The sequence below is a fragment of the Sinohyriopsis cumingii genome, chromosome 17, assembly GCF_028554795.1.
Source record: "Sinohyriopsis cumingii isolate HCF-2022 chromosome 17, ASM2855479v2, whole genome shotgun sequence".
Lineage (NCBI taxonomy): Eukaryota > Metazoa > Mollusca > Bivalvia > Unionida > Unionidae > Sinohyriopsis > Sinohyriopsis cumingii.
In genome coordinates this window covers 29294905-29583262 of record NC_142977.1, presented here as the reverse complement: position 1 = coordinate 29583262, position 288358 = coordinate 29294905, and the positions used below count along the sequence as shown (strand labels likewise).

Below are 288358 nucleotides of genomic sequence, written 5' to 3'. Positions count from 1 at the left end.
GCACACTTTATATTCGTGAGTTTCTTTTTGTTTTCACTTTCCAAGAAAATGACGAACGTTTTTTACAGGCTGGTTGTCTAACACCATGGACAATATTTCACATCCTAATTATTTCAGAAATTGTCGATACTTCTATTTTGGCATCTGCGCTAATTGCCACTATAGTGCGCATGTGCATGTGCATGCATTGCGTGATTCTGCGGTATCTCACCTATGAACATGGGGAAGGGACCGGTAGCCAAGTGGTATAACCTATATGCCCTCACAGATATATATTTTTCATCACTTGAAGTCACATTCACATACTGTAACAACATAGCTTAAACGATTAACATTGATGGGTGCGTTGCTTGTAATAAAGCTTTCATTTGTATTCCCAAAGGTCTCCATCATTTTATGTATAAATAGTGTGTGCGTATTTATTTGCATTGCATAATAAAATGAACACGTTCAATTACGATATGCAATTCGAAACTTAATATTTCAGTTCTTTGTACCATACGTTTACATTATTAAAATATAAATGTACGATGGAAACGTTTTGTTGATTTTATAGTAACACTAGTCCCATCTCCTCATATCTCTCTCTATCTCTTTCACACACACATACATGAAAGTACATCGCCAAGCTCCGTAGTTGAAAATAATAAGGACTAAGAGAATTCCTACCATTTATCTCGTGAAGGGCGGGATGGTTTTAGGGTACTATGCTAAGTTTTATAAGTAAACCCTTATGATGTTCATGAGCAAATCTTTCGTTGTTCATGCTGAGTTGGAAATATTTTCCTATCATCAATATCTATTCTGATTTATACGGTAAAGTAAATCAAAATGTTAAAGTAAATATGGTAAAAAACGAGTGCTTGATTGGAAAATTAAAACAGGCAAAATAAAGGATGATATTTTAAAGAGTGCAGAATTGCCCCTCACATGCATACATACATACATATGTACGCACGCACGCACACACACACATTCATACATACATGCATGCATACACAAATACATGCATACATACATACATACATACATACATACATACATACATACATACAAACATACATACATACATGCATGCATGCATGCATGCATGCATACATACATACATACATACATACATACATACATACATACATACATACATACATACATACATACATACATATAAATTTGTTGTCGTATCTCGGAAAAAACACCCCAACAAGAAAGAGAAAAACAAAACAACATCAACCAAGCAAAACATATCAGACGAAATAAAACAAAGAAAATGCAAATTTACTGACTGACGTCCAGATGAATTGACATTAGCGGCATGTTGGAGAAATCAGCTTTGGATCCTTGCTACAGGTCTGGTTTGCTTAAGTTCGAGGGAATCTGAGTAAGTATCCGCATGAGTTTTCATTGAACGTATGGTGTATTTTATTGTTTGGCTGAATAGGACTCTTACAGTACCAAATCCTTTAAAAAGTGAAACTTTACTTCCAGCCATTCCTTCACATTATATTTACCCATCTAGACGCCTGTGTTGGAACCGTTTATCTCCTTTCTGGTGATGCCGCCATCTTCCAGTGCCATGTGGACACACTCTAAAGTGTACCGCTGCTGGAGGTCAATTCTCTCCGATTCGGCGTCACTTATGCCGAACAATCTGTTATCCCATTCGTCATGTCTTGCATTGAAACAAAAATAAAAAATGAAATAAAATAAATAAATATATATGCTGATATTTTGGATCAGTAAAAACTGTTACTCGTAATGTAACTTTGCCAATGAAACAATCAGACAGAAATTCCAAAACACTTTTAGGACACAAATTTCAGTACGTCAATTCTTTAAATTTAAAGATTTCTAAATTTTTAATACAAGTAAGAATGTAAAGAGACTCCATATTTTATATTATCCATGTGCTTAGTGGCATTTAGCTTCGACTATAGTTAATGTTCTACGTTCGTAATTTGTTGTCCACCTACATCTAAAGAGCTGAAGTCTCTATCAAGAATGTAGGTGAAGTCTCATTAGCATGTTCACATCTGCTAGTTTAAGTACTGAGTGATACATGGTCTTTGAAGACAAAAAATCACGGAAAATGCACAAGACTTTAATGCCTGAACTATTGGAACTGAACATATTTATCGTTGTAAACATTCAGGAATAGAACATATTCATCGTTGGACACGACATTCCAATATGGAGCATTTCATTTGAAATAGCACAACGGATACAATATACGTTTTAAAGGTATTGTAATGGATTTCGTTGCAACAAGGACTTTTATCTGACTCAAGCGATAAGACTGAAAATCGTTTTTATTTAAGGAAAAGTCCACGTAATAAAGATAAAAGATAAAGCTATTACTTATTCAAACGATTAAACTTAAATACATTAATTTGTTAAACTAAATATAAATAATAATAATAATAAGATTCCGCAGGAGGAAACATTGCAAAGATCATCTGCTAAGATACAGGTATCTGTTATGACATCAAGTCACGTTCGTCGGAATTTACTCATTGATTGCTACATGCAGCCTTTTTTCCAGATATAACGTCAAAAAAGAATATAGTTTTACCTGTCCATCAGTCCGGCTCTGGTAATGTACAATTTACCACTGGCGTTAGGATCTGGGTCATAATACGCATCGTTGTCCCATCTATGTTTCGGAATTTCTTTGACGTAATTTTCCCCATTCTTTAGCAGACTCCAAAACTCGTCGACATCTTTAGCACCGGGAAACATGCCACCAATGCCGACGACGACAATTGCATCTTCGGTGTCCATCTGTTGATACAAAAATATTTATGGGGGGATTATTTATATTTGTAAGCTTATGACATGTCTTGTGGGATGCGGATTATATGGGTATGAGAGACATTTATGTAGGAAAGAAAATGTTCAGAAACTGTCTTAACAGGATAAGAGAGTCACGAATTACGTTTTATCAACTCAGCGATATTTTGGTCTTCTACCGCAACTTCCGATAAAGTCTAATGTTCCATTTTTAAATCGTATGTGCTAAGAAAAGGAAACATGTTGTAACTTTCACATGTTATCACTATCATAGTATGATTAAAAATTGTATCAATCGCAGTGGCATCGATAGTTCTTAATTTTTGTTCCAATTATTTCCTCTATACTCACGTTCATTCCTCTGTATTAATTTTCATTTCTTTACGGTTCGTTAGTTTCTTTTTCATTTCCCATTTGTGTTTAAAAGATCCCATTTTGTTTATATGTGTCATATGGGGATAGAAAATTGTTCGCGTCAAAACATGTCGAGCTCAACTTAGAATGTTTTATTCAGCTTATGTTCTCATGATCAAAGGTACAAAAAGGGATGAATTATGCAGTCAGAAAATACAAAAGCTAGATGAACCGCCTCTTATAAATACCACGCAAGAGAATCAGACTTTATATTGGGGTTATTAATGCCTAGACTCTCACAGCTAGAAAAAAGGCAAACTAAAAGCCATATTTATCCAATTGGTTCGGTCTAGTTTATCATGTGAGCAATAGTTCAGTTTAGAAGATATTCCAATTTTTTTTGTGAATTGTTTTTTTTTTTTTTTTCCTATAACCTCTATTGAAATTCTTATTTTGGGTTTGTGTGTTTTATCATTGCATATTCTTGATATATCACGATGATATCATACCTAAATGGTCGATAATTGATATCATACCTTAATTGGTCGATAATTGCTCGTTAATTAGATACCAGTAACTATATTCTTAATTAAAAGTAACATTCCTTCAAGCAATAAAACTATAATAGTCATTGTCAGCAGAATGCATGCAGGAATTACCTCACTTATTCCTATAAAAATGCACTCTCTCCTGTTAACTTGTTCTCGTTGTTCTCTAACTAAACACAAGTTGTTTTGCAAACGAACACTATACATTGTGTAAAGAAACACTAGTGATTTTTTATACAAACATTTTTGGCCCTGTTTAAAAAAACTAGCGTTCATGTTAAGAAACATTGTTAGTTCTTTGAAAAGCAGTTGTAATTATATGAAAAGTAAAGGCGGTTATAAACTCTTTTTGTTCATGGATGATAGTTGTATTTGAAATATTCAGGCCATCAAATAGATAATCTGACAAAAGTATACTATGCATTTAAAATTAATAATAATAGGTGAGTATGAGAATGAAAACGATACAAAGAATAAATAGTTTTTGCCATTATGACAATGGTCCTTGTACTTTCCTATACATTTTAAAAATATGAAAAGGAAATTATCAGAGAGAGAGAGAGAGAGAGAAAGAGGGTGGGTGGGAGAGAGAATGCTGAGAAAAAACAATCTTATTTATTTGCGATTGCACGCACATTATCATTTGCGTTAACGTGAACACTAAGGTTTTATAAAGGCTCCAACCTTAACGTTATTCATAATTATGAATATCCAATGGACTTTAACATATCATTGATACATACAAACTCAGAGAAGAGTGGAAAGTACACTGCCGTCACTAACACCTTGTCCGATTTGGATGCGTTCAGAAATAGTGCAATCTTTTTCAACAATGCTGTATATTTTTCAGTATGGTTCCTCCAGTTTAGTAAGGTGTTTTCTAGTAATTCTCAGCAAGGAAGGCTTTATGAAAGGTCTTCAGTGCTGTTACGGTGTGAAACACTTATGCAAAATTCTGTAGCCGCACATTCTGATTGTAATTCCAGATTAGTGAAAATAAATTAACGTGGGTTAAAATATACCGTCATCCCGTTCAATTATTGCTGATTATTAATGTATGTGTAGAGTAGGAAACTGTAGAAATCGTTGGGCACAATATTCAGCAAGAATACATTTTTGTTGACATTTTGTTTCATTTGCAAGAATTCAAAAGAGACTAAACAAAAAGATTTAAAAATGAGAAATGATTTTCGACATTTCCAAAATATCGTGACCATGTGTTGGAACTGATACATTTAATACATTAATTTATTTTTAAAATTGGATTTGGCATTCTGGAGCAGATGTTACACATTCTGATACAAAGGGTTATTCCTAACATGAATGTATGTTTAAACCAACTACTAATGTAAAATGAAGTCGATAAACAAATGCGATGGACCCATAAGTAGTTGAGAATAATCGAATGTATTACCTCAGTTCAGAAGCTGGCATCCGTCTGTCAGTTGCATATCAGTATTGTCGTGGATTTAAATTCATTTCTTTTTCAAAATGGTTTACTTCGGTATCTGATGCTGATGAATGAATTCAGATGAGAAGTCCAGAGGTCTGGCTGGGCTTACCTGTATAAAATAAAGTACTCTTAGACACTAGGGCGCCCAATACAATATGTTCTTGGTTGACTCTCTCGGGTCGTTATATATCGCTTTCAACAATCTCGTCCCCATTCACCACCATTCCAAATGCCAGAGCCGCTGTGATTGATGTGACAATTACGGGCGACCAATATATTATGATCCTGGTTAACTCTCTCCGGTTCTTATTTATCACTTACAACGATTTCGTTCCTATTAAATGACCATTCTTAATGACAATCACGCGTACAAAAATGTTAATAATGTCAAACCGAAAACAGTTTTGTGCAAGCATGTTGAAACCATGTCACATACAAAGCTAAGTAGATGACATGCTCAATATCTTTAAACATAAGCTGTCAGCCAAAAGAGGTTTCTTAGACGGTAAATTTCTTTTGACAAGGACCTTTTTTGTCTACTGTTACTGCTGAAGAGAAAATAGTTCAGTTATAAACACAATCAGAAGAATTTGTTTCATCTACCGTTTCATCAGTTATTGTTTTTTGCGGGGGTCTCATGCACTGTTTTTTAGAGACGAGGAATTTATACACATCTTGATATAAATATTTGTGATCACAAAACCTGGTACGGCAAAACAGGCAGTATCGAAGCACACGCTAAGCCCTTGGATGAAATATTGTAGCTGAAAACTCGATGTACCTTTATTCTGCATTCAATCCCCTTTTCTTTTATTTTTTTTTTGGTTTACGATTGTACGAAATAATTGACAAAAAATATATTGTTATTATTATTATTATCATTATTATTATTATTATCATTAGGACTATTACATGTTCTATTGTTATTATTAACAAGAATAGCAGTATTAGCATTAGTAGTATTAGATTTAAAAAAACAAATAATCGTCAAGTTTTCTTTCCCGACTGATTGAAAACTGGACAAACAGTAACCACTTGGAAAGTAATTGGGACTCTCAGACTAGATGTTTGTCCTACTTTTATTATTCTGTTTGCAAATTGTCGCATCTTTGCTACAAAACAAAATGTCATTTTGAAGGAGAATCATTACGTTATGCTATTGGGAGATATGTACATATTTTTGCACATTTCTGATAGTTATGAAATACTTTCTGTATCATTAACACACACACACACAGATATATATATATATATATATATATATATATATATATATATATATATATATATATATATATATATATATATATATATATATATATATATATATATCCAGCAAATGTAACACTCGTATTAGTAAAATAATAAATAAATAAATTAATGAAACTGAAATAAATAAAATTTATGTATCCATTGAAAAATGCATAAGACTACAATCGAGGTTACACTTGTCGAATATCAAAATAAGTTTCAGCTAATAAAAGACTGACCTAGAACATTCATTTTCCCTCCGACCCGGTTATGACCAGAGGAAATTGTGTTCAATTTAATCATCCTCCACTGCTGATATCTACATTTTTTACAAAATGTTTGAACAGATTCTTTATTTTGTTTTTCTTGCAGTCGTTCAAAAAGTGTCTCTACATCCTTTTTCTACAATTTTACCGCATACAACATTTTGTACGTATGGCATTTTTTGCGTATCGCATCAAATATATTATCAAATTGAAAAATGTCTACCTCTTCTCAAGATATTTACTTGTTCGAACTAATTAGAACAACAAACAGCTTACAACCATTAAATTCATAACAGCTATGTTAAAATCAGTAGTTTTGATCAAACTAAAATATCCCATATGTTGTTATTTCATTCCTAACCGTAACCAAAGTTAATGTTCCAAACGCTTGAAACTGTCTTTTTGCAGATAACAAAATTTTCTCTAGCATACCTTGATGAAAGACTGAATCATATATACACGTAAAACGAACTGAATGCAGTTATTTCTTGTGACGTGATACGAATACATATTTCTTTTAATGCCACGTATTTTCCAAAAGTTGTAACCTCATTTTTAAGGCCCGAGGAAAGTAACGAACACACGTCACAAAGGTCCTACTTTTTATTGCAAATCCGTTAGAACCGTATTATTTTAGATTACTCATCAACGTATAATGTGAATGAAAAGCATTGTTATGTAGCAACTGTTGAGTGTCAGTCTGCTTGAACGATACGTTTGTATCCGGATTGGATATTTATATTTATATTACTACATTTAAGTAGTCTACTCTTTCTGTAATAATTTTATTTTTAGATTAAATTGACGCAAGGTGATAATTTGTTCAGTTAAGAAAGTTCTTTAGTACCTCTTCTAAACCAGCCTGAATTACGAAAACGTTTCCAAAACTGTTTCAATACATGACATGTCGCAAAAACGATGGATTTTTATGTATCATTAACACACATGTAGATAACTAAATATATAGACAGTAGTAAAATGCTTAATTATTAATAGCCTAATTTCTAACTTGCTGCAAAACCGAACAATGGGAATTTCAACAGAAGAAGGACCATGAGAAATAATTACTTAGGAAATGAGTAACAATCACATTTGCAACCTATTGGCAAGAACAAAATATGAGCAAATATAATGAAAGATTAAGCAATGAAGATCATTAGTTTAAAATTGATCAATAATAGTTCCGCTTCAATCTATTAACCCGTCGAATAAATGAGATGTTTTATAGCTTCAGCACAGACATGAAGACCAAGAAAATGGAACATCATGACACAAAGTACATGCACCGTAGGATACCCATGACATCGTATCATATAGCTGCAATCATTGGCAATTGTACAACACTGATACAAACATGAAATATATTGAAATGTATAAATAATTTAACCACATTTAAAAAAAAATCACACAAAAGGTATATGGAAGAAAATCCATGCTATACAGAAAAGTATTTGAGTATTTCAAGAATAAATATGTTCGAACAGAGAAATTAGGAAGCTAAAGATGAACCTCACAATAAATTAAAAATGCAAACAAGACAGAGGACAAAAAGGAAGAGATAAAATATGTTATATCTTATGATTTATTGAAGCTTAAACATTTGTTAGTGTACTTATAAGACCAGGCATTATTGTATATTCGTAGTATATAATCCACCGTTAAAAATAATATTAATTACTTTGAATAAAATTTATTTATCATTTGAGAAACATCGAACACACATAAATTACATGTCTGTCATAAAACTGGATGTATCATGTGCGTTATTACACACATTGTTACTCTTTATATTATTATGTAATGAATCTACATCGGTTCTTAACAAAAGCATGTTGTTACCATAACGAGCTTTAGCATTGTTTAATTCATATTTTCAACGACTTGGACAAACTATAGAATTTCTCAGCCTCCATAAGTGAGTTTGGGTAAATGAATGTTCCTGCTTTGCGAATTGAATAACGCATAATCTTTGTCAATGTCTTTTATCCATGTAATTGATAACTCATTTTTTATCTGTGAAATTTATTTTAAACAACTGTCATTTTAATTGTCATACTTTTCCTACATTTCCAGCAGTTTACCAAAAGCAATATAAACTTGTATACAAATAAATTGCCATTCAGCATCACAGGTTGATTATGTCTCATTCAAGTCTATACAAGATTTAAACCACTTTGTTTCTTGATCGAATAACACAAAATCGCGTCTGCTTTAAGATGCGGAAGGTCTTGGGTTCGATCCCCGGTCGAGTCATACCAAAGACTTGCAAATATGGTACTAACAGTTGCCTCGCTTAGCGCTCAGCATTAATCTGTCTATTATGACTCTGATTTTTCGTGTAGCTACGCATCTAAAGCTTTGGTATGGACCAGTCATGCAGATTGTTAGCACCTATGTACATATCGAATGGAATTGACCCGTGATATTCTTCAGCATCTTTCATTTTACCCCAATAAACATAACACTCATGATTTTCCTTTGGATATGCATGTGGTATACATAAACGTGATCTTCTAATTCCTGACTATATCATCATAAACAACATACTCTGTAAGTAATTATAAATCTCTTTAACGTCTTGATATCTAGATGATAATTATAGAGACATATTATGGATAAATAATAGTAAGATAACATTGTTTTGAAGCTTGGATGGGTTTTTCTTCCTCTTAAAAATATGAGATATATTTTAGATACCTAGGAGTGAAATATACAAAATCATAATTGAAATAATTTTATAAATATGTATTCCTGTATTATCACATCTTATATATTTAGGTGTATGATTATCCTTATATTTATGTGAACATAACTATTTCCCATGGGCCATGCATAGCTTGACTGTGTATGCGTCCCTGACTAAGTTATTCTTGCAGCATGAATACGAGCGTTTCGCGAGTTTCAGCAAATCTTCGTTGCCTTTCAGTCATGGAGATATTTACTCGCCACTGTACGCTGCCTTACCAATACAGGTCTAATTAGCAACCATGACAACATTCTAAACAATCCTATATGCCGAATCACCACTCAGGTTGACCTAGTGGTTAGAGCGTCTGCGTCGGATGCGGGAGGTCGTGGGTTCGATCCCCGACCGAGTTATACCAAACACTTACAAAATGGTACTAACAGCTCCCTCGCTTGGCGCTCAGCATTAAGAGGTTAGTGTTAGGACTGGTCGGCCTGGTGTTAGAATAATGTGACAGGGTGGGTCATCATGCTACATGTCTGTGGCATGATACCCCAGTGCTACACATCACTATAAACTGCCACATTGCAGATATCGTATCGATATTACTGAACAATTGTTAAAGCTGCGTTAAAAAATCCAAATCACATCACAACACCTATATGCCGAATCAAAAAACTAGAGATGATTATACCGTCAGATAGGGCACAATAGTTTACAAAATATCACAAACGTAATCTACTATAAAACTTCTGTTCCCATAGATAACCTATATATGTTATTCACCGCAAAAAATGAAATTGAAATCAACGTGATTTATGAGAAGGGGTTCAAATATGTGCTTACAAGTGGTACTTAGAGAAGATTCAGTGGAAACGGTTGGATCCACCCTACTGTTTTATATAAATGGCTGCAAAACTGTTCATGTTGTCAAAGTGTGCATTTCATGAAAGAATGAGTGCGCAGAGACACACATACAATCATGGCTTAAGAAAATGTCATTTTGCAATCACCTTGACTTAGGACCCTGCTTGAATCAAGGCCAATGCATGACTAGGACCTTACTAGAGTCAATGATTCTTCACAATGCCCTTGACTTCGGACACTGCTGAAGCCAAGTTTGTGCCGTTAAGATAAAATACTAAGATAAAAAAGCGTATATCAAGTTGAAAATTTATATAAGCTTTCAACATCTATTTTTAGATATATGGATCTTAATTTCAAACATGTGCTTGCTAAAACACAATTATTAATTGACCTTTAAAGGTAACCCAGCAGGTAACCTGCCACATTAATACATTATATTCAGACGAGCAAAGTATCCTACACCTGAGAAAACGCGACATTTATTAATCGTGTCATATTTCATTGAAAGTATGAAAAAACGACACTTAGACAAATGTTGACTCTGAGTGTTTTACTTATTAATTCACGTGATCTGTATTGAATGTTTCCTTTACCTTTTATATAAACATTCGCTTTACCTTATTCTGAGATTTATTTTTGATGGTTTATGTGGCGAGACCTAATATGTAAGTTAGAATGACGTTATTAGATCTAGCTAAAAAGACGAGTAATCCTTCCCTGTTTTCAATAGTAATAACAAGAGTCCAGTTGTAGAGACAATGTTGTCAGTAAGCAGTATACAACTGTTATTTACTACTTTTAATACTTTTAACTGAAACTGTTGATAGTTATCAAAACATAGTGACTTAAAATATTCATCCAATTGAAAGAACCGTGGTTATATATAATAGGATGCTCACCGGTCCCTTTGCATAATCGTATATAAAAAACAATATCGCTCACATTTATTTGAATGGACATATCCCATATATCAAGTCAGAACAGATTATATATGTGAAACTTATATCGAGCGATTCAATTGGGTTGCAAATTTGAATGTTCCTTTGTGATTCTGTAGCTTTCATTTGCAAAGATAGCCGAACTAGCCTTAAGCAAAATGGACATTTTCACCCATTATAAGCACAGTACTTATCCTATATAACCAGTGTTGCTCTTCGTGGATATATCATAGGAATTTTATTACATGGTAATATCATTTGCAAATGGACGGCTTCATGTTGAAGCAATAGCTATTTGACACAATATAGCGCATGTCGTACACATCACATAGTTGATTTTCTAAGCTCATGACGGACTGCTTTACCTATCAAGAACAAAGAAAACAAAAAGGGCCCTGAAAATGTTACTTTGGATGATATAATGTATTCTGTTATGTATCAAAAATCTTTATTTTGAGGATGCATATACTGTATATTGTCTACGCGTTCTGAAAAACGTCTGGTTCACAATTGTATTAACTATATAATCTTGAGATAGTTTCAGTTAAATATTAATGGCATTTTCAAGTTCGTACTGAAGACCGAGTTGTTTGTATAGGCATGTAAATGTGTTATCTTAGGACTTAATCTGAAGAATATATGGAGTAAAATGTTCAACCGATTCCTTGATTATTTCCAATGTTCGATAATAAATCACTTAGTCTTCCTTTTCAATATATGCATACTACTACTATTACAAATACTACTAATTTATTAACATGATTATTCGCTATTTCATTGAACGATTGGAATCGAAACGTAAAACCGATCCTACCACTGGCAACTTCCATTTTCTACGGACGTAGAAGAAACGGAAAGGTACAATATGTTGCTTTCATCATAGCCATTTTCGCAATAACACCTAATCATATTAAACAACAAAACCCTATTATGTAATATATGCTGAATTGTTATACCTTTCAATACATACATATTCGTTTATTTGTTTGCATCGGAAATTCAGTACCAGATAATAATGTAAACTATTTACAGGAAATACTGCAATGGGGTAATTTATACAACTGAGTGATTGATGCTACCGCCTACTGCTCGCACATAGATTATAAAGCCAAATCTTGGTAAAAACATTCAGCTATGATTATTGCTGCGAAGAAATATGCTCCAATATCTTGGACTGAAGTGTGCCAGAATATTTTGAGCTTATAGTTTATGCTTTCATCTAAATAACAAAGCGAAAATAATAAAGCACAGTTGTGTTAAAGTTTTCAACATTATATGTTAAAGAATAAAATGTAGCAATCTAAGACGAGAAGTAGCTAGAACAGGAGATTCTTTCTGTTGCCTTTCTGTTTTGGTATCCATTCCAATAACCATTCATACACAAAGGAATGAGTCCATTTTGGTTATATTAAAATCATCTTTACGTTGACATAAATTTAGAATAGGATTATGTGTAAATATTTTAAGAGCGATACCCGGTTGCAATCAAGTTGTCTTACAATCGAGTTCCAGTACTTTGCTAAACGTAAGGACATCAACTTAATGGCTAAATACAATATATTCCTACAGGAAACTAAACAAACCCTAAATATCTGGCTAGATGGAATACAATGTAGTTCCGTGTAGGAGACGTGTGCCGCTTCAAAATAAGTGTTTATGGAAGCATAAATTAATAACAAAGCAAAAACGTAGTTGATCATAAGCGGGCATTCTGATCAACGAATCTGAATTATTTCAAATCAACGAGTCCCATCAACTCATCAACGGTCACTAGAAATGAATAAAACAACTCGGAAATGAGGGTTCGGTTACACTAGAATATAATGTCCCACCCAAGCAAGAAAAGGAAACAAAAATATGTAAATAAATACATAATGAACTCAAGTACGACCTAACAGGATAATTATTATGTTCAGATTTTGATATGTGATATTTCACTCCGACATTGCTTTACATCTTTTATTATTGTTGCTTTGGAACTGCTAGCAGCATATCTTCATTTATTTGCATCTCTATGTACAAGTTAACACATCAATCAATCTTTATTTTATCAACTTATTGATAGGATCATGCTTTCCCTACGTTTGATATTTAATTGCTGGCATCGCATGGGTGTGATAAGTGAATTACGGGCAGCAACTCTGTAAATCTGTCAAAATCGTGCTTTATCTAACAATTTATCCAAGTAATAATTCACACTACATTAAGTTGGAGTTATTGAAAAAGCCTTTTCCTTTAATATCCACGATTCATTGATTTATTTCAGCACTTGATCAAATTGTTGATTTTACGCACTTATTGTGCGTCTTATAAACTAATTCTCATATTAACGTTTATAATTATAGCACAAAACGCCGCCAGCCTAGTATGTTATCAGTAAAATTCTGACATTTTACTGGCAACCTCATTGGATCGGTTTACACCATATTGCCGATGTAAACCAATCCAACATGTAGCATTGTTAATGTTCTGGTGTTGTTGTGATTATACATGTTTTTGGTACGTCTGATTGTGGCCCAAGGTTTGGGACTTCTAATAAAGGTTGCATAGCACTATACCAATCACCTCTTTCCATTAGGTTATTTTTTAATCCTAAAAACTAGGATAAACTAATAAATTAGTTTAATAAGTAATTAAATCATTCGTGGTAAAATGTATTACACCAGTGGTTCCTAATATATTTAATATTCTCAATACAATTGCAGAAATTACATTTGATATTAGTTTGATTTATTTTTGTAGAATAGGAAGCTTCTATGAGACCCACTGTTGGAGCTAGGTCTTGTAAATTACGTATATAGGTAAATCGTGCATCAATTCCATTTCTTGTGTTAAACATGCCAATCGTATACCTATCACCACTTTTCCCAAAATCATCTGTAAAAGTAAACAATGCATTGTGTTGAATCCATTAATACAGTCGATTTATATAATCCATAGCAGCATATTGTCGTTGTTATAAATTACTTAACTCTGGATTAATGACCTTTGACCATTCCTTCCCATGAGCTGGGTTAGGTTGACATTGCTTTACCATTTACAATTTGGTAGGTACATTTTGCTAGGAGGCATTATTAACATCCTACTATTTGGAGCCGTCAATAATAGTCATTTGTTTGGCACAACAATGATGGTCTGGATCTAATAAATATTCTATTTTAGCGTAGGGGCTAAATTATTATTAATATGTGTAGTATTAATTGTATTAACCTCTCTTTGAATAACTGTCGTGTTATGAATGCTAACCCCATGACTTAATATAGAACAATCCCTAGCATTTACAACCAACTGACCTTACGCGAGACGATTGATCTCTGCACCTACCAAACCACGTGACATGTCGATATGTTAACCTCCTACCAACATGTAGGATTTCGTAAATAATGTTTCATTTCAAGTGATATGTTTATTTAAAATAAAACGGTTGCATAAAGTATGCTGCTGGGCAACAATATTTGTATTTGTAGTTCAAATTTGTATTGTAAAACCTTATGTTTTATTTCAGTAAATAATACCAAACAAATAGAAGTTGTATGAAAACTTATTCACGTAAAAAGAAATTGGCTCCAAAAGATGCAGATGTATTTAGTATGTAATCTTATCCGTGTTCACATTTATTTGATGCATTGGAAATAAATCAATTAAACATGAACAATAAAATCGTAAATAATTGCTAATTACACGTATACAGTTGTATACAATAACGTTATAGTTCTACTATGTTCCTCATATGTGATCTTGATTAATGATGTATGTTGATGTAAACGTGTAAATGCATGCTTAATGTATGGTAAGATAATTATTTGAAAGCATTGTTTTTTTATTTCTTTATTATTAATTATATAATTGCATCCTCACCCTTCCTTCAACGCTGAAAACGTCACACGAGCGTCTGAAAGATGGAGACAATACATCATTATGTATTGACATTTATGTGTAAAGTTTCAAACTTTAAAATTATGCAGTTTGGGTATCAGTGTTTTCTATACAATAGACAAAATTGTATACATCAAAACCGGAAGATTAAGGATGACAAGTATTAGAATTACAATGCTCACATGGACCGAGTTTTACCCTTATCGATCGAGAAATAAAAAAATAATTGCAATGCTTGTAAATACTTATCATAATCAATTCATTATTGCCAGAAACAGCTTGTCGGAGGAAAACGGCGGACGTAAGAAGTGCCTTGAGGTTTAATTTACGCTCGCAGATTGGTTGATCAACGTGAATGACAAGTGGTAATAGGTCAATTATGCAAAGTTCACCTGTAACATGGAAGAATATATTGTACGATCATGGCACCAGCGAACATGTTTATTTCCAAATTTCGTTTGAAGGTGTTAGTGTGGAAGTCCAGCCAATTTTGTGGCGTGTAGGTAGTATTCAAGTGTTCTTCTTGCAAATATTTTTGCACACGCGCTTTTAATCCGTTTTTGTGCATTAACTCCGCTGATGGATATGTTCTCAATCCCTGTGACTGCACTACCAGATCTGAGTTTACTGTCGGCATATTTCCCAGTTAAGAGATAGGCCATGATAATCAAGTCGGCAATAGTGCCTTCAGAGTATAAATTTTCTGTATAACAATCACGGTATAATGTATATAATGGTTCAACTTTCTTATTTACATAATTTCGTTCTATATTATATTCTTCGTCAGTTGGTTTTGGGTAAGGTTTTTGTTAAGCCCTGACATTACAAAATTAAAAGCCAACGAAACTACTTATCTAATGCTTCTTTGATTTACTCATCAACACTATGCCACGAGCCGGCAATTATACTGAAGGTGGATATTCACGCCGATAACTATCTCTGGGCATCACATTGGCTGTTAAGTTCCTCCCAATAAATAATGGCAATATGAAACTTGATCGAATATCTGGCTGAACTAATAATACAAGAGTGCCTCGTCATGCGTACTGTTAGACAACCAGGTCCATAACTCGCACAACATACTAAATACGAATTGATTATCGAATTCAGTTAAATCTAATGTTTGCTAAGGCTTTATTATCGATTTGGATGCAATTGAACAAGACGAAAATACAATGAATGTTAAAGTATGCATGAGGCGTTTGGCTGTCAGTTTGACGCTGATAAAGTGCCTTAGTTTTAAGAAAGGAACTGCTGCTGCTGTTGGCATCTCCTGACAAAGGAGAGTGGGTGTAATAACATAAGGTTTGGAAATCTGGTCACGGGAAGTTCTCTTTTTCTAGAATTTTTAAAACATTATATATTTGTTGCAGATAATCTGATTTCGCAAAAATATATTATCGCACACACTGCGTATAAGTTTCATTGATTCCTTCTATCATTCCCAATTTCCTATTTTGCTGTTCCTTTTGAATAATCACTTCAGCTCCTTTCTTAAGCTGCAAAAGGTCTTCTTTTCGTCCTTCTTTCCCTTCTTTCTCATCCGCCAATGATAATGATATAGAAGGAGATGAAACTAGTACTAATTTCTCAGGCAAACTTACTTGTGTAGACGATAGCAGACCTGCCAAAGCTAAACTGAAGCTTGAATCTTCTGGAAGAAGAACACTTTTTAGAGATACAGTTGAAGTCGTATTCACAGTACTATATCTCCGATTATACGAGGCATCATCAGCAAGCGCACCACAATACACTCTCTTCATGTTATTAGCCATACGTATGGTAATTGAACTGTACCATAATAATAAACCACAGGAATACTGTTCGCCCATGACATAACGCATCCACTTTCTCCCGATCTGAAGAGAGACCCATCTCTCTGGTTAATTCTGTAATGCGCATTTTGACTGTTTGAATATTTTAATTGCTTTTAAATTTGCCCTACTCTATACATCACTTGCTCTCATGACAACTCGTGCACGATAATGGTAAAGCTAGAGACACGTAATGTTAAATATGCTTTTCCTAAAGAAATCCAATGTGTACCTGGAATTTTTTGCCATCCAAACTGTGTTTGTATCATTTCAAACATCCTATAAATTACCATTTGCATTTCGGTTTTGGTGTTTTGTAAGATTACTCTCCCGAAATGTTTAACGTCGTATGCATTCATTACGGGCGTAGTAGGTTTCCAAAAGATTTAATTTGCCTACTTATGATATTATATTTGCCCATAAAAGTGAAGACAAATTCTGTTTGTTATCCTCATCAATATGTACTCTTTCAAAATGTCAATTAAAGGAGTCATATATCCTCCTGCAGATAGTTTTATTTTAATTTTGGCCATTAATTCTTCACATCTTTATTCTACACTGAAGTAAAATTAAAGGAGACTGTCATTTTTAATATGGGGTTTTGTCTATTACAGTCAAGATTTAAAGCAAGGTATTATGATACATTTTATTCAACACAAAATTAGAATGAAGTTGCTTTTCTTGTGAATGTACTTTAGTTCTCTTATTACAGTGTTTGAACAATCCAAATAAATTCATTCTGCTGTCTTGTTCACCTTTTATATTGCTCTGTTATGATATTGGTTTCATTGTATGAAATTAAAGGTTTGATTTTAGTACATTCAATCGTATTGTGAATCTCTTATATTTGGCCTGCTGAACAATCGTCTGTGCATTCGCAGTATCCCATAGGTTTCTGGTTATCCCTGTCAATGTTTATATTAGATTATGTGCTTCAGTGGCAGCACACAGCGAGATCGATTGAGTAGTTGGAAATGATCGGAGATATGATCCTAAAACACAAAGCGACACACCTACACACATTATTTTGCACACTACAAACACGTGCAAAAGTTTTAAAAATATTTTATGCATTCCCCTGTCATAATTTACATTCCGCTGGAAAGTAATGCTTGGCATATACGCGACTACATGATTTACACAAATGGGGCGGCACACAACTGCTGCTATTGTACGCTGTAATGAATATTAGTCGCTGACCGTCCTGGGTGAACGCGTTTTTGAAGCCGGAATATTGTTCTTTATGTTACCTTAAGCACATTCGTTATTTTCACTGATAAGAAAACAGAATAGTTGTTCATATTTAAAAGATAACGAATTTTCCTCAACCTTTGTGAAAACCTGATTGTTTAAAGCAGGGTAGCCCAGTCTGAGAAAGAATCCAAGACAAATCAGATTTTGATTTGGACCTAAACATTATGTTGACTGAACGCTAATGACTTCATGGGTTTTATTGTTCTCGACTCATAAATTAGTTTAATTGGTAGTAATCTGATGTTAAAAATATTTTTTTCTGTATTGATTTCTCTTAATAATCATTCACACGCCTAGATGTAAATTCACTTTGTTCACCTTATAAGCTCTTGGACTATAAGATATTTAGAATATGAGTTTGCATAAGTTTCATCTGCGATACTCCGAATAACTATTGCGAGTTCAATGAACTCATAAATGATTAAATTATAGAACCAATTCAGATGGTAAATCAGCGTTAGATTTCACTACAATACAATGTAATAGCGAAACAAAATAAGCGAACACAAATATGTAAATAAATATATCATACACTCGAACTACAAACTACAAGGATATGTTGAAAGTTTGATATTTGACATTTCATTCACATATTGCTTGACATTTTACCATCAATGATATGAAATTGAAAGTAGCATATATTTGTTTGTGTCTCTATCTATTAGTTAACAAAACAATCAATCATTATTTTAACAATTTATTTATATGGTCCTGATCTGCCAAAGTTTAACATACCAGCTGCTTGCATCTCGTGGGTGTGCTAAGTGATTCAAAGGCAGTAACTCTGTAAATGTATCATTTTATCAATGTGTACAAGCTCTTTTAAAGATGCAAAGTACATTTGGTTGGAATTATTAAAGTGCGATTACTTCATTATCCACAATTCATTGATTTTGTTCAGTACATGAAGGGTACGCAATGATCAAATCGGTGGTAAATCTCACTGATCAGAGGTCTTATAAACTAATTCCATAATAAAATGTATTATTATAGTAAAAAATGACGCTACCCAAATATTTTATCAGTGACATGCTGTCAATTTAATGGTAACCGCATTGAATTGGTTTAGACCACAGTGTCGATGTAAACCAATCCAATACTTGGCGTTGTTAACGTTCTTGTTTTGTTGTGATTATACATATGTCTCGTATGTTTTACTCTGGCCCATGGTTTGGGTCTTCTTACAGATGCTCCCATAGTAGTATATCAATCACCTCTTTCAATCAACATATTTCTAGTTTAAAATCAGGATAAACTTGAATAAAATATTTTCCTACCTAATTAAAAATTTAGCTGTAATATGTTTTATATTACTTCTTCCAATATATGTCTTTTCTCATTAAAACAGCAACAGCTTCTTTTAAAATTAGTTTATTTAATTATGCAGAATGCGAAACTGATACAGGACTCATTTTAGGGACCGGATCTTGTAAATTTAATATATCGGCTAATCGAGCATCAATTATTTTCTATTGTTAAACATGCCAATCGGTAAATTATGATCACGTGTGCCAAAATCACGTGTAAAAGAAAAGGATTCATTTTGTTCGTTATGAATCCATTTAAACATTCCATTCATATAATCCATTGAACATATTGTTTGTGTTGTAAATTGCTTAACTCTGGATTATTGACCATTGACCATTCATCCCCAATATCAAGGTGAATCCCATGTAACATTGTGACTTTCTGATTGGAAGGTACACTTTGCCGGAGGACATTGTTAGCATCCCGCAAACTGAAGCCATCAATAGTAGTTCATTGTTCGGCAAAATAATGATGGTCTTGATCTAATAAATATTCTATTTTAGCGGGGTGGGGGTGGATGACTTATCAGTAATACGAGCAGTATTAATTCGATTAATTTCATCTTGAGTAACTGTCGCGCTATGAATTGTAAATTCATGACTTAATATAGAGAAAGCCCTAGCATTTACACCCATTTATTCCCAGCACATTGACAACATGGAAGAATATCTTGTATGATAAAGTAAAATACAAAACCAAGGATCATAAAATCAGAGGGTATGCTGAATGTCATCTGACGTTTTAAGGTGTTCCGTTGTAACTCCAGTCCAATCTTCTGGCTTGCAACGTAGTTGTTCATGTATTCTTTCATTGTTTTTATGTATGCACTTTTTGTTCCGTTTCTGCAAAACAGGAAACTTTGGCGCATTAACTCGGCTGCTGGATATATTCTCAACCCCTGTGAATATAATAACCTTATAGAGTTTTCTTTCGGCGTAATATCTGATTATATCTGATTGAACACCATAATCGGGTCGGCATTAGTGATTTCAGGGTATAATTCTGCTGCATACCAAATCATGGTCGAATGTATTTGCTAGTTTTACTTTATTAACTAAATCTTGTTTTGGTATATGATATTCTTCGTTTGTTGCTTTTGAATATTGCTTTTCATTAGGCCCTAATAATCGAAACATTTAAACTCCAGCAAAAGTACTTTTATAATACTTGTTTGGTTTTTTCACCAACAGCTTGCCACGTGCCAACACTTATATAAACTGAAGGTCGAGATTCACGTCTATAACTCTCTTTTGGCCTCCAAGTGTCTATATGTTTCAAGATTCTAAATATGCCAGACATACTGACAAACGGATTGCTAGTTCACCGTTTATATACTTCACCTTTGATTGCTGGACAGTGAGATATAGGGTCAGAAAGTCAGTCATTGTGAGACAAATTGGATGGCGAGGATGGTACAAGATGGCGGGACATACCATCTATGACTTGACATTAAGTAAATGTAATCATACACTGGAAAAAATGAATCAAATCTACACCCCCGGCCAATTTTTAAATTAAGTAGTTATTGGGAGAGGTTCAGGTCATTTGTCACACTGATATTGTCTCTCAAGCTCCACCAATAAAAACTGTGAAGATGAAACTTGAACGCATATCTGGTTCAAAGCATATGACAATGACTCGTTGTTAACATGCCGTTTGAATACTTATTGGTAAACAAAAAAGCCATACTTTGGAAAGCGAACTTGATATTTATTCATTATCCAATTCGGCTATATCCAATATTGCTTAAAGTTTTATATCGATATGGGTGCAACTGAATAAGACGAACACACGGTTAATGTTCAAGAAATTAAAAGGTGTTAGGAGCATATTTTGACGTTGCTGAAGTGCCATAAGTTTAATAAATACAACTTTAGTGTGCTCTTGATTACGTTCCATGGAGTGAAGAAATACACTGTGTTAAATAAATAAAAAACAATAGGACGCTGGAGCGGTTTCATATTAGTTCATGACGAATTGATACCCATATATGTATCAAGATCAGAAATAATTATACTAACAAACGACATGTATATTTTGTAATGGTTGAAGCTGATTGCACTTTATTCTAATAATGGTGTCTCCAGCCTCAATTTTATTGATTGATCACTCTCATTAATAGCATGTGTACTGTCTGCACGCTTAAGGTTATAATACTTGTGTGACCAAGGACATGGCTGCTTTTAAACCGTTACAACTTCCTTTTCTTGCGAAGTGTATGGTTGAATTTATATCTGACTTTTGAGCTAGTTTGTCCTGATAGCGGATATAACAAGATACTTCGATAATAAATAGGACATTTAATGTATTATTATTGTGACGAAAACTATCTTCGTATTAGATCTGGCTGTACCATTATCTTGCAAACGTTTGTCTTGAGAACAAACAATATCATAGGATAATTTGCTTGTATATATAGTAAATGACAAAACTGACAACAATTACAATATTCAATCAATAAAGAATTAACTCTAGGGATATGTCATTTTTTCCGATCAGACGGGAGCGGATGCGTGATGTCTCTTTCAATGTACAGATACAATAGTAAGCCTAGATTTACCATTTTGGTACAGTTCAAAGACCATAACTATGGCTACGAACATGAAGAGAATTATTAGGGTCCACTGCCTGAGGATGACTCGTATAATCGGAGATAGAGTAACGTGAATAAGACTTTTATTACAGTCTTGTCTGACACGATATACTACCTTTATATCATTCCCTATCGTTATCATTGGAGGATGATTTCAGAAAGAAATTGAAATATATAACAGATGCTGTTAGCTAAATCAAAGATAAATATATCTTCTCATTCACGATTTCTTAACGTTCCATGATTACACATACGATGATTGGTCATTACTTCTGCCACTATCAAAGCAGAAACTGCTACTACCGAAGACGTAGGACATGGTTATGGAAAGGGAATGATATTAAGTCCATAAGTTTTTCATGATTAAAACGAAACTCAACGTTTCGTTCTTCTGCAATCTATATCCATATAAGATATACTACTCAGTGATTGCTAAATAATGTAACACTAAAATACCTTCCACCATGATTCAGTGATGTGCTTGTGTGAGTGTGATGACGTATACCATCCATACAAAAAAATCATGATGAAGAGACACTTTCATGCTATGTTTAAAAAAAAACGTATCACACTTTCCTTGGGCATAAAACTCTTACTCTAAAAGTAACAGAGAATTCAGAAAAAGCTTGTCACCACGAAGTTTAATTTGACAATACTAACACTAACTTAAATTAGTTGATGAGGAGCGATTCTGTGTACCGTGTCAATGAAATAACATTCAAAAATCCTTTCAAAATACGGAGAGACAATTGTTTCCTGTCATAAGCAGAATAGATTGTACCAGGACGATTATTACTAACTTCAAGTTTGTATCTGATGGCAGTTGTAATGAGACCGTGAAAAACAATGACACTACCAATAACGGACATACAAAGGGTTTATAAACCAACATCACAGGAGATGCTTTTATCTGTAATATATGATTCTGGAGAAACGAAGATTAGTGAGAATGCAATTGTATTACAGTGGGGAAAACAGAAGTGAGAAAGAATCCACCAAAGGATTGAATTTTAATATGGAGACAATCCTGAAACGCTCTTACAATAGTATTGAAAGAACTGTTGACGATAGTGTAAACGTAAGCAAAATATTATACAATATTTGATATGCATCTTAGGTACACAATATGGAATCAAAACACTTGTTACACAGTATATTCCCTTGACAAGAAAAGAACAAAATATATATTACAGATTATATTTCTATTGTGCATGATACAGCTAAAACGTTATTGGCCGTATTAATTTGGGTGATGTAAACAATCATGTATGCGTTAGGAACATTTTTCTAAAACTCACATTAAACGTGAAAATGTTAGAATGTGAAAGTATCCTCTTGTTACCTTATTGACCTAGTTATGAAAATGGGTTATGTCGCTGGTTGCAAAACTAATAAAGGAATTCAATTAATTGTTTAATCTCTACCACGATCAGCAACAAACATTGTGATAAGCATTATTCAATGTTTTATTGAGCATCTATGGCAATACTGTGTATATCTGTCATGAATATATTTTTCATGGTAAGTTAATATGATTTTTACAAGTGTTTCAGTATTTTTAACGATATTACAATCAGTTTGTCTTTTACCCATTGTGGAAACATCTATGTAGTATCTCTCTGTTGAACGTGTCTATATGTATATGCGATGTTAAATATGCTATCCTACCGAAACACCAATGTGCATCTTGACTTATTTAATAACCACACTGTGTGTGTACCGTTTCAAACATCCAATAAATTACCATTTGCATGTCAGTTTGGAATTTTGTGGGATTATTCCCCCAATAAGATGTATGTCCCGTGATTTCATTACGAGTGTAATTGATTTTCAGAAGTATTATGCTTTCTACTTATTATCTTATTTTGGTATAGTCTGACATCATATAAAGTAAATACCAATCCCATTTTTCCCTAATCAATATATACCTTTTCAAATGTCCATTAAAAGATTCCTAAGTCCAACTGCATAACTGATTTTAAGTCTGCCTGCTATTTCTTTTAATCTCCATTATAGATTGAAGTGGAATTAAATATTTTTTATTATGGGGTTTTCGTCTAGTACAATGAATATTTGAAGCCATGTATAATGATATAATTTATTCATTACAAAATTAAGATGCAATTTACTTTTATGTTGTGGTTGTACTGCAATCGTCTTATCTCAACCTTTTATCGCTATCAAATAATTTCATTCTGCTTTCATGTTCACCTTTAGTTTTTCTCCGTCATGATGTCGTTTTAACTGTATAAAATTGAAGGTGTGATTTTATCCAATTAACACACTCTTTGCGTTCTTCGCATTGTGTATCTTTTATACCAATGTCCACTGAATAGTCTTCTTTTTATTTTGTAAGAACTTATAGTATTCATTTGTTTACTACATTTGCATTTTCAGCATATTTATTTGATGTTGGTTATGCTTCTAAAATCATTGTAATGTTTAAAAACATCATGTGTTTTTCGTGGTTACGTATGAGCAGACACATCAATCTTCAAATTCCTTATGATGATGGAAATTATATTATCATCAGTCTGATTAAAATCAGATCTCCGCTATCATACTTGAAGATCTGACGACGACCGCTTAAGGGTCATGTTCTGGTTACCATTGAATTAGTCAACGGAAAAGCAACTTTCAAACATCTGAAAGTGAATAAATTCGTTTTGTACAAGTTTATGCTCTTCATTCACTCTGCTCTGTCTCCAAACGCGAAGATGTGATACTTCATCTTATCAGCTGATAAAATTAGCGATTATGGTAATAGCATAGGTTACCTGAACATGACCCTTTAGCGGCTGCTATCAAATCATGCATAACAGTAGGAGCTCTGTTTTTAATTTTGATGAATCCTTGTGAATTCACTCAAATATATGACCTAACTATTATTCGATAAAATTGTAACTGAGCAGTTATCTAATGTCTGTTTGACTTTGTTAATGAATCTGGAATAATTGATTTTGAACATATAAAGTCTTGTTGTAGAGTGCTTATGAAATAACATTCTGTATTCTTCTCTTAATTATTCGTTATTGGTTAAAGATATTTCTAACGGGAGGGATTTAAAGTTTCTTTATGAATAGTTACGAAGAAGTCAAGTCAATAGAGATGAGATATACAAAATGTAGTGCAAGGAGTGTTGGATACGACTCGTTGATCAAACACATCTGGTCGTAAACTAAGACGAACATAGTTACATTTAAGGACAATACACTTATGATCATGCTAAAACCAATGTTTATTTTTCCACTGTTCCACATTTCCTTTGACACAGGACCGTGTTGGAGCTATTGTTTTACGTACTAATGCCATTGTAAGCAACAATCAGCAACAATGTGAGCTCAAATGAACTGAATGTTTCAATCCGTATTTACGACATCTAAACCTAAAATTATATAAATACATATCGGATGCTTTACATTCATTTTTCTTCTTCACTCTCAGTTTGAAATGAAGCAAATTTTTATTTGACAAATTTCATTTAGTATTCACTTTCTTACGGTTGTAGTTGATTGTCGAGTTATAAACTACGGAAAACATTTCAAATACATACACATTTTCCAGCAAAGCTAATGAATACCTGAACCTGGTTATACAAGTCGACTGTTCAGAAAGTCAGTGTTGTTAGCTAATACGAATTCTACATTTGCACTTTCTGTCTATTTGTCTGAGTGATTTATGGTGTATATCCAGTATTCTATCTGTCTCTCCATTTATCTTGTCTATGTGTTGACATTCTTTTGCCGCTTTGAATTATTTTGCCGGTATTTTGTATGGTGTTAATGCTCTCCATACTTAGTTTTATAACCAAGTTGGTTTAGGTACAGCGAGAAGAATGGGTGCCTTGTATAACTTCGTTCTTCATGTACTTGATGATATGTAGGTTTACAACTGAAGATAGTATCATCCTGACAATCGCAATCGGAAGCAGGACTTCTCATTTTATCCCGAAACTGGTATTCCACAGTGCGGCACCTATTATTGCTAGAAGCAGACGACAACTCTGATAAGGTAAAGTAGCTCTTGGTATCTTAGATTTAGCCTCACAAATGTCCTCTACATGAGTGTACTTAACTAAGGGGTTTCGATTACTTAGCAGAGTGATCTCGATATTAATTTGGCATCAGGTACAAAATTCATATAAACTTTCCAAAGATGCAGACGGTATATAACTATGTGTCTGCGCAATGAGGTCCTTTTAGAAGGAATGCTCGTATGCATAATTGTTTTAAAACGTAAGTAGATAATCTTCAACATAAAAATGTTTTCCTTAAGCATCGTCCTTTTCTAAGAATAAAATAAATAATAAACCTGATTATAAAACACCAATCAACGCGCAATGAAATATTCCCTGCAACGGTGTTGGGTGGAACCTGCCGTATCTAAATGTACGTTCAGGATTGTTTTCTAATTAGTATATATTTATTGGATACATTCTCTTCAATGTTTGATCTCAAAACCTTTACTTCTTTAGTAGCTATGTATGTTTAATCTATTTGATATCCGTATCTGTGATACAAACTATAAAACGAGAAATTAATGTTTATGTGAGGACAGGGAGTCTTTAATAGTGCTTTCAAATTTAAAAAATTTAGTAGAGAATTGAAATTTGAAAGAAGACGAAATAAAAAACACAACACATACGACATAAATTTGTATTACTAATTTTGCAAATAATGTAAGCCTTTTGAAGTACAAAATAAAAAGGGATGAGGTCCACGTATTTATAAATCAATGAAGTCGTTGCTATGACGCTTACATGAGATGCATTATCATAAGAATCTAAGGAAGAGGTCTCTAATAAATATTGCATAAGTAAAATCATAATGAAGAGACAAATAATGATCCATATGCTTAGATATTTACAATATATTGCATGTTACATTTACTACCAGTTATCAAATAAATTATATCAGTTGATATGCAGTCAATCTTATAACGTAAAGAAAACTACTCTTTAGTATTGTAAATATTAAAATATGATCTTTATATTATGCCTGGGTCTTTAATAAGCATGAATCGGCCTGTTTTTTTATAGAATTTTTAGGCTGCCTCTATTTAAGAAGTTGAGATGAATCCAATATTAATTAAGAGAAATCCCTATGTTTTCAAAGTTCAACTCTGCTTATAAGAAAAACCTTTGTGCACTGATTGAGTGTGCAAACGTTTGTGAAATAATGTAAATTCTACATAACATTCAAGGAGCAAAAGAAAAGATCAAATAAACAAATATTGTAAATAACCAATCATATTTTTAATTAACATTTACTAAATGAAAGCTTAGGCAAAACCCAGTTGCATGGGGTAACATCAAGATATGTGTATATAACATCATACTCATCTTTATAATGCTAGATTGTCATCTTACACAAGCCATGACAATAATGGACCTGGGAATAAGAATATACGTCTAGTGAAAATGCCCACACCTATCACAATATTGGTTATATATCGCCCCCAAATATGGATAATATTCTCTTTATGCATTTGATAACTTAATATCTATGTCATACACCAAGTTGTTCATTATCTGTTGAAAATGACTTCTATAGAGTGCCTTTGTCACGGTCTTTTGCTGTTGAACAGATAAAATACAACAGTGGATGAAGTCTGCACTGTCATTGTAGGGTTCATTATAAAAGAGTACCAATAAAGGGTTAAAATAACAATTATCAAAATTAAAATAGTGTGTTTCTATTAATCAGTGTGTTTACATCATGTAATCAATACAAATCAAATTCTAATGATAGTATGATTCCCAAGAGAGTAAAAAAATTAAAATGATTCCCCTCATTGTATTCAAGTATTTTATTAAATGTGGATAAAATATGACATCACAAAATATAATATGCCAAGCATATGTAATTTTTTGTAGAACAGCCATTGTATTATTTATTGTAGGTAATATGTTATTTTAAAATGCGCATAAAAGTGGTTATTCTGATCATGGAGTCTTCATAAAGCTATATTAAATGCGAGCAGGTATTTCTATATAGGTTTCAAATGCAAATCAGCAAAATGAATCATAGATAGTGCTAAGGAAACTAAAATGGTCTTGTTATGTGCTTAACACAATCTTAAGCACGTGATATGTTATACATGGAGGAGTGAGAAGACAGAAAAGATTCACCGACGTAAGGGAAGCTACACGCAAGCTTTCTTACAAAGAAACATAGGCCGAGCATAAGACTAGAACCCACGGAAAAAGTGGTAAGGTGGCAGTGATCGGTAAAGGTGAGTGCATTTGACTAATCGGCCCCGACCCTCCAAATAAATTGTAACAATAAAACAAACTAAAAATTGCCATAACAAATTCAAGAAGAAAAATCATTCAAAGTTCAGGTAACATGTTCTCAGAAGATACAATTTCAATGTGAGGAACTATCAGAAATCATAAATTATAGTATTCTTGAAAATTGATAAAAAAATTTGCCGTATAATATACATTGTTTTAGCAAGTTCAAGATCTTTTCTGGCTTTACGTAATCAAAAAGGTAGTTTATCGAGTTCACATAATGAATAAAATGCGATAGTCTTCAAATGTGTTACCTGGTCACATTACATTCCGCTAACTCACAAACTAAAGCAGACGTTCTTTACTTGTGTTGTCAGCACCGTTTTGAATCAACCTAGTTTCATTTCGAAACTGGATCGTGCCGAGCCATATCTAGACCACTACCTATTCTTGAAAGGGCCCTGGGATTCTTTTGCGACTTTACGTGGTCCTGAAAGGTACGAGCCATTTGGTAACAAGGAAGTTTTCCCATTCAACCTGATCCAGAAAGATACTGCACCGTTATGAGACCATACTCGTTCTGAAACAGTTCCTGGCCTTTTACGGACAGTTAGTTACATATATAGGCTTTTGCCAATTATTAATTATTTGTTAATTGATATAACATCTTTCCATTTTGACACAATGAAGAAGTGGTATTAAATCAAAAAGCGTTCCTTGTGGTCACCATTTAAATATACAAAAATGAATAAACGTAGGAATGTTTCTGTGCTTGTTTATAACTGAACTGGTTTTGAACCATGAGGCAACAATAAAAACTATTTCGTTTGCTAACCACACTTGTGAACCAGAGAAAACAAAGAAACAATACTCTTTTACCTAACGGACCGGTGTCACAACTGGACCAGATATCATTGCAAAATTGCCTGTGTGTCTTATCGGGACCATTTATACAGCTCGGTTGCAACAAGCTCTGCAGTAGTTTTGGGGGTAACCGGCCACTCGAAGTAAAATTAGAAACAATGTGTAAATGTAGATTTGCATAGAACCCTATATAAGATAAACCCTTTCTAACATGAAGTACACAACTATAGAACATTAAGGATAAACTGGATAAAACATGCAAGGTGCATATAATAATATTAAAAATATACAGGTGACTCATGCAAAATCCTTAAAATTTATGATATGCCAGAGTGATTACATTAAAAAAGAAAGATGTTCGCTAGTTCATCATCATACAACATTTGTATAGAGTACGCATCCAAATATTTCATGTGACAACTCTGAAGTCAACACACTAGAGACGGATGTGTTCCTCGGTCACTGGATACTGGTAGTATATGCAAACTTGTCGAGGTGCATACTTTATGTGTCAAATCAGTGCCGTCGTTTTCTGACCTTATCTAGTACTGAAACGGTGTTTGGTCGTGAAACACTGTGTTAGAGATACACTCAAAAAGAATGTGTTCCACTGTAAGTAGACACTGACATGGTGTGCAGTCTGGTCGAGCTTCTACCTTTGAAACTGGTCGAGCTTCTACCTTTGAAACGTAAGTTACCAGTCAAATGGTAATCACCGTTCACTCGGACATGTTCGACGGACGATACTCTTCAAAGATATGATTATATCCAGACGCTTATTCATTTAATTTAATTTCATCCACAGTTGATGAGAACATACAATTTGAAAATTAGCCTTCCAAGTTTAGAAATATTAAAGTGTTTACGCTATTATTAAACAAATTTTGCGTTTGCTTTTTTGGAAATGTTTAGAAATTATTTCTTTCAGCCTCCGTATGAAACAACGTGATGTCAGTTTCGAGCTTCGGCTTCATAGAAACCACGATTTATTTGACGTCTCCATATCATGCTAAAACTAAGGGGAACAGACCAATTTTCGCGCTGTTGAGTATATTTAACACATCGAACGATTTGGTGTGTACAGAAATCAGGAAGAGCGGAAAATGTTTCAATCGCCCAGACATTTCTTTAAGAAAACACTAAATTAGAGTTCATTAATCGGCTTAAAAATATTCGAGACGTAAATAAATTGAGTCTCTCCAATAAATGTCATTGCCATATAAAGATGATATGTATCTCACGTTTGTTAAAGTTTCGTCCTTTCACTATGTTCGGCTTTAAGTAAATTGTTCTTTGTATTATTATGGTGTATGGGAATGTGGTCATATTATCATCTGATAATCTTCATTATTCAGTATGATCGCATCACTCTGTTGCGAATTACATACGTACTTTTGTAATATGCTGTCGTTAATTATTTTAAAACGTATTTCCTATTGCTTTGAGTAATATAATCAGATTGTACCATTCAATGGAGAGCACATACTTACACAGAAGAGAACGACAGACATGTAGAAAAAGCTAAAATTTTTATTGAACACATTGATTATGCAGCATGAGACTTAGATATATACATAATATTATATTGGAATAATTGATAGCTTACATTAATTATGCCAATCATAATCATTGTCATCAATCTTAGAAATCATAAAAGTCTTTGCAATGGACTCATTTAATGAAACAACAGCAAATATATTTTGGACTCTTACTACATCCTGCGCACTCAAACGGGCATAAAATGTAAAATGTCAAACTGTGCATCACAATATAAGAGCAAAACATTCTTCTGCTGTCAAGGAAGAGAAATACAAGTACACATGCGATGATGAAGTCACTTTTGCATCATCGGAAGCAGCAGTATAGAATAGCAATGCTGTCGATTACCCCGAATTTAGGAAGGATGCTAACATAACAACGGGGAATATATAAATACGTGTGAATAATACTCTCCAAGTGAAGAAGTTATGTTGTAAAAAGCTGTCGAACGTTTTTCCTACAACTTTGTATAAGCGTTTTTCGATTACAATTAACAGAGATATATTCTCACAGATAAAGGACACAATCACGATTTTCATTCTTTTCAAATGAAACCTTCTTTATATATGTTCATTACCATCGATATTTTCAAGCTGTGTTCAATATCACTCGGGTTGAAAATGTTCTGTTCACTTCTCCACACCAACCGAGTCGATCGCACAATATAAATATTTGTTCTAGAAATATCGCGAATTATCTGTCGGCAAACATCGCATTTACAGTTTGGGGACATATTCATATCTCTTTTTATCTAGAACTTCAAATAGTATACACAGTGCACTTTGTGAAAACGTTTGAGGAGAACTAGAATGGCTTTGAAGATTTAACGCAAGTCTCGAGTGTTCTGGCAGAGGCTGGCTCAGAGAACAGTCTACGGTCATTTTACTTACACGATCAGGAAGTTACATGATTAATTTGTAACAACTACTAATAAAATCACTGTCCATAACACGTTTACAGACACTGTTGAGGTAAGTAGTATATCACTAACGTCTCTGAATAAGCTAATACACGTGATCTTATTTTGTGATACGGCAGTAAACATCCAAAGGAGAATTTGGATTTTCAAATGATATTCATGTTTGTTTACTTAAGAAATACTAACATTTCTCTGAGCACAAAATAACAATTTCGCAATATTCAAGTCAAAACGTGCTATCATGCCAAATAGTAAATTGCAACCCTATTGTCCTAGAGTCGGCATATATCAAATAGAAACCGTACCCATGCAGGACTAATGACGAAAATTGCTTTAGTGACTATAGCCGTTCTGAGTATACCTCACTTGACCTTAAACGTACTCATCAAACCAATTTTCTTTTATGCAAAACTGTTGCATTTATTTTATATTTTAAATTATTGTGCTTACTTTCAGGATGAGCAAGAAAACAAGAGTTAAACAGCTTTTGGAATCCTTCTACACTGTCTATGGAAAGAAAGTGGCAGCCCATCCCTGGAGATTCATACTGTTCTCCATATTAATAAATGGAGTGCTAGGCCTTGGCCTTTACTTTCGATTAAATTTGAATAATGACGTCCAGTATTTATATATACCAGAAAACACCAAGTCCCTCATCGACAGGGCCCGGATCGACTCAATATTTAAAGACGAATCTGGAAATAACTTTTTGCCTCACACAATGTCCCATCCACTTCGATACGGTGAAGTCATTTTATTCCCTAAGCACGGTCATAATATATTTGAAGATGGAGTCTTCGACAATATTTCAAATGTAGTAGATACAATTCTTAACATCAGCCTATCCGGTGATAGACTGTCATACAGTGATGTGTGCGCGATTCGAAATGAAAAATGTGTGATAGAAGGAATAGAACTGACGAACTCACCATACCAGGAAAGTGTTCAAAGCGGATCCGTCAGGTACACTTCCTGCAATACCCCTACATGCTCCAACCACAATATAACTTTTCTGGGTGATGTTAATGTGGAAAACGGAACCCTTCTTTCGGCTAGATACATCAAGTTAAGATTCAATCTCAGACAGAATTCTTCCTATGAGCTGAAAAGGGCTAGAAGATGGCAACATGCGTTCGTGAAAACATTAAAAAAATTGAAGTCAGATATTCTTGGTACTGCATTTTCATCAGCCGATTCCACTGACGAAGAGATAAGCAACGAGGCCATCATTGATATTCCTTTCTTTGGTCTTTGTTTCACCGTCCTTATCACCTACAGCAACTTCATCACAGGATCTGGAGACTGTGTTTCCAAAAGGGTCCATTTGAGCCGTGCTGGGTTCCTAGTGGTGCCTTTGAGTGTTCTCGGGTCTTGGGGCCTTTTGAGCTGGTGTGGGGTGCTATTTACAAATATCATCGGTTGCACGCCATACATTCTTTTGGGTAGGTTTATTTATGTATTCCTTAAGATCATTCTTGATATATTCACGTAATCTTCTTAGTTAAAATAGCGGAAATCACACAGTTTCTCTACTATTGAAAGAAAACGTAACCTACTTGGACAAAACTCTAACAACGGCAAGTTGGTATACAAACAATAATCTACAAAGGCGCCCGAGCAAAATTGCACTAAAAATATTTTTGTTGACTGTTTGATTGATATGAAGATAAAGAGGAAATCGTTTAAATAATAAATAAGAAAACATCATTGAATGTCATTTATTGCTAAAATATCTTAACCACCTGTGGTAGTGATTTATACTTTGCATTTCACGATATGTATTTACTCATAACATATTTTATATGCTATTAAACTTACTGAGGTCTGCAAAAGTGATTCTAGAGTCACGACTTAATTAACTGTGCTTAAACATCCACTGCTAAATATTTCCCAGACTCAGGTTTATTATATTATGGAAATCATATAAATGATGTAGCTCATACATACATACATACATACATACATACATACATACATACATACATATATATATATATATATATATATATATATATATATATATATATATATATATATATATATATATATATATATATATATATATATATATATATATATATATATATATATATATATATATATATATATATATATTACGTCGTTTGCAGGTCTAGAGATTGACTACATTTTGATTATACTGTCCCACTCGGTGAACTATGAAACAATATCAGATTATGAGGACCGTTTCTTGGCTACCTTTGCCCCATCCAGCACGGGTATCACTATGGCACTCTTTACCCACATCATGACCTACGGTGTAGGAATCTGGTCTAATATACCCGTAATGCGCCACTTCTGTTTGTATCTAGGTATGTAGTTTCTATTTATTTTTTAACTGTGTCTAAACGTTTCAAACAACAGTGAGTATATATTTCTGAATTGATATAAATAATTCGTTTATAGCATGTGGATGAAATAAACAAAAAATATTTGTAAGGCTGTCATCAACCCACACTGGTCAGATCTATACAATGGGATAAAACATCTGTTATACATACTCACAATAGCCTTGTTCTATATGTATTTAACAAATCATAGCCGGCTGTGAGAGTGAAGTTAAAAATAAAACTATCTGTTTCGTGTTATTATCTCTGAGAACTTTGTCCATTAAAGTAAACACTATAATTTGTTCTGTTTACGTCAATATTGCTAAGAGTTAAATAAACTTAAACACAATGCTCTTCACTTTATAATATATTCTAAGTATTTACAAATATGCCGAAACATTTTTGGTCAATGTTTGTTCTTCATTCTTTGTAGTGTGCTGTGCCAAAACAGTCTCACTGTCCCAAATCTGTTTTCCGCATAAGAAGTATAACTTTTGAATTTACAAGCTCGAATAATTGCTCAATTTTGTTAATTATCTAATTTCAGCATTAACGTTGGGATTTGTCTTCATTAACCATATGACCTTCTTTGCTGCTTGTCTTGCCTTGCACGAAAAACGCGTGTCTCTGAAGAGGCACTGCTGTATATGTATACCAGTAGAGTCGCCTGATATACTAAAAGAGAAAGGGAGGTCTCGTTGTTTCATTTGCTGCTGTAGCGGGAAGGAGCCATCTTCTAGCGAGGAATTGGACGGAAACTGTCAAACTGTGCCGAGGGCGTTCATGTCACGATTTGCTCTCTACTTGCCTCTCAAGACTGTATCAGTTTTACTTTATTTAGGTTATTTGGCAGTTTCTATATGGGGAGCTACTAATTTGAAGTATGATATGCTAGATAGCAAAATGATCTCCCCTCAATCTTATTCATATCTATACAATAAGATAACTCTCGAGCATTTTGATAAAAAGGAATTTGTAATGTTCTTTATTGATGGTTATGTTAACCATTCTGACATAAACACTCAACAGAAAGTTTCAGATATTATTAGTACCATGAAGAACAGCAAAGCCATCGATGACAGCTTTACTATAAACTGGTTCTCTGCATACGAAATGTACACCAATTCAAGTGAGAAACACAATTTGACGACATTGAACCATTTTATCCAACAGCATCAAAAGTATAAAAACGATGTGTATTATTCAAATTATGGAAACGACAACATAATGGCTTCCCGCGTCTACGTAAGAACGGTGAACTTGAAAACATCTGAGCAAGCAATAGACCTTTACAAGCATCTGAAACAGTTTAAAAAGATGGACATTTTGCCAGGTTTTGCGTACAGCTCATTCTCAAATCGGATTGAATCTGCAACAGAACTTCAGTCAAATATGCTAAGGCCACTGATAACAGCTATTATTGCACTTGCACTGATGTCGTTTGCTTTAATTCCTCAGCCAATAATTTGTCTTCTTGTCATATGGACAGCCTTCTCCATTATGTTAGGTACATTCGGATTCCTTTGCTTCTGGGGTGTTTCCTTGACCACCATATCCATTCTCTACATTATACTTACAACCGCATACGCTGTTGAGGTGGCAGTGCACTGCTGTTTTGCCTTTTACTATGTCGAGGCCATCGATAATCAGTCTCGAGTGTATTCATCTCTCACAAGGGCCAACTCCCCAATTTGTATTATGATCTTTGGGTCCATACTTGGGCTTCCAGTTCTTCTTGCTGTTAGATCCTACGTTTTCAGTACTTTTTTCAAAGTCGCTTTACTCACTCTCTTTTTTAGCGCGGCTCACGCAATGTTCTTCCTGCCGATGATCATAAGTATATTTGGACTGATTATGAAGGCACCCAACTTACCAAAAATTATCGAGAGTTTCACAGTGTCCACGAACAGCACTTTTAATGATACTAAACATCCGATAATTCCAAATTTGATTCATAGCAGAAATGTCGACAACAAATTTGGAATAGTTAATTCTGCCTTTCAAGAAATAACTATACTTTGAACGCCAATATAAATAAGAGTATCCTGCAATTATATCGGTTTGTGTGCGCATCAATAAATGCTTTTTGACAGCATATCTATACCAGTAACTACGTCTGTGAGTCTAATTTGTGGCATTATATGAATGCCGGAAAATTGGTGCTCTGCATATTTGTTTCGTATTTTGCAAAGATTTAACTTTTTAAAGGAAACCGTTTTCCCAGGATTTCTTCACTGGTTATATCGGATATTTTATTTCGACCTTGTATATGTTAGGTATTGCTAAAGAACTTTAATTACCTTTAGCTTGGTGATTTATTGATGTGTGTATTTTGGGTTGTTTGGTATACGGCTTGGCGATGCTAAACACGTGCACCAATCAAACAACTGCTAGTTGCACATGATCATTTTCATTTCCTTTACTTCAATGTAAATTGTAAAAAAGATCCCATATATTCTTTACTTTTTATATCATTGTTAATTCGTTCATTGCATTTTCAGAAACTGATACAGCCTAGCGCGGCAAAATATTTTTCCCTATTTGTAATAACTGCTAAAGATACTGTATTGTAGATTAATCCATGCATATTTTTTGATTATAGTACATACGTGTTGATTAGGTGTGTGCTTAGATCCAGTATTATTTCCTAAAGTGGAATATCCAATTAAATTTCATCCTCAGTAAATGACAGTAACACAGAAGTATGAAAACATTATCTCTATTGTGCATGTTGCAAATGCAAACAACTTCACCTTACACCTGTCACTATCTCTGAAGTTCATAATATATGTAGACCGTCCCTTAACGACGTCTATAAGATTGCTTTGTGACAGTATATCAAAGCGAGTAACAATGCATTAAGATTGCTTTGTGACAGTATATCAAAGCGAGTAACAATGCATTACCATTGCTTTGTGACAGTATATCAAAGCGTGTAACAATCCATTAAGATTGCTTTGTGACAGTATATTCATGCAACTTTAATATTACTTTGTAACATTTTATTCATGGGAGTAACAACGTCTTTAAGACAAGACTGGGGGCTCGGAGTGTCCGAGTGGTCTAAAGCGCTCACCGTTCCGGATCACTGCCATCTCACCTCTGTCTGCGTGGGTTCGAGTCCAAGGCTCGGCTAGCGTGGGTACGCGGGCAAGCCTGCCAGTATCTTCTCGTGTGTCGGTGGTTCTTCCCTGGGTTTTCCAGGGTTCTTCATCCGCCAGTTATACTGGCCGCCATGTATAGCCTATCTTGTGCTGAAAATGGTGTTAAACCCTAGAACACCACCACCAACAACAACAACAAGACAAGACTGCTTCTTTAAAGCATTGTTGTTAAAATATACTCATGAATTTAAATGGCTAAATGTTCATACTTGTTGATTAATATGAGGAAAGCCAATTGCCTTATCTTTAAAAGATCAGGTTAACTTACTGAAGGTAACTCATAATTAAGCCATCGTGCTTCATGGTTACAAACATTTCCATATGTATAGATAATGCTAGCTACGATAGGCGCATTTTCAGTTGTGCTAATTATTGTAATCGGAGATCCTAGAAGAATGAGAAAATGTTTATATTTGTGATTTGTGCTCCCATTGACAATTTCGTCCGGGAACGTTTACATATAATTGAATGTAAATGCAATTGTATGTGTTTTGATATATATTAAATAATACAGCTTGCTGAAGATTGGGATAAGTGATAAGTATAATGTTTTTCAATAAAACATCCATAAACTACACATGACATATGTTATTTCATTTGTTTAAATTTGTTTTAATTTTATTGAAAGACGACCATATTGCATGCAGGTCTCAAAGTGCATGTGATTTTCCATCTTATGACTCGATGGTCCAAATGTCATGATCAGTGTTTAGGGTTTCTCTATTGAAAGAGCCGAAACGTCGTGAGTGAATAGACTACAATAGAAAACAATGAACATAGTTTCTTTTACAAAGCACAGCAAAGCCAAAAGTCAGGTACACTTTGTGAGAGTATGTTCTTCTTGCCCATAATCGAGAAGTATTTGCTTTCTTCAATTTAAGCATCTCCATTCATGATATATAAGTGATAAACTGTTGCTAATTATGTAAATTTATTTTGCATATATACGCTGTTGTTCTTTATTTGAATTCATAATAAGCAAATAAAGATATTTTTAAAATCACTTTTTAAAAAAAAATAGACAGTAAACGTACCAAAGAGATTTAACTAATTTTGGAGAACTTGTGAATGTAAAGTATATAAACTAAATTCATTCTGTTAAAGATCATGCCAACCTGTGTTTTGTATCTTTTATATAACCATTATTGTTAACTTTAATGTGCAGCAATACAAACTCTTTACGTAATTCTATATGGAAAAAAAATACGTTTTAGTTTGGTAAATCTTTATTTAGCTAAACATTTGTTAAAATAAATTAACCATGCAACTTGAGTGACATGAATATGGTAAGATTTTTAATTTATTATTATTATTTAAAAGTTTAAATCAGAGTAATTTTAAAAAATAGTGAAAATTGTTTCGTGTAAATACTCTGAATCTGAAAATACTGTTTTTCCGCATGTACATGCAGTTGTTGCTAATTTGCAATCTGTTCCGTTCCTCAAATGTAGTATCAATTTAATTTCATTAACTTTCAAAATTGTTTACAACTCTTGTAGTTTATTTTCCATGATATTTTTCACACTCTGTCACCTTTTCTCTGCGTCCATTGTAACATTTTGCAACTAGTTAGACATCTCATATAAATATCTAATGACATACATTACGTACCTTAACAATAAATAAAGTTGAATTATCATTTATCTGTATTCTTAACGTTCAGTTACTAGAACATATCACATTTAGGTTAAAAATAAAACAGATAAAAAGAAAATACCGCTTTGTTGATTATAGCTGTTCAGACTGCATACATATTTAGCTTTTGTCTTAGACGTAATTCGAATCAACTTCATATTTTTGAATTTTATATATTTATTATTCTTCTAGAATATCTTCTTGTAGCTGCATGATCACAAGTTTTCATTTGTAATATTTCTCAATTTATCTGAGAAGTCTTGGAATATACTTTCATATTTCCCTTGGTGCATTGATCAATGAAAACTATCATGCTGTGAGTGCTTAAACCTATTGATGATCTAAGTATTTTTGCCCCACAATTGTAAAAGCTAGTTATGTTGTGTCAGATTGTTGTTTTCGCACTCTTATTGGATGACCTTTTAAATGTCACATTGTATTCAGATCATTCCCAAATGTCAGACGAAATCCTTTCCATTTCAAAAGTACATACGTTTCAACCTTCATCCTCTTGATACATATTCAAGATAGTTTTCAACTTAATATATTTTATCGTGTCTGTCGATGAAAGATAACAATGGCTCGTAGAATGTGCACTGCATGCCCTCTCTCTTTAATGTTTCAGCCTTTAGCATATGGATTAACTTAAATTACTTGCTTGATTTTAAATATGTCCTGCCTAAAGCTAGGAATGTAGAATGTTTAAGATATTGTTTTGTATTTGAAAGTTACTTCTTATTCTGCTTCATTGGTTTTAGTTAATACTTCAACATTACATTATAACATTACATTGCATACACATTTCTTGTCTGAGTAAGTTGAAACATATTTAACAATTTAACTTTTCCAGGAAAGTCTCAACATGTATGATGTCGTTTCCTTAGAAATGCGATATCTTCATCCTTTCTATCTTTGACAATTGCTCTCAAGGCACTTTCTAAATCATTTATTTCAGTCACGTTTTCAGCCCAAGAGTATTTTGAGAAGCTTTCTGTCATTGGCAATGCACATTGACAGTGTCTGCCTTTAACACGCCATCCACGAGACTGATGTGTTGGAGATAGCTTTCTCGCTTTCATGAGTAAGATGTAGACAGATAGTATCCCACGGCCAATTTCAGTATTGATAAGTGCAGAAATCATCACTACAAACACAACTTCTGGAATATTTAGCGTTCTGCCAGTTCAAATCCCAGTATAATATAGCATACATATATGCTGAAGCAGAACTACTTCAGTGTTGATTGTCAGAATTAGAAAAGAGTTTAATATTCGTTTTCTAAATATTAGCTGGTTGGTGTGTACCTCCTCTCAGTGCAAAAGATGTAATTATTGTCATGTTTACACGTTCGTTTGCTAACATGGAAGTAATTTCCTTTTACAGCCAGTAAGTATGATCAGACCTATAGCGATTTGCTAAGTATATGAACAGTATATGGTTCGATTATTTGTGGGGTGAAACTCTTTTCATTGATTCGTTTCTCAAGTTTAACAGTAAGTTAAATTTCTTGGCCTAATGTCAAATGGATATGAAACTGTATTGATGTTAAGGGCATGAAACGCTTCGCTACACCCTGGATGAGTTAAGGCAAACGAGCCATCTAGATTCATCTTAGCAATTGTGGTTAATTATGTACCTTTCGCGTGTCAGATGTATCCGGAACTCAAGAGATGTCGGCATCCAGTCACATATAGAGCAGAAAGAGAGATTTATGATGAAGATCAATTATTAACTACCAAAATACATATATAACAGTTAAATATATATTTAATATTTTTTCTTCGTAATATTAAAGACTTCGATAGTTGATGCGCGAATGGGTAGAAAAAAACAGTGGTTGAACATTATATAACTTTATCTGATGTGCAAGACAAACGCAGTATAGATCATCTGCACAAATTTAGACATAACTTGATTGCCTCATTGGGTACTATAACAACATTCTATACACTCAGAACACTGAAAGAACCTAATTATTTAAACTGTAAAATGTAACAGGAACAACTTATTGCGAAAAAAGATTGTTAAAGCGAGAACGGCGCTGAAAAGGACCTACAGCAAAAACTTTTATCCAAACCTTTTGACTCCTATGGGCAACCTCATGTAGCATATAAAACAAAGTAATTTGAAAGGCACGTAAATGAGTATCCTTATTTTTTTCAAACACTTCGCATCAAAACTCAGCGTCTTTATTCTATTTAGCTATTATATTTCAATGTTTTTTTTTAAAAAAATCTATTTTGAATGTACTTTTAATATTTTACCAAATGTCGATATACTCTATGTTGGCAAACTATGATGGCTACCATGTCTATAGCTCTGATTGACAGCAGGATGAAAATTCCTTACTCTTTCTAACGGCATATTTCAATTGCTTAGGCCAAATGATGGTTGCTTTATTATCATCCGAGATCTGACTGAATCATTTATAATTACATGAGAAAGGGACGTTTTTTTTTTAAAAGATATCAAAAATACACCTCATTTTTAAATGCAATTTCACCTTGAGTAATATCAACTAAAACTTTCGCCATCTAATGCCATGTTTCCGTGTCTCAAGACCAAACAAATTTATTTATTCATGCTTGAGCACCAAAATGACAAGAGGATAAATGTATATAAATGAAATAGTAAAGAATGTCCCTAAACAATATTCGAGCTGTAATCCTTTCATATCAACATTCAAACATTCAAATATTAAGATTCATTATCCTGAGGAAGGATGCAAACTAAGTTCCAGTCGAGTCCACTAAAACAAAGATTTCATCGATAAATGAAACATTCTCTCTCTCGCGAGCTCAAAAAATTAAGTCTCATTGAATTGTAAAACTTTGTTACATCAACAAAAGTATATCTTTTATAATACTGGGATCAGAACTGACAGAGCTCCAAATATTATGGTAAGTGTTTTTTCATGCCTTTAGTTATAGAGATTTCCAGAAACGCATTATTCGGATAAACAGATCTGTGAAGTTGGAATAATTACAATGTTATACCAACATTCTTACACCTGGATGAGTGTGTTTGTTTAAACGAAATAAAATGAAAACATAATCAACTTGCTTGAATTATCTTGTTCTTTTTGGATTGGTGTACTGGGCTGTATGTTTGTTCCTTTGTTCTTCTCTTTGTATGTGCCTGTATGTATCCTGCATATACTTGTCTCTGATGGAGAGGTTCTAAAGGTGTTAGCGTATCATCTGTACGGTTGTAAGGCTGATCTGAAGGAACTAATTGGTCGCAAGCCAGTAGCTCATTCCACTAAAATTTGCAGTGAATCGTTAGCAATCTAATGAGTTTTGACAATCTTTTGTAGTCTTATTAGTCTTCATGATCGCTACATATGTAGGATAACGTACTGTTTACTGGGTGTTACTGTGGCATCGGTATGGCGGTAGGGCCGGAAGCCTGGCCTTGTTTTAAGTTGATGACATTATCTGACTGTAATAATTGGTATTAAATCAGCCTTTCATGACACTATTTGTGTGACTTTTCAACTCTAAAGCCTATGTTGAAGAAATGAAAGTCCTCTTCGAAAACATATGTGAATGACCATATATTGATTACCCACGGTAGTAAAGAACGAGCTAATCTTTTAATGGTCGCTCATGCATATGTAGCCTGCTGTGTAACATACTTATCAGGCATATTGTGTTTTACCCATTGATTGTAATCTTATCAACCTTTTTCCAATTTATTGTCCATTGACGAGGCTTTGTTAACAAATGTCATCTACGTTTCGAACGTTATGCGGTTTTAAGGAAGATGTCCATTTGAAAAGAACACAGGTTAATCTCCTCTAAATAAATGTAACCGAAAGAAAACTAATATACCTGCTTTGCCAGGTTCAAACTGAGATTTCTAACATCTAAGTAATTCGTACACTACAAATGCATAGCAAAAGTTTCCTGAAAAAATAATGGTTACACCTAAATTGATTTTCCCCCTTTTCCTCTGATTTACAGTATAAATAATATTCCTCGATATTGCCGCAAAGAAAAAAGGTTGCTCCGTGCAGATAACCCGTTAAGTTGGATTACAAATATTCAGCCATACACCTATGCATCCTGGAATAGCAAGAGTTACGACAGGTTGATAAATGAGTTTTTGCACGGTTGCATCATGGTAAATTCGTTCCACATTTGTCAATATCACTGTCATTGACACAAATATGCGAGGCCGACGTTATCTCTACCATCTCTTCTATACCAAAGGTTAAACGGTTTAAACTGCTCACACTGTTATATAGGTATATGATTAATCTATACAGTAGTATAATTGATAATGGTCAGGAATGCAAAACTTCGTGGACTAACATTACTACTTATATGCTTATCTCGTTTTCATAAACACAAATAATGAGGGGTACCTTTTGATATTCTGCTTTGTACATATGTTCGTAAAATATCCGATAAAATACATTTATATTCCTGTTTATGTATTATGAGTTTGTAACAGATTTATAAACTGAACGTTATGTCATTGCTTTTTTCGTATTTGTAACATTCTTTAACCTTTTATGAATCTGATAAAGGAACAGAGAATGATATATTGTAAACACATTATGGCAGCGCATGTTCTAAAGGATGCTTTTACTTCAATAGTGTGGCAGTCATTGCATTTTTCCATATTCCACTGCATGTCGTTATGAAATAACCTCATAATCAATTTTACTGAATATTTTCAAACAGTACGACCCTGGTTCTAGCATAATTTGTACATGTAAGGAAGAAGTGGAAAGCAGATATAGACAAAACAAAAGAAGACTATAAATTGAAATTTAACAATAGATTGCGAAATAATAAATAATTTATATTACTTCTTGAACAACACAGTTTGCAATAGAAAAGGAAAACTTCTCCATACCACAATACCGTTTTTGGTTTTTCAAATTGTTAGGGAGTTTAATAGGAAAAATTAAAGACCATAATAAAATCAGTAAAACAAGAAGAGAATCTGAATAACTGCAAAAAATATTATTTCCCTTAATATAGAGTAGGCCTCAAGAGTTGATTTGGTTCACTACCCTTTGCCCTTTCCATGAACATTATTATGAAAACAATCTTCCATATAAACATAACTTACATCATTGTGATCGTATTTTGTGTTGTAAGGGCCAAAGTGTCCGAATTCAATACATGAACGCTGTATATCCTCAACAAAGTCTCTTGGAGTTGGGAGCCATGATTTTTTGCCTTCTAAAGTGAGGACCGACAGATCAGAATGTAAAACAATCATTCAAGCCAAAGACGGCATTTGTGACATCTGTATATTTTAATGCCTCCAGCGTCGTCTGCTCAAAGAGATTATGGGCGATAAAGTTTGCGAGAGTGTAGTATGAATTAATAGAAAAACCGCCATCTGATTTTTGATCACTCGGATACATTCTGATACTGGATCATTTATGCTAATATTATAAATACGCTCTACACTACGACCGTTGAAAAATATGGTAGTTTTTTAGGTATAATTTTTTTTATGGGCAGTGTGGTCGACTATCACTATTCGGGCGTCTTTTGTTTGATAGTTGCTAGACTTGTACAGAACCTGGTGATCATTTTTCTTTGACTTCCTTTTCTCTAGCCCTTTCGGCCCATTTGTGTAGTCACTCTGTGCGTATTTATGTCAATCCATTACTACGCGTTCATCAAATGTTCTGTGACTAAGATAGTTCTCATCGGTTGAAGACCATCAATATTACGTTCAGTTCACATAACAAGCGCGTAAACACTGGCCTTCACAGGATGTACTTATTCGTAATATGGCCTGTCCATACGTGTTACCACATTGCTGAGCCAGACTCCATCGTGTATTAAGGCCATACGAATTGCTCATACGTCAATCTGATTGACGTATTCAGCGACGTCAGAGACTCCTCTGGATATATCTGCGATAGTTTTGAAGTTAAGGACGATTGAATTGTGAACGTTTGTTAGATCATCGAGTTTTGTGTCAACTTCAGAGAGCTTTACATCGACCACAATTGGACTTCTAAAGAAATCAACGGTGATTTTATCAAGTCATTAAAACGGCAGCGACGACACGCAAACGCCCTCACATACACATCATTTTCAGCTCACAACGTGGCTAATTTATTATCAAGTGTGGTGTCATTGTTTTCCACGTATTTCATCGTTGCAGCGTTAGACATTGGTTCACTCAGAAGAACAGTTTTATTTCCGTTAATGTGGAGTTCATCGGTAATTGTAGCACCGGTTTTAGCAACATGTTTATTGATCTTTGCGACTGATATGTTTGAGTCTCAGATTCTTCCTCCATCTATATGTTATCGTCAGTCGCAACTAAAACTCGCCTGATAATATCAAACAACTTAATACTGCTCGTCCTTAACGTTCCATATTGATCTTGAAAAACAACATCATCTTTGTCAACCCGGAGAGATTGATGAGATCAGGAGTCTCATCTTTAATTGCATACGCTGATAAATAAATATCACTGGGGCCATCTTTAGCCTTCCTTACACTTCCAGCAAAACGTTATATTCCGTAAATATCTGCCATTTTGTAATATCGGGTTGTTGTCAGGTACATCAAGTGCTTCTGGACCTTATATATGTGGATATTTCAATGTCTGTGTTGGAAATATTGAATACCGAATCGGATGAGCAAATTGATCTGTATATTTCAAAATACCTATTGTATGCTCCAATGCATGTGAATCAAAATAGGCAACAATAAGTGGAGCAATAAAATAAACAACCTCGTGAAAACGTGGAACAGGACTTCCATGGAGATTAATGATATCAGTTTCAAAGCGGTTTGGTTGTTCTTGTAACTAATCACTCATAAAAACTCCCTTATAGTTTTTTTATGTTCAATCGCCGATCAGCATCAAATAACTCAAATTAGACATGGACATTACTCAGATTTCTTTCATTAGGTCATTTAATTTTGCCCCTTTGCTTTTTTCAATGACCTGCCAGGCGGGTGTTCCAAAGACATATATCGCTGATTTTTCTTCAACAATTGGAGCTGCAGCGAAAATTGGTACAGCTGCAAGAAGATAAAATATACCGCCAGTTTTTATTCATCGTCTAACGCGCTCCCAGAGAAAGATAAAATCTTACTCAACTCTTTGATTTCTTTGCGTCATTACGCGTTTAATCTGACCTTCAGTCAGCGCCTGGGACCATCAAGACCGTGGATTTCAGTAATATTCTTGTTCCACAATATTTTTTGATGCTGAATGTATCTTTTTAATCCGACCAGGTATCAGGATAACACTGACTTTTTGATATGACATTTTGTACAATAGCATGACCACCAACACCTTGCAGATACATCGTTGTGTATGATAATACTACAGCGCGTGCTCTACAAGCACCATGCGGAACTGGTGGTAGTGCTACACGAGCTCAAAATGTATAAAAATGGCTGATTGTATGAATGAATCAAAGTGTTCCAGAGAGAAATAATTGATCTGATATTAAACTGTATAATCTTGCTGAGGTATCTGCATATCAGAAGCAACTTTTTGATCAAGCACCATAAATGTCATCCAACAATGACTAGCGCGTGCAACGTGATTGTTCTAAAATTTCAGTAATACTTCTTCGTATGTCTCTTGATGTCCGCCTATTCTCAGAGAAACGTGACCATCCCCGAACGTGACAAACACCAGAGGGTTTCGCGCTTATGAATATACACAGCCGTTATCAAATTAATATGAGTGTATGTCGTAGTGATTAAACTCCTAGATTTAATATTATATGCAATGTGAATAACCAAGCAACGTCACCTTGAATGCTGTCTGTGATCATCGATATCATCATGACATTATTTATTTGCCACCGCTATCCATGAAAGAGGACTGCCGCTGTTCTTGAGCGATGGCGTTATGTTGGCATCCACAACAGGAGTTTTGTCAGCTTCACTTTACCATCATCATCCCCATTTCGGAGTCAGATTGCATCGTTGTCGGTGGCTTTTCAAACAAGTATAACTATGTGTTTAGCACGAAAACGAACATTTCTAATATTGATATGTGATAGTGGAATTAAACATGAAAAGTGTTCATCATCGTTTAACATTGATCGACGTGCTTCGAATCTCTAGTTGAAATGTTCATTTGTCGATGCGACTTCAGTTTCAGCGGCATTTACGGCAATGTTACAGTTCTCGGGTAATCGGTGATATCTTTGTGAACACCGTTGATGGACCAGTGGACCGTGAATAATCATCGGGGTATATTGCCAGACCCAGTATCGTCGAGGCAACGTCAACACTTTCGAATCATTGTTCTTTCCATCAATCATATACGTGGCACTGTTAAATTGATCCAAAACACAATTTGTTAACAAAACCAGCTCGATCTCCAACTACATTTGCTCTATTATCTGCTTTCAGAAACTGACATTCGATCTCAATGAATGCATCAGCGGGCAAGAAATATTTGCATATATCGTAAACATGTAGCTCGATTTGTCAATGTGTACCAGGTGCATGCTCATCAAAAGACTAATACTGATAATCGCGAACACATTCGTCTTTTAGGACTGCCCAGTCCATGTCAAATGCGGAACCCGGTGTACGCTTGAACATTTTATTATATTTGCTATAATCTAAAAAGACGTCGAGCTAGACAACTTCGTACTATCAGACTTTTGGCCACATTCTTTATCTCTCGACAACTTGTTGTTTTGCCAATGACGGTACCCCAGCAAATTCTTTTAGAAGTTCCTTTCCAGCTTGATTTATTATTTTACCGACCCTTGAGGACACCACATTGATGTTGGCTGTTCTACTGGCGTTGGAAGGTTTGCATTGTGTAGTTTTTATCGTATTAATCGTGCGAGTCTGATTCCGATCACTGATAATTCCTTACTACCAACATCACCAACGGCGCCAATAGCTTTGTAAAGAACAACGTCAATAGTTTTCATTACTAATAGTTTTAAAATCGGGATTGCTTTGGTGCTAATATTCTGAATAGAAATTCCAGCTCCATATATATCTGTATATACTGGTAATCATGAATTTGTCACCCTGACCATTTCAGGTCCAAGATTGTGCATGATTATGTTATTTTATTATCACCGATCTAATTCTATCGTCGTTAGTCGCTGTAGTGATGATCATTAATATCATTGATAAGTGCCTGATAAACATGTATGTCCATGACGCCAGTTTTAAATATAAGCTGATAAATAGTAGTTTCTTCAGTGATAATGTCAAGAGAATTGTAGCCGTATCGTCTTCCACCATTCAGAGTTTATATTCCCTAAACGTCAACGAAAATGGTTACATCACATTTTTGTTTCTTAAGACCACCTTCTGTAAATTCTTATTGTGCCTCCAAACGCTTTTGAAGTAGCTGTTTAACTGATTGGCTGGAGGGGAGATATTTCTATATTGTCTTTCATCGATGTTGATTTAGTTTAACTATACGAGGTTCCGTAGACAGAACATGGTCGCTCACTATTATTATCAAAACAACGATTTAATTACACATCACCTGTCCTCACATCCATGTTAATTAAATTATTCTATTAAACACCAAGCTACTCCCGAAGGCAATCCTTACAAAGCCACTTTCCTCATGGTGCCGTCGCGTTTTGAATACAATATATGATTATTGTTCAAGATCTCGATTTTAGAAACGGACACTTAAAAACGCTACAAAATAGTCATTTCAGCTCTCCATACTGCTGTTCAAGTCCAGAATGATGGAATGTTAAGAATAAATTTCAGGCCCAATAATGTACTCGTCCGGGGAAGAGTCCAGATTTTACCAGGTTGCACCGTCCAGATCTCCTTTGAATAATTTACAATAGTTTCAAAATATTAATATAGTCCAAGGAGCACTTTATATTTCCAATGAATAATTCAAACAAATGTCATTCCACTTAAATACTATCTGACATACATGTGAAGACCTGACGTTACAAGAAGAACACAATAAATAAGAATATGAAAACTGACTTGACCCGATACTTATGTACAGGCGAAAAAGCTAAAACAGGTATGATCACTACTACAACGTGAAAAACTTTCCTTATCCATCATCATAAATAGACAAACTCACATGATTAATACCATACAATGGGAATTAACGTAAGTCTTGTACGATACCACGTTCCGACTGTCCAATGGAAAGAAAGCCCGAAACTTGTAAAATTAGTTGCTACAAATCTTTATTACAAGTATCTATTAAAACGTATGTCAACATATATTTATATATCATACACATATTTACGTTCTCGACTTCTTACAATAGACCATATGGATGTACACCGAAAACAAATTTGAGACTACCTCTACAATTAACAATTATAAACAAAAGATTTAAAACATCTGATAAAAGTATGTGCCAGGAGTTCCAAACTTATAGACATTCTTAAAAAAAATAACTATCACATATACGGTCAACTTTGCCAGTATTTTTGTTATCTTTATTGCCTGTAGAAAAATGAAACGAGGTCCAAATAATCCTTGCTTCACGCGTATTTACTAACCTAGATACGTAGACATACCTGTATACATTTTATGATGTTTGTTGATTTCTTGTGAGTTTTGCTTAGACATGAAAGTGATATAGCATGTATTGATATCGTATGCAAGAATCATTAATCTCCATCCAAACGTATTATGTGGATTTTATATCCACAATTATTTTGAGATATTTTAGTAGATTACGAGTATCCATCTGTCACTAGATTCCTTGCAACTTAATTTCCATCTAGATCAAGTGATGGAAATTTCTCATAATTGACCGGATGCAGCAGGAGCATGTGTATATGATAATGATAAAGCAGCTGATAGTTGAGTGACATAAATTTCAGAACATTTCTAAGAATAGTTATACACTTTTAGGGAAGACAATTATCCCTACAGAATACCAAAGTATAGATGCTCCGGTTCATACAAATAACAGCAGCACATGGAAAGCGAGGATAATGTCTAAATCTTTGAGATTAAATTTTAAAACTTTAAACAATAGGGTAAAATTTTAATTTATAAAGCACAAGACATGTTGGACTTCGTATCAGAAATAAAACTTGTTTTCATGATTTTAAAGAAAGAAACACAAATTTTCATTTTTGAATTAGCGTCGATCAGCGTGCTAACGATTTCATGTGTTATACCGGTATGTATAATAAGGGCTGTTGGATATAGTATTTTGGGGACTTCTACATGTGTTATCATTCCTTGGCATTTTAATGAACTTCCAACATTATTAGGATTTGTTGTTAACTCGTTAATGGAGTAATTAATCAATAGCAGACTTTTAAAACACTCAACTGACTCTTTCTATATCTTCCTATAGATTTCCACGTTTGCAATGCATATACTGTGTCGTTCGTTGTTGTGTTATTTGTTCTTTGCTTGGTGGGTGTTTTGTTGTCCATGTCTTATATTTTATTTATTGTTGCTATTTTTTTCTCCAAAAGAATCTTGTTTATGTCTCTGATATCACTGTTGTGTTTCTCATTTAATGGGATTTTTTATATTCTTTTGTAATGGTTGATTTCATTGTCGTTATTTCTGTGCTTAATCTGTCATTTATACGGATCAACTTGCTATCGCCATACTTTACTATAACATCATATATTTTAAAACTCTGCTATTGATCAACTTCTCCACGAACTCTTTTGCAATAAATCCTAATAATGTTGGAATCGCATTAAAATGCGAATAAATTCTCACATAAGTAGAAGTCCCTTACAGACGTTATCCAGTTGCCCTATGGATATATAACACATGAAACTGTTACCATGCTGGAGGTGGCAAAGTCAAAATTGATACTTTCTATTTTCTGTCTTTTAAAATCATAGAAACAGTGTTTTATTTCTGATAAAAAGTTCGACATGTCTTGTGTCTCATCAATTGAATTTTACCATATATGGATGAAAATTAAAAACTTAATCTCAAAGATTTAGACATTAATCTCGTTTGCCATGTGCTTCTTTTATTTGTCTGACCCGGTAGATCAGTTAAAATACTTTATTTATATCCAAAATGCATAATGTCGTGAAGGCGACACAATTTCATAATGGCAAATTTGAATGTTCATCAACTTTGAAGAATACTATCTGGTTTGTTTTCCAGAAAGACTTAATTTCATGACAAGCGATTACCGCTAAAAAGTGAGTTGTCATAGCGATGATGATATACAAATACATAAATGATGAAATCAACCAGTGCACAATTATTTATTGAACATTATTCCATATTCTGCTTACCTTGACATTCCACTGTCTTCTCTATTTTCTGATTTATATTTTCCGATACGTTATGATTGTTCCTTGTACATGAAATATTAAGGTAGTTTTCAAATAATTTTCATCGGTCTTTCTTTGTATGCCGCGTTAGCAAAATTTGAAGTCTCGTATTGTACTTGGTACTTTTTCATCAAATATCCTAGTTATTTTTCCGAAAGACGTTGATCCATTTATCCATACAATGAAAGTCTATTTTTGTTGCCTTTTTAGATATACTCCCCAACCATAATACAGATCAGATATGAGTAGATGAAAGAACAAATTGGTTTAATGGTTTGATCGAAGTCAGTTGCGTCATTATACAAAATTAACTTGGATATATTTTACTGAGAGTCTGACTATAAGGTATGTGTGAAATTTGTATACAAATATGCAAGACACATGTGTGATGATGGTGGAGATGATGGGTGCATCAAACCAATATCCAGATTCGTTAGTTGTCTCATAAAAAACAGTGGTAGAAACTATTTTTAAACTAGTTTAGTGAAAAAGGGAAGGATTAAATACACACATATACAAATGTATCTAATTTTACCATTACTAATAAATTTCAGAATACATGGATAACGTTTGCATATTAGAAGCTGTACAAAGCCCATCTGCTGAGTCCATATAAAGTACAGCACAACGTAAATACATCCAGCATCATACGATTACAGAGAAATAGCAAAACTAGATACAATTGTCATTCATATCCACATCACTAAGGTAACAGAAAGATAACATCACCAACAAAAGCATATCTTAATTTTACTTTTGAATCTGATACGTATTATTGAAAAGTATTAGAAACACATACATCATTGTTGTGATCACCTTCGCCAATATTAATGGGCTCACTGATCTTCTAGCATTATCTGGAAAAGCAGAATTAGACCGTGCAACGGGCTCCTTGTTTCCATCTTGGGCTTTGAATCAGACTGTTTAACAGATGCTTTGTATCCATCTTGTGTACCTAAGGTGCAGATTACATATTGTATGGTACTTAGGTTAATCTTACACTACCTTCATCGTTTTATTTATTACTATTTCAACACTCTTTGGCTCTAGTTACTGTTTCTCCATATTAAGATGTAATGCCGTCTTGATTATATTTTGTAGTATGATATCTTTCCACACCTGAATTCACTTTCGTTCTCACTAATCTTCATTTTTCCACTTCCACTATGAAAAAGTATGATTGATATCATTGCATGTGCATGTTGACTTGCACTCGATTGTATGTCCGCTCTTGTGGCACTTTTTTGCTCTCTAGATCAAATTAAATTTTTCTGCTTGTCGAGGTTTTTGTGCTCTGTAAGCTAAAAGTGTGAAGCTATTCTGATACGTGTTCTGCATTCTATATCACTCAACTGATTTCAGTTATTTCCGTATTGGTATTCTTTTTTTGTACAAGCCAATTTTATGAATGTTTTAGCATTAATGCTTTATGCCGGAAAAGGGCATAGTTGACTGAGTTAGTGCGCAAAGCTCTGCTATATCTTCTCAGAGTGTAATTTTATAAAATTGTAAACGTGCATGTGATAGCATCAACATGCATCTGAGTTTTTCGTTTTAAATTGACCCCATATATATGCATCCACTCTGACATCTAGTTGATGGTCTAATGCTCACGTCGGTTGAGTCGTGACTAGAATGGATGTGGACGGAAGTTAATATCAGTGATCTAATATAAGTGATCACTTTAGACAACCCAGCCTCCAGTGACCCCATTCACAATTTACTGCAGTAAGTAATAAAAAATATTTTAAATGGAAAATCCACTGATTCACAGACGTGCATATAATAAAATTATGTATAATCATCTAAGCTTCATATACATAATGAATAATGTACACAATAAAAAGACAAAATATATATCATACGGATCTATATCTTAAGAACCACGTTTACCTTCAAGATCAAAACATTATATATAGTTTTAATTCAAGCCACTACGTTGTTCCGGATAATGGACGGTAATTAGATTCCCATTTAAAAATTATACTTTACACGGCTAATACAGACGCGCACTTACATAAAAAATCACATAAACCATTATCTTATGGATACTGACTACATAGCCAGCATATTTAGTCAGCAACATTTATGCGATCAGTTTATTTTAGTCTCGCTGGTAGCGAAAATTATTTTTATATAAAACCATTAAGTGACAAATATAAAAGATATCTGAATGATGTATGTATATACTAAACGTTTAGGCGACACATGAACCACTCGACCACAAAGGCGGATTATATGTATGAACGTACATCATTTTATCTTCTGACGACAGTAAATGGGAGTCAGTAAACAAACAAAAGAATATTTTTATGTTTGTCTTTTTTTTTAATTTTAAAACTTTTCGTCTCTTTTCATATAGGTTTCAATATTCTCTACATAATTCGCAGTACAGGCACAATCAAGATCCGTACATGTCCTTACATATTCAAAATAAAAAGATTTCGCCGTAACTTGCTAATTCAGATGCATAGTATGGGAATACATATTGTATCCATCGTTGTATATGGTATATATGTTCGTTTTACTGGTCATTTACATAACTTACGTAAGAAACTTTTGTAGGGCCTTGATTATCACTTGTTCTTGAAATGTGCATGTATACTTTCAATCAACCATTATATTGCTTCAGTGTATTTGTTTCCTTTCTTTTGTCTGCGTTTAAATATCACACAAATTTATAATTGTGTAAGCAACTGGGAGATAGAATGCATATCCTTAAATTTGATTTTATTTGTCACTGGAAACGAAATTGAAACGACCAGAAAACATACTTTATGTCGTTCACATTGTCTGTAAATGTTATATAGAATCCAAGAGAACAGCGGCCCTAAACGTGTCTTTTCTTTTGAGCAATTTGAAACGTTCATGAATCCTTGCAAAAGTGCAAAGGAATTATTTCAGATTTATGTTAAATTTTCCTTATCATATAGTCAATTCTAAAGGGTTTACCTACAATACTTATTCATCGCGTGTTTTAAATTGAACTTAGAGAGATTGAAATAATTTAGAATCCAAATAAAGTGAAACACTAATGAACAACGTACGTTTCTCTTTTGGAATGTATTATTGACAAAAATGATTTGTACAAGTAGTGTATAGCGCAAATCGGACTAAAAATGTTTTTGCCGATAAGTCGATAAATCGCTAATCACTATCTTAATTGAAGCAAATGCTAATCAGATGGTGTGCTTCATTTGCCTCATAGCATATAAACTAAATTTAGCTTACCTGCACTTTCACCTATACACTTTGCACTTCGTAATAAATAAATGCATGTATTTCTTTATAGTGATTGCTAATAGTTTATACTGTCTTTTTTAATTTAGTTTTCCGGTATTCCAGATAATATTCCTTTGCTTTTCGGCGGATTTGCTTGTTTGTTGTGTTTAGATTTGGGGATGTTCGTTTCTTTTTCATGTTATTGCCTCGTGCCTTTATTTGATCTACCAATGTGCGAACTTCACTTACTCAATAGCATATAATTATCTGATAAATGGGCTCATAAACCGAATATTTCGTTTATATTGTCCACATCGATTAAATAAAAGAAACAAACAAGCAATATGAATTTGTATTTTATAGAGAAATCAACTTAGGTGTCCGAGTCCATGCAAAGAAGATTCAGAGGTAACCGCTTCATGACTACATTATAGTAACTCGCACTGTAAGTGGTCATTAGTCTACTGTGATCACTAATGTCCATTATTTCAACGCGTATGAAGACGATTGGAAATAAACGTACACAAGTTTATCATGGCCATAGATTTAGACCATGTGTCGAGAATATTAACAGTAGAATTGTTAAACAATATATAATAATGTTGATTAGGCAACTTTCGACATCATTCATGATTTGGTTTAAAATTTTAATAACTCATATATGAGAATATTTTAACAATACTGACTTGTAGATAAAACGAGAAACCCCTTGCTTAAAACATTCCAAAATTATATAACAGGACTGGTACATGATCCATTTGCTTCACTGAATGGATTATAAAGTTGCTGCAATTGCGATTCAAAGCGTATATCAAGTAAAGCAAACCCAGATTACTTTCAACATAATTTATTTTCCATTTTCTGTTCGCCTTTAATGTGTTGTTTATTAGTATTTGTCTTATGGGATAAATTATTGCCCTTTTGATTTTTGGGATAAATTATTGCCCTTTTGTCTTATGGGATAAATTATTGCCCTTTTGATTTTTGGGATAAATTATTGCCCTTTTGTCTTATGGGATAAATTATTGCCCTTTTGTCTTATGGGATAAATTATTGCCCTTTTGATTTTTGGGATAAATTATTGCCCTTTTGTCTTTAGGGATAAATTATTGCCCTTTTGATTTTTGGGATAAATTATTCCATTTATTGTGCCATTAAGTCTGTTATACCATCTGGATTTATTTTGTGAGCCACGCTTCTAGCTAATTTCCCTGTAAAATGTACCTGTATTTATAGAAACCAGCATTCTGCTAATTCTTTCACGACAATTTCCTCTCCAAGTGCTTGTTTATGATCGCTAATATGGCTTAAGTGTATAAAAAAGAACTATAGGCAGTTCGTCTCTTTAACGAGCACACAAAGCTATTTTCAGTTGAAAGCAGGTTGCAATATTGTGTGTGGTTCCGTTTTCTGGACATTAATCTATCAAGAACACCCATCAATCAAGCGATGTCACAGGCCGCTGCAACATGCGCACTACCACATATGATAAGCATTTGTCCTAAGGCAAAAGCGTGTAGTGTTTGTTCAGAAGTTATATTACTGAGCGAGATGAAATATGGCTGTATTAGTTTGCGTTTGTGGCAGATATGCCTTCTGATTAAAGATGGTGCTAGGGGGTGGGAGTAGTTGAAAGGAAGATGGAGAGGATGCGTTTCACGTCGGAGAAAGTGAGACTTACTGATGGCATGTATCTATTTGTTCACTATATATCTGACATGACATAGCTATATTGTAAAGCTCATAGGTCCAAATATAGTATGGAAATCCCGTTTCTGCAACGTGACTAAAGATTTGGCAATGCTGATACGGAAGTGTGTGTAAGTTTGTGAAATGACCATGTAATAGTGGTTGGTAATGCATGGGTCAGTAAAGATATTAATTATAAACATTATGCAAAACAGGTGCTGATAGGTAACCTTGCATGCTATCGGATCCGACATTAAACAGGGTAGCTTTAATCAAGTACACACTCAGACTAAAATGATTGAAACAGCATATTTGTCGACTGAGACTAATTTATAAGGAAACAGAAAATATAAATTAGCTACAATCTATCAGTAAAAATGATATGCTAGATATACTTTGTAGTTTATGTGGGAATTTATATCATTTTCTGAAAATAAGAATATTAGTCATCATTGAAGATACAAACAAATTAATTACATTGTTGTTAATATAATTTAAATCTATACACTGTATCATTTACGAGTCATCTTGTGGTCAGACCTAATGAATAGTAATGAAAAGCAGGGAATGCGATGAGACATACAGACTTGATCAATAGTACTGACATGCAGAGAACGTGATGAGACATAATGAAATAATAGTCATAAGTTTATGACAAAGCGTTTCCATTCGCAACCTCTGGAAATAGACGAATCGTTTGTATACTTTAATTATTATTATTATTATTATTATTATTATTATTATTATTATTATTATTATGTTTAATGTTGGTTGTTTTTTTATTTGAAAATAAATTTGCAACGCAACAAGAAGCGACTGAAGTGTATAAAGAAGTGAAGAGACACATGAATATACCTTTTTACAATACCTAAGATGTCTCTTAAAGAGCAAAACATCTAAGTTGTATTATCTCATTTGTCTGGTTATTTCAAGTTTTAGCTTGAGTAAATTAGCTACAGTAAGCTGGTATTAAGGATATTTGTCTCAACACAAGAATGGTGGTGGTTTGATTTTCACTATTGTCCTATCACTTATTTTGTATTTCCATGGTATATACTTTGTTGCCCCTACATCATCTTCAACTTATTACTGTAACATAAAACACCAAAGGCCAAAGAAGAAGAAAACCCGACATTATAATCGCATCGCAACAAGAGCACACGTAGTAGCAGTATCAATAATGGTAGTGATAATAGATGCAGTGGTAATAGAAGCGGCATTGGTATTAATTAAAATAAGGGTCTATAATGTTTAATAGAGTATACAATTAATGTTTGATATTACTGGAGTTACACATATTTTATACATTGTTTTTATTTACCGGCAAAGTTTGAACGAAGAAATGATCAATACATATCTGGAATAAATCATTAATATAAGCACGTGAAAGCTCATAATTACGTTTGTTTGCGTTGGTCTGTAAATTGAAAACTATAGTGTTAGCAATATACTCGAATCGTTGTTTGCAAAGTTTGCTGCCTTGAAAATAATGAAAAGCAAAAAGAAAATTACAAGCATAGATACAATTATTATATTCGAACAACAATGTAGATTGACAGATTTAATCCCAATTAGTATTACATTGACAGTAAAGACCTCATTAACATCAACACATATCTTTTAATAAAGACATGAAATGATCTGGTCTTAAACCAATAAATGCGCTAAGGTTATTTTAGTATAAATGATCCGCTCTTTCTGCTGACTGTGCTATATATATATATATATATATATATATATATATATATATATATATATATATATAAAGAGAGAGAGAGAGAATATGTTTAATATGTACACTGTATCAATGATATACCATGAGATGTATAAATGTTTCATTAAAAGGATAAGAGGCCTGCCCGAGTTTCCTTTTACTGTAAAATTTATACAATGAGTGGTATATCATTGATACAGCGTACATACTATACATGTATTTTGTTAAATCACAGACAAATACACATATTTGCACTTTAAATGGAGTTACGATATACTCCTGGCAACTGTGTATGGTCAGAGTGAATGAATTCCTCACATCCCTGCGAGTGTGTCCGCTACAAAATGTAAATTGATAAGTTTTCTTTTTCAGTTTCTATTTTGTGTTCACCTTTATTAAATCAATATAAGATACACCCATGACTTAAACATGAAATATGGTTGTTTATGAAGAAAGTAGTGCACTGCAAACACTGTTAGCTTCTTATACACTACACCTGTACTATCGTACTGGGGTATGGAATAATCGTGGATAGAAACGAAGTGAAATGACGAACCAACAAGAGGTAATTAAAATATTTTAATATATTGACAGTTCATCTAAGTCATTATTCTGCATTAATTAACATTTCTAAAGACTATAAAATTCTGTCTCTCTGTCTCTCTCTTTCTCTCTCTCTCATCTGGTCGGCTTGAGTAATATTACCATCATTCATAGGTCCAGAGACATCGTCCTATGACGCAAGCGAAAATTGCCAGCTTTCGTATTTAGAACGTTATCATAGGTTTTAGAAACAACAACAGAGGATTAAGACACAATACAGTATGTGCGCCTCGTAACCGACAAATTAAACATGTAGGCCCAGTGTGTGTCGACTGGCGATTGCAACTATGTATCATTGACATTATGAACACTTTAGATAGATCACAAGGAAAGCGTAAACATACCGTTACGACGAACCAGATAATAATAATAATAATAATATGACGACTTTGTATAACGCCTAATCTTTAGCAGCTCTAAGCGATTTACAAAATTAGCCAACACCTATAACATAAAAAAAATATAATGATATGATTACAGAAAACAGATTACTGTAGGTTACGTGGTACAAGTTCAGTTTTTATGTTTTTGTCCAGCGCAATATGTTTTTCTCTCTCACTCCAGATATGTGCTTATGTTGTCATTTATGCATGAGAGGGGAATGGAAAAAAGAACGGATTCCGATGACATTTTGTACTATTTTAATATCATTTAGAAAACAGGGACTATTAATAGTCGTTATTGTTAATTGCATATCTCATTTATGATAAAAGAAGGAAAATAAATTATTCATTGATCTATAGGCATGCGGTTGAAAGAATTTTTATATATTCGTATTATTGCGCCATGGGCGGATCACATTTTGATATACCAATACTATTGGTATATCAATTTGCTTTAAATGCCATGTTATTTTTAATGTATGTGGTATATATATATATATATATATATATATATATATATATATATATATATATATATATATATATATATATATATATATATAGTCAGCATTCAATGTTTGATTTGATTCGTAATAGGAAAAAATTAAATGTAGTTCCTAACCTGCATGAAAATATTCTTTCTCAATGTATCATAATATAATTCTATATTTTCACGCATCCTCATGTTTTCTCCAGAGATGTTTTATGAATGTATGTATGTATGTATGTATGTATGTATGTATGAAAACCGAGTGGGAGATGTCCGAGTCAATGCTCCTATTTTAACTTCGGCAGGGATGACGTCTTTGAAGTTTTATTTCCGAAGTGATGGAGCAAAATATGAAGATATGTATAAATCTGGAAGGATAAATTCACTTCAAAGATGAAGCAGTTTTCTTGAAAACAGGATGAGATCGCATTTCACGTTCTGACTCACTCGGTGATGAACTCTCTAACACCATCTAGGATGACATAACTTTATTTTCAATTTCTTTAGCCCTCATGGTAACTTAGACATGTGTTGCCTTTCTAACAGCCCGGTGGAACTGTGTAGATTAAAGATCACATCTTCGCTACCATGGAGTCATTGCAGCCAGGATGTCAATTGTATCTTCGTTTTGCCTAGTAAGCGCATGTGGAGAGGAATTTGTCAGTACCGTTTGAGTTATGCCATTCTTAACCATTGGTAAATAGATCTATCTCTTCAGCTATTTCAGTGTATTAAAGGGCTTCATATCTTGTTTGTAATATCAGGGTGTATGTACCACACTTGTGTCTGCTGGTGAGGTTGATATATATACTCGTAATACGAACGATCCATTTTCAACCTCCTTAAAATGGACCCAAATACGTATAAAATTTTATTATTTTCACACAATAATAACATGCAGAAAGCAGTTTATACTTAATATTTGTTTTATCACATACGAGTTTAAGTTGAACAAATCTTTTCACAACAATAGACAGAAAAATATTTTGGAGTAGTTTGGGTTCTATGACTTGCTCGATTCCAATAAATGCATAAATGGTTCATTTAGAAAGAAAGGAACTAGTAAAATAAAAAGATTTGACAAAGAACCAGAAAAAATTAAACATAGAGAAAGCAGTCATTGACTTGTTAAATCTCGTAATTCCATCAGCCATAAAGCGAAAAAAATTGTTTCTGTCATCTTTGTTACAGTTTTTATTATTACAACCGCCATATATAGGCACAATATATCACATTAAGGGTGTAAACTTCACCTCGCTATCAACGTTATTGCTGCGATTACTACGGCTACTGCTCATACTGTTACTACGATATTCATCTTCTTCTTCTTCTATTATTATTATTATTATTATTATCATTATTATTATTAGTTAAGTAAAGGTGTAGATGATATGTTTAGATTACTATCCGGCTTGACAGACTCCCAGGTAAAGGAAACCGTAGAAGAAATATAGCAGAATCAATGGGAAAGGGTGGTGTAGCCATCGCTATAACATCCTTAACTAACCTTCCAGTCTTTATAGCTGGAGCCACTTCATCTTTTTGGGAGTAAGACATTTTTATATTTATATATCGTAAGGTTATAGTACAAGAAATAATGTGTACCTACACAACTAATTCAAACTAATTGTTTAACTCATATATTAGGTTTGGTTTTCAGGAAAGAAGCTCTATTGTGGCATGAATTTGTCACAACAAAGACTGCCATAATAATGGCGGCTGATAATAAAGAAACAAGCGAAATGTTTTTCCCCCACATGAATTAGAATAATACTTCTTAATGATAGCATGTGTCCAATCTCCAATGATAATCAGACACACCAAATCGAGTCAGAAATGTAAACATTAAGTAATGTATGGAATGCTGGAATAAATACATCATGCAGATTTTACTCAAAATGGTCATTTTTGTTCACAGGTACTGCTGTGCTGTTTTGTTATCTGAACCAGACGACATTATTTGTTGCATGAGAAACGAGTGGCAGCCAGACGACTCTTCTTCGCATGCACCAAAGTTATATCCAAGTACAAAGCTAAAGAATCTGAAAGGTCCACAGGAACCATTGTATGTTGCACTGGCTACCAACCTAGATCACGCAAGGATGTCGAGAGTTTCTTAGACGAAATTCCCGGCTGGCTCTTACCAAGGATTGTTTTAAAAATTACCGATGAATTTATAATCCTTATTGTATTCGCATTATATTTGGCTGCATCAATATATGTAATCATGATACTAAAACAAGGACTGAAGTTAAAACATTTAGTGTCAGAATCATCATATTATTACAAATTCAAGGATTGGTTGGATAGTCATTTCCAATCTTCAACACCAGTTTCTTTTGTTATATCTAGCACAATTTCATACCTTGATGTAGACAAATAAAATAAAATCCGTTCACTATTATATAATATAAAAAGACATAGAAACTCACATTTCTACATAGATTAATTGGCTGTCAGCATATCAGCGGTCTTCATTTTACGACAACTCATCTGAAGCAAGTTTTGTATCTAATCTGAAAAATCGTTTTTTGAAAAGTCCATTCTTTAATGTGTTCGAAAACGATGTTTCCTCTGACGGTAAAAATATAACAATATCAGACTAGCAATTTTATCTATTTTCTGTTGATCACAAATCCACAATGACTCAAGGAAACGTAATGTTGAGAATGCGTGACTTGCGTCGCAATCACCTCTTTTAGTATTTGCTTGTAAATTTGCTTATATTATTGCATTCACTCGGTTCATGTGAAGCTCAGCTACAAAATTATTACTTTTTCATGACAAAGAAATTTAAATTTGCAAGGTGCCTGGTGCAACAGGATATGACAATAATGGTTTCAAATGTGATTAGATCGCTTCCATGCCTTATAACCTACATCGTCATTCCTCTTCTACCAACAGCGCATTTTAACCAGCTGAAATATTTGTTACCGGTTTTTGGAAAAGGATCCACTTTATTGTAACAGGATTTTTTTTCCCTCTGGAAAGGAACATCGGCAAAAGTAGATCGACTTAAGCAATTGAAAACTTGAAAAGAGAACTAAAGTACAATCACAAGAAATGTAAATTCATCCCAGTTTTGTGTTAAACAAATAGTACCGTGATGCCTGGCTTCACATCTTTATTGTAATAGACCAAAACCCATATTAAAAATGACCATTTCTTTCAATTCCACTTCAATCTAGAATTGAGATATGAAAAACTAACAAACAAAATTAAACTAAAATTATCTGCAGGAGGATCTATGACTCTTTTAATGGATATTTTGAAAGAGTACATTTTGATTTGGAAACAAAAAGCAGAATTTGTATAAACGTTTCTATGATGTCGAACCACACTTAAATATAATATCATAATTTTAGCAAATTAAAGCTGTCGAACGCGACTATTCCCGTCATGAATGCAGGCTACATAAATCTTTTCTGGAGATTAAAAACACAAAACACCAAACTGAAATGAAAAGAGTAGGTTATATGATGTTTGAAATGAAACACACACAATTTGGTAAGTAAATAAGTCCAGATACACATTGGACTTCGGTAGGAATATCACTTTTAACACTACTTGACTCTAGCTTTGCCAGTATCTTGCGTTAGTTGTCATGAGAACAAGTGATATCACAGGAGAATATGTTTTTATTGATATTATAGGAGAGATTTAAAAGCAATTAAAATATTTAAACAATCAAAATGCGCGTTACAGAATTAACCATAGCGAGGGGTCTCTCTTCTGATCGGATTAAATCGGAAGCGTTATGTAATGGGAGAAATAGAATTGCTACCGTTTATTCTTGTGTTTTTATTGATAGTGCAGGAGAGATTTAAAAGCAATTAAAATATTCAAACAATCAAATTACGCGTTACAAAATCAACACGATAAGGGGCTCTACCGATCGGTTGAAATTGGATACGTTATGTCATGGGCGAAACAGTATTCCTACGGCTTATTAATGTGGTACAGTTCAAGTACCATACGTATGGCTAATAACATGAAGAGAGTGTATTGTGGTGCGCTTGCCGATGATACCTCATATAATTGGAGATATAGTACATTGAATACGACTTCTACTGCAGCTGTAACCAGTGTTCTTCTTCAAGAAGATACAAACTTCAATTCAGCTTTGGGAGGTCTCCTGCCGTTTACACAAGAAAGGTTGCCTGAGGTTCCCGTGACCAGATTGCATATCCTTATATAGTTACATCCACTCTCATTTGTCAGAAGATGACAACAGCAGCGGAAGTTCCTTTCTTAAAACTATGGCACTTTATCAGCGTCAAACCGACAGCAAAAAGCTTGGTGAATAATTTAACATTCATTGCATTTTCTTCTTGTTTAATTGCATCAACATCCATAATAAAGCCTTATTCAACCGAATTCGATGATCAATACTTATCGAGTATTTTGTGCGAGTTATGGACCTCGTTGTCTAACAGTATTTCAGCTAGATATGCGTTGAAGTTTCATATTCCCCTTATTTATTTGGAAGAACTTAACAGGCGATAGCAATGTGACAATTTAGTTTAACTCACCCAATAAATACTCAAATTAAATAGGTGAGGACTGAGCCGCATTCGCTTCTGTTGATCATTCGAGCCATTAATCCAGCTTTTGATTGAACTGACTTACTACTGTCACGTCAGTACTGCCGTACGTCCCGCCATCTTTAGCGCTCCTCGCCTTGATTTTGTTTTCTCACCTTAACTATCTGCCTTACTGACCTTATCATTGACTGTCCATCAATCAAAGGTGAAGTATAAAACAAGCAGTTGATGTCATTATGTCTAGTATCTTGACACATGTAAACGATGGAGGCCAAGATAGTTATCGGCATAATTGTCGGCTCTTGGCAAAGTGTTGATGAGTAAATCAAATAAGCATTAGATAAGTGTTTTCGCTGGTTTGTAAAGTTTGTATTGCTATGGCCTAACGAAAACCTAATCCAAAACAAACAGACGAAGAATATAATATAGAAAGACATTACGTAGATAATAAAGTTAAATCATTAGATAAATTAGACCTTGATTGTTGTACAGCAAAATTACACTCTGAAGTCACTATTACCGACTTGATTATGATGACCTATCCCGTAGTTAGAAATGATGCCTACAATAAACGCACATCTGGTAGTGCAGTCACATGGATTGAGAACATATCCAACAGTGGAGTTAATGCGCCAAAGTTTCTTTTCTCTCAGAAACGGATTAAAAGCGCGTATGTTATATGAACACTTGAACACTACCTCACAACCCATGCCAATTGGCTGGATGTCCACAGCAACAAATTAAAACGTTATATGGCAAAAAACAAACTTGCTGGTGCCATGATCGGGGTATTGTATCATACAGTATATTATCCCATGTTACAAATGGACCTATTACCACTTGTCATTCACGCTGATCAATTAAATAATCCTCGAGCGTAAATTAGACACACCTCCAGGCACTGATTAAGTCCGTCGATTTCCTCCGACAAGCTGCTTGTGGCAATAATGAATTAATTATGATAAGTATTTACAAGCATTGCAATAATTTTTTGATTTCTCGATCGATAAGGGTACAAACAAATTGATGAATTATGACACTTGATATTCAGATCGTTTAAATTGAGAAATTAGATTTATTTCATTCCCTAAAAAACAGACGAAACTTGGATAGATAAAGGTTTGTGGTCGTGTATAAGATCATCTGAATATAGATTGTACAATATGTAGAAAAGCATATTCCGTTGATAGCTAGAAGAATAAGTACGAAATACGAATGGAGACCCCCCCCCCCCAAAGCGATCGGGCTTTGATGTAGATTATTGTGTACTGTATAGAAAGCACTGAAACCCAAACTACATAATTTTAAGTTTGCAAATTTACACGTTAATGTCAAATAAATAATTATGTATTGTCTCAATCTTTCAGACACTTGAATCAAGTTTTACTTTTTCACTGGGCTAAAAGAGCGGTGAGGATACAATAATGCAATAGATAATAAACACAAAACCAAGGATTTCAAATAATTATCTTCCCTTAAATTAAGCATGCACTTATACTTATACATCAAGATACATCATTGATTAAAATCCCATCTGAGGAAGATACTAGATTTATAACCTTATTATGTACAACATCATACTTTTAAGCAGTAATTATTTACGACTTTATTGTTATTTTTTAATTCAGTTCCATCCAAATTAGCACACAAATATGTCAGATAATGTGAACATGGAAAAGATTACATGCTAAATACTTATGTACATTTTGGAGCAAATTTTATTTTACATCAATACGTTTTCAAACAGCTTCAATTTGTTTAATAGTATTTACTGAAGCAAAAGACGTAAGGTTTTACAATACAAATTCAAACTACAAATATACATATTGGTGCCCTGCAGCATAATGTCTGCACATTTTTTATTTTACATTTTTAAATCTAATACAAATTACTTTAAATAAACATATCATTTTAATTAAAACATGTTTTACGAAATACTAAATGATGGTCGGAGTTAAAAAAAATATCGTCAGGTCACGTGATTTGGTAGGCTCGTCTAGCGTATGGTCATTTGGTGCTAAATGCTAGGGCTTGTTCTATATTAAGTCATGGGTTTATAGCGCAACAGTTATTCAAAGAGAAGTTAATGCAACTAATACTGCACATATTGATAATAATTTAGTCCCAACGCTAAAATAGAATATTTATTAGATCCAGACCATCATTGTTTTGCCAAACAATGGACTATGGTGGAATGTTAATAATACCCTTTAGCAAAGTGTACCTACCAATTTGTAAATGGCAAAGCTATGTCAACCTAACCCAGCTCATGGGAAGGAATGGTCAAAGGTCATTAATCCAGAGTTAAGTAATTTATAACAACGACAATATGCTGCAATGGATTATATAAATCGACTGTATTAATGGATTCAACACAATGCATTGTTTACTTTTACAGATGATTTTGGGAAAAGTGGTGATAGGTATACGATTGGCATGTTTAACACAAGAAATGGAATTGATGCACGATTTACATATATACGTAATTTACAAGACCTAGCTCCAACAGTGAGTCTTAAAGAAGCTTCCTATTCTACAAAAATAAACCAAACTAATATTAAAAGAAGTTCCGGCAGATGCACTGATAGTATTAAATATTAGGAAGCACTAGTGTAATTCATTTTACCAATAATGTTTTAATTACGTGTGAAACTAATTTCTAAGTTCATCTTAGTTTTAAAATATAAAAAAACATCTTAATGGAAAGAAGTGATTGGTATAGTGCTATGCAACATTTATCAGAAGTCCCAAACCTTGGGCTAGAATCAGACATATCAAATATATGTATAATCACAACAACACCAGAACATGCTACATGATGTTGGATTGGTTTACATCGGCAATATGATGTAAACCGATCCAATGTGTTGCCATTAAAATGTCAGTGTGTTACTGATAACATACTAGGTTAGCGCCCTTTTGTGCTTTAATGATAAACTTTCATATGAGAATTAGTTTATAAGACGTACGATAAGTGCGTAAAATCAACAATTAAAGAAATGACTTTTTCAATAACTCCGACGTAATGTAGTGTGAATTAGGACTTATACAAGATCTTGGATAGATTATTAGATAAGGCAAGATATCGACAACTTTACAAACTTACTGACTTAATTCACTTTTTAGCCACATATAGTGCAAGTAATTAAATATTAAACGTGGAGAGACCACAATCATATCCATAAATTGATGAAATAAAGATTTATTGATATGTTGACTTGTACATAGAAATACAAAAAAGATATCTGCTAGCAATTCCAAATCAATAATAGTAAAAGATGTAAAGCAATGTCGGAGTGAAATGTCAAAAATAACAAAATCTCAATATATCCTGGTAGTTTGTATTCCGAGTTCATGATGTATTTATTTACATATTTATGTTTCCTTATTTTGCTTGGCTGTGACATTATAGTATAGTCTCTTAACCATATGCGAGTTCATGGAACTCGTTGATTTGGAAAAATTCAGATTCATTCATCCGAGTTCCCGTTTATTATTAGATATCTTTTTTGATTTGTTATTGATTGATACTTCCAGAAACACTTATTTTGAAGAGGCACACGTCTCCTATACTGAACTATAGTAGATTGCGTCTAACCAGATAGTAAGGTTTTTGTTTCGTGCCCTGTTTAAGTTTATGTCCTTAAAATTAGTAACGTAATTGAACTCGATTGTAAGACATGATTGCAGCAGGGTATCGCTCATGAAACGTTTACACATAATCTTCTTCCAAATTTATGTCAACGTCAAGATATTGTTAATACGACCGAATTGAGTTTGCCACTTTGTGTATGAATGACTATTAAAAGCGATATCAACATAGAAAAGGAATACCTGGCATTAGACAACTACTAAAAACTATTTAATCTCCTTGTGAGTCACGAAAAATCAAACCCATGAGACTAAGTAGCCCTTAGCTTTGAGTCAACCGAACGTTTGAGTCCATAGCAAAATCTGTTTATCTTTTTGGCACATTCTCAGACTTTCATTTCAAGCTTAACAGATAGTGTTACATATCATAAATAATGCCTTTAACGTATTAATATAGTACCATACGTTTCCACTAAATGTCATTTTACTATTTTTAACATTCTTCATAAATGTAAAAGTTTGCATTTTGCAATTTAGGTAATGACCGTGTCATATTTTTGTAACTGGAGACACCCTGGGATTTGCTTTTTTCTGTGGCCTTATTAGTGACAATAATGAATGGCCTTAATGTAAAATAAACCGAAATATTCCGGAAAGGAAGATGCCCCCGGATATGATCGTCAGTCACTTATTTTCGTTGGAGAATCAAGTTGCAAAATTTGACTACTACACCGTTTGTGAAATTCACTCAGTCGCGAATAAGCCAAATTTTACTTTCTCGCAAAATGTAAAATGAATACGGTTGGATGCATACAAGCCTATTTAAACATTTTTCACGTGTTTTAGTGTGCGACAAAATGTGTGCATGGATGTTATTTAATTTTATTGTGTCATATCTCTGATCGTTTCCAGCATCTCAATGGATTGAGCTGTGTACTACCAATACATTATGTCATCTAATATAAACATTGGTGGTAATAACAAGAAATCTTTGCACAGCTGAAAGGGCGCTGGGAAAAAATTGGGTATACCTTCTATTTGCTGATCCTTGTTTTCCTTTCCAAACGCTCTAGACGATTCATATTATGTTTTTATCTTAATTTATTCTCATTTGATTCAATTTTAGTTATCATTTACATTGTTTTATAACAATACTTACACGACAATGTCTTTCATTTTGCCATAGATTTGTTTCTGAATTCTTCCATTTAAGTATTTGCTTTGGTCTCTTTGATTCCATATCTGTTCCAATATCGCTTCAATTATTTGATTCACTTAGTTCATGTCAAGCACAGCTACACTGTTATCATTTTTCATGACAAAGAACTTTAAACTCGCAAGGTGCCTGGTGCAGCAATATATAGCACTAACTCTGACGGTAGCGATTCCATCGATTATATGCCTTTTAACCTACATCGTCATTCCTCTTCTAACATCGCATTTCCACCAGCCGAAAAGTCTATGAACGGTTTTTGAAAACTCATCCTTCATTATACCAGGATTGTATTCCGTCTTGATAACAATATAAGTGAAAATAGATCGCCTCAAGCAAATGAAACGATGCTACTGGTTGCCCTTTCAGTGAACGCCTGAATACGCTACTCATCACCATTGTTCTGGTAGGAGCACGTTGGTCTGTCCCTATGATAAATATCACGGTTCACGTCTTACACAGTAGGATTAAGTATTAGTAGACGTTATGGAAAATTGTCCAATCTACCACCTGTTAGGTTATGAGGCAGAGAGCTTTTAAACGATACTGTATCGATGTTGTTTGGGCAAGAATATAGCAACAAAATGAACAGTATTGCCAAGAATTGTACTGGACAAGGCTTCCGTTGCCTAACGTTGCAATTACGTAACATTATAATGAGTGGATTTGTTTCTTTCTAAACGGTCAATACATTGCATAACGTTATTTTGTTTTCCTAATTTATTTAATTTCATCGAATTTCAGTTTATTTATTTATATTTCTTCAAGCAATACAATTACGATCAATTCATTATCTTTCATTTTGCTACAAGAATCGTTTCTGAATGTATTTAAATTGGTATTTTAGTTTTCCTATTTCATTCCATATCTGTTGTAAATTCGCTTTTATTATTGCATTCACTCGGTTCAGGTGAAGAACAGCTACGCCATTAGTATTTGTTTTATGAAAAAGATATTTAGATTTCCAAGGTGCAAGTTTCAACAGGAGATGACAATAATGGCATCAAAAGTGATTAAATCACTTCTCGCCTTTTAAAACCTACATTGTCATACCTCTTATGCCACCGCCGCATTTCAATCAGCTGAAATGTATGTTACCAGTTTTTGGGAAAGCATTCGCTTCATTCTACTTCTAGAAAGAAAACATCGTTAAAAGTAGATCGACTAAAGAAATTAAAAACGTGACTTCTGGTTCTCCTATCAGTCCCCTCCAAACACATTTGTCAGCGCCGGCGTGCGGGTAGGAAGAATTTGCTCGGTCCTTATCATGAATATCACGGTTCACGTTTTACGTGGTAGGACTAAATATAGTATTCCAATTTATGGAAAATGGTCAAATCGACCATGTTTTAGGTCCTAAGAGAGATTGCCATTAAAAAGGGTATTGTTTTTGCAATACTATACCAACAAATAAACGGGGTTACGCAAAATTCTACTGGAAAAGGTTTCCCTTGCTTGAAATGGTAGTTGATCTATAGCTACGAAACGTGATACGTTATTTATGCACATCAGTTTTAACTGTTGGGCATTTTGTTTAAATGATGTCTGAAATATAGGTGCGAAGATGCCTAAGGAGTATAGTAACCATGGTGGCAGTGCTCTACTTATTCTTTGATACTGAAGTTCAGACTGAGTGATGCTACAGATGTTTTTGCAGTGTATCCTTCATACGCTCCCCTGATGCCCTTCTGATGGCTGCCTGTCACACATTCAAAATATCACATGGCCGGGTATTATTGTACAAATTGCAAACGTAAACATTTATCAAGAATGTTATAAATAGCAAAATAATATTTCGTGAACATATTAGGAGATCTGTTAAGATTAATGGCATTATTTTGGATAGGTAATGGTTTTCTATGTCATTTACAATCCCAGTCTGAGAACTCCTCTATAAGACTAATCAGAATTGGACTTAGACGTTAGGTTGACTGAACGCTAATGACGTCATGGGTTTTATTTTTCTTGACTTGTAGTTTAAGTGGTAGTAATCTGGTGTTAAAAATTGTTTTTCTGTGTTGTTATGTCTTCTATTAATCATTCATACGCCTAGATGTAAACTCACTTTGTTTTTCTTATAAGCATCTTGACTATAACATATATTTAAAATAGCAGCGTGTAAAAAGTTTGAACAGTGATAGTCTGAATAACAATCGTGAGATCCACAAACTCATAAATGGTTAAAATATAGAAATATTTCAGATGGTACTAGAGTACAGCGTAATAACCAAACAAAAAAGCAAACATAAATATGTAATTAAATATATCAAGTACTCAAACTACAAACTAAAAGGATATGTTGAAACTTTGATATTTCACATTTCATACACATATTGCTTAACATATTTTACCATCATTGATATAAAATTGCAAGCAGTATATCTTTCTGTCTCTATTGACTAGTTAATATAACAATCAAGCGTTATTTCAACAATTTATTTACATGATTATGATATCCCTATGTTCACCATATCAACTGATTGCATCACGTGGGTGTGCTAAGCTATTCAAAGGCAGTAACTCTGTAAATGTTTCAAAATCTAAATTTAACTATCAATTTATACTAGATCGTTTTTAAAATGCCTAGTACATTTGCTTGGAATTATTAAAAATGCAATTACTTCAATATCCACAATTTATTGATTTATTTAATTACAATAAGTGTACGCCATGAATAAATTGGTGGTTAATCGCATTGATCATTTGTCCTATAAATTAATTTCATATCAAAGTTTATCATTATAGTACAAAATTATGCCACCCTAGTATGTTATCAGTAACATGCTGAAAATATAATGGCAACTACACTGAATTGGTTTTGACCACATTGTCGATGTAAACCAGTCCAAATACGTGGCATTGGTACTATTCTGGTGATGTTGTGGTTCTACATATTTCTTGGTGTTTTTTTACTCTGGCCCAAGGATTATATCTTCTCATTGATGTTGTCATTTTAGTATACCAATCACCTCTTTCAATCAACATTTTTGTGGCTTAAAATCTAGGATCAACCTAAATAAGGTATTGTCCTACCTAATTAAAATTTTAGCCGTAATATGTGTTTCACTACTTCTTCCTAATATACGTCTTTTCTCATTAAAACAGCAGCAGTTTCTTAGTGTATTTAATTATGCAGAATGCTATGCTCCTACAGGAGTTATTTTAGGGACCGGATTTTGTAAACTAAATATATCGGCTAATCAAGCATCAATTCTTTTCTAGTGTTAAACATGCCAATCGGATAATTATGATTACGGGTCCCAAACTCACATGTAAAAGTAAAGGATTGACGCATTGACTCCGCTACTGGATATGTTATCAACACCTGTGAATGTAGTGCCCGATTTGAGTTTTCTTTTGGCATCATATCTGATTATATCTGATCGGTCATCATAATCGGGTAGGCAATAGTGCTTTCAGAGTATAATTCTGCTGTATATCAATCACGGTCAAATGCATTTAATATTTTAATTTACTAGCTAAATCTTGTCTTGGTATATAAGATTCTTCATCTTATGCTTTTGGATAAGGCCTTTCGTTAGGCCCAAATAATCAAAAAATTTAAAAGCCATTGCAATTACTTTTGTAATACTTCTTTGGTTTTATCATCAACACCTTGCCACGTGCCAGCACTTATATAAAAGGTTGAGAATCACGTATATTACTCTCTCGTGGCCTCCAAGTGTCTATATGTGTCAAGATTATGGAAATACCAGACATAATGACGAACTGATTGTTCAGCGTTTATTTACTTCACCTTTGATTGCTGGACAGTGAGAGATAGGGTCAGAAAGTCAAGCAATGTTAGACAAATTGGAAAGCGACGAGGGTGAAATATGACGGAGCATACCACCTATGACTTGACATTAAGTAAATATAATCAAACACTGGAAAAAATGACACAAATATATACCCCCAGTCCATTTTTAAATTGAGTAGTTATTGGGGAAGAGGTTCAGGTAACTTGCTACACTGCTATTGCCTCCTACGTTTCACCAATGACAACTGTAAAGATGAAACTTAAAAGCATACCTGGTTGAAAAATGAACGACCATGCATCGTTGTTAACATGCCGTTTGTTAGCAAACTCGACATTTATTCATTATCGATTTCGGCTGTATCTAATACTGCTTAAAGCTTTATATCGACATCGGTGCAACTTAAGAAGACTAACACACAGTGAATGTTCAAGAAATTACTAGGTGTTTGGCTGTCAATTTGACGCTGTTGAAGTGCCACAAGTTTAAGAAATGGAACGTTAGTGTGCTCTTGATCTCATTCCTTGGACTGAAGTAAAACACTCTGCTAAATAAATAGAAAACGATTGGGCGCTGGAGAGGTTTCAGGTTTGTTCATGAAGAATTAATACCGATATATGTTTCAAGATCAGATTTGATTATACTAACAAATGACAGGTCTATTTTGTAACGGATGAAGCTGAGTGCACTTTATTCTGATAATGGTGTCGTCAGCCTCGATCTTATTGACACAGTCTCATAGATTACCCCATTGCATGATGACATAAATATAACTGATATGAAACTAAATACAAAGGTTTTAACATGGGTCACTTAAATGTACAAGGTATAGTGGACAAAATAGAACAGATTAAGTTAATTTTGTCTTCCAAGGAAAATGATATACATGTTTTAGGGCTCACTGAATCTAAATTAGTTGCTAGCTACACTGATAATCCGTGTCACTGCCAAGGCTACAATAAACATTACATGGGAACAGAGAGACAGCAGGGGAGGTCTTATATACATTAGGACAGAAGAAAATGCAGAATGGCGACCTGATTTAGAGTCATATGAAATTGAGAGTATTTGGGTGGAAATTTCACAACAGAATGCAAAATGATTCCTAGTTGATTCCTTTTATAGGCCACCTTCCTCCAAAGCAATTAGGAATGATAACGTTTTGAATAGATGTAAAAAATGTTCATGCACAGGAGAAAGAAACATATATACTCGGCAATGTAAATAAAGACATACTCAGTACTAAAATAATAAGTAACCGGATGGAATTTATTGAATCATTAGGCTTAGTCGAGCTGGTAAATGAGCCCACGAGGGTAACATAAATATCAAGCAATCTTATTGATCACATTTATACCAACCTGCTAGACAATATGGCTTATGTTAATGCACCAAATGTTGGTCTTAGTGACCACTATCCTACGTGTTTCGACAAGAAAGGTTACATGCAAGAGAAATAGGGAAAATACACACAATACTATCACTTACAGATCTTTCCAAAATTGAAGTAAAGAACAATTTCAAAATGACCTGTATAAAGTTCCATTGAATATTATCCAAAGTTTTGATGAAACAGATGAAGCTCTGAGGGTGTCGACAGACTTAGTTATGGATGTAGTCTCTAAGCATGTACCACTGAAAGTACATCGAGTAAAGTATGAAATCCAACCAATTGATAATACTTCTAAAATCCTAGATAATATGAAGACACGAGATCAATCAAAGACTTTGTGAAACCATGCACAATATAAAGTAGGGGGAAATAGCATAAGAATTATAATTAAAAAGACTTAATTTTTTTATCAATCAATGCTTGAAAACAAAACCAGAAACCAAAACTCCATTTGGAACGTCTTCAGTGAACTCATTGGTACTACATATCTAATTGTTCCAGGTGCAGAGAGAACACTGTTTATATAAACCTGTTGTGTTCACTCACTTAAGTATGAAGTCAACCATCCAATTTTGCTTGAATCATGCTGGTAAAGTTTCAGTTTCTTCAAATGTATTTCATGATCCACCATGTCATAAACGTTCCTGAAATCTACAAATACAAATCATATTATTTGATTTTGATAGAGTGCTTGAAGCCATTTATCAGTTAGATCAAGTCAGTTTCACATCAATGCTTCTGCCTAAACCCTGATTGATTAGGTTGTAACAGCAAGTGTTTCGTTAAATACGATATGAACGGGTCATGGACATGTTTTAAATCAGTTTTGACAAGTTTTGGTAATGTTCTAATTGGCTGGCAGTTATCAGCATCATCCGTAGAACCTATGAATAGGCATTACTTTTGCAGTTTTCCGTATATTGGGGATAGATGAGGTTGGAATATTTAAATAGATTTTGAATGTTGTTCTCTCTGCAATAGCAGAGGCAGAAGATTTAATGAGTTGTGGTCCAATCTGATCAAGTCCTGTAGCTTTCTTGGTATCAAATTTACTGAGACAATTTTTAACAAAGTTTTTTTTTATACCTGTGGGGTAGAGAAACACACCTCCTAAAGGATTTTTCAGTTCATTAAAGTTGTTTTTGATTACTGGTTATTTTAACTTAATGGTAAATTTGGTGTAAAACTTATTAAAAACATTTGCAATGTCAGTGTCATCAGTAACTTCGGTGTCATTTAGCAGAAGTGAATGAATTTTGTTTGTCTAATCTTTAGTGTTTTACCCCATAAGGTTCAATTCTAGGTCCATTACTGCTGATATTATTTACTAATGGCCTACCACTTTTTACAAAGGGACTCAATTTCATCTGCAAATCTCTATGCAGATTACGCAGCATTGTCAGATGTCCAAAACACAAAGCACGAACTAAAAATGTCTTTACAGGATGTCCTAAACAAACTGGATAACTGGTGTACATGCAATGACATGGTCGTAAATACTGATAAAAATAAAATATTACTTATCTCAACATGGCAAAAAAGAACAAATTCTGGTAGTGATGAACTATATCTGACAAGGAAGGCTACAAATTTGGAAATAGTTTGTATTGGTAGACTACTTTGTGTTTTGGCAGATAATAATCTCTCATGGACTGAACATATCAAACATGTCAGTAAAAGTTAATTCAACTTTATGGCTTTTCAGTAGCATAATACATTTTCGCCCTGAAAGGTACAGAAAACTATTTTATAACAGTTACATACAACCTTATTTAGACTTCTCTAACACAGTGTGGAGTAATTCAAATGATAACAGTATAACAAAGCTAGCACATATTCAAACAATAGCATTCAGGATAAAATCAATCCAGAAAGAATGCAATGACAAATTAACTAGAAAGTTAAAATTACTGCCTATGATAGACCAAATCCGGTTGAGAAAAGCCAACTTAATGTACATGATATCCTATAATAGTGCTCCTGAATATTTACAATCACTGTACCGGATAATACTCCTCACATGCAATCCATGTCTCCCAAACAGTATAAAATTCCCATACCAAAAAAGGAATTATTCAAAAACTGTTTCCAGTACTCTGGAACTTTGCTCTGGAATACTATTCCAGTTGACATTAGAAATGCCAACTCTGTTTCCTTCTTCCAAACACAATATATACAGTGGGTTCGGAGATAAAGTTAAAATCGATAAATACCAAGGTATGAGCGCCTCAAGAAAGATAAGCTAAAATCATTTCATATATAGGTAGTAGTGATCTAAGCTAATGGCATACAAAAATTCAATGCTGTTAAGGTTGACTTGCTCTTTTTCCAATTTAAGAAATAAATTTATTATTTTTATTTTTTAAAAAAATACAAAATAGTAACAAAAAATCTATGCAATCTTACTTTGGGGTTCAGCGATTGGACCTGACTAGATTGCAGTTATTAAAAAAAATTGGGCCTGTACAAAATTCATGTATCCATTTAAGTCTTGTAAAATAATCGTTTAGTTTAGAATGCGTACTGTCTCTTAATTCATTATTCTTAACATGCTTAAGAGTTTATTTAACTTAAGAACTTTTAAGACTTTTAGCGGGATTGCTTACCAGATGAGGCTTATGCTTAGATTATGTTTTTGCAACCACTGTGAATGAATTTGAAAATTGTAAGCCGTCCAAAAACAGACATGCATACATAAGTAAATGATAAGGACTTTTTGTATTTACAATTGATATTCATTGAGTAGATTGTTTTCATTACATAGTTTCAGTGTGGGTACCTCACTACGCTAAACAAATCTAAGCTGATGATGATACAAGGATGAAATTCGTATGTTAATATTATCTTCATCTGCAATCAGCTATTCCTATTTGATCCCTATGCAGGAGTCTCTGACTGCTAGAAATGCTCCCAAAAAACTTTGAGCTGTCCATCTTAACATAAACTACACTTAAAATCAGTTCTAGTTGCCATGGAACTCTCAGTGCTTATGTCAAAATTAAAACCATATGCAGTTTTGATCCATGTATATTTTACAGTGAAATTTGCTGATCGAAGATGAACAACATTTGAGTAAGTGCATGTACCTATTATATTTAAAACATATTCATTTTCACATTTTAGAAATATTATATTACAAATTGGAATAATTTTTCAGGATTTTCAAGTTCTTATCCTGTATGAGGCTGTACTTGCCTTGGCCAGGATGTACAGACTGGATGTTCTTGTCCTCAACGATGCAGTTGACGTGATGAACAAATACAGATATATTGCCTATAGGCAGTTCATACTACAGCAATATGGAAGGCTCGGGTAAGGACAGAGACATGTAATTCCCTCTTGCTGTTTCTGGCAGATACATGACAAATATCAGGATACACAATACACCAGCTTCATCCCCTCTAGAATTGCATGACTTAAACACTTTCTTGCATGTACGAATGTACTTATAAATGAATACAGTTGACCTCATTCTTTGTTTTCTTGTAACTGCACATAATATTGCATCACGCAATAGTGCTTTCATTCAGATTTATTTTAATACCAGTCTATTTCTGCCTGTAAACAACGTGGACAGGAAGGTCATAAATAATCAATATAAAATGTTTTCAGCTATTGCAGATGAAGCATTATACATTACTTGTAGGACATTATAAGTACAACCTGCATAGCAGACACCTCCATATATCAGATACTGTTTCGTATATTACATAAAACTAAAATCGAGAGATCTTTCTTTTCAACACAACTAGAGTTGATGGTGGTTCTTGAGCCGCCAGGTTTCAACAAATTTTCCTGGGATCATCTTCCTTTAGTTCTCTTCTCCTCCTCATATCCTGTTTGCCCTCAAGTCTACAGATGAGGGTTTTCTGTATAAGCTCCCTGATACGGGAATATGTTTTATTTTCCTTGCAAGGGTTGATGGAACATCTGCCGTGTTTTTGTTTGTTTTAACATCGATGATTCTTGTTTTAAAGAAACTTTTATTTTCTTAGTTTGTGTGACAAACATTCCCATGCTAACCCATATTAACTTTTCACCCAATATTAGAGCCTTATGACCAGTTTCCAAGAAGGAGTTGTTGATGGGGATTTTTTTCTTATTTGTTCTATCTACAAAGTACTATGTGAAACCGAATGCATTTGTTCCCATTCTTTCAGATGGCAACATGATTTCATGAACAGGTATCAGCTAGTAATCATGATGATGACAACAACTTCCCCAAACGTCCTGAGAAAGTTCCATGAGCCCCACATATCCTTAAAACGTGTGTCAGTCCCCTGGGAAAGTGCTATAAATCTTCAAATGGTAAATATATACATTAATTTATTCTTATGTTTAGATGAAAACATTTAAAGCGGTCTATTCATGTATATTGGTGATGTGAAGTAGGACACTACTCCAGATGCTCTAAAAGAATGCCACTGTCATTACTTACAGCAGCTAAAGATGGTATTTGTATCATGGTGACCCCAAATTGATAGATTACAAGACAGCTTGATTTATACCATCAAGCGAAGGCTACAAAGCTACATTGTAATAGTTAAAGTAGTAGGATTGCTCAGTGAAATGTTCCTTGAATATTCCACAATACTCTTACATTTCAAATAAATTACTTTTAATAGACTACATACTTAGACGATATGGTGATGTATGTATGTATATATGTATCTATGTGTGTATATATATATATATATATATATATATATATATATATATATATATATGGATAAAATGAACATAAAAAGAAATCAGAAGATAATAATTATGTACTGCAATTTTGATTTCATACAAAAATATACAGTATCAAACGTTTACATATATCTGTTTCAAATACAAGGACTGAAAACTCACCAAAAATTGATCATAAATGCTAGCAGTCTTGCACGAAAATGAAATCTGGTTCATGATGTCTTGAGACCATTGTAATATGGCGATTTTTTAAAATTTGTTTGACAACCATGAGAAGAAGGTAGACAAAAAAGTTAAACGTGCACGAAGAGCAAGCAATAATAGAGAAAAAAACAGTTTTCCAGTTCCAAACGTTTTATAATAGTAAATAATGAAAACTAAAACGTTTGGTAAAAATCTACACATCATTTAATTCCCAAGAATAAAAAATGAAACTTTAAAATGAACTTATAGTGTTGTTAATTAAATCCCAGCTAAGTTCTATCACCAGTCCGAATAAATAACGTTTAAATTAAATTCCAGTGGTGTCCTAAAACAATTCAAATCTGTTATCGCAGTATTTTGTTTTAAAATTAAATATATCATATGTGCATTCATCATGAGCTAAGTGGATAGATGGGAAGAGGGTGTTAGCATGATTTGCATGTGGAACATAGCTATAAATGGGAAACTACATACAGATCATATGGGGTATGTAGACACAATTTCAAAATATACAATATCTGGTCAACTAAGTATTGAGTGGGGGGAACAGCTGTGATTGTTGAGTTAGCCAGCACAGTATACTGGAACACTTTTGCATAACCAAAACAATGACAGTTCGAATTATGCCTTTTCCATGCATCAGGTGGCACAATTGAAGTACCCCACCCCGCTTCTGAGAACGTGTAGTTAAAGGCATTTTTTTTAAAACTAAGAAAAATATGAAGTGGGAACTCAACCTGCTGGTACATTATAATAATGTCCTTTATCAGCATTGCATTTGTTACATCATTGTTTTCATTAGAATGACAATTGTAAGACAACCCCGCCAAAACAAATCTGCAAGAAATTTGTAATTTTTACCTTCCTGATTAAATAGCAGGTACTGAAGGTGTCTTCTTCTCTCTGTATGTTGGAAAAGCACTTGGCCAGGTGTTTATGGGAAGCATAAAGAGGTACTGGCCATAGGTTCTGTATGAATGGGTTCATCTTTTGCTATATTCTTTGCAATTTCGTAACTAAAAATACGAATTAAATATTCATTTTTATTTTAATTTATGTTTTAGATCTGTTTCTTTGTGTTAAATACTTAGAACTGAAATACTTCATTAGCAAGAATACAAAATAATAGATCTAAAACAAATTCACATCAATAAAACTAACTTGACTGCAGCTCAAAACTTTAACTGATACAATAACAACCTGCCAGCCATAAATTATGGTAGCACTACATCATCCTTTCCTATAATGACTAGAGATCATTTTGTAATTGTAGTAAATACAATGCTTGATAATAAATTTACTAGTAGTTGAAAGACGTACAATAAAATCTTAGCATCCAGCCTATTGTAATCATGAGATCAAAACTGTACAGGATCAGTTCTACATTCAGATACAAAAAACTCTATGAACAGTTCAACATTAAACATGTATTATTTGCTCTACACGTTTACATGATAAGGTTATTAGGCTTTTATGCAAGTATTGTGCTTGTCACATTAACCCAAGATGTGTGTGTGTGTGTGTGTGTGTGTGTGTTTATGTGTGTGAGGGAGAGAGAGGGTATACATATTGATAATGCTTTTATATGTATCTAACTTCCCTAACGGAATTTAAATAAACTGTCTCACGAAGGTAGCCTAATGGACTTATATACAAATGACCATTATGAGCCCGCTGTTATCAACACAAATTCCACCCTAAGATATATAATACACACCATACAATCACCGAGTAAAATATCGATCAGCCGATCACATTTATGTTGGGAATTTTACAACATAATGGAGTCCTTGTGCAAAGATTGTAATAAAAAACAGTATGATTTCAAAGACAGGAACACGATATTGACAATTGACACTTTATACGCAAACATCAGCCTACCAGTCCAACAACAACTTCGCATTTCAGTGTCTGCTGCCAGTCCTAACTCTTATATGAATGCTTTCCATCGAAAAAACAGGTCCCCAAGATGAATCCTTGATAGATCCCGTTCGGTTTCTCTGACGGCTTTTCGACTTTTCTTCTCGGAAAGATGCAAGCGCGGGCGACTTGACTCTGTTGCATGTTGTTGACTCTCTAGTAGGTTCGCCATTTTTGTTTATAGTAGATATTTAAATTAAAAGCAGGTGACTCATAACCCGCCCATTGGACGAAGATGACATGTCCGTTTTTGTGGTCACGTGGGGTTTCCGTAACAGTTCGTGAACTACAAGTTACAATTAAAGCGGGCCCCCACAATTCATTTTCTCTTGTTTATTTATCAATTATCTAATTGAATCTTCACAAACTCGTGGTTTTGTGAATTAATTTAGCTTATAAGTTGACGCGTTTCATTATTTTCGTGATCTTTAGAATTAAAAATTAAAGACACTCTGCAATATTGTGCCTTTAAGTACAATGACTTTATGATTAAAAAGAAACTCAAACGTTTCTTTCCTCGGTGATCTATTTCTATTCGCGAAGATTTGCTACTCAGTGATTGCCGAATCATGTAAAACCAAAATGCCGTCCACCATGGTTCGATGATGTACTTGTGTGAGTGTGATTACGTATACCATCCATACAAAAATTCAAGATAAAGAGTAACTTTCATGCTTTATTTTTTTTTTCTTTGTATAAGAATCACACATTGCTTGGGCATACAACTCTGACGCTAAAAGTAACAGAGAATTCACAAAACCTTGTCACAACGAAGTATAATGCAACAATACTAACCTAAATTAGTTGATGAGTAGCGAGTCTTTGTACCGTTTTAATGAAATAATATTTAGAACCCCTTTCAAATTGTGTAGCTATTCCAACCAAATTTAAGGAGAGACAATTTTTTCCTGTCCTAAGCAGAATCGGTTCACCCCACTGATCATTAATAACTTTAATTTCGTATCTGATAGCAAATGAAATGAGACCGTGAAAAACGATGACACTACCAATATTTAACGTACAATAGGTTTATAAACCAACACCACAGGAGATGATTTCATCTGTAATATATGATTATGGAGAAACGAAGATTATTAATAATGCAATTGTATTACAGTGGGGAAAACAGAAGAAGTGAGAAAGAATCCATCAAGGAATTGAATTTCAATATGGAGACAAGCCTGAAACTCTCTTACAATAGTAGTGAAAGAACAGTTGACGATAGAATAAACTTAGGCAAAACATTATATAATATTTGATCTGCATCATGGGTACACAAAATGGAATCAGAACACTTTTAACACAGTATATTTCTCTGCACAAGACCAGAACAAAATATATGTTACAGATTATATTTCTCTTGTTCATGATACAGCTAAAACCTTAATGGCCCTATTAAATTGTGTGATTAAAACAATCATGTGTGCTTTAAGAACAATTTTCTAAAACACACATCAAACGTTAAAATGGACTATGGTGTTGGGGGGAATGAAATTATAATCTTGTTACGTTATTGACCTAGTAATGAAAATAGGTTGTTTCGATGGTTTCAAAACTGATAAATAAATACAGTGAATCGTTTAATCTATACCACTGTCAGCAGCAAACATTGTGAAAAACATTATTCAATGTATTATTGAACATCTATGACAATATTGTTTATATCTGTCACAAGTATATTTTCATTGTAAGTTAGTATGGTCTTTAAAAATATTTCAATGTATGGAAAGTTATAGTGGAAACAGCTATTTAGTAGTTTATTTGTTATCATATTGCAAGCAGATTGTCTTTGATCTTTTGGAATATCTCTCTCTCTGTTGAACTGAACTATTATGTACATGAAATGTTCAATATGCTATCCTACCGAAACACCAATGTGCATCTTGACTTATTTACTAACCACATTGTGTGTGTACCGTTTCAAACATCCTATTATTTACCCATTGCATTACAGTTTGCTGGGGTCCCCGAGTGGCCGAGTGGTCTAAAGCGCTCTCCGTTACGGATCACTGCCAGCTCACCTCTGTCTGTGTGGGTTCGAGTCTCGGATTAAGTCAATATGGGTATGTGGGAAAGCTTGCCGGTAGCTTCTCGAGGGTCGGTGGTTCTTTCCGGAGTTTCCCCGGGTTATTCCTCCACCATTAATATTGGCCGCCATGTATAGCCTATCGTGTGCTGAAAAATGGCGTTAATCCCTACAACAGCATCAGTTTGGTGTTTTGTGGGATTATGCACAAAATACATTTATGTTACCTGCTTTCATTACGAGTGTAGTTGCTTTTCACAAGCATTTAAGCTTCCTACATATTATCTTATTTATAAGGTGATAACAGAAAGTAAATATCAATCCCATTTTTTCCCTACTCTTTCATATGTTCATTAAAATATTCCTATGTCCAATTTCAGAACACTATGTTTAAATTCTTCCTGTTAGTTCTTTTAATCTCAATTCTAGATTAAACTGGAATGAAATGAGATTTTATTTTATGGTGTTTTGGTCATTTACAATGAAGATTTGAAGCCATGTATCATGGTACCATTTATTCATAACAAAATTAGGATGATTTTTTTTCCTTAAGATTGTACTTCAGTCCTCTTGTCGCAACTTTTTAACGCTATCAAATAATTTCATTCTGCTTTCTTGTTCACCTTTATTTTTTTCTCCGTTATGATATAGTTTTAACGGTATGAATTTAAAGATGTGGCATTATCCAATTCACACACTCTTTGCGCACTTCGCATTGTGTATATCTTTTATCAGGTCAACTGAATAGTATTCAATTTATTTGTAGGATCTGAAAGTTTTCATTTGTTTACCTAATTTGCATTTTCTACAGATTTATTTGATATTCGTATTACTTCTAAAATCATTGTAATGTTTAAAGACATCACGTGTTTTTCTTGGTCACATATAAGCAGACACATCAATGTTCAAATTTCTTGTGACGATGGCAATCATAATATCGTCAATCTGATTAAAATCAGATATCCGCTATCATACGTGAAGATCTGACGATGGCCGTTTAAGACCCATGTTCTGGTGACCACTGAATTAGCCAACGGAAAAGCAGCTTTCAAACATCTGAACGTGAATCAAATCGTTATGTACACGTAAATGTTCTTTATCTCCTCTACGCAGTCTCCAAACGCGAAGATATAAGACTTCATCTGATTGGTTGATACAATTAGCGGTTATGGCAATAACATATGTTACCATAAAATGACAATTTAGCGGCTGCTGTCAAATCTTCATGTCTAGCACTGGAGCTCTAATTTTAGTTTTGATGCATCCTTGTGAATTCGCCCAGTGCATGACCTAACTATTATGCGATGAAATTATACCTGAGCATTTGTGTATAATGTCCGGTTAAATGTGTTAATAAATCTGGAACAATTAGTTTGAACATATAAAGTCTTGTTGTAGAGTGCTCCTGAAATAACATTCTATATTCTTGTCTTCATTTTACGTTATACGTTAATGGTCTTTCTAACTGGAGGACTTCAAAGTTTATTTCTGAATAGTTATGTAGAAGGCAAGTCAATAGAGAAGAGAGGTAAAATATGTAGTACAGGGACTGTTGGATCAGACTCGTTGATCAAAAACATCTGGTCGCAAACTAAGACATAGTTACACTTAAAGACAATCCACGTATGATCATGCTGAAACCACTGTTCCACATTTTCTTTGACACAGGACCGTGCCGGACCTATTTTTTACATGCTATTGATTTAGTACGCAACAATGGGAAGCAAAATATGAGCTCAAATGAACTGAATGTTGCAATGTGTATTTACGATATTAAAACCTCAAATTATATCAATAAATATTGGAGGCCTTTCATTGATTTATTCTGTTCACTCTCATTTTGAAATGAAGCAAATATTTATTAGACAAATTCCCTTTAGTATTCTAATTCTTACGGTTGTAATTAAAACAATTTAAGTTATATATACTACACAAAGCATTGAAAATACATAAACATTTTCCAGCAAAGCTAATGGATACCTGAAGCTTGCGATACAAGTTTTCTTTCTGAATGTCAGTGTCGTTAGCAAATGCAAATTCATTCTACAGTTCCTCTTCTATTTATTTCTGAATGATTTATGGAATGTATTTTACATGTATGCTTTACTTTCGCTAACTCACATATACAGTCGTCTCAAGCTAAATTAGACGTTCTTTACGTGTGTTGGCTTGTTTTGTTACTAAAGAAGTCTTAAAATGTCTTATAAAGATGAAAGTAAGCTCTTCCTAGATGATTTGCAAATGCCAAATCCACTTGTATCGTTTAATCAATTTTGCAAAAGTGTACGAGTTTTCCTGATTTACAATGGTATTTAGATAAAGTATTATCGAAGAATCATAAACTTCTGAAAAGAAAATTGATTTCCTACTTGTTGGTGTCCGTGTCGCTGTCAGCACCGTTTTGAATCAACCTAGTTCAATTTCGAATCTGTATCGTGCCGAGCCATTTCTAGGCCACTATCTATTTTTGAAAAGGCCTGGAGGAAGTGTTCCCATTTAACCTGATTCTGGAAATATACTGCACCGTTGCAAAACCATATCTATTCTGAAAAGATTGCTGGCCTTTTACAGCCAGTCAATTACATGTAAAGGCTTTGCCAATTATTAATTCTTGATGAATTAATATACCTCTTTCCATTTTGATACAGTGAAGTTGATATTCAATCTAACAACGTTCATTGTGGTCATCATATATGTAAAAATTAATATTCGTGGGAACGTTTCTGTACTTGTATAAAACTGTACTGGCTTGAAAACATCAGGCATTATTAAAAACAATTTTGGATCGCAAATCACACTTGGGAACCAGAGAATAAAGAAACAATGCTTTTTTTTACCAAACGGACAGGTGTCACAGCTCGACTAGATATGGTCGCAAAATTCACTTGGTGCCTTTTCGGGACCCATTGTACTGCTTGGATACAAAATGTACCAGTGCCATTTCACAGCAGAAATGGCATGGAGCCTTCTCGGATATGGTAGTGTTTCAAAACAATGTCTTTAGTAGATTTAGTGACACAGTGCCACATCATATGATGACAGCTACAAGTAAAATTAGAAACAATATATAAATGAAGATTTCCATAGAACCCCATATAAGATAAACCTTTGCAAACAAGAAGTACAAACATATAGAATATTAAGAATCATATGCAAGCTGCATACAATAATATCAAAAAGATAAAGATAAGTCTTGCAAAATCCATACAATGTCTGATCGAAATTTGTTATTCAAGCCTCGTTCTTTCAGAAAGAAAGATTTTCGCTAGTTCATTCTCATACAATTTATTTTTCGGTTGCGCATCAACATACTTCCTCTCACAACGCGGAAGTCAACACACTAGAGAAGAATGTGTTCCTCGGTCGCTGGATATTGGCAGGATATGCACACCGGTCGAGGTGAACGCTTTAATGTGTCAAATCAGTGCCTTCGTTTTCTGACATTATGTGATTTTGGTTGCGAACCACTGTGTTAGAGATACACTAAAAACGAATGTGTTCCACTGTAAGTACACACTGACAAGGTATGGAGTCTGGTGGAACTTCTGCCTTCGAAAAGTAAGTTACCAGTCAAATGTGTAACGCGACCGAAATGGTACTTACCGTTCGTTTGGATTTGTTTGACGTACGATACTCTTCAAACATAGGATCATGTCCAGACGCTCATTTATGTAATTTAATTTCATCCACATATTTTGCAAGTTGATGAGAACATACAATTTAAATCTTGCAGTATTTAAATGTTTACGCTATTATTTAGTACAATTTTGTATTTACATTTATCAATATGTTTGGACAAAATATCATTCAGCTTCCGAAAGAAACAATATGATGTCATTTTTGAGCTTCGGCCTCGGCTTCATAGAAACCACCATTAATTTGACGTCACCATATCATGCTTAAACTAAGGGAAACAGACCAGTTTTATCGGTGTTGAGTATATTTAACACATCGAACTAATCTGTGTGTACAGAAATCAGAAAGAGAGAAAAATATTAAATCACCCAAACATTTCTTTAAGTAAACACCTTGTTATGGTAAATTAACCAGCTTTCAAATATACAAGATGTCAGTAGGTTGAGTCTCTCAAATAAATGCAATTACCATAGAAAGATCATTTGTATCTCACGTAGTTAAAGTTTCGTCTTTTCACTATGTTGGGATTTAAGTTACTTGTTCTTTGTATAATTTTTTCTCACCAACCGGCTTGCTCGCTCAGTAGAAATATATGTTCTACGAATATGGCAAATTATGTCAGCAAACACTGCACGTACATTTTGGGGACATATTTATATCTCTTTTTAAATAGGAATTCAAGTAGTATACACAGTGCACTATGTGCAAACGATTACTGGAGAACGACAATGACTTTTAAGATTTCACGCAAGTCTCGAGGGTTCCGGCAGAGGCCGGCTCAGAGAACAGTCTATGGTCAATTTTGTTACACGATCAGGAAGTTACATGATTAATTTGTAACAACTGTTGAGGTAAGTGGCATATCACTAACATCTCTAAACAAGCTAATACACGTGATCTTACATTAAATGAGTAATTGGTAATAACTACGCTAAAACCACATTTCAGAATACGTTTGCCGGCACTGTTGACGTAATTGTTATATTAATGATGTCTCAGAACAAGCTGCTACACGGGACCTTAGTTGTGATACGGCAGTAAACGTCCAAAAGAGAATCTGGATTTTGTACAGATATTCATGTTTCTTCACTTAACAAATACTAACACCTCTCTGAGCAACATACAAGTCAAAACGTTCTATCCTGCCGGACAGAAAATCGCAACCCTATTGTCCTAGAGTCGGCATATATCAAATAGAAACCGTACCCACGCAGGAATAATGACGAAAATTGCTTTACTGACTATAGCCACACTGAGTATAGCTCACATAACCTTAAACGTACACACGATACCAATTTTCTTTTATGCAAAACCGTTGCATTTATTTTATATTTGAAATTACTTTCAGGATCAGCAAGAAAAAAAGAGTTAAACAACTTCAGGAATCTTTCTACACTATATATGGAAAGAAAGTGGCAGCCCATCCATGGAAATTCATAGTGTTCTCGATATTGATAAATGGAGTGCTAGGTCTAGGCCTTTACTTTCGATTAAATTTGAATAATGACGTCCAGTACTTATATATACCAGAAAACACCAAGTCCCTCATCGACAGGGCCCGGATCAACTCAACATTTAGAGACGAATCCGGAAATAACTTTTTGCCTCATACAATGTCCCATCCTCTTCGATACGGTGAAGTCATTTTATTCACTAAGCACGGTCGTAATATATTTGAAGATGGTGTATTCGATAATATTTCAAGTGTAGTAGATACAATTCTTAACATCAGTCTATCCGGTTATAGACTGTCATATAGTGCTGTGAGCACGATTCGAAATGAAAAAGGTGTGATAGAAGGAATCGAACTGATGAACTGACCAGGAAAGTGTTCAAAGCGGGTCCGTCAAGTACACTTCCTACAATATCCCTACATGCTGCAACCACTCTAGGACTTTTCTGGCGCTTTAAATGTAATAACAGGACCATTCGTTCGGCTAGGTACATACAATTAAGATTCAACCTAAGACAGAGTTCTTCGTATGAGCTGCAAAGGGCACAATGATGGCAAGATGCGTTTGTAAAAACACTGAAAAAAAATTGTCAGCTTTTCTTGGTATTTCATTTTCATCAGCCGATTCCACTGACGAAGAGATAAGCAACAAGGCCATTATTCATATTCATTTCTTTGGTCTTTGTTTCACCGTCCTTATCACCTACAGTAACTTCATCACTGGATCTGTTTCCAAGACGGTCTATTTGAGCCGTGCTCGTGCCTTTGAGTGTTCTAGGCTCGTGGGGCCTTTCTAGCTGGTTTCGGGCATTATTTATAAATATCATTGGTATATTAATTCAGGTAGGTTTAGTTATTCATTCCTTAAGATCATTCTTGATATGTTCACATAATCTTCTTATTTAAAATAGCGGTAAGTACATAATTTCTCTACATTTGGAAGAATACGCAACCTACTAGGACAAAACTCTAATAACGGCAAGTTGGTACACATATACTAATCTACAAAGAATCCCCAGCAACACTGCATTTGAAATATCTTTTTTGTTGAATGTTTGATGGATATGAAGATCAAGAGGAAATCATTTAAATTATAAATAAGAAACCATCATTGAATGTTATTCATTTCTAAGTTATTTTAACCACTTGTGGAAGTGATGTGTACCTTGCATTTCACGATATGTATTTTACTCACAACAGATTATATGCGGTTAAACTTATCGAGATCTGCCAAAGCGTTTCTAGAGTCACGCCTTAATTAAATGTGCTAAAAATAGACTGCTAAATAATTTACTTAAATAAATGTGCTAAACATAGACTGCTAAATAATTTCGAGACTCAGATATATTATATTAGATTATAGAAATCTAAGAAATGATGTAGCTCATATATATATATATATATATATATATATATATATATATATATATATATATATATATATATATATATATATATATATATATATATATATATATATAGATAGATAGATAGATAGATAGATAGATAGATAGATAGATAGATAGATAGATGTGTGTGTGTGTATATATAACGTTGGTACTTCGTTTTTAGGTCGTGAGATAAACTACATTTTGATCACACTGGCCCAGTCAGTAAACTATGAGGCAATATCAGATTATGAGGACCGTTTCCTTACTATCTTTGTCCCATCCAGCACGGGTATTACTATGGCAAACTTTACCCACATCATGACCTGAGATGTAGGAATCTGGTCTAATATAATATTAATGCGCCACATCTGTCTGTATTTAGGTAGGTTGTTTCTCTTTTTTTTTAAATGCGTCTAAAGGTATTGAACAACAAGGAGCATATATTTCTGACTTGATATAATTAATTTATTCATAACATGTGACTAGAATAGACAAAAAAGTATTTTTAAGCCTTTCGGCTGTCATCAACCTACATTCGTCAGATCTACACATCTGCTATACATATTCACAGAAGATTTGTTCTATATGTATTTAATAAATTATATCCGGTTGTGAAAGTGAAGTAAAAATTAGAAATTTCTGTTTCGTATTAGTTTTTCTGAGGAGTTGTCCATTACAGTAAACAATATAATTTATTCTGTTTAGGTAAATATTGCTAAGAATGAAAGAAACTTAAACAGAATGGTCTTCACTTTTGAGTATTTACAAATATGCCGAAATACATTTTTGGTTAATGTTTGTTCTTCACGTTTTGTATTTTGCTGTAACAAAACAGTTTGACTGTCCCAAATCTGTGTTCCGTATAAGAAGCATAACTTTGAATCAGTTCTTTACGTTCAATATAAGATAAATTTGATTTCATTAACTTTAGAAATTGTTTACAACTATTATTGTTTATTTTTCATGTTTTGTTTCCCACTTTATCATATTTTGTCTGCGTCTTTTGTAAAATTTTACAACGAATGGGACATCTCATGTAATTACCCACTGGCATGCGTTGCGTTCCTTAACAATAAATAAAGTTCATTTACCATTTAGATGTATTCTTAAAGTTCAATTACTATATAATATAACATTTAAGTTAAAATAAAATAGATAAAAAGAACTTACTGCGTAGATGGCATCCTCTTTGTTGCTTACAGATCTTCAGGCTGCATACATGTTTAACTTATATTTTAGATGTAATTCGAGTCAGAGTCACATTTCTTAATGTTATTTATTATCTTTCTGGAACATTGTTTTGTAGCTGCATGACCCTAAGTTTTCATTTGAACAATATCTCAATTTATCTGAGAAGGGATTGAGTATACTTTCATAGTTCTCTTAGTTTATGAATCAATGAAAACTATCATGTTGTGAGTGCTTAAACCCATTATTGATCTAGTTAACGTTAGAACATATACCAAATTGTAAAATCTATTTTTTTCTTCAGACTGTTATTTTTGCACTCTTATTTAATGCATTTCTAATGACACAATATATTCAAATCATTCCCCAATGTCAATGGAAATTCTTTCTATTTCATAGGTACATGATTTTTAACATTCATCCTTTTGATATTCAAGATATTTTTCAACTTAATATATTTCATCGTGTTTGTTAATTAGAGATAGCAATTTCTCGTAGAATTCGCACTGCAAACACTCTCTCTCTCTTTCTTCAAATGTTTCAGCTTTTAACAACTGGATCAACTTATAAAGTACATTCTTAATTGTAAATATGTCCTGCCTAAAGTGTGGAATGTAGACAGTTTAAGGTATTGTTTTGCATCTCAAAATTACTTCTTATCTTGCTATTATTTTGAGCTAAATACTTCACCATTCGAATCTCTAAAGTTTTGTCAAACTATTTTATAACATATACGCTTCTTGTCTGAACAAGTTGAAACATATTTAACATTACATTTTCCAGTAAATGTCAACGTTTATAATGTTGTGTCCTTAGAAACGCAGTCTTATCATCCTTTCTGCCTTTGACTATTTCTCGAGCGGCTCTTTTTAAATCATCTTCGTTGGTCACGTGTTCAGCCCAAAAGTAGTTTGAGAGGCTTTCTATCATTGGCAATGCACATCAACAATGCCTGTCTCCTGCGTGACATCCACGAAACTGATATGTGAAGAATAGTTTCTCGCTTTCTTGTGTAATATGTAGACAGGTATTATCCCACGGCCAGTTTCACTATTACTAAGGGCAGAAATGTATTCATGCGCGCCTTTTGGAATAGCTAGCGTTCTGCCAGTTCAAATTCCAGCATTATCAAGCATACGTATATATAGAAGCAGATTTAATTGAGTGTTGATTGTCAGAGCTAGAAAGGAGTTTAATATTCATGTTCTAAATATTGGCTATTTGGTGTGCAGCTCATCGCATGACAAAGGATCTAATTATTGTCATGTTTACACGTTTGTTTGCGGCCATAGAGGTAATTTCATATTACAGCCAGTAAGTATGCTCCTTGATAAAGACTTACAGCAACTTCCTGAGTATATGAACGGTATACGGTTCGATTATTCGTGAGGTCAAACTTTTTTCATTGATTTGTTTCTCAAGTTTGACAGTCAGTTGAATTTCTTGGCCTAATGTCAAATGGATATGAAACTTTATTGATGTCAAGGATATTAATCACTTCTGCTGGATGAACCCTCTAGATTAATATAAAAATAGTGGTGATGCCTGTATTTTTCGGCTGTCAGATGTGTACGGAACTCAAGAGATGTTGGCTTTCAGTCACAAATAGAGCAAACAGAGATTTATGATGAACATCAAGGATTAACTACTAGAAACACATAGATAACAGTTAAATATATATTTAATATTTTTTCTTGACAGTATTAAAGACTTCGATACTTAATGCACGAAAGGCTAGGAAAAATAATATCCTTGAACATTACGTGACCTTATTTGATGCGCTGCAGAACCACAGTATACATAATCTGCACAACTTTATACATAACTGGAGTATCTCATTGGTTACTGTAACAACATTCTATGCACTCGGAACACTAAAAGAACCTACTATTTTAATTGTAAATGCAACAGGAATTACGTTGTGAAAGCGAGAATAGTACTGAAAAGTACATACAGCAAACTTTTATTCAAACCTTTTAGTCTCTAATTGGCAGCTGAGTGTGACATAACCAACAATGTACTATCAAAGGTACTTAAATGAGCATCCTTAAAATGTTTCAAACATTATGCATCAAAACTCTGCGTCTTTATTTTATTTATCGACACTATTTTAATAGCTTTTTTAACTATTTTGCATGCGAATTTAAATTTTACCAAATTTGGGTATAATCTATGTTGTCAAACAATGCTGGTAACCATATTTGTAGCTCTGGGTTCACCTGATAGACCGTAGGTACACAATTATTCTCTCTTTCTAACGGTCCATTTCAATGGTTTAAGCCAGGGGTTGGTTGCTTTAAAATCACCCGGGGGATGTGACTGAATCATTTTGGATTACATGAAAAAGGGACTTTCATCAAGATATTTAAAAAATATCAGTTTTCTATGCGACGTCACCTTGTATAATTCCAACTCTAACTTTTGCCATCTAATGCCATTAATCCGTATCTCAAGACCAAACAAATTTATTTAATCATGCTTGAGAATCAAAATGACAAAAGGATGAATGTATATAAATGAAATAGTAAAGAATATTCTTAAAACAATGATCTGATGTAAACCTTTCATAAAACATTTAAGCTGCTAGTCTACACCACGGAGCTTGTTTACTGACACTGTAAAATTAACTTTATGAAAGATATCAACATTCAAACATTCAAATATTAAGATTCATTATCCTGAGAAAGGATGCACAACTTGGTTCCAGTCGAGTCCACTAAAACAAAGAGTTCATCGATAAAAAAAAAATTCTCTCTCTCGTGAGCTCAGAAAATTAAGTCTCATTGAATTGTAAAACTTTGTTACCTCAAAAAAGTATATCCTTTTTAATACTTGGATCGGAACTGGCAGTGCTCCAGATATTACGGTAATTGTTGGGGTTTTTTTTTATTTTAGTTATATAGAGATTTCCAGAAACTTTAAGGCACTATTCGGATAAATATATATTTGTAGTTGAAATTATTAAATTTGTATACCAAAATTCTTACACCTAGAAGAGTGTGTTGGTGTAAAAGAAATAAAATGAAAATAAAATCAACTTTCTTGAATTATCTTGTTCTTTTTGGATTGGTGTGCTGTGCTATGTATTTGTCCCTCTGTTCCTCTCTTTATATGTGCATATGTGTATGCTTGTGTGTAGTCGTCTCTGATGGAGAGGTACTCCAGGTGTTAGTGTAACATGTGTACGGTTGTAAGGTTGACCTGACTGAACGTACTAATAGGTCGCAAACCAGAAGCTAGTTCCACTAACATTTACAGTGAATCTTTAGCAATACAACGAGTTTTGACAAGCCTTTGAAGTCTCATTAGTCTTCATGCTCGATACATACGTAGGATAACGTACTGTTTTGCTGGGTGTTACCGTGGCGTCGGTATGGCGGTAGGGCTGCAAGTTCGGTTTTAAGTTGATGTTCTAAACATTTTCTCACTGTAATAATTGGTCGTAAATCAGCCTTTCATGCCACTATTTGTGTGACTATCCAACTCTGAAGCCATGTTGAAAAAAATCAAAGTCCTCTTTAAAAGGATATGTGAATGACCACATATTGGTTGCCCACGGTAGCAAAGAACGAACGAATCTTTAAAGATCAGTCATGCTTTTTTTCTAGCCGGCTGTGTACCATACTTATGAGGCAGATTGGATTACAAATACAAAATTTCGTGTCCTAACATTACTACTCATATGCTTATCACGTTTACAAAAATATAAATATGAGGGGTATATTTTGATATTAAACTTGATGCATATGTTCATAATATATCTGAATAAAAATATTTATATTCCTGTTTATATATTATGAGTTTGTGACATATTTATAAACTGTATGTCCTGTCATTGTTATTCTCGTATTTGTACCATTTTTAACTTCTTAGTAATCTGATAAAGGAACAAAGAATGATATATTGTAATCACAGTATGACAGAGCATGATCCAAAGGATGCTTTTATTATGTCAACAGTATGCGAGTAATATCATTTTTTCCATCTTCCACTGCATGTCGTTATGAATTAAGCAATTTTCTTGGAGATTTAGAAACAGTTCAATCCTAGTTCTAGCATAAGTTGTGCATGCAAGAAGAAGTGGAAAGCAAATTTGGACAAAGAAAAATAAGGGAATTATTTGAAACTTACTAGAAGATTGCGAAAAAAGAAATAATTTATATTGTTTCTTGAAGAACGCAGTTTGCAAGAGAAACTGGAAAGGTCGACAATACCTTATTTGAGGTACTGCAAAACATATAGTTCCCCTTGATAATGAGTAGGCTAAAACGTTGCTCTTTGTTCTCTAACCCTTCCCCCTTTCCATGAAAACTATTATGAAAACATCCTGCCATATAAACAGAAATTATATCATTGGGATTGTATTTTGTGTTGTAGGGGCCACAGTGTCTGAATTCAACACAGAAGTGCTATATATCCTCAATAAAGTTTCTTGATCTTGGGCTCCATGACTTTATCGGCAAAAGTGAGCACAGACAGATCAGATTGTACAACAATCATTCAGTTCATCGACGGCATTTATGTCGTCTGTATATTTTATTGCCACCAGCGTCATCTGCTCATGAAGAGATTCTGGGCGATAAAGTTTGCCAGACAGTAGCCTTAAATGATCAAAACCACAGTCTGATATTTTATCACTCTGATACAGCCAGACTGTTGCTATATCAGTTACGCTAATATTATAAATAGACTCTACACTATTACCGTTATAAAATCTTGTAGTTTTTGAGGCTTGAATTTTTTCATGCTTTCCGTCCACGCATGGGCATTGTGGTCGACTATCACTATCCGGGCGCCTTTCGTTTGATGGTTGCCGAAATTGTACAAAATTTAGCGATCATTTTTATTTGGCTTCCTTTTGTCTAACACTTTCGGCCCATTAGTGTATTCACTCTGCGCGTAAATTCTGTCAATCCATTACTGCGCGTTCTTGAAATATTCTGTGACTAAGATATCAGCTCGGATCGGTTGAACAGCATCAATATTAAGTACGTTTAACATAAAAACCGCGTAAACACCGGCCGTCACAGTATATGCTTGGTCATATTATGGCCTGTCAATATCTGTTACCACATTGCTGAGCCAGATTCCACCGTGAGTGTTACCGTATGAATTACAACAGTTTTAATCTTTCGGACGTACTCAACGACGTCAGAAATTCCTCTGGATATATCTGCGAAAGTTTCGAAGTTCACGACGATTGAAATTTGAACGTTGGTTAGATCACCGAGTTATTGTGTGATCTTCAGCGAGCTTTACGTCGACGTGCATTGGACTCGCAAGGAATTCAACGGCGATTTTATCAAGTTGCTTAAAACTTCTGCGATGACACGCAAACGCGCTCACATAAACACCATACTCAGCTCACAACGTGGCTAATTTATTATCAAGTGTTTTGTCATTGTCTTCCACGTATTTCTTCGTTGCAGCGTCATCATCAGACGCTGGTTCACTCAGAAGAACAGTTTTATTTCCGTCGTTGTGGAGTTCACCGGTCACTGTAGCACCGGCTTTAGCAACATGTTTATTGACCTTTGCGACTGATATGTTTGAGTCTCTGATTCTTCTTCCATCTGTAAATAGAACGATGTTATCGTCAGTCGCAACCAAACATTGCTTGCATATCAAAATTTATATTCAATAAACGTCAACGAAATCTTTATTGGGACAAAGTTTATCGTGTATCTCCGGCGGATTAATGGTAACATCACCTTTACGTTTCTTAAGACAAGGCCTACCCTGCGAGTGACAAGGCTGATTATGGTTGCTTCTTCGTCCTCCGCCAAATGAAATGCTCTTGGATCTCTATTGTCTGGTGCGCAGCAACCTTCTCCTTTCAAAAACGGGGTTTCATAACTGCACTTTTTGGGTGCCAAATATTTTTTTAAAAAAAATAGGTTTTCAGTAGCCTCTTTGATTTATTTCTCGTTTAATTAAATTTAGCCTAATGTTGTTTACTCTGTATTTGTTTTATTCCATTGTACGTTTGAAACACAAAAAGAAACAAATTGGTTTCCTATAACATCAGCGGTCTCCGGATCTAGCAAAGCATTACAAAATGAATATCCTGTTGTAATAAACGCTGTGGGGCTATCCTGAAGTATTTACGTCCTTTGTTGGTAAATTGGGCATGTGGCTTTTTATAACGTACTGGTGTAACAAGATTCTTTACATCATCTATTTCTGCACAAGATTGGTCGATATCCTCAAATATAGATTGTAATTGTGGTTGAGCGGAAGCCATTTCACGCAGTTCACGCTGAATATTTCTCGATTTATTTTTACTTCTTTCCAGTATTTTTTCATTTGCTTTATCAATTGGTTCCTATGAAGGAAGAAATCCTTTTGTAGCCTCTTTGACTGGCTTGAACAATTCTACCTCACCTTCTGGAAATTCCTTTTCTTCCCTTCTAAAGCTTTTGAATTTACTGTTTGATTACAATGCGGACGGAGGGATATTTCTTAATTGTCTTTCATAGTTGTAGAGCTAGTTGCTCTGTACGAGATTCCATAGACAGAGTACAAGTGCTCACTACTATTATTAAAACATTTATGCACATCACCTGTCAGCACATTCATGATAAGTCAATTATTTTATAACACATACTGCTACTCCCGTGGAGAACCTTTATTAAGGCGTAGTCCTCATGACCCATCGCTGACCAAGGATCTGTGTTTTTAACACAAGATCTCAACATTTTTAAAGGCCTCAGTTTTTAAAATTAACTTCTTAAAACGCCCAAAAAGAGTGAGTTCAGCTCCCAATACGGCTCTTTTTGAAAATCCAAGAGATATACTTTTTAGTAAAAGTCATATCCGCAACAGTTTGCTGCTGTTCTGCTCCACAAAACTTTCCAAGAAGTTCAGGATTGCATTCACCTACAGTAGTTCAATAGATGACTTGCTACCTTGCCATATATATTGAGTGCTCTCAAAACTCAATTATTTCGACTGCGAAAACAAACGTAAAGACCTAATAATGTTTCCTACCTTAAATATTTTCAGCATATTTTTTTAATGTTTTCTAATTTCATGGTGTTTGTTTTTGTAGTCATATCATAATATATGTTATTTTATGTTATAGGTGTTGTCTAATGTTGTAAAGCTCGTAGAGCTTCTAACGATTAGGCGCTATACACAGTCTTCATTATTATTATTATCATTATTATTATTATCATTATTATTATTATTATTATTATTATTATTATTATTAAGCAGAAATACATAGCGACAAAGATACAAGTATAGATAGGTGCATGCATACGTCTATATATTGATACTTATATGCATCCATATAACAGAGTAGCAGAAGAACTTTTTGTACATAAAATACGTAGCTACGCATGTACCTGTATAGAAACGTAATTAAATAAAACATACATGCATGCATACATACATACATACATACATACATACATACATGCATACATACATGACCGCTCCGGTGGCCTAGTGGTTAGAGCGTCCCTCTCTGGAGCGGGGGTCGTGGATTCGATCCCCGGCAGAGTCATATCAAAGAATTACAAAAATGGTACTAACAGCTGCCTCGCTTGGCGCTCAGCATTAAGAGGTTAGTGGTAGGACTGGTCGGCCTGGTGTCAGGATAATGTGACTGGGCGGGACATCATGCTACATGTCTGCGGCATGATGCCCCAGCGCTAGACATCACTATAAACTTCCACATTGCAGACATCGTACCGATATGATTGAAAAATTGTTAAAGCTAAGTTAAAAATCCAAGTCATATCACAACACATACATATATACATACATACATACATACATACATACAATAATCGTTCGTTATTCGTATGGGTTGATGGACGACTGGAAGTTAGATAACCATATGTACACGCGCTGTCAATAATATTAACCGCAATGGTTGTTGTGAAATGTTTGCTCTGATGAGGAGATATGTAAACCACTAGATTAATCTTACAATTCTTACGACTTTATGGTCAGAAAGAAGGAAAACCAATAAGTTTTGTAAAACTCTGCAAACAATTTAATTATTAATTTTATAAAATGAAACTTTAAATGGAACTTACAGCATTATGAAGTGGTTCCAAATTAATCCCGAAAACGTTAAATTAAGGCCCAGCATAATGAAATGTTAAAAATAAATTTCAGACCCCAAAAATGTGCTGGTCTGCGAACAGCCCTGATGTTGCAAGATGGCGTCGTCCAGATCTCCTTTTAATAATTCACAACAGTTCCAAAAAATATAGTCCAAGGTGTACTTTCTATTTCCAATGAAAGATTCAAACAAATGTCTTCCAAATTAAATACTATCTGAATACAGCTTAAAATACGTGTGAAGTCTTCATGTTACAACAAGAACACAAGAAATAAGAAGAAAAAACTGACTGATACATGATACTTATGAACAGGCGAGAAAGCTAAAACACATATGTGATCACTACTATTACGTCACAAACTTTCCTTTTCCAACGTCGTAGAAAAACTCACATGATTTAAACCATTCAATGTGAATTAACGTAAGTCTTGTACGATTCCACCTGATTGAATGTCCAATGGAAAAAAAGCCCATAACTCGTAACTCGACGTTGATGCTTGCAACATGTACATATCATTAATTTTAAAACGATGTTGCTACGGCCAGATCAGTCTGTAAGGCTAATATTTGTTTTCCAAAAATGATTTGTAAAACAATATACGTGATTATGATACAAGCTAAATATCGGTAATTACTAGGAAAGGTTGTATTCTCATCAGTATCTGACAGTTACTCGTGTTTTTAAAAGAAAATATTTTATTCCTTGCTTTTGTAACTAATTTATGGAGAGTGTTTAACGTAAAACTATCATGATATTGAAAGGTGTATCAAATTCTAAGCAGGCATAAATTATCCAAACTATGAACTAAAAACGAGTGCTAAGGATGCAACACATAAGACAGTAATTGCGTTTCAACAAGTAAACATTGTCACAAACTAGAAATTTTGTTTATATAAACAATTTCACAATTAATATATCCCATTCACAAGTCCGAATTTGAACATTCAGGCCTGACCTCAAATATTAATCCACACATCATTCAGCTCATTTCTGCTAATTGCAAAACAACAAATGACCGAGAAGTTACGAATGACTGAACTATTTTAAACTGTATTAGATCGGTCAACTAGAGTCACTCAAAGTTTAGAAAGTAGTTAGTGAGGCACGTCTAAAGTTATCTTCACTATCGTTTATCCTGGATATCTGAAAGTGGTGCACCGAAAGCAAATAATAATATATGCCTTGAAGTAGAAGAAGTAACACAGAAACCATCATAAGTATTTAGCATATGTTAATGTAATATCATTTCTAATAAATGGATTCTCACAATTTAGAACTTGCTTTTTCACTAAAATGGTAGCAGCACAAGGGAAACAACGTGATATTCACTGACTTGAATAGTGTATGGCGCTTATTGGTAAAACAAACAACCACTAATCTTCGCATAGTGCCACTTAACATCTTATTTATTGAAGTTCTGATGAAATCCCTAGTAATTTAATGAGCAATTAAGACTGATGAATTATCAACCAGTCTCTCTTATGTGGCATTATGTAAACGCTATTTCTTGCTTTTATTGCTGACGACAACCACAGACTATTCCATTTAGAGAACAATTAGGTCATTACCTTTATGCTGATACATGCATTTAAAATATGTTGTAATCAGGAATAAATTAAAGGGACTCATATTAAACCAGAGAAACTCAATGGAACTACATATGAAATCCGCAGAGACCAATACAAGTTGTCCAGAATGGAAGGGCAGATAAAGTTGCTTGACAAGTCTCTCTCTCTCTCTCTCTCTCTCTCTCTCTCTCTCTCTCGAATGGACGTTTTTATAAGCAGAACAAACAGAACAGACGCGCAGACTATTTGACAATGTGTCGGACGGAGAGAATGGCAGACAAATATAGATGAATCATATAGACAGATAGATATATAAGCATGAAAAGCCTTGTGTAAAGTTTTATGACGTAGATATAAAACGCATCGACATCAAATAAACCCCAAATTTATTTACATAAATTATGTTACAACCTTTACCTTTAACTTTAATTCACACGTTTATTTCGCATTTGCTCCTTCCTAGTCATTTCTGTATCTGATCTCTATTGTTTCTTCTTCTAAAACCACGTTTCCTACTCCGTTTTTTTTGTTTAATTTTCTCATCATAATCTGCTTAATTTTGTCGTTTGCTGTACATTTTGCTATTCTGGTACTTAACACAACATTTTTCCTCATTACGTTTTCTCAGATTGCATTATGTATTGCAATGGTTTTTGAAATTCACCTCTCTTTCTTTTCTCAAATCAACAGCTTTTATATCTCTATTGCCTTTCTGATGTGGCCCAATGAAAGAGAATATAACGGGCAAAAACAGAACCGCGTGTGCTATTCCGAACGTTATTACAAGCAGCATAATCTTGAAAAATGACATAAATATGTAAGAGGATGTCTTAAGGAGAATGATAATTCCCAATAAAGAAGAAGTAGCACCGTGAAAGATTGGTGCCCCAGATCGTACCAGTGTTATACGAACCCTGTCAGCCCTTGTGTCTCCAGTAGATATCATATATCCATGACAAATATGAGAGGTGAAATCAACAGAAAAGCCTATGCTCATGACAATGTGTACCATGGTTATTGAGCTCAAAGTCAGACCACAATAGTCAAGGAAACCAAAAATCCCGACCATTACCATGGCGACTGTAATTGTAAGAAAAATAAGAAGAACTGGGTGTGGCATGAAGAGAACTGTCACGAAAAACACAGCCGCTACAGCGATTTCCACAGTCTGGATAGTCTGAGGAAGAATCTCAACATATTGTTCGAAGTATATAAATGATGGTGCGAAGGCAAATACTGGAAGAGGTGATAGCGACGCAACGTCACGCATCCTCAACATCAAGTTTCCTTGAGCAATTGTGGATTTTTGATCAACAGAAAATACATAAAATCGCGAGGCAGATATTGTTGTATTTGTATCGTCGAAGGAAACGTCGTTTTCGAACCTTTTGAAAAATGGACTTTTAAAAAAGCGATTTTTCAGGTTGAATACAAAACTTGCTTCAGATGAATTGTCGTAAAATGAAGACCGCTGATACGCTGACAGCCAATTAATCTCTGTTGAATTTTGAATTTCTGTGTCTTTCTTTACATTATCTAACAGTGAACGGATTTTATTTTGATTGTCTACATCAAAGTATGAAATTGTGCTTGATATAACAAAAGAAACTGGTGTTGAAGATTGGAAATGACTATCCGACCAATCCCTGAATCTGTAATAGTATGACGATTCTGACACTAAATGTTTTAACTCCAGTCCTTGTTTTAGTATCGTGATTCCATATATTGATGCAGCCAAATATACTGCGAATAAAATAAGGATTATAATTTTCATCGGTAAGTTTAGAACAATCCTTGGTAAGAGCCAGCCGGGAAGTTTGTCCAAGAAACTCTCGACATCCTTGCGTGATCTAGGTGCGGAGCCAGTGCAACATAAAATGTTTCCCTTGGACCTTTTGGCCTCTTTAGCTTCATCCTTGGACATGACCTTGATGCATGCGAAGAAGTGTCGTCTGGCTGCCACTCGTTTTTCGTGCAAAGTCAAGCAAGCAACAAATAAGGTCGTCTGGTTCAGATAACAAAACATCACAGCAGTACCTGTGAATAAAAATGATCATTTGGTGTCAAATCTGCTTTATTTATTCCATATTTTACTTACTGTTTGCATTCCTGACTCGATTGTGTGTGTCTCATTATCATTGGAGATCGGACACATGCTAGCATTAAGAAGTATTATTATATATTGGTGTGAAGAAAAGAAAGAAAAAACATTTCACTTGTCTCTTTATTAGCAGCCGCCTATATTATGGCATAGTCTTTGTTTGACAAATTCGTATCTAAATAGAGCCAATTTCCTGAAAACAAAAACATAATATATCAGTTAAACTAGATGTTCGAATTATTACTTGTACTATAATCTTACCTGTATAGATACAAAAATTTCTCACTCCTAAAAAGGTTGAAGTGGCTCCAGCTATAAAGGCTAGAAGGTTTGTTAAGGATGTAATAGTGATAGCTACACCACCCTTTCTCATTGTCTCTGCTATCTTTTCCTCTACGGTTTTCTTTCCTTGGGCGTCTGACAAGCCAGATAGTAAGATAAACATGTCGTCTACACCAATCCCTGAATAATAATAATAATAATAATAATAATAATAATAATAATAATGGAATAATATCGTAGTAATAGTAGTATCAGTATCATTATTACTCGCTTCATCAGTGGTAGTGTTAATAAAACTAATAACGTTGATAGTAAGGGGAAGTTTCTACCATTAATATGCTATATTTGAAATATATATGGCGGCTGTAATGGTAAAAACGTTAACACTGATGAAACAAGCAATCACGACGACTAAGAAGAAGGATCAAGCATTAGGAAAATAATGAAATGAGGAAGAGAAAAATAATTAAAAGTTACTGATTGAAATCGAGAAAAGACAAATGCGTGCGTGAGAACTTATTTGTTTTGCTTCTTTTAAAACCACGGAATTACAAAATGTTTGGGTTTTATCACGAAGTATGGATTTTCATTGCTACAAAGCGGAGAGTAAAACTAAATAATCATTTCACCCATGCAAAGAAAAGCACTATGTTTACCTTTTTATACTGCATTAACAGAAATGACCACAAATATTAGTCAAAATTTTGATGCAAATGAAAGCTTTATAAGTATACATGTTTACGCTTGTTGCTGGTCTTAAATCTTTTCGCTGTATTCCACAAGTCAATCACTGCTTTACATCTGTTTGTTTTCTCTTGTTCTTTGTCTATCTCTCGTTTTTCTACTGTTTTCTTGCTTTCTAACATGAACCATTTATACATTTTTTGGAATCAGGCAAGTCATATAACCCAAATTACTCTAATCTATATTTCTTTATATAATTATGAAATGAGTTGCTCAACTTAAATTTGTGTGTAATATAAACAATTATTATAAGCTCATTTGTTTTCTCCGTTAACTATTCATTGTTAGAATCGTTCAGTATTTTACGATACTGAATCGCGCTCAACTTTATATTGCACTCATAAAACTATTTACCCTCGCGTAAGAACATTTATGGGAGGTGTGATTGAGTCTACAAATTCCCGTCAGATTTGTTGTGTAACACATTGTCAATATATTTAAAGTTTTTAATCACGTGTTCTGCCCAGCCAATCGCACCGGCTGCGCGCGGAGAGATTCTCTCTGCAAGGGACTTTGGCGTCAATTGAGCCAATTTTCTTCTGGTGTGCGAACGTGTTTTCTTTTAATGTAGAAAGTGTTCCCCTCCTCCAACCATCATACCTCCCTGTATATAATTGTTGTATGCTATCTTGTTAATGATATGCTTGTTTATTGTTGTGTTTTTTGTTTGTTTGTTCTTTTGTTATGTTTTGTTTTCTCCATTTGTTCGGTTTTTAGGCGGCCGCATCCACAGTAATCTCTTACAAAGTTATATGACTTATACAGTCTCGTTGTTTTATGATGCATCTCGTCTCAGTGTTTCTTTAGTTAGCACCTTTTACTTGATATATTTTGTTCGAACAGTTATATTGCTCTACATACATTATTTAGGTTTAATCTGCTCAGTATATAACAACCATATTTATGGTAGTTGCAGCCTCAAAAAAATTCTGTATTTTATGTCTCATTGCTCACTTTTTATCACGTTTACTCTATAGACTTTTTCCAAATAGTTCCGCTGTAAATACATAGCAAATATTTGGTTCACTAATACCATTTATGTTCAATACAAAGTCAGGAAAGTGGCCAGCATCAAACACAATGTTTGTCTTTGTTCTAATTATGTACCATATAAAGATGCTACTTTCTATTGTAAACAAACAATAGACGCATATGGCTAGCACATTTTGTAAATAAATCACGTACACTCACATAGAATGAGGTTTACGTTTTGGTTGAATAAATTTGTTTCTGAATGAACTAAAGCAGATGTTTCATGGACTGCCACATACCAGCTGCTTTGCTACCTTCCGCGTTAACGTTTTTGACACAAACTGGCTTTTTTAGCTGGTAATAAGAATGGTAAAAATATACGTACAGTTTTAAATCCTGTGTTTTTTTCTTAGTTCTGAAAATCCGAATTACATGAGCCATATCAAGGGTACTCAAGCTTGATTACACATTTCGAAATTGTACTGTATTTCGACTATTTTCCAGATGCAATTATTTCCGTCTTACTGCACTCAAAATGAAATCAACATTAAATTCCATAGCGTCTTTTTTGCTAACTGTAATTGAATAACTTCATATTTTTCCCACATTATGATTTCAAAAATTCAATGAGAGAACAGAAACATACTTGCAGATGTCAGCACGCTTCTTCCCCGCTATTTCCATCCAATGTATTTCATGTAGAATTTGCACGGATGAATCCAGTCCATAATCACAAAATTTCGTGGAATCGATAAACATACCAAAACTTATTTATTCCAGATCAAATGGAAAAGTTGTTGCAACGCACATTTATTCACAATATGAACCTAAATTTTAATTTTAAGTACACCAAAACAGCATTTTCATTCAAACGTTATGTCTAGAGCGAGACTAAATTCAAATTTATCTGGGTGGAGTTATGTACGCATTAATAGTCTTGTTGTTGCGTAATGATGAATATGCGCTTGTGTATTTAGTTTGGAAAACGGCATACATTCAGTTACATTGTTTCTTGTAGAGTATTTTGTTTGTATCATTACGCCTTTGGTAGAATAAGAAAAATGAGCATATACTTAATAGGTAACTGCATTTATATGGGACAATATGAACTCGTTTTATCAGATGGATTATACTGTATTCCCAAGGTCGTGCAGTATTCCATCCAAAAAACTCGTTGACATTTTCCCATACAAATGCAGCACCCTATAAATATTAATTTATCAACTTCTCTCAGGGTCTTATTATTTTGTGAACAAAATTTCAAATGTATTTGGGTCCATTTTACTAATGTCGTAAATTTATCGCTAGTATTTTGAGTACATTTCAATCGCTCCGGCAGACACAAGTGTAAGTATATATACCCTGATATAACAAACAAGATATGAAGCCCTTTAATACACTGAAAATGTTGAGACAGAGAGAGAGATCTACTTACCAATGATTAAGAATGGCATTACTCCAACAATGCTGACAAATTCCACTCCACATGCACTTACTAGGCCAAACGAAGACACAATTGACATACCGGCTGCAATGACTCCTGGGTAGCCAAGATGTGATCTTTGACTTACACAGTCCCACCGGGCCGTTAGAGTGGCAAAACATGCGTAAGTTATCATGAGGGTGAAGGTAATTGCAAACAAAGCTATGTCACCTGAGATGGTGTTGGAGAGTTCATCACCAAGTGAATAAGAATGTGAAAATGCGATCTCAATCTGTTTTGAAGAAAACGACTTCATCTCTAAAGTGAATTTCTCCTTCCAGATTTTATACATCTCTTTATATTTTTTTCCATTACTTCGAAAATAAAACTTCAAAGAGAGCATCCCTGCCGACGTCAAAAATGTACCATTGACTCGGATATCTCCAACTCGGTTTTCATAAAATATCATACCTCCTTTTGGATGATGAAAAACGGGGTATGTCACATTACCGTTGGTAACAGCGATGATGAATTCAGGTGAAAAGAAGAAGTCGCCAGCAACAACACAACCTCTAACATCTCTTGCACAGATGTTACTTAGGCTTATATTTTCACCATCATAGTCAACATTTATTGATACGATATAATCATATAACTGTTTCACCTCTTCTAATATTGTCTTTTCCATCACGTTTCCAGAAGGCGCGCGAACAATTACGTCAGCTTCTAACCCTTCGTCTGCTCGCTGAATGGCAACAAAACTGACACCGCTCACGTCAGGAAAAAGAGTACGGACTTTATTGCTGTCTTGTTTGGCCTGGCTGTTCATTGGTGTATAAACGGTTGCTGTATCGTTTTCAGACGTAAGACGTATCATTCCTATTCCAAGCAGACCATTTATAAGAACGCAGGCAATAATGAATTTCCATGGATGTCTTGCCAAGAAGCAACCATAGCTTGCAAAGGCATTACCGATCTTGGATTCAACACTCAAATAACAGGCAGTACAACTCATTTCGATTCACGTCATTTAATGAGCCCTTAAAAATAAATTTAGAACATATTTCCATATTATTTCAAACCTAACTATATTAATCCACCTTATTCTAAATGGATACGAATTATGAATTCATAATGACGTTACATAAGATTATTGGCTTAGACAAAGACATCAGGTTTCAGAATGATAACGAATGTTATAAATGGGGTAACTGTCATGGTAATCGTCTTCCTTGGAAAACATCAATTTCTAACCTTTGTAGTCACCAATACCTAAGATGGACTCTAATGATTAACCACGAAGCACGATCCCGTAGTATGTATGATATTAATAGTTGAGATGACGATCTGTTATTTCATCTTATTGTTGTCACAAAAAATCATTAATATATTTTCTCTTATATTGACGGAAAATTTGCTAGGCAGTGAAAATCATTCTCTTTTATTCAATAGAAAACAGTATTGACAACTTAAAAGAGAAAAGCAAAGTTTTTGGAGAACAGTCTCTAGATCACTGCATAGTACAAAAATGAAAGGTTTGTCCTCGTTTTTTTATTATTCAAATGCAATCATTTTCAGAAAACGCAACATATGCTTTTGAAGACAGTGATTGACATAGGTAAATTGTTTTTTGCGTCTAATCTTATGATTAATACACTGAATATCAACAAAAGTCTCGAAACATGATAGAAATGTGTATATAAATAAATAGGTATAGCGACACATTGACTAGCAGATACCGGGAAAATGATTTGTTTGATAATGAAACATCCTGAATCACAAAGTAACTCATGTTTAATCACCTAAATAAAATATAAAAAATAATTCAGTTATATTTTTGCAATTTGAAGAATCCCTGCCAAATAATATTTTTAAAAGTGGTAAGCACAGACCGCAAAAAGATATATTATTGCTAATTTGCTTTTAGAAAACGTTCCAGGACTATGAATGTTTGTATACCTAAAAAACTTAATTTAAAATGACCAGGTTTTACCGGATTCAGTGTTGTGTCATTAGTCAAGATACCTTACATCGATTTTCCAGAACGAAACTAAATGAACTTTATTGTCAAGGCATCTTAACGTAATTTGACCACGAACTGCTGTTGTGCGTGTATGATGCAAACCAGTAATCAGCTAGAAAATTAAAATCTCAAATATTTGAGTCCATCTTTCTAAGTACGTTATCCTTATGTATTGCGGAAACACACACACACACACACACACACACACACACACACACATCAGAAAAACAAAGAAAGGAAAAACAAACTTCAGAGCGTAAATCTGGCTTTCACCAATAAAATCTGGTGTTGATTAAGCGTCTTGATGATGCACATCAACAACCACTGAACTGGATACAGACCGCAAATGAAAATTTCTCATACACAGTAGTCCATTTTGCCAGCGCGCTTTATCATATCTATTCCAATTGAGTATACGCTGGTTTCGCTTCCAGTTTCTTAAGGTCGTTATTTGCATATGTAATTTTGTACACGTTTTGGTACATTAACAACTAAATGGTACAGATTTCACTTTCCCAAAAAGTACACTAGATTGGGGATTGAAAAAGTGACCTTACAAAACGCGAGAGCTAAACCAAATAACTAGAGTAGAAGTATATGTAATACGGTAAAAGGGCTTCTGCAATTCTGAATTAAAACGCTTGCTTAGTGCCAGAGAAAACCGCCTAAACTTAAAAAAGTTAAAATGCGAATGGAACCTCGGTCTTAATTGCAATCTGAATATAAGAACTGAAGACCTGGTTAGTTTGTTTACCAAAACTGACTTAGATGTAAACTTGTTGTTTCCTTCTTTTTGTCTTTGTTACAAAAGTACCGAACGTTAATAAAAAAAATGAAAATGATTATGGACATTACGTTCTCGGCTTGGAACTCAAAATAGTTAAATTCACCCACCCTTCCTCCCTATATATATATATATATATATATATATATATATATATATATATATATATATATATATATATATATATATATATATATATATATATATATATATATATATAATACAAATAATACTATCATACAGGTTAGAGAATTTTTAATTTATACTCTACGGAGATTCGAACCCAGGTCCGTGGGTAAACGGCACCCATCGCCTTGCCTGCACACACAAGCCCATGCTCCCTCACGACTAAGCACACATCACCAAAATATGATGTTACTTAATCGGTGTTATATGCACTCGTGTGTAGCAGTAACACACATGACGACCTAGTAATTAATTCTCATGTATCTTCACAGTCATTCCTAATTCCTATGAAAGAGATCAAGGTATACAGAATTAATTATATAATTATAAATATACACCAGACAGAACGGAAAGTGTTAACCCTGAATTATAAAGAAAATGATTGATACTACTAGAGAGAATTAATAATTTAATACAAATACTACTATCATACAGGTAAGAATTTTTTAAATAAAATTTAGTGTTTTTTTTCTTCATTTTTGCTGTGTTTTTACAGGGAAATAAATTAATTGTTACATTTTTCAAAGCGTGTTCTTTTCTTTTGTTACTGTGTATTAGAGTCTAAACACGTTACATAATAAGTGGGGCCTCTTCCTTGCTTTTTTAAATTTTAAATTGTAATTTTCCTAGTTTTTGAAATCTTTTAAAAATCCCAAGTATTATTTTACAATTTTGAAATCTTTAGTGAAATTGGCAAGCTTTTACTATAATATCATCAGTGATTGGAAATTCTGAAAATGGAAGTACAACAAATAAAGTTGAAATTAGAGATAAGACCGGTTCAATTTCAGAAAGAAAAGTTACGTATTGAACGAGAGATGGAAGCAAGACGAATTCAGTTTCAAAAAGAAATGTAAGACGAATGAAGTTGCAAAAAGAGTGTGAGTAGTGAGAAAACCAAATGCAGTTACAGTCTGAGAAAGAGGTGAAAGAAAGGCAGAAAAGACAGAAAGAAAACCAAATGCATTTACAAGCGGAAGAAAGAGAGTAAAAAAGACAAACGCAATTACAAAAGAACAAATGTAAATGCAATCAGATCAGGAAGAAAGAGAAAGAGAGGGAATTGCAAATTCGAATAAATGAAATAGAGCTTTCAAAGGGAAAACCTTCCATACGTTTGATGTAAGAAATATCCAGTTAGTACCTACTTTTCTGGAAGAAGAATTTGACTGATATTTTCTTCGTTTTGAAATAATTGCTGAGAGTGTTAAGTGGCTAAGAGAGAACTGGACTCATTGAAATGTGTACTCACTGGTGAGGCTAGTGATAATACAATTCACTGTCCGTTCAAAAAAGTGATGACTGTGATACGGTTAAAGAATGCATCTTAATGGGCTATGAGTTAGCCCCCGAAGCTTATCCGCAAAAGTTCAGAAACTATAAAAATGAAGCTGGACAAACTCTTATCGAATTTGCTCGAGAAAACGAGCAGTTATGTGATAGAAGGTGCTTAGCCAAAAAAGTTGAACAAGATTATGAAAGTCTCAATCAACTTGTAATACTTGAAGAGTTCAAGAACATTGTCAATAGTGACATTAAGACTTATACTGACGAGCATCACGTAGAAACCTTGGAAGATGCTGCTCGTGCTGCTGCTGAGTATTCTTTAACTCATAAAATTCGTTTTGTAAATAAGACTTCCAGCCAACCGTATTCTGGGTGAAAAGCGTTGCAGCCAAATACAAGCCCTTCTAATCACAAATTGGAACAACGTTTAAAACTCCGGCTTCGGATAAGCTTGACTAAAGATCCTTGTCTCTTCTTACGTGTATCTAATGCAAGAAGAAAGGACCCTTTATTTCGGATTGCTAGAAATTGGAAAATAGGCATCAGAATCAGGACAGACATATTCCAAATGCTCTTTTATAAGTGGTTATGGTTACGGTCATGTATTGGAAGCAATACATTTGTAGGGTCTTATAAAACCCAGTCTCATTTTAATATTGATAATTATGAACCATTCATATCGAAGGGTTCTTTATCACTCCTGAGAGATTCGACCAATCTATCCCTATTAAACTTTTAAGGGACACATGCTCTTCTCAGTGTTTTTTATTGTCAGGTACTTTGCCTTTCTCTGAAAAGTCTTCTTATAATGAGAGTGTTCTTATTCAGAGAGTAGAGTGCGGCTTTGTTAACAGTCCTCTCCATTGTGTAAATTTGTCATCCGTCTTTGTCGGCATAGTGTCTGTTTTACCCGTTGAGGGCGATCACTTATTACTAAGCAAAGACCTAGCTGGAGACAAAGTTGTGGATAATCCACTTGTAAAATGGTAGGAAAACCCAATCAGAAGATACCTAAGGCTCATCCGCAACCTATTCATTTATTTGACGAACCATTAGTAGAATTATAATAGAATGAATTGGTCTCTTACCTAAGACCAAATGAGGTAACTAATACCTGTTGACCAATATGTGTGCGTCAACTTTCCAGAGGCAATTACTTTGTTGAATATTAAATCTAAAACAATAGTAAAAGATTTGATAAAGGTTTTTATTCAGTTTGGTCTTCCCAAATCTGTCCAATCGGGTCAAGGGTCAAATTTTAGGTCTGGAACTTTCCAGCCTATTATGCTTGAATTATTTGGCATTCAGAAATTCAAGTCAAAAGTGAAATTACTCTTTTAAAGAACTGCAATGGATAAAACGTTTGAGTCTGGTTATTGAGTTCTGTCTCTCTTGCTCATTCTTCAAAATTTTCTTCAGTTTAGATATTACGGCCCTTATAAAGTTAAGAAGGAAATGAACTAGTTAAATTATAATATTTGTGCTACTGGGATTTAAAATTATACGAGTACCATTATATTGAGAGCGATAGCTAGGTTAAACATGCATTTTATTTAGTTGTACCTATCCCACTCAGTGAAGATTTAAGTGAAGGAATATCGTCGGATTTTACTGATATTGGAGTGACAACTCTTTAGGATTCAGAAATTATGAAAAATCTAGACCAAAAACTTTCACATTTGCAAGCGCAAGAACGAAATGAACGCAACAGTTATTATTTGAATATAAATACTTATTTCCAGATGTTCCTACAAGAACGAACAAAATGTTTCATGACGCTGAAATTGTAAAATTCCGAACCCGTGAAACAACACCCGTACAGGATGAATGCTCTCAAACAGGAATACTTGAAAAAAGAAATTCAGTATTTGCTGAAGAATGATTTTACATAGCCCAGTAAAAGTGACTGGAGTTCACCATGCATACTTGTTTCAAAACCAGATAAAATTTTCCCCTTATGTGTACTGATTATAAGAAGGTGAATAGTGTGACAAAAACAGATTAAGTTTTATTGCCAAGAATTGAAGACTATATTGATGAGATTTGAAATGCCAGGTATAACACCAAATTTGATCTTCTGAAAGGATTTTGGCAAATTCCACTAACGGAAAGTGCAAAGGAAATTTCCGCATTCGTGACTCCAGATGGGTATATGAATATAAAGTAATGCCGTTTGGAATGAAAGAGTTGCCAAGTACTTTTCAACGTCTCATGAATATGATCGCCTCTGGTCCAAGAAATTGTGATGCTTACATCGATGATATCATCTTCAACAACATCTGGAAAAGATCATTTAGTGACAATTCGGAAATTCTTTGACAGATTCACAGATGCTAGTTTGAAAATAAATATATTCACGAGTGAGTTCTGCCGCGCTTGTGTAACTTCTCTAGCGCATATCGTGTGACATGGACAAGTTAAACCTATAGGTGCTAAGGTCCAGGCTGAATTCTATGTGACTGTATATAAAAAGCAACTGATGCAATATTTGGGTATGGCTGGATACTATCAAAGATTTTGTTAAAAGTTTCTAAAATTGTTGAATCATTGACAAATGTATTGAGTAAGAAAAACAAGTTCCTTTGGACTGAACAATTTCAGGAGGCTTTTGACAAGTTAAAAGCCATACTTAAAATCGCGCCAGTTCTTACAACTCCAAATTTCAGCCAATCATTTAGACAGTCTCTTGATGCAATTGATATTTGGGTTGGAGCACCGTTGATTCAAGAAGACGAAAATAGTATTCATCATCCAGTGTGCTATTTTTCTAAGAAATTAAATAAGCACCAAAAAAATTATTCAACAGTCAAGAAGGAATGTTTAGCTTTGATAATGGCATTACACCATTTTCGAGGCTGCATTAGTTCAACTCCTTCGATTATTGTATTTAGTGACATAACCCCATAACTTTCATCGGCATGATGAAAAATAAAAATCAAAGACTACTAAGGTGAATGTTGTTGTTACAGGAATCTGATATTGACATCTGGCACACCAAACAGAAAGATAATGTAATATCATATGGACTTTCCCGTGTATATAAATGTATTATTTTATGTACACTTTATGTAATGTATGAGTTCATTGTAACCCCATGTATCGTTAATATATGGTAAAAAGAAAGCTTTATCATATAAATCTTTCTCTTTGTTTTAATTGAATTGTTTGTAAGTTTTATTTTTTCCCATTACTTGTCAATGTAATGTAATTTTGTTTACTAGGAATTTGATATTTTCCTGAAAGTTCAGTTTGACCTGACTCGTATCTTGGACGCCTAATAATAGAAACTCTTTTTCTGTTTTTGACCTTGTTCCTGTCATTGATTGAGGGCCAAGTAAATAACTTCTTTTTGTAATTCATTTTTAATGTGTGAATGATAATGGCGAAATCGAGGCTGTATTAGACTACGTGCCATTAGACTTGTAGATACCTTCTAAATCATTCTAGAGTGTGGTCACGTGACCCTCATCCAGGAATTTGTTTTGCGTCTCGAGGTACTGTATAACCTTTGTTTATAGAGATTTTTCTTAGTTTGGGCTTAAAACACTTGATGTCAAGGTGTTCGTATGTTTGTGACCAGTTTGATGTTCATTTTTTTTATTCAAAGCATTTGGATTCTAAAGGATAATTCTTTTTCCTGGAAATATTTGAGTGTTCAAACAGAATTCTTCAACAAAGACATTTATTTGAATTTTATTCGGAAATACAAACACCAGTATATTGTTTGTGCATTTAAAAAGAACTGTAGACACATTTGTACAATAAAGGCTACATTATACATCATCGCCTTCCATTTTTGGATTTTTCATCGGGAGTCGAACTTTAATTCATTAGAGCTTTTCGTTACCAGGACTTCTAAAATTTAATTCATGGATTATTCTTGGGTGATTTTGGATTTGATTCTTAAACCGTAAGTTCTTATTTTTGTTCATTTGTACAGTGTTTTTTTTTCTTTCAAGGAAATAAATCATTTGCCAATTTTGTTCAAAGCAGGTATATTAACTCTTTCTTTAGTTACTGTTTATTAGAGCCTAAATACGTAACATAGGAGTACTCTACACATATTTTATTCTTAACACATACAAATACACATACTTGTATTTCAAACGCTGTTAAGACTGACTGCAAACTGCTGTGTCTTAACGGAACGAACTAGATGAAGGAAACAGCACAATTCTTTCCATTGTGTCCGCTACAAAATATTGTTCTTAATCTTTTGCAAGTAATCACAATCTCCTTTGGAAATGATAGGTTGCCTCTTGCATTTTCTGAACGTATATATTCATTTATATTAATTAAATAAATGTACGACACAGTTTAACTGAAGAAAGTCGAGCACTGCAAATTCAACATAATTAAGTACTTGTTCAGTGAACGCGCAACATATTCAAACGAATGAGAAATATAACCTAAGGGAAATGAGAAACCAGCAAGAATTTGTTCAAACACTTCAATGTTTTACAGTTGCTCTAAGTCACAGTGATTGTATTTACATTAGGACCGAAATAAATAAAAAATCCTTCCTATATTGCTATAATTTCCCTTTCCGTTGGTTAGGTTAACCCTATTGTACGTAGGCTATTCATAGATCCAGAGGGAGTTCGACATTTTATTATACAATTATTTGTTTTTAGACCCTTACTAACAGGTTTTATGAAATAGGTAGAAAGAAATATATCAACATACCTAGCATTACATAGAGTACAGGATGTATCTTCCTCCTACACTAAAATGTAGCTTACAGTCTTGACAGACTAATGCAGCTTTCTATCATTGGTATTGAAAACACTGTATTAAAATCCCATAGAAAGTGTACACCTAACTGTTACGAAAATCTACTTGGTGCAAGTTCAGGTTCACCGACTTTTACGTATTATCCCTTATGCATTTTTATTGAGAGAGAGAGAGAGAGAGAGAGAGAGAGAGAGACGTCATCTCTATTATTTGCCTTGTATCAGATTTACAGACTACAATCTGTACTAAAATAACTACTGAAAACAATAGGAAATAAGAAAAAGTAAATGAGTGATGCTAAAAGTAACAACAAGATGTATAGATAAACCAGAAAGGAAAAAAGCACTTACTTAATTTAGAAAATAATAATAATACTAATAAAATCATGTCCAAGATAATATTTGAAAATGAAAAGGAAATTAAAGATATACTTAATCAAAAAAAGTCCATATCAAGATAGAGTTACAAATTACTTTTACCATTTCTTAACTAGATTTGGGATATTTATAGTGAGATCAATAAAGCAAGAATTAATTATTAAACATACGGCTTCATAACTATAACAAAACCTAATATAAATGCATCTTAACACTGTTCGAAGAACTGGTGACAAATATCGTCATTGAATGAAATTTATAAGACGGCTTCGGTTTGTAAAGAAATGGATTTAAAGATGTTTAGGATTATCCATAATACAAACATGATTTAAGACACCAGGCCACATTTACCCATTATTTTTCCAGTCACAAATCATGTCTTGATTTTCAGAGCCAACCAATAGAAAGCTGACGAAACTTTTTATCGTACTTAAAATGGGATGCCCAATACCGCATTGAGTGGCCTTACATCCATCTCTGGATATTACGTGAGGATGCTTAATAATAGAGAATGATATTATTATACACTAAGAAAGAAAGAATATTTGCATGCAAGTTAGGGACAACATTTGATTTGTTCCTTACGAAGGCTCGAACATAGAACTAATTGCATGACCTTCACTCACCAACCCATATACCCATCCCATAAATAGTTTCCATCCTCATATCTCTCTCTCTCTCTCTCTCTCTCTCTCTCTATATATATATATATATATATATATATATATATATATATATATATATATATATATGCAACGGACTGTTTGCAGAGAGCAGAGAGTGGAACACTTGCGCTTAAATAACCTTAGTGCAATTATTTTTTTAAAATTACAATATATTGTTTATAGTAGCGACACCAGGTCATTTCATGTCTTTAGCTAAGATATGTGTTGGTGTTTATTTGTTTTTTTGTGTCATTGTAATACTAATTTGTGTAAGGTGTCTCAATCTACGATGTTTGTCTAATAGAAGAATTGAACCTATGTTTATATTTTTTTCTTTCCTTTGGTTATTTTCAAGGCAGCAAACATTTCAAACAGCGATTAGAGTATATTACACACAGCATTGTTTTCAGTTTACTTACCTAATAAAAGAAAAGGAACCGTGTAAGAGCGTTAACGTATTTGTATTAACGAGCTATACCAGATTTGTATATTTTATCAATTCTTCCTTCAAAGTGTGTCGGCGAATAAGTCTTCGTAAAACAAAGTTCTCCAGTAACGTCAACCACTTATTGTATACTCTTTTTGACATTATAAATTAATAAGAATGATGTTACTGATATCACTAGTTCTATTATTGCAACTACGTTAGCTCTTGCTGCAATGCGATTACATTGTCGGGCTTTCTTCTTTATTTACTTTTTGTTTGTTTGGTGTTTTACGGCGCAGTAATACGTTGAATATTATACAGGGGCCACAAAGTAAATTTTCTTTCTCAATGATATACCATGGAAACCCCACCACCACCACCACCAGCAAAAGGTGTTGGTGCGATGGGGAAAATCATACTCCCACCCATCTTATGTTGAATCAATTGTCTTAATAGCCAGCTCACTATAGCTCATTCACTCAAGCTGAAACTTGAAATCGCCAGAGAAAGGTGATAATGCAACTTAGCTTTTTTTTCCTTTTTAAGAGACATTTTAGCTAATGTAAAAAGTATATTCATGCATCTTTATAATTCACTCTACACTTCAGTCGTTTCCAGTTGTATTGCAAATTTATTTTCAAATAAAACAACACTTTTATAATATTAATAATAATAATAATAATAAAAGTATACATGACATTCAGCTATTTGCAGAGGTTGAGAATGGAAATGCTTTGTCATAAACTTATCATTATTATTTCATTATGTCTCACTGCGTTTAGTGCATGTCAGTACGATTGATGAAGTCTGCCTGTCTCTTCGCATTCCTACTTGTCAGTACTATTAATCATGTCTGCCTTGATCTACTGCGCGTTGTTAGCAGATTTCACATATTTGCAATTGCAGTCCACAAGATGACTGGTAAATGATATAGAGTATAGATTTAAATTCTATTAACCACGTCTGCGTAATGAAATTAATTGTTTTGTAATTTCAATGATGAATAATATTCTTTTCAGAAAAAAAAAATATATAAATACCCACATAAACTACCAAGTAGGTTATTTTTCCTGATAGATTTTGGCTAAAATATATTTTCTTTTTCATTATAAATACGTCTCAGTCGACCAATATGCAGTTTCAATCATTTTATTCTGATTGTGTACTGGATTAAAGTTACTCTGTGTCATGTCATCATTTATTTTGCTTATAGTCACCCATCCAATCACATGCTAGGTTTATTTTCAGCACCTGTTTTGCATAATTAGTATTATTAGTATCTTTACTGACCCATGCATTAGAATTTCTACTACATGTTCATTTTACAAACTTTCACACACTTCCGTATCAGTATTGCCAAATCTTCAGTTACATCGCACGGAAGAAACGGGATTTCCATGCTATCATTGTAAATGTGTGCTTTACAATGTAACAATGTCATGTCAGATATGTGGTGAAAAAATAGAAAAATGTAATTAGTAAGTCTCGCTTTCTCCGACGTGAAACCCATCCTCTCCACCTTCCATTCATAGCCACTCCCACCCCTCTCACCATCTTTAATCACCAGGCATATGTGCCGGCAACTAATACAGCCATCTTGCATGCCAGAACATTAGAACATTAGAGAGACACTCGTCCTGGAAGTGATTGTTGAATAGATGCAAAAGCAGCTATTGCAATAACCGTACTACCCACTCCTGACTATACGCAATTCCCCAACCCCACACCTCGATAACACGCGTGAGCGTGTAATTCGTTCACACGATAATATTATTCTGAATAGCTGAATGATGAAATATTTTCTACAAGAAGAGCGTATTGAAACCAAGATTAGTTAGAAACTATATATATATATATATATATATATATATATATATATATATATATATATATATATATATATATGCTAACAAAATGTAAAAGAGATAAAGAGAGACAGACAGAAATCAGTTCACAACATCTATTTTATGCCTAATGATTTATCATATAGCATTTACCTGTATGCGAGCTTTCCAACTACAGTATCCGTTTTGTTCTGCCAAATAAATAACTTACTTTATATCAATTTAGTACATGTACAGAAATCGATGTAAGGTCGAGCCCAGTATAACGATGAAATGAGCTTAGCTTTCATCTCGCTCATTAATATAACCTCTGAAAAAACACCCTACGTTGTAGCCTTAGGACAAATGCTTACGAAACATGGTAGTGCGAGTCTTGTAGCCGTTTGTGATATCACTTGATTGACGGATAGTTTTAATAGTTTTGATAGATTAATATCCAGAGAATGGAGCCACACAAAATATTGCAACCTGCTTTCAACTGAGAATGGCTTTGTGTGCTCGCAAAAACGGCCGTCTACTTATAATTCTTTCTTGTAAAAATTTAGCAAATTTAGCGTACTTAAACAAGCACTTGGAGAGGAAATTTTCATGAAAGAATCAGCAGAATGCTGGTTGCTATAAATACAGGTAAATTTCACAGGGAAATTAGCTAGAAGCTTGGTTCACAAAATAAATCTAGATGTTATACATATACAACAGACATAATGGCACAATAAAATGAATAATGTATCCCATAAAAGGGCAATAATTTATCCCATAAAATAAACAAGCAATAATTTATTCCATAAAACAGATATTTAAAAAAATATATAAAGGCGAACAGTGGAGAAAAGGGAAAATAAATCACATTGAAAGTAATCTAGATTTGCTTTACTTGATATACACTGTGAAATGCAATTGCAGCAACTTTATAACCCATTCAATGAAACAAATGGATTATATACCAGTCATTTTATATACTTTTGGTTTGTTTTAAGCAAAGGGTGTTTTGTTTTATTTACAAGTCAATACTTTTTGTGTATTCTCATATATGAGTTCCGAAAATATAAAACCAAATCATGAATGATGTCGTAACTATTCTTAACAACATTATATTTTATTTTTAAAATTCTACTTTTAACATTCGCGACAAGTGGTCTAAATCTATGGTCATGATAAACTTGTATATGTGTTTTCCAAGCGTCTTCAATCTCAATAAAATACTGGACATCAGTAATCCCAGAAGACTGTTGTCTACTGACAGTGCCAGTTACGATAATGTCGTCATGCTGCGGTTACCTTTGAATCTTCTCTGAATGGACTCGGATAGCTAGGTGGATTTCTCTATAAAATATTTACCGATTGATATTGCTTGTTTGCTTCTTTTATTTATTCGCTGTGCATAAAAGAAAGGAATTATTCCGCTTATACTCTCTTTTAACAGATTATTCTATATTAATGAGTAAATGAAGTGCATGCATGGATATGTGAATAAAAGCACGTGGTAATAGCAAGAAAAAGAAATGAAAACCAACAAAATCAAAACAAAAAAAAAATCAAAACAGAAGCAACAAACAAATGAATCAGCAAACAAACGACGGAATTTTATTTGGAAAACTAAATAAAAAAGACAGTATTAACTATCAGCGTGTATTTATTTAAAAGAGAATAGGTAAAATTGCAGGTATGAGGAATTTAGTTTATAATCTACGTGTCAAATGAAGCACAACATCTGTTTAGTATCTGTTTCAGTTAGCAGAATGATTAGGGATTTGGCGACTTACCAGCAAAATCAGTTTTAGTCCGAGCTGCGCTATGCAGTACGCATGCATTTGATTTGTGTCATTACTGCATCCCAAAAGGGAAACGCAATGTGTTCATTATTGTTTCAGTCTACTATCAATTTAAACTTTTTAAATCTAAGTTCAATTTAAACCACGCGATGACTAAGTATAGGAAGTAAATGTTTTAGAATTAACTACATGAAATGGAAAATTTGACATAAATCTGAAATAATTTCTTTATTTATTTGCAAGGATTCAAGAACGTTTCAAATTTCTCAAAGAAAAGGCACGTTTATGACGATCGTTCGTTCGGGTTCTATTTAACATTTAAAGACAATTTCAATGGCATAAAGTACATTCTCTGTTCGTTCTAATTTCGTTTCTAGTGAAAACCAAACCCAGATTTATGGATATGCTTTCTATCTCCCAGTTGATTATACAATTACAAATTTGTGCAATATATATAAACGCGGACAAACATAAAGAAAACAAACTGCACATTTCAAGAACAAGTGGGAATACAAGTCCGTACAATAGATTTTTACGTAAGTTACGTAAATGGCCAGTGATACATCCATATATTCCAAATACAACGATGGATACAAACGAATTTTAACGTATTAAGGATATGTACGAGTTATGTTTGTGTCTGTATAGAGATATTTATAGGGAATAATGAACGGAATATGAAAAGAGACGAAAAATGTAAAAATAAAATAAATGATTAGCATCAAAGATATATTTTGCTTGTTTATTGTCGCCCGTTTACTGTCACCGGAAGGTAAAATGATGTACGTTCATACATATAATCAACCTTTGGGTGACCTGTTGCTGAATGGTTCATGTGTCACCTCAAGGTTTAGTATATATGTATAAATCGCTCAGATATCATTTATATGTGTCACCTAATGGTGTTATATAAAATGAAATTTCGCTACCAACGTGACTGAAAATAGTGATCGCTTAAATGGGGAGGTCTAAATATAGGAGTTCTGAGCTCGACATCAGTAAGGTATTGGTTTATGTGGTCATTTTATGTAAGAAGATTAGTAAGAACAAAAATTGAATTCAGGTGTGGAAAGATTTCATACTACAAAAAATAATCAAGACGAAATTCCATCTTAATATGGAAAAAGTAACTAGAGCCAAAGATTGGTGAAATAGTACTTTTGCTTAAACGTTAATTTGAAAATTAAGACCTCATGCGAAAAAAATGAAATAAATAAGGTCAATAACGCCAAATCAACGCCTCTGACTTTACCGAGAGTTTCTCTCCCAGAGTCTCTCTGCGGGGTCAAGTTTTGTTTGTTACTTTATTTTTGTTGTTAGTGTTTTTTTTTTTTAAAGTAAGCGCGGTTTCGTTTACCCACCGGATGTTTCAGTGAGGTCGCGCCCTCTCTGCTGCTATAATTAGATCATTATTATATAAATAATGGCACCTTGTGCTGAATCTTACACAGCTAGGTTAGGTCGAGAAAGATTAGACGCAATAAAGAAATGTGTTTCCGTCCGTGATTCTGTCCGGCGAAAATTACAAGAATGGCAAGAAGCTCAAGTTGAATGTGCAGAAGGTACAGAAAAGTTATTTAAACCAGTTACAAAAGTTACTGAAAGAGTTGCAGAAGCTACTAAATGCATTCTTACAGCAGTATTACAAACTGCTGAGCAAAGTGAAAAGATAGCAAGAAGAACTAAACAAACAAATGAAATAACTGCTGCTCAGCCTCCTCCTGTAGGTGAAGAAATATTTGAAGTTATTGGTCAAATAAAAAATGATCTTGCACCTAAACCAAACGTAATAAAAGAAAATACTGAACTGATTAAAATTTTTAGAGGTGTTGTTGAAGAACTTGAAAATATTAAAGAGAAAGATTTACCTCGTGTGACATTGGAAGCTAATTTTTAAAAGACTGAATATTTAAAAACCGATCATGATACTACGAGTAATGATAATTTCGTCAGGTGGGTATGTCGCAAATATTATAAAACAAAACAAGCCAGAATAATGATCCAAAATATGAAAGTTTTGTTAGTGAAATATAAAGACTTTATAATGAGGAACTGAAACAATCAAAACCACAACATCCACAGCAAGAGCCTTCATATCAACTTCCTCCACCGCAGCAACAAATAGAAGAACAACAATTTTCTTCACCGCAGCAAAGTCGATGTTGGAACTTGGAAAGTCTATAGAGAGCCACTTAAAAAAGCAAACGTAGAGAGATCGCCTTTAAGACTATTTAAGAAAATAGCGGAAACAACAAGTGAGGAGGAAGGAGACACTGGAAGTGGGTTTTTTTCCACTCGAGGAAGTGGTCTCCTTAATTGTCCTGACAATATTCTTTCTGACATAGATATATTAGAAATTCGGATTGGAGGGAAACGCGCAGGGAATAATTCGCCGGAAATAATTAATGAAATATCTGATATTTGTGGAAGATTATTTACTGGTGGTATTATGGATATCAATATTTATCGTTCTCTCATCGATAAAATTGCTGATGATTATCACAGTGATTAGATAAATAAGTAATAAATAAAATGATTATACATCATGCTCAACATTGACCAATCATGATTAGAGTAGTAAATTCGCGATTACTAACTTACAGAGCGATTTACGGAGATGGACTCGGTGATGTTGTTCAGGGTTTATTTAGAAGGATAGCCCCAAAAGCAATACCGATTGTAAAACAATTTGGGATAAAGGCTATTGAGGCTGTTCATGATAAAGGCATTGGCGCTATTGGTAATCTTGCCGGTAAAGCGTTTTCCACAATCAAAGATACACTAGCACGGTTAATTAGACGAAAACCACAACCAGTAAAATTACCCAGTACTGAAGTTATGCCTGCAAATGTCAGTAAAATAATAAATCAGGATGCAAATGAGAATCTTACAGAATTGGCTGTTAATGAAGTTGTTCATGTAAAGTTAAATAAGACAGTTATGCTGGTAAATACAATTTTTTTTCAGGAAGTGGTCTTCGTGTTAGACGATAACAATTATAATAACATGTTTAAGCGTATATCCGATCCAGCGTTCGATATAGATGCACCAATTCTCAAAGATGAATCCGTACGCAAGTATCAGTTTTCTTTCTTCTTATGATGCACGTTTACCAAATCAGCGTGGTCTAATCGAATTGCAAGTTCAATATACAAGCAGATATCTTTAACCGGCTGAAGCATTTGTTGAAGTAGAAGGTGAAACTATAAAAACAGATGATACTGTATACGATCCTGATTATAGTATCGGTTTTGTCAACAATGGTATTATGACGTTATTTAACAGCGCTACCAATATGATTGACGGAAAACAATTGAAACGATTCAGAAAGACGTTGATGTTGCTACGACGATAATAGGTTTAGCAAGATATACTAATGATTAGACAAGATCAGCCGGTCCGTCATTGAAGTTTGCGAAGGATGATTCTAACGATCCTGATTATAATCAATGTATAATAGAACGACAATGAAACTTGAAGGGTGATCGTAAAAGATTTTCATGCGCGATTCCAATGTCACTGGAATTTGCAGAAATATTAGAAAAGTTTTCTTCGGGGCTAAACATACAGTTGTACTTGTTATAAAAGGTGATGATAATGATGCTATCTGGCGAGATCCAGGCGATGCTGGTAAAGTAATACTGACAAAACTTTCACTGCGGATGCCAGTAATGACTCCATCAATTGCTGAAGAACAAATATTACTTTCTTTTATGGATTCAGGTGGTAAATCATTGTTATCATGGTTGACAACGACCACAGATAGTGTTCAGAGTAATATTGCTGGTTTATTTACATGGCATATAGCATAACAACAGGGTGTTTCTGCACCACGGTATATGTTTTATTACTTTTCAGAATTCTGAGCGATTAAACTCACAGAATCATAGTCATCTGATATTTGACGATCTTCGAGTTAGTGAGGTTTCATGAAAAATAAATGGGCATGAAGAACCAGCTGGATATATATTATTAAATTTTGAAAATAATCATGTAGCACGTGCGTATCATCATTTGATGACATTTATGGGACGTGATCAAAATATAGATACCGGTTTGCAAATATCATAGATAGATTTTATAAATCGGTATCCGATCTATTACTTTTCTTGGGATCATCTTGATTTAAGTAAACAGTCTGTTGCTGATGTCCATTTTCGAGCTCGCGTAAATCCAGGTACTGGGGTTTATACTCAGCGACAAAGCAATGTTACTTGAAGGTGTTGGTGGAAGAATGAAAGTTATTGACGCACCAGTAGAAAACATGTTTTTAAATCACTCATCATATTATCAAAATGTAGTATAGTCACGTTAATGCCACTCTAACTCAATCAAAACTTGCATGCAAATGCGGAACAAAAATATCACTAAAAAAGAATCAGATTTCTGGTGGGGGTCCAAACAAAGTATCATCAACCAAGACTCAACTTAAACAGTTTAATAAGGCTTTAGAATCAACATCCGGAGTTCAACTTCATCTTTTTCCGAGCGCTATCAAAGATATAGTTAAAGTTGGTGAAATATTTCCACTTGTTGCAGATTTACCGGTGTTAATAGCCGCTGAAGCTCCAACTATTGCAAAAACAGCTGCACTTGGTGTTTCAAGCGGTACTACCTGAAAGGTTGGTAGTATGCTTGTTGATAAAATAACAGAAAACGGATATATAAAAAACGGAAGGGGTCTAAGATTACCAAGAACCCCTCATCGGTAAGGAAAAGGTCTGAGACTTCCAGGAACACTTCGCTAATTTTGCCTATGTCAAATTTTGATTCACTCGATGCTGCTAAAATATTAAATAAAAAAATATTTAGATGTGTTTTTATGCGTGACCAATTACCAAAAAAGCCAAACAATTTTGAAACAGACATTATTAATCTCGATAATAGTTCTGTTCCAGGAACTCACTGGGTTGCATACGCAATAGATCAACGTGGAAGTGTTTATTATGATTCGTATGGGTTGGTACCACCAATTGAATTTTTAAAGTATACAAACACAATAAAAAATAGTCCAGTCTGGTATTCAATATTACCAACACAAACAATAACCGATCTGCCAATATAATGTCGTGAATCAATTGCTTTACTCAACATTACCACCTCATAAAGTCGTGCACGATTATACAAGCAACCGAGTCGTTTTAAACAGATCTTAAAGTATAATGGTTGATATTTAAGGAAGATCTTCTCTTAGTGATACCATTAAGGGCAAGAAAAAAAGATGACATTGATTTGTCGAATTACGCAACTAAAGACGAACTTGCCGATATTATGAACCTCTCTGGAAGTGATCGAGATGAGATCGTTATTTTTAAGGATAAATACGGTGTTTTAAAGACAAGCAACATCAAATGGAATAATATAGCTGATAGAGTTCTTGGTGCTACTGCGGATAACATTCCGGTATTTACTAATGACGGTAAAATCAGGCACTCAGGTATATCAATCGCAACTATTAAAAATGAAAATACAAAATGTGTTGCTAGTCGTTTAAAATCAACCGCTGAACTCAGCATGAACGGAAACAAATTAGTTGTTTTAAGAGATCCAACATCTTATGAAGATGCCGGAACAACAAAAAAGAAAATATTTTTACGTTGGTTATAATATAGTAGATACTAAATTATCCACGCGTATGACGTTCACGTAAATATGTTCTTAAATACTCGCAGAAATTTTCAAAAACCTAATAAAATCGCAGATGATTTCTTTGGCACCCCCGTTGACTGCTGGCGCAAACCTCGGCGAGATTAAAACGGCTATATCAGAAATTGAAACGATTAGTAAAAACTAGAAGATGTTTTAAGTGAGATTCCTGATATCGTTTAAAAATTGAACTGATTAAAATTCCCCACTGGCAGATTACCAACATAGTATACACAGTAGCGTCTGACCAAGCAGTATGGTCACCACTCAATGAAACCATTAAACATCGCGCTGAGGTTACTGGTATATACAGGCTTTCAGTACTTGGTGTTGTAACATTTACAATATCTACCACGATTTCACGGCGTTATCCACTAAACTGGATCTCCTGGATTTATGTTAGTAATATTAAATCAAAACGACGAGGTAACATTTATTGTGGGCCCTGAGGAAAAAAAACCTCGGTTTGATTTATTATTGGTGCCTTGAATTAGTAATTAAATTCCCACCTAATTAAAATACAACTAGAATTCAGATCAACGTTCAACGTGATGTTGCAGCGCAACATTAGAGATACAATGAAGCACTTGAATGGCAAACAAAATTACAAAATATTGTTGACGGGTATATAGTAAAAGTAAAGAAATATCGCAGACGTGTAGTTATTGTTTATATAACTGTTTATTCAGCGTCTGCTATTATTGCTGGAACCTGCGTAATGTTATCAACACTAACAATAACATCGCCAGCACTTGTAACAATGTGTGTTTCAGCTGCAGCAATAATAGCCGGTATTCTTAATATCCTTGCAAAACAAATATGTACGTGCACAAATACAAAATTGCATGGTTATATAATAAAATTACACACGTTAATATACTCCAAATTATCCTTGTTATTATCAACAAGACTTAGTGATGGACAAATATCAGATTCTGAGTTCACGGATATGATCAAAATCTACAAGGAAGCAATAACTGTAATTGATTTAGAAAATCAGGATTTAAATAAACATAATGTCAACTCCATTGACATCGTCAGAAGAGCTGCTTCAACAAATCGTAACGAACACAACTCCGTCAAAAACTACAATGATATCAGTGAGCTCAACTAATCCAAAATTTAGTGTTAACTTTCCAACAGCAAATTCAGTGAAGGAAATCGCACTAGCACAATTACGAGTACATTACAGTTGGCCAAATATCAGAAAAATCATTTGGTGGATTACAGGCGAATAATTCGCTTGTATTTGCAAATAAAAATAAAGATGATGAAACACCTGATTGGCAGGTTGTCGCTATTCCTACAATACATATCAAATCGAACAAATCAATGATGCGTTTCAATGCAGAATCAAATCTAGAACTGGAAAAGAATCAAAAATAGCTATAACAGTTGACGAACCAACATTATCACCCGCGATAGAGATAAATTATCCAGATTACGTTGTAGATATTTGTCAGTCATCAATTAGATCTGTTTTAGGTTGACCTGAAATCCCGCCAGAGTTTGAAGGAATACCAGAACGTAAACGAGATGAATTTACAACAAACGAACCAGAATATAAAAATGAGCATCATTGGACTAGTACCCGTTACATCGTTAGTTTCATCAAAGAAATAAATCACAAAAATGATAAATATTATATTAATGAGGATATGATTAGAGTAATAGCTAATCAAATTTAAGGTGAACATCAAACTGTATCCGCAACTCTAGGTCAGTTATTCAAAAAACATATTCAAGAGTATCCTAATGACGAGCTAAAAAAACAAATCATTGAAACAATACAACATTTAAATCAAGTTGTATCAGAACTTTAAATTATAAATCGAGGTACAGTTTTTATGACTATTGAAGGTAGAGCTAGGGTTGACAAAAAATAACTATTTTTAAAACTTGTTTGCTAATCATTATAAATTAGCTGAAAAAGATATATTAAACTTTGTGATACCATAATTTATGACTGACGAACTAAAGAAATCACTCAATGATATGATCAATGAATATTTTCCCCAAATCGTTGAGTTATGGAAACAAATAACCCCACCAGCATCTCTTCTAGGACATAAGAAAAATCCGTACGGTGAAGGTCGTCATATTTCACCAGGAATCGTTAATATAACTTCAGCTATTGCAGTCAATCTTGCATGTGATGTAACTGATGGCAGGTTTCAAACAGATCTTGAAAAATCAAATCAAGCTCATCAAGGATATATTTTATATACATTTACTCCGCAAGTGCTTCCTGGATATTTAATCGTACAAAAACCAATCAATCCTGTTTATCTACGTTATCTTAATAATTTATTATCAAGAATACTTTTCAAACTTACTGACCAATCCGGACACTTAAATGACCTGCGTGGAAACTTTCTTAATATAAACGTATACGTAAGGTCCTAACGATTTTCAACCTCAGATTTATTTTATTCTGATGTCAAAATTATTATTTTTTATATAAAATTGTGGAGGAAAATCTATCAGATTTCGTGATTCTTGAAGGTGAAAACCCCAGCGATTCTCTAACTGATTTATCAATAAATCGATAATTTTTCGACACATTCTTGTAAAGCACTCACCTAAAAATGATGTTTTTCATTTGCTTTTTGTCAGTTTTTCGACTGATTTTCGAGTTAAAAAAAAGAATTTATCGAAAAATGATCAAAACCAAATACAAAATCGCTGGGGTATTCACCCTCAATAATTACGAAATTTGATAGAGTTTCCTTAACAAATATGACTAAAATGGGTAAAAAAACCGATGAATTTTGACTACTTTCCTTAGGAAAAAAAGAAATTCTAACAAAAATCAGTAAAAAATAAAATATATCAGAAAGAAGTAAAAATTTTTATAATAAAAATATTGTCCGTATAATTTTTGATCATGAAGATATTTTTGCAGAGTGATTTACAGTTATTACAATCAAGATGTATATTATATAATGTACCAGCATATGAGAGTTTTCATACACGACAAGGTGGATGTACTTGAAAACGCCATCAGAACAATAATGTCACAGTCTCCAGTCAACACAGAACAATTTATTGTTAATATAGTTATTGATGAATACGGCAACAAAGATTATTTTGTTGACGCAGGAACAATTAGATGAACTGTGGAGAGAATATATTTATATGATCACGTGTGATAGAGATTAGATTCCGAATTATGCAAATTCCTGTATTAAATTTGATCAGCTTTAAAGATATTGTCTAATTTGGAATAAAAATCTAATTTCATTTATTCTGTAAAAAAATACTAAATATATTGCGACAGAAATTTCTTTTTACTGATTCTCGATGAGATTTCAGATAAATCAGTCAGATTCTATAATTTCATTGGGCATATAATATTTAAAAAAATAACCAAAATCAGTCAGATTTTATAATTTGACTGGGTGAAAACCCAATCGATTCTCTGAATGATTTATCGATAAATCGTTAAATTTTCCTTTTATAAGCTCAAGCAACAATCAAAATCAAATATATTTCAGTAAAAAAAGCATTGCTTTGGACTATGTTTCATAACAATTTATTGGTTTATCGATAAATCATTTAGAGAATCGATGGTGTTTTCATCCTTCAAAAATCTGAAATTTCACTGCTTTTTTATACTGACAAATCGACTAAACTCGGTGAAAAAGCAATGAATTTTTACTAACTTTCACTAAAAGCTCGGAAAAGCAGCATAAAAAAATTACAAAATATATTATAGGGGCCCCGAGTGGCCGAGTGGTCTAAAGCGCTCTCCGTTACGGATCACTGCCATCTCACCTCTGTCTGCGTGGGTTCGAGTCTCGGATTCGGCTAATGTGGGTATGTGAGAAAGCCTGCCAGTAGCTTCTCGTGGGTCGGTGATTCTTTCCGGGGTTTTCCCGGGTTCTTCCTCCACCATTAATACTGGCCGCCATGTATAGCCAATCGCGTGCTGAAAAATGGCGTTAAGCCCTACAACAACAACAACAACAACAAAATATATTATAACAGAATATTTTTTTCCTGATTCTCGCTTATCACTCTCACATGTGACGTTACAATCACTTTCATAAGTGACAGCGTTTTAGTTTTCACGATCCGATATAATCTTTTTCAGTTGTCTTACGCGTGTATTGATTGTTGTTTTTGTTTCGTATTCGTTAGATAATATTAATCTAATGTTCTCAATTGCGATCGAAAGAGCGACTAATTTTTCAACTTCTATATCTTTCACTGTTGATAAAGATTGTAACATAATTTGACAAATGGTTTCATTCAATCGATCTTCGGCTGATAGTGTATATCCACCTTCAAATTTACGATTTTGTAGTGATTCAAAATCAGAAATACTTTTCTCTGGATCAAGTTAAATTTTATAACATCTTGTTTTAATTTTTTAATTGCAGAAATAATAGCATTATTATTTTCATTATTATTTTCAAAATTCATTTTATTGTATATATGTTATAAAATATATATTTAAAATAAAATATATTAGGTCATCATTGACCGTTTTTGAGGAAGCATATCTACAGGATTGTATATAGAAGCATATATTTACTGCATTGTATAAGCATATTTACAGCGTATATATACTTAATTCTAAATACGTCTAATAGAGCTTTTAGATATAATAATCTTAATTCTAAGGACGGCACAACATATAATCTTTATTATAATAACGGCACAACATATAATCTTAATTCTAAGGACTGGACAACATATACAGAGCCTTCTCTACGTTCAACATATTTTTGCACCAGCCCCCCCCCCCCATAATCAACCCCAGGATAGTGCAAAAGATCACACACCACGTGGCGGGGAAGGTGTGTTTTTTTCTTTTGAAAATCGAGATTGGGTTTATGGACCCCAATCTTGTATAGAAAAATCGCGACATATCGCAACCGTCGACAGTTGTCAATGAGAGTTCTATGATTTAACAATGAGCTACAGAGATATCTTACAGAGATACGTTTAATAAATTATTATAAAGATTGCTACGTACAGTACTGAGTAAAATTACAGCGTGGATTTATTTTCTATTTTTCAAAACTGTATAAATTAATTGTATATATATTTCTGCCTTGACAAAATCAGGTTTATTTGTCTGTAACAGACCTATTATATTGTACAGTAGCGCATGTTTTTCTGCCTTGATTTCGTTTGTAAGTTAGAATCCATAAATTGCCTTCTACTAATATGAACTATTATACAATTATGTTTCTTCACTGATATAAATTATGGCAAAGATAGTTAATTAAATTAATTACGATTACACGATGAATTACGATCTGCGGAGAAACATATACTACAGAGTTATCTCTCTTCCTTCAGGTCATTGACTTAAAGAAAAGGAGAAGTAGTATATAAAAATTGGGCTATGAGCAGATTTCCATACTTTCCATACTAGCAACCTTTATTTTCGTCTGCAAACCCTTGCACGATGATCTTTTAGTGTCCTACCGGCAACCGGTCATCATAAATCAGTTTGAAATGATAAGTTGACAGTTGTATAATGATTGATAAATTTCTGAATGATGAGAAAAAATTAAATAAATAGTTAGTAATATATAATCAAGATAACAACTTAATTACTCTACCAGAGACATCATAGCTTGACAGTTATCTCTCCCAAAAACAATGGAAAATTATTTTTGTTTATATTTCTTCAAAGAAAACGCTCATTTTTTCTATTGTATTTGCTACAAATTGTACTAATTTTGATTGAGCATCGAAATATTTGGCAGCTGCATACATCGACGGGAATATTATTTCTTCGCCAGTTTCTTGTTTTCTCATATCTTCTAGTGCAACCACAATCAGAATTCTGACTCTGCGTGATAGATCTCAGATTAGATAAATTATTATCGATTTTTATTACCGTTGATATGATAGATCACAAGAACGTCTTCGATCAATCCATTGAAACATGCAAATATGAACCTATGGCAAAGACATATTTTATTTCTCCCGATTCTGAATATGAGATAACCAGGATTAATGACATCACCGAATGGGTTTTTTAGTCGACAGGGCCTTGCTTCGTAATGTTTAATGGTTGGATGCTTTACAAACGTATTTTGCTCCAGATATACAATATTATTTGTTCAATTAATTATTTGTCTAAACCATTACTTTGAAAATCTTGTCAAATAATCTTCTACACTTTTTATAACTTTGTCACTGTCAATATTTTTTATCATAATATCTTTTCAGCTCTCCGTATTTTTTACCACGACATTGCACGCACAGCCGCGTTTCACCTGTAACTCCAACATCGCATTTCAGACACGGTTTTGTTCCTAGACTTACATTACGCACGCTTTGCAAATGATATCCGCAGAATTCGTTTACGCAAGCTTAGTTAAAAGGAGTCGCAGAACCATCTTATGTGTGGTCAACATTCAAAATCAAACGCAATGACAAAGATGTCGTTGCTACGATAGACGACAAACGAGCGAAAACGATCATTAATTATCTCGACAATCGATGAAATGTTTTAGAGTAAAGTTTGTTGTATTAGCAGAAACAGACAATAACACCTGGATTATCCGTGACAAATATGCTCCTGTCCTTCATAATGAAACAATTGCCATACAGAGTAAAAATTCCAAACCAGAAATGTTGACTGGTATTTACAAACCGTATTATGAACGAGCGTATCCTGTAACAGCATTTGTATACGCATTATATCCGATAAATGATAAACCCAGCGTTAATAATTTAAAACCAATGAAATGTTCAAGACTAAATTGCGGGACATTTTACCGTTTCAACTCGTAGAAACGGTCTAAAGGATCTAAAGGATTAAAGACGTAAAATAATAAATGAGTGGGGAGAAATAGTTAAGGATACCGGTGCGTCTGTCAAGATGTCGCTCAGATAGGAAAGAAACTAAAATTTCCAATAACGGTAAAAACGATAACCGGCGAGTTTCTACGAATGAAAGTATAAATCAAAAGGAGCTTCGAATGAAATTATTGATCATAATGCGCATGCGTGGACTAATGCAGTAAAACTGTTTCCACGAAATCGAACTGTTAAATTTTATAATAATGATATATTTGATTTTATCAGCGAAATAAGTAAAAACGATTCTGTATCAGTATGGTTATTTTAATGTTCTGGCGATGGAAACTATGTTTGTACGACCTAATGGCGTTATTTATCGCACATAATCTCTCCACGAAGAAACGAAAAATCTTGCGTTAAAATATATCGATGTAGCTGAACAATTACTTAGCAATTGTTTTACGATTACGCCAGTTGATGCTCGTTTTGCTAGAGAGAAAAATTCATGGAAACCAACTCGGTTTGATTTTCTCAATGATGTAATATCGAGTTGTGTCGAATATGGACACGGTGGATTATGGAATAGTAAATACGATCATTAAGATATTATCTCGGTTGATATAGTTGCATGTTATTCCAGGTTTTCTTGGTATGGGAGAGTGTTCTAAGCATTTTGAGCGATTTGGTAATATCACACACGAAATGACCAGAGTATCGATATATTGACTTGACTGGATTCGCTTGTATCGAGTCATTTAAGTTTGCCAAAGGTCTTCCTCCAATTTGCTATTACTGGTTTGGCAAACATTTTACAGAAAAACATTGGGCACCAAGAGTATTATTACGGTATATGCTCGATGTAAAAATACCGATATTTCTAACAGTAAGTGAAGCAATTATATCATATCGTCCGCAGAAAGAAGTTTGGTTACCACAACAAAAGAAATATTCTGATAATGAAAATCCTGATATAACTGATTTTGAGAATAAAATCGCAAAAGATCTTGGCAGAAAAATAATCGGTAAATATACCCAAGAAGGATCATATGATCATAGACGACATTGTACAAGATTAATTATAGATGATGCTGAACTAGATTTTATTATTGCTGATACAACGAAAAAAATCTACATTTATAAGTCGAAGTAATGCTAACTTATCGGACGGAACTAAATTAGGTACAATTGTGGGTTGTATTGATGGTGAGTCACCGCAGTTTACTCATTTAAGATCTTCAATGCTCGCGTACGTTTCGATAAATCTATTATTACTGATAAATATGGCTTCTATGTTTGCTGTCATAGTCGCTACGGATTCGTTTTATATCAATAAAAAAATTCAGGATTGTTGGCAAAATTGAATATCGACACGTATGCATCATGGGGCGAATGGGGAATAAAACAATAAAATATACTTGATTATTCTGAATCCGCTGATGTTGAAATCAAAGATATTTATTACAAATATAATCAAATATCAAAGTTGTCATCAGCACCGTCAGTGTATAATCCCGTAGCTAGACAATTACCAGTTTATCTTATTGGACCAGGTAGTTGAGGTAAAACAACTCGTGTGATTGAATTATTTCGGAATTTCGATATGATAGTTTTAACCCCCACACACAGACATGCAAGAGAAATGAAAGTTAGACAGATTAAATCAGGCACTTATAACAAATTCTTTCGATGGAAAGGAGATAAATGGACTCCTGATGGAAAGGACGTAAAATACATTCCAAATATTATCGTTTGGGATGAAATATGTACAGTGTCGTTAGAAACGTTAAAAACATTTCTTGATTAGTTATTGAAAACGAATACTGCTGTAATAATGAGCGGCAATCACAGTCGAACGCCACATTTTGTAGGACAGTCTCCACACGAATGGCTGAGGAATTTTGTAGATTATTATGAAGAAATAACTAACGATCATAGAGCGTTTGATTCAGAATTAAAAGAGTTTAAGAAATTAATCAGATTACAATCGAATAAAGATCAGTGTGAAATAATGCGTGAAATAATTTCGGAAACTGCTATTAACAATTTTTAGAATTTATGGAGACCAAATGACTTAATAGTTGCAAGTAGAAAAATAATGATACACTTCAACAACAATTATCTATGCTACATAAAGAAACTTTTCCAAATCTAGCCGTACCATTATATTATCGACCAGCAGATACACGACGGCAGAACATCGACGTTGATATACCAGGATCATCAGAGCAACGAAATCTTGAGTTAAATGATATTGTCTTAGTTCCTGCCAGTGTTCTTGAGAGCGTATTGATCATGGACAAAACTCCGTGGACTCTAGGATACGCAATGACAGTTCATTCATAACAAGGATTAACCATCTCTGATACAATTGTTTGGATCGTCGATAATCGTAACGAATGGTCAAATTTAGTTTATCTCTCAGTGTCTCGAGTCAGAAGAATATCTCAGCTGCGGAGAATGGTCATAGACTTTACAGAAACCACTGGAGACAACAACAAAGTTGTCGTTGGCGATGTTATTAACAATGATATAATAAGAAAAAAATTAGTTATAAACAATGTAAAAAAATGAACGTGACTTTGATCTCGATGCTGAATTTATCATGACGCTGAAACAACAACAACATAAGCATTGTGCGAGCTGTAACGCAGTAATGTTGTGGATCAATATTCTTAATAATCTAAGACAATTTACCTTAGACAGAATTAATAGTAAGTTTGGTCATACACGCGAAAATGTAATACTAGTTTACAAAAGTAAATGCGGTGGTAATTATGTGTTTTCAGGAATTACTTGTAATTTCTCGCGTCCAAATCCACGTTGAGGAGGAGTTGAATCAAATATTTTGATTGCAGGTCTTCCCGTGGATCTTACCATGCTGAATATATTATGTGTCGTTACACTCCAAATAGGATCAGTCACTCCTTTGTACCGCCTTCAAGTTCACCAGGTTCTTATAAATACCTGACAGTATCATTACCTAATACTGGTTGTTTTGAAAAGTCATGTCGTTGTATTGGCATATGTTTTTGTAATCGCATTAATGGGTTTCATAGAAGTTGCACGAATAATTTCATTATTTAATGCAGCTATGACACTTGGTGATCTTGCAACCCATTCACGAGATCACGCATCTTTATAAATTATTTCCTTTGCATATTGATTTCCAAATAACCGCTCATCAAGTGTTCGATTAAATCGTTCAACAATTGCCTGATCACGATGGATTGCGATATATCCTAGTCTGATTTCGACATTATATCTTTTCATCAGAGACGATACTCCACCAAGACAGTCTTTGCCAGGATAAACCTGTAATATTTGTGACCATCGCAAAGGTCCTCGTTGATAAATTCGTTCAAAAGCAGATACAACTTCAGCAGCTGTTTTAGCTGATAGTGGCTCTGCTTCCTTATACCTACTTGCAAAGTCAACGACATTCAACTCGTATTAGCATTTCAATTAACGTATTCCAATTTTAATGGTATCATGCGGTAAAAATAAAATATCAGCCTGATGAACTTCATTGGGAGTGCTGACATCAAAATCTGCATGCTGCATTGTTTTAGGTGGTGGTAGCTAAATTTGCCATATTGCTTGTCGTGCTAACCATTTTTCAGCAGCAGAACTTGTAACATTTGCTGCAGTTTTTTTTTTCTTTAAAAGATAATCTTTAATGGAATTTAATGCATAAATTAATTTCACATCTTCAATATGTCTTTGTTGCTGGTCTTTACTTTTATAATATGAGCGTGACATGCTTTATCAATGATATTTATAGGATACTCTCCATATCTTGGTTAATCTTGTGTATCAAGTCGGATATCAAGTCTGGTACCAGGACCACAATAATTATACCCAGGAAAATGTTTTTCTCCTGGGTTTTTAGCCCATGCAGTTCCTGGAAATGTTGACATTAATGTAGCAATATCACCACCATCCTTATGTTGAATTTTAGAAAAACGAAAAAAGAAATCTGTTACATATTGCAAATTTTCCACCATATGTAATTTTTTCCATTTTTGTGTTGTAACCGTGGCTAAATCAGTGGTTGGAGTATTAACTCTACGACGTAAGCAATATGTATTCATGTATATTTATAATATTTCTGCAACATGGATATCATTGATTTCTTAGCGACAAGAAAAGAAAGAGCCAGTAAAACATATTTCAGCATTACCTAATTCTATCAGAATGATTATAATATGTCCATCAGGATCAGGTAAAACACAAGTGCTGCTTAATCTTATAATGAGATGGTTCAATGGGACAAGGTATAATTCCTAGCTCCGTCAGTTGATGATCAGCGGTGTTACGATGTGCTTTAATTTTTAATGAAAATGCAAAATTGTTAAATGAAGATGTGACCACATTAGTAATTTTATAACTGATATTGATGAAGCACCGTCCATAGATCAATTAGATGGATTTATTAATAATCTCGTGATATACGACGACATAATGCTGGACAAACAAACAAATCCAGCAAGAATATTTTCTCGAGATAGACATAAAAATACTGATGTGATTTATGTTACTCAAGGATATGCATAAATACCTAAAGTGATCAGAGATACTGTAATATTTTAGTTGTTTGTAATGGAGTTGGTACACATACTCTGCGTAATATTCAACAGACTTGGTGTAGGGGGGACATGGACAAGATTAATTTCAAAAACGTCTTTTCAAAAGCACAATCTACTCCACACGGATTTATCACGATAAATGTGCACGATCCTAGAACAAGATATCGTGTAGGACTTGATAAAATATTTGGTTGATTTAATTATAGCAGAGAGGGCGCGACCTCAATGAAACCTCCGGTGGGTACACGAAACCGCGCATACTTTTAAAAAACACTATCGACAAAAACAAACTAACTCCAGAGAGACCCTGGGAGAGAAACTCTCGGTAAAGTTAGAGGCCTTGGTTTGGCGTTATTGATCTTATTTTTTTTTTCTTTTTTTTTTTCGTTTGAGGTCTTAGTTTTCAAAATCACGTTTCAGCAAAAGTTCTATTCGCCCTGTCTGCTAATTATGTAACCTGCACCTTCGATATACAAGATGTATACAAAACATCCTTTAAACAGTCTGATTCAAAGCACAAGATGGAAACAAGGCGCCGTTGCACGGTATAATTCTGCTTTTCCAGATGATGCTAGAAGATCAATGAGCCCATTAATTTTGGAGAGGGTGATTACAACAATGATGTATGTGTTACGAAGAGTTTTAAATAATACATAGCAGATTCAAAAGTGAAATTAGAATATCTTTTTGTGGGTGATGTTATCTTCGTGTTACCTTTATAATGTGGTTATGAGTGACTCTTGAATCTAGTTTTGGCTATCCCTCTGTAATCGTATGTTCCTGTGTGTATTTAAATTGTGCTGTACTTTATACAAGCTCAGATGGACCATGTAAAGGTTCTAAAAAAGGGTTAAAAACTATGCTGAAGCGTATCAATTATGGTGGAAATATATACATTATTTTATATGTGTATTTAGTCTTTCCATTTTTACTAAACTAGTTTCAAAATGGTTTCCACCACCATATTTAATGAGACAATAACGAATCTGGATATTGGTTTGATGCACCCATTATCCCTATCCATCACCACACATGTCTCTTGCATATTTGTATACAAATTTCACATCTACCTTATAGTCAAACTCTCCGTAAAACTATATCCAAGGTGAAAAGTAGGTATATCGCTACACTCTTAGTTTTGAACGTCGGTTTAATTGCTTTTGTGTACAATTCGATATGTTTCAACAAAGAACATGTCATCGTTTAAATTCTTAGATACCATACAGGGTTGTCTCATGAATCAAAAGCTATCGGCAAATCTCAAGGTTTCCATTTTAAGTATCTTCTTGTCAGCGTGCAAGAACCTATCAACCCAAATTAATGTTACATTTTCCGTATGTCTTCCGTGTTATTTATCAATATCATTAAAATCTTCTATTTCGTCACCAAATTAATGTTACATTTTCCGTATGTCTTCCGTGTTATTTATCAATATCATTAAAATCTTCTATTTCGTCACCAATGTAGCACGAATTGTTTGATTGTTTCTCATCGTCTTATGAATACCATATATATTTCATTTTGTTTACCTTAATTCATCGTGCACTATTTTGGCGGTGTTACTTGGGCAGTTGTACAAGTATGCAATTACTATCTTTATAAACGATTAGGCTTTTACATTTATTTATAAATTGGCTTCAGGCACCAAATAAACCTGATCGAATGTGATATAATCCTTGCAATAGAGTCATAGCAAATTCAAATTAAAATTCAGTTATTCTGTCGTGGTTGGTCATGTGGCTGACCATTTCCTCTATTTATCCAAATTGTTCTTTGGTGTTCTTTGATTTTGTTATTGGTGGATTTAAAACTGATTCCAAAGCATGGGAAAACCCAAAGAAAACAGAAAAGACATGTACAGACAACAAGAACAAGAAAAACAAAAACAAAATCACATTTTGTCGTTATATTCTACATTTTTACAAGCTCATTTTTGCTTAATCTTAGTTAACCAAATATGTATACGAAGTTTCCCTGAGCAGCTGGTATGTAGATCATACCAAGCATCCAATTGGTTCCTTCGGTTATGTTCTTTTCTGATTTTGTTATCTGAAATGTAACATAAATATTCAACGATATTATCCATTTCAACTCTGTTCGTTATGCTAATACGTCTTGTTTTTACTAAAATTTTCTGTACTAAACTTTCTCTTCTTCCATGTCGTGTCTATTCCTAAGTCGATCGTTAATTTTTGATGTTTCATGCAGACAATTTTCTAAGCTTTGCAGCGATGACTGTTCTTTAGCAGATTCCATGGCGTTGACTAATTTGTGCAATTTCGATGATTTGTTTTGCTGCTATTTTCAGGACTAAAAAATAAAGCATTTAATATATTAATGAAATTGTTTACATGTTAACCATTATGTCACAACAGTGTATAAAAATATACGCTTTACAACACTGCAAGTCAAAGTCTATTATTGGGTACTTGAACAAATTGATTTTATGTATTCCTCAGGAGTTTAGGAAGATTCGTTGCTTCCTTGTCTCGTTATCCTACATTTAGATATAAGCCATTCCTGCAAAACAGAATTGCGTTTGTAATGTGTGACAAGTTGCATGTTATTGTAACAAATAACTAACAATTTCTATTTCATACCATTTACTACCGCTCCGGTGGCCTAGTGGTTAGAGCGTCCCTCTCTGGATCGGGAGGTCGTGGGTTCGAAAACCAGACCGATTCATACCAAAGACTTTAAAAAATGGTACTAACAGCTGCGTCAATAGGCGCTCAGCATTGAGAGGTTAGTGTTAGGACTGGTCGGCCTGGTGTCAGGATAGTGTGACTAGTTGGGACATCATAATACATGTCTGAGCCATGATGCACCAGTTCTATACATCACTATAAACTGCCAATCTGCAGACATCGTAGTGATATGACTGGAAAATTGTTAAAGCTACGTTAAAAATCCCAATCACACACACACACACACCTTTTACTCATACTCAGTTTTTATTTGGTTACTTCCGTATCAAGTAAGTTTTCATAAGTTCCTAAGATAAAGTATACCATTGGTTCAAAGATGATAACGCACACACATATACATTTCTGTATGTATGTTCCATGCACTAAATGAATTGTATTTCTCTTTCAAATCGGCGATGTTGTGCAAAATGCTAAAAAACTTCATTTTGACTATGCATTATATACTGTTTTGTACTCAACGAAGTGGTGTCCGTGGATGTAGTTAATGATAACAAATGAGGAAAAATAGGTTCAATATATTTTATTCATTGGTTTAACAGAAGGTATTGCAATGTTATGTTAGATTATAAGTATTCATGATATTTGTGTTAGCTGGACAAGTTCAACACAGAACATCTATCACAGTTTATATATTACCTCATTTTAGTAGAAACGCGAATGAGTAGAATGAGTTCAATTGTAATATTTTCAACAAGTGTGATACGTCTAACATCATCTTAATACAGAGTATAACGTCCTTAATATGTGAGATTACCTAATTACATATGGGCGGGATGGATGGGTGGGTGGTGACAGTTTTAGAGACAAACCAAAGCAACAACAATTTATTCGACAAGCAAAATATGTAACAGCTACAAGCCATGAAATCTCCTGATTCAGTCAGAAGATATGTTGCAGATGGTGCAAAAACATAGTATAACAGAGGCTGATATTATAAAGAATACATTTCAAGCAAACTAAAACAAGATCACAAGGTTGGAATTCACAACTTAGTATATGGGATGATAAACAAGTTTAAATATAATAAAACACAAAATAGTTGTGTGTATGTGTCTGTGTGTGTGATTTCTTAACGTAGCTTTAACAATTTTACAATCATATTGCTACAATGTCTGCAGTGTGGCAGTTTATAGTGATGTTTAGCACTGGGGCATCATGTCCCACCAAGTCACGTTATCCTGACCCCAGGCAGCCCTAACACTAACCTTTTAATCATGATCGCCTAGAGAGGCAGCTATTAGTAACATTTTTTAAATTATGTTTATGGAATGACTCGGCCGTGGTCTGAACCTGCGACCTTTCTTTATGTTGGTAAACATTACTCCGTCCCAGCACATAGCTGGTAAAGAGTTTGAAGTGTCAGCCATTTGTGCATTTTCTGAAGGTAATCTTTTATTTGATGTATTCCTTGTCCACCATAAAAGAGTGTATTTGTATATGAATTGAAAAATAATTATACATAGTATGTATTTTTCTTTTTGAAATAAATTTGTCAGGGTTAATCTTTGGTTCGTTTAATCATATTTTGTGAGTTGTCCCTGCATGTTGGTTTCTTAGCTATACTTCCTCCCTACCCGGAAAGTAGGTCAGTTTCTACACTCATGCCAGTACGTTCGACTCACTAAAGCTTGTGAGTATTTTCTTGACCTCGAACCTCCCATGCATACACTTATGATCGTACTTTCTTTTCTCTGGACTCAAGTCCATCGATCATGTTTCTGCTCCCATCCCCTGGTTAGTGTTATATTTCTTTTTGATAAGTGATTTACCAAAGTCTTTTTCTCCTGGTGTGGTGGTAATTGTGCTTGTATGTGTTGGTATTGCACTTTTTCTTTGTAAGGACTGGCACTATCTAGATCATATTTTGAAATTGTTATTATTCATCTAATTTTTTAAAAGTAATATAGGACAGGTATTTAGAGTTATTTTCTAAAAATAATTCGTATTGGGTAAGGATAAAAATTAAAACAAATTAAAAAGTTATTTTGTTTTGAAGGCAATTTTGAAAGTAATTCTATCAATTTGCAAATAATAACTAAATAAGATGTTTAATGCATATATTGATGGATGGCGGTTGCATGTTTGTAGGTAATATTAATAGAAATGTAAAGGATAATATAGTAAGAAAATATAGCAAGAGAATTAAATGTATTATTTATGATTTTCTCTATGGGTCCCAAAGTTCGAATTAGGTTCGTTCGCACTATTCAGAGTAATTGGGTTATCTGGTCATTCAAGCCGACGTGAATGAAAACATTTTAGATATGATAGTAGTTTATATCATATCCGGTCTGACTTCAAAATGTTGATGATGCAGCTTATAATTTTTGGTGGCTTGCTTAAGTAAAGAGAAATCTTCCAGCTTTATGCCATTTACCATCTAGCTGGAGGGTTACTTTCGATGGTCGATATATAGCTAGAGTTTCCAGGCTTTTGTATCGGCTACCTGATCTTCATTATATACCTGTTGTATTTTGCAAATTGGAGGGAATAATGTTGTTGGATATGTGCATCCGGATATGATTGTTCATTTGATTTGTGACCTTGTTTTTCGTTTAAATTGTTTCGGATTCGCTGTGTGTTGGTGGGATGTTACCTCGAAGCAGACCTAGACTTGTCAGTCCTGGACAGTATGGACGTATTGTCTGTCGCATAAATTTCCAGTTATCTCAGGAGTTAGAACATATACCATTTGTCACATTTTGTGTGTTGAGGGGATTCCGCCGTCTCTATCTGGGATCTGACGGCGTCCATTTAAGTAACACGGGAAATCATTTGTTTTTCACCCAAATATTGTCTTCTGTTAGACAAATTTTGAGGTCCTTGAGGAGAGTCCAAATGAAGAAGAAGATTGAATATTGAGTATTTGTGTACGTTTGAAATAAAAGTTTGTTATAGTAATAAGAAAAAGAAAGAAGAAAAAAAGCGAAAAAAATGGCTATTTGTAACATTATTTACAGGTAGGATATGTTAGGCTCCATATGGATAAATTCTTGAGGAGAGACAATACCTTCCACAACATTTCTGCTTTCGAAAAATTAATTCAACATTTATTTTCTTGTTGTTTGTATAATTTGTAGGTATAAAGAAAAAAGGTTCGAAAGATGCAGTTACAAACACGTTGCATGAGGCTTTTTTTAGGACAAACTCTATACGAGAGTTAATATCTCTTCGCACCATGTCTGCTTCTGTTTTGTGCATCATATAAAACAGAATTTCTTGTTTTTTATGTCATTTATTGTGGTATATATATATAGGTATAAATGAAGAGCGTTCTGTTCTGAATAACCAAAGATACATCTACAGGTAAATCGTGTAAGGCTCCCTTAGGATAAACTCGATAAGAGAACGTTAATAGCTTGCACGGTATCTCTGTTTTTTTTTAAATATCACGCGGACGCTCTAACCACTAGGTTGTTGTTTTTGTTGCTGTGGGGTTTAACGCCATTTTTCAGCACACGATAGGCTATACATGGCGGCCAGTATTAATGGTGGAGGAAGAATCCGGGAAAACCCCGGAAAGAACCACCGAACCACGAGAAGCTACGGGCAAGCTTTCTTACATACCCACATTGGCCGAAGTCAAGACTCGAACCCACGCAGACAGAGGTGAGATGGCAGTGATCAGTAACGAAGAGCGCTTTAGACCACTCGGCCACTTGATGCCCCGTAACCACTAAGTAACGGGTGCAGTCAAAAACAAAATAAAAACTCAGGTCTTATATCTTATGGAGTTTCTATTTGCCAGTTTTATGATGAACAGTGTGATACTCTTCATAATCAATTCCTTTATTTTAGACAAAATATTTTCAGTTATGATTTTTGTGAACATATACAGTGATGCTACTATTATATGTCTTAAACTATGTAAGAAAAAGTACGAGAAACCAACAATTCAAGTAAAATTGACCAGGTTTTATTTGTCTTTGTTACAATATGAACATTTATGAGACACTTGAGTTGTGAGCTAAATCCAGAATAATTCTTTGTTACAATATGAACGTTTAAGAGACACTTACAGAGTTGTGAGCTAAATCCAAAATAATCATATATGTCCAATCACAAGTCCAAATATATAACATGTTCCGAAATAATTCCATACTCTTCAATGTCATGATGTAACAGTAGTCTTGAATATAATCCTTAATTTCCATTTTGTATACCTGACAAACTTTTATATTTTCCTTTTGCAAAATATTTCTTTAGTGTCTTCATAAATTAAACATGCTAATTTTACACGATTTTATAAAAACGTTTAAATAGAGGCCTTACCTCTGCAAACTATAGTTTGGTGATCCGTGTGTGCTACCGTAATATGGATGTAATATCCGTAAAGAAAATCAACCACAACATCATCAGGAGAGGAAACCATTAATTTGTATCATCATCACGTCGTGATCTAAATTGTATTTTACTTAAATCTTGATTATCGGATGAATTATTCATAGCGTGATAAATTGTAGACAAATATTAGTTTGCATTTTGTATGTATATCACATACTCAATCCAAGCATGACCTCTGCATTTACTAATAGAATAATCAGTATCTCTTAGTTTGCTGTTGAAAGCGGTAACTTCGTCATTACCCTTGTCGCTTGTAGCTCTCGTTAATATTTATCTTTTCAATACATTGGCATATTCTTGTTGTATTAAAATAGTTATTATCCTCTTTGGTGAGCATAATTTTAGCGGTGTCTTTGGGATAAACTTCACTGTAAACAGTTTCGTTATTTCTTGTAAATGTCACTGAATAGTGTATGCATTCTACTGCAGTGTATACACAGTCTCGATGTTACACGACGAACCGATTTTATTCTTAGTGAATGTGCTATTCTATTTTGTAAGTTCATATTGGTAAAATGACACTTTCAAAATCCCAGTATAGACGATTCGGGGATTAAGCTGATAATGATAGTTTTGAATTTAGCAATAGATGCCTTCTCAGGCGCTATACGTATTTTCTTACCTACTTCGTTGCATACTGTTGTTTTCTTGTACGTTTAAATTGGAAGACAACTAAATTAAGTCTCAAACGTGTGTTAGTTCGCCCTAAATTACAGGAATCATGACAACTGTTGTATGTACAATACTGCTTTTATCTGCATTAGGTACATTAAATATGCACAAATAATTGAAGTTACATCAGTTGATAAATGAAGGTAAGATTTCCACTGGTCAGAACATAATCATGTGATCAGACCTAACTGCATTTATTTCTGTATAAACTGTACGGAGAACTACTTTATACTAACTTCTATAAATAGAGAAACGAGCAAAGTAACTAACGTAAACACTGAACTAGAAGACATACACACTGCATGCCTTTAAAACAAAATAAAAACTATAAGTTTTTTTTTCTTCTTTAGAAAATTGAATTGCTTTCAAAAAATCAAATAAAACATCTTCGCTGTTTTTCTGGATATAAACATTTTTTTCTTTGACTAGATTTGAAAAAATAAGCAGGAAATTTCAAAATATTACAAGAACATTGGAGCTACATCACTTTCACTGAAGCTCTCTACAAATGATTTAAAACTATAGCTAAATGGATATGGGGATTGGGGTATATATGTATTACTCTTTCAATGTCCTGTCCCTTCGTTCTGACAGAACGTGTTCTGTTGTGCCCTAGCTGTTTATATAATATGCCATCAATTTTGCTTTTCAATGTCAAACAAAACAACACATCCTTTGAATATTGAACTTCTACTCAGATCACATGTGCCAGTTTAGATAAAAGATTAATACCAGGCTGTGGAATGTTAAAAACCTTAGATAGCCTCAATTTAAATTATCGAGAGTTGCGATTAAAAAAGTATATCGTTGCTTTTTTTGAGTTTGCTGTAGTATAAACAGTCAGTTGCCGACTCACACAGCTTACAGAATGCCCTTCGGACGTTATTTGATGTGTGATTCAGCAAGTGCCAGTTTATACCAAGATAAATTCAGAAATAGAACAACATTACAATCTTAAATGACTTTCCTTTCTAGTTCTATTCATTCTATCCATTTAACTCGTACTATGAGCCCGCCTAAATTTTGTTTGTGACTATATATATATATATATATATATATATATATATATATATATATATATATATATATATATATATATATATATATATTCCTCTTCAAAGTCAGAAATGGTTATGGTATTATTGGGCAACCAAACCAGCAAAGTTATGTTCAGTGCTCTCTGAGGAGAATATCTTTTGGGTTTATCTTAACGTCTGTAGCATGTAACAATCGTTTGGTGTCTGAACCTTTAAGGTAACAATGGGATTTTTTAAATTAGATTTATTTTGCAGCAACATATATCTGTATTACTCTTTCAATGTCCTTTCCCTTCGTTCTGACAGAACGTGTTCTGTTGTCCCTAGCTGTTTATATAATATGCCATCAATTTTGCTTTTGAATGTAACGTCTAAATCGAGTTCGACGTTTACGGAACAAAATGTTTGAATTTGATAGCTATTCATTTTCTCAAGTATGGTTTGATATCATCAAAACTAATACAAAAGTACAAACCTTTCTGTAATCAAGTTATATTAATTTTGTGTGCACATTATATTTATCACCCTTCTAGCATGTGGGCAAAACATGGGTGATGCTATTATATATGTAACATGTTTCCTCCATTCAAATGCCAAATGTATGTCATCATAATAAAATATTTGTCGCATCTTTCGTTTAGTCCACGTTTTCTTTATTGCAATGATTTCCTGGTGTTTTGTCTAATGGTTTAGTTTACAATACCGGCAAACACCTTACTGTTGTTTAAGCGGAATAATTGCACCAAATAGGCTGTCCTTCGGTATATTTGTCCCATTTTATTCTGCGTTGGTTGTTTTTTAATTTATGGAAAATCAATTTCATATGATCAATTGCTAAGGATGATCATGTAGGATGATGTCGAATCTGGTCCAGAACGCAAACGCGTGACAGATTATAGCATTTAGTTGTGTACTATTCAGTTATAACAATAGTTCAACCAAGATATCTCTCTTGACACGCATTGGGATTACAATAGCAAATATAGTGTTGACGCCGTTTAACAGACCAAGCTGTTTTCGTAAATCAGAAAATGATACATTTTATAGCTTCCAATCAATTAGGCCGTAAAAGCTATATTTCACTATCTGAGTAATTATTCCAAAGGATTCAAAAATAGATATTTAATTCTGTGCATAAACTGAATAAATGGATCTTTAATGCTCAATTACCAATAGGCTGATTATCTAGATCGTTAATTGTCTATTTACATAAAGCTATTTATTTGTTTTTGTAGAACAATGGTAAAACACGCTTGAACTTTGGTGTCTTAATAATTAGATCTTTCAAGCTGTGCTGGAAGTCTTTATCAAATGTTGCAAGACAATTTTACGACATATTATTAGCATCAAATACGACGAGCTTCTGATGCAATGAACTGTTGTTATATACAGCTTTCACTGAATTGATATTGCCAAAAAAAAAAAAAAAATAAAAGAACTTGCCAAGTCCCTCTGCGAGGTGTCGTGTTGACTGTGACCTGAGAATACGTTCGAACTCGATGAACTTCTTTTGTCTAATTTAATGAACTGATGGGCCATTAAGCAATGATCTATACACCCATTACTCTGACGTTACCTAAAATGACCTCCGATGAATGGTACATTCTCAGTTATAATAGAAGGGACGAAACAACCAGACATAATGTTTAATATGTTATGTGACGATTACAAGACGATATCCCACAATTACCTCCTAATGAATGAACATGGATTCCTTGCGTTCCTGAAGTATACATTTTCGTAGTTTTGTACACGCAAACATTTCAGACACATGTTGTTGATATAGAAACTAATATTTAACTATACACTAAGGGAATTAGGCCATAAAATTTTAAAAAGGCTGCAAATCACGTACACACACAAATATATACATGTGTGTGTGTTTGTGCATCACCGGGCCTCCATGCGAGTGTATGTGCTAAGTATTAATGCCTTTATTCACGATCACGCACTATCGAGGGCATACAGGAATTCATCATGATCAGGCAATCGTTGAACGATTTAATCGAACACTTGATGAGCGGTTATTTGGATATCAATATGCAAAGGAAATCAATGATTGCCTGATTACGATGAATTGCAGTATGCCTTCGTTTGATTTCAACGTTGTGTTGTTTCACCAACGATGATACTGCACCAAGAAATTCCTTGCCAGGATCAACCTGTAATAGTGGTAGCCATCGTTAGGGTCCTCGTTGGTAAATTCGTTCAAATTTGGTAAATTTCTGTCAAGCGATTGAAAAGTCATTTTAAAGTATAAATTTGAAAGATCTTCATGGCAGGATGCTTCATGTCAAGTATCATCAAATCAGCATGTGTTGAACAAATCCAACAACCCTTCAGGCCAGGATGCTTTCAGATATGAAAATATTTAGTTCAGCTGGATAGGAGAAATGTATGTGTTTTCTACTTTTAGCAATGGTGGTCATATTAATGGCAGATGTTGTGTTAAATGTACAAAATGTGAGAGATATCCATGCAAGAAAGCTGTCAAATTTTGTTCAGTTCTGTTTGGCATTTTCTGAGTAGAAGCTTAAGTGGCTGATCACACTGGCATCCTTTTGAATTCCTCAACGTCTGGACACACTCAAATTTGGTCAAATTCAGTTAAGAGGTTTTGGCGAACAATTTGTTTAAATGTTTTGGCATCAAACAAATACTCATTTGTTATTGCAGTAGCAACATCAAATAATTGTGGAACATTGATTGAGACTGAATGTTCTTTCTATTTGCTAAGTATTTATATAGAACAATTGGTGCTTCAAAGGTAATCAGTTTTCTTTAAAGTTTCAGCAAAACTGGTACATTTTTCTCCCCAAAAAGGATTAGTCATCATTTGGTCGACTGTAGCCATTCCTGCTCCCACCTTCAGAGTAGTCCAGTAGCAAGACTATTTGAGTGCATCACAGCTTACAGGACTTAGGCCAGATGAGATGTCGGCAAAAGCGGATTTTGATATAGCAAAGCCCTGTTAAGATGGTTTGTCAATACGAATGAAGAATTTGGTTATGTAACAAAAGATAAGATTCCAGTACATGCTATATCCAAGTTGCTACTTCCTTCATGCTGCCTTTCAGTTTCTTTACTCAAAACCCAATATTGTATAAACGAACTTTAACACCCACAATGTTGTCGTTAATAAGATCACCTGATGGTATATTTTCTTTCCAAAAATGAACAAATTTACAATCTGTGACATGGGCAAAGTCCAGTGTGATCCCTGCAACATGTTACTATGACCATCCATTCAAAAGTAGTAAAGACAAGACTTCAAGATGGACATCATTTTGCCATATTATGTATCAAACCGTCACGATTTTTATTCAGAACCTACCAAGACACACAAGAAGTTTTTCATTAAAACTCCATAATGGCTCTCGGAATAGCATATAGCTGTCATTTAGGACCAACTAGACCACAGGATGAATGTGTAAAACAAATATCATGGCTATACTCCAAGTTTATAAACAGATAAACAATGACGCTTTGTTGATCAGTTGATATCAGGATCAGTCTAACACAACAGACTGGCTATCTGATATAGTTTGACTTTTCACTGGTATTCAGCCTAAATTAACAATCGAATATCTTTAGCTGGTGTTTCCTGGTTGGCTAGTCATTGATGTTAGAAACAGAAATGCATGATAAAATGTATTGTTTTACTGAACTTCAACATCGAACACATTCTCTAAACATATCCATACTCAAATAACATATCCATACCCAAATAACATATCCATACCCAAATAACGTGTTAAAATAGGGTGTCCTAAAAACTATCAAGCACTTAGTAAGAAGCACAAGATTGATTTCCTTTAAAGAAACATTTTATTAGTTAGAGATTGCTCATTCGAAAATGTCAAAACATATAAAAATAACAAAAGACATGTCACAATACAGTTATTATACAATTGCAATAAAACAGGTGAGCAGGCATACAAAGTAAAACTTTCAACTGCTGTACATACTGGAATTATGAGTCAATCAGCCATCAAGATGCTACTATATATGTTTGTTTTTAAAGTGGAATTTGTATGAGAATGGTCTCAACCATGATCTGCTGGAACATCTTGTGATGGCAGATCTGGGTCCATGCTGTTCAGTTATGAGCATGTTACATACTAAATATGTCATCTGATGGCTCTTTTTTGAATAATTCTGATAAATTCCCAGAATGTCATGTATTAGAAGCATTCAGCTGGTGAACATGGTCTACTCCTCCTTTCAACTGGTGGTTTTCAATATGTTATGACAAAATATTTACTCCAAAACTGGCATCATTAGAATTCTGTCCAAAGAAAATACCTGACATGTACATCTATTCTTTCACACACATTCCTTCAGATCTAAAAGTAATGACTTTGGAATTCAATCCATTAGTGACACAATATGATTGAAAGAAAATAATATTGGAATTACTGATATCAAAAGGAAGAAATCTGGTACTAAACAATGGGGTATTTTAACCAAGTTCAACCACTTTTGTCAACTACATACTTATACATGTACCTGGTAACAAGTGACAAATGCAATGATTATAGAGACTTTTCAAACCACAACATCTTGCAGAATATCAAAGTACAGTAATGTAATAAACTTATCAAAGAATAAATGGGATACATCTTACATTAGACTTAAAACTGACATAGAACTTGTGTTATCTATTTTGTTATGTATGCACTCAATTTCAATTGTAAAAGCTGTAGAAGACAAATGCATAATAATATGATAGATTCAAACAATGATCAATCACATGACACTTTGTTTTGAAGAGTAGATACAATGCTTATGTTTAATTCCAGTATAATCAACTAAATCAACTGAAAAACAAAAATAAAATGGACGCAAAGTTTTAGTTTTCTTCAAGAGAAAATAACAAATAAAAAATAATTATGAAATTTTAATGGAAATTAAAATAAAAATCAGAAAATATACTGTATCACAGATATATCAATACATAAAAACAAAATGACACAAATTAATAATATACCATGGCTTCCTTTATCAATGCCAACAGGTGTCCTTAAATTATATTAAAAGCAACATATCATAATAAATATATTCTGACATAGTTTCTCACATCCTCTTATGTGACTCAATTTATGACAAGCAACTTTAGATCCTGAACAAATGTTTTATTCTTCTGACCCCAAAAATGAATAACTTTTTTTGTTGAGATCATGTTGATTGGACACAAGATTTAGCACTCTTTTATTGGTGTGTAAATTCACAAGAGGTACTGTAATTGTGACATACAAACTGTGTTATCATAAGCTTGTTCACAAGAAACAGACAAATGACAGACATATTTACTGCATTATGTGATTACCAGTCTTCGTTCACTGGATGAATATGGCAGCAATCTGTATAATCAAAACTGAGGAAATAGCAATAATATATGTGTACACATCCAAGTTTTTCAAAAATGTCTAAGTTATTCTGAATTTACATATTTACTTAAAGCATTTTGAATTTATATGATATATGTATTAATGTTAAACCTACACCACAGCGATTCAGTGGTAATAATGTCTGTCTCACAGTTCAATAGTTATAATGACAATCTGAGAGTGGATCAGTGGTTATCATGTCTGTCTCATAGTTCAATAGTTATAATGACAATCTGAGAGTGGATCAGTGGTTATCATGCCTGTCTCATAGTTCAATGGTTATCATGCCAATCTAAAAGTGGATCAATGATTATCAAGTCAATCTTGGAGTGGATCGGTGGTTAAACTGAACACAAAGTTTAAAAACAAAATACACATAAAAGCAAACCTCAGAAAAGCAAGGTTAAAAAAGCAAGCTCTAAATTAATACACCAATATTCAGTGTAAATGCAAACATTAATAAGACAATTATACAAAGATCACAGACCAAGCAAATGAACATCAACAAAAACCCACAGCTTCCTGAGGAATTTAGTGAAAATTGCTGATAAATACAAAAAGGTAACAACTGAAACAAAACACTATCAATTCTGCATAATAAGCATATATATTTGTTTTTTCATTAGTTCAACTCATATGCATTTATTTTATTTAATATGCATAAATCAGCAATGAAATTCATAGAGGATATAAAAAAATTCAACAGATATAAGGATATATTACAATAGTGAAACAGAAAGTATTATACTGTCACAAGTCATACTGCCAATCTTGCTAATACAAAATATTTCCACTTCACCAGTGAGATATTTCCTTACATATATTCCAAAATATGTAGATTCTTCAAAGTATATTTCGAGACAAAAACCGTTAGATTATGAAGTTTAATTATGTGCATATGTGTATCTCTATTATTACACTGATAGATAGCAGATCTAATCTTATATAATAATTTAGGACTGCAACTTTTTAAATATGTATATCCTACATATATTGCATCCATTGTGGATTGTCAAATTAGTGACCATTTCCATATATAAACAACTTTTATTCTTGTTTGCTCGTTATCTCCATTTATTATATTAATACATCATGAGAAAGTACCTTGTTTCCAGGATCTGTCCCATAACCATATTTCAGGATGTACTGATACAGGTTGTGTTAGACAAAAGAGGAAAGCTGTAGTAATGTATGTGTTTTACTCAAATTAAATTGTACAGTTAGAAAAATGGGAACAGCTTCTTTATTGGTTCCAGAAGCAGACATTGTGTCCAGAATTTAGATTTCTTATTATTAGATCACAAGCATATTGGTTCAAAGAGCCTAGACTGAGACAAACCTTTGGAAACAATATGGTTGTTTAAGGTTTGGAGAGAATGGGGGACTAGTGACTAAATTCTTGAGAGTACAATTGATAGAGCCTATAGAAAACAAATTCCTTTATGTAATTAAACACTTGGGTACAGTAAAGTCCCTTTGAATCAGATAATCACGAGTTCAACACAAGTAGCTTGAAAGCTTTGCTGCTGGGCACAAAGTTTAAGAAATGAGATTTGAATTTCATTAGCATCACTAAATTTGATGTGATGTGATGTGATGTGATGTGATTTTGATTTTTAACGTAGCTTTAACAATTTTTCAGTCATATCGCTACGATGTCTGCAATGTGGCAGTTTATAGTGATGTCTAGCACTGGGGCATCATGCCGCAGACATGTAGCATGATGTCCCACCCAGTCACATTATCCTGACACCAGGCCGACCAGTCCTAACACTAACCTCTTAATGCTGAACGCCAAGCGAGGCAGCTGTTAGTACCATTTTTTAAGTCTCTGGTATGACTCGGCCGGGGATCGAACCCACGACCTCCCACATCCGAGGCGGAAGCTCTAACCACTAGGCCACCGGAGCGGTACTAAATTTGAACATTTCCAGCTATTTTATCATGAGTGCATAAAACTGCAAAAAAATTTTGGTAAAAATATTTATTCTTGGATACTTTTGAGTGAATTTCATAAAAGTCTATTAAAACAACTTTCATGTATTGATTCAGCAAGCACTATTGGGGTTGGATGGAATCATCAAAGACTGGTTGGACTCAACAGTCTCAGAAAATAACATCAATAAACTTTTTAATGATTTCAGAATTTTGCTTATTTACTTTGTTTAATTCTGCATTCAAACATGAATTCTGTGGCATTAGCATGGTTACAGTCTAGTTCAGTAACAAACAATGCACCCAAATTTTGAGTTATTTGTTTTGGTTTGCAAATCAACACTAATTTATCCCCATCATTTTCAAACATGAATTTCAGCCAGGAGGAAGTAAATATTTTTAATTAAACAATATTTTTTATATTATTTAATCCATTGCTTAGTCCTAAAATCTTTAAACATTTGTCATGCAAGTTTAGTCAATAATTTGCATGATTCACATTGTAACTATTTGAAATGTTAATTCTTGAAAACTATTTCTTGCTGTTTTGGAGTTTACCCAGACAAATTTTAATATGGAACCAAAATGCTTATAAAAATGTACCACATTAGCATATCTGAGGCTCTGTTTCTCCATCAGGATTAAGAGAGAGAGGGTTCTGTTTCATTTTGTTTAGTTTTCTGGCACAGCAATACAGGTATGTTATTTAATGCAGAGGAAACTGGAGTAAGGTTCCTTGCCCAAGGACACACAATGGTAGCTGACAAGGCTGATCCAATGGTATGAAATAAACCCATACCCTTTCAGTTGCAAGTCCAGCATGCAAAATATAGAACTACCATGGTTCTGCATCAAAAAGTTTCCATTTACAACATACAAAAAGAATGCACTGACTGAGCCTATTTTACATCCCTTAGTCCTCAGGTGAAGAAGGGGTGGGGAGAAAGAGAGAGAAGAAAAATTAATTATGCTAAAATATGTAAATATAACATATCTAAGACCAGATATATTTTCTGAATGGGAAAAATGGTCCACAGATGATACTGCCCCAGTGTATACACCAATTTTATAGCCATTGGCAACAAAAATATTTGTCAAATTAATACATTTTTATATCTCATCATAAAATATATAATAAATCTTTAAATATATCACTTGAAAATTTACATTAATGTCTGAAACATTATTTGAGAAACTATTCCTTTTAAAATCATATTTTATTTTTGTTTCAAGTATTGCCAAAATGGAAACAAAATTGAAAAGGGGGATAACTACTTTCAGGTCTAAGCATTTACCTAAATTTGAGTTCTGGAATAAATACTGTAACCTGCTATAGCCATTTATAATTAATCAAGTAAAAATAGATGCATTTTTATATCAACAAATTTATGACACTGAACACAAGAGATCACTGGTGAGAACTCTGCTGCATCATTAAACAACACTATTAACGCTGAGGAAGCCTATGTGATGGAAGTCAACCATATTGAGAAATCTTTATGGGGCAACGGTTATAACGTCTGAATGTTGGTGTTTCCTAAAACGGAATGAGGAACCAATGTACATCTGAAGCAGACAGGAGAAAAAGTTGTACCAGTCCATGTACCATATACTGTTGGACTCTGATTACAAAAAAACTTTTGAAAACATGGAGCTTATGTGATTTATAATTCCTATGACACCATCCATTCACTTTAGTATAACCCAAAGATCGAACACATTTGTATAAGGAGTATTCAGTCACCTATAAACTCCAGTATGGTAATTGTGAAAAAGAGTACATTAGGGTAACTGCTAGAAGCCTTGAAACAAGTTAAAGAACAATTATACACCAACAGTGAATCCCTGACAGTTGGCTAACATTGCAATGAACTGAGGCACACTATTTTTTAGGATAAAATCAAAGTACTCAGTAGAGAAAATAGCACCCTAATGAGAAAAATAAAGGAAACTAGTGCAGTCATGGAAGGGACACCACCATCGAACTGTGATTGCAGTTTGGAAACTTCCACCAATGTACAAAAGGATTTTGTGATGTGAACAACATACTTGCAATCAAGTGACTCCAGTCTAGACTTCATGCCTCTGATGAAGACCCTGTGATGAGGTCAAAAGCTAAGGAGTCATGAATTGTTTGCTCCAGAGGGTATCTATTCTTGATATGACTGAAAAATTGTTAAAGCAACAGCAATGTTAAAAATCCAAATCACATACACTCTTTCTTATTTCGTTAAATTTGAGTTACTTCCCTTGACATAAAACTGGACCTATACTTTGTTATTAATTATTGCAGGACAATAAGGTTTGTTACTATTTTCAGCAAAACAAACTATACTTGTAAGACAGAATAGACAATATGCTGTAATCCCCCTAAGCCCAAAACACTGAAATTCAGATTTGTAACAGAAAAAACATTTGATCCATATTTTGTGGCTTCTCAACGATAAATGATTTCTTGTTTTGGCATAGCCAAGTAACATGTTAATTATGAGTCACATCCCATGAAATGTATATATATGTATTAGACATTACTCATCGATCCAACTATTATTATTGCAATTTTTCAGTGACTTCAAACGCTGTAACAGAGCATCTTAACACTCTTGATAATGCCGCTTATGCCACTTTCTTGTCATTCACAAGCAAGACAAATGCTAAATAACTACATGTGTAAAGGTCAAAATGTTTGTCAGTGATAGGTATAAAATATTCATAACAAGGAATGTAGCTTAGGATATTAATCTGACATTTTACATCATTATCTAAATTTTGTTATGTCCCTTAGACTATTCCAGAAGACATTAACTGTTATCTCCATTTGTAACTGCAGTATCTTAAGACAAATTTATACTTTATGTTACAAAAATGAAAAGTACACTATTGTCAAAAACTGTTCCATTAAAGTCTTTCAGACAACTTTTGAAAAACTGATTTATAATAATCATCTTCATTTAGATTGGTAAAAGAAAATACAAATATGCTAGCTGTTCCATTAAAACATACATGGTACCCCAGGGAAGGCAGGTTTTTAAAACTATATGCCAGGGTATTTTGATTTCAAAGTGTTCATATTAAAATGGTAAGAAAATTTTAAATTGCATCTATAGGTGAGTACCGCCCATTTAAAAGTGCCTTCCCTGGCCCTGGTATGTTTTACTGGAACAACCCTTATCCATGTTTCACCATAACTGGACAACAATTGCAAAGATGAGTGACACAGTTATTACATAAATACAAAACTCATTAAAAGATTATAGTTCAAGCCAGACAGAAAAAAGGGCAAGGAATCAACTCTTCATCAGGACTACTGTCATATAACATTTGATGTAAGCAAGACAGACATTGTATGTGTTGTTGTTGATACTAGTAGAACAGATCTTGCTCTTCAATATATCATAAAAAGTGTCAATACACATAACCAAAAAGTTTGAAAATCTCATATATTTCTACACGTTCAAATGACATTTTGATTTACAGCACACATCTTCAAACAATCAAGTCAGCACACATGTAAAATCAATGAATCCCCAAGCTCTGCCAACCATATCTTTTAACCAATGAATATGTTTTCTATCATTCCATGTGGAGTGACTCAAACATTAGCAATGAATCTGCAAAGGTAAAGACTGCAAAGGTAACGACCATTGGTGATTTGTGAATTACACTCTTTCAATGTCCCGATTTTATTCCATAAATAAAACCTACAATTTATATGACTTTTTTAAAGATATAAAAATGAACCAGTTATGTACTGTGTTAACTTGTGAATCATTGCTATTATAAATTCATGTATTTATTTCTACATCTCTTAAACTCAATTTTAAACAAGACAAAAGGGAAAAAAACCAAAACACTCAATTTCAATCAGTAGATTATCCATTAAGAAAACTCTAAACTGCATTTATCCATGACTTCTCCACACGGAATGTGCCTTCCATGGATCCCAAGTATGTTTTACTGGAATAGCCTTAAGTTAAAAGCTTATACATTTTTTAATAAATTTCATTCATCAGCAATTTCATCACAATTATCAAGAAGCAGATTTCATTAATACACATAACAAATGATGTACTGTGAATGCAAATCCAAATGGCAAAGACCTCTTAGAATGTTTGCTTTTTTAACAAACTTTCCCATTAAACCTACTCAAACTACTCCATAAATGTGATTGTTTTATTTTTAATATCTGCGTACTAATATATTATTAAAGATGTAACTGCGATAGTAGATGTCAGGAAGCTGTTAATTTCCTCTCTAAATGGATATCACAGGGCGGGTGTGAGATGCCAGTAGATGTTAGTTACAATCTGCATTTAATGACAGATTCAGTCACATATGAAACTGTAATGACTGAAAATATTTAACATAGAAATGGTAGAGTGTGAAAGCAGATTCTCAATTATGAAATCCTCTATCAAAACTCTTAAAGTCTGCAAAACTGTATGCAAGGAGGTCTACACACGTGTCAATCTATATTTGTTCCATTTCTTTCTTTTCATTTCCTGATGTGTAAGAACAGTAGACATTCACTTTCCCCAGTTCAACATCCATGGTGACAAAGTGTGATTACTCACTTTTTCAAAGACTTCAACAGCACTTGGCCAATAGCTAAACTACATTTTTCCATCATGATGAAACAAGTTTATCAATCTCAAAGTAACATTCAATAAAATATCTGCATCCTTGCTGTCTTAATTTAACTTAGGTGGTAAATCATTCAGTGTCATAGAATGCACAGGTTGCATGAGATTTTAACCCTTTGCAAGTCAATGCATATAGCGAAAGGTTTCAGCTGTTTCAAGTCTAACCTTCTTTTCAATTTGTAGGCTATTTTAACTTCTTGGAACTATCTATTATTCTTCCAATCTATTAAAAGAAATTAAAGCTATAAAAGTTATCAATATACTACTGGAGGCATTTTAAATGGACTGAAAGAATAATAATACACACCGTAATGTTGTGTACATTTAATATGTATTGTATTTTTTTTACAGCTAGGCTATGCGATGATTATGTTTTATCGTGATTTTGGTGCAGGATTTTCTAATCAAGATCTTTCTATTCCTTCTAAGATAATGTACTTTTGACCTCATCCAGGATTTTGTTTTGCGTCTTAGTTTGTCATATAACTGATGTTTTTCTGAAAGTCTGTTACTCAAACTTTAAGATCTAAGAGAATAAATTTGTATTAATGTAGTTCATTTGGGCTGGAATTTATTACTTCAAATTATTCAAGTGATTTTTCTCTGGAAATACAAAAGTCTCTGATAACATTTTTCAAAATAGAGACTTGGGTTTATAGTGAAATACAAAAAAAAGGATATATTCTCAGACTGTATTATTGTGATCCAACAAAAGACTTGGCACATCAGCATTATACAGGTCATCACAGACACATCAACACTTTCAGTGCTGGACTTAATTTGGATTTCTACCACTAAAGTTTAGTCAGAACTTTAAATTATCAGGGCTCATCTGAAATTCTAGAATTATTTTCACATTTCATTTGCAATACCATAAGTTATTTTGTTTCATTTTCACTTTGTATTCTAGGGAAATAAGTTATTTGTTGAATTTTTACAAAGTTTGTTGCTTTTAACTCTTTCCTGTTACTTATTTTAAGAGCATAGACTCACAACAGTAATATACTGTGCACATGCCAATATAGATTACCAAAATGGGCCTTCATGCCATACTATTATTTTTATTTTAGTCAATAATAATTTACGTTATAAACCCGCTTTTGTTTATTTCCTTCTTTTTTCCTTTTGAGTACAGTTATTTCCATTTTGCCTTTGCTGAACTGGTATCCATCCATCCATCCATCCATACATTATCTCATTCTATTTATGAACATAAATGTAACTTTCAGCAATATTTCAATGAATATGCCAAGTATTCCAACTAAAGTTGATTCCCTGTTACCATATTGATGATAGAAAGGAAATCATTAAAATAGATTACTTTATATTTAACATGGTTTCCTAATGCTTTATCATTCAGAAACATAATAAAGGTGCGATATGACTGGTCTCTATCCTTGTAGATATAATTACCATCATTCATGAGTAATTTTCCCCAAAAAATAAAAAGAAACACTTATAGTTATAATATATCTTATGACAAAAGCTCAACAGTCAAAACTTCAAGACCAAACTTTGAACTGGGTCAAAATCTCAAGCAACCTTGCATGTATACCCAATGATTGACATCCTTAAAGTGTGTTAAAATTCAATAGTAGTTATTGCAGCTTATAAACAATGCTTGGCTATGCCTCACTTTGAGATTCACCACTTCCTTTCTATCTGCATTTTAATGGTATAAACATGAATAAAGTGAGCAATTGTTACATTCAAAAATACTGTAAAAAGTCAATACAACCATAAAATGCAGGAAAGAAAAAATATATAGTGGGGAAAAGTTTTATAATAAAACATTAAATAACAAGATATGTATTGAAAAGGAAGAAAGCTGTTATTGTCACAAGTGCTTTTTGTTTAAAGAATCTCCTACAGCTAAAGTGAAATGGAATAAATTATAATAGGAATCATGCATAGTTCTCAAAATATCAAAACATTTGGCAGTTGATGACAGAAAAGTTGGGAGGTCCAATACCAAGCTTGATGGTTTAAAGTCTGTCCAGAGTATTGGTGGCAAATGTTTGAACATAGCAAAACGATGCATGATCGTTACATGATTAATTAGAAAATCAATTATGTACAAATCATTCATGTACCATTTATTCTCCCTTATAAGTCGAGTCAATGTGCAAACAAGAATGACGATCTGCCATAGCATAATGTGCCTGCAGACAAGGGTCAGTGTTGTTTAATCTACTAATTACTCACAGCTAACTGCACATTATGCAACAGCAGATCTGGGTCTATGCAGTTTGCACTTGAACTCAACTTATTAGCATGTATATGGTAAAGGACTTTTACCGCAGCACATGTAATTGAACTGCATGCAACTTTATAGCTGATATCACAAAACTGCATATGTCAATCCACTGAGAACTGGTCGTACATAAATCTGGGTTCTTACATGTGATGTGAATTTAAACATGCCAGCCAGAGAACTATCTTCAGCCCAACATTATAAAATGATGCACAATGTAGGAAACTCTTATTTGACTAGAAGATGCATTGCTTTTTTACAAGCATATACGCATCATTCATTTAGTGAATAAATAAATCAATCAATAAATAAATAATTCTAACATAAATGCATTATCTTGTTTCACTATTGTCATTATACCAGTATGTATAATTGAGAATGAATAGTCTGAACTATACATATTTTTGTCATTGTTAACATGATCATAATTATTTTCAAGTCAATATTTTCCTACATTTAAAATCCATTTTTTCTAAAATTAAAATGTCATCATATTATATTTTAACATATTCCCTGAAAATGACTAATCTCCAGGAATGATGCTGACATTGTAAAGAACAGCATATATATGAAACATGCATGTTTGTTACAAGGAAATTACTGGAATCAGAAGTTGAATATTCTGACATAAATAACAAATTTGCCATTAACACATTTGATATCATTATTTTTTTATATCCAAACCTGAGTATTCAATTGTAATGAATGTCACTGTAAAGAGTTTTCATTATACTATCTCTACTCTCTTAGTAAGTCAAGTCTAACTGCAAACTGCACAAACTCAGATCTGCCATCCAACAACGGGCCAGCAGGTCTGGCTGTTTGTTAGGATCAATCAGTAGAATAGAGACCCTGATTTTCTGGTACCGTATTTCATCCATATATAAGTCGATGCTGAGTATAAGACAAGGCCAGTCAACACCTTGGATTGTCATTTTCACTCTGTTCCACACAGTATCACAAATTTTATCCTATCAGTAACTCAGTAACCTTTCCAGTCAGGATCACTAAATGTAACAAAGAGTACCTAATTTGTTTCAAAGTATTTTAAATGTATTGTGGAATTTTAGCCACATATAATGATGCTGACCTGAAAATTTGGTGAGTTACAGATAGGATAAAACTCACGATGCTGTGTGTAATTTAACTATAATAACTTCTAGTTTCATAAATATTAAAAGTATCACTTTATGCTATTTCAGATTACCAGTAATATGGAAACTGCATCATTAATGCTGAAATGCTTTTTCCAGCTTTTTGGCAAAGAGAGATAAAGAGAGAGGAATGCATTTTTCTTCTTACACCTCATGATCAAAATAAAATATAGTCCGAAATATGAGAGAAAGAGAAATAAAATATAGTCTGATATATGAAAGAGAGAGAGAGAGAGAGAGATCGAAATCGATGGATCAGCTCTTCGCATTTTAGGGCGGTCTTAATTTTAACTTATTGCTCCTGTTTAGCTGAAGCCTTTGTCAAAGTGTGTGATTTAGATTTTTAATGTAGCTTTAACAATTTTCCAGTCATATCACAGTGATGTCTGCAGTGTGGCAGTTTTAAAGTGATGTCTAGCACTGGGGCATCATGCCGTAGCATGAAGTCCTTCCCAGTCACATTATCTTGACACCAGGCCACCCAGTCCTAACACTAACCTCTTAATGCTGAGCGCCTAGCAAACCATTTTTAGAAGTCTTTGGTATGACTCAGCCACGGTTAGAACCCATGACCTCCTGCATCTGGGGCGGATGCTCTAACCACTAGGCTACCATCGATAAGTTCTAATGATATCATTGGATGAGAAATTTACATGAGTAACCACCTGGTATTTCCTTTCATTATATGGTACAGTATTCATAATACCCATGGGTGCCTAATTTCCCTATTGTTAGCAAATTTGCCAAATCTTGACATCAAACAGGTGTTAGTTTGGAATGACTGAATACAGTGGTAGCATACTTAATTAGCATGTAAATACCACTAAAGCCATGGGATTCTTGGATAATGGATAACTAGAAGGAACTGCTTATCAAGTGGTTTTAGTTGATAATGGAATTTGGTATTGCACTTGTACATAATAGCAAGATCAGTTATTAGTTAAGTGAACAATACAGATTTACAATTGTGAAGACATCTCTCTTTCCCCGTCTCTCTATCTGTCAATGTGGCATAATTTTTTTTTTTGATCTTTAGGTGCAAGAAGAAAACTGTGATGGAATCTGTCTTTGTCATGATTATTCATCTTCTATCTTGTCAATTCTAATGCACATACATGTAACCAAATTTAAACAACGTATATTACAAACAATGTACATTACTGGTGCATACTGCTTTAGCGCAATTACATCTGATGTATGTTAATTAATTATTCTGAAGATCATGTAAATGTTTACAATACTCAATGTGGGATCCTATATTTTTCACACACAATCTCTTCCTCAAAATGAAATATTTTTTACACATCATTTTTCATAATTTTGGAGAATTATTTACCATACCAAAAACTACGATAAAGCAATTCGGATGTCATAATCCATATATAAGTCAAATCAGAGTATAACTCAAAGCTAAGATTTTCTGGTCAAAAAGTATTGTCTGATAGGCCGGCAAATACGGTACATTATGAAATGGCAGATGTGAGTTAATGTTGTCGTCAGTTGGACATGACTTGTACACAAGTATATATGGTAGAGTGTATAAACGAAAGTCTAAGGTCAAACATCCTTCATTATACTGCTACTTACAGAGTAAAAAAATGCAAGTCTGGTAATTATCTTGCATATATCTGTGACACAGACTTTTAATTACCTGGCATATATTAAGACACAGTCTGTTAATTTTATAATTTTATAAATTGATTATATATAATCCAGTCTGTTAATTATCCATTATATATCTGTCAGCACCTTGCAGCAGAATTTGTTGACCTGTGAAAGTTACCACATGAAACATTACTTGTTGGTTCCAAAGGATTCTACCTTGCAAAATCAACTTGTACCTTTATCAAAGGCTCAAAAAAACTAACCTTATTACTGGAATGTACTATTTTGTTCTGTACATAAGTCAGAACTTTAAAAAACCCACTTAATAAATACTTTAAATTGTTTTCTTATATATGACTGAGTTTTGTTACTTTCAACAAATAGTTTTGCTTGCTGTCAAATACAAATAATATAAAAAATATTAAACACTGGTACCAGAAACTAAAAATGTTTACAAATGATTTAAATATAGCTGAACAATGGAATACATTGTACACCTAATTATCTTTTTTATTTTAGAGATATATGTATTGTAGAGTTCTTTCATGGTCCCTTCTCAAACTGTACTAGACTCGTGTACTGATTCAGAGAGTATATACCATGGTGAGTCAACTACTGACTCTGTGAGTCATTACCATGGTGAGACAAGTACTGACCCTTTGAGTCAATACCATGGTGAGTCAAGTACTGACCCTGTGAGTCAATACCATGATGAATCAAGTACTGACCCTTTGTGTCAATACCATGGTGAGTCAAGTACTGACCCTGTTACCAGGATGAAGGGCAACATAATCAGCCTAGCAATATGAAAATCTTTTGTGTTCTTACTAAGCACATACTGTGTTATTCTGTTCAGGAATCCACACATGTAATATATATATAATACAAAAATGCCAACCACAACTGATTTGGAAACAAATCAGATTTTAAAAAAACCAACAGGCTTACTTCAAATCTGTATTCAATAATTCACTTTAGCATTAAACTTAAATTATTCAAAGTATCTTTGGGTTAAAACATGCTAGCAGCATTTAATTTTCCCCATCATGTCGTAGACTAGTCCAAAAGAACAGTATTCATCCAATGTTGTTGATCTGAGTATTCTGTTTGGAATTTTTGGAGGACACCATTTTTTCTATCCAGATAAAATCTTCTTTTTGGCTGCTTTTCATTCAACATCATTATCTTTCTTGGGTGAAGAAGGGCATAACCTTACATACTCAAATACATTTGTGATCAAATTGCTTTGAGAGTCTTTGCAAAGAATTTCAATAAGACATTACAAGTCCTTCAGTTGTCTAGTGATACTGGCGTTTAAGCTGCGGTTAAATTACATTAAAAAATTTCTTTCTGGAAAATCAGAATCTGACAGAAGTGATCATAATTGTGTGGTCTTTGACAAAAGAAATCAGAAGGATTGGCACAGCTGTATATATCTCCAAGTATTTACAGCTGTTTGCTCACAGACAAATGTCACTGTTAGTTCCTGTAATTAAATAAATGCACAGTAGCAAAAGGTTATGTTTATCTGATAAATTAATAACACAGTTCATCAGCACTCTGCTTGGGATCATGGGATACCATGCCAGAAACTCTTGCTACATCATGCAAGAGCACCACATAGATGGGACATAACTCTTCACAAAAAAAATTCATGCTGATCTATGAAGTACCATGTATGTCTCCTTCTCCAGGTTCTGCAAACAGTGAGCGGCAATCCAAAATGGTGGCAAGGTCAAGGACAAGTTTGCACAAGGTGGGGTGTTCCAGAATCTCCTCTGTTGGTAGCGGTGGGTGAGACATTGGGTAAAAGCTTGGTCCCTAAGAAATAGTGAAACTTGCATTCAGAATGTACAGTAGTGCCCAATCTGATGTCTGTTCTTTTATTTTGTTTTAATGTAAAGGAAAATGTGAATTACAATGCAAAGCAAAACTGGACCTAACTATAATTTTCTTCATTTATGCTTGATAACATTGTTCTGAATGATATTATTGTTTTGATACATAACTTCATGAGCCGTATACCATTAAAATGACAGAGCAAAACAGATTCTTTAGCTCAGGCAAATACTACCTTTGGTTACATGAATGCACAAAACTGACCTAATCTGAATTCTAATTCAACCCATATCAATGTGATCCCTCACCATTAACAAATGGTTCCATGGAACATAGTGTCTTACCTGGAATGGTGCAATGATGGCTTGGTGTCTTGAGTGAGACATGAAGCCCTAGCCCATTGCAGAACCAAGTTTCGACATTTAGTAATCTTATCTCAAAGTTTCAGCAGAATACAGCAACCGATGAACAAGATAGATTTTCAAAATATTTAATACAGTGCCCTGACATTTTGGATGCTGCCAATGCCACTTGAAAATTAATACCTATATATTGCATCGACAAGAGAAACCGAAAGAGCTCACTATTATTAATATCACAATGTTGTAAACTGAAAATAACTAAACCTTATATAAGTGTATCCTTTCAGTAAAAATTTTCATTTAAGTCGAGCTGTTATTATAACTTCACCAGTTTGTAGTATTTGCCTACCCTCCTTCCCCTTGCAATTTAAAACAAAAAATGCAGTTTAAAAAAAGTACATAAAAGTTATTTATTTAATTAATTTATTATTTCTAATCTGTTGGGAAGGGGTCCCTAACAAAGTCATTGGGTTACATTTTTTAAATTAAAGTGAGAGTTTTTGATGTATTATTTAGCTTCCTGGAAAATTCCATTTTCAATGAAAGGGTGATGTTCTTGTAACTGCACATACAAAGAAAGTAAAAACTCAACTGCACCCCTTTAGTATTTGCAAGTTTAATATTTATAAGAAAAAATATTACCAAGCATTTTAATTATTATTTGTATACAGTAGGTTCCAGAGGATGTAACTCATAAAGTTAAGGAAATCGATGTAATTATTTGGAACTTAATGAAGACAATGAACTACATCTCTAATGTTGCCTGAAAAATATTGACCTGTTCATACAAATATGGATCCTGTGTTACTAAAGAAACTCCCATTTCTTTAAAATGTAAACAACATGACAATGTCTGCGAACCAATGCTGATAATCGTGATAGAAATTATAAATAAATAAATGAAAAGACTATGTTTTGTGCATTTTTTACACCACTCAGGCTATCCATTTTAAAAAGTGGTCAGGGGTACTTTCAAAGAAACTCAATGAATGTCACTGGAAAACGTAAAACATAGAAAATATTAAATTCTTATAAAATATCTGATGCCAAGTTTGAAGACAACAGACAACTATAATAATAACTATTTCAATGAGACACTCACAACTCGAGAGTGGAGAATCAAAACTTTAAAGTTTAGCCAGTTTGTAGTATCTGCATATCTGGTGTAGGCATGTACTACTTTCTCTGGGGCACAGGCCTGATCAGCAATATTTAAAGCCACAAATATGATGTAAATAAGCGGATAAAACCATTCAACTGTGTACTGAGTAGACCCTGAACTACAGCCAAATGTTGCATCCACAACTGTTTGAAATTGTAAGCAGGACAAAAAAAACAGATCTTGACCTGTTCTGTGAAACACAATCTAGGGTCTAAGCAGTTCAGTGTTGTGTGTGTATTATAAAATAATCAATTTAGAAAAATTAAAAAGGTTACCTTGAACCCTCTGTGCAGAATGAGAACAATGTAACAGAAGACAAATCTCAGCATCAGCAACCTCAAGAAGTCATCTCCAATAAACTGCATAAAGGAATGATCTGAAAGACAAAATTAAAATAACAGGCTGTGTCATTGACTGTACATCATGTGAAAATGGAACATGTAACAAAAGAACTTAGGAACAGCACTGTAGCCTTGAAATGTAAGTCCCAAAACTAATACAATAAGGTGCTTAAAAATGACTGACACACCCTGCAAGAAAATTATCTCCAAAGAATTTCATTAAAACAAAAATGTTTCATACAAATAGCAGTAACAAGAACAGTGCACAAAGAACATTATACACCCATTCTGACAAAGTCTGTGAGTGAACTGGGTGGGATAAATTTTAGATGTCAAACGACTGAGTGTGTTGGTGTGAGTGTATTTTCAAGGGGTGACCTCATTTTGCAAGAAGAAATATGGTGAGGATAAACAACTTTTAGCAATTCTTGTAAAACAATCAAATACTGCATAAATTGGATGATATCACTCAACAATGAAATCCTTTTTCAATATATTTAATAAACATGCTGCTATAAAATCTGAAATCATATCCTTTGGCAAATCAACCGTAATCTTTCTCTGAAGACATTTTCATAAAATCTGACCCAAATCTTTATACTAAGACCTGTGAGATCATAACATTGTTAGTTGTAAATTCAACACAATTTTTATCCAAAAATCAGGTCACAATTTCTGAAACTGGTTAACAGAAATTCTGTGCAAGATTAGCCAGAAATATCCCCATCTGGTAGATATTTACCATAAAATGTATGCATCACCCAACAGGATATTCTGTGCAAGTTTAGCCAGTTGTTGTTGTTGTTGCAGGGTTTAATGCCATTTTTCAGCACACAACAGACTATGCATGGCGGCCAGTATTAATGGTGGAGGAAGAACCCAGGAAATCCCCGAAAAGAACCACTGACCCTCGAGAAGCTACTGGCAAGCTTTCTCACATACCCACATTAGCCAAATCCAAGACTTGAACCCACACAGACAGATGTGATATGGCAGTGATCTGTAGTCGAGAGCGATTCAGACCACTAGGCCACTCGGGGCCCAGCAAGTTTAGCCAGAAATATCCCCATTAGGTAGACATTTACCATAAAATGTATGCATCACCCAACAGGATATTCTGTAATATAATGTGCAGGATCCGAGTCAGCTGTAAATGTACTCTGTATTAAAAAAAATAAATTTGTTCCTCAATGATCTTCAGATGACCATGAAGGAATCACAAAATTACAAAAATATGAGCATTTAATCACAGTTTGATCAAGAAATATTGATCAATTCGATCCATGTGCTTTACACTATTTTATTCATATACTAAAGTGGCTGAGATTTATGATTAAATATTTGCAAGTAATTTTAATTTATTTATGCGAAAAGAGAGATTCTTTTTAATAAATAAATTTGAAATATAATAATAAAAAAAAATATTTGCATTTATGTATTTCTGTTCTCTACTGGAAGCCAGAAATGTATCCAAAGGAAGCCAATCAGATAAGTTCTGTGGACATAGTATACTAGCAGCAGAGAGGGTGAACAGACCATAGAATTCCGACAAAACAAATAAAACAAACAAATAAATCATCTCGTAGAAAGGTCCAGATTTTACAAATGAACTTTCCTTGAGATGTTTATTTTTGCAATGACCGATTGTACTAATAAAACCTCAGTTTGAAATAGTAGCTGAAAAAATAAAGTACTCTACGTGTTTATTTATTTCTTGTTTATTTTTTTGACGACCAACGTTGGTAGGTACCCTCTCTGCTGCTCCTCTTCTGCTGATATTAATTAAATTATTATGTTATAATAAAATGATACATCCAGAATCTCATACTGCAAGAACAGCTCGAGAACGATTAGAAGCAATTAAAAAATTTCTTCCTGTCAAAGACTCATTTAGAAAAAATCTACAAGTGCAGCAAGAAGCAAAAGTTGAGTATGAAGAAGACACTAAAAAACTGTTTAAGCCCGTCACTGCAGCTACTGAGAAAGTTGCAACTGTCATCAAAGAAGATCTTCTTCCGGTATCAGAAAAAATAGCAAGAAGAACTAAACAGGCAAAGAAGATTTTACGAGACCTTCCAACTGACATAGCTGCAGCTCAACCTCCACCTGTTGGTGAGGAAATACTTGAAGGTATTGGAGAACTTCGTACTGAAGTCGCCGATGTGAGAAAAAAACTTGCATCTAAATCCAAACCAGCAGGAGAAGACATAGAATTAATTGCAAGATTTAACGAAGGAGTTGTTGAGGAAATTAGAAAAACTGAAAGAGAGAGATTACCTGAGATGATATTAGATAATATATCTAATAAATCTAGTATTTTAAAACCCCGTCATGAAAAAACAAATGATGATAATTTCATTAAATGGATATATCGCGTATATTACAACAAAAAACAAGCTAGAGGTCTAGAATACGAAAGACTTAATGAAGAAGTAAAAAGACTTTATAGAGAGAGATGGGAACAACTAGAACAAGGAGAGTCCTACCAGTATCAGCTTCCTCCACCTCTGCAACAAATAGAACAACAACAATCTTCTTCGCCGCAGCAAAGGTTGAAGTCGGAAATTAAAAGGACTAAAGAGCTAATTAAATTACTCCCCTCGAAGAAAATTTCTTCACCGGTTGTAACATTTACACCGACAGGTTCACCATCTGGATCACCCCCGGCCACCACTGAAGTACTTACTCCGGTAATGCAACCACCAGTATTTAAAACATCTCAAGATGAACCTAAAACAGGACGTGGTTTATGTCCTGATAATATCATCAATGACGTATCACGGTTAGAAGTCCTCATAGGAGGAAAACGAGCTGGAAATAATTCACCAGAAATAACCAATGAAGCAGCTGATATTTGTCGGCGACTATTTCAAGGTGGTATCATGGATATTGACGTTTACCGAGAACTTATTGATGAGCTCGTTGATGACTAGTTGTTAGATAAATGGTAAATAAAGTAAGATGATTGTGCATGATAATCATCGTAAACCCACACAGGTTAGAGCGGTAAACTCACGATTACCAATCTATAGTGTTATTTACGGAAATGGACTTGGTGATGTCATTCGAGGATTATTCACGAGGATAGCTCCAAAAGTAGCACCTGTTGCAAAACAATTATCGATGAAGGCTATTGATATTGTTCGTGATAAAGCTCCTGGTGCAATTGTCAATGTTGCTGGTAAGGCGTTCTCGGCGATCAAAGAAAGACTAGCACGATTATTGCGACGAAAACAACAACCACCGGTGAAACTGGCAAGTACTGAGGTGATGCCTGCAGACGTAAGTAAAATAATAAATCAGGCTGCAAATCAAAAACTAGCGGCGATATCTGAAGAAGCAGAAAAAAATATAACAGCAAATTTAATAGCAGGAAGTGGTCTTCGTCGACAATGATCATCATTTGGAAAAATGGTAACTATAATAAAAATGTTCAGGCACGAATCAGACCCAGCATTTGATATGGAGGCACCTGTCCTTAAGTACGAGTCAGTACGTGATTATCAATTTTATTCCTATGATGCAAGACTACCAAATCAGCGGGGGAGATTCGAATTACAGGTTCATGATACAAGTAGATATTTCTTGCCCGCTGAAGCGTTTATTGAAGTAGAAGGTAGACTTGTAACGAATGTTGTAGCTAATATGCCATATGCTGCTAATTTGCATGTTGGTTTTGTCAACAACGGGATCATGGCATTATTTAGTGGCGCCACATACATGATTGATGGAAAAAATATTGAATCAATTCAGAATGATGTCGACGTTGCTACAACAATAATTGGTCTGGCAAGATATTCTGACGACTTTACAAGATCAGCTGGTCCAACAATGATGTTTGCTAAGGATATTACTAACCACGCTGATCATGTTCAGTATATTAAGTTACGAGCAGATCAAAATACTGCCGATGCACAACCGGTTGATTTTGAACATGAAGACAGACCAGCTGCTGCTTTTGATATTATAAAAAGCGTTAATGTGACTTACAACCTGGGATTTGCAACACGCCGAGCAGCGCTGTCGGGAGATAATAGAAATTTTTCGTGTGCAATTCCATTATCTCACATCTTTGGATTTTGCAGAAATGTTAGAAAGGTCATCTTTGGAGCTAAACACACAATTGTGCTCGTAAGAAAGGGTGATGATAATGATGCAATCTGGCGAGGTGTTGGTGTTGCTGATGGTAAAGTAAATATATCAAAACTTTCATTGTGGATGCCAGTAATGACTCCATCTATTACTGAGGAACAAAAATTACTATCTTTTATGGATCAAGGCGGTAAATCGTTGCTATCATGGTTAACAGTAACCACAGATGCTGCTCAAAGCAATATTAATGGTTTATTTACATGGCATATAGCATCACAACAGGGTGTTTCTGCACCATGACATATTTTTATTGCACTACAAGATAATGCTCGGACGAATAATCAAGAACGTTCACATATGATATTTGACAACCTTGGAGTTAATGAAGTTTCCTTACGGATAAATGGACATCAAGAACCAGCCGAGGATATACAACTAAATTTTGATCAAAATCATGTAGCGCGCGCATATCATCGTTTAATGTCATTCATGGGACGTGATCAAAATATAGATACCGGGTTGCAAATATCACAACTAGATTTTACAGGTCTATATCCGATTTATTATTTTTCACTAGAACATCTTGATTTATCCAAAACAATCTGTTGTTGATATACACTTTCGAGCTCATGTTACTAACCCTCCTCCTGATATACCCGGTCCACCAATTGTTCCCGGCTTCTACAGAGCGATCGCGGTCATACTTAGCGACAAGGCCATGTTACTTGAAGGTGGCAGTGGTCGAATGAGAGTCGTTGATGCACCGGTGGAAAATCTTTAATCGTGTTATTTAGAAAAATATTATTTATATAAAAATGTCGTATGGTCATGTTAATGTTACTCTGACCCCGGGTCAGGTAAAAAAGCTTCAATCAAAAACCGCCAACAAATGCGGAACTAAAATATCACTAAAACGAGATCAGATTAGTGGTGGTCCAAACAAATTATCGTTGACAAATAATCAGATTAAACATTTCAATAAAGCTCTGGAATCAAAAACTGGAGTTCAATTCCATCTCTCCCCGAGCGCCATCAAAGACATGGTTAAAACGGGTGGTATATTCCCATTTCTTGCGGCCATTCCGGCATTACTAGCTGCGGCTGCTCCAGCCGTAGCAAAAGCAGTTGCGTTAGGTGCTGCTGGAGGTGTTGCTGGAGCGGCGGGTAAAAATATTTTCGAAAAAGTTACTGGTGGACGATATAACAAAAAAAAGGGACGCGGTCTAAGATTACCGGGATCTCGTTGGGGGAGAGGCCTAAGGCTTCCAGGGTCATTTCGTTAAACGTTCCAGCATCAAATTTTGATTTACTTGATGCCGCTAAAAAATTAAAAATATCCGCCTTTAGAGGTGTTTTTATGCGAGATCAATTACCGAAACAACCAAACAAACTAGAAACAGGTATTATTAATCTTGACAAACGTTCCGGACCTGGTACTCATTGGGTATCATACGCGGTTGATCCGCGTGGAATTGTTTATTTTGATTCGTACGGGTTAGCTCCACCTGTTGAATTTATCAAGTATGTCGCACCACTTCACGCAACAACTAGAAGTTCCAAAGTTTGGTATTCAATGCTACCCACACAAACAATGACAGATCCGCCAATATGCGGCCGTGAAGTAATTAATGTACTCGATGCTATATCAAAATCATCCAGGCCGCCACATAAAGTCGTGCACGATTATACAAGCAACCGATTTGTTGCGCGTAAGGCGTTTTAAACAACGGATCTTATTATAATGGTTGACATCTACGGAAGATCTTCTACTAGTAAGAAAATAAAATCCGACGTTGATCTGTCAAAGTATGCGACTAAAGATGACCTCGCTGATATTATGAACCTTGCTGGAGTTGACCCAGATGAAGTTGTTATTTTTCAAGATCGATATGGTAAACTAAAAACCAGCAATATCAAATGGAATGATATAGTCCGGCGAGTACTTGGTGCAGTTACGGATAATATTCCCGTGTTTACTGACGGTGGTAGAATCAGAGATTCAAGTATGTCACTTAAAACCATCAGAGATGAAATTGCAAAAAGTGTTGCTAATCGCGTGAGAAACACCGGTGACACAATGACAGGTGAACTTAGCATGAACGGGAACAAAATAGTAGCTGTAACAGCTCCAAAATCTGACAACGACGTCGCAAACAAACTATACGTCGACGACGTGGATGGAAAACTATCCACGCTGCGGGCCGAATATGATGTTCACGTAACCGGTTTTACAAGGCTTCGAAGAAATTTTCAGAAAACCGATGATGCCATAAATAAGTTCTTTGGAACTCCTTCCGTCATTGACATGAAACTCGTTGATATCAAAAGTAACCTAGACACGATCAAACGAACACAACTAGACATCGTAGCGGGAATTCCTGAGATTATCAATAAAACCAATCTGATTAAAATTCCAGCTGAAATAACTCCCGGGCATATCACAAACATCGTATGCACGGTATCATCGGGATTTGCAACATGGTCAAAACAAAATAATACCATCAAATATACCGCAACAAGCACTGGCGTGTACAGGCTGTCTGTGTTTAGTGCTGCAAAATTTGAAATATTTACAACGTTTCCATGGCGTCATTCCACCGACAGGTTTTCCGGGGTTGTATCTGTTGTATTAAATATCGGAGCCGAGGAAATATTTATTCTGGAAGCAGCTGATAAGAAATTAACCGCAACATCCTTCTGGTGGTGTTTGGAATTTGTAGCTGAAACACCTCAATTGGTTACTGCATAAAAATATATATGGACGGTGCACAATACAGATACAATCAAGCACGTGAATGGCAGGCGGCGCTAAAAGATCAAGTTGATCAATATACAGTAAAAGTAAAAAAATATCGACGACGATTGGTTATCGTTGATGTGATTGTTTATTCAGTATCCGCTGTTGTTGCTGGAACCGGTGTAATATTATCAGCGTTGACAACGATGGCACCAGTAGCTGTAACTATCTGTATTTCAGCAGCAACAACTATTGCAGGTGTGCTTGGTATCATCACAAAAAAAATATGTACTTGTACGAACGAAAAATTATCCGATTACAAAATAAAATTACATACAGCGACGGTAACATACTCGAAATTATCCTCGTTGTTATCAGCGAGTCTCAGTGATGGAATTATATCTGATTTCGAATTTTCAATGATGACCAAAATATACGATGAAGGTATTAAAGATACAAGTATCAATAATGACAGAATTACTCCAGCAGATCGTGACCAACACAACCCCGCCAAAGATAACGATGATCTCAGTAAGTTCAATTAATCCTGAATTTAGTGTTAATTTTCCTACTGCAATTCCAGTAAAAGAAATAGCACTAGCACAATTACGAGTATATTACAGCTGGCCAAATATCAGATCAAAATCATTTAATGGTACACCAGCAAATAATTCGCTCGTATCTACTAACAACAACAAACCCGATGGAACACCTGACTGGGTTGTTGTTGGAATACCAACCGGCAGTTATGAGATTAAAGAGATCAGTGAGGAATTTGCGCGTAGAATAAAATCAATAACAGGAAAAGAATCAAAAATATCAATTAATGTTCATGAGCCGACGTTGTCCTCGACGGTTGAAATAAACTCGCCTGATTATGCCGTTGATATTTATAAATCTTCAATCAGATCCGTGTTAGGATGGCCTGAAATTCCCAGGGTGTATGAAGGACCACCAGAACCGAAAAAGTCTGATTATGTCACGGATAGGCAATCATATCATGAAATTAATCCATCATACGGGGAAAAACTACGTATTTTTAAAAATAAATTAATATTTAGCCATTTTGTCTTTCACGACGATATTGAGGTATGGATTTTTCTAAGTCGGGAGGGGGAAACAGGACATGTTTTTGGTCTTCATCGAAATGATATTATTAAATATTTTCAGGAAATCAATCAAGAATGTAAAAAACAACTAGATCAACTGAATCAATATTTTAACGAACATATTTTTGACATATCAGCGTCATCGCGTGAAAAAATTATCACGCGTGTGGAAATATTAAATCAGCTTATATCAGATATGGAATATTTTAATAACCGAATAGTTCAAGCGATGGTTAGTTTAGAATCATTTAAAAAATTTGATGCATATAAATGGTTAGAAAAATAAAAATTAACAGAAGCCGATGTACCAAATTTTAAATTTCCCGGGTATAGTGTAACCGAGTTAAGAAAATCTGTCAATGATGTCATTGATGAGTTTTTTCCTAAAATACTCGATGCGTGGAAAAAACTAGCACCATATCCAACTGTTCTCAGATATGATAATGATCCACATGGCGGCGGAAGACACATATCCCCGGGGATCGTTAATATAACACCGACGGTCGCGGTCAATCTGGTTTGTGACGTAATCGATGGCAGCTATCAAATAGATCTCGGAAGATCAAATCAGGCTCAACAAGGATACATCCTGTACACGTTCACACCACAAGTTCCCCCTGGAAATTTAATCGTGCAAGAACCAACTAATCCTGTGTATTTACGGTGTCACAATAATATGTTAACACGAATCAATTTTAAACTCACAGACCACCTTAATCGCTTGATTGACATACGTGAAGAAGAGCTTGTAATAAATCTGTATGTAAAGTCGTAAAGACTTTTGTCGTAAAGATTTCCGTCGTAAGGATTTCTGTCTAAGGACTTCCGTCGTAAGGATTTCTGTCTAAGGACTTTTGTTGTAGATCTTCAGAATCAAATTCGATCAACTTAAAAAAATATTTTATTATTACTGGCACAAATTTGTGTTTGGTACAAATTAATCGGCCTAGGCAACTAAAAAAGCTGGTCGATGAAAGTAAAATTAAAATTTCTATCACAAAAAAAATAATATTTATTAATTTTCCTGATTTTTACTGAAATTGTACAAATTACTTGATTTTGACTACCAACTACCCCCTCAGAAACATAAAAATGCACGAATTACTTGATTTTGACTATCAACTACCCCCTCAGAAACATAAAAATGCACGAATTACTTGATTTTGACTACCAACTACCCCGTCAGAAATAAGAAATTCTAACCTTGTCAAATTGTTCCTAACAAATTTTATTTATTATAAATTAATTTTATTTATTAATAATATTATTTTTACTGAGATTTTTATTTTTTTTTTTACTAAAATACAACGAAATTGCTCAATTTTCCTGATTTTGACTACCAACTACCCCGTCAGAAATCAAGTAATTCGTGCATTTTTCTTTGATTTTGACTACCAACTACCCCGTCAGAATCAAGTAATTCGTGCATTTTTCTTGATTTTAGTAAAAAAAAAATAAATCCTCAGTAAAAATAATATTATTAATAAATAAAATTTATAATAAATAAAATTTATTAGGAACAATTTGACAAGGTTAGAACTTTCTTGATTTTGACTACCAATACACGTGGTCAGCGTTGACATGGACCCCAGTTACCAAAACTTTCATTTTCATTATCACCAGTAATGAGGTTACTCTGGATCGTTTCACCAGTAACGAAGTTACCTTGGATCGTTTCACCAGTAACGAAGTTACCTTGGATCGTTTCACGATCTAACATAATTTTTCTTAATAGTCTTATGCGAGTACTAATCGTTTTCTTTGCCTCATACTCGTGGGATAATAACGACTTAATTCTTTCTACGGCGGTAGAAAGAGGAACGAACTCCTTCACATGATCATCTTCTACGGTAGCTAGCGACTGAAACATTGCCGATTGAATCCGTTTCATGAGCCTGTATTCAGATGATAGTGTGTGTGTCCCCATGGTTTTACGTTCTTGTAAAATCTCAAAATCAGAAACTATTTTTTCAGGATTAAGTTCATCAGATATATTAATTCCATCTTTTTTCAATTTTTTAATAGCGACAATTACATCATTGATATTTTCATGGTTCATTTTATAATATATGAATCTTTAAAATAAAAAAAAATATCGCTAGAACACCTATCGAGTGTATTAGCGAGTTCGTCGGGATGTTTCAGGGACAGCACAACCAAGAACTCGTAGCTTGCCACCGCAATCTACCAAGTTCATTAGGCAAATATTCCCTCTACGAGAGCCCCTAACCCGCCAAACAACGGTCTAGAGGCCCAAGAGGGAGGACAGCACAGTCCTCATTAAACTCGTAGCTTGCCACCGCAATCTACCAAGTTTAGAGGATATACATATAACATATATACAATGAAATGGTTATATACAATGAATGAAGAGCCCCTATCGAGTGTATTAGCGAGCTCAGATTATGAATGAAACGGCACTAACTAAGGACAGTACAAACATGTACGCTCAGCAAAATCACACCCACAATAATTAATCCAGTGGGTGATACGAAAATATGTATCAACCACAAGTCAATATTGTGGTTGGGAATTTTGCTGAGCGGGGGGTTTTTTGCGGTTCCCCCCACTATTATAAAAATCGCAATTATGCGCACCACCGACAAATTGTCAGCCATGGGGATTCGATCCTGGACCGCGAGCGTCACAGTCCAATACCATACTGATCGAGCTATCAAACATTGTTACGAACATATGTTTCGGAAGTTAATATATAGCTAAGGAACCAATATTTACAGCAAACAGCAGTTTCTGAATAATAACAGTTTCTGTATTTAACAGTTTCTGTATTTGTAGCGGTTTCTGAATAATAACAGTTTCTGAATAATAACAGTTTCTGTATTTATAACAGTTTCTGTATTTATAACAGTTTCTGAATAATAACAGTTTCTGTATTTATAACAGTTTCTGAATAATAACAGTTTCTGTATTTATAACAGTTTCTGAATAATAGTTTCTGTATTTGTAGCGGATTTCCCAAGTAGACTGAGAATCAATAATAATAGTTTCTGTATTTGTAGCGGTTTTCCTAAGTAGACTGAGAATCAATAATAACAGTGGCATTAATGCACCAGTCAAAGAACTTTCCAGAATGTAAGTTCAGTGAACACACAACTGCAGGTCGATTACAATGAGCAACGGTTTCTGTTTCACACACAGCTTCCTACGGATCAATAACATTATCATGTGTTGTATGATGGGGAAATATTTAAAAAACATAAATAATACTTCTACGAGTAATTAGTTACGATGTAATTAGTTACGATGTAATTAGTTAAACTGACTAATTACGATCATAAAAAACCAACCATCTACGAAGAAAACTATATATTACAAAGTAATCTCCCCTCATATAATCAAAAATTCAGTAGTGTATGGAGGACCTACTGTGACATAAATTAAAAAAATAATTCAATGTGGTGATGATAGTTAATAATGTGGTGATGATAGTTAATAATGTGGTGATGATAGTTAATAATGTGGTGATGATAGTTATAGATACTTAAAGATAATTTTCTGTTTATATTTTTTCGATAAAGCTGTTTTATATATATTTTCTGCCACTCTTTGTACTGATTGCGGGTGAATATCAAAATATTTCGCAGCAGAAGATATTGAACGAAACATAATTTCTTTGCCAGTTTCTATGTTTGAGGAAATTACCGCCCTCTTTCCGATTGTCTTACATCTTCCTGTATTTCCACGTGTATTATTCTCGCTGTGAGAGATAGCTTGTAAATTGGATAAATTATTGTTTTGAGTGTCCCCGTCAATATGATCAATAACAAGACCGTCATTGATCACTCCGAAGAAACATTCATACGTAAATCTATGACATAGATAATGTTTCTTTTCCCCCCCGCATGTGAACATTAGATAACCAGCATTAGTAATATAACCAACTTGTTTCTTCAACTTGCAGTGTCTGATGATACCATTAATATTTGATTCATAGTTTGTTATGACAGGATGTGGGACAAATATATTTTGCTCCATTATAATAATATTATATGTTTAAATCATTGTTTGTCTGAAATCTTGATATATAATCCCTCAAGGATTTTATAGCGTTTTCACCGCTATTATTTTTTTTGTCATAATATCTTTTAAGTTCTCTGAACCGTTTTCCGCCGCACTTCCCACATAATTCTGTCTTTCCTCGCACTCCAATACCACACCGTAGACATGGTATTGGTCCTAGACTTCCTCGTCGTATGTTTTGTGAGTGCATCCAACAAAATTCCTTTCTACAGGATTTGTTGCATCGATTTACTGAGCCGATCATCAACCATCTGCATTGGGACATTGTATATATATATATAATTTTCTTTATTTAAATATTTGTTTTAATTATATGAACGAGTTTGAGAGATTATCCCAAACTAGGCCTGTTAAGCATAAATTCAACCTTGACAGATTATCTTCTGACTTGCCAGTGCGAGATCTGGTTGATCCGAAAAATAAAAGTTTGATCTCGAAAATTCACGACGCCAAGAAAGAATTTTACACGGATGGTGCATCTCATACATGGTCAACGTTCAAGATTATACGCAACACTGACTTTGTCACGGACGCTACAATGAATGACAAACGAGCGGCAACTATCATTAACTACATCGCTGAATACGAGGGCAATCAAAAATATTTCTTCAGAGTAAAATTTATTGTATTAACAGAAACAGATAGTTGGATTATCCGTGACAAATATGATCCTGTCCTTGGTAATAATAAAACTATCATATTAAGTAAAAATTCCAGACCTGGTCTATTGACTGGTATTGATAAACCGTATTATGAGCGAGCATATCCTGTAACAGCAGTTATTTATGGAATCTATGAGATAAATAAAAAACCCAACGTTGATAAACTAGCGCCGATGAAATTTTCAAGGTTAAATTGTGTAGCTGAACGAGTAATAGAACACTTTACAAACGCGATGCGTGGAAATGGATTAACCGATTTAAGGCGTGAAAAAATAAACTCGTGGGCTGATTCAGTTAAGGATACCGGTGCTACAATAAAAGATGTTGCTGAGTTAGGAAAAATATTAAAATTTCCAATAACTGTGGCGACAATAACGGGAGAAGTACTGTACCAGTCGAAATATAAATCGAAGGGAGCTCCAATAAATATTATCGATCATAACGCGCACGCATGGACTAACGCAGTAACAATATTTCCACGTGATCGAACTGTTAGATTTTATCACACAGATAATTCTGTGGCAGATAATTCTGGGGCAGATAGTATGTTTGATTTTATCAACGAAATAAGTAAAACCGATCCTGTATCGGTATGGTTATTTAAAAGTAATGAGGAGGGTGAATTTGATCAGTTTGTCAAACCGAACGGTGAAATATATCGCACAGAATCCCTCCATGACGAGATGAAAAATCTTGCGACGTTTTTACAGTGCAAGCACGCGGAAAATACTGACAAATTACTAACTAATTGTTTTACCGTTCCATCTGTTGCGGCTCATTTCGCCAGAGAACGAAATTCATGGAAACCAACACGATTTGATTTACTCGAGGACGTACGCGCAAGTTGCGTCGAATATGGACATGGCGGATTATGGAATACCAAATACAATTACAATGATGTTATTTCGGTTGATATGGTTGCATGTTATCCAGGAAGTTTTCTGGGATACGGAGATTGTTCTACGTACTTTGAAAGATTTGGTCACCCTACAAACGAGATGACGCGAGTGGCAATTAATGGACCATTACCTGATTTTGATCTGACTGGATTCGCCTGTATTGAGTCGTTCGAGTTTAACGAAAATCTTCACAAGATTTGTTATGTTTGGTTTGGCAGACATTTTTGTGAAAAACGTTGGGCACCTATAGTTTTGTTACGATATATGCTAGATTGTATGATACTGACATCGTTGGTGGTCAGTGAGGCAATTATATCATATCATGCACAGACCAAAGTTTGGTTGCCCATGTCAGATTCTGAAGTTATTAGCGAGTTTAAGGATATTTCCGAAGATGATATTCCTAATAAACTCAAAACCGCAAAAGATCTCGGTAGAAAAATTATAGGTAAATTTACTCAAGGTGGTGCATATGATTATAAAAGACATCACGCACGATTAATTTTAGATGATGCCGAGTACGATTTTATAATCGCTGATACAACGGCGAAAAATACATTTGTAAATCGAGAGAGTGTTTATTTATCCGACGGAACAAAATTAGGTACGATCGTTAGTTACATAAATGACGTATCCCCGCAATATACTCATCTAAGATCTTCCATGTTGGCTTATGTTTCTATAAATTTATTATCGATGATTAATAGATTTCCTGAGACCGCAGTCAGAGTCGCAACAGATTCGTTTTATATTTCAAGTAAATATTTAGAACCTGTTATGAAATTTACAAGTAATGATGAACGATGGGGTTCGTGGAGAATAAAAAAGGAACTATTACACAATTATGTAGAATCAGCAGATGTTCCAATGAGAGATTTTTATCGTGAGGGTAATAAAATATCAGAAATGTCGAAGGCACCATCGTTGAGTGATCCAATAACCAGATATAAGACAGTATATCTCAATGGACCTGGTGGATGCGGTAAAACAACTCGAACGATTAATGTTTTTAGAAATTCAGATATAATCGTGCTGACACCCACACATAGACTTGCACGTGAGATGAAACAGCGGCAAGTACAATCGTGCACGTATCATAGTTTCTTCCGGTGGCGCGGAGATACATGGACTCCTGAGCGAATGGGAGAAAAATATATACCTAAAATAATTATTTGGGATGAGATATGCACGGTGTCATTGGATACATTAAAAATGTTTCTTGATTGGTTGTTGACGAAAAATACCGCCATAATAATGTGTGGCGATCATGGTCAACCGCCGCCTTTTGTTGGACCATCTCCACATGATTGGTTAAAAAATTTCGTTGATTATTACGAAGAAATAGATGATGATCATAGAGCTCTTGATGCAAATTTGAAGGAGTTTAAAAAATTAATCAGATTACAATCAAACAAAATTCAGTGTGAAATAATACGTGGAGTGATCTCAGAGACATCAATGAGTGATTTTTTGAACTCATGGAGACCCAACGATTTGATCGTAGCAAGTAGAAAAATAATCAGAGACGCTTTACAACAGCAGTTATTTCAACTACATAAAGAACAATATTCAGAACTACCCGTTCCGTTGTGTTATAGACCATCAGATACACGAAAACAGAATATTAATGTTGATATTCCAGGACCCTTGACAGAGTCAAGGAAACAGAATCTCGTATTAAATGATATTGTCGCCGTTGATATCAGTGTGGTCAAAGATGCATTACGCGCTGACAAATCTCCATGGGTGTTGGGATACGCCATGACAATCCACTCGTCTCAGGGATTAACTATTTCTGATACACGAGTCTGGATTGTAGACGATCGCATCGAGTGGTCAAATTTAGTTTATTTAGCGGTATCGAGGGTCAGAAATATATCTCAATTACGTAGAATTATAATTCCTGAAATCGTTGATAAATTTAACATCATCGATGATGATATAATAAGAAAAAAATTAATCGGATACAAACAATCTGATAAAAAAAATAAACGCGACTTTGATCTTGATGTTGAATTTATTATTAAGTTAAAACAGCAGCAGAACAATCATTGCACCAGTTGTAATTGTATAATGTTATGGCGATATTCGAGTAATGATTCAAGACAATTCACCGTAGATAGAAAAGATAATAGTCGTGGTCATACACGAGAAAATACCATGTTAACCTGTCTTGAGTGTAATCGACGTAGAGGCGCTAGTTAAGTGATCGAAATCACCGGAGTGATCGCGGTGGTAGTTGTGTATCCTCGGGAATTATTTGTAGTTGTTCACGTGTAAATCCACGTTGAGGAGCGGCCGAATCTAATCTGTAGATTGCAGGTCTGGAAACGCCTGCATTTCTTCCAGTGGATCTTGTCACGGTAGATATTTTGTGTGTGGTAACACTCCAAATAGGATCAGTTGCTCTCGCTTTACCACCTTCAAGTTCACCAGGCTCATATAAATATCTGACTGTGACATCACCTAATATTTTTTGTTTTCCAGCATCTTTCCGTTGTGTTGGTATATTTTTTTTTGTGACCGCGCTAATGGGTTTCATGTTGGTTGTTCGTGTAATCTCATTATTTAATGCAGCTATCACGCCTGGTAATCTTGCAACCCATTCGCGAGATCTTTTATCCTGAATAAATTCCCTCGCGTATTGATATCCAAATAACCGTTCAGCAAGTGTTCGATTAAATCGCTCAACAATTGCTTGATCACGATGAATTGCAGTATGACCTCGTCGTATTTTGGTATTATGTTGTTTCATCAACGATGATACTGGACCAAGAAATTCCTTGCCAGGATCAACCTGTAGTAGCTGTGGCCATCGTAGACCACCTCGTGGTCCGAGTCCTCGTTGATAAATTCGTTCAAACGCATCGGCTACTTCAGATGATGTTTTCGCTGATAGCGGCTCTGCTTCTTTATATCTACTTGCAACATCAACTACGGTTAGCGCGTACTTGTACGTTTTTCCACGCACAGTATCATGCGGTAAAAACAGAATATCAGCTTGATGAACTTCATTAGGAACACTGACATCGAAATACGAGTACTGAATTTGTTTAGGACGTGGTAGATAAATTTGCCATATTGCTTGTTTAGATAACCACGTTTTAGCAGTAGAATGTTTAACCGCCGCTGCATCAGCAAGTTTACCAATTGCTGCTTTGCCTCTCCAGTATCCTCTCGGCGAATAATAAATTGATTCCATTATTAATTACCAGCCCCAATCGCTAATTTACCTTTCATCGAGGATCTTACTAACCAATTAGCTAATGATTCTCTAATATTTTTATTTTTTATAGAATTTAATGAATGAATTAATTTTACATCTGCAATATGCCTATCTTGTAGATTTTGACTTTTATAAGCTACATCATGAGCATGACAAGCTCGATCAATAGCATTTATTGGTTCCTCGCCTGGTTTTGGTTGATCTTGATCATCGAGCCTGATATCAAGTCTGGTACCAGGACCGCAATAATTATATCCTGGTAGATGTTTTTCTCCGCTATATTTAGCCCATGGAGCACCTGGAAACTTTGACATCAAATTAGCAATATCACCACCGCGCTTATTAGGTAAAAATGAAAATTTCTTTCTACCGCATATAGAACATTTTCCACCGTATGCTATTTTTTTATTTTTTGTTGTAACCGTGGCTAAATCAGTAGTTGGAGTTTTAACTCTACAGCGTAAACAATATAAATTCATGTTATAATATATATGGATATAATTGATTTCTCAGCAACTCGGCAGCGAGAGCCAGTTAAACACCATCCTGCGCTACCGAACTCCATCAGAATGATTATCATAGGACCATCTGGATCGGGTAAGACGCAATTATTACTTAATCTGATAATGAGATGGTTGAAATGGGATAAGTTGTATTTAGTAGCACCATCCGTTGATGATCAACGATGTTATGATGTACTTAAAGATTTCAATGAAAACGCGCGATTACTGGATGAAGATAATGATGTTATAGAGTTTATAACCGATATAGATGAAGCACCATCCGTAGATTCCATAGACGGATTTATTAATAATTTAGTTGTATACGACGATGTGATGCTAGATAAACAATCAAATCCAGCCAGAATATTTTCCCGAGGGAGACATAAAAATACAGACGTGATCTGTTACTCAACGATATACACAAATACCAAAAGTGATCAGAGACAACTGCAACATTTTAGTTGTGTTTAATGGCGTAGACACACACACGTTGCGAAATATTCATCAAACTTGGTGTGGTGGTGACATGGATATAATTAAATTCAAAAATTTCTTCTCACGAGCGCAAGCTACCCCGCATGGATTTATAACAATAAATTTACATGATCCAAGAACAAGATATCGTGTGGGTATTGATAAAATATTTGGGTAGCAGGGGGAGCAGCAGAGAGGGTACCTACCAACGTTGGTCGTCAAAAAAATAAACAAGAAATAAATAAACACGTAGAGTACTTTATTTTTTCAGCTACTATTTCAAACTGAGGTTTTATTAGTACAATCGGTCATTGCAAAAATAAACATCTCAAGGAAAGTTCATTTGTAAAATCTGGACCTTTCTACGAGATGATTTATTTGTTTGTTTTATTTGTTTTGTCGGAATTCTATGGTCTGTTCACCCTCTCTGCTGCTATACTTAATATATATCTACTTGTGCAAAGATGCAATATGTACATGTAAGTAATTTTTGCAAACTCTTCTTTTTATCAAAATGAGAATTTGTTGAGCTGTCAACTTACTGGAAATAAAATACAAAATTCTTGTGCAGACTTTTAAGGCTAAAGGAGAGGAATGATACTGACTATACTTGGCTAAGTGCAATGAATACACAACTACTGAACACAGTGGAGTAACAATTATATTTTTTGAATCAAACTGAGTATGATTCTAGTCTAACTCATTATTCTAAAAGAGACTTGCCACTTACAAGAAAATGGTCATTTTGTTCTTAGGCTTCAGTTCAATAAATATGTGTATATAAGATGTCCATAAATGTGCAGGTGGTGTGATGTAAAGGAAAGGTAACAATAAGCATACTTCATAACTGGGTAATGGGCTTGAGACTCCAATCAACATTATATTTCTGGTTTAGAAATCAAGAAATCTATATAAATTATACATGTAATATTACAGTAACTATACTATATCAATCTGTCCATAGAGAATGTTGTGAAATCTTGCTTTCTTTCATGTCAACACATCCAGTTTTGCACTTAACTGATTACTATACAACTACCCAAATACACTGTACACATATACAACCACTGCATAATCTGCTAATAACTACAGGGAAACTCCACTAGAATACATTTCCTAATAACACAAATCTGGATATAGCATGATCATGGAATGCCTCCCAAAATTTTACAAACATTTCACCAATCTGCAAAATAAACATGAATCTGAGTTAAATTTGTGGTCAGATACGCTGTTTTCTTTAAGAAAATAATCAAGATTCTGATTTTCTAGGCATTTGTACCATACTAGGCCTGATGTTTAGAACATACCAATACTATATGTATGCATTTGTGCAAATACTCTTTTATGTATTCCAGTAACCTTTAAAACTGTGTCTGTTAAATAAATATCATGTCTCCTAATTCAAAGACACATCACTCAAATGACACCAGCTCTTACCATTTATTGGGAATGCTATTAAAATAATCCAGGATAATTACTGACTCACAGAGGCAATATCTTTTGAATCTGCCTTGACCAGACTGAAAACGGGTGACATTTGATGCTTGTTTTGTCTTAATACTCACACGGTCATGTAATCAGCCAACAATGAGGCAGTCTTCTAGCAGTGTTATACATATTTAATTTCCATTATCAGCTCAAAAATGCAACAGATATTACTTTTAAGTTAAACACATTCCTGATGATCATTTTTTAAAAATGGTTACAACAACTTCCAAAAAATGTAAATTTACCCCCTGCCTAGCTATCAAATTTGGCCTGCAAACAAAGAACAAAGATTGGCTCTTCCGATTCAGATAGTGGGATTTCCCCAGAGAAAACTCTTAAAAAAAATGAAAGACAAGTTTCAACAATGAATGGAAGATTTCATATACTTGGTTGGAAATTGGTGAATCTGATGGCAGATCTTCTGAGTTAGATCTAATTAGTTACCAGTGGACAAAATGAAGGAAAGGATGGATGTGGAGAGATGGTGTACAATTCTACCTCATTACTGCAATCTATAATTTTTATTTTATAGTAGTGGTTTTCATTATTGCTATTCCTGGAGTTATGATTGTTCTAATTCTTATTATTTTCAGAAACATGACAAAAGGAAAGTTTTGCAAATTAAAATTCCATCTTACCCATGAGTTACTCTTATATCTACATAACATACTCTCTGCAAGACAAAAACAATATTTTGCTTAATAAACCTTAATTTAGGTGGTGCTGCTTTGCAAATGTCTTTACCCTCTATCCAAATAAGAAATGAAGGAATTTTTACATTCAATTTTAGCTGTTTTGAATGTAAATAAAAAGTGTTGGATTGATTCCTTTTTTTATATTTTAAATATTATTCTGAGAAAAAACAAAGAGATAGGAATTGGGAGTTATTATCTTATAAATTAAGGTTGATATCATTTAATCAATATATTACTGCATTAATAAATGTCAACATTTTGTCAGAAGTGCAGATTAAAGCATAAAACCCCACAATTTCTACAATGTTCACAACTGCCTCAAATGAACTGAAAAACACATTATATGACATTTGGAATAAATGTGACTTGGATAGTTCCATGGTTTATTTAAATTCAAATACTGAGTAATGACATCAAATCATGCCATGAAATTAAGAATACTATTTAAATTTATGTACTTTTTTATGTTTTCTTAATATTAATTTTTTCATGTATATGATGATAACTCAAGGTTTTGAAAAATTATGTGATGCTACTTGGCAATTACCCTGCTATCAAACATTTCTAGGCAGATCACTGGAAATATCATATCACTGCATCCTACTTATCTTTTATGATATTAACTCCTTAAAAAGCTGATAATTTTTTATCTATTACAGAACCATTAAAAATAAAGCCACTGAGTATTATTCTTTGCATTTGTCTCCAATGCATCTAACATAGAAAATCATTGCACAAGCCTTTGATAAGTAATAGCCAACAGATGTTTGTCCAGTTATGTGGTATATACACACAAACTGAGTGGTGGTTTAACAAAAACTGTAACCCAAATTTATAAATCAATTAATTTAGATACTTATTTAAGTGAAAACGACTGTCCACCAATGCCTGCTAAATCAACTATCATCACCACCACTACCTACTTCATTTTATTTTTTAGTAAAAAATGCAAACAGCTGTTTCAAACCACTCCCATACACACAGAACACTAGTTAATGCAATACTAACACTGACTGGAACAGAACTAGTTAATTGCAGGGATGGAGGGATTTTATATTATATTCAAAAGACAACTCTGCTTTTTCCTCTGCAGTAATGCAAAGTCATAGTCATGAACAAGTTTCAATGAATATTATGTTTATTTTATGTTTTTTTCCTCAACCTCTTAGAGAATAATTCTGCTGTTTTATGGAGATCTGGATTCAGGCAGTTGTACACACTTGCTGAATTCTTCACATTAAGTATGTTACAGTGTCTATTCCCATGACCTACTGTATCAATTTCTGTTAAAATATTTTTCATGCTTAAATAGAAAACTTCTAATGACTGGTTGATGCATTTGAATGCTGGGTCAAAAATCAGATCCTTTGGACCCGTCCAGTAAATATGAATGTTTCAGAAAATATAAGTGTTTCATTCATAAGTCAGTGTGATCAAGAAATTACCTATTTGGAATTTAACGGATCTAACAGAAAAATTATTGAAATTATGCTTTTTAATGCAATTACTATAACTGCTACAGTGAGATTGGTTGGTAAGTACATCTATTCCAACTATTTACAATTTTGTTGCCAATATTCTTATACATTTATGTGCATGTACCCATGAATAGTTCTCTGCCAAATACAAATATTACATATGTAATAACTTTTAAGTACTGCTCATCTAAATATGCATCAAGTTGGTAACTGCATCACTAAAGTGCAAAGGTCCATAGTTTAATGTCCCCCCACCACCACATATGTGCAGCTAATAGGGTACACATGTAATAATTTTCAGTTAACTAACCTGGTTGGATACTGCACAATACAGTATACAGCACAATCACAATTTGTGGATCCAAACCATTGTGTTATAGTGGGGTTTCAATGTATGGATGCAATCTCAATGATGGTATTGACTCAAAGGATAAGTACTTGACTTGCCATGGTATTGACTGGAAGGGTCAGTACGTGACTGGCCATGGTATATTACTCACAGGGTCAGTACTTGACTTGCCACAATATTGACTCAAAGGGTCAGTACTTGTCTCACAATGGTATTGACTCACCATGGTATATACTCTCTGGATCAGTACATGATTCTATTACAGTTTGAGAAGGGACCATGAAAGAACTCTACAGTACATATATCTCTAAAATAAAAAAAATAATTAGGTGTACAATGTATTCCATTGTTCAGATATAGTCAAACCATTTGCAAACATTTTTAGTGTCTGGTACCAGTGTTTAATACTTTTTATATTATTTGTATCCAGGCTCAGCACAAATTGGAGACAGCAGCTAGTCATATACATTATTTAAGAAATGCTATGCAGTTAAGAAGAAGCATAATTATTTGGCGCATTAATTTTATCTTCTTGAAACATCAAATGTTCAAGGTGCATGTGTACATGTGTTTCTAATGGGGGATGATTCATTGCTTCAATAAAAACTAATTTCACTAATGAATAATGCTATTTGGATGTCCTTCCTATTATTTACTTCCCTGAAATATATACCAATTCTAATCATCCTACCCTTCTTTTAGTGTTGCATAAAGGGGCACTAACTCCCAAAGCAGCAAGGGAGTTCATAAAAAAAAATAGCCGAAGAACTATTTACTTCCATCTCTCTCTTTCACTCTCATACCCACACACACACACACACATTATACTTTGTAACTGTTGATAAATATTAGCATTCATGCATATTCTCCACAGAATCTGCAGCAATGAAAATAACTACTAACAGTTCAATAATGAAAATGAATTATGGAATTTTAATGTGAACATTTCTGATATGGAGGTAAAGATACACTACTGCTATTTTTTTCATAATAATTTCAATATCTTTAGCTAATCTAAAAATAGCACACTAACTACAGTACATTACTAAAATAAATCTTTGGTACAAACTAAATAATTTCACCTAGAAAACATTTCCCAATGCTACAAATGAGAACTGATGCTGCCAGATGTAAAAAGCAGTATAATGAAAAAGAAAATATTTGCCATCTCAAAGAAACTTTTAGAATAATACAACTAATATGAAATATTATCAGTTTAAAGTAGCATAATGGAAAGAAAATATGAACATCTTGCACATCTATGTATATGCCGCATTACAAAAACAGTACATGTCACTAGTATATATGAAACTGTTCTATGAAGTAGATGACACATTCTGACAAATATCATGAAAATATGACTTAGGACTGATTTCAGTCAAAAGTGAACCTAGTCCTTTGGTCAAATTTTGTTCAAAGGTCTCTGTGAAGTAGTTCAAATGTTTTGAGGGTTTGTTTTAGGTACAGTGACCATATTTGATACAGGACTGGCCTCTTGAAAGCCCTTTCTGATAGGATGCTTCCTAATAAATTTACTCAAATTTTGTTGAGCAGGTTTGAGAAGCAGATTTAAAGTTCAGTAACAGCAATGATATTGGACGAATCAGCATCCAGTGAACAAACCTGAAAGATCTTAGTGAAATTGGCAGCTTCACTTGAAGGCTCTGATTGTGATATGCTCTCCTTTGTACTACATTGAGAGGCATTTCAAATAAAGAGTGCTTCCTGTAAAGAGGGCATACAGATTTTGAACATTTATTATACCAAAACTCAATTGAAAAGCAGTACACAAAACAATATTAAAGCTGTACAGATGTCACTTTTTGCCGATTATGCAAATACCGCATATAGCCGATTATTAAAATTGCCGATACTGATTATGATATTGATTATTTCATTATTATTTGTTTTAAAACAATGACTGGTTCAGAAACATAAACTTATTAGTGTAATGCATGCAGGTATTTTGCCGTGTGAGTTATAACAAGGTTGTTTATGCAGCAAGTGAATTTGAAGTTCGATAACTAAATAAAAAGAGAACCGGATAAGAAGTACATATTATTTAAACAATGATCACACAAACATAACACTTGAAAAACTTGAAAAATAACACTGATAAAACTTATGGTTTGCCAATTAAGCTAGTCTTTTAACTTACGTTCAATGATGCAGGCTGCCATTACTTGATTTCCATAAATGACTAAAAACTGTTAATAATGATAGCCCAATAATAATTAAAATTAATAATAGGCATGCTTTAAGACAAAAGTCTGACGTCACTGTACGCTGGCTGCAGCTAATACTGAAAGCCTAACTGAGGTAGGTTGTACTTAAGCAACAGTAAAATTTCTCCCTTCTCGCCAAGTAACAATCGACAATGATCTGAAAAAATCTCGCTAGTGCCAATAAACAGATGCTCGCTCAGAACACTTGAAGCTGGTGCAGACAAAAAGCATCTAGCTAATATGGTCAAGTAGGGGAATTGAAACCTGTGAGTGTTCCACCAGCCGTACGTCTTCTTCTCGTGGCAGCAGAGGGCTGGCCAGATACAATTCAAGCATTGCATCAACAGCGTCATCCACGTGGGTTGTTTTGTTGATGGTATGGACAGGTTCATCACAGGCCAGAGAAAACAAATCCCAGACAAGCAACGCTAATGGTCCATGATGTTTGTTTCAGTTTCAGTTTTTCATTTTTGGTCGGGGGTTCCTTCTGCTTGTTAGCAACTACGATGCATTCTGCTCTAAGCCATTCTTTGGATCTGGTCACAAGTAATTCTTCGCTGAATAAGCACTGTTTGAATCGTGGATCCAAGATGGTTGCCAAGACAAGCTTCTTGTTGCTGGCAATGTCAGCAAAGCGTGTGTTCAGTGATGTCAACATATCACGGCGCATTGTCTGAATACCTTGACTCGCTTCATGCTCTCAAGCCAGCAACATCTGGAGCATTTTGAGCATAGGAAGAATGATGGATTCTGATGTTTGGCTATCACTTACTTCCTTGGTAATGTCCGTGAATGGGCCTAACGCGTCCAAAATAGTGTTAATTAAGACCCATTGTTGGGCTGTTAGGCTAGGCAGGTCATAGAGAGTAGCGTAAGCCCCCAAGACTTGTTTTTGTTCACATAACGAAACCAACATATTATATGTAGAATTCCAGTGTCTGGACATCCTGGACAAGTTTCTTATGGGCAACGCCAAATTTTTCCTGCTGCTCTTCAAGCTGCTGTTGTGCCAGGATGGATTGCTTGAACTTGCTGACTATGAATCATGAGATCTCCAAAACATGTTTGACAGCTCATTGTGACAGAATGCCATCAATGACAACGAGCTACAGCATGTGTGCAAAACAGCTGATGCTGTCGATTTCAGCCAGACACATTGCTTTAACCATGTTTGCACCTCTCTCATGCATCAGAACATGGATACGAGTTTTGGGAATGTTGTATTCCTCACATAATTTGTCCAGTTTGCTCACCAAATATTCTCCTGCGTGTGATTTATTGAGAGGCATCGCTGCTAAAATCAACTGTTTCCGCTGAAAGTCTTCCATCAGCCAGTATGCCTAAGACTTAAAAAGGCTATGATGATGGATGGGTCTGACCATGCATCAGAGGTCAAACTAAGGTCAGACTGGGCAGAAACTAAATCACGCACCTTGCTGTGTATCACCTTATGCATGTCAGGTATCAAAGATGTGAAAAAGTACTTCTAACTTGGAATTTTATAGTGCAGTTCTGCCTTGGCCATCAGACATCAAAATCAAATGTCTTCAACAACAGAAAATGTTTGTACATCTACTGCCATGAACTCTGCAATAGCTTTGTGCCAAATAATAGCTCTCAGGTCGTCAACTGCAAATGGCTGCTTCTGGTACAGCATGGCATCAATATCCAGAGTACGAGGAGTTGCTGCAGCAGCTGAGGTTAACTGCACAGCATCCTTTTCTTTTTTTATCTGTTAAAAACAGGCCATACTCATTGATGTGCTTGCAGTGCAAGTGCTGGACAAGATTTTGATCTCATACAGGTTTTAGAATCCTTTCCACCTCTGGAAATGCATGCTTTGCAAAGTGTGCAGTTTGTTTTGGACTCATCGACTGCATTTACTTCGAAGTAATTCCAGACTAAACTTGAATGTTTTGAGTTCGACATTAAGAACAGGCTTGGTAGTATATTTAATAGTGTAAAATCGCTAGTCAATATTAATAATCCAGTTGATTTGTGCTCTTGAAACAATGTTTTAAATCAAGTAAGTTATTACTAAGTTGTCCATGTGGCTGGATGGATGCATGCACCATGCTGCAAGTCATGTGCTGAAGCAGCTCAGCAGCAGGTGTATCCAGGGGTAACGTTACTGGCACTGGCATGCCAATATCAATGCTGCATATTATTTGTATGTCAGCATTCATCTGCTTCAGCGTGCGACCACTATTTACTGATTAGCAGCATTGCAGGACTGGCTAAAGAACAGATTAACTATATTGAGTCATAGTTTCGTAGTAGTTGGAAATTTCACTAGCTATCTAATCTGCCTAGTTATCTGCTAATATGTATGCTGGAAGTTCAACATCCACATGAGGCCTCATTGGCTGGTTGGCTGCTGTGATTAGGATGAGTGCATGAATTTCCAATTATTTCTGCCGATACCGATCATTCTAATAATAAACCCGATTATGAGTATGGCCAATTAATTGGTACAGCTTTAATAATATTAATAATATTAATACTAATAATAACAAATAATAATAACAATGACGTTTTTCGGTTCATGGAATTTGTTAAAAACCCAATTTTAAAAGGTGAACCTATGTACAGAGGTTTACTATACCTACTTCTCACAGTGATCTAAAGCAGGCAAGACACTGAGTGTATACATTAGCTTAAGCTTACCTAGGGACCTGGACCTGACAAATAATTTGCTTGCTTCTGCCATAAACTTGTCCACTTGTCCTTGGCACTTGTCCCATAAGGTGATGGGGATGTCAATGATGTTACATACATAACAAAAGGCCATCAAAGGAGAATGCAGAAACAATGTGAACAGGTTTCCCTTTGTATGCTGGTCTGCAAAGATAATTCAATTGAAATAATAATAATAAAGAGAATTAATCAATACTTGCTATCACTAATCCCAATACTGTTTATTATATCAACTCACCACATACAATCACAGAATATGAACTGAAGCTACTATCACTAATTCCAATACTTTTTATTAAATCAACTCACCACATACAGTCACTGAATATGAACTGAAGCTAGATGTCAATAAGGAACATTGCAAATCAGTGATGTCATTCAGAAATTTTATGATTTATGCATATCAAATTTAACAGCATACTAAATTAACATGGTAGATTAAAGAAAGGGTTCATGGTAAGAATGCAAAATTATAAACAACATCTTGATCACATATTTAGGACATGAATAGCACCTGAAAAAAATTGAAGTTTTAAATTTTGTTCAACCTAGAGCAATTGTATATATGCCCTTACTTCTGCTGCAAAAATACTGTATGGTCTGTGTGCAATAATTTCCCATGTACTCTTTGTATTGGTATGTGATTATAACTAAGAATGTGCCTTTTTTATGATAACATCTAATAACATTTTGTAGAGGTCATTTCATTAAGTAGAACATGGCAAAACTGTAAACTTAGTATTAACTACTGATACAACAGGACTAATATTCAAAACTTTTTCATCTCAGGTTCATACAAACTTGTGCAGAGAAAATGTTTACTCCAGAATTGAAAATAAACTTTACCAGTGTTTCGCTTTACACACATTTGTGCATCAGGGACACATGCTGGTGTTGCCGTACATTTTTTGGACGCAAAGGATTTGCAAAATGCAATCAGGATTTATTTAATATCCAATACTTTGAGGACTGGCATCGAGTATAATTTGAGCATAGGCATAGTCTGGTTCCCTGTTTTGTATGCTCCCTACGTTGCACTCTGCTATATGGAGCATACAAAGCAGAGAACCAGACTAGCATAGGCAATATTATGACAGAGTGGCTTTCTCTAATCTTGCGATTTCCATCGATCTCTGCAAGATGTCCAGATGTTTAACGTCAGTGCTTGTTGCACTAGAAAGTGATCTCCAGATTAAAACGGAGTGCACTAAGAATCATTTGCCATGAATGTGAAAGAAGCAGAGCATATAAGAGTAACTGTGGATCTAACTTGAATGAAAAATGGCGAAAATAATTCCCTTTATTGGAATACGGTACATCCATTGGGATTACCTGTGTGACTTCTGATCGCAAAGACTGCAAAAGACATTCTTTCATGACAGAGTTTAAGAATTTTAAGAAATCTGCCCTTGTTTGCCGCAAGATATCTGCATAACACTTTATCACCCAAGACGTTCTTTCACAACAAAGAAATCAGTAAATGGAGACATATCCATTATTTGGATTACAAAGTCAGGGGGTCATTGCAGATTTTGTTGGTTTTTAACTTTGCTGCAATGAAAGAAATATCTGAGTGTGTGTGGGTGATTTAGATTTTTAACATATCTTTAACAATTTTGCAGTCATATCGCTTAAAGTGATGTCTAGCATTGAGGCATCTTGCTGCAGACATGTAGCATGATGTCCCACCCAGTCGAATTATCCTGACACCAGGCCAGCCAGTCCTAACCTCTTAATGCTGAGGGACTGGCGAGGCAGCTTTTAGTACCATTTTTAGAAGTCTTTGGTATGACTCAGCTGGGGTTTGAACCCACGACCTCCCGCATCTGGGGCAGATGCTCTAACCACTAGACCACCAGAGTGGTTAAATAAAGATCTGAAAGTTCAAGTGTAACTTATTAAAGAGAAAATGAATCATTAGCCTCTATGATTTTTGGATAAATGTGTTTTAGGACGAAGTACAATGAAACCGATGATAGTACACATTTTATGACAGGCAGTAAATTAACTGTCATTTGTTAAAAAGATTTATTTGACTTTCTGTATTGGCTTATATGTAATGTATTGGTTTATAATATTGCTGCAGAAAGATTATAAGGAGACTGTTAAAAGTATGACTTTGAACTATAAGGAAAATGAACTAATAAAATATTCCTTTGAATGGACAATGCATTTGTGTGTTAATTATTTAATCTGGTTTATTTGTATTTTTAGAGAGAAAGAGAGACTATGTTGTGCAAGTTGCAATATCCTATTTCAAGCTGAAAAAGTATGGGTCAGATGAAAATTTGTCAGTACATTTTTGACCCCCACATTTTTTATTTGACTCCCATTTCAGACACCATGTTTTTTTTTAACCCTCAATTTTACACCCTTGGTGGATACACAGCTTTACTAATTAGCTCTTAATTAAGAATATTTAGTACACAGAACAAGCACGCCTTTTGGAAGAATATATGTAAACTGAATTTTTTTTAGGAAATTCTATATATGGTCATAATATCCAAATATGGCAAGGAGTCACCTGGTCAATGTTATGAGCAGCAAATATTACTCCAGACTTAGAAATAATATTTAAAGTTGCCAAATGCAGACTTCTGTCAGAATATTTCCGAGTAAGATTTGGGGAAGAGTAAAGATTTATGACTAGAGAACTAAGTCTCAAAAATGGTAAACAGGAGCACAACTGAATTTGTCAACAAAAGTTACTCGTAATGATTCACTTTAGATATTGTATTAGAAGATCTGTGAAGTTTATTTAACCAATGAAACTGAAAAGACGAACAGTAATCTTTCTTCAAAGGTACACTAATCATCAATAACCAGACACATTGTTTGCTGTGGCAGGTCACCATCAACAGTTTACAATTTGTTGTAGATTTGAATTGGCAGAACATACATGGACTGAGCAGTACATACTTTCCTTGTCAGATTATAGTTGTAATGCCTCTTTGAATTGATTATTATAATGACCATTACTACATGGCTGCTCAAAGGCTGTGATTCCCAATGAGTAAATCTGGGTTTTAGAGGTGGATAAGAACATCTTTAGAAAATGATAAAAAAATATCTGCTTTAAAAATTTTGAAAAAACTGTAATTGAGTTTGTATTAACATATAAAATCTCCACAATGAATTTTTTTAACTAATGCATTCTTGTTTTATAACTTTCTAATTAGTACACTTAAAAGCAATTTGTATGAAAAGAATATACCTTGCATTGTAGCTGGCACTTGCTCTGGTGAGAGTAAACATACTAACGGCTGCCCAAACAGGCTTGGAAAGTGCTATAAAATGCATTAAACAATTCATTATGAAAATATAACTTCTTAACTGAACAAATATTCATAAAGCATGCAAAACATATTTTCTGTGAAATAAATTCTGAGAAGCTGGATATTTTGTTTGTTTTGTTTGTAAACATTTAGCAACAGCAGTCACGACTGATGAAGAATCAGCATTATTTGTGTAGACTGGAAAGGCTATGATGCAATGAAATTTTTTATCAAATAAAGTCAAATTCTGCTTAGTCTGTTTTAATTTGTTCAAATATGTTCCTATGTTTTTTAACTGCTGTCATTATTTCAGAATCATCTGTACAAACTTGAAAGGCATAAATGAAGCAGTGTTCCAATAAAATGTGGCTCAAATTCATCTAACATTTGACTGATATAAAAGAAATGTCAAATATTATATTCTGGGCAAAAAAATGTCATCTATACTGCAACAAGATATGAAGCTCATTTCTTTCTAATTTTCTTCTCTTTATTCTTTATTATTAATGACCATTTCTGAATTGCAAAATTTCTTTCACTAGTGGAGCAAATGTAATTAAAAGTTCAACATTCTCAGTTGAACATACTTAGCTAAGGTCAGATATCCTTTTATCAACATAAGAAACATAAATATAGCCTAATAACTCAATATGATATATAATACATACTCAACTGTGAAAAGCACAGAGCTTAATTGCTGGTTACATTACAGTCTGGCAGATCAAGGTCTACACTTCGCTTATAATTATTTATAATTAAGCAAACCGCCTATATAAAAAAAAATTCTGGCAAAGAGTCAACTCTGATCTGGTAATGCAAATTCAGATTGAGATGTGTACCATTCACACGAGGGTACATGCTAGACAGGTTATATGTACCTGAAATGCTGAGCTATTGTCACTGTCTATTATTAGGAATAGTGGCTTCCTTGTGTATGGATACAAGTCTCCAGGATGTAAACTGAAAAATAAGAAAAAAAAGTAACTAACGTTATTGGCAATGGGTACATCCAAAAGAGCTTTCACAAGCTACAATTTGTTTAATCTTGTTCAGCAGGGCTTTGGAAGTGGATGCTAGGAGAAAGGGACATCAAGGAACAAGAATCCTTTAAGGATGTGGAATGCTGCAACTCCAGCTTGTTCAATATTTCATCAGTATACTAGTGAGTGGCAAATATTGTTCAAATCCAATAATCCCCATTAAAATTACACTGTGGAAAACAAATGAGGGGAGACAATCTGGGGCTGTAACTCTTGTAAACAATAATGTGGAATACTGCATGTTAGAATCATTCAAGGTCTCCTCAGCATAAATGCACACGTTAATTTTGTTCAAATACAACAATTCTTGGTAAAGTACTGCCACAAAGTGCGAAGTCAGAAGACTGAGTAATCTGGGAGCATTAATCCTGTAAATAATATCATGGAAAACTGGAAATTCAATTCCTTCAAGATGTAGTCAATATAAAGACCATACCAAATTTTGTTGAAAACCAACAAGCTGTGATAAAGTTATCTTAACAGAAAGCAAAGTTGGGAAGATAGGTAATCAGAAGGCATAACTCCTGTCAGTATTGTTTGGAAATCAAACTCATTTAATAATGCATCAACATAAAGCCCGACACCAAATTTGTTTGAAATCCAACAAACCTTGGCAACGTTGTGGAAACAAAGTCAAAAGAACAGGCAATATGGGGACACAAATTTTTAAAATGTCAAAGAACGCTGTAGACTGAACTCTTTCTCAAGGATTCATCAATGCTGAGTTACATGCCAAAGATGGCTCAAGTACAACAGTCCTTGTAAACATAAAGCTGCAAGAAAGAATGTCAGTGGGAAAGGCTATCAGTGTGTTAACTTATGTAAATGATGACTGGAAACTGAAATCTTTTGAGGGGTCATAAATATCAAGCTGAATATTAAATTTAGTTACAAATTCACATTAGAGCTATCTTGCACAAACAGGATGGGCAGACAAATGAATGGACAGACATCATTATTACTATTTAGGACTCCATCGACTTTGTTGAGCTTGTAGCTATTAAGTATTCATGGGAAAGTTTTGACAACTTGTACAATAGCATGAATAATACAGGTCATTATGACTTATCTATATAAGTTACATCAGAAATACAATTTTTTAAAACACTTAAGACCCATACTAAACTCTCATGCTGCCTTTCTAAACTGCTGGCACAACTTCCTTTTCAAAAGAATTAAATTTTTTTTTAAATTTATGTTCAGACCACTGAAGAATTGAAGCATCACATATGTAAATGTACTGAAGCAGCCATCACTCACAAGAATTAGAATTTGAGAACTATTCAAAGTAAGAAACGTATTCACTTCATTTGTGGTCAAATCACAAATTAATGTTTTAATTTTAATGATTCTTACAGAATGAAAATGAATTTTTCATTAACACATTAACCCCTAGCAACGACTTCACGGGACAGGAGGTAGTAGCCTACTGCCAAGCTCTGTAGCGTCATGGTCATGCATGATACACTAAAGTGGGTGGTATTATAGAAAGGTAGACAGATGTAGCTCTACAATGATACCAAATAATCTGAACATCTAGTTGCACTACAAAATACAGATAGAAAAACCTCATTTTTTTTACCCGACTTTTTTTTACCCAAAATTTGCCCGTGGTAGGAATCTGATTTTGTGTCCTGATTTTAGACATTTTGGTCTCAGATCTAAGGCAAACCGGTATGAACTGCAAAGAGACAGATGAGCCTTTGCAAAAAGTATGATAAGATGGGCATTTGGAATAAAGAGCGGTCTCCATATAAAAATAATGGCTTCATTTAGCAAAAAAAAGAAGAAGAAAAAAAAGAAAAAAAGGTCCAACTTTTACCCTTCTGCTCATGCGTGAGTCAAATAGCCAACGAAAATTGATGTGTCTAACACCACTAGGCAGTATGTTACTGAGAGATGACCAGGGATTTGGTGTTTTCGAGTCTATTCAGAAATAGCTTTCAAAATATGTTTCCTACTAGATTTTTAGGCAAAAATGACAAAAAGCTCCAGGGGTTAATGTGTTAATGAATTTAAAATCAGAATGAAATTAAAACAAATGAATGGCAATCCTCTCAAAACCTTTTATTTGTTACAGGTTAAATTACTGAAAACTTAGACCTAATCTGGAATAAAACAAATTTGCTCTGAGCCACTTCAAAATGAAAGGCATGAGGATGTCAGGTGGCATTTTAAATATCCCTACCAACCACAACCTTTTTAATATGACTGGTCAAATAATTGTTTTAAAAGACTTATCAAATTTAAACACAACTGCCTTCTGACTCAATATCCCTAACATCTCTCTCTGGTCTAAGTTGTATATTACCAATGTGCTTCTTTCAAGGTTCCTGGTCTTTTGGTTTTATTGGGAGGATCACCATCTCGCCGACTGTTGGTTACAACTCCTCCAAGATCATAGGCAGCTGTAACAGAAAATGAAGAACAAACTTGATGACGATGACATTGATAAGCACATTGCTTGGAATGTTTTCCAATATCAGAGTATAATGTCAATAAATGTAGTGACTCAAAGAATTTTTATTTCTCCTGCAATTACAAAATTAATGGTCAGGTGCAACTAACTGCATGTACAGTTTTTATTTGTTTTCAAATATCCATTAACTATATGCTTCAAACATTATATTTCCAACAGAATATAAAGTCAAGAAACAGAAAATTACAAGCAAATGTTCTTAAAACCATATTGTCAAGCTCTTCTGTTTTGTCCCACCCCATCTATGAAAGGCAAGGTCAAACGTAGGATCAACCATCACCTGAATATCAGAATGTCTTCTCACTGTCAGTTTGGGTTTATATGTTAAAGGGTGTGATTTCAAAATAGTTATATGCTGTAACCCAGTTAGAATATCTTGCTAAAGGGGGTGGATCTAAATAGTTTTATGTTATGACACATTCTGGGTGTACTTGCTAAAGGGTGTGGATCTAAATAGTTTTATGTTATGTCCCTGTTTGGGTGTACTTGCTAAAGGGTGTGGATCTAAACAGTTTCATCCTATGATCCAGTCAGGCTAAAGGGTACAAATCTAGTAGTTTTATGTTAGGGCTCAGCTGCCATACCTGTTTGCCTCAAGGCAGGACCCATGGGTCTAAGTCAAAATCTCACAGAACATGCTTTGATATAGTCACACACAGGCTAACATATTATGAATTATTTCATCTATTAACAGCCTCCAGCTTTCTTGTCCCACCCCATGCGATAGATAAAAATTCTTAAACTGCTGCCTTATCAACAGACCACCCAACAAGACAATCCCAAGATATCCTGTTTGTATCATGGTTTATTTGTTTGTGGAACTGGTCTACATCAGCACAAAAAAATAAATACATTAAAACACACCCAGGGAGTGGGGTGTGGCGGCTGGGGGGCTAAAGCAGTTTGAAATTGTACCACCTTCCCATAGAAGCAATTATCTCCCATTTTACAACCACCCAAGGAAAAGGACACCCTTACAAAGATTTTTTAAAACTGCCTTCAGCCCACAAACCCTCATTATGTTTTAATGGAATAACCCTGAGTACATCAGGCCAAGTTGCATTCATTAACATTATATTGTGCCATACAAGAACATGCTGCAATGAGAAGTTTAGGCCAAATCAAGTGCATTCACATTATAATCTGCAATACAATAATGCACTGCAATGAGTACATGAGACCATGTCAATTGCGTTTCTAGTTTTTCCTATATAAAAATATGTTGTAATGAGTACTAGAAGCCAAATCAAGTGTACTCACATTCATTTTTGCCATAAAAGAAAGTATGACTATGAGTACTTGAGTCAAAGTTGAGTGTATTCACAATACTTTTTGCCATACAAAAACATGCTGCAGTGATAAGTTAAGGCCAAGCCTGCCACTTTAGAATACTTGAGTCCTAAATTTGGTACTCCTGAAATATATTGCTTTTATTGCAAATTCATTGCCATTCTCACCGTCATCTGTATGTTTTGCATTCCCTAGGCATCCATCAGCAGATATATACAATAACATGGCTCCATTTGGAGGCAGTTCCTTGAAGCCAGAAGAAAGGAATGTGTTGAGCTGGCTGTATGTGGGTTTGTACAGGAGGTACTTGTGAGGGTTCTCGCGCTTGTTTGGTTTATCTCCATTCTCCTACAAAAATTACAATACAAAATTATATCAAAGCATTGACAATCCAAATGACTTAGTGGATTCTGACAATATGGTACATTAAACAGGATGAACAAAAATTGTGAGATATTTAAAATCATGTTTCTTTTCATTATGATCATAAGCAAAAATGCAAATAACCCTCAAAATACATGTAATTTGCAACAAATATTTTATGTCTCTTCTCTTCTTCTCTGTATCTTGCCAGCATATTGATTGTGTGTGTGTTAGTGTTTTGGATTTTTAACGTAGCTTCAACAATTTTGCAGTCATATCGCTACAATGTCTGCAGTGTGGCAGATTATAGTGATGTCTAGCACTGGGGCATCATGCCGCAGACATGTAGCATGATGTCCCACCCAGTCAAATTATCCTGATACCAGGCCGACCAGTCCTAACACTAATCTCTTAATGCTGAGCGCCTAGTGAGGCAGCTGTAAGTACCATTTTTAGAAGTCTTTGGCATGACTCGCTTGGGGTATGAACCCACAACATCCTGCATCCGAGGTGGACGCTCTAACCACCAGGCCAATTTAGCAGTCTGCAAGTAAACTGACACTATATAAAATATTTATTATCAAAATATTTAAGCAGCTACCATTTTTTTGGTCATTTTCCACGGAAATGTTCTATTAAGTACCACAAAGCTGTCAAAATATGTCAAGGGATATAAACCACTGAATCTAATCATTTCCTCGTAAAACTGGAATTTGAGTTTTGTCACTTGAACTACAATCTGACTGGACAATTAAAGGCCTAAATACCAACAGAGTTAGGTTTTGAAAAGATACTATAGCCAGAAACACAAACTTTGTTGTAAAGAAGAATGGACACCATACCATATAATTAGATCAATCCAAAAGAAGTAAAACACAATTAAAGCTGTTGGTAGCTTCTTGAAAATGAACATCTGGGGCACATTTATTCCAAGAATTTTAGTCTATTTATAAAGAGGCAACTATGAGAAAAAATTTACAAACTGAAAGTCTTGACCAAAAACCTATTCAAGTCCTAAACAAAGATCATTTTCACTGCCAAAGCTAAGTGTTTTTTAAATGTAATGTCTTGATTATGACTGCATATCAGGTTCTAACAACTGATACAACACAATCAATAGCTCCATTTTTAGCATCATAATGGTCTTTTTCAAGTGGAAGAAATCAGAGAGGGTAGGCCAGTTGCTTGGCTTTCTCATGGCACTTTCAACCTACTTCTTGCTATAATGTGTTGAGAAAATGGTAGCCATGTTTCCCAAGGAGTTTGTTTGGGTATGTATCAAATATGTGACAATTGAAATACAAGTCCAATTCTCTTGAAGACACCAGATAACCTGCAGAAAACCACTGAACTTGAGATTGGTTACTACATATCTTTTTATACTACAAAAGTATCTCACATTGTGTAATACAAAATCTTTGTTCACCTGCAGCTATACTACCTGCTGTTAACTCTGAAAAAATTGTATTCAGGATTTTCGTCATTATGACAATTACTGCTACTAAACTTTAATAAGATTACTAACATAAAAATTTTCTTTATTTAGAAAATCAGCAAAAATGACCACTGCATTTCCCCGTGTGTACTATAGTAGAAAAGTACATTCTGAAACACATTAATTATGAAACTCAAGCTCAAAGTTTAAAGTCCTAAGTTTTACTGTTCTGTATCTTGTTCCTACAGTGAGTTATTATCATGAAACTTTAAGAATTTCTTGTTCATTAATAAGCATGTTCAATTTCAATACTGTAGATGCATCTCTCATGTCACATCTGTCTTGTTGAGACTTTGTTGTGATCATTCAGCAAAAATAGATCTGAGTTTACATGGTATAAACTCACAAATGGAGGCCTCCCTGGTGCAGGAGAAGCATCAAATATTTGATTGGTCAGATCTTCTTGTGGTTCCCTCTCTAGTGTCTGCAGCATTCGAAACATGTCCAGTGTCAACTCGCTGAACTTCACCTACAAATGAAAATATTACAAGATATCACAATTTATTACATCCATGCAACAAAAGTACATGTAAATTTGTGCCTAGGTAAGAAACTGAAGTCGATCATTAAAAAAAGGTTGTAACAACTGAAACACTTGATATTGTTTTTCCTGATACTGGATTCCAAGAAACCATCATGTTTTTCAACATTTACAAATTCTGATGGAAATTATATTTGGGGAGGGAGAGAGAATATAAGTAAATGGTTGTAAATTATCTGCTTTTTCAAGCAGAACTTGGCATTTATTTTTTTATAACATCACTATATTTACACTGGAGAAAGCCCTTATAAAAATGAATGAAAATTACAATGAAAAATAATCAATGCTAATCAGACAAGCTTAAGAAGCTGTTTGCAAAGACCGAAAACTTTTGTCAGACACAGTTAGTTTCATCTGAATTTTACTCAACACTTACATAGTTACAACAAGCATTTTGTATGGCACATTTACTGCTATAATGAAAATCATTGCAAATGTAGACACTGCTCAAGGATGGCTCAGAAGATTTTTACAGCTCTTTCAAGAATATATTCTGAATTTCCTATTATCAATTTTCCATGGTTAAGGGTTAAGAGGCATTGAAAATGTAAAGAGTATCCATTTCTTACATCATTATGTAATGGACAATAAAACAGTAATGTATCACAGTACCAGTGGTGCCACAGTTGGGCTAAGTACTGTGTAGAATATTCTGATTTAAAGTTTGCAATACACTATCAACAAGTCCGAGGCCAGTGTCAAAGATCAGGGCTGTTCCTTTCCATTCCAGCTGAATGACTAGTATGCAGGGATGATTGTTAAGTAAGGCAAGCGAAATAAGGTCCAAGATCTTGAAGGGCTAACAAAAACAGATGAAAAATAAATTGCTGAGACTTAGTTCTGGCATGGCAAGTTACTTTTCTTCAAACACATTCACATGCAAATTTTCATATGTAAATGATACAGTGTCCAAGAAACCAATGTGTATTCAATAGATAGCTGCAAATACACAAGTCATTCATGCATAACATCAGGCCCAAGTTCATGAGGATATAACAAATGATGAGTTGACGTCACTCAAGCAAAACTTTGGTTACAATGACCTACTTTTCCTGAGGCTGTGTTATTCTAAGATGCATCTTCACACCAATCTGCATGTGCAGGTGAAACATATTCCAAGACATTAAAGTCAAAATGTGTGTAAGATTTAGATTTTTAATGTAGCTTCAATTTTTTTATTGTCATATCACTACAATGTCTGCAGTGTGGCAGTTTATAGTGATGTCTATCACTGTGGCATCAAGCTGCAGGCATGTAGCATGATGTCCCACCCAGTCTCATTATCCTGACATCAGGCCAACCAGTCCTAACCCTAACCTCTTAATGCTAAGTGTCAAGCGAGGCAGCTGCTAATACCATTTCTGTAAGTCTTTGGTAAGATTCAAGCAGAGATCAACCCCATGACCTTCCACATCTGAGGCAGACATTCTAACCACTAGGCCACTGGAGTGGTCGGCAAAACAAATGAATAAAGGAATAAATGAATAAACACACAAACACATGAGCAAAAAGTCACATTCCCTACCAATATTTTTAGCAAAATGCCACATCCCCTACCAATATTTTGAGGTGATAATAACCTATGTTTGCAAAAATTTAATGTGGCCCTGTATGGCTGACTGGTCTAAAGTGTTCACCTTAAAATATAACTGACATCTCGTCTCTGTCACGCTTGGCCAATGTGGGCATGTGAGAAGGCTGCCAGTAGCTTACGGTGGGTCAGTGGTTGTTACTATATTTTTCCTAGGTTCCTCCTCAACCAGTTATACTGGCCATCATGTATGACCTATTTTGCACTGGCATTAAAACCTAAACCACAACAAAGATTTAGAAGATGCAAAAACCATATCTGCAGTTAAAAAAAACACCCGTTTATTTGGACAAAACAATCCAATAATAATAATATGGAACAATCAACACTTGTACTTGTGAAGAAGGAATGTGCAGATATAACCAAGAGGTGCTGTCTCTCTTTTATTTATTTCTTGCAGTAATATGCCTATAGTCTATGGTCTATTAAATGTAACATGTAATAGTAATACATTCCAATGGCAATACATAGACAACAAAAATACAACATAATGCAAGATAATGAAATTCATCTGCTCCATTACAGTGGATGATCTCAATGCTTGGTTGTAACAACTGTGGTATAATGATAACAGACAGCTGTAATGGCCAACAATAGTCTAAGACAAATGTAACACTGAACCACAACACCTGATAGCATCTGTAATGAAGATTTTCGGTACTTGATAACAATGAAAACAACTATCCTACAATTACAATTAATTGGGTATACTGTTGCAGAAGTAATATACCCATTGTCAAAATATTAATAGCAGTAGCTTTTGTTTTCAATGTTCTTGTTGGTGATGATTCTAAAATAGGAGTCTGTAGAATTCATTGTAAAAAAGGGAAATAACTCTTACAAAAATCCTAGAAGCAGAGTGGTTCCTTGAAATACTGTTATTGTTGTTGTTGCTATAGGGTTTAATGCCATTTTTCAGCACAAGATAGGCTACACATGGCAGCCAGTATTAATGGTGGAGGAAGAACCCGGGAAAACCCCAGAAAGAACCACTGACCCACGAGAAACTACCGGCAAGCTTTCTCACATATCCACATTGGCCGAGCCCAAGACTTGAACACACGCAGGCAGAAGTGAGATGGCAGTGATCCGTGATGGAGAGCGCTTTAGACCACTCGGCCACTCTGGGCCTCTCCTTGAAATGCACAACTTTGTATGATGATCATAATATTTCCCCAAGTTTCATGGTAGTCCAATGAAATCTGTCACATTGGTAGTACAAGATTCTGTCATAAACTGCATGAAACGAGTCCAAAATGACAAGAATTTGCAGAAACATTAGATCTGAAGATACGTGCAGACTCAATCGATGACCAAAATAATTACCAAGTTTCATGGCAGTCCATTAAAATCTGTAGGACTTGTTATGCTAATGAGATTGTGTGCTGGAAGGAAGGAACAAAGGAAGATGCAAAGCTGCACATAGAATTTAGTAAACGCAGGCACTGTTCCCCTCTAAAGTTCAAAAATGGGAATCCAATCTGAGAAAAAAGAAGCCAATTTTGGTCATAGTTGGGGGTATAAAAGGTAACTAAAAATGAAAGCAGAAAATGAGCAAGTTTTAAAGTATTCCTATTTTGACTGATATTAAATTATGAAATGCAAATTCCATATTCTCTTTCATGTTTAAAAGTTTTGATTTTTATTATCTTTCTACATTTGCAAGTAAAGGACACAAATGGGCTGCATTTCCACCATACAATTACTTGTACATTCATCCTTAAGATCTGAAATAGTACTTAATGCTTGAACTTTGCTGTAAAATAAAAGTGAAATGAAGAATGTATAACACATCTGGCGCAGTGGTGGCTCAGTTGTTAGCATGCCCGACTCAAGACCAAAATGTAAGTGTTCAAATCATACCATCAGACCAGCCTGGGTCAGTTACCATGATGTATCCTTGGACAAAGCACTTTACTCCAACTGCCTTGGTATTAAATACCAGTTGTGTTGCTGTGCCATAAAATACCAAACCAAACCAACTATAAATCGAGAAGGGACTCGTTCTTATTGAAAATGTAACAACGAACTGAGTCAACGTCATCATGCAATGACATTACCATCATTAGTGTCTACTTCTGATCATTCAAATTTATCAACAAAAAAAGGTACAGATTTCAATCTCTTGGCGCATTATGTGATGGTAATATGACAAAATAAGATGTCAATAATGACATGTATGATGGGGAAGAGGGGTGGGAGTTTATGTCTTACTGTAATCAGTGCCTTAAACTCTATCCCAACACTGTATAAAGGAAAACTGGATTTTCACACAAATCTCACATAGTTGGCAGCTCATATTAACACTGTCACACAGCTTAAGAGTCTAACTGCTTTCTTTATATTATAGTTACTTTGATACTTCTATCCTTTTTAAGCGAATCCAGGCAAAATGTAACAGTTGCATTTTTCAAAATATCTTTTCACTGTTTCAGTACTTTGAAGAGTGGTGGTACCTGAAGAATGCAACAGTTGGCTGAACTTGGGTTGCAATTTCCTTAACAATAACAAATGTCTAAATACTTCAGCCTATGTTATTAAATATTTTTTTTTTGGTAAAGAAACTCGACCTTATAGTTCAACCAAATTCAACATTCCTCTGCTACCATAAATCTTTGACCACGTGAAAGGGTAGTCCACAACAGCAACACTGTACAGGAGCTAAGAGTGTTAATTCCACCTATTTGGGAAATAAAATGCACATGCTTCATGAAGTTTTGCATCAAATCCTTATTTCGAGCTAATTTATGCCCCCAGATAATAAACAATTGTTAACGAAATTCTCAATTTTAGTGGAATCTTCACAATCCTAGTTGCAACCAAGTAGATGTTCATGGTTTCTTATATACTGCCACCTCTACGATGCAACTGAGAATCAGTGCATCATAATGGTATGAACATTTATGACATTATACTGTGGATTAAACTGCTACAATTTTCAATTTCCAACACAACAGAAAGGCATGCAACATTAGCAGGTCTTGCAGAATTGGCAATGCCATTAATGAAGTGTGAGTGTTAATATACAATATGAAGGAACCCTATCCAGGGAGAGTTAACTACAGCAAAATTGGGATAAACTCCACCCCTATAGTTAGGGAAGACTGTGACCTTTATCTGATTTCCACTTAACATCTGACATCTACTTTTTAATTGGGCTCTCTGCTTCATCTCTTGATGCAAATCCTGCCCACCTGTTCATGGCAGTTGCCCACGATGATGATTTCTTGAAGAGTAAAAAATACATGTGTTCCCTTTTCTAGTGGTGGGGTGTTCAAAGGTGTAAGACGGTAGGACAGCACAATTGAAGAAGAGTCTACATCTACAACATTAATCAGGTTATCTGCCTGAAAGAAGAAAAAAAAGAAATGTGAACTATTTTGAATAAATATAAAATAAATGCATAGCAGTGTATGCATCTATATACTAAATGTACTCTGACAAAAGTCCAGATAAGTCATATTATGCACAGACAGATATGGGTCTATGCATTTGGTTTGAGGCAATCACTAGAAAATGCAACACAGACCCTGATTTAACTCTGCATTTTTGATGGCGTATCAGGGATTGTATTGTTTGCAGTTGAACTTGACTTATAGGATACAAGTATATACAGTATTATACACTGACAATGACTAAATATGCATCTAAACATTTTAAATGCATTCAGATTATAAAAAATTCTTTCATTTTAAGTGATTCATGTGATGTGGCAAGTCTATTACACTTTCCATAAGCACGAGCCATGTTTTATTATCAATCAATGTAAACTATGTTATCGTAACAAATTCTGATATTCTGTTCATGTACATAACTTAAAAAGTATGAGAACACTTACTCACATTGAGAGATTTATTCAAACTTTCAAACTGTCTTTGTCATTAAGCTGCCAGAAACATTCTAAACAGCATTATTGATATCTTATAATTAAAACTGAATCTCTTATCATAAATACCAAATAAAATTGTGAAAAAAGCTTTTACTTTCAAACCACATAATAAAATACACAATTTATGAATTTCTTATGTACAGCTCTCTCTCTCTCTCTCTCTCTCTCTCTCTCTCTCTCTATATATATATATATATATAACCATTCATAAAGTTCCTCTATTTAATTGATAATTTGCCAGCATGCTCTATACAGAACCTTTTCCAAAGATAAACTCAGAAATAACTTAATCACCAAGATGACAAACACCAACTGTAATGGACCTTGTAAGAAATTTGCATGGCATGATAGGTTTGATAAACTGGAAGGCAAAATAATGCTCTATTTTTGTGTATCAGCTGTTACAAGCATGCATAACTGGCATAATATTAAAAATTATTGCTAAAGCGCTAAAACCATGAAATGACAGCATAAGAGAGTATTTCAACCAGATGTTGTATAATTGTTGCAAGCCTTTTTCAGGCCAGACTCAGCTAAAGAGCACACTAGGATTAGTAATCCCTGTAGGCCAGACTTGGCTAAAGAGCACACTAGGATTAGTAATTCCTGTAGGCCAGACTCAGCTAAAAAGCAGACTAGGATCAGTAATCCCTGTAGGCCAGACTCAGCTAAAGAGCACACTATGATTAGTAATCCCTGTAGGCCAGACTCAGCTAAAGAGAACACTATGATTAGTAATCCCTGTAGGTCAGACTCAGCTAAAGAGCACACTAGGATTAGTAATCCCTGTAGGCCAGACTCAGCTGAAGAGCACACTAGGATTAGTAATCCCTGTAGGCCAGACTCGGCTAAAGAGCACACTAGGATTAGTAATCCCCGTAGGCCAGACTCAGCTAAAGAGCACACTAGGATTAGTAATCCCTGTAGGCCAGACTCGGCTAAAGAGCACACTAGGATTAGTAATCCCTGTAGGCCAGACTCAGCTAAAGAGCACACTAGGATTAGTAATCCCTGTAGGCCAGACTCGGCTAAAGAGCACACTAGGATTAGTAATCCCTGTAGGTTCAAGAACATGACCTAACTTGTAATAGTTGAAAGAACCCAGGTATCAATGACAATTTTCACTTGAGATGACAACAACAAAAATCAAACCAATTCAAATTTTGTTTCTTGGCCAATGAAATTTAAATTATGTAGCCCCACACATTTCCTATTTTTCTCTTTCAAATACATATGCCATGCAAAAAATACACATAAGTGCATACCTGCCAACATTAATACATACTTCTGATCATGATTGTTTATGCTGTCAGAAATGGCTCCATTGACTGACCGGTGTCTGAATGGGTCACTTTAATTGCCATTCAGGTGACATAATTGATGCACTTTATTTCTGCTGCTCTAAAATATTTTATAATAAAATTTAATCATTTCGTCTTCCACAAGTTTTACCCATTATCTTTGCCAATTTCTGATAAGGTCCATTTTCAAGCTCTGTGCCATAAAACACTATTTTAGGTCCTAATTTTATGTTTATCCAAACTAGGGCTGTAGTCTGGCAATGGTTTGGTTTCCAGTGTTTTATAGCACATCAGCACATGACAGTATACTGTGCCCAAGCAAGAAGAGTAAAACGCCTTGCCCTATTACACACCACAGCAGTCAACCCATGCTGACCAAATGGTAGGATCTCAACCTGGACTCTACTGTTTGCATGTCCAATACTCTGATCACTCAGCCACCATGGCCATGTCAATCATTTCTTTAGGTTACTTTTGATGCGCATATCTGACCCGATTAAACCATAATTTTGGATTCATATATACAGGGTTATTAGCATATTTCTTTCAAAACATTTAAGGTTTTTTCAAGGTTTTTCCAGGTTTAAAATCATGTTTTTCAATGGTCTTACATTAATTTTAAAGGATACATCAATGAAACTATGTAAACACAACTTAATACTTACTACTAAGGAACATTTCTTGCAAATGTATTATAAAAAAACAACAACATGAAGTCAATAGTATGATCATTGATATCATTACCATTAATACTAAACATCATACATCTGGGCATTAGAATAATGTAGTCACTGAACAATGTTCATTTTACTGTCTACACTACACTACTTACAAAGTCCAAAATATTTTAGAATGAATTTTTCAGTTCTTGTAGCTTCTCATCAATCTGTTTTTCAAGAGCTCCAAGTTCAGTGATTTTATCCTTAACACTTTTCCTCAAACTATTTGATGTGATGATAAAGGAAATTTTCCTATGAGTCTGCTTTCAATGCATAGTTGTTGTTGTTGTTGTTGTTTAACGCCATTTTTCAGCACACGATAGGCTATACATGGCGGCCAGTATTAACAGTGGAGGAAGAACCTGGGAAATCCCCAGAAAGAACCACCAACCCTCGAGAAGCTACTGGCAAGCTTTCTCACATACCCACATTGGTCGAATCCGAGACTTGAACCCACGCAGACAGAGGTGAGATGGCAGTGATCCGTAACAGAGAGCACTTTAGACCACTCGGCCACTCGGGGCCCCTTCAATGCATAGTCATCAGCAGCAGCTGTCATTGTCTCAATGTCTTTTTCATTACATGCTTTTCTTCTTCACTGACCCCCCATAAAACAAACATAAAGAAAGATATGTTTTATTTATGTTATCACATATAAAAACAGCATATGGATATTTTAAACTATGTCATATTATATTCATATTTCTCTCAGCTTGGCTGTATTCTATATTTTTTGATTTGTCATGTTCATTGCACTTATTTTCTGTCCTATTCCACTCAATCAAAAATAGAACCGGATGATACTAATTTCATAATTAAGACTTTACTCAGTTTCTATTTTAAAATTTTAATCTCTTTGATCACAGATACCTCTTTTGCAAAAACAATTTCATGCTGAAGGCTTTGCATTTTGCCATATTAATTGCAATGGGTGGGTTTTTTTTTTTCAAGCTGCATGTGACTGAAAAGCACTCTCTCCAATTGCATGCAAATCAATATACTTCTGGCATAATTTACATTTTGCAAAGCTCTCATAATCTGAACTTTAGACTTGTCTTTGTCTAGCCACCGAAGTCGGAATCCGCATCCAGACATTTCAAAGTGTACAAATGATTCTAACTTAAACCATGGCTACATCCAGGCTTTGTACAATCGGAAGTTCAAAATGGACGACTGCACAGTGGCCAGATGTGGAAATTTCAGTTCCGGCACAAACTTAGTGAGAAATTGTTTTGTTTTGGTTTTTTTGTTTTTAATTTTCCTTTTCCTTTTTATTTAAATCTGTAAAATGAAAACTATTTATTAATTTCTTTCAGTTTCAAGAAAATTAAGGCTTTTCAAGGTACCCAGACAATATTTTCAAATTTCAAAGTGTTTTCAAGGCCTTGTTGGACAAATTCATTTTTCAAGGATTTTCAAGGTCCGCTAAGGACACTATATTGAATGGTGCAAATGATGAATCTCCAAGCTTTAACTACCTACCTCTAGCTGCCAGTTGCTTGTTTGGCATTCTACAAAGACAGCAGAGTCAACTAAGAGTGAAATGTTGCATAGTAGTATATTAGGCAATAAACTTGATGGGCATTGCTGCCATATGTCTAACTGATGGCAGCAACCAAGCAGCTGTGCCATATATCATGTATCAATCAATGTATCAATTCAACAATAAATAAAAATAGAAAATTGTAAAGGTGTGCTCATATTACAGGGTTCATACAGATCTGGAGAGCTGAAATTAAATGAGTTTTCAATGACCAGTTTCCCGTTTTCAATGACTAGCGATGGCATCAAGGGTTCTGCTTCAGTTACAAATTTAAATACAACAGGTACAAATACAATACAAAAATAAATGTAATATTAAAGGGAAATGACATTTTAAAAGATAGTCATTGTAAACCAGATATTAATCATTGCACTTTAGCTTCTATACTTTCTTCTCCAGATGCACTCTGCTTTCACTTCAGATATGCTGCCAGGATTTTATCTAATGGTGGGGGGGACCCACTTGTTACAAAAATAAGGGGAGAGAAGTACAAAAATGAGAAAGAGGAGGAAATGGCCATAGTTCACTATATACATAACATTCTATAATTCTAAAAATAGCATGTCACAATTTTCTGGACTTTGAGATTTGCAAACATGTCAAAAATATAAGCAACTTTTACAGTGCCCAAAATTAAATAAATGTTTAATTTCCCTACATTTCTTCAAGTGAATTCAGAAAATTGATAAAACATATATCCCCATGTTTTTTCTATCTAGAATAGTTTGGCAGTAAATTGTCCCTAACTATACATTAGAATTCACTTTGCACTGATTTACTCCAAAAAGGAAACAAAATTCAGGTGAATCAAATAATATAAATCCGTGGCACTATTTATTGTTTCAAAAGCACTAATTTTTCTACCTGTAAACTGAATAGTAAATAAACTATCTAGAAAATACTTTAAAACACTCCTCAAGAATAAGGAGGGGTCAATAAGTGTTGTAAGCCCATAGATTGGTGCTAACATCGCCAACTGAATAGTCCAGAAGTTTACACCTCTAACGCTGCTGATCATACCTATTAAAATTACATATCTACTGTTTGAAAAGTTACAAATTTGTTATATGGTATGCCAAGATTGGTAAAAATGTTGACATACATTTCCAGTGTAACATATTTTCGAGCTTTCAAAATGACATTAATTTGGTTCTAATTATATGCATGACCAACTCAATTCAGAGCTCAATTTCAGTCAGCTGCATCAGCTAAAATTCTCACTTTTAAAACTTTTCTAGCTTCAATAATCTGATATAATTCATTCCTTTAAAATAAACTGCAATCAATATTGTCAGCCAGCAGGCCTATCTGCCGAACTGAATCATCTAAGATGAACCATGCTGGGACTGAGCCCTTCTGGATTGTCTAGGTAGGCCTAGCCCATATTTTAAACATGCATGTTCAAACTATGACAAAATGTCTTGTCCAGGACCCAGTGTGACAATTAAACTTATGGAAGTCAAAGAGTGTTAATGACATGATGTCAAAGGGGCGCTATCCATGATATCCAGTTACTTCACATGGATTACAATACTAGTAGAATTGCTAGCATGTGACAGAAAATCAAACAGTAGTTCCAATCATCACAGAACATAAAATAAATAAATGACTCGAAAATAAAATTTTCAATCACTTTTTATTTTTTTAAAGCAAAATCTCTAAAATTCTTGAAACAAGTAGAAGGCAACCAATTTTGAAATGAAAAGTTGACATTGGAGATGGGATGTGCTTTCTGATGGGGACAAAATAGCTGAATATACTCTTCTGGAGAAGAATTATTTAACCAGTATCATAATCTTTTTTATGTGTCAAATTAACATATGTTTAAGATTTTACTGACCAAATAATGTGTCAATGCTCTATGGCATTGCAATGTGTGATGTATGATTCTGTCGATCACAATACTCTGACATTACTATTCATGATGAATGATTCCACTGATGATGTGTCAACACTCTAGGACCTTGTTATGTGTACTGTAGGATTCTACTGAATACATGATGCATCAATATTCTATGAACTGCTACATGAGATTATTATTTTTATGATGTATTTGTAAATAATATTTAAATAGTAGTGACCAACTTCAATAAATGCTTTAATTTCTCCCAGCACTAGGTTCCACTCCATCTGATCCTCAGGTTCATATGTCGAGGTGTAATCATCTATTTGCTTAGCAAGTTCCTGAAATTATACACAAACCATCTTAAGTTCAAAATCTATTAAGATAAAGAAGAAACAGGAACTTCAAATGATACATTATGCCCAGCCAACAAAAGGAAAGTTGTTTTAATGAAATTTTTGCAGTATAATCTTAGTACATGTCAATTTATATACTACTTGTGCTTAGCCTCATACACTTGGTCCTGCATGGTCAGTTTATATATTACTTGTGTTCAGCTTTGTAGTCTTGGTCCAACACTGTCAATTTATATACTACTTTTGCCTAGCCTCATACTCTTGGTCCAACACTGTCAATTTATATACTACTTTTGCCTAGCCTCATACTCTTGGTCCAACACTGTCAATTTATATACTACTTTTGCCTAGCCTCATACTCTTGGTCCAACACTGTCAATTTATATACTACTTTTGCCTAGCCTCATACTCTTGGTCCAACACTGTCAATTTATATACTACTTTTGCCTAGCCTCATACTCTTGGTCCAGCACTGTCAACTGATATACTACTTATGCTTAGCCTAATACACATGGTCAAGCCCTGTCAGGTATATGCTATTTGTGCTTGGCCTAGTACCCTTAACTCTTTACCATCTGCAAGTACTTGCTGCCCTGGCTACTAAGCCTGATAAGCAGCCTGCCTTCTAGCAGCTGTTTGTAGGCTGAACCCCAGAGCATCATAATAGCTGCCTGAGTGAGAGCTTCTTGAGTTATTTACATTCTCTGTATCAATTTTGTCCCATGCAAACTATGTAATTTAATGAAAAATAAAATTTTAAACACTTACCAATGTTTTGTTCCACTCATTTCCACCAACAAGTACATATAATCCACAGGAATCATGGTTTATATTCACATATTTATAATAAAAAATATACCTCAATATATCTGTGTTTATAATGTATATTAGATTACTTTTCTCACCACTACTTTGCACACCAATGTGTCCACTATTTTATTACAGATTTGGTAATTTTTTATGATACTGCCTGAAGCACGTAAAAAGAAATCTATCTCCCTTGCATTTTCTTATAAAATAAATGCTGGCCCTGAAACTGCTGTAAAGTTGTCCACATTTACCGGTCTCACATGTTCCGACCAGATTTGATTGTCTCGCTTTTCAGATAAATCTGAAATGTCAGGTGTCGAAACAGGACTTATACTAATGTCCAATCCTTCATCTTGAATCTGGTTAAAATCAATATCATCACTTTCAAATCCTTCAAAACTTCCATCAGAATCGTCGTCAGAATATATGAATGTTGACATTTTGTTTTACTGTCATCACTGACCTCGTTTTCAATAGAATTTACCGCTTATATGCTGTAAAACTACTAATAAAATACGTTCATCATTTTATGTAAGGACTTTTTTCATTGGCTAAACATTATAAAAGAGAACGGATGTTTGTAATTTCATCCAATACAAAGCTTTAATATGAAACGTGTATATGCGTATCTGGGGTTTCCCAACCCTTGGCCAGAAATGCATGTATGAGCCAGCCGGGACAGAGAGTATTATTAGCAGCTTGTATGCGTCTCTGGGATTACAAGGCTATTTTTACGGTCGCATATATGCGTTAGCAGGAGGTAAAGAGTACTACTTAGGCTTACTATTTTCACAGTGACAAAACAATAGTGAATGCTGGTACTTCTAAGGAGCACATATACACACTATGCTTGACATGTATACAAAGTTAGGCCGAAATACCCTAAATCGTAAGAATTATGCTGCAGAAAGAAACTTTACTGACAGATCGTAAAGCTAAGGTGAACTAAATCTACTAGAATTTATCTTCAAGAAATGACAAAATACTTAACTAAATCGACAAGGCGAGGAACAAAATAATTTCATCTGGTTTCAGGCACTAATAGCCATTGTGGTTTCTGTTGTATGATGCAAAATGCAATGCTAACTTTTTTGAAGTATTGCATTTGTAAAATATTTTAAAAAATTCAGTAATAAAAAACTTTGCAAGTGGTATGTAAATAAAATCCAGTATGTATAGTCTACTCACCCTTACAAGATCTCTAACAAGTTTCATTTTCTTCAGTAACAAACACACTACAATGAACCTTGCGTAATACCTCAGTTTCTTCACCATCAAGTCAGGCCTGGAAGTATAAAGAGCATATAGACTGTGACAAATCTTGTACCTGAAAAGTAAGCAAGTGTTCCACCGAACCAAGTCCCACTTTCATAGAATGTCTCAGCTCTAAACAAAACCTCTATCCAAAATTTTGCATGCTGATTAAAATGTGATAAGATAACTGTGGTAGACTTACTTTTTGAAAAATGGTAGCTATTTGAGGACTTAGCATGCAGTGTTACACCTTGCTGAGCTGTCAAAGGGACATTATATCCACCTCTGTCATCCTATAATGATCATGATACATGTATAGGGATTTAATAAATTTTGAGGGATAATGGCAGTTTAAGGTGTGAAAATGTCTTCCAGCCAGGCTTGCTCAAGACTCAGCATCAAATATTAATAAACTGAACTTAAATTTAACTATCGGATATATTAAACTTTAAAGTGGGGTTAAACTTTTGAGTTGAGTATGTACTTGAGTTGACAGTTCCGTAAAAGCTGCACATGGCCCCACTTAAATAAAAGTCACAAACTCAAATGAGATTTTTGCTCAAAAAGCACCTCAGTTCTAAAATTTACTCAAAATGGCTTTCACAGAAAAGAACAAAATTGAAGTTTCTGGCTCAGATATCTGAGTCTGTTGTCATCCAATCTCACTTTGATTTAAAAATTGTCAACTGTCCCATTTTGTGATTCCTCATCAATGTTTTCTCTCCAAATACTTCCAAAAAAGGACAGTCTCAACAAGGAAATTCTTGAGATTAAAGATGTAAGAATTGATATTGTGATACTGAATGAAAACTGGCAAGATTTAAGGACTGCTGTACTCTGTCAATATAACACATCCAGTTTTGAAAGCAGAAGCAGTAAAAAGTGGAGGGTAGTGCTAATAATGACAATGTAGTGAATATTTGCAATGAAATTACAAGTATTAATTTTATCAAATTCAGTAACACAAATAATTGCAAATTCAGTTTTGTGACATAATATGTGGTCTGCTTTGTGAAATGTCAATAAAGATGAAGAGAGTGAGAGAAAGAATGTACAAAATGACAATTTTATACTAGTACCTGACAACTCTTGCAGTTGCAGATATTGTCATGGAATCTGAGCTATTTTGTACACGTATAGGTCCCACAGTTTTCCCGTTGGCATCTGTCCGCAATACCAGTGTACTTGAAATTGATATGAAATTTACACAATTATGTTCAACAGAACTTGAAACACAAAAGAAGATGGAGGGGGATTCTTAAGTTTGTACTTTCCCACATTTAATTAAAGTTTTCCTTCAAAATGTTGTTTCCATTTACAAATGCTTTTGTCCTGATGCACTATTTTATGCTCGTTTAAACCAAATTTTCTCTGGCAAACTGTCTCCCAAAAATCAAACCTTGCATTGTTTATGTACTGTTTTAAAAGTAGCCATTTGGGAGTTTTCAAAAACGATCATCAAATTATAGTGGTAGAAGCTTTCAATACAATCGTTCTCACTACAAAGTCTAACTTGATTATATTTTTGTCAGCCATATTACTTCCTAGTAATAGAAATACACTGACAATTTAATAAAACAGGATGATTCTTTTTTAACTGCTTCCTTTCTACATGAAAATTTAAAAGTGAAATTTGTGTAAAATGTACACAATTACATTGAATAAAAATGCAAAATATGACCTTATTTCTTGCCAGTTTTCTTTCTCTTTATCCCACACAGACCATTCTCTCATGTACATATAGACCATTTGGAAGATCAAAACTTTTATACGCTAATCCAAATTTTATTTAAAAAAAAACAATATAAACTCAAAACATTTCAAACAGAGATAGCAACATGTGCATTTACAGATCTTTCATGCCATTAAAAAGGCTCAAGTTTTTTCATGAAATGTTATTACAAGGGATAATTTTTAAACCTAATTTAAAAGTCTTTTTTCTTATGTTTCATTCAATAAATTTTCATAGATTCTAAAAGTCTGGTAGAATAAAAGATAAATAAGTTCACAATATCTTCCATTTTGTTTGGTTCAAAGGATTTGAATTTGTAAGAGTAACTAAACTGTTTCATTCACATTTTATCATCTATATTCTCGCAAGTCTTAATTCTGTCAATCTTTGGCTTTCAAAATATAAAAAAAGCTAACAAAACTACATCATCTCTTTTTCTTCCAAAGGTGGATAAGTGGTAGTGATGGTATTGCATGGTAGTAGTACTGAACAGCTCACATGATTTTTCAAAACCCCACGCATCGCGGTGGGAAACTTAATCCCATCAACTTTTACTCCACCTTATCGCTCTGCAGTGAGCAATAAATACCTAAAGGTTATCTATCATTGCACCACAGCAGACATGCTGATGAGAACAGCACCATTAATGATAGATGTCTGAACAGCCAATAAATGAAGACCACCCATGGAAAGACCAAAATGTCAAAAGTGATTTACAACCAGATACCATTTTAAGAATTACTCATCATTATTTCAATCATATATTTAAACAACAAAATAATTTCTAAAGTCTTGTATATTCAGTACATGTATATTTACAAATGGTTGATAGACTTCATTTTCCAAAAAAATTTATGCTTTTACTTTATTCAAAGAAATCTGATCAAATTTAAACTCCAACTTTATGAGAAAAACACCCTGTTGAGTTTTCTTAAAAGGCAAAATATTATCCTACTGTTACAGACGAAAAGAAATCCTCTGAGATATGGACAATTCCAAATTTACATGTACATCCACTTCTGTTTAAAAATAAACCAACGATTTATAATGAAATGTGAACCACATGTTTATTCCTGAATTTATAATGAAATGTGAACCACGTTTATTCCTGAATTTATTATGAAATGTGAACCATGTGCTTATTCCTGAATTTATTATGAAATGTGAACCATGTGTTTATTCTTTACGCAGTAATGGCACCATCATGAAGCTGAATATGCACAACTTTGAACTAGTTCAATTCTGACTGAATGTGTACTGTAAGGGACTGATCTTTTAATGGGCAATAATGATCTTTCCAACCCATTTATTTTTTTCCCTTTCACCACAAGATAAATTTGCTTAAAGAAAAATAAGGAACTGGAATCATTACTTTTTTATATTACAAACTGTTTTGTAAGCATTTAATTTGCCCCCACCCAATAAAATTAAATGACTTCTCCCAAATAAAGATTTGGTTTCAGCAAATGATGAAATTCATCAAGGTACACTGTACGTAGCTAACACCGATAAAATATTGACAAGATTTAGCACCAACAGATGATGTCAATTTCAGACTGGTATAGGTGTGTTTGTCTAGTGCAAAACCATTTTATATTGCACGTTGTACACATAGTCCCATTTATGGTCCCACCAATAGCAACATTAAGTTTAATAAATGTTCATAATGCATTTGAACTAAGCTTACTGTTGAAATTAATGTGGAAAACTGTAAATTCGCCAATGTCCAGAGATTATTATTCCTAATAAATGTAGGGGATTCTGTATGTGTGTATTGTCTCCACATGTATCCTAATATTTGCTTATTTTCATAAGGGGAAAATATAAAAATAATTTTTATTATCATGGAAAAAAATATAAATTATATAAAATGATGTTTCAAAAACCTAAATATATGACTATCTATTTCTTATAATTATTTTGATGCACATATTAAACTACGTAGTTTCTTAATTTTGAGTAGTTGCACATTTGGTTACTGAGAACATGTATTTGTAGTGTTTGGCATGTGTCTGTACTTGGTAAATTGCTTTGCAGCTATAGACTGTGGCCAAGTGGGTAAAGTGTGTGACACACACATCCACACACACTTAAAATTGGAGCCATGAGGCCATGAGTTCGCACCCACTGGCTGGAAAATATCTTGTTTTTTAATGTAATCAGTCAATATTTTATATCTGAATTCTGAAACTTACATATCATGCATCACAGAGTAAAACAGAGTAAACTTAGGTTAACATTAATAAGCATTTCAGAGGTAGTTTTGAAACTCAAAATGGAGAAAAATTCTTCAAAACAAATATGGAATCACTAAAAACTTTATGGCAGAAAGATATTTTTAACTTGGTATAAAAAAGGAGAGTGCAAACTGAAGAAAGCTAAGCAAAAAAATGTATAAGATGTTAAGTGTAACTGATAACAATAACTTGTGCAGTAGTAATTTGGATTCAAATTTTTAGAGAGAGGGGAACTCGAGTAAAAAAAGTGAATGTCTAATTTTTCAGTAGTACAATGTATGCATAGTATGCAATGGGAAAACAAACAGAAACAAGTAAATCATTCATCTGATTCTCAAGTTTACTTGGTAATATTAATCCACAGGAATAAAATTAAATTACAGCATTAACCTTTAACAAATCAGTATATTCTTATCCTGCTTCAAGTGTTACGTATATGTAATTTAATTGCTGTTTTAAATTTTAAAATTTTGTTTTATTCCATTACATGTTATAGTAATGTAATTCTGTTGACTGGAATTTGATATATTCCAGAAATTAGTTAAAGAGAGTGTGTGTGTGATTTGAATTTTTTTACAAAGCTTTAACAATTTTTCAGTCATATCACTATGATGTCTGCAGTGTGGCAGTTTATGTCTAGTACTGGGGCATTATGTCGCAGACATGTAGCATGATGTCCCACTTAGTCATATTATCCTGACACCAGGCCAACCAGTCCTAACAACCTCTTAATGCTGAGTGCCAAGCAAAGCAGCTGTTAGTACCATTTTTATAAGTCTTGGTAGGACTCAGGGATTTATCCCACGACCTTTGCATCTGTGGCGGATGCTCTAACCACTAGGCCATGTGAGCAGTAGAAATTACTTTGACCAGACTGTTTTGTCATCAACACCTAAAAATATAACTTTGTATCTAAAACCTGACCTTGTTTCTGACCTTGACTTGAATCAAGTAAACAACTGTTTTATTTTTGTATTATTCATTCATAATGTGAGATTGAAAAAAGTGAAATCAAGGCTGACAGGGAGTACATGTTTTTAAGCATCTGAAGCTTTGATCTGTTTCTAGAAAGTGATCACGTGACCCTCATATGGTTATCTATTTTTTGCATCTTAGACTGTATAACCTTTTTCAATAGAGAATTTACTCAGTTGGGCATTTTACCTTTATCACTGAAAGGTGTTTTGTTGTCACCAGTTGAATTGAAATTTGTGTTTTTGTTGTGACCGGTTGAGTTGAAATTTTATTTTATGGAATTATTAATTCTTTTTCCTGGAAATACATCAGTGCTTATATATAATTCTTGGACAAACACATTTACTGAAATTTTATTCGGAATTTAAACCACGGAATATTATTCTCTGTGGATCAACAAAGAATTGTTTACACATCAATACAGTCCTACCCACTTATATCGACATCACTTATGTCGACAAGCCGCCTATTTCAACAAAAAACAAAGTCCCAGTCCCTTGGTCTACTATTACTACAAAAATTGTCATGCTTATGTCAATGTCAAGATAAAAAATAAATGTACATGTTGACAGAAGCCCCTGGTCCCAGCTTGAACAAATCCTTTGTTTTCTAATCATTTATGTCGACAAGCTACCAGTTCTGACCCATACTTTGTTTAACTATTAGTTGATCTTGCCGCCAGGCTTTAATTTTCCTCCTAATCATTTATGTCAGCAAGCAGCCAGATCCGACCTGTACTTTATTCAACAATATGTATTTGTCATTAAAATCTTTTACTGCTACATGTATTTGTATTTTGAGAGAATTCATAACTTGTTATCTCTGGGATCTATTTTAAATGTATGACACTTGAGCTGACATTGTTACAATATTATATTGTAAGAATCATTTTCTTTTAATACTTCATTAGCATGTGTCAATGTATACAATATTATGCCTTCATTAATCATATTAGCCGCATGCATATCTCTTATTCGCTTTTATGTACTTTTCACAATGACTTCTGTAACTAAATACATGTACTGTTTATTAATAAACCAAATTATTGACAGGTTTTCATTTCCCTGTGAATACCCCCATCCCTTTGGTAGCTTCAATAAGATGGGAACAGACTGACCAAAATCTAGGACAATTTAAGTACATGTACTTGAAGCATGTAAATAACAACTATGCAACCATGTGCTAATGCCGACAGTGAATACTGCAGTGAATGTTATTCATATCAGGATGTGACAGATGCAATATTTTATTGTGGATTTTATTACATAAAGTTAACCAAAATGTAATTTGTCAATATAAAAGTGTATTTCACACTGGTGTTGTCTTCATGTACTCAAAATTTCCATTGTTTTCTCAAAGTGTAAATGCTACTCACTGACAACAGGTCTCCCCTTACTGATGAATTTAACTTGTATCTAATTTTTCAGACCCCCCCCACTTATCTTGACATCTGCCTATGTCGACAATATTTCCTCGGGCCCAAGGATGTTGACATAAACAGGTAGGACTGTACTACACTGGCTATAGCATACGTCATCACCTTCCATTTTGGATTTTCATCGGGACTCGAACTCAAATTCATTAGAACATTTTATTATTAGGACTTGTATTTTTTAAATCTTGGATTATTCTTGGATTATGTTTGATTTGATTCTTAAAAACCATAAGTTCTTTTTACATTTTTACCTTGTTTTTCTAGGAAAACAAATTATTTGTTAAATTTTACAAAGTTTGTTGTCTTCACTCTTTTCTTGTTACTGTTGATTAAAGCCTAAACATGTAACACAAGTAAGTTTGGAATTTTGCATAATTTTGATACATAGTAGTTCAATATAAAGGGAGCCATAGTTTATGAATAGCAAAAGGTCAAATTGCATATTTTTAAGAAGTTCAGAGCAAGACTAATGTCCATTTCAAACAACTATTTAGTCTGATAAAAGGAATGGAAGCCAATATACAGATACATGCAAATTTTGATTTTAACTGTATTGATTAGTTTTTCTTTTATCTCTAATTTTTCTGTTATGAGAATCAACAATGGAATAGCCTATGGTTATACAATATGATTCATTTATTCCCGAGTACAGTGTTTATTGTCAACATAATGGCAAATAAAAGAAACCTGCAGAAGAGTTGCTGTTGTGCTTTTAGGTTTTAAGTTCGTACATGAAATTAACACTCAAGTGGCAAAGGAAACAAACCTGATGCTGATGGCTTCTGTCGCACAATATTGTTAGCTTGCATATATGAGCAGTGCAAGTGTCAACCTACATGTATCTGGGATACTTTTTGCAACCCACGACACTATTCTGATATTTAACATAAAAAGGAGTTGAAATTAAAATATAAATATAAAATCTTAAAACGATTTTTAAAGCAATAATTTTTGCTCTTGCATGTAGACGCAGCATCAGAAGCTGTCTCAAGTTTCAATTACCACTCTAAAATGCTGTGATGGATGGTAAAAGTTTCAGTTACCACTCTATAATGCTGTGATGGATGGTAGAAGTTTCAATTACCCCTCTATAATGCTGTGATGGATGGTAGAAGTTTCAATTACCCCTCTATAATGCTGTGATGGATGGTAGAAGTTTCATTTACCCCTTTATAATACAGTGATGGATGGTAGAAGAAATACATTTTGATAATGAGAAACTAGAGCAATGGTTAACCATCAGAACTTGTCTGATTTTGCTTCACTTCAGTCACATAAGAACTCGATTTTGATATTAATTCTGTTTGTATTTCTTGCACTGCATTGATCACTGACCTTCATTGTTTATAATAAATATATTACAATAATGCAACAGAAATTAGGACATGAATGTGTCTTTATATTCTGATAACACAGTACTGAAAAATACTACTTAGATTCACTGTGCAAAATAAATGTAGTATTAATACAGTTTGCAAGGCAATGTCATTATGTTATTATCTAAAATGTAAGCAGGCACTATGTATAATTAGAACTAGGAGTGTGTATGTGTGTGTGTGTGTTTTGGACTTTTAATATAGCTTTAATAATTTTCAGTCATATCACTATGATGTCTTCAGTGTGACAGCTTATAGTGATGTCTAGCACTAGGGCATCATGCCGCTGACATGTAGCATGATGTCCCATCCAGTCACATTATCCTGACACTAGGCTGACTAGTTCTAACACTAACCTCTTAATGCAGAGCACCAAGTGAGGCAGCTGTATAACAATTTTTGTAAGTCTTTGGTATGACTCAACTGGGGTTCGCACCCTGGACCTCCCGCATCCGAGGCAGACACTTTAACCACTTAGGACACTGGAGCACATATTAAAGGAGTCAGCAGTTCAGTATGCCTAAGGGGTACCAGTAGATGGTGAGCCTGGGAGACTTAGTTTCTGTTTCAGCTAAATGGCATTATTTCTGTCATTGTGAACTTTGTACACATTTATAAATTTTGGCAACTGATGAAGTGCCGGTTAAAGTGAATTTGACCTATGAGCTTTTGACCCTATGATAGTATCCACAATTTTGGGTTAAGGTACATGGTCCAGGTCTGCAATTTAACACTATAATTGTGTGAAAACATTCTTCGTTGCTCAGTCATAGAAACCGTGGACATTGACCTTTTTGACCCTAACAGTGATAACTGTTTTTCCTTATCCCAAGTGCAAGCCATCCACAAAGCTTGCTCCTGGGTGGTACTGTAAAACTAATATTATTTAACAGAAACCATTTTCTTTCTTTCATTCACAATGACCTTGAACTTTTTGCTCCAAAATTAACATGATTTATTCATTACCCAAAGTGTCAAAATTGCACATTAGATGGGGAGAACTTGCGTGTATGTGTGAATATGAAATGGACAGAGGGATCATGCTGGGACAGATAGATAGCATAACATAACAACCATCTTCTTTGCAACAATTACTGGCTACAAGGGTCTAAGAAGTGAAAGACTTTGCAAAATAATAACTGTAGCAATGCAGACACAAGGAAAGCTACTTACATCACAGAAAAAAATATTAACCAAATTCTCAACAGAGAATTTCAAACTACTTCAGCTTGAATTAAGCAAATTTTATGAAAGCCACTTGAGCAAATTTATCAATTAAGCAAAATCTCCAGGATTTGAAAATTATGTTTGTATGCATTAGTGAATAAGGCACATCAGCACATTAATGGCCATACTGACTAGTTTGAGCTTGAGTTAATGCATGCTTTCGAAAAGTGGGCTCTTTCAAATGTCTGTATAATGATTACACCACCATCCCTATTACCTGACTTGCAAAACGTAAACACAAAATTTCAACAATGACAAACTGATGGTTATATCTGAAAACTGATACCTATGTATCACTATGCTTATGCAAGTGAGAACAAATATATTTCTGACTTAAAGTTAGGTTTAAAAATATCCAAATACAAATTTCTTTTTATCTCAGAATTATGCTTTAATCAAATCTAAATATTATGAAGTTCACGACAATACAGAATTTATATTAACAAAAATATATCTGTTGAATAGCTGTCAGTAAATTTATTTCTAATTTCATTTCCTTCAAAGGTGTGTGTGGTTTGGATTTTTAATGTAGCTTCAACAATTTTTCATTCATATTGCTATGATGTCTGCAGTGGGGCAGTTTATAGTGATGTCTAGCACTGGGGCATCATGCTGCAGACATGTAACATCGTGTCACACCCATCAAGATTATCCAGACACAAGGCCAACCAGTCATAGCACTAGCCTCTTAACTCATTCGGCCCCAGCGGTTTTTGTCGTTTTTGCCGGAAATGTGCGTAGGAAAGACATTTGGGGGGCTATTTCTGAATACCATTTTTTAAAATAAGTCTTTGGTATGACTTGGCCAGGGTTCAAAACCCATGACCTCACACATCCGAGATAAATGCTCTAACCACTTAGGCCACTGGAGCAGTCATTTCATTCAAATATAAAATGTACTACTATAATTGGTGGTTGTGATATGATCACACTGACGGTGGTTGCTAGAATTTCACAGCTTTAAAGTAGTGAAAAATATTAAACAGTAAAGAATAAAGTATCTGATCTTGGTTTAACATAAAGTTTAAAATGCAGATATTCAAGCCCATACATTAAAATGTATTCATCATTTCAGTTCATTTAAGCCAAAAGAAAAAAATATGGTATGTTCAGGTTACTTGACTGACCCAAATGTTTAACCTCTTACCATATTGGGGATTTTTTTATTCAAAAGAAAATATGCAGTCACCGAACCTGTCAATGCCAATGATTTGTACCAAATTAGACCATACCAAAGTAGCAAATGGAATGCTAAGCTTTATCTGCTCATTCACTTGTAAAACAGACATGCAGCAGTGAACAATAAACAATATGGTGCATGGAAAAGCATCCCTGTACCCTACTCACTGTGAAGCTTAATAAATGATGTCGCAGCAATGGTGGCAATTATTTACTATCAGTGAATCATGATTGTACGTTCATTAATATGTTTTAATCAAAACACCCAGTCTTAAGCCTGAACAAAAGACCAGACCTTCTATCCAACTAGTCCTATAGTGAAAGTCATACAGGTCACATACTAGCTTTTAATCAATGTAAAATAATTTTAAATGTTGTTCTAAAATTTAATATTAAAATATAAGCAAAGCTTATTCAATTACGACTGCTCTGCATATTAAATGCCATCAAAAAGCTTATTCAATTATGACTGCTCTGCATATTAAATGCCATCAAAAAGCTTATTCAATTACGACTGCTCTGCATATTAAATGCCATCAAAAAGCTTATTCAATTAAGACTGCTCTGCATATTAAATGCCATCAAAAAGCTTATTCAATTATGACTGCTCTGCATATTAAATGCCATCAAAAAGCTTATTCAATTACAACTGCTCTGCATATTAAATGCCATCAAAAAGCTTATTCAATTATGACTGCTCTGCATATTAAATGCCATCAAAAAAAGCTTCTAGATGAAAATTACTGATCACTACGTACTTCTGAAAAGGTAGCCAGATACTAAGCTTGGTCAAAAAAAAAGAATGTCAGGTCTGTCATAACAAATAACACAGTAGTACATACCAGTCTTCAACATGCGCTGCTTTCATTGTGACATTACAGTGCACAGCATTCAATCCAGTTTATACTGAATCACAGCTTTTAGTTAACCATGTCCAAAAACATCTGCATATTTTAACATTGATTTTGCCATATTTCTCAGGTGTGTATATAATGACCTTCCAAAGGAATTTGGATGTATGAGGATCCAAATAAACTGAATAACTGCCATTTAATTTTATGTGTAATCAAATTCTAACAATGACACGCATTACTAAAATAGTCGGTTCTGAATGCCTACATGACCAGTGTGACGTTTACTATTGATAACAAATGCTTTCTCCATCAAACATGGTTGCCATGTTAACCACAAAATGGATGTATGCATATGGTAAAGGCATTCCAACCAGTTTTGCAATATGCATGGTTTTGTACTAAATATGGATATAATGATAAAATTATGTGTTGCCTACTCCTTCCAGACAAATATAAATGCTATATTGATCGAACCTGGTAGACATGATCACCACAAAATGGAGATATGGATGTGGAAAGGAGATTCAAGTCAGATTTATTTTGTAAGAGTCATTTTATTGTATTTTTGGACTATATGGATATGATTTTGCATAGTGTTATTCTCCTAGATGACAAATGCTATCTTGACAGAACTTAGCAGACCACAATGAACATTCTGATTGCCTATACTTTTTGAACTATTGCATTTTGGTTCATTTTATTTTGGTTCATTTTATTTTGAGAAAAATAATCTTCAAACATGACTATTTTAACTTTAAAAAAGTAGCATATACTCCATCAAGTCCTAATTCATAAATCAACACTGTATGTATTGATTATAACATGCAAAGAAGAGCATACTCTGCCCCCCCCACCCCTTTGGTGGTTCTCTTGTTATTCCATGTCAGACAGTTTTGTTTTTCAATGTTAAATACATACATTGGCACAAATAGCCAGAAAATTAAAACATGAATCAGATCATAGTGTTGTGTGTGAGTTGTAACCATAAACTGCAGAAGTCCAAATCCACTTGAGTCTGTCCATGTGAAAATTGCCTTTTATTTAAAACTTCATGGTTCACTTCTTGAAAATGGACTAAAGAGCATTTCTTTCATCAATAAAACTTGCTGACGAGGGTACATAAATACGTAAAGATGCTTCTTAAGGGGGAATATTTACTTGCAGTGAACCTTAATTATAATACATATACACTATTCATGTATGAAAAAAGAAGTCTAAAAACCTACCATACATTTTGGGCAAAGTAACCTGAATCACACATACTTTTTTGTGGCACATTATGTCACATTTTCCATGTTTGTTGTCCATTTCTTTCAAAGTGGAGTCATTTGTATTCATTCTGCATTTCATTTAATTTCCCTGATAACATTTCCCATTTCAGGGTATGTACAGAACACCTAAAACCATGGGCATGAAAAGATCCACTGTCCAGCATAAGTTACAAAATTTGTTGGTCAAGTAAAATGTTAAGCATCTTGTCCAAAACTTTGTAGAATATCAGTAAAACAAAACCTTTGGGACAATCTTTGGTCAATCTGTGTTAGGATTTTTCCATTATTTTATGATTTCTCCAGTTTTGATCCTGAATGGAAAAATAATAGTCACCTATCCTCCTTGCTGGCCTTGGAGTAGTACGCTCTCATGCGGATAGCTGAGTAGAAGCTGAAAGACTCGTTCAGGTAATTTGTCTCACTTGTTCTAAGACTGAAATGACAGAGTAGATTCATTCATAATACATGTTTGAGAAAATCTGAAATAATGAGCCAACAAGGTTTCTACAGAACAGTAACTCTCACCCCTCTCTACAACATAATTAGAAAAACTTGGGACACAAAAATCTCAAGGGTGATAACAACAATGAGGACACCCAAAATATCCACATCTGGATATTTTCCATTGACAGCAAGAAAGTAATTATCAGATGTCATATTAAGCACAAGATGTGATCATCAATGTAGTCTCTAGTTACGTATTAATGACATATGATCGTTATGACATATTTTTTAACTTTAAGGAACAGTAATGTATTATGTATTTCCCAAGGACAAAGGTATAGATCCATCAAGGTTTACAAGAGTTACTTTGCAGCATATGTTATAAAATGAAAGAATTAAAGTTGCATTAAAGGGAGACAGTTAAGACATGTTCAGCCACATCAAGTTCAACCTTCAGTCACTTGTTTCTTTGTCAAATTTTCATTTTTGTGATTGTGCCGATGTAGTCAAAACGAATCTTGCAAACCTGAATTGCACCAAGGTATTCATATATAAACAGGCTGCTTAATTACAAGATTCCAAGGTCACTATGGGATGTATGGTGAGAAGCAAATGTCAAAAGGAGAGCTGCCATCTCCCACCCACACCTGCAAATGGTAATGCAAATCTAATTAAGTCTAAAAAAAAATATATTTAAAAAGATAAATATTCTTTCATAACTGAATATTAAGGGATAAATCTCTGTACACAACAAAGGGAACCATTGTCAACAGCAATGACACTGACTGACAAGGATCCTAAATACATATATGAACATTTGGATTTACATGTACTCTATTATTGTCACTATGGCAACCAACATGGCTGAATAGCAAACAAGAATCAAATGATTAGATCTCTGTAGTACATGTACTTGAATAAAAGCAGTAATTTTTCCAGCTTAAATAATACATGGCTAGAATTCTGTACCATATGTATCAATATATAATGTACTGCAGCCAAAAACGATGATCAACAAAGACCGAGATCTGTTTTTTCCTGATAAGCCTGCAGATTATGGTCCATCATATGGTTACCTGCACCTTGAAGCTGACGTGCTAATCTGCCAGCAAATTATGTCATGGCAGACTGGGTCAATGCTGTTCATAAGTGGGTATACCTCCTATAATAATATTGTAAAACTAATGTAATATTGTAAAGTATGCAAGTATTTAGTTTAACAGCATGTCAGCACAATCTGGGCTATATATTACCATACAATAACTAGTTAGCAAAACAATGTTCCAGTGCTGAGTACATAGCAAGTAGCAAACTTACTGTTTTATGGTTTGTAACCAATAGTAAAAGCTGGTTTCAAATTTATGCCAACAAGAATTCTAAAAGTGACACTTTTGCCTCTTAGTAAGTTATTCTGTTATTGAATCAAAAAGCAAGCAGCCAAACTCTGCAACCTGCTACTCCATCTTCAGTTCCAACCATGAAAATGGCCAAATCAAGTACCTTGCAAACATAAATTCCTAAAAAGAAAACTGCCAGAACCAAAAGTAAATATCCACTGTAAGACAAAAAGGCAAAAGGCAAAGATGCTGCAAAAGGAACCCAAAAATACATACACAACCTAAATCAAATCACAAAATGGGTAAAGTCATTCAAATACATCATGGTCACATTTCTTTTTTAAGAACCACAATCTTGTTTTAAAAAACCATTACCATATCAACTTGAACATCATCACAGGATGCATCTCTCTGCAAATTGGTATCTTCATAAGTTGCCTCTAACGGCATGCTTGGACATATTCTATAGTTCAATCTCAAAGTCGATGGTGAAGCAATATTGGAAAGATCATGATCCAAAGGGACAATGTAGTAAATGTATAGAATATCTGTTCAGGATACCACTTTATGGTCATGTTACAACTGATGCTGGAATCAAATTGCACATTTAAGTTCTGCACAGGAAGTTTTCAAAAACAAGGACTGTAAGAGGAGTGGAGCTATAGGACAGTAATGTCTTTAGGGACTAGCATATTAAATACAACTTATTGGAAGCAGAATCTATCTGTCAAAGGCTATGAATATAAACTGTTTATGTTGCAGCTGATACCAATCAATATCTTTTGAATCAAATAAACAGCACAAAAATAAACTGCTAAATTATACACTATAAGAACTGGGAAACTCATTCAATGTATACATGTATCTAAACAAAATATTTTACTTTTAGCGAGAAAGCTATAGTATTAATTAATATAAAGTTTAATGCTAAATTCTAACACACCTCATTAATCTAACACAATCTCCCCTGGTAAAGGGTATGCACAGTCAGAAAATCTGACAGATTTTTCTTCAACAATTGGCAAGTTGATTGGGGCCTGGTGCACTGAGATATTCTGATTTTGGGAATTTTATTTGGGCCTAGGCCCATATCAATGTGGGCACTGGGAAACTGATTGGGATCTAAGCCCATATCAACGAGGAAATTGGGAATTTTATTAGGGGATGAGCCCATATCAGTAAGAGAAACATTAATATCCCTTAAAATTAAAATTTTCATGAGTACACAGATTCTACTGGAAATTTTACCTAATCTTTAAATATCGTACATGTACACTGGGATTGGTGGGATAAGGGCCTGCAGTATATTCTCAGTGTCACCACTGCGATGCTGTGACTCCCTTTTAACATTACAGTATATACAGCTTTGCATTTTCTGTTATTTCTCAATACCATTATCAACAGTATGCTACAATGGGCATAACAGTCACGTATTTGAGGATGTACATGATGCAAATCCACCGTAAGGCTCCAGTGATGTGTTGCCGTTAAAACTAAATTGATACAGTAAAACAACAGTATTAACACCCTGAAGCAGTCAAAGTATATACAGGGTATTTACTAACCAATCTAGCTTGTCCAGACATTTTAGTCTAGTCATGTGTGCATCTTCACTACAAATAGAAACTGGATTTGATTTCCAACCGTAACAAGTACTGAATGTTGCTCTAGTAAGACCAAATATTTTCTGAAAGTATTTACACCACAGTACTGGATTAAGCATACAGTTTAGTTTTAGTTTTCAGTAATCAAAAAGGTACAAAAATGGTGATGTTATAAGCACAAGGACATCATCCAACCCAACACATGATGGGCCACACTGCATTTTATATTCTCACCCATGGAGCAGTTTTTAAACTTGGCCTATGTTTTTCACAGCCAGTCTGCACAAGTTATGAAATGGATGGATAAAAACCCATGGCAGGCTGGATTCTGGCCCACATGGGTTGCATGCTGGACAACCCTTATCTATAGTGCCACTGAATGCACTGACATTTTATATATTTCACAAAAGCTTTCTCACATAAGCAAACTGTATGAAAATAATTATGTAGAAATCTGAGAAAAAAAAATCCAAAATGTCATGTTTTGTAGCCCCATAATTATATATGCACTGAGTATATAAATATATCTCTCCCATGGCATGTAATATTTGAAACTGTTCATTCAGGGACAGGGGTATTGTTCAAAGTGCATATTTTCCCTTAAATTTGATCTTTGATGAAGACTTGAGAAATATAAAAAGTATTAGCAAGTTGATGAATATATCCAGCTGGATTTAATGTATGATTTCACATTAAAAAATGTGAGAAATTTAATTTAAATAAGGACACAGTATTTTCAATAATAACAAACAGAGAATGACTTCCAGTGAAGTGGGCTAACTCGTTATAAGCAAGACTGATGCATACAAAAATACATGCCAAAGAGAACATCTGCAGTATGTTACAGTAATCAAAGTGTAACATAATTCAATAAATATTTTATAACTAGAGTGGCAACATCACTAGGCAAGCCCAAGAATGGAATGCCCAAGGAAAAAGACGGGGAGAATGAGGAAGACCTGGTGAAGGTCTGTCAAGGAAGAGATCAAGGATGCCAGAACAATGTTAGTTGACTGAAGAGGACAGCCCAAAAACAGGTTCAAGGCAAGTCATGGAAGCAGAGAAGCAGAAGATTTTAGCAACAATATTGGAATTATGTTTCTTCTGGTATCAATTTTCACCAAATCCAAAGGGATTGTTGAAACCTGAGCCCAAAGGTCAAGTGTTTCAACACTGAAAAGAGATTGGAAAAAAAAAACCAAAAATCAAAACTGTCTGATTCAATTTAAAGTTTCTTTAATGAAGGTGCTAATCTGGTATATTGGTTTTATTTAATCTTCTTCTATGGCAGTATGCATTCCTGATCAGCTGACATAAAATGGATAGGTGAGAAAGTTTGCCAGTAGCTTCTTGTGGGTCGGTGGTTCTTTCCAAGGTTTTCCCAGGTTCTTTCTCCACCATTTACACTGACTGCCCTGTATAGCCTATCCAGTGTTGAGAAATGGCATTAAATCCTACAACAACAAAATGGACAGGCACCCTGCAAGAGACCCAACTTCCAAGATCTATTAAGAAATAACTATTTTAGCAAAGTGTTCAGTATTATATATGCACCAGGCATGTTATTTCTGAGGAATAAACCAAGTACCAAATGTCTGCCAGAGGGCAGCTGGACCATGATTTTATATGTAATATTATAAGTGGAGGGCCTACATAGTGATGGGTCATCTACTGGTAATTTAAAGGCAGAGCCAATTAAATATCCAGGAAATAGAGATACATATATATCTACACATGATGAAAGTTGTTGAATAATTTTGCTGCAGTAAAACAACCACTGACACACTGAAGCAGTCAAAGTATAAACGAGCCTAGTGATCAGTCCAGCTAGTTCAGATTTTTGTCTAGTTTGTGTGCCTGCACAGAAAATACAAACTGGGTTTGATTACCAAAGGTAATAATTATATTTTAAATGTAGCTCAAGCAAGGAAAAGTTTTACATCAAGCACAAAAAGTGTGTGTGTGTGTGTGTGTTATTTGGATTTTTAATGTAGCTTTAACAATTTTTCAGTCATATCGCTATAATGTCTGCAGTTTGACAGTTTATAGTGATCTCTAGCACGGGGACATCACACCGCAGACATGTAGCATGATTTCCCACCAAGTCACATGATCCTAATACCTGACTGGCCAACCAGTTTGATCACTAAACCTCTTAATGCTGAGCACCAAGCAAGGTGGCTGCTAATACCATTTTTTATAAGTCTTTGGTATGACTCGACTGGGGTTCGAACCCACGACCTCCTGTATCCACTGCGCATCCTCTACCCACTTAGGCCACCAAAGTGGTGCATCAAAAGATATGTTTACAACAAACAATTTGTTGCAAACAAGAAAAGCCCATATACAAACTCAAAAATGTGCCTTTTCAGTCATTAGGTAGAAAAATGTTTATAAGGTTGTCTTAAGCATAAGGACATCATCTACAGCAGGGCTGTCCAACTTTTTTCTCACTTGCATGTATTGCATGTTTTTCAAAACTAATCTGCACAAATTATGAAATCTTGGGAAGGCCAGATTCCAGCATGTGGGCCATTTTAGGAACAGTAATCAGTTAAGGACTGAGGGTTTTGTTCAATGTGCATATTTCTCCCTTAAATTTGGTCTTGAATGAAGACGGTTAAAAAATATAAAAAGTACTGGCAAGTTTAAGAAGAAATATATCCAAAAGATTTAATGCATCATTTCACATAAAAATATGATAAATTTAATGATAATAATGGTGCACAAGTTTGATCAATAAGAACAACTAGAGACTGACTTTCGATTAAGCGGGCTAAAACAATTATAAGTGAGATTGATGAGCATAAAAACATGTGCCAAAGACAGTATCTGTTGGATATTTCAGTAGTTGAAGCGTAACATAATTCAATCAAATATTTGATAACTAAAGTAGCAGCATCACTAGGCAACCCCTAGAATGGAATCTCAAAGGAAAAAAAAGCTGGGTAGGCTAATGAAGAGATCAAGTCTACCAGAACAATGTGGCTTGACTGAAGTGGACAGACCAAAATCAGTTTCACTGGCAAGACTTACCAAAGGCCCTTAGGGATTATGTTTCACCAAATCCCTGAGAGGGGTTATACAAACTCAACCCTGAAAAGGCAAGTATATGTTCCAACAATGACAAGGCATTTAAAAAAGAAACTTCAAAACTTTTGGACTCAACTTTGTTTCCTTAACGAAGGTACTAATCTGGTACACTGACTTTACTTACTCTCCTTCTGTGACAGGGTGTAATCCTGATCGTCTGATGTAAAATGGACAAGCATCATGCAAACAACTCAACTTCTAATATTTACTGAGAAATAGATATATAACCACTTAGCAAATTGTTTAGTATGAAATATGTACATCATTTCTAAGAAATAAGCAACTACATGTGCATGTACCAAATGTCGGCCAGAAAGCAGATGGACCCTGGGTGTTTAGGTAATATTATAATGGAAGGGCCACCATGATAATGGGTCACCTGATCTAAGGCAGATCTAAATATTTATTCCAGCTGCTGCTTATATTACATAAGACTCAGAAATGTAAGCCGATTATTCAATTCCAACCACTAAGAGTATTAGCAAAATCCATCATCTACAGTTGTGTTAGACAAAGAAGTCCCCCCGATTGTCAGAATTCTTTGGCAAGAATAAGGATTGTTTTTAACTCGATGCCAATCAAAAAAGGGTTGTGGAAAAAAAATGGTATTGGACTGGTATAAATGTTGCTTTTTACGTTATTAGATCAAGCACAAAAGTTTTGATCACAACAAAATATGTTGTAGTAAGAAAATTGTTTGTAACTCAGAAAAATGCATTTTTTCAGCATTAAATGAAAATTGTTTTTACTATGACCTATTAATGTTTCTCTAGGATTGTGGATTATATATTCTGATAATTATTGATGGTAAACATGTTTATAGTCTTGATTCTAATCTTAGAAACATCTAGAATGGAAAATTCCATTAAGCTGACTGAGTATTTCCCAAAAACGGTAATTGTGGCCTAGGTCAAGTAGAGGGGTATATAATCTTGTTTATTTCAAAAATTACTCATTCTTGCCTTAACATCTGAAGCAGAATCAGTTTTATTATTGTGTTCAGTTTTTAGTTTGGGCAGATTAATTTATTTAAATTATTTACTGGAATTAGAGTGGTCAATAATATTTTCGGACTAGAACATTAATTTGGAGTTATAGTGAATTCAGACAAGGACATTTTGGATTATAGCATTATATTACATCAAAGGACTTAATAAATCATCACAATCCAGGTCACTGGGCAGATTAGCATGTTCAAGACTGCAGGAACATTCAATATTGGAATTTATCTGAATACCAATGAAATTCTGTTGGAACTTGTGATAGAACTTTTAGGACTATTTGGGATTGAATTCACAATACTGTATGTTCCTTTTAAATTTCCACTGTATTCAACATAAATAAATTATTTGCTGAATTTAACGAAACTTGTTGCTTTTTGCTCTTTGCTGTTACTTAAAGACCTTAAGTCATAACAGAAGTAAAGGGTCTGAATGAGATAATGTTTGCATGGTGATCTGGAAAGCTCCGGTGGCCAAGTGGTTAGAGCATCCACCTCGGATACTGGAGGTTGTCAGTTCAAACCCCAGCCAAACCATAACAAAGATTTATAAAAAGAGTACTAGCAGCTGACTCACTTGGCACTCAGCATTAAGAGGTTAGTATAAGGACTGGTCGACTTGGTGTCTGTGACATGATGCCCCAGTGCTAGACATCGCTACAAATTGTCACACTGCAAACATCGTAGCAATATGACTGAAAAATTGTTAAAGCTATGTTAAAAATCCAGAACACACACACATGGTGATCTGGATTCAGTTTTATCATCATTCATCTGCAGCTTGCTTCATGTCATCCATGACTTCATATCAGAATTGCACCTCTCTATGCCATGGATGGAAGCCTCAACTTCAGCTGGGCAGCTACATTGGTATATTTGAGGGAGGTCAGCAGAGAGTTGATGAGACACTGGATATTGATTTATGACACTTGAGAGCAGATGAATATACAGAATTGTGAGAATGGGGCAAAGAAAAGAGCCTAGTGGAACCAAACCAGAGATCAACTGGGCCAGAATGTTTTCCATTTACGGACACAATCTGTTTCCTGTTGACTAAGTAGGACTAGAGCCATAGTAAGGCTATATCATGAATACCAAATACATGCCGGAGACAGTGAAGTAATATATTATAGACTGTTGTGTCAAATGCTGCAGACAAGTCAAGGAGGGTGAGGACTAATCATTCCACTATCCAAAAAAGAGAGAAGGTTATTAACTACTTTCACAAGGGCAGTTTCCCTACTAATGGCAGGGGTGATATGCAGACTGTACATTGCTGAAAGAACTATTTGAATTAAGATGAGAAGTATATGAAATTTCACAGATATAGAAGTATATTCTGATCTACACACCAGTTACAGTGTACAGAAATGTACACTGCATCCAATGACCTCTCTGTTCAAACTTCCAGACCTGTATCCAAATTTCTTCCATGACAAAGAAGAGATCCATTAGAGATAAGCATGACAACCCAATTTCATCTGACTCATTGTCACCAAACAGTTGGGACCCTGAACTGCAACCTTAACAGCATTTGAACCAGTCCTGATGGATTTGGTACATACAACTGTGATGAAGAGTGCCTCAAGTCATTTGAACTCAATCCAATTCCGAAATTACTGCTGCTTTAGTGCTTAGACTCAATACTGCCTTCTCTAACAGATGTTATCGATAATTCTCACCCATCCAGGGAATTCCCATAATTTTCAAAACTGTCATCATTAAGTATCTGTTGAAAACTCTTGAAGAAGCCGATGCTTACATATCTAGTATTTGAAAAGTTACGAATTTGTTACATGGTCAGTTAATTGTCTGAGTTGACATACATTTGCAGTGTAACATATTTTTGAGGCTTCAAAAGGACATCACTAACTATATGTACTACTTCAATCATGTTGGCAATGCATCATCCAGTTCTGAAAACTCAATTTCAGGGAAGGCACATTATAGCAAAATTTCGAACTTTTAACACTTTTCCAGCTCCAATAATCTGATTTACTTTGTAGCTTCAAAATAAATTTATATCATCACTATGATCAGCCAGTATTTGCTGGCCTAAATTGTCATATAAAAATGATCGAATACCATGCAGGGATTCAGCCATTGTGGGTTTACTAGGTAGCCTGCCTTTAAAACATGCATTTGTAAAACTTCTTTCATGCATGGTTCAAACTATAAAAAAATATCTGTCCCGAATCAAATGTGCAAAGTAAACTAAGTGAAATAAAACAGTGTATGTGTTAATGACATCATGTGAAAGGGACATTATGGTGGTGCTCTACAGTTTGGTATTTTGCATAGTGTCCTAATTTTAAAGAGAAAAGAATTTCCCAGGTTTTCCTCACTGGTTATGCTGTCTATTTAAAATATACCTTCTATATTTTAGCCATTGTTAAAAGAACCTTTGCTTCCTTTCATTTGGCATGATGGCTGTAATTTGGGTTACAAAGCATAAAGCTTGACCTTATTTCACATGTACACCTATTTAAACTGCTTGTTCCGCTTGGGCATTTTCACTCTGGATTTTATAGGTAAATTGTAAATAAAAAGCCAGTAACTTTGTTACATTTATATATTTGCTAATTCAGTCACTGGACTTTCAGAAGCTGATATTGTCTAGCCAGGCAAAACAATTTTTCCTATTTTAATAACTGCTAAAGACAGTGTACTTTAGACTAATTCAGGCTGCATTTTCGAGCACATGTGAACAGTCATTTTGGTTAACTATGTGCTTAAATAATTTATAATTTCCTGGAGTACAATATCCAAAGAAATTTCAGTCACAGTATATAAAAGTACATAGAGATATAGAGCCAACATTCACAGTACATTGCAGATATAAACAATTTCACCTTACATCTAACACTATCAGAAGTTCATAACTGTAAAACACCCCCTATACATGATATCCAATAACTTCCTGTGGATTATAATGGTGGAAGTGCTAGCATATGATGAAAAATCAAACGATACTTCCAATCATCACACAATATAAAAAAATGACTCGAAAGAAAAATTCTACCTCGTATTTTATTTTTTATGCAAAATCTCAAACATTCAATGACATTCAGTGACTTAGATGAACCATCAATGAATTTTCAATCCTTTTATTGTGTTCATTCTCAGTGACTTTCACCTAAGCTGCCAACCCTCCAGATTTGTAAATAGTGAAAAGTGGGTCAAAAACTAGTGAAGTCTGAACGCAATTAGTGAAAAATTATAACATGACACTAGTTCCATCCACTCTGATGGTCAGTAATGCATTACAGTAAAACATGTCTTGAGAGACCACTGCTATGAGAGACCACCAGTCTTAAGAGGCCAGGTACTCCATGTACAGATTTAGAGATTATATAGTGTTATAACCTGTTATGAGAGACCACCTGTCATGAGAGACCATTTTGTTTTGGCAGAATGGGTGGTCTTTCAAGTTAGGTTAGACTGTATAAGAAAATCCCCCAAAATAAAGCTAAAACATTATTTACACTGATTACATGTACAAATTTATTTGCAGCCAAATTTATAGATATATACAAACTTCACACTATTTAGTACGATATGATGCTGTGGCAGACTTGAACTTCCACTACAAGGTACATGTATGACAGGTAAATTCTAAGCAACAATACCAGCCCTCGTGCACATTCCCAACTGTAAAATTCAATGGCACACTACTGTGCAAAAAGCATAATGTACATCGATGTTTGATGGCTGAATGCTAAACCAAATTTTGGTGTACTCCAATCTATACTTTACTTTTTGTGGAATACAAATATTTTTACTTGGAGGTGATTTTTTTAAACTGCAGTGTAGCTTAATTATGAAATGGTACTAATCCAGAAGATGAAATGCCAAACAGTGAACAATTAGTAGTGTAGGTGCATGCACGGAAAACTGTGAACTCAAGCAAATTACAATATATGCTAATCTTTCGATATGTAAAAAATTCCAAACTCGAAAAAGCTGTCTTCATGTAGCATTTGTTTTAAAAAAAGTTACAGCTGCTAACGAGTATGTACATGTGCCATTTTAAAAAAATTTGTTATGCCCTGGTTTTCTACAAGTGTATTTGTAAAACTAATTTCTGTTCTAAAAATATATATTATATCCTTTACAATATTTGCTACAGGGCATATGTTAACAATTGAATATACAGTGTGACCCTGCTACAGCATGCTCAATTTTAACACAAATTCAGATATAACACGGCCATGGTGTGGCTCCAGAAATTTCATATACACATATTTTTCTCGTCCATGAAAAAAAAAATGTCATAAAAGTAGAGAAGAAGAAAAAACGTAAAAAGTTTATTATCATTTTGAGTAAGAGATTGCATATGAATAATACAGACAATCATGGCATGGCTCTTGAAATTTTATATGTATTTTCTCATACACGAAAAAGTAGTTTTCTCTTCTTAAAATGTACAACAACAAAAAAATGTGCAAAGTTTATTCTGGGATTGCATAGGGCTAAAATTGCCAATGTTGCAAACGTGGACTTTTTTCCTTATTGGCAACATAATATACCATCTGACAGATTTTTATTGGTGACATTGTTGGATGTTTTCAACTTGCATATATAACCATTGGTTTGGAGTGGAGAAATTCAGAGGCCCAATGAAAGGAAGCTGCAAACCGGATATAAAATGCACTGAAATTTATCTATTGTTAAATAAACAAATTCTTTTGTCCATATTGACAAACCATCTAAACTGTGCATTGTTAATACATAATCAGCTTATCTTGACAAAGATTCTAGCATGAGTACTGTATGATGTGAGATACCCACATCTTTGTTGTTGACATTTCTGGTAACTGAGATCAACTGGACGAGGCATTATCTTGTAATCTATCTTTCGTCAGATTTTCGGCCGCTCACTAGTAATTAATATATTTACATAAACTGACATCTGTATGTGGATGGTTTTTTTTGTTTGTTTTAGGGTTTAATGCCATTTTCCAGCACAAGACAGGCTATACATGGTGGCCAGTATTAATGGTGGAGGAAGAACCTGGGAAAATCCGGAAAGAACCACCAACCAATGAGAAGCTAATTTGGCAAGCTTTCTCACATACTGACAATGTCCACATCTGAGATTTGAACCCACATCGAAAGAGGTGAGATGGCAGTTATCTGTAATGGTGAGCGCTTTAGACCACTCGGGGCCCCCTGTTTGTGGATGGTAAGTAAAATTCCTCTTCTTTTCACTCAGAATTAAATCCTTCAGAACACTCACATTTTCTGTAATAATCCCTGTCATCAAACCAGAACACTGTTGTTCTATCATCACTTTACCCTTTCTTAAATTTCTGATGTACGTGTGGAAGGCAGCATCATGCTGCTACCACAAATGTAAAAAAAAAAGAAAAAAAAAAGAAGTAAAAACAAATATTTAAAAAATAAACCATCTTACTTACTGGCTTATTCAATAGGCAGGAAGGAACAGTAACTAGAATAGACCAAATAACCACCAATTTCTTTTAAACAGTTTGCTGCAATTTCAAAGGAAACAGATTACCTTTGAAGCACTGATTGTTTTGAAAACGTACTAAGCAAATGGGAAAATAATCAGTCTCAATCATGCAATACAATTATCTGATAATAATGATAATAATAATGACCTTATTTAAAGAGGGTAACACAATTAGCTAAAAACTAATCTACCTTGAGGCCCTCATACAAAGGAATTGATTTATTTAAGCTGCATCTCTGAAGCCACTGGATATATTGGGTTTAGAAGAAGGAAATAGAGTGGGCATTTCTAATCTCAACTGGAATACTATTCCAGAGCAGAGTTCCTGAGTATTGGAAACTTTTTTTAAAATAACTCCTTATTTGGTTTGGGAATTTTATACTGTTTGGTAGACATGGATCGCAGGTGGTGAGTATTACCAGGTAGCCTATACTGGAATAGTGATTGTAAATATTCAGGAGCACTATTATGAGATATCCTGTACATTAATTTGGCTTTTCTCAAACAGATTCAGTCTTTAATAGGTAATATTTTTAACCTACCAGCTAAACTTTCCTTGCTTTCTTTCTGGATTGATATTAGCCCAAATGCTCTTTTTTGAAGATGTGCCAGCTTTGCTATGTTTTTATCATTTGAATTACCCCATACTGTACTACAGTAGTCCAAATAGGGTTGTATGTAATTGTTATAAAATAGTTTTCTGTGTCTTTCAGGGAGAAAATGTCTTATCCTACTGAGAAGCCATAAACTTGAATTGACTTTTCTACTGATATGTTCAGTCCATGATAGGTTATTATCTACCAGAACGCCAAGTAGTCTATCATGACAGACCATTTGCAAATTTGTATCCTTCCATGTCAGACATAGTTCATCACTATCAAGATTTGTCCTTCTTTGCCGTGTTGAGATAAGCAATATTTTAGTTTTACCAGTATTTACCACCTTGCCATTATATGTGCACCAGTTTTCCAGTTTATTTAGGGTATTCTGTAAAGAAATTTCGTGTTCATGCTTTGTGTTTTGGATGTCTGACAATGTTGTGTCATCTGCATAGAGATCTGTAGATGATATTGAGTCTCTTAGTAAAAGTGGTAGGTCATTAATAAATAAAATGAATAGTAATGGACCTAGAACTGAGCCTTGTGGTACTCCATATCTAATTGTTTCAGGTTCACACAGAACATTATTGATGTAAACATGTTGTGTTCTCTCACTTAAGTAAAAAGTAAACCATCTAACTGTTCTTTCATCAGACTGGTAGATTTTCAGTTTCTTCAAAAGGATTTCATGATCCACCATGTCAATAGCTTTCCTGAAATCTACAAATACAGTTCCTATTATTCTACCTTGGTCAAGTGCTTGAAGCCATTTATCAGTTAGGGAGATCAAGGCAGTCTCACAGGAATGGTTCTGTCTAAAGCCTGATTGATTAGGGTGTAACAGCAAGTGCTTGGTTAAATATGACATTGATGTTGCTGCCACAATAAGAAATGGGCATTTGTTTGGTTCTCTAAAGCTGTCCTTTAATGGTGACTTCAATAATGCATGCACCCTTCATCAAAGAAAGCTGACTAGTCTTCAATAAAAACAAAGAACTTTTCTTCAAAGGAAGTCAGTATCAAACTTAAATAAAAGTAATGGAATCTGATGCATTTTTGTATTTTCTAATATGACTGGAACACGTTAACTGTGCCATGAAAGTTTCCTTTCCTTTCAACTCAAAATGCATATGAAAATGTGATTTCTAAATGTCAACATGAAGACCCACTCCATGACCTTCTTGAACCGCGGTAACCTAGAAAATCCGATTTACTATGTATCTTTAAGAATCATACAAATAAATACATTATATAAATGATGGAAATGTATACCTTAAACAAAACTGCATTTTAATCGAAGTTTCCATTTTTGCAAGAAGTTGTCCCACACATACAAAATTGTCTGCTATCCAACGTGTCAACATGCTGCTACAATATAAATTCTCAATAAATTCACTGGCGTAGACTGTTTCTAAATTCTTTAGTAATTTTTCCCCATCAACAAGATATTGTAAACACATTACATCTTATTCATTGTTGTTTCTCTTCCACATAATAGATTATTTGCCTTATAAAATCTTGAACTTTACTAACTTTTTTACAAGATCGGTTTTGTTTGCTTAATATATCCTGCCATTTATTTGCATTATTGCGATGCATTTTGTAAAACTAGCTATAAACCTGACCTAATTACTCAACTGAAATGCTGATAGAAACAGTCCTAAGTAATGCATTTCATTTATATTGCCCGATAAATAAATATTACATCTTTTTAACACTGCAGAATAGGCCGACATGTCAGAAAAGCATGGGGGTGGTAATCCCCTGTGTCCAAAATTAATATTATTTTGAACAAAATAGTCTGGTGACAATTGCCTCTTTTCAACTGGTAAACATTGCTGTATTTTATTTTCATCAATTGGTCAAATTCGGTATGTGTTTTGCTTCAATATTGGAGACGGAAACCTTAAGTGCACAGAAATGCCAAAACGCATTGTAAGCATAGGAAAAGCCTTTAACAATGATGGTCAATTTCATTGACAATATCAGAAAATTTGTTACTTGATGTAGCAATCTATGACCTATGATTACACATAATAAGGTATTTGCAACTGAAACTATAACCCAAATCAGATGATATAATGGTACTGAAATCTTTAACACTGAGGTTAGTCAATGTGTAGATAATGTATGGACAGTTGCATGGCTGTACAGAATGCACATGAATATTCGAGTACTTGCCATCACCAAGCTTCCACTAAGGCACATTTAACAACAGCACTGGCACACAATTTAAGAAATAAAGGAAATACAATTCAAGACTGATTTATTTTTTCTGATAATGCCATTCATTGGAGGTGAAGGGGTTTTATTTTAATAAATTAAAAATTCTGTTTATTTCCATGAGAAAAGTTAAACAGCATGCTAATGCATCACATATTATACAATTTGACGACACAAAATCACAAAGTTTCATTAATTTCTGGCAACAGAGTTTATGCATATTCCCCAATCTACTTTTTTTCAGGACATGAGGACTTTTGAAATAATTTTTTTCCAATAATTCAATTTGTGAAGCAATTTTTTATGAGAAGTTATTCTAACATAAATGTTAAGGTATGCAATTATTTTGACATCGTATGAAAAGTACTGTTAACCCTTTACAAAACTACACTTTACCAGTCTTTTTTAAGCAATTAACAGGTTCCTATCATTTACAGTTAGTAGTGGCATTTGAAAGACTAGAATGCCCAAACCAAAATGCATCCTTGCCGAAAGGTTGTGGCAAGCTGGCAATAAGCTAGTTTGATGTTTATAAGCTAACATGGATGCTTGCGCAAGCTTGTAAAAGCAAGTGCAGGCTTAGGCAAGATAGCTGGATATAACCGCAAGCTTGTACAAGCTTTCTTGTTTGCTTCAGAAATTAAAACTAGCTTGCACAAGCTTTCTTGTTTGTTTCATAAAGTAAAACTAGCTTGCGCAAGCTTACTTGTTTTCTTCAGAAAGTAAAACTAGCTTGCGCAAGCTTTCTTGTATGTTTCAGAAAGTAAATTTAAACTAGCTTGCAACAAGTTTCTTCATATATATATATATATATATATATATATATATATATATATATATATATATATCCATTGCTTGTGAAAGTTTGAGACCATGTATGCAAGTAGCAGGCACCATCACTGTCACGCCCTTACGAAAACAAATTCATGACTTGATGAACAATCATGAAGTGTTCATGAAAGTTCCTCAACTAAGTTCATGAACTTCAAGAATTTTGATGAATCATGTACTTGAAGTTCATGAACACACTGATGAATTTTTATGAACTATTATAGTATCTTTGAAGTTCCTGAAATGTCATGAACTAATGGTTCATGAACAATTCAAGTACTTTGATGCAATACCATGGTATTTCTTAAAAAAATGTATATTAAATATCTATATCATTATATTCATAAAATGTTCATGAAAATTTATCATACAAACTTCTCACAATATTTGTGAAATTTAAATAAAGGTGAATTTTTTCTTCTTTTTTTAAAATGATATACTGTATAAATGTTCATACAGATCTTTAATTCAATACTTGTGTACTTAACCTGAGTATTTCTGGATTAATATGGGAAAATATTTTCTGGCCAGCATCAACAAAATGTATTTGCTTTAAAAAGCTTTCAATGACTTTGTCCTAACGTTTTTTTTCTTCTCTCCATTACTGTTATAAACTGCATATTCTATTGACTTAGTCACTGGTTGCCAATTTGCAGTAAAAACCGAAATATATTAACAACGATTATCCTGACTGGATGACTATGAAAAAAGACGCGATATGATTGGTTAATATATGCGCGCGATTTCAACAGTTAAGCTTCCTCAGAAACCAAAGATCATGCAGATGGTTAGGCAAAAACCTCGAACAAAAACCGTGGACTCCATGGAATGGACAGATGAGAATATTTTCGATATCATTTTTTTAAAGTAAGCAGAAGTGCAGAGAAGCGATTTTAAAGAATATGAAGGAAATGATCTGGTGAGAGCAAAATTAGGTGGAAAAGCATACCAAGCCTGGACGACCAAAATTACGGTGAGTATCTTTTTCTTGGTCATTCGTGATTATTTCAGTAGAAGTTATATGGATATTTTTTTGGTTTATATATGTCATCATATTATTTATAACCAAGCTAATGACACGATTTTGTTCAGACCTAATTTAAACTTGCTCATCGAAGTTTTGAAAATCACTAAACATTATCACCCCCACCCCCCAGTTCTCGATACCAGACGTGGTACAATATCAATAGGAGTTGAGATGTTCGAGATCGTTTTCTTTTACATGACATCACTATTTCTATAATCTGATGTAATTTGGTAATTTAAAAAAAAAAAAACTTAAGAAAATAGTTAATGTGTGAAACTGTTCACAATAAAAGTGCAAATAACAACGTGATGAAACCAGAAGCAGCTATACGCAACATGCGGAGTCGGAGTGGATGCATTAGTGACATACTAAGGGCCTATACCACACAAGTCTGGCGTTTTATCAATAAAAAATGGCGAAAATATTTGAAAGCATGAAATAACCGTTATCTGTAATATATACGGTTATTTAGTGTAACGATGTTGTCAAAAAAATTGTCATATTTTACTGAATAAAACATCCGTCTCTTGTGACTATACCTATGGCTAGACAGATTCAATTAATATAAAACAGTGATAAAATTCTGCAATAATATAAATGCTCAGTATTATGTGTAAGGGATTAAATCATTTTTGAGTTGGATCATATTATTCCAGTAAGTAAAGTGGGGTACAATGATAATGTGCTAAAAGCTAAAAAAAATGTTGATCAGAGATTATCTGTAATTAACTAACTTTACCTTTTTTCAGACCAGACAGCAGAAAAGTAAAATTGTTAGAGGATGAAGTTTGTAGGTTAAGGAGGAAAATTTGAAAACTGGAGGATCCAAGATGGAAGAGACATTAAATTGTGACTGCTGCAACAATGTTAAAGATCCAAACAGTAATCGGATGGAACAGCTTAAGTTGCAGAAGGAGACATTCAGTAGTGACAATGGACAGGATTTGATTAAATTATAGACCCTGAACATCTTCACAAAAGAGTTATCAGACAGGTCAGTCTCTGGAATAAGATTGGTCAGGAGAAACCCCAGGTGAAAGACAGCCCCATGATGATGAAATATGCTTCAACAGTTGATGGTAGGCAACTGCCCCAATATCTCTTGAACATTTTTTTTTCATAGAAATATTACAGAACATACAAAAAGTGTTGCTAAGGGTAAAAAAAAAAGAATATCACTTGTCAGTTTAAATTTATCTGAAATCAAATACAGTTTTTAAGATAATATGTTGGATTTTATACTGTATTAACCCCATCCCCCATCTAAGGTTATTGTATGATTCAGGATGAAATAGGTATTTGTGACTTGTCAGGTAATCATATTTTGTTTTATATGCACTGTTCATGAAGTCATGAATCATTGAGAAACTTTGTTCATCATAGTTCATGAATATGTTCATGCACTTGTTCATGAATGATGATGATCCAATTTGTGGACTGTTTTCAGTTCATGCACGTTCTAGAATAATTCATGAACCTTTTGATGAACTTTCATGAATGGTTCTTGAACCAAGTTCATGAACAGTTCATTCATTATTCATGATCATTTCATAGGGGCGTGACACTTGCAGCTAGAGGAACACATAAAGCTTCTGCAGCCTTGGGTAAGCTTGCAGTGAATGAATAAACTTGAACAATGGAATTAAACTTAATGTTTTGGTGGAACAGATTTGCTTTCCACTGCATTGCAACTATAAGATTACATTATTTAATCATTAAATATGCAGATTACTTCATTGGAATGAAGTAAAACTTTGCAATATATTATGATAATGTGGTCCACCAGGAGCAGTTGAGTCAAAAATGCATTTCTGGACAGGGGCCTTCGGACTCCCAGACCCCCCCTTCACATTTTCAGGGGTTTTTTTGGAAGGGGGGAAAACACAATCATGTCTGATTTTTGAAAGCCCAGATGTTTGTAGCAAGAAATCTCTGCAAGCTTGCAACAAGCTAGTAACAAGCTTGCGCAAGCTTGCAACAAGCTAGTAACAAGCTTGCGCAAGCTTGCAACAAGCTAGTAACAAGCTTGCGCAAGCTAGTAACAAGCTTGCGCAAGCTTGTGTATACTTACTGTACTAGGTAAATAAATAACAAGCTTGCGCATGCTTGTGCAAGCTTAAGCTTTCGCAAGCTTGTGCATGCTTATGGCACTTTTGTTAAATAAGCTTGTGCAAGCTTGCTGCAATGTTCCAAATACAAGCTTGCCGCAAGCTTTATAAATAAGCTTGTGGCAAGCTTGCTGCAAGCTTTAAAACAAGCTTGCAATTTAGGTTTGGGTGGTGCCTTCCATTTAAAAGAGTCATCTTAAATATGATGGTGTTTGATATGGCACATTTTCCTATTATACCTCATCTTTATTTAAGTATGTGATGTAAAATTCATCTTAATACAGGTATACATGTCACACATTTACTTGGTAAAACTTTTTGACTGGCATTACTATATGTACTGTAACTGATAAGAATATTTATATAGTTCTGTTGGTGAATCAATTTCAGCCCTTTACCTTGAATTTGTATTACATGAATTAATATAGTAATTAGTTCAGCTTACTTGATTAAGACAGTAAACAGCTTTAAATTATATTTCTTTTCTCACAAAACCTGCCTGAAAGTCAGTGTGTTTATGGATAGATACTACACCATTTTTTCCCCATTTATTGAGATACTACACCATTTTTTCCCATTTATTGAGATACTACACCATTTTTTCCCATTTATTGAGATACTACACCATTTTTTCCCCATTTATTGAGATACTACACCATTTTTTCCCATTTATTGAGATACTACACCATTTTTTCCCCATTTATTGAGATACTATGCCATTTTTTCCCATTTATTGAGATACTACACCATTTTTCCATCATTTTTTCCCCATTTATTGAGATACTACACCATTTTTTCCCATTTATTGAGATACTACACCATTTTTTCCCATTTATTGAGATACTACACCATTTTTTCCCATTTATTGAGATACTACACCATTTTTTCCCCATTTATTGAGATACTATACCATTTTTCCCATTTATTGAGATACTACACCATTTTTTCCATCATTTTTTCCCCATTTATTGAGATACTACACCATTTTTTCCATCATTTTTTCCCCATTTATTGAGATACTATACCATTTTTTCCCATTTATTGAGATACCACACCATTTTTTCCCATTTATTGAGATACTACACCATTTTTTTCCCATTTACGTAGATACTACACCAGATTTGTATTAACATTTATAAAAAATTTACAATGGTAAAATTTTGTAAATAATTTCAAAAATCAATATTTAAAAAAGTACTGACACAGACAGCAATAATGTAGTCTAATTCAGTGCATTAAATTATGCATCCCTGAACCTCACTGCAGTCAGTACTGGAGCAATTTTCTGCCAGACTACTTTTTGTTCCATTCTGACCATCAATTCTGCATAATCACACAAATGACAAGAAGTCAATAATTTTGCTGGCTGCACAACCTCCCTATGTGCACTAAGTAGGCTGGGCATTTAACAACTGCCTGTGGGACTGTTTGTACAAAGTTGGATTTCAAACCATTCCATTCTAAGCAATACCATATTAAACAAACATCATTATTCATTTTCCCACTTTAGTGACCCAAGTGAGGCATTTGCTTCTTTCTTAAACTCCAATTACTCATTAGGTCTGTCAAAATCACATTTACTATTCTAGCATCAGGATTATTTTCTCATCAGTTGCCAAATGTTATCTAAGTGAAATATTTACACACTCAATAACTGGACTATATTTACGTTAAGCCTCAATCCATCCTAACAGAATTGTTTTTCTTAAAACTTGTCTTGTTTCGAACTATTCATTTTACAAATGTTTTTAAAATATCAAACAATGCATTCCTGCAAATTTTCAATATTATAAACTGAATCCCTTGCACAAATAATGAAAGCTGAACAAGAGTACCATTAACAAATACATTATACAACACGTAAAGTCAATGGCAAATCAACAAAAAAATATCCATAAATCCATTACTTACTGATCAATTCAAAACTTTGATACTGTTAAATTCCTAGAAGATCTGAAACAGATTCCATGGAATACAGTCCAAATCTTTGAAGATATTGATGATGTTTTAGATACTTGGACAGATCTGTTCAAAAGTATAGTGAACAAGCATGCCCCTTTAAAAACACACAGGATAAAGAAAGACCACCAGCCAGGCTGGATCTACCCAGAAATTTTAGAAGCAATAAAGTAAAGAGATCAACTAAAATCAGTAGAAAATCAAACTGAATATAGAGTTTGGATGAGTAAAGTTAATAAAATGATACATCAAGCCAAACACTCGCATTATAAAAAAGAGCTGGATGAAAACCAAAGTAATCCCAAAGCTATCTGGAAAAGTGTTTACAGGGTTTGGTGCACGCAAATGTAAGAGTAAAGCTGAAATGTTATCCCTCAGTCATGATGGCATTTATACTGATAATCCAACTGACATCTCTAATATTTTTAACAACTTTTTGGTTCAAATTGCTGAAAAACTTAAAGAACCCAGAACTTCATCTGATCATCTGAAACTCATTTTTGTGCTAAAAAACTACCAAACAATATCAAGTTTCAATTTCCTGAAATGAGTTCAGAATTTGTGTTGAAATATATTTAAAAATGGATGATTGTAAAGCTACAGGACTTGATATGACTGGACCAAGACTACAAAAGGTAGCTGCACCTGCAATTGTAGAGAGTATAGCTTTTATTTACAATGAAAGTATTAGGTCTAATAAATTTCCAAAAACATGGAAAACTACCAAGGTTATAGCATTGCATAAAGCAGGAACAAAAGATGATGTAAATAACTACAGACCCATCTCTATCCTTCCTTGTCTCTCCAAATTACTAGAAAAACATGTACATGATTCTTTTCTCAACTATTTGAATACTTATGATCTTATTCATGATAATCAGTCTGGCTTTTGCCAGAATCACTCCTGTGAAACTGCACTTGTATCTTCGATTGATAAATGTCTGAAAGCATTAGATCAAGGAGAAATGGTAGGCACTATTATGGTTGATTTTCGTAAAGCTTTTGATCTGGTAGACCATGAAATTTTGCTCGAAAAACTAAAAACTATCAATGCAGTGAAAACTCCCTAAACTGGTTTACTTCTTACTTAACCGATAGAGTACAAAAAGTATCTTTAAATGGTCAAGTTTCTGAAAGTAAAAATATTAATTGTGGAGTACCACAAGGCTCTATCCTTGGACCTCTGTTTTTCATTCTATTTATCAATGATTTACCTCTTAAGATTGGAACTTCACTTTCTTCCACTGAACTCTATGTAGATGATACTACACTGTCTGAGACTGATAAAACCAAAATGGTACTTGAAAATAACTTACAAGATGCTCTCAACAGACTTCAAGTGTGGTGCAAAGAAAAAAAGTATGATCATAAATACAGAAAAAATGATAGTCCTACTATTTACAACACAACAAAAACAAGCAAGACTGGATAGCGACAAACTCCAGGTTCTATTTGACAACGTGAGCCTCAATATGACCTCTCAAGATAGAATTCTTGGTGTAATTGTGGATAACAATCTTACTTGGTCTATTCACATTAAACACATTTCAAAAAAGGTTAATTCTTATCTTTGGCTACTGAGGAAAATCAAAACATACACTCCTCTTCAGTATAGGGTCATCTTTTATAAAAGTTAAATTCAGCCATATCTGGACTACTGTAATGTAATTTTGGGTAATACCTCAAAGCAAACCTTTTAGTATCTGGAGCTTTGTAAGGCTGTGATGTAGATGCTTGTGCAGGTAAAAATAAGTCTGTGCATCTATACTATACACAACCTGCAAGATACCAACTACTATATTATATAGTAAAATTAAAAAGGGATATAACTACATTGAAAAATTCTCTGAATCATAAAACTGTAAGTAGTATAAAGACTTTATAGCAACAAACTCCAGGTTCTTTTTGACAATGTGAGCCATAACATGACCTCTCATGATAAAATTCTATGTGTATTCATAGATAACAATCTTACTTGTTCTATTCACATTAAACTCCTTTCAAAAAAGGTTAATTCTTATCTTTGGCTACTGAGGAAAATCAAAACATACATTCCTCTTCAGTATAGGGTCATTTTTTATAAAAAGTTATATTCAGCCATATCTGGACTATTGTGATGTAATCTGGGGTAATAGTCCTCTAATTCAAACATAACACTTTTAAGACTCCAAAAGAGGGCTTGCCATTTACTTCTAGATCATTGTATAGACAATTTTCAGGATGCAATGAATAATATAAAGGTTTTAACAATACATGAAAGAATATTTATTAGAAAGGCCAAATTGACATATAAAGTATCCAAAAAAGACATTCCTGTCTATCTAAGCAATATCTTTCACCAAAAAGATGCTGATGGTACTCCAGATTTAAGGTCAAGAAGAAGTAAAAATTACATTATACCAAGGCCAAAGGAATTGTTTAAAAAAAAGTTTTCAATATACTGGTCCACTGGTATGGAACAACATTCCCAGTGACATAAGGCAGGCTCCTAGCATTTCATCTTTTCATAAGCAATGTCTTAAATGGATGAAATCTTTAGAAAACTGAACAGTACTAGTACAAAAAGTACCGCCTGCTTTTCTGTAATTTTGCATCATTTTCATGGCTGAATTTTTCAATGCAGGAAGATATTTTATGTTTTATATATATTTATGTTTTCATTGATACCTGTGCATGTGTTCCAGGCTTGATACTTTGAATTTTAAAAATACTTAATTAATTAGTGTCAAGCCAGACTCTTCAAATCATGTTGTATATACTGAACATATTGTACATAACAGATAGAAGGCCTCAAGGTAGATTAGTTCTGTAACTAAATGAGTTACTTTCTCTAAATAAAGCCTTTTTTATTATTACTGTTATTATTATTATTATTGTTATTATTATTATCCACTGCAGGTTTAATAATTGTCTACACTGGCACAATTAGGTGGAAGTGTTCTCTTGTATTATATATCAGGAACATTTTAAGCAATGGTGCAAGCCCCAGTAAGGAATGATGTTACACCAAATTGCTTCCTTTTGGTGCTTTCCTTTTATTTGCTTTTTGTGCTTTCTGATATTGTGTGCTATCCTAGATATGCTGATGACTGGATTGCAGAATGGCCATCAGATTTTGAAAGCCAATTATTGAGTACATAGCAGCTGGTGAATCAAAATCTGATTTTAAATTCTGCTGTAGTGTCTACTTGACTAAAGTGGATTCTTCTCAGATGCATTTTTGAAAGAAGGATTATATTTATTACATGGGAATAAATTATCTTTATGGCTGTCAAATTTTGATTTTATTTCACCTAAACTTTTGATATCGTGCTAGCCTGTTTCAAATGTGATGACTCGGGATAATGCGGATATACCTACTATCAAACTTCATATTTACACAAAGATATGATTTGCCATCAAGCTGGCGGGGGGGGGGGGGGGGGGGGGGGTACAGCAGCTAATTAGCCAAACCCAAATTCATTAAATTATCAAGAAACTTTCCTTAAATCACATATAATTTTTTGTATGACTTACATTTCACCTGTAAGTGATCTTTTTATACTTCATTTATAACTGAAAAGTCAACTTTGGATATCAAATCTGAATCATTCCCCTACAATGTACAAAGTGCATGTCAGGTACAAGTGACATACAGTATTTATATGCAGGTAGTAAGTGAATGGTTCACATTTCATTTGTAAATGTACTTTATTTGTACATGAAATAACTTATTTGCATATCAACTACCTAATCTGCATAAAAAAACTAATCCTACACCTACTGCATATGTCCCTTATAGGTGTCAACAGTAAATTACATGTACCTACAAGCAAATCAAAAGCTGTTTTTATTTGAGTCAGCAGAACACTGCTTCTGGCACCAGCTATGTAGAAGCATATCAAATACAATGTCCCCTTGTTATAAAATACCTCATTATACCAACCTTGATATAACAAAAGTATGTAACTAGATCCCATTGTACTTATTTGAATTATATTTTTCTATTATGTCTGTAACCCCTGTATATGATGACCTTGCCTCATTCACTGTATTCATTAATGGCTCTACTAAAACAGTGTTGTAGTAATCACAGAGATAACTATATACTAAGTCAAAAGGCTGAAAATAAGAAATACTATAATGACAGAATTGGGATTTCCCAACACTATATTGACAAAGTCTTCATATTTCATATAAAATTTTGGGCAAGTAGCAGAAAATTTACATTCCCAGTCAAATTCATGATGGATCGTGTGCTTCTGAAATTTAATTTTTTTCAACCCCGAGTAAAATACTTACTAGTAATGGTAGTACAGTTGACCTATTTTTGATGCAACCTCTCCTATCTGCCATCTTTTAAGTCCATATTTTTGGTCCAAAACTTGTCTGTAAAAGAAATTGATACAGCAATCTATAAACAACACTGCCATCATTTAAATCATATTTTTGGTCCAAAACTTGCCTGTAAAAGAAACTGATACAGCAATCAACAAATAAGCTGCAGGGAAACTATCAGACCCAGTACTACCACACTCTGTACTTTTAATTACAATTAAAGGAGACCAGAAACCAATGGAAATATAGAATAATAATAAAAGCACTATAGAAGAAAACCTTATTCTTAAGTATCACCTGCAACTGTAATGCCAATATTTTAATATATATATGCAAAATTTCCGCACCTATTTGGTTACTTTCGGGATGTGACGTCATAGTAGCAACTCCAGCATCCAAAGTGGAAGTTGCCAGAGTAAAAGACAATGCCGTTTTGCATTGCTTACAGGTGTAATAGCACATTAAGAAAAGCCAAAAGATAAAGGCATAAAGAAAGCATGGATACATTATTACAAGCAAGTCGATTTCAAAGCAACAAACATACAGCGCTAAAAGTTGGCGCTGTACCAGATATATCGTTAGATATTTTAAATCCTGGATAAAGTGTTAAACGTGTGAGTTATGAAAATAGGCAGAAGGCCGAGTAAGTGACCACAAAATGCAATAATCAATTCACAGATCTTTTATCTATACCAGCAGAGCTAAAAAAAATCTGATAGCCCGACACCTGGGCCCCTCTGATTTTAGTTTGGTCCCATCCTGTATTCAAAGTGAGGTGCCCATAGGGCTTGTCGAAATAAAAATTGTTTGCCTGAGGAAACTTTGATCATACTGGTGAAATGACTAAATGTATTTTCAAGATGTTGACATACATGCCTTAACACGGCACAATCTAAATCAAATCACCACTGTCCTAGGTGAAATTGAGATCTGATTTTAATCAAATGGAAGCTTTGCTAAAAAAAATTCTAAACCTGTCATGTTTCAGTAATCTTTAAAAAAAAATAATTTAAAATTTAAAAAAAAAAAACTTGCAGTCTATGCCTGTTACATGTAGTATTTATAAATGGTAATCTGTAATGACTGGAACTGATGTAAAACTATCCTTTGGGCAGTTTAAATGGCAGCAATTAAAAGAAAGAGGTCAAAGTTTCACATTAACTCGTTCAACCTCGTCAGACAACAGAAATTGGGGGAAGGAGACTATTGACCCCACCCCCTTGCCCCAATGTGTGTGCGCCCAAGGGTCATGCTATTTCTCCCTGTGATACACCTTATTATTCCCACAGGACAAGCCCCATTTACATATTCTGGTCGGCTCTGGCTAAACTGCAAAATAGCTGAAGTTTTAATTTAAGTACACAAACAATAAAGCCAGTGTGACTAATTAACAGTTAATCCTTATCCTTGCATTTATTTTGTGAAAAGGACTGCCCTTTGGACATAGAAACCATGTTCAAATTGTGTATGTAAGCAACAGCAACTGATTGCCAAATAAACGATGACTATGTTATTGTAATTTACGATGCCTAGGACTTCATTTTAACAGTCCAAATCTGCAGTCACAAGTTACTGTACATGTGGCAACTGTTTTTCCCACGTTTTATGTCCCACCTTATTTCCTTAGGTTTAAGTCTTAATGCATGTAACACAGTTTACTTAAGAAAATATTTATTCTGAATTAGTTCTAGGGGCACATATACTACATGGTATATTTTGTTTTATTCCTTCTTTTAATTTAATCATGGTAATTAAACTTTACATATACGGTAGAGGAATGTTAGGTGATTAACTGGCCGAGTTTCTTTGGTGGAAATGGAGATGCGATTTTGTTTGCGGAGAAAATTTCACAGCGTTCACAGTGCTCTTTCATTAAGCTAATTGGTGAAAATTGTATTCTTTTTAAAAAAATTATATACTATAATACTGTTGTAGTTGTTTAAAAACATCTGAAATTTACGTGAATAATGTTTAGTCTTAACGTTATATTTACTGAAGAAAAAAAAATGTAATGTGATATTAAGCTATGGAAAGCTGTAGAGGCCCTTTTTGGTATAAAATAAAATTAAGAGGCCCCATCAGAACTGAGTTCAGACTGTGTCACCTTAAGCTGTAGCTTGTTTAGCTTATGCCTAAATCCGGCATCGATTTCATCACTACAATATTCACGAGTGATATAATAGAATATGGCATATGCGGATTGCATACGTTATATCTCTTTATGTATGGTCTGGCTTTTTGTTTTTCTTCTGAGAAATGAAAATTGACAGACATAATGTAATAATCAGGACATCTCTGCAAAAAAATGGGGGATTTTACGAGATCGGGAGGTAGATGAGAAAATACCCAAAAAATTGGGAGGTTTTTCTCCTGGCTTGAGAGTTGACAGGTATGACCTGTCCAGGCTTGTGGAATTTCAGTCACGGCTTGAGTATATTTAAGTCACCAGCCTGGGGCATGTGCCTAAAAAAACATTCTTTGAGCACTGACCTAAGTACAGTACATAAACTATTATACCAGACAGCAGATTCAACTTTTGAATGTCCAACCAAATCTGGTCTCCCTCTGTCTGTCTCACTCGCCATGTTTATGTCTGTATTCGAGGACTGGCTAGTATTGCATCATTGGACCATGTAATCTGTTGTCTCATCAAAACTCAGCAATTTACAGAATCATGGTATCTTCCACGCAATATAATCACTACCTGCTTATGATATTTAATTTATAAACATAGTCAAATTCAAATCTGTAGAGAATTACACATGTAAAAGGAGTTTGATTTCTGGTCTCCTTTAAATGCTGCTAAATATTTTTAAAATCAGAAACTGTGGTTGTTAAACGCATGTAATCCAGATAAAGTGTGACCCTGCTATAGCATGCTCCATTATAACACGAATTCGGATATAACATGGTTGTGGTGTGGCTAAAATTTCATATACATGTACTTTTCTCGCACATGAATAAAAAGTTCTTTCTTAAAAGTAAGAAAGAAAACGTTAAAAGTTTATTATCATTTTGGAAGAGAGATCACATATGAATAATACAAGATGATCGTGGCTTGGCTCCTGCAATTTTATATGTATTTTTCTCGTACACGAAAAAGTAGTTTTTTCTTCTCAAAAAGTACGACAAATAAAGTGTCAAATGTTATGTTTCAAGAATTGTTCTAGAATATTAGTTCTTGAACAGTTCATGAACAATCCATGTTAAAATGTTCACAAACTGTTCAAGAACTCCTGTTCTAGAACATTCAGGTTCTAACGTTCTTGAAAATTCGACCATTTAATGTTCAAGAACTGCTCAAGAAATGTTCATATGCATTTATGAATGGTTCATGAAACGTATTCTAGAACAATTCATGGATAATTCAAGAATTGTTCGTGAAATTTTCACTGGGGCATACAGCCTATCAACAGAAACCATGTTATAATGAGATACTTTACTGAGAGGAAATGCCGTCCATTAAAGGAATATAATTCTGAACCATGTGAAAGATTTTTTTCACCTATGACTTCAAACATAACTGATAACATGGATTTTTCTAGAGTGACTTGATGAACTGAGCCAGTATCATTTGGTGGTAGTGTTCATATTATGCTGGTGGTGAGAATACATGTACATGTGTGTATGTGATTTGGATTTTGAACATAGCTTTAACAATTTTTCAGTCATATCTCTACGACGTCTGCAGTGTTGCAGTTTATAGTGATGTCTAGCACAAGGGCATTATGCCATGACCATGCAGCATAACATCCCACCCAGTCACATTATCCTGACAACAGGCTGACCAGCCCAGACAGTCTAACCTCTTAATGCTGAGCACACAGCGAGGCACCTGTTAGTACCACTTTTATGCATCAAACTTTGGCATGACTTGAGGTATGACTTGAACGGGGTTCAAACCCATACCTCCCGCATCCAAGGTGGATGCTCTAACCACTAGGCCAATGAAACAGTCCGTGCACATCTAATTTGAAACTATTTCCACCAGGACATAAAGTCGCTAATTTTGCTTTTTTTTGCATAATTTTGAAAAACATTAAATTGAGGTGAAGTGAAATATTCTAGGAAGCCTCAGTAAAATCAATGGAAAGATAAATGAAACCATTAGTTTATGATTACAGTGTAACGTGATAAAAAGTTAATACTGGGACATTTTCTACATAAAACTAATATTCAACTGCCATTAAAACCAATCTTGAATGTAAACAACAGAAAGCTTCAAAGCTGAGAAGTACAACTGCCTCCATTTAAAAGTGAATTCTGCAATTACACACCAAAATACAGCAGGCATGTTATGTACAAATTTATATTTCCTGCAAACTGAAGCCACATTTTAACACATTCTGTGCATTTACCATTTTTCTAACCAATTTTTTTAAAAAACGCCCCATTAGGCAAAAACTATTTTTAGTGTGAATAACATGTAGTTATTAGTTTATCCATTATCTTTGACTAGACTATGGTGTGAACTCTAGATTATGGACTGAAATGCAGGCACTGACATTTTTAAACTTAAGCTGGATATTACCTGAATGTCTCATATTACAACTATCCATCCACAGCTCACAATGCATCTCTGTATAATGACATTTGCCTGTTTTTCTGGCCAATTGCCCACTTTTCCATGCCAGTATGAAACCCATGTACAGTAACTCAGATGGTAAAGTATTGGACTTGTAATCTAAAGTTCGTGAGTTTGATACCTGTCCAGGCTATCTGTGTATCCTTTGGACAGGTTTTTTGCTCCCCATTTCATTAGCGTCATACATAACAAATAAAGTGACCAAAGTGCCATTAAAATGGAACAACAACCATTATATTGAGCTTTAAGGATATTTTTAATTTTTAGCATTTTCTTTACATACACTACTGTAATTATTAAGTAGCTATCAGCTAGAAATGAGTGTTTGAAAGCTTCATTTATTTTTCACATTACAAACCATATGTACATTTAGGAAGAGCTCACAACATGTGTAATCTTGATCCCAGAACTATTTCCAAGCAATGCAGGAATTTAGAATGGTGTTTACTCATAAACATGTATCATCTAGCCAAGTCTGGGTTCATACAGAATTCTGAATGATAAATTCAAAGACTTTTCCCAAACTTTCAAAGACCACAAACAAAGATTTCAAAGACCTTTTTTCACTAACATTTTGTATACAAGATATGTTATATGAGAAAACAATGAAATGCAAAATACTACAATACCATTTAATGGTAAAATTCAAACCATAATCAATAGAAAGAAACCAGCAAAACTCGACCACATCCGAGACTACATCCAAATATAACAACCGTGGACAATTTTATTTGTGATTATGGAAAGAAATTAAGATGTATGGGTTTACTTCAATTTTCAAAGACTTTTAAAGACCTCAGGGTAATCTGCTCGATTTTTCCAAAACTTTCAAGGTCTTGAAAATGGTTCCTCATTTTTCCTAAACTGTCAAAGACTTTAAAAGACAGTAATAGGACCCTACAAATGTAACATGCTTGTAGTCAACAACATACTGTACATATAGGTTTACAGTCAAGCCTGAAAATTAGGTCACAGTTACCTAGTGTGGTATGACTGATTTAGTCTCTTTGAAGTGCCATGAATTAAATGAAATAAAATCCAAGATAGTGAGCACATAACAGAGATTTTTGGATTCCCCATGCTTCAATGTGGAGTTGGAAAGAGTGAAGATGATAAAGAAAATGAACTTCCACCATCTCTGCATGCAGCCTGATGGAGTTGCATTGCCGCTGCTTCTCTCAGACATCTGCAAAGCATGCTTTCTTGCGAAGTCACATCTGATGACACCAAAGAGTGATGTGATCTCAACTAAATGGGCAAGGTTTATTGTTTATTCCCCTTCAAGCATGTTCTGAAAAGGTTCACAGAGAGAGAGAGAGAGAGAGAGAGGCATAGATTTATCTACATTAATATCTCTTTCAGGAGCAATTTGCTTCTTTTATGATACTGAAAAAATGTGATCATTCACTTAATTATAAACAATAGCTAGTTCTAATGAAGATAATGTACCATATGGTACATAATACTAAATGAAATCTTATACTACCTTATATTAATGACAACACCTTGCAAACTTTATTATTACTACATCTGAGGTAATGAAATCTAATTTTGGTTTTCATCAATACATTTACTATGTTATTGGCATCACCTGTTACACATTGATGTCATAATTTCTGCTGCAGTTTGCATAAGATAATGAAGATATTAAAATGATATTATACTCCCTGCAGCGTAAGGAACAATAAACATCAACCATTCATACCTGACTGAAGAGCAACAAAATTAAAAAAGTCCCAATAGCTACCTCACGCCTGAGTTCTCATTAACATGACTTTTTTTCTGATATCCAATCATGACATTATAAAGAGGTAATTAAAACCTGAGAAAGCACAGTTCTAGTAGTTGCCACACGAACACACAAAAATAAACATTTCTAAAAGCAATGTACTGTTCCAGAAATACAAAAATGATAAAGTTATGTTCATTCTCATCATGAATTACTATATGTTGTGAAGAAAAGAAGCTGCATTCAATGACTTTATATAAGATATCCATGCCCACAAGCGATTTAGGTACTGAACACGTTAGTCTCAGATAAATGTCACAGAGAGAGAGTATTATTCAGATTCATTTTCTTTAATATAACCAGTATTATTCTGCATAAATTATCAACTCAGCTTTACATTTTCAAAATGGCTGCAGAGATTCATCCTACATTCATGCAGATTCACACATACACTTTTTCATGACAGATGCCTATATGCAAAGTAACAACCTACATGGTTCCCATGCATTTTAAAGATAAATTTCCAGGACGAAATAAAAATTTTCAAGGTTCACACATGATCATTGATGAATGGAATCAAAGAACGTTTTGCTGACAAAACATGCATTTTAAAATCAAAACATGCTTCTATTTCAAGACTCTTCCAAAGCATCTAAGTCACAAATCATGATCATGCACTAAACAACATGTATCACATAAACAAGTTGGACTACTATATATTCCTATAAATCAGCATGTAAAGTCATTTAAATTTACAGAATAAAATTTCGAACTTTACTTTGCATTATGTTGGTACGAGGAAACAACATAATATACATAAATAAGTTTCGTTTCCTTTCAAACCGTTAATTCTAAAAAAAATCAGGATTATCAGTTGCAAGCAATATATATATATATATATATATATATATATATATATATATATATAGTAAACATTCCTTATCACACAATGAAAAACAAAATACAAAGTATTAGAATCTTACCTTGGAGAGTAAAATGTTTAAACCCTGATTTATCTGTGCCAATATAAAACCCAAAACAAAGACTATTCAAACAACCTTAATATCCATATGAAGATATGGTCTGGAATCCATCCTTAAAATAACACAAAAGGGCTGAAAGATCTTCAAAATTATATACTACTCTATAAACAAGAATTGAATTTTCTGTGAAATTAACATATGTCTGCTTGTAATGAGACAAACTATTCCCCAAATCTGTACTGATACTCACAAGGGCTAGTACTGTTTCTTAATATACAAGTAACGACAATCTCCCATTTCTCCGAAGAACTATTTAGGATCTGAAACCAATCCTTCTGGCTCCATGTCAAAGTGTGATCGTTTAGAACCAAAATTCAGCTCAGAGATTTGGCATTTTAAACAACAAATTTGACTTATAACGGATGGCAGTCCATTTTCTAAACAGTTTCCTCTGAATATTCCCACCCCATTTTTCACATTTCAACTGGATGTAGGATTAGAGCAATTTTCTACTGAAAAATTGTAATTTGCAGTAGTGGCATATGGTAATCACTAACTAGAGGACCAGTAGCAAACTTAAGTGATGTTACTTTGAGTCATACCCGTAATAAATCTATAGGAAAACAAATTATTTTCTATGAAACAGTAAGTATTGTAATTGTTGCCTTTAATCCACTGACACACTAGATGAAACCTGACATGTTTACACTAGTCACATGACTACACAAGAAGTCCAATAATCACATAATACCAACAAACTCCTTTTTAATGTTGTATAAAAATTCAAATATATTAAATTAAAGTCAGATACCTTTTGTAAAAACCAGTGAGAACATACAATTTTAACATTTGACATCAATGACCAGAAACTTGTCGCTGTCACAGCAATCTGGACAGTCAGATTCATCAAGCAAAGACCACATGTCAACATGGTAGTCACATTATATATATATATATATATATATATATATATATATATAGAATTCAATGTTCTTTCATTTTTGTTATTTATCACAAACAATATAAAACTTTCATCTAATTATTAATTTTTATTCTACAATATTTGATACAGGTTGTTGCTGATATCATCTCATTACTGGACCTTTGATGTCACGAACATGTGGGCTATGAGATTTGTGTACTCATGCGACTAGCATCGCAAATGGCGAATTCCAGGTCAAATTTCTGTTGGTTTCATGTGATCCAAGACATGTTTTCATACCTTCAATATAAGAAAACATACTGATTGTGAGCTTTTTGTGAAATAACCAGTCTACTAGATGACTATAATCCAATGGGCATTAATTTGGATTGACTAAATAAATATGTTTATGGCCAGCACCCAAATGATACATAATGCAACCTCAGAATAAATATTCTGGTCAAAAGTTGATAAATTTAACTCACAATCAGTTCAGTTTTGACTCAGTTACATAATTATTTTTGTCATCAAGTGGTGGCAGAAAATTCCTGGGGTTTTCTAGATTTTCATAAATATTTGCAAAATTCAAGGACTTTTCACAGTTGGAAAAAAAACTGGTCATTTCTCCTGACTTTTTCCCGATTTCCCATTTGTATGGGAACCCTTTAACACATTAACCCCTGGCAAAGAGTTAACGTGGCAGGAGGTAGTAGCCTACTGCCGAGCTCTGTAGCATCAAGGTCATGCAAGATACATTAAAGTGGGTGGTATTATAGAAAGGTAGACAGATGTAGCTCTACAATGATACCAAATAATCTGGGAGTTCTAGCTGCACTACAAAATACAGAGGGAAAAATCTCAATTTTTGGACCCGATTTTTTTCCACCCAAAATTTGCCCCTGGTCGGAATCTGATTTTGTATCCGGGTTTTAGACCTTTTGGTCTCAGATCTAAGGCAGACCAGTATGAACTGCAAACGGACAAATGAACCTGTGCAAAAAGTAGGATAAGATGGGCATTTGAAATAAAGAGTGGTCTTGATAGGAAAATAATTGGTGGAACTCCAACTTTTACCCTTCTGCTGATGCGTGAGCCAAATAGCCAATGAAAAATGATGTTTCTAACACAACTAGGCATTAGGTTAATTGGAAAATCACCCAGAAGTTGATGTCTTAGGATGTATTCAAAAATAGCTTTCAAAATGTGTTTCTAACTCGAATTTCAGGCGAAAACAACAAAAACCTACAGGGGTTAATATGTTAACCTAACATAACGGAAGCCGTCAACACAAATTATTTTCTTGCCCATCGACATTTTAATTTCATATACGAACTCATGACCTAAAAAAACACAACAGCAGCATTTCTCTAGGTTTGTTTTCTTTGCTATTATGTTAACAAATAAGTAATGTACTCGGGGGGAAAAGTGAACAGTATTTGTTTTAGTGAATGAGCCTTTTGTTGACTCATATTGCATGCTTTTCCCTTGCTTGATTCTTGTAAATAAAAATCAGTGATGGAAAGAAGAACTTGTGAACTAATCAGTACAGCTAGAATCAGACACTAGTATTAATCCATTTACTTACTGTCTTCCATTCTTTGTATCAGTCACATCACTTAATAAGTAAAGATTATTTGATAATGAGCAGAGAAAGCTCAAAATATGATTAATTACTTAAAATGGACAATAGTCTTGCTCCGAGCTTATTACCAAGATGCACTTCGACCATTTGTTACTATTAATGATACTTGACCTTTTGTTCCTACAGTGGAACCTGACTTGAAAAACGACACCTTTTGTCAAAACATAATGGTCTCTCATAACAGGTGGTCTCTCAAAACAGGTCATAACACTCTATAATCCAAAAATATGTACATGGAGAACCTAGTACCTCAAATGGTCTCTCATAACAGTGGTCTCTTAAGACAGGTTTGACTGTATTAATGACACTTACAGCAGTTGATCATTCAGTTACTTTCTGCAGAATTACCTTTTATCACAACAAGTTTCTGCCTTTTACAATTCAGCCGTGGAACACATTACATGTTATAAGAGAAATTTCAAGTTACCCATCTATAAAAAAACATCTCAAAACTTACCTGACCAGAATAAAGATATTTCTCCAACATACAGTATTCTAACACCAGTGATCAGATATGCCAAGTTTAGCAAACTCCACTTCAAAACAAATGTACTAATTTAAATGATTTATTCTTCAATCAACTTTCCAACATTATGTACTGAACATGCAGACACATCAAAACAGCTGAACCCCTTTTTATTCAACGCTATAAAAATCTAAGACATGTCCTTTTCACTTTACCATTCTGACTTAGAATTATGACATTATTATCTCACAATTCCACCTACCTTAAATAAATTGATGCACAAACATTTATGACAGTGCAAGCCTTCCTAAAATCATGAGCAATTTTGTAAAATAATAAGATGAATTACACACACACAAATCCAACTTTTTCCTAGTATATGATCTCTGCAATACTTATATGCATTCCAATTAATCATGAATACAGTTTTAAATGGTTATTTCTACTATCTACTTTATACAGCAATGCAAATATTGTTAGAGTGCTGGTCTTGTACACTTTTCAATAAACTTGGAACATTCTCCTGAAGTCCCAGATAATGCAATGTATGACTTACAGTATATGTGAAAACATTTACTTCAAAAAATATTTTTTAAGCAATCATCAGAATTGAAATATTAAAAACCTACCAATTGTAAATATGCAAAAGCACAACTTGATATCTGCAAACAACTGTAAGTGGTAAGAAAAGCAATACTGTATTAGACATGTGACAATGAGGAAAAAGAACAATAAATTGTTCCTCGCAGGTGCAAATCCACAACCTCATGCTCCATAGTCAAATGTGTGTGTTGAAGTCCCACACTTTATCAACTCAACCACAGTAACTGCAATAATTTAGCCACACACTGAAACATGCTAATTAATACTATTCAAAGAAATTTGTCAACAATGTCTCAACAACCAAATGCTCCACCAGCCCCAAATAGGAAACTGTATACTTTAATAACAATGTCAAAATAATTATACGAAACAGATCTATATTTATAACGAGGTTAGTGACATATCATTTCCATAAGATTTTTCTATGATGATAAATAAATTGTTTTTATACTTTTAAAAATTTAGCAAAAATAGGATATATGTGGCGACAATACGTCCATGCAAAATGCTCTAAATCTGTTGAAAATTAAAATACTTGAATATCAGGGATTTGACAATCTTCCACTTTATTCAATTTCAGATTAATTACAAACAATTATAAAACTTCCTTTGTTAATGGTGCAAACCAATAATTGGATCCATAAAGCCTTGTCAATATTTTATAAGTGTTTACAATGGTCACTGCCTTGATTTCTGTACCACATTAGCTGAAGTCAAGTCTATATTAGGAGGACACCATTAAATTATTGAAATGTTAACTCAATGTTTTCTGACATCCTTTTTTTATAAAGCTTAAGTGGATGTCATTTAGAATTTAACTGCACATATCTTGGAAGATTACTTTTCCTTTGTAAAGTAATAGTAGGATAAAGGACAGGGTGAGATAACGGCAGATTTTGGCCCGATCAGATTCCTATGAAACTCACCGATATCAAAGAGGTCCCTCTCTCTTCCCAAGATACGCATTTAATTCTTACCTAAGATCACCTTTAATAAAGAAAATTGACTCCAAAAAAGTTCACGGTTTTCTCCTCTGTTGCAGATTTCATGGATTATAGCACTATAACTAACGTTAACATGCCCCTGTAAAGTTGACAGGAGAAAAGAGATACATGGAAATTATGCATTTGCACAAATTATCCCCAAGACAAAATGTACATTTCCAGTTGGTCAATCATCCATTTTTTGTTGCCAACCCTAGCACTCCTACATAAAAAAATTTTAAAAAAAAGATATAAGAAAAATCCAAAACTTAATTTGTGCATCTAATTCTAACCGAGCTGGTTTTGCCCAGTACTTCAAGCATTTAATGCATCATATACAATAATCATTATAATATATTTGCTGGGGGGGGGGGGGGGGGGAGCTAACAGTCATTGATAGTATGCAGAAATGATTTTTTGTTTTCAAACATTGTCTAAATAATGTATATATTTACATTAAGTACAGCTGATTACCTCTGACACCTACAAGTATTTTCAATTTTGTTTAAAAAGTTATGATTCTGTTTATGTTTGACGATCAATAAGTGTATTCAAATTTAGCCTTGATTGCTACATTACAATTTGTGTTCTTCCTTATCATAAAAAACCCCACAAAAGCTGTGCAGATCAACTGTGTGGTAGCAATAGCCACATGTTGTTATAGGGTATAATAAGAACCAAAACCAAATGTTGAGAACATTAGCAATCAAAGCAGTTCGGTGTATGTACCATCAGGGGAAAGCTTAATTAAGCTGTATTTTATTACCAATTTGATAAATATCTTCATTATATTGATCAATAATCACAAAATCAAGGTACTTTCTTTAGAATTTATATGAGGGATTACATTAGTTGTAAGACACAATGCACATTACACACTTGTAACTCTGTCTAGTAGTTTCCTTACAGCTCGAAGATATCAATTTTAGTTTTGTTTCAGTATTAACTGAATAACCATATTATATCCTTTGTTAAAGTATTAACTGAATAACCTTATTATATCCATTGTTACTGTATTAACTGAATAACCTTATTATATACATTGTAATATTATTAGCTGAATAACCTTATTATATCCATTGTTACTGTATTAACTGAATAACCATATTATATCCATTGTTACAGTATTAAATGAATAATCTTATTATATACATTGTAACATTATTAGCTGAATAACCTTATTATATCCATTGTTACTGTATTAACTGAATAACCATATTATATCCATTGTTACTGTATTAACTGAATAACCTTATTATATACATTGTAATATTATTAGCTGAATAACCTTATTATATCCATTGTTACTGTATTAACTGAATAACCATATTATATCCATTGTTACTGTATTAACTGAATAACCTTATTATATCCTCTGTTACAGTATTAACTGAATTACCTTATTATATCCATTGCTACTGTATTAACTGAATAACCTTATTATATACATTGTAATATTATTAGCTGAATAACCTTATTATATCCATTGTTACTGTATTAACTGAATAACCATATTATATCCTTTGTTACAGTATTAACTGAATAACCTTATATATACATTGTAACAGTATTAACTGAAAAATCCTTTTTAAAGTAAAAGAACAAAGTACAGGCTCAAATGAACATCCCATATTCAAAATGCAGCAGCTGAAATCTGATAAGTTACTAAAGATATGCTCCAAAAGGACCAACACTGCCACATTTTTCTACATTCATACAGTCTCTCTCTCTCTCTCTCTCTCTCTCTCTCTCTCTCATGGATGCTCTTAGTCAAATATCAATGGAAGAATATATGTGCATGATGTAAGTTACAAATTTTGCCTCCACATATATCCTTTTGATCTATAGGGGGACACACAATGTCCTCATAATAGCTACAGTAGATAAGGGATTCTGACCTAAAATGTATGCACACAAGTCTCATGCGACAAATGCCCTTGCTCATTAAGGTTCGTAGTCCTATATTTATCTTTTCAGATTCAATTTACATGAGATATGTGCCACCACTTTACGAAATAGGGACCCACAATTTCATTTCTTTGGGGGGAGCAGTTGTTCAGTTGGTAGTGTATCAGATTCGTAAACTAAGGGATGTGGCTACCTCTTTGTCATTGGAAAAGGAACGTAACCTTCACTTCCCTGACTTGTCAAAAGCATCAGTTTCTATAAACCACAGCCACCCATGATAGCCAATTTTGATAACATTACAGTCTAATTAGTAACTCAAAAGCTGAAATTGGCATATTTTAAAGAAGAATACTCTGAGAAATATTTTTAACTCCTAATTCAACCCTTTAGATAGGCAATGTTTTGAGTTATTTCCTAGGAAACATGTAACAAATGGAAAGAAAGACAGAACTAAAGAAATTGGTGTGAACAGAATACGCATTATAAACAGAAGGCAAAATAAATATACACAATTTATACCTCAAAGAAAACTAAAAAAATTAAGAAATCTTAGAAAGACAAAACAGTCTACAATGGGGCTCGAAAACAGCAAAAGTCTGATGCATTAGGACTAAAAGTACAACTTTTAACACCATATTTTTAAAAATTGAAGGTACATCTATACAAAATAAATAAAACAATTTTTAAAATAAATATAATAAATTTTGGACATTTTCTGAAACCACTGAAGAGATTTAAAGACCCTAGTCCTTTAGCTGTTCAAAGAAGCTCTACAAAGTGTACCTCTCATCAAGTATTATGTATATAAGATGTTCAACATATAATTATTGTAAAAGAATTTGATAAACCTTGTTTAAATATACATGCATTGAATATAACAAACTCAAATCTTTAACTCCGTACCATCGATAATAAACTGGTCAACCTGTTCTCCTATCACATGAACTAAAGTCTGGTGTTTTGCAATTTGCCCTGCGAGCTTCAACAAAAATCAGATGGTCACATGATTTTTTCAAGACGACATAGGGCACTTTCTAAACTGCTGTCAGTGGCAAACAGGTTTGATTTTCCAGTGTCCTTACGTCACTCACATATCACTTAATTTCCACCTTTTAAAACATTTTTTACCCATAGAAATCAAATTTTCCACTCTTTCTTAAATTGTATATCAACTTTAAGAGATTTACTCTCCTTCTCCTCAGAGCTGACACAAACTTTCAGGTTCTTTGTAGTCTGGGGGTCAGAAAATTCATCAGTGGCAGGTTGTCTCTCAGACTAAGACAGAAAGAGAAAACAATACTCTGTGTGTGTGTGTGTGTATGAGATTTGGAATTTAAACATAGCTTAAACAATTTTTCAGTCATATCGATATGATGTCTGCAGTGTGAAAGTTTACAGTGATGTCAAGCACTGAGGCATGATGCCTCAGACATGAAGCATGATGTCAAACCCAGTCACATTATCCCGACACCAGGCTGACCAGTACTAACACTAAAACTCTTAATGCTGAGCGCCAAACGAGAACAACATAACTTCTATGTGTCAGTGTGATTTCAAAGTTCAGATGTATACACTGAACATCATGTCCAGTCAATTTTTAATAATGATACATTAATTAAAACAATCAAGTTTTTAATGGTTTGCTGACTGAAAAAAATCAATCGCCAAAAATACAACTGGCTTTGTGACCTGCCACATTTTCCAGAATATAATTTGAAGCGCAAGCAAACAAATGCTGAGATAGGATCACGTTAGTCCAGCTGTCGTAATTAATTCCAAACTTTTTAAAAGTTCTGCCAAATGAAGTAAATTAAACAGAAATAGATAAAATCTGTCCATTTATTTTTGTCCAATGGCTTCACATGCCACATATGTTCCACAATTTTGTCAAAATGACTATAATTTGATGGGTTATCAAGCAATGCTGATTTCTGGTCAAAAATTAATTCATTTAAGTCATTCCTCTATAAAAGTTTTTAAATATAATCTCAAAACAATCTAACCTTGATTTGATCATGCACACCCTAAGCACAGTATCATTGAACTGTTAGCTCATCCCTGTTGATACTGATTTTACAAAGGTGCAATATTATTGACCAATAAGATGTGAACAATAGTCAAATAGAGGTCAGTTATGTCACCCACTTAAATTGTTGTGGACAGTGCACACTTAGTAGGCAATTAAGCTAGAGATGAACAATGTTCTATGTGCATCATAAAAACGCACCCATTTTAATTCCCATGCATCATAAATGGGTCCAATTTAAATTCCATGCATCAAAACCCCAAGGGTACACATCTACTGAGAACCCCCTGCGTGATGGAAATAAAGACCACTGATTCTTTAAATGGTATCCAACTGCAAATCAGTCTAGATGTGTCTGTCTTTCCCTGAGTGGTCTTCAGTCTTCATTCATTGGTTGTTCAAATGTCAGTCTATACTGTCCACCAGGCCCTCTATGAAGTTGACAATGACGTTCTGCTGAGGCAGAGCATTAGCACAGTAAGAATGTGGCATGACGTGTTGTTATGCTGCCACTGTGGTAGGTGTTATGGTTGGGGTGAGGTGCTCCCAATATTCTATTTAAATTATTACAGAAGTCCCACCCAGGCTCAATTTTGGTTTAAGTTAAATTAGTGAAAGATAGATGTAAAGCTCCGAGCCCCCAGTCAGCAATGTTGACAGTTAAATGACTGAATATACAAAAAAGTGAAATTCAACGAATAACAATTTAATAATAATTCAACAGTCAAGTGCTTCAATTTTCTCAAGTACTCTCCTTCCGCTCAACCCTGTGACAGTCTATTGCATGATTTGATTAACAGTGTGAGATAGCTTTCCACCTGTCCTTGTATTCTACTCATATGTATATTCTTCACTCCTATTCCTCCAATTCCTTCTCCTCTTCCTCCCGACTTTCTCAAAATTCCTTCTTCTCAATGACTTCTCTATACTCCTCCTGCTTCTCCACTTATTCCTCCTTGACTCCTTTTCCTCCTCCTCCTTGACTCTCTCCACCGACTAGACTTGTCGACTCCGACTGCTCTGCTAGTTTTACTTCCATCTCCCCTCCCAGAGACTCGGGACTTGGCTAAACCTGAAGTTCTGTCCCACCAAAAGCTTCCTGTGAAAACAAAAGGACGGTACAATATTTTCCTTAGCCCTCTCATCTCACCAACACCCAGCCTATCATCAGATAAAGGCTACTAAATTTATTCAGTCACACATTCATTTACATCGAAATACTCATACGTTACTGTATGGTAAGACAACGTCATAATAAAAGCACGGTATCAATTACTTCTCATACATCAATACATTGCGTCACATCAGTACATATTCCTAATCCCATTATGCTAAACAATATCACAGCAATCAGACGCATTTCTTTACATTCCAACTCATACGAAGTACACAAATATTCAAATATCCATGAATCCATATTAAATAATCTTACATACTTCAACCATTTTCCAAATTCACAATTCAAACATGTGTACAATTTAACATGTCACATGAACAAATGCACTAGTTTACTATGAAATAACCTAATAGTGAATTACAAAATTAATTCTGATCACAAGCTAACAATCTACAAAATTCTCTACATAATACTCAAACTCATTTCTCAAATATACATGAAAATTAAACACTACAAAGGTAATTCTGTGTACTAAACAATCCTAGTAATTAAGTATACATACTACACATAATTACAATTACAATGCTGTAATATTCTGCAAAAATCGAGCAAATAGCTTACTGACCTTTATGAAGCTTTGTCTTTCCTCATGGGTTCCTCTGATCTTTGGACAAAGCTGTAACACGTAGGTACGAAATCGCACTATCTAACGCCTGTGCCGATTCAATATGCCGGATCTTATCTCTAGTCACATTGTGTAAGAGATTAACTTTATCCTGCAGCTATATTCAGACATCAAACCATAGCTTGTAATAATACCTTTGTTTATACATGACTTACTAACTGGGACTGAGCAAACATGACAAAGAACATGGCAGGAGGAATTAGGACCCCCATCAAGAAAGGCGGTGGCTGTGGGTTGTTGTTGTAGTTTTTTGTTGTATGTTTTAATGCCATTTTTCAGCACAAGATAGGCTGTACATGGCGGCCAGTATTAATGGTGGAGGAAGAACCCAAGAAATCCCCGGAAAGAACCACCGACCCTCGAGAAGCTACTGGCAAGCTTTCTCACATACCCACACTGGCCGAATCCGAGACTCAAACCTACGCAGACAGAGGTGAGATGGCAGTGATCCGTAACGGACAGCGCTTTAGACCACTCGGCCACTCGGGGCCCCCGGTGGCTGTGGGTGAAAAATCATTCAAGTCCATCAGGACTTAGGCTATTAACGACCAATCGGAAAAGGTGCATTCACCAAATCAACAAATAATCCTGAATTATACGAACAGGGCACTTTAATATTTATATCATTATTGATTAACTATTCTTCACCTCTTATACTGCTATGTGTACTGATATGACAAAATCATCATTACATCGATATATCGATGAACTGTTTCACTCCTGTACTAATACACAACTTCAATGAAATTTGTATCATCCTCACTCGCCATGGTCTGGTACATAATGCGGTTGATAGTTATGACCCTCAACTATTACACTATAGTAATGTTTCCATGTAGGTGCAATTATTGTGCCAAAAAAGCACTGTCTCTGAAGAAATTTGCTTTTCTGTTATTAAATATTAAATTCTGGTGAGACATACCTATGCTGCTGCTGAAACTTCCATAGTTTGGTGTAAACATCAAAGGTTCTTCCAAAGTATGACTGCCATTGCTTGTGACCATATTGAGGCAAATCTCTGAAAGAAAAGATGTCATCAAAATATGTTCTTGCATTACAGAATTTTCCGAATGGATTTAATGGGTTAATGTCATCTCCAGTTTCAATTCTTCCACTTGATTTAAACTTTAAGTGATGTATTAACACACTTAAGGTTATGTCTATATGTTGGTTATTATATTAATCTGTACACATTTGCCTTTTAATTCACACTCAAACAAACATACAGTCTTTTAGTTAAAAAAAGAAAACATTTGCTAGCAGATTTATACAAGATGATGCTGAAGCTACCCACAACATGACTACGAGGACTATTACATTAACAAAATAAAGAATATAATAAATACTATGATCATCTCCGTTTATTCTGCCAGCTACTCTAATACTGTTTGCACACATTGTTTCCAGACATTGAAATAGACTTAATTTAACAAATGGCTCAAGATTTATCTACCACAACCTCCTGCATCAGAGGTGGATGCTGTAACCACTAGGCCACCGGAACAGTTCATCAGCATAAGTAGATTATGATATAACAAAGCACTGTTAAGTTTGTCAATATGAATAAAGGTTTTGTTTAAGTAACATAAGATTCCAGTCCATTTTATATCCAAATTTGCGGCTTCCTTTCATTGAGCCTTTGAATTTCTCCTCTTCAAACCCATGATTATATATACAAGTTTTAACAGCCAAACATGTTATCGTTTAAAAAGAAAATCACCAAATGGTATATTTTCTCGCCAATAAGGGGAAAAAATCACAACATCTGACATTGGTGCTGCCCAGTGTAATCCCTGATCACTCACATGCACCTAATTAAACTGAAATACTGATTTCGAATTAAGGGTTGTTTATACTTTATTTCTAATAAATATATGTTCATCTGGCATAACATTTATGGAACAGAACTGGCAGTCATAGTAACGGGATTGTTGTCTTTTGATTAGGAAAGCTACAACATATAACACTGCTTTGCTAATAATCAGATTTTGAAAGAATTTACCATATTTACCATATATGTTGGGACACCATATTTGTTGGGACACCATAAATTAATTATAAAAGTAATTTTTTTGTTCACTGTATGTTCTGGGACACATCGATATTTTTGAGTCGTAAGTTGTGGAACACCTTTAAAATCATTCGAAATTGCACTCCAGCTGAAATTTTATTTTAAAATATATAAAACTGTGTACTTGAGATAAAACTCTTTAATCCACTGCAGCGGCATCTCATCAAAAACAACCCTTTTCCTGCACACGTACGATCTATTCTTTTGGTTCATGAATATTTTTTTTTACAGCTTTCTCATACTGTGAAAAATTGTTAAAGGCAACACACCACCTAAAGCGGAAACTGCAAAGACAAAAGTCAGATTTTTAAAAATCTGCACTAGTCTTGCTAAGTCTCACACTTCTGACACCCATCTTATCATCAGTCCATCCAGGAATGCGATCATAGTACACTAGAGTTTCATCCATGTTAATGATCATATTGTCAGCGAAATGATATGTTTCTCTTCTGACCTTCGCGAATTCATTGCGTGATTTTATTTTCTCCAAATCTTCTGGATGATGCTGGGTCATCGATGTTCACGCACGAAGCACTATATTGTGTAACTTTAAAAACTGTTCCATTGTTTCGCTTTATTTTCAAAATTTTCGTGAATAGTGGTGAAAAGGAACCATCTCGGCCGTCTTTGTATATTCAAAGCTAAAAAATAACAAAATGACACACTTAAATGAATCCATAGTCGGCTTCCAAGGTCAGCTTACTTTGCAATAAAATACCCTTTGTATTGATATCCTTTGAAAAAAAATTCGGCTTTTGAGTCCAAAGTCGGCTTGCTTTGTAATAAAAATAACCTTTGTCTTTTATGTCTTGTCGGTAAGTTCAAAGAAGTTTACTGCTGGCTGCCAGTTGTGTTTTTTTTCACCACAAGGGCTTTATGTGCTTGGCATCTGTAGTAATAATTAATACAAAGGTGCACTGATGTCTGCGGGTAAATAGTAATGATACTTTTGTAACCCACACCAGCGACAAGATTGTCACTTGCACTCAAGTGAATGTGTTTTCAAATGATGATTTTTTTTGTGAGATACTGTCATACAGTAGACCTGGATATAAATTAATCTTAGCTATTTTGCACCTAACATCGTACCATACGTGAATGGAAGTTGTCTTCAATATATCGGTTGATTATTTCCTTCTCGTTTGCAAAATTGTTTGCTTCTCTTCTGGCCTTCACGAATTCATCACATGATTTTATTTTCTCAAAATATTGCTGGGTCATAGACATCTGTGCACAAAGCACTATAATGTGTCACTTGAAAATTTGTTCCATTGTTGCATTTTATTTTCGAAATTCCCATGAATACAAGTGAAAATGAACCCAATTTTACTTCCATAACTCGGCCAGCTTTGTATATTAAAGAAAAAAAAATCGGCTCACTTCACAGAAGCTATAGTCAGCTTACGATGACGGCTTGCTTTGCAATAAAATAACCTTTGTATTGATATCCTTTAAAAACAAAAAAGTAACCAAAGTCGGCTTCTGAGATCGGCTTGCTTTGTAATAAAAATAACCTTTTGTCTTGTCCTGTTGGTAGGTTCAAAGAAGGAGTTAACTGCTGGCTGCCAGTCATGTTTATTCATCACCAGGGCTTCTATGTGCTTGGCATATGTGGTTACAATTAATACAAAGGAGCATTGATGTCTGCGGGTAAATAGTAAGGATAATTTTGTAACCTGAGCTGGTGAAAAGATTGTCACTTGCACTCAAGTGAATGTGTTTTCAAATGATGATTTTTATTTGCGACATACTGTCATACTGTAAACCTGGATATAATTCAATCTTGATTATTTTCCACCCAACACCGTGTCATGTGTGTATGGCGCCTTCAAGATATCGGTTGACTATTTCCCTCTTGTTTGCAATTTTGTTGGCTCCAGTTTTCAGTCGGATAACATGTTTAAACCTTTAAGCACAACCACACACAACTGTTTCTCAATGTTCATGTCAATGAAGAACGAAGTGTGTGGTATCGGACATAATTGATACATGCAACAGTATGGAAGCCTATGCCACTTATACGGATTTGGTGGAAATATTTTTTTCATTAATGCATATGTAGAGAAAAGGAATAAATGATAACACAAGGTTAGTTTCTTTCTTTTAATTATCAATTAAGCGTTTTATTTATATATCTTATTGCAACGTGCAATGGGGGGGGGGGGGCAAGCACAAATGCAATAAAAATTTATTTCGTTTCTTAAGTTTTGGGACATATGACCAAAGTGATAAAAATGTTTTACCATAAGTTTTGAGACAGGAAAAAAATAATTATTTTATCGTGTCCCAACATATGCGGTAAATATGGTACATTAATTGAGTACTGTCAAGAGACTTTATATCAATAGCAGCATTTACATTGAGTACTGTCAAGAGACTTTATAGCAATAGCAGCATTTACACTGAGTACTGTCAAGAGACTTTATAGCAATAGCAGCATCAGATCAACAATGAGGACAAAAAATTCCTTTGACTCAAGTGCTTAAATCAGAAGGGATCATAAACAAGTTGACATGCCATATAGCATACATAACAACCAAGAGGTGCATAAAGAATCAATATTATCTATTGCAGAGAAAAATTTTAATGCAGCCAAATATAAATCTGGAACTTTGTCAATATTTTCAAGTACATACATGTACTAATACATTACAGACCAAACATATTAAATAACTAATGCACTGAATATAGATAATTATGTTTTTGGATTCTATCAGAATTACTATTGGCAGTCAAGGTTTTCAAGAAAGTTGGCAAATTAAGGGGCAATGCATAAACTGAATACAAAATATTATCAACAGATATGGTATTGCTACTTTCAACACCAACCTGTAATTCACTAGCTATCAAATATTTTTTGAATTTTAAATATAGAAAACAAAATTTGGTTTGTCCTTCCTTGTTACATGAATTACATTTTCTACCCTAATAAAGTTTTAACACCAATTTAATGGAATATGAAACAATGATGCATCATTTGCTGTTTTATGCTAATTGCAAATGGTCACTAACAGAAAATATTTCACATTAGAATATTTTGTAAATTCCTAAAGTAATGTTTGAAGTTGTTACTTGATGGACTACAAGCATGGACATATGTTATATACATGTTAACCAATGGATACAGATGCTGTTGCTGATGCTGCTTTCATTAATTATGTAGTTGTAATAGATTCATGACAATTATTACCCAAATAATAAAAGAAATCATCAGTTAAATATCTAATTCGTCTGTTCTGTAACATGAATTATATCTTAATGACAGCAATTAGGTGCTGGCTGCTAAATCAGTGATTTTCCCCCAAGAGAATTAAATTGGACACTTAAAATTTACTTTATTAATCCAAAATTTGGTTATCAATAGACAGCTAGAGTAGAAGTAAAGAAATGCTATTACCAAACATAATTACAGTGGTGAGTGGAAATATGTCAACCTGTCCCAAAAAAATGTCCTAGATCAAAACCAACACTCAACATTTTTATTTTCACTGTATACATCGTTACCTTTCATTCTGATGGAATTAGATTAAATGTGCGAATACATGCAACAAAAACACAGAACATAAAACATAAACATCAGACATATCCAATAAATCCGCTATTTACAAACTCTTATACATATTCGGTAGCCACTTATCTGGATTTAAAATAAGAAAATGTGTGTTTTGAGTGAATAACAGAACATGTTCATTGATTGGGTGACAATATAGGAATTTTCTCCCATTAGACTCACTCAATATTTACTTTAAAGTCTGTATTTGTACCAAAGGTTAAGGAGTATATCACTGTACAAGTTTCAACTAAAGTGACTGGCAGATATTGATACTGCTGCAAAAATGGGTAAATTTCAGGTACATGGCAGCTGTACAAATAACTTTGCGTAGATTACATGCCATGCTACTATGTGATTTGTGTTTCCATATGAGGTACACTGCAGCCTTGCAAACAGTAGTCTTGCACAGCTAAGGTGCAGTGTTATGGAACACCCAAATCCTCCTAAGTTCAACGTAGTGACGACATACGAGTAAAGTGTTGAAAGTATGCTCATGTTGTACATTTGTGGCATACTATTTGGTTAAAAAAATATAACAGTGAAAAGAGTCAGCAATAAAAGTGTACATTTTAAAAATCAGTTCGAAAAGAACAGACAGCAAGATATAAACAGATTTGTTAGCTATATCAACGTTTGTGTTAGATTGGATCTCTTCTTAGCATTCTTCCTGAATTAGATATCTGCAATTATTAAAACAAATTAGGGGCATATATGTTGTCCTGGTCTGTCGACCATTTCTGAGCAAATGGTACTGTAATTTCAGATGATATATTCGATGCATTTCATACAACGAATTTCTAATTGCGTTTGTAATGTAACGCATTTCATTTAAACCCAGATCCTGCAAGGGTGGACACAATGCGATCTGACATGGATTTGCTGTGGATTTGGGTGTTTTTTAACACCTGCTAAGGTGTATGGCGGCATTGCGAATAGCTTCGGAAATTTTGGAATTGCAATGTCCACTCATTTCATTTGAAGAAATCATATAAAGTATCATATACAGTGGTTTATCTACAAATGGCTTCATGCAAGTCAGTTGACTCATCAATGTAAAAAACAGGTAGTCAAATTCCAAACCTGAGTCTTATTAGTTATATAATGTAACTAAAGCCAAGGCATGTTTTCTAAATATTTTTATACAAGATAACATTACACTAGGATGCAGTGACTAGAATGTATTGATCTGACTAGAGGCAGAGAAGAGCTTATCCCATACATCATGCCGTGTTTTCAATGAGGAAGTCTTCTGAATGTAATTCTGACTCAGTAAACTGTTCACAAATTAACAATCATTTCAAGTTTTTAAGTTCATAGATTCTTCTCTCTTCTGTTTTCCTCCATTTCTTCAAAGTTTCCTCAAAAGTGAAGATACGTCTGCCTTCCACATCAATCTTGCTAAGCATCAGATTTTTCCGTTTCTCAATCCCAACCTACTCCTAAAGGCGGTTTAGATGCTGTTCTGGGCAGAGAATTGACTTGACATCTTTTTGAAAATGTAGCCAGCTGGCCTCCAATGGTTCAATAACATAACCGTTATCATTGGTCGGTTGTTGTTGTTGTTATAGGGTTTAACACCTTGGCGGCCAGTATCAATTTGTGGTGGAAGAACCCGGAAAGACCCCAGAAAGAACCACTGACCCATGAGAAGCTAATGGCATGCTTTCTCACATACCTACATTGGCTGAACCTGAGACTTGAACCCATGTAGACAGAGGTGAGATAGCAATGATCCGGAATGGTGAGCACTTTAGACCACTTAGACATTCAGGGCCCCTTGGTCGCTCGTAAACGGGGTCCAAAAGATAATTTTGTTTGTTTCAGATGTATCTTAAATTCTTTTTGCCTTTGATGCCATTTTCAGTTGAACGCTGACCATATCTTGGAACAATGTAGTCCAAGTTCCCCTCCTATTGAAATGTTGGAATTTGCCAACACCATTTGTCAGCATGGGGTAGCCGCTTACTAGCTAGCCCAGCAAAGTTGAATGACCTTTCATCGAGATATACCTGTATGAAACCAATAGGAATATGATTTATTTTCTCAGAAATTGCAATCATAGCATTTGTTATGTATTTAATCCACTGACAGATGAGATGAAAATACAACATTGCTGAAATGTGACTTGGATCTGGCCATTTGCATTCCTAGTCATGTGACTACCCAACTTTTGCAACGTACATGTCAATGGGGGCGCTCTACAGATATTATGAACTTCTGAGAAAGTGGTGGGTGTAAGGTGAAGTTGTTTAAATTTGCAACATGCACAATGGACAGAATGTTGGAATACCTCTCTGTTACTTTCATGTACTGTGGCTGAAATTTCATTTGATATTGTACTTGAAGAGATTGTAAATGATCTATGCACACAGCTAACTAAAATGATTGCTCCCTTGTGCTAAAAAAAATCAGCCTGAATTAGTCTAAAGTACACTATCTTTAGCAGTTGCTAAAATAGGGAAAATGAATTTTGTCAGACTAGTCAATAGCAGCTCCTAAAAATGCAATGAATGAATTAATAAATGTATAAAATGTAAATAAAGTTAAAGAATAATGACTCATCTTCTTTCTAATAAATTACACTTGAACTTTAAGATCTTCCTTTTATTGCAGCAAAAGTTAAAAACCAACAAAATCTGCAATGACCCGCTGACTTTGTAATCCAAATAACGCATTTGTCTCTGCAAGTTTACTGATTTCTTTGTTGTGAAATAATGTCTTAGGCTATAATGTGTTCTCCAGATATCTTATGGCGAACGAGGGCAGATTTTTAAAAATTCTAAAGCCCTGTCACGAAAGGATTATTCACTTTTGCAGTCTTTGCAAATACGCGATCAGAAGTCACACCGGTAATCAAGGGAATTATTTTTCCATTTTTCATTAAAGTTCGATTCACAGTTACTCTTTTGTGTTCTGCTTCTTTCACTTTCTTCGCTAATGCTTTTTAGTACATGACGTTTTAATCTGAAGATCACATTCTAGTGCAACAAGCCTTGAGGTTAAACATCTAGATGACAGCTTGCTGAGCTCGATGGAAATCGCGAGAAGCTCACGAGATTAGGGGAAGCTACTCTGTCATAACATTGCTTATGCTAGTCTGGTTCATTGTTTTATATGTTCCCTGCATTGCACTTTGCTATACGAATAAAGGAGTGCAAAGCGGGGAACCAGTCAATGCCTATACTCGAAGTATATACGATGCCATCCATCGTCCAATGCACTGGGTATTAAATAAATCCTGATCATATTATAAAAATCCTTTGTGTCAAAAAAACGCACGGCAACAAAATGTGTGCATCAATTTTCTCCAGCGTGTGTCCCTGACGCACAAATGTGCTTAAAGGGAAACAATGAACTCTGGGAACAGAAAATGACCAAGCAGAGCTAGCAGATTTTTGAAAGGTGCACATTTGGAGTAAGGATAAGCTGTATACTCTATAACCCATATTACACAATCAATCATATACCAAAATAAAGGAAATTAAAGGTTCTTTGAATTATACCCAAGATATACAAGGTCCTTTTTAAAAAGCCAATATAACCAGTGAGGACACCCGGAGAAATTCTTTTTCTTTAAATTCTAACCCTATGCAAAATACGAAACTGATGAGAGCCACCAATGACATCAGAGGTCATGCAGTCACGTGATATCAACAATAAACCATTTCTAGTGTGGCTGTAGGAAAACAAATCGAACATATAAACGAAAATCACATAGTTTTTATAGAAAAATGAAAAAAACAAACATCTTAAAATATTTATTGTAAAAACATCAGAAAATCTGTAAATGTTGAACAATTTGAAGAAAAACAGATTCACTATGCAGAGAGCACATCAATATGGTGGTCACGTAAAACCAACAAAAACACTGCTAACATGTGCGCCATACTTACTGAAATGGTATTATCGACCCTGCTGCAACACTGACAGGTTTCTGATCATTGTTCTCAGAATAAATATGTTGAGAATTAAGTGTGCATTATATTTATTTACAAACCTTAAGTGACTTCTATAAAATATGTCCAAATTCTATGTACAACAGCTTTGGAAATTTGTTTATTGTTGATATCATGTGACTATTTGACCTCTGATGTCATTGATATGTAGGTTGCAAGATTTGTATAGTCATGTGACTCAGAATCCAAATAGCCATTTCCAGGTAAAATTTCAGCAATGACGTACTTTCATCTTGTTTGCCAGCGGATTAAAGACATGAAGAATGACATGCTCATGATTTTTGAGAAAATAAATCATATTCCTATCGATTTCATGCAGGTATATCTCGATGAAAGATCGTTCAAGTTTGCTGGACCAGCTAGTAAGCAGCTACCCCATGCTGAGACCAAATTGCTGATGAATGCCAATTTTTCAATTGACTCTGACCCTACACCCCAACATAAATGTCCTAATATCTAAAATGGGGTGGCAAGGATAAGAGTAACAATGCAAGGCATACAAATGAGCAAACAGAAATTCTTGTTTCATTGTGTGACAAGGGTGCAAATAAAATAAAAGTTTCTCATGAGAATCACTTTAATACCACGTGTTTATTTTCTAACTCTTTCTGTGGTGTGATAATATATGGTTCTAACATCCTGTTTCTACCAATGATCTGACAGTTACAGGTCACATACGGTCAACTCCAGGCTTTACACAGTTATAACCCCATGTCTTATGATAACATTAACATAAGAAACTGGTGTGCACGTGTTTTCTCTGTTAGGGAGAGTTGTGACCAAACATTAAAGTAATTAGACAAAACCTTTGTTTTGTGTTAATCAGAGAAACAACACTGAGGTGCATCAATTTACCTACTGGCGATAATTTGTGTGTGTCAAATCGGAAAAGTTTGGGTATTTGACTGATGGGTAGATAAAGCACTGCATAAGATGCATATCCAACTTAAGTTTAACAATTCTCCATTTAAAACTCGCTTATTTCAGTGGCAAAACTTAACTTCATTATTCAAGCCCATGATTACTGGGAAGGGATTAGTCTAGTCCTACGATAAAAGATGTATCACATGTTATTTATGTTTTAGTGCTACGTGTTACTACCAAATAACAGCCCTGTATAGCATGTTCTGATATCGGTTGACATCAGAATGAGTAGTCAAAGTTTCAGGAATATCTCATACACTTGGCAGCCCATATCGACACTCTTCCACATATTGATATGTAATTATTATACTTATTGTGCTGTTTTTATCCTGGTGGAATCAAAATCTGACACTAGCAAATGGACGCATTTTCATGTTCCGTTGACATACATTTGAATTTGATGAAATCTGGTGGTAGTCGAGGTATGACAAAGTATGTTCAAGTAGATTCATGTGGGGGATATGTTTCTTGAACTAAACAAAACGTTGCTTACAGTTCCAATAGGCATAATATATTTTTATTTGTTTCATTAACGAATAACATTTCAACTTAACCCGATTTCAGCATTCCTGGCTTTGATTGCTTTAAAGCCAACTGAAATAAAGGACAAAGAAACTTGAAAACAGGTCCATTTCTTTTGTGTGAATTTGAATTTATCAGAGAAAAGACATCAGAGTCAGTAACGTCTGACTAAAACGTGCTGACTTTACTTTGTAGAAAACCGTCGTTATTGGTTGCCAGTTGTGTGAGATATTCCTGAAACTTTGACTTTTGTTACGATGTTAGTCGATATCAAAACACGCTACACAGCGCCTTTAGTTATTCGGCAAGACCCAGACTCCCATAAGGCAAAACATACATATCAGCGTCGAGGTCTTACATGTAGGTCTAGGGTTAGTCTTGATTGCCGTATGGGAGAATTAAATTATTTTTTAAGTGCGATATTAAAGCAAGAAACACCATCAATGATATATCAAACTTCAAAACAAAATCTATTTTATTCTCTTAAACAAAATAGTTCAACCAATACAGAAATATATATATATATATATATATATATATATATATATATATATATATATATATATATATATATATATCCCGAGTGGTAAAACATTATTTCGCGAATCCCGAGATATGTCATCTCAATGACAGTCACTAACATTAAAGGCAAATAACATCCGCACTTAATGCATAATCATGGAAATGAAAAGAAATAATGCCAACTTACCGAAGACCGTTGAAAAGTTGTTTTGATTTTTCCAACAGATGACAGAATTCGTTCACTATTTTCTTCTCATTTTCGTCCATCACCAATTCGGCCGACATTTTGTATTTGTGGTCACCGATTGAACTCTCGTATCAATATAATTTTAATATAAAAAATAATGCAGTCTATATCAGGTATATTTGTTATGATATTAATTTATTTGAAATGATTCACATATTAAAAAAAACTTGGGTCATAAAATTAGGAAGAATGGAAAAACTACATTTTAGGCTAGGATTGTGGATAGACCATTCGCCGTATCGGATATATATGAGAGAACAATGTTCCGTACCTTTCTCGGCTATAACTAAAACTCGGAATAAACAAACAAATAAAATTGATTCCAAAATTAATTAAATACATTTAAAGCCTTATCACAGCACCTTAGCTTTTATTAAAACATTATATACAAATACTACTATCATACAGGTTAGAGGATTTTTAATTCGTACTCTACGGAGATTCGAACCCAGGTCCTCGGATAAACGGCACCCCTCGCATTGCCTGCACACACTAGCCCGTAGGATGAAAAACAGCTTGTATAAAATAGAATTTAAGTCCCTTATAAGCAAAATTAACTTCTCTATTAACTATAACTTTTATAAATTTCAGGTAAAGTAACATTTTTATCCCCTATAACTTTCCTTCCATTCTTTTTAAACACAGCTAACACCCTCTAACGATCTCATAATCTCTACAACCCAATAAATACCAGGACAAAAATGACAAAAGGGAATGAATGCTCAAATATAAACATAGTTGCACATTATCATATATGAAGTGAAAGTAGAGAAAGAGTAGCATTGCTTACACATGCAAAATTATAAACTTCTGCAGACATCAAACAAGAAATATTAGCTTACCTTTTTAATGCATGAAGTGTATTCAGATGTACATGTTGGAAATCATGTACGGCACCAGGTGCGGTTTAAAATTTGTATTACTGCGTTTGTTTTTGTTATTAAAGATTTAATTACACTGGTCTACAGCCAAAATGCTTCCGAAATAAATGGTCAAACTTGACTAATTCTGGTTCACTGAGAACGAAAATGATGCTTAAAATTGTTGACTGGCTCTAGTTTTAAAGATATGATACCTGATCAGTATATACAACCCTTGACATGGAAATGGCGGAGGATAAATGAGTTATAAAGGGAAGGGATCTCAATTTAAAGCAGAAATGACTCAAATACATCTTTGACTGGATCTTTGAATAAATCTTTGACTGAGTTCAGACAGTAGTTGCTTTTTTAGGCAAAACAATGAATGATGCATACTGAAGCTGGTATGAAACATGCTATGAATTGCATCGTGTTATTCAAAGAAGTCATGAATGATGCAATCATGCCTAAGCTTACATCACTCTGCTGAACAAATTGCCCTATATCAGCTCTAGAAATCAAACAGTGGCTTGCTCTCTTATTTGTCAGTGTCTGATTTTGCAAAGGAAGACATTTATATTTAGCCAAAGTGAGCAGAGATGCCTCGTACTGGTGTGAACAATGCAGATAAATTCTGATATGTTTGTGGTGAGGTGACTTTTGCATTAAAAAAGCGCAGTATAACCACTATGGTTAAGAAAGGCTATCACCTTTATTTTGGCTGCACAAGTGGAGATCATGACAGGAGGTAGGCCCCACACATATGTTGCAATACTTGTGCAACAAATCTTCGCCAGTGGTGAACAGGAAAAGGAAATCTATGCCTTTTGCAGTGCCAATGATTTGGAGAGAGCTAACAGATCATATTAGTAATTTTCACTTCTGCATGGTACCTCCAGTTGGGAAAGGTGTGTCAAAGAAGAAAAAGTGGACTGTGCATTATCCAAACAAATTCTTTGCGGTGATTTGAAGGTTATTGCACTCTTGCTTGGTCTGCTGACTGGATACACAACGTACTGCTGTTTACTCTGCGAATAGAATAGGCGTGCGAGAGATTTCCACTACCTCAAGAAAGATTGGCAACTGGAAGGAAAATAATTCAGCATCCACCTCTTGTTGAATCAAGGAAGATCTTGTTACCACCCTTGCACATCAAGTTGGGTCGGATGAAGAACTTTGTCAAGTCCATGGACAAAACACAAGCATATTTCAATTATCTCAGTGGAAAGTTTCCAAGGTTAAGTGAAGTTGATATAAAAGAAGATGTCTTTGTTGGTCATCAGATTCGTGAACGTCTTCGAGATGATGCATTGACCGGCACTGTATGCCAAGTAAAAGACGGCATGGAAAGACTTCCAGTTAGTGGTAACAAATTTTATCGGAAACAACAAGGCAGACAACTACAGGGAGTTGGTGGAATACCTACCTCATCAAGGCATACAAAAGCCTTAGTTTCAACATGTCACTAAAGATAAAATTTTGCACCATCATCTAGATTTTTCCACCGAATTGCGGAGCAGTGATCAACGAGCAATTTCAACAGGACATGGCAACAATGGAGAAACGCTGTCAGGGTAAATGGAGCCCATCAATGCTCGCAGACTATTGCTGGACAGTGACAACAGATGCTTCATGTAATGAGTAGAGACAAGTCATGAAGCGCCGAGTAGACACTGAATAAGAACTAAATTATGTACTTATATACTTAATATAATTGTTACCTTTTGTTTCATAATAAATTTTATTTATATAACCCTTTTGCTGTTTTTTTTAAACATTACATAAACATGACAGATGAAATATTATCACATGAAGCAACCTTAATCATATGAAAAGACCTAGGTTTACAATTTATGATTAAAACTCTACTATATACACAATATACATAAAAAATGTAGACCAGTGTTATCTCTCTAAACAGAACAGATGGTATGTTGCAATGCCAATGCTTTATGAGGCAGACCTGGTTTTTCACTTTGTGTCACATTTATATTTTTCACCATAGATTTTCCTATGAGCTGTTGAGACGAGAATAAAATATGACAAAGTGTTAAATTAGATTAGAATTAAGTGAACTCTTAAGGGTTTACTCTAAGGCTGTGGCATTTTATATGATTTGTGGAAAACTGCTAAACTCGCGCATCGTACATGGAGCGTCTTTACTCGTTAAAAAAGGGGAATTTGTCCTGCCTGACTATGAAAATACAAAGTTACTCTCATACTATTGAGCGGAATGATACGTAACAGCTTACATAACAGTACTTCATGAGGCAGATCTGGCATGCTTTGCCACCCTAAATTTAATACACTTGACTGGTTTAATCCAATATTAGTGAAATTTGTTAGACATATTGTTTTCTTTTATTTTGTTAATTTATTTAATACTTTTTGTATGCCGACTGAAATGTTACCCTAGACCTGTTTGGGTAAGAGTTAAACTGATTCAGAACTTGTCGCCAAACTAATGGTTTACACTAAGGTTGTGATATTCTCTGTTCAAGTTTGAAAGCGGCAGTGTTTAATGTATTTGTTTGTCTGTTCTTGTTTAAGAAATAAATTTTGTTAATGCTCGAATTTGCTCCTATAGCACATGAAAACACAAGAGACTATGTTAACATGTAAAAACAATCGATTTACATAATTCCAGAAGGAGGGTTCTCCATATAGTTCAGAAAATGTCAACACCTTTGAAAAGTTCAGTATGTTAACCTTTTGATCTTAAAAGTATCATCGTATCACATGTACAAAATAAGCTGATGCGTCTTAAGAACTCATAATCGCCTTCCATGAGATCAGTCCGAGAGTGTTCACCTATGGCGACTAAATATCATGGACACGAATATACTGCACTGAATTATATTACAATGCTTCGGGCAAAACAGCAAAACTAGTATATGAAGTTCTGAGACTAAACATTTGCACAGCCTGAAACAATATAATGAAAAAGAACGTTTATGATCATGATCACTGAATAGCCATATATAGAGGTCCTGCACATAACGAATGCAGCTTTACAGATCTAAAATGCATTGTCAGTCCATAACTTTTCCGGTTATCACAGTCATCTGTTCGACCAGAATTGGTTAAAGCTGGCTCAGATGGATCTTAGCTAGCTAAGGTTCCGATATGATAACCCTATCCGTACCTTGGCGGATCGAACAGATATACTGGCGCTTTGTCCTAGTGACATCTGTTGGATTTCATGAGTTACCTCCCTTAGTATGTAATGCTTAATAACCAACAGCGTATTGCATTGTACATCCGCTGAAAATAGTGGAGGCAATTGACCTAAAAAGGATTCTTTGTAAGTTTAACATTGAAAGCATGACTATTGTTATCCATATTTAATTTAAATTGTTTGTTTGTTAGTTTTAAAAATTTTATTTCATTACATGCTATTGTAATGTAACATTGTTTACTGGACTTGACCTTGTCCAGAACTGAGTTCAGTTCTGTTTGACATGATTGACTTTTTTATTTCATTGATGTAAACAAGCCGAAATGTGTCATCGCCATT

The 288358-nt window shown here is 34.2% G+C and overlaps 3 protein-coding genes across 3 annotated transcripts; 1 reads left to right on the top strand and 2 right to left on the bottom strand.

The window, feature by feature from the left end:
* Nucleotides 1–25779: 25779 nt before the first annotated feature.
* On the top strand, nt 25780–37631 carry LOC149778339 (patched domain-containing protein 3-like). Its single transcript, XM_089939151.1, has 4 exons — nt 25780–26006; nt 32009–32994; nt 33682–33882; nt 34448–37631. Exons 2-4 carry the CDS (start codon nt 32010–32012, stop codon nt 35920–35922), a joined length of 2661 nt encoding a protein of 886 aa, XP_089795277.1. The 5' UTR covers nt 25780–26006; nt 32009; the 3' UTR covers nt 35923–37631.
* A 62439-nt stretch (nt 37632–100070) lies between these two features.
* Nucleotides 100071–106250, bottom strand: LOC149778338 (patched domain-containing protein 3-like). The gene is made up of 3 exons (XM_089938311.1): nt 105231–106250; nt 102059–102259; nt 100071–101733 (listed from the first exon to the last, which is right to left on the bottom strand). Exons 1-3 carry the CDS (start codon nt 106231–106233, stop codon nt 100331–100333), a joined length of 2607 nt encoding a protein of 868 aa, XP_089794437.1. The 5' UTR covers nt 106234–106250; the 3' UTR covers nt 100071–100330.
* Nucleotides 106251–162792: 56542 nt separating this feature from the next.
* LOC149778337 (protein SCAI-like) lies at nt 162793–284023 on the bottom strand. Its single transcript, XM_089939150.1, has 16 exons — nt 283922–284023; nt 273109–273204; nt 254502–254588; nt 228854–228952; nt 217313–217417; nt 216168–216264; nt 214056–214154; nt 207713–207865; nt 202733–202855; nt 200696–200876; nt 199071–199167; nt 196598–196679; nt 195659–195731; nt 192415–192588; nt 165701–165801; nt 162793–163883 (listed from the first exon to the last, which is right to left on the bottom strand). Exons 1-16 carry the CDS (start codon nt 284017–284019, stop codon nt 163725–163727), a joined length of 1824 nt encoding a protein of 607 aa, XP_089795276.1. The 5' UTR covers nt 284020–284023; the 3' UTR covers nt 162793–163724.
* Nucleotides 284024–288358: the final 4335 nt, after the last annotated feature.

Bases quoted from the DNA above. Each gene is read 5' to 3' on its own strand.
- LOC149778338 (XM_089938311.1), bottom strand. From the start codon at position 106,233: ATGAGTTGTACTGCCTGTTATTTGAGTGTTGAATCCAAGATCGGTAAT. The intron at 102,260-105,230 runs GTAAGTAGATCT...ATTATTATTCAG, and splicing joins AATGCCATTCTTAATCATTG to GGATTGGTGTAGACGACATG. The intron at 101,734-102,058 runs GTAAGATTATAG...TTTTATTCACAG, and splicing joins AAATTTTTGTATCTATACAG to GTACTGCTGTGATGTTTTGT.
- LOC149778339 (XM_089939151.1), top strand. From the start codon at position 32,010: ATGAGCAAGAAAACAAGAGTTAAACAGCTTTTGGAATCCTTCTACACT. The intron at 32,995-33,681 runs GTAGGTTTATTT...CGTCGTTTGCAG, and splicing joins CACGCCATACATTCTTTTGG to GTCTAGAGATTGACTACATT. The intron at 33,883-34,447 runs GTATGTAGTTTC...ATCTAATTTCAG, and splicing joins CCACTTCTGTTTGTATCTAG to CATTAACGTTGGGATTTGTC.
- LOC149778337 (XM_089939150.1), bottom strand. From the start codon at position 284,019: ATGTCGGCCGAATTGGTGATGGACGAAAATGAGAAGAAAATAGTGAAC. The intron at 202,856-207,712 runs GTGGGCAGGATT...TTTCATTTGTAG, and splicing joins TGGGCAACTGCCATGAACAG to GTGAAGTTCAGCGAGTTGAC. The intron at 199,168-200,695 runs GTGAGAATGGCA...TTTCTGTTACAG, and splicing joins TGCAAAACATACAGATGACG to CTGCCTATGATCTTGGAGGA.